The sequence below is a fragment of the Caretta caretta genome, chromosome 3, assembly GCF_965140235.1.
Source record: "Caretta caretta isolate rCarCar2 chromosome 3, rCarCar1.hap1, whole genome shotgun sequence".
Taxonomy (NCBI): domain Eukaryota; kingdom Metazoa; phylum Chordata; order Testudines; family Cheloniidae; genus Caretta; species Caretta caretta.
The window spans coordinates 97,892,966-98,181,323 of NC_134208.1; the positions used below are offsets into that span (position 1 = coordinate 97,892,966).

Sequence of the window (288,358 nt, forward strand, 5' to 3'; positions counted from 1 at the left end):
CAATCCTCTTCCTTGCTTTGTTCCTTCTCCCATTGTAGGAAACTTTCCCGCGCCATTCGGCAATCACTTGTGCAGGGACCAAAGCGGCACACAGGTGAGCAGCATAGGGACCAGGGCAGAAGCCACAAGCATGTAGCAGATATGCCCTTGCTTCCCTGTTTACGCTCAGAAGTGAGATATCTGCTACAATGATCCCCGCCTGAGGAAGAGTGTGGGAGAATTTTAGAATATTTTCCCCAGTTGGCTGCAACGCAACCCTTGTGAGTGCTTTTTTCCCCATGTGAAGTGCCCTGCCAACACTCACCATGCTTTGGGTGTTCGCCGAGATGTGTGCTTGCCAAGGGTCAGTGAGAAAGTGATTGTTAAGTTACCAGAGGTGTATTTTATTGAAATGTTTCAGTGCTGTTCGTGAATTTAACAACCATGCTTCTGTGCCTTGTTCCTTGTGCTTCGGCAGATGTGGCCTTCAGGAACACCCCCGCACACACCAGCCGAGCGTCTCCGCCAGATAAGAAAGCGCCCAAGATGGAGCAAAGAACACATGTTCCGGGAGGTACTGCACTCCTCCAATGCAGAGAAAAGGGAACACAAGGAGTGGAGGGAAGCCGAAAGACAGGACAGAAAAGAAAATCAGGAGTTTGTTAAAGACGCTACTGAGCGGATGATTAAAGTAACGGAGGAGCAAACACAGCTGCTGAAGTCCTTAATAACGCAGCAGACGGAGCAGATCCGTGCCTGCCCTCCCCTGCAGCACAGTCAGAACGCTTTTCCGTGCCCCCCCAAACTCCACCTGTCCTTTCCGCTTTCTGGGACTTCTCGGTTTCCCCTTCACTCCACCCCCTCAGACAACTTTCATCATGATAGCTGGACCTACACACCGCTCTGAAAGCCTGCCCTTCCCTGGTACCTCCTTTGCCACAAAGCGTCTTTTTGTGTGTGGGTGTGGGTGTGGTGTCTTGTGCAATAAAAGCAAAGTTTTTGAACAGTCGCTCATCTTTATTTGTTTCCTACAAATTGAGACAGCAGGCACCACCAATACATACACAGGCCGTTTAGTCATTTGCTTACTGGAATATAAGGCCCCAAATTTCACCATTGCTTTCTCAGAAAAGTACATGTAAAGTAACACTGCAGCACCAGTCACAGAGATATACATTACTGGTCCTCATTTTCAAAGTGTTGCCTCAAAGCTTCCCTGACTTGAATTGCCCCCCTCTGAGCCCCTCTGATAGCCCTGGTATCTGGCTGCTCAAAATCAGTGGCCAAGTGGTCTGCCTCAACACTCCACCCCTGAGCAAACCTTTCACCCTTAGCTTCACAAAGATTACGCAACGTACAACACGCAGCTATGACCATGGGAATATTATCCTTATTAAGGTCTAACCTGCCATAAAGGCATTGCCAGCACGGCTTTAATTTGCCAGATGAACATTCCACTGCCATCCGGCACCTATTCTGCCTGTTGTTGAACTGCTCCTTACTGCTGTCCAGGCTTCCCATCAGGGCTGCCCTGAGGCGTACATAGAATACGTAGCTGCGTAGGGCATCATGAAATTTGGGGCAAATTTCATGGTGCCCTAGGCAGCTACATGCTGCCTACGCGGCAGCACCAGCTCCAGTGGCCAGCCCTATCCCCCAGCCAACCACCGGGGCAGGGCTGTCCCTAGTGGGGTGTGGGGCCCAGGACAACTCCCTCTGCCCCACCTCTTAGTGTTCCCTCCTGCTCCAGCCCTCGGCCCGCCCCCATTCTACCTCTTCCCACAGCGATGGACGCAGCCCGGAGAATTAGCAGGGGGCCTGCGCCGGCAGCAGGGGTCAGGCCCGACCCCACACTCACCCGCAGCAGTGGGAAACGAAGCAATCCGGCCCCAGCCTGCTACACTTGACCAGCTCCCAGTCACGTCATTCCGCTTCCCGCTGCAGGTGAGTGCTGAGGGTGGTCCTTCCCCCTCCCCGAAATGACATGGCTGGTGTCGGGGCGGGGGAAGTGGCGCGGGCTGGGGGGCTCCTTTCTCCAACCCCCCCTACTCAAGCAACATGCCAGTCCCAAGCCCCCCACTAATCCCCTGGGCCCCACGTGGGGGCCCCCAAAGCAGCCCCCCACAGCTCCTGCCTCTGTAGCCCCTTAGCAAGTGGCCCAGACCTTCTGCAGCGGGAGGTAGGGGGATGTGGAAAGCAGGTGTTCGGGCTGAGTAGGGCACCATAATTGGTTGGGACAGCCCTGTTTCCCATGCAAGGTTTCATGAACCATGGCTGTAAGGGGTACACCGAGTCTCCCAGGATCACTATGGGGATTTCAACATCCCCCACTGTAATCTTCTGGTCTGGTCTGCTTACAGCTTTCTACACAGGCCGGTGTTCCTGAAGGTGCATGCGTCATGCACTTTCCCAGTCCACCCCATGTTGATGTCAGTGAAATGCCCACGGTGATCCACAAGCACCCCTTCCTATTGATGTACTCCATCGCAAGGTGGTTTGGTGCCAAAATTGGAACATGTGTGCCATCTATTGCCCCTCCACAATTAGGGAAACCCATTTTTGCAAAGCCGTCCACTATTTCATGCACATTTCCCAGAGCCAAGGTCCTTCATAGCAGGATGCGATTAATTGCCCTGGACACTTGCATTAACGTAGCCCCAACGGTTGACTTCCCAACTCCAAACTGATTTGTGACCAAACGGTAGCAGTCTGGAGTCGCCAGCTTCCACATAATGATCGCCAAGCTCTTCTCCACTGATAGGGGAGCTCCCATTCTAGTGTCCTCATGCCACAGTGCTGGGGTGAGCTCTGCGCACAGGCTTTCTGCATCCAAAAGTTCTGTAGCCACTGTTTGTCATCCCAGACCTGCATGATGATACAATCCCACCATTCAGTGCTTGTTTCCAGAGCCCATAAGTGATGGTCCACCGTCTGCAGCTGTTCCATGAATGCCAGAAGCAATCTAAAGTTGCTTCTATCCATAGTACACAGCATGTCATGTGACTGGGAGTCTTCTTCAGTTAGGAACTTGTGATTAACTGCACTGCCATCCGCAATGTCTTCATGGCAGTTATCAGAGCATAGGAGAGCAGTGTAGGATCCATCCCTTCACACAGAGATGGCGGGGTGAACAACAAAAAAGGGCCATTGAAAAATGCCATGAAAGAAAGTCAGACGCCCATGGAATGCTGGGACAGAAAACAATGCATCATGGGACATTGAGCCATGTCCCAAGATGCACCGCAATCTGCTCTGCCTTCCCACAATACCTAGCAGCAGAAGGTGTCCAGCTGGATTGTGGGATAGGTACCCACAGTGCATTGCCCACACTGTCGATGATAGTGCCCCAAATGTGGATGCGTTCTGCGGCCAGAGGGAGTGAGTGTGAACATGCAATACCGATTTTTATTATAGCGTTTCTTGCATGTCAACATAACTTTTGTCAACAAAACTCTGTAATGTAGACAAGGCCTAAGTAGAGATAATGTTTGCGTGGGGTTCTGTGAGAAGTAATTAGTTAATGTTTGTAAAAGTTGTTCAAAGATGAAACTTGCTAAGTGTTATGACCTGAGTTCTCAGAGAGTAGTTACATTTAGGGGAGCAGCCAACCATCTAAATAAAATAAAGTGCCTTGTCACAGTGTTCTAAAGATGCCGTTTCTTGGCTGTAGAAGAGGGCACATGCAGTCCATAATTTACACATAATAACACGCACAGACTTCAAAGCACTAGTTGTTCTTGGACTTTCAAAAACCTAATTTATCATTTTTAATAAAAAAAGTCTTTAAAAAAACACTTGCTGATCACATTTGCTGTTGGATTTAGGGAAATGCTTCATATTAGCCCAAACCTGCTCTCCACCACTCTCAATGCTGATTATTTTGCAAGACACACATATGGTCTTTCCAGCAGTCATAAGGCCTGTCTTGTTCCTCAGTGAAACTCAGTATCGTGACTAGAAGGAGTTAAGAAGCCAAGTTCACTCAAGACTGTGACTAGTCTTCTAAATCTCTAGGTATAAGAGGTGGGGGGACAAGAGCTGATCCTCTCCCATTCCCACCACCCTTATCCAAAGGCTAGACCAAATCTGATTACAATGGCCAGCATAAATAGACTCTGTTTCCAGAATCACATTAGGATTAATTTCTCCAAAAGTGCAAACAGTTTGGTGACCTTCTTACCCAATATACACCACTAGTAATAAAAATGTCCAGCCCATAATCACTGGGATATAAATGTCTCATTTAATTATTTTAATAGCTTTTATATTCCTTATACTTTAGTGCAGCATTTCTCAAACTGGGGTCCGACTTCAGGGGGTCTATGGGCCCCACTGATCAACTCCTCAGCCTCCCTCCCTCAACTTCTCCCCCTCCCTCCCAGCGCCTCCTGCATGCTGGGGAACAGCTGTTCAGCAGCGTGCAGGAAGCGCTGAGAGGGAGGGGCAGGAGCGGGGATGGGGCGCACTTAGGGGAGGGGGCGGAAAAAGGAGGGGAAGAGGAGGGGCGGGTGTGGGAAGAGGTGGGGCGGGGCCTCGGGGGAAGGGGTGGAGTGTGGGTGGGGTTTGGGGCTGAGCATGGGAATTGGGGGTCTGTGAAATTTGTTAAAATCAAAATGGGGGTCCTCGGGTTGCTAAAGTTTGAGAACCACTGCTTTAGTGCATCTACTTTAGATTCACTAGTCTCTTCTCAATGGCACTTGTATAATAGTCTTAATAAGATAATTTTTGAGGATTTGGGTTTTTTATATAACATTTCATACTCATCGTATTTTGCTTTACAAAAGAAATAGGTAGATGCTAGTGCAGTGATTGTGGTGCAAACATGAGGCCTGATCACGTCCCTGAAATCCACGCAAGGAGTGCTTCCTCCCCGTAGAGATATCTGTCACATACATAGAACGAGGGCTCACACACTTATGTGGCCTCCCCCTCGCCCACCTTAGGCCCCACAGAGTGTGTTGTACAGGTCTGAGAAGCCGTGCATCTAGCAATGGGGCAGGCTGAAAATGAGGCTGTGAGGGACATTCATTATTCCGCTGCTGCTCTGAAGAGATCAGAGAAAAAAATGTAACACGGACTAGGGCTGTATTATTGTTCTCTGGCTCTCCCTCTGTGGCGAAGATCCTTCCTGGGAGGAATCCACAGGTATCCACCAGCTGCAGAAGCCCTGTGCTTGGAGCTCTGTTAGAACCATGGAGATCAGGGAATCTATGGCATTTTTGTGGGTTGATCATATCACCTGTTCCACAGGGTGGCAAGCCTTATTCCCTCAATGACTGGGGAGAAATCTCCATAAGGGGAACCTATGAGCATTACCTGCCTTTAGTTCCCTCCTAATGAGCTTTTCTGCTGGATGAGAAATTGGGCCCATAGTTATTGTTAGAGATGGTTATTTCCTACTGTTGTTGAAGTGCAAAGAGATCTTTAACTTCCACCTGCACAGCTACTAAATAGAAGTAGAAAAGATTCTAGTCTAGCGCCAGATGGTGTGGGTGTGCAAAGTGGGGAGAGCACAAGGAGCTATGGCTCTGCCCTCTCTGAGACACATTCCCTCCTAAAGCTCCATCTAAGATGGTGCAGCTCTTTACCAACTCCAGCATGGGCAAGGGTCTTAAAAACACCATCAGGTGATCAATGTCTCATCCAGAAGCAGGAACATCTAATGGTGCCGAACCACTCTAGTATGATCGGCATTAGTTACCACGCCATGTTCTAATACAGGACTTGAATCCATAGCTTCTGGTCAAGAGGCAAGTGTGTTTACTGACATGATAATAAAAGGAGGACTTGTGGCACCTTAGAGACTAACCAATTTATTTGAGCATGAGCTTTCGTGAGCTACAGCTCACTTCATCCAAACCTGACATGATAATGTTGCCGGTTTCTATCCAATGGTAAATTAGTATTAAAATGATTTGGCATGTAATAGCTCGAGTAAATCTTAACATGGCCCTACATGGTTAAGTGATGCCAGAGATTAATTTAGGCTTTGTCTCCACTTCCACTTTTGTAAGTAAAACTTTTTGTCGGTCGGGGTGTGAACCCTCCCTCCCCGACCAACATAAATTTCACTGACAAAAGTGCTCATGTGGACATCGCTATGTCTGCAAGAGAGGCTCTCCTGCTAACGTAGCTAGCGCCGCTCATTGGAGTTGATTTCATTATTCCAGCAGAAGAGCTCTCTCCTGCGGGCAAAGAGCAGCTATACAGGAGACTTTACAGTGGCACAGCTGTAGTGGTACAATCTGTAGTGTAAGAAATAGCCTCAGTGTCATCAGGGGACAATATACTGACTGTTTTACCTCAGGATTAGATGTACATAAATCAGGGGGAAATATTGTTTTTACTTTTATTATTTTTAGGCTCTGTAAAACTTAATCAAAGTCTCCTCAAAAGCACCTGAAAAGTCTAGCTCAATGCTTCTCAGATACTAGAGGCATACAAAGCACTCACGGAAATGATCTGACTCAGAAACAAGCTCTTTCTCTCTCAGTTTAGTTTATAAAACTTTAACTTTACTTTCGTTTCTTTTTTAGTTGCCAGGGTTCTGTTTAGTTAAAAGCTAAAACTGATGCTTGCTGGTTTCAAAGAATATCACGTTAAATAATGCTTTCTAAGTGCCATTAGCACATATCTGATCTGAAAATGTACATATATATACAAACAAAAGCTCTATATTAATAGGCATGCCTAAAATAGATAAACAGGAAGCAACTAGAATGTTTCCAAAGAAGAAACAATGGTTGAAATGTATTAAAGATAAATAAGCTTTCTTAGATTTGACTCCCTCTAGAGTATTTTTAAGGAAAAGACTTGATAACAGAGATTTCTTTTCTATTACAGGTTTCAGAGTAGCAGCCGTGTTAGTCTGTATTCGCAAAAAGAAAAGGAGTACTTGTGGCACCTTAGAGACTAGCCAATTTATTTGAGCATGAGCTTTCGTGAGCTACAGCTCATTTCATCGGATGAATGCATCTGATGAAGTGAGCTGTAGCTCACGAAAGCTCATGCTCAAATAAATTGGTTAGTCTCTAAGGTGCCACAAGTCCTCCTTTTCTTTTTTCTATTACAGAAACCCTAGCACATTAGTCCACAAAAATGCAGTTCTCTCTAAATGCAATCTTTTTATGACGAATAGATTCTCTTACACAGAATGTTCCTCTCAGCGCCATTCAAATTCAGCCTCCTCAGAGCAAAAAACAACACTGGAGAAAAAAATGAAAAATGAAAAAATGTTCATTTTGAATAAAAATGTGGAACAGCAGGAATGGTATATGTACCCATATTTACCAGCCAGGTAGGCCTAAGCTTGCTTGTCTTAATCATGTATCTGGTCCTACTGAAGTCAATGGGCTGCATCCATGAGAAAGGGGAGTAGCATTTGGCTGATAATGACTACATTAGAATATAAAGGACCTATTCTTATCATTCCTTTATGTGCAAAACCCTTACTGACTTAAATGAGAGTGCCTTGTAGAATTGGCTCCTAAGTGGTTTCCATTCATGGTGCCTGACTTGTCAATTGTCAGGCAATGGTGCCCAACTTGTTAAACCACCAAAAAGGCCACTAGCTCTTCATTTAAATACTAACAGGTTCCAGGTAGCCTCTCACATTTCAACGACCATATCATCTAAACATATTCAGGACATCTTTACATGACACAGTGATAAAAATGCCCATCAGCCAGTGGCATGTTGTCTTTTTAATGCTCCTACTGTTGGTACCACGGATGGAGCTGCCATGGATCTGAGCAATGGTAGCACATGTATCAGAAAAAGGCTAGTGTAGAAAAAGCCATTGATGCTGGGAAGTGGTGTTTAGCAAGTTGAGTTTTCTGTAGAATTCCTCTTTTTGTTTTTCTGGGTAGCAAAAAAAGACTAGGGTAAACAAGGTGTAGGGTCTTTCAAGGCAGATTATATCTTAATTTATAATGTAAAAACAAGCAGAATACCACGCCACACTCTTGTCAAACTTCATACAGAAGCTAAAGAGGGAACAGTCTATTCACACCCCTACCCCTTTGCAGGTCACTTTGAAATGCAGTTGGGAAGGTCCCCAGAGAAAAAAATGCAAACATGCTATAGCTGTCTGGGTGCTGAAATAAGAAATAGGATTTGAATGATGGAACATAACCACAATTGGTGCATGAGTCACTGATTACTTCCCATCATAGGGTGGATCCTCAGCTACTACTTCCTTGAGATTGGTTAATACCCAGTCTTTGAGCACTAAGGCTCCTTTTAAGGAAACACTGCATTTTCTAGACTGCCAGACAAATGATTACTTACAGGGATGTGTAGATAGATTAATTCCTGCTGCAACTGCATTGACTTCACTGTAGTCACTCCAGGAGTAAATTTGGACCATTATGCCTCAGTAGCCAAAATGTCGACATGACATATTGCATACCCCCCTACATTACAAAAAAATTCCTTAACCAAGTATTTAAGTGCTCCTTTGTTCCCTTTTCATGTTATAGTTTCTTATGAAATATTTCAGTGGGTGATTTTGGAGGGTTTGCCGTGTTTCATGAAATCTATGCATGAATGTTTTGTTGAAAAGAAGGTAAGCTCTATGAGAGAAGCCCTTTATAAACTGTAATTAATTTCATATAATACTTGAAATAAACTGATTTTGTTAAAAAAAAACACATCTTGGTGTATGCTGACACAGAACTGTTATGCTTGTTAAAATGAAAACCAATTCAATAGAAATATAAACCAAGCATGTAAACCTAATCAATAAATAAAAAAATAAATAATTGCTTACTTGTTTCATAATAGCATTAAAATACTATTATCTGATGAGCAATCAAGTGCCTCTCAGATGTGCCTTAAGTGTTTAATTCATCTAGCCCAGTGGTTCTCAAACTTTTTTTTTCAGCGGATCACTTAACTATCTTTCCAAATGTTTGTACCATTAGCTAACTATTGTAAAGCGTTTTGGATAAAAGCACTATATAAAAAAAATTAATAATAAACTGTTTTTGTTCTACAAATAAAAGCACACAACTCACATTTTAATATCAGTAGTCTTACCTTTCTAATGCAATGGATGTGCCCTCTCTCCCCTGCCACCAAACTGGGGCTGGGAAGGAGCAGGGTCTCTCCCCCGCCACAGCAGCAGTCTCCCCCCCAGCAGCCTCAGCCCTGGTGCTAGGGAAAGTCTCCTCTTTCTCTGGCCACCGCAGCCCTGCACATCCCAAAATCCCTCCACCCCCTCTTCTCACTCCACTGCCTGCTCCCACCTACTCTCTATTCCCCCCAAGGCCACCTCACCTCACCTTCTCCAGGGTCCAGGCACTTAATTAGTGGAGCCATGCCTGTGCAGCTCCACTAATTAAGTGGGTGGCCCTTCATTCTTGTGTGCAGCTGCTGAGGTGCTCACCTTAGAGAGAACTATCCGTGGACCACCTGAATGGAGCTCGCGGACCACTTGTGGTCCACGGACCACAGTTTGAGAACCTCTGAGCTAGCCTATCTCTACCTAATGGGTAGCAGCCCTTCAGATTGATCACTGTTATTTAATTTAAATAAATAAAATTGAAACCTGTTATTTAATTATTAACCTGACTGACTAGCATCCCACAGTACCACTGCAGAAATGCATGCAGATGATAATAGTGTGTGAGATTATTTATTCTTTTAAGCATGAATAAAACAAATGTTTCACATTTTAACAGCTCTGACGTCAGTTGGAGATTTAGAGCAGATTATATCTTTTGCAGGTTTATTGAGAAAACACAACCCTTATTTCCCACAAATTGCAAAATGTGACAACTAATCTGAATGCTATTGCAGTGGATGGGTCCCTGTGATGTCTGCTAATGGACCCTTCCTATCCCACAGACTGGAGTTACTTGCCTTTTTGTTTATTTAAATGACACTGTTGTTTGAAAGGATGGGGGCTTCTTATCCTCTTGAGTCATGCATTCTTTGTCTGCGATCCTCTGTTTAGGCACTTTTAGCACCTCATTAATTACTAACTACAACAAAGTCATGCTGTTTTGCAACTCTAGTGCCCTTGTTAAGAAATCACAGTCCTGTGTTAAAATGTGAAAGGAGACTGTTAACGGCCATATACCCTGTGTGACTCCATATTCCAAAGTGGACCTCTAAGTTCCTGTGAAAGTGCATACATCTACACTATATAGTAATTTAGTATATTTTACTTGGGTTAAATAGCTTGCCAAGAGCATGAGGAGAAAGCAAGATTTAATATCTTGATTCCAGACATTATGAATAATGTTGTATCATAAGGACACAATTTCTCAATGACTATCCTGCAGTTCCATTATAAAACACACTCTAGTTGCCTTGTCATGAATCTGTGACCATTGAAACCCTCCCATTGAGTTAATTATTTACAGATTAAATAGCTGGAGACTTAATTTCAGTTTTAAAAGGCAGTTTGGGGGAATATTATGACCTAAGAAACTGAGAGGCCGTTCACCTCTATGTCTTAGTAGTAGTACTATTTTGTATCTATGTTGTTTTGCTCCATGAGTATGTTAGGTTGGTGGTAACTAAACGTTGTAACTGTCTGATGTCTGTGTTGTGGCATTTGTGAAATTAGTTTACTGATGTCAATCCAGCCCCAGTCAGTAGGTATCCAACTCACAAAATGCTTCATCACCATTGGCAGGCTGAGAGGAAAGGCCAAGGACTGAATGAATGTGGAATATGAGACTAACCGATTTATTTGAGCATAAGCTTTCGTGAGTTACAGCTCACTTCCACTTTCATGCATCCGATGAAGTCAGCTGTAGCTCACGAAAGCTCATGCTCAGGTAAATTGGTTCGTCTCTAAGGTGCCACAAGTACTCCTTTTCTTTTTGCGAATACAGACTAACACGGCTGTTACTCTGAAACCTGTGGAATATGAGTAACTCCTCTCCACCTTAGAGGTGTTCCCTCCAAGTCATAAATAAAAGCATAGGTGGGAGTAGTGTCATAAAACTTCAATAGGACATGCTTAGCTCTCGTCTACACTTAAAATTTAGATCAACCTAGCTATGTCCCTGAGGGATGTGAAAAATATACACTTCTGAGCACTGTTGTTAAGCCAACCTAGCCTGTGTTGTAGATGCGGCCAAGCCAATGGAAGAATTCTTCTATTAACCTAAAAAGAAAAGGAGTACTTGTGGCACCTTAGAGACTAACCAATTTATTTGAGCATGAGCTTTCGTGAGAAGTGAGAAGTGAGAAGTGTTTTCTTTTTGCGAATACAGACTAACACGGCTGTTCCTCTGAAACCTGTCTATTAACCTAGCTACTGCTGCTTGGGGAAGTGGATTAACTACATCAATGGAAAAACCCCTTGTGTTGATGTAAGAGGCATCTACACCACAGCGGCATAGTAGCTACAGCACAGCAGCTGTGCCACTGTAGCACCCATAGTGTACACATGCAGGGAAATTTATAACGTGTTTAAGGCCCTGATTCAGGAAAGCATCCTGCTCCACGACAGCACAAAGCACATACTTAAATCCCATTGACCTCAATGTGCTTAAGTGCTATCCAGGATAAGGATGGACTTAAGCAAGGGGTGCTTTCTTCAATAAAACCTAAGGACTTTGCTGGATCAGGACTAAACATCAGACCTACTCTTCAGATCTGTTATTCCAGAATCTTTCAGGAACTTCAATTTACACCGTTAAAATAAAGAAAAGGGCCAGTTTAGTAAAATAAGTGTTAATTGATTATCAAAGGTATTCACTGAGGTATGCCATATCCATTGCATAATTACTAATGACTCAAAGGATAGTGATCCATGGCTTGATGTCTAGTTGGCATCTGGTATCAAGCGGAATGCCCCAGAGGTCGGTCCTGGGGCCGGTTTTGTTCAACATCTTTATTAATGATCTGGATGATGGGATGAATTGCACCCTCAGCAAGTTTGCAGATGACACTAAGGTGGGGGGAGAGGTAGATATCCTGGAGGCTGGGATAGGGTCCAGAGTGACCTAGACAAGTTGGAGGATTGGTCCAAAACAAGTCTGATGAGGTTCTACCAGGACAAGTGCAGAGTCCTACACTGAGGAAGGAAGAATGCCATGCACCGCTACCGGCTGGGGACCGACTGGCTAAGCAGCAGTTCTGCAGAAAAGGACGTGGGGATTACAGTGGATGAGAAGCTGGATATGAGTCAGCACTTGCCCTTGTTGCCAAGGAGGCCAACGGCATATTGGGCTGTATTAGTAGGAGCACTGCCAGCAGATCAAGGGAAGTGATTATTCTCCTCTATTCGGCACTGGTGAGGCCACACCTGGAGTCTTGTGTCCAGTTTTGGGCCCTCCCAATACAGAAGAGATGTGGACAAATTGGAGAGAGTCCAGCAGAGGGCAACAAAAATGATCAGGGGGCTGCGGCACATGACTTATGAGGAGAGGCTGAGGGAACTGGGGTTATTTAGTCTGCAGAAGAGATGCATGAGGGGCGATTTGATAGCAGCCTTCAACTACCTGAAGGGGGTTTCCAAAGAGGATGGAGCTAGGCTGTTCTCAGTGGTGGCAGATGACAGAACAAGAAGCAATGGTCTCAAGTTGCAGTGGGGGAGGTCTAGGTTGGATATTTGGAAACACTATTTCACTAGGAGGGTGGTGAAGCACTGGAATGGGTTACCTAGGGGGGTGGTGGAATCTCCATCTTTAGAGGTTTTTAAGACCCAGCTTGACAAAGCCCTGGCTGGGATGATTTAGTTGGTGTTGGTCCTTCTTTGAGCAGGGGGTTGGACTAGATGACCTCCTGAGGTCCCTTCCAACCCTAATATTCTATGATTCAATGACTTACCTAAATTTAACAAAGCATCACCCCTCATGTCATTTTAATAGTCGTCTTCATTTAGCAATCAACACTATTTTACAAAATCCTAATTAAGGGCCAGATTGTGGCAGAGACCTTCCAGTGTCCCTTTAAGTAGGGACCAGCCAGTGTGTCTACGGAAAGGAGCCACTCTTACATTCTGCTGTTTGCAGTAGGTGAAAAGGATAGAAAAGAATGGGGTGATGTTAGGATTATGGCATCAACACCCATGCATCAGCGAGCACAGCTTGCCAAGCAGGGGGTGGGAATGTGTGCTACACTTGTTTAAAGAGTGGTGGTGTTGCTTTTGCAGTATGTGCTTACAAGAAGCCCAGCAGGAATTCTGGCTGACTCAGCCAGAATTCTTGCTGAGGGCTCCCACTGCAGCACAGCTGCGCTAGCATGGGACATTGCTGAAAAGCCACAGTCTTGCCCTCTGTGTGCAGTTGAGTGAATTTAGGGACACTTAATTCCAAGTGTGACCCATACAGTTAGATGAGCCAAAAAACAGAGATGCCAACTTTCTGCGAAATGCTAAAGCATTTTGTCTATGGGCACTCAAATACTATGAGTGCTATAGAAAAGCAAATAAATAAGCAAACAGAGTCAGAGCCTGTGGTCCCCATGAAAACCTTTGCTCTATGTTACCCATATCCTGCAGTCTTACTCCTTCAAAACTCCCACTGTCTTGGGGGCTTTCCAATATGGGAAAGTTATACCGGTATATACCAAGGTGTGAATTTAATGCAGCCAAAGTATACTGGTGTGTCTCCCTGCATGGTCCCACTATTCTGGTATAAGAAAGCCTTTTTTTTTGGTCTAGCTTATATAGCTTTGCAAGGGATTTAAGAAAAGCCGCACCCTCACAAAAAAACTGACTCTTGTTCTGGAATAAGTGTCCATGTAGGGAATTATAGGTGTATCATTACATCAGTTTATTTATTATTTATTATTTATGTTACTGTAGCAACTGGGGGCCCCAGTCATGGACCAGGACCCCATTGTGCTAGGCGCTGTACAAACACAGAACAAAAAAAAAAGTCCCTGCCCGAAAAGAGTTTGAATCTAAGCATAAGACAAGACAGATGAGATACAGACAGATGGGGGAATACAAGGAAACAATGATTTAGCAATGGTTTAATCAGGATGATTATACAGATATAACTAGTAAAACTTTTCCATGCAGACAAGCCCTCAGTTTTATTTAGGTATTGATTATGAGGGCTCACCTGCTTGAACTTTCTTAACTAGGCTGCTTACTAAGCATTCCTACTACAGAATCTGCCCACATTTCCCCACAAATACTCTTTTATTCTTACATACCACAAAACAGAAAGTCAGCTCATTTCCAATAGCATCTAGACGGCCTGACCCCAAACCCACTGAAACTGATGGAAAGACTTGCACTAACTTTAATGGGCTTGGGTTTGGGCCCAAAGTGAGGGACACTGATCTAATTTGCTAATTTAGGACCCAGGGCTCCATATTTTACACAGGCAAAACTGCCTTTGGCTTCAATGGGCTTTTATTACAGTGACAGAATTGCAGACATTAGAGATGGGAAAAACCAATTAGGTCATCTAGTCTGTCTCCTGCCAATGTAGGATTGTTCCCTATTGTACATTTTTACTAATACCCTGTCATTACATCTGTTAAAATGTCTAAAGTATAAGTTGCTTCTCAAAGACTGCAGGACTGGAGTTTTAGGAACCAGTTTGTTTTAAAAAAGAAGTGCAGCAAACAAACCATCGTAGCCCAAACTTACTGCAAGTAAATCATTTCTCATCACTCATTTCTTCCAGTTTATTTAAACTATGAGATCATAATGCACTATTTGTGATATTAACAGCTATTGAGAATTCTTTCAATGTTACAGAAGATTAAATTCCTAAATTGAACATGACTCAGGAACAAATGGGTTATTTTAGGAAGCACACACACAAAATCCTAGTTATTCCCTTTTGTGTGCTTCCCAGGAGCATGTTCTGGCTGCTCTGTGTCTGTCTTGTTTAGCTTGTAAAAACTCTGGGACAAGGACTGTTGTTAGTCTGGGTCTTGTGTCACCAAGCATATTGTCAGTGCTTAATAAATAGTCATAGTAGATGTGCTGTATTGTGACTGGGAACTTACACAAGGTTGAGCATTAGTCACTAAAGTAAATGGGGTACTTCTGGGAGTAAGTTCCCACCAATGTGAGTGTGGGTTGCACAGTCTTAGCACAGTGAGCACACCTGAAAAAGAAAATTATAGTTCATACAGTAGGTTTTATTCCCCTTGAGACTAAGCATCAAAATAACCCTAACTCCTTCATTTCTTGTGCTCTCTTCTTCTAAAAGAAAAGGCAAGTTGATGATCCTTTTGTTCACTTTTAGGCAAACTGTCTATTTCCCAGTGTGGTGAGGAATGACAGAGGGTCCGAACTGAGCAACCCTTGTTCAAGTGGGTAGTTTTTGACCAAAATATTTTTAAAACGCAAAATATCAACTAGTAATGGATTTTAAAAAGAATATCATGATTTTAAATTCTTATTTGGGATGTAATCTGAAATTCTTGATACTGGTTCCTTTTTATTCCAAGATAATTTGAAAATCTAAGCATGGCAATATTGCATAAAATGGAGCAGTTAACTGTTTTTAAGTCTAAAATTTATATTTGTTTTATATCAATAGAAAATTCTTAAATAAATGTACAGTAATATTTCCAATTGGGAAACCAGGATGATATTCCTCTTTTGATTACAAGATTTATTTTCATTAAAAAAAACCTGCAATGCACAACTGATGTTGGAATCCACTGCTGCTGGTTTTAATGATAGACCAATAACACAGCAAGCTTAGAAATCTTTCACTTTCCTGAAGCAATAGGGGGCCCAAGTCATTTTTTTCTTTAATAAAGTAAAATGTACACATACACCCCTCCTCCCCAGGAACTGTGTCCGTTGGTTTCAATTGCAAAGAAATATTACATCCAACTCTCTTTGCTGTGTATTCTTCTGGCTCTTCATTTCACAGGGCCCTGGCAATAGCAAACTTCACCAGCTCTGACTCCTGTAGGCACCCTGTGTGGCTGTATAGCACAGTGCACCCGGGCCGTGCATGTTGGATTTGTGTTATAACGGATGTCAGCGTGAACTTTGCCATTGATAGCTCATCATGATGAGGGACATTAAGGTAAAATCTCATGCCAGACTTTCCCTCTGGCACAAACTTCTTCCATACGCGACAGCCTGACACGAGCAATATGAATCTTCACATTTTAGCACATAACTGCAGCGACTGGTAAAAATAGCCTGTCAGAGGAGCTGGTTGGGAGCGGTAACCTGGCTCTACACACTGCCCACTAGTTCAGCTTCCCTGTCTCGTGGACTCTGGGCGGTCTTTGCAAATCCCAAGTTCTTGTCAAGTTAAGTCCAGCCTTTCTCGCTGGTCTGTGACTCTGAGCCTCTCTTTCCAGGGCAAATCGTCAAATCTTGCTCCCTGCGGCTCTTATTTTACCTCTGATCGCTCGTTCTCCCCCAAAGTAACCACTGAACCTCCCTCTCTTTGGCCCTACGACTGCACATGGGGATATGGTGCCTTGCTCTGTGTGTCTTTGCACCGACAGAGTGCGGCCTGCTGGGTACGATTCTGGGATGCTTGGGCGTGACACGTACAGTATCTGTGAAGTAAAGGGGGAGGGTAAATATTATGTGTAATGCTTCTTCCATCGTATAATGGGGCAGATGAGGAGGGAACCGGCTTGAGGCAGACGAGCTCTGGTGAAAGAAGTTGCTCTGATTGTCAGAGGAGAGCGGGAACATACTCCCTGTTTATTTAATGTTTTCCTTATGTTTCCTCGAGGATGGTTTATTTTTTGACATGCTTTCTCTGCCCAGTGGCACTAACGCTTCTGGAGCTGAGCTGTTCCTCTTGCTGCAGGTTGGCTCGGACGCATATCCCCCCAGTTCTTCCCAGGCGTGTTCACCTATAACCCACTCCTCTGGCTCGTCCTAACATTTACACGCACACGAAAGCTTGTATCACAAACAAACCAACCACAACCTAACAAAAAGCGAAGGCCCCTTTCTTCATGTGAGCGTATGTATGTATCCCTGAGGCTGTCCACTGAATTGCTTTTTTATTTTATTTTATGTCTCCCTGGCAATCTCATCCTATCCGGCTCAAGTATCCTGGATGAGAAAGACTTTCCCTGGAGTCCTTTTCAAAGGGAGCCTCCCACAGACCTTGAAATCCCCCACATTTTATGGTACAGCTATTTAACAACTCTGTGAGTGGGGCAAAGGCAGACGGAGAAAAACAGTTAAAAATGGGACTTTTATGAAGATCCCTGATTTAATCAAGTTGTTGCAAGTTGTTGCTCTCCTTTTCAGAGACCTACAAATAGATAATATGCAAAGCGAGCAAGGGAGCTGTAGGTTGCAGCCTTTCCCACAGCCCAAATCTCACAGCAAAAAAAAAAAAAAAATTCTCTGCAGTAGAAAGTAGATATTATTCTGCTAAATAATAAAAGGGGGGGGGTTAAAAAGATATGTATCATCTTGATTATGTTTGGATTTTTAGCCATCTAGTAAAGGTCCCAACACATCTGACTGAAAGGCAAACGGGATACAAACATGCATGTTTAGTGGGAAGTAGTAATATGTATGCAAGAAATAAACAGAGTAGCATGTTCTCCAATTGAAAACGCTTGCACCAGACCATACAAATTCCATGTGGTCTGTTTCCCCCCAAGCTAGCAGTCATTCCCAGCGCGTTCCCACTGGGGTTCAGGCGTTGAGTGCCATGTTATACCAATCAGCTAAATGGGCACATGGGGTTTTTAACTTTGAAGGTTTGTGGAAAGGGACGCCTCTGCGTCTCCTAATGATGATTGTTTATTGGACTAAACCTCGACATCAATAATAAGAAAGGCTTTTAAAGGGGAGAGAGCTCAAAAACCTGTTCCTCCAAAAAACAAAACAACAACAAAACCAAACCCCAAACAGTTACCTTTCCTAATCCTAAAAGACCTCTGTTTTTGAGGCGGAGAAAACTGTGTGAATCAAGTCCCTTCTTTAAAGGGCCCTGGGGGGGGGGGGGGGGGGGAGTCTAATCCAATGTAAACTCAGCCGGATGGGAAGAGGCAGAAAATAACACTTAAATCCTGAAGGACATTTCTCTGCTACTGAAATCCTGCCAATGGGGTGCTCTGCTTTGTCACTATGCCAGTATCCTCCTGGAACTGACAAAGCAAGACGCTCAGTACTTCCAGGGAGAGAAAAGCGGCATCTCTAGTGCCCCCTTCCCCCGCCCCAATTGTCTTCGTTTTGGGGCATCTTCTGAGGCAGGCTGTGGTGCGGGCTGGTCGCTCTGGGGAAGGAGGCAAGACACAATGGCATTTCCAACGAGAGGGTGCTGGGCGCACACACACACCCGCGCGCATCTCTCCCTCCCTCTCTAATCTCAGGCAGAGCAGCCAGGCGGCGATTGGAGGCTCCGCTCTAGGACTGCCCCACGGCCTATTGGAGTCCGCTTTGCACACTCCATGTGGGCTTGAAAAATCCCACCGCGGAAGGGGGGGCGAGAGAGGGAGGCAGAGAGATTGCAGTCAGCCAGCCCACCAGTGCTGCCAGGAAGGAGGCTGCAAGCAGGGCGAGTTCCCCTCACGGTGCAGCAGAGGGAGGAATTGCTGAGGCGAGCTGCAGCTGCTGCCTTTTGAACCCAGAGCCGCTGAAACGACCCAGGTTGTCTAGATCCTTCAACCCCACTGTGCTCTGGGCAGTCCCGGAGCGCTCCTCATCCTCGCATCCCATCCTGCTGCTGCTTCAATTCTCTGTTGCGCTCGCCCTCGCCTTCCCCTGGAAGATGCTTCTGGTGCAGACTCCTCTGTGAGAGCCATAGGGGAATCCTTGACTCCATCCTGCGAGCTGCGTGGCTTATTCACTCCCGCTCCCCGACAGTTGTGGGGTGCTGTGGGTCAGTTCTGCACAGAACCCCCGCAGCCTGTGCTCTCCCCGGGAGAACTTCAGCAGACTCAACCAGCACCTCCTGCATGAGGCGTGGGGGGTTCAGTGGCACCCAGGAGAAACGGGGGGTCCCCACCCCACCTGCCCATGGAGGCTGTAGCCGAGGTACTGAATGTGAGCTAAGCAATCCCTCGCTGTAGCAGAGTTTGAGTCCCCCCTCCCCTTATCCCACTTCAACGCCGCACCCCCTAGAACCCTGCAACATGCTGCCTGCCTTTGCAACAGCATGGACCCTCGCCGCTGCTTCAGGGCTCCTTCTCCTCTGTGACATCCCTCTGAAATTTGCAGAAGACAATTGTTCGGACAATTTGAAAGTGCAATAGAGGAGGAAGGACCTGGATCTCAGTGGGAGACATCAGTGCAGGTATCTCTACTGCGGTGTTATTCCCCACCCCCCAAAAAAGAAGAGAAGGCGAACTATCCCGGGGTTACTATGCAATTGCGACTGATTTCTTGGTTTTTTATCATTTTGAACTTTATGGAATACATTGGAACCCAGCACGCCTCCAGGGTACGGCGACAGGGAAGAAGTAAGTGCGCAGAGATTTATACCTGCTAACTTCTAGTCCCTTCCTCGGCTCTTCACCTGTTCCGTAGCCTCCTGTCTCCCCAGATCCTGCTGCCCTGGCAAAAGATATAGCCAGGAGTAGGAATTAAACTAACCCTCAGGTATTTCAACACTCAGATTTACTGAGACTGTAGTCTTTTCCTGTAGTTCATAATCATCATTATTATTAATTACTATTAATTATTATTATTATTATTATTATTCATTCAGGCTGGTCTGGGAGGCGATGTAACGCTTTGGACTGTATTCTTTCTAAAGGGGAAAAAATCCCCGTGTATCCCCCCCTTATTACAGGTGGATCAGATTAGCTCAGAATTAAATTGCAGATAACTTTCTGAAGCGATCGCATTACCCCACCCTCTGTCATCATTCAGGGATGAGGAAAAGGATATTTTTCTTTCCCGATATGGACTAACCATGTTGCTTTCTCAGGCATCTTTAACATCAACGGTGAGTCACTGGTGCTGGGCTGCTGAGATGCAGTTTGCTCACCGGCGACTTTGATCGCATTACTTGTCCTTAGTCATCAAGATTTTTCACCTGAGTTCTTGCGAGTCCTGCAGAGAAAGACCCTAGGGTTTTTTGCACCACGATTTTTTCCTAGAATACTGAGGAGACCCCCTGGTTCTAGAGTTAAGCTCGCTATTGTGAAAACCTCATGGAATGAAGAAAGTTAATTTGTGCCTTCTTATCCCAACCCATAACAAATCAAACAGGAGCCACATGGTCTTGGGGTGGGGTGGGGTGGGGGAGATCTACAGGGAAAATCATGGAAGAAACGCAGCTGAAGAGCGTAGGTGCGTACTCCGCTGAGAGAGGATGGGTTTGCAATGCTGGGCTCAAGCACAGACGGATTTTGGGCGCCGCATTGTTGTCCCGTCCAGGTTAAACTGTTGTCTTCATTTGGTTTGGCCAGTAAGGAGCCTTCGGGGTCAGAATCCAGACTCAAGGCAGAAAAAAACAACCAACCAAAAAACCCCTGAGAACACAGCTTGCAAAGAGGGCCCTGCCCAAATCTTGGGCAGTGGTGGGAAGGAAGCCCTTAGTTTTATAGTTTTCTGGGATAGTCTTCTCCGCCAGACTTCTCCCAGTCTACTCCGTAGGGGCGTTAGGATCTGATCCAGAATCCATGGGAGCCTTTCCATTGACTTCTGTGGGGTTTGGATCAAGTGTCGGATTCCCCTCCGAATAAACTCCAGTGAGATGGAGAAGAGGGTGTGACTGACAAGTCTGGAAAAGTCTGGATGCTCGCGGTGGAGTAAGCCCCATTCTTCTCGCTCATTTCTGCCCAGGCCCCCTGATCTAGAGCGAACCCGGCTTCCTTTGGCACTTTCTAGCCACGCTGCTTGAAAGGGGCTGTTTATTTCTGTCTCTCCCGACAGCTCCTGATATGAGGGGGAAGTGTCCGAACACAACGGCCGCCTGTATTTCATCAACCAGTACACGGGGTTATTTCCTAGCTTTTGCTCCGCTTTCCCCTCTCCACCTGGGCAGAACTGTTCCTTGAAAGCTTCCATTGTATCACTGGCCTCTTGAATGCAAGCTTTGATTCACCTAAAGTGCCCTTGAAAACGTAGCTCTAGAGTGACAGCCCCGGGGGCTGAAGTCTGCCCAGTCCCCGAGTCCGCTCAGGCAGGGAGCAGGGCGGGCAAAGTAAAACACATCGGGGCGCCCGATTTATTACCCTTGGCGAGGGAACGGCTCGTGTTCTGATAACTCCCCAGCCACTCCCGGAGCTCCCAGCGGGCACGGTCCCAAAAGGAGAGGCTGCCCTCCACAAATCAACCCCTTCAAGCCCGAAGCAGCCTCCCTCTTCCCCGCCAGGCAAGAAGGTGGAAGGAGCGATCAGTTAGGCTGGGGGGGGGGGGGGGAGAACACCCAGCTCAAACTACCCCGACGGGCTCAAACCCTGGGATCTCACCCTGGCAAACTCCCACTGAAATAAGGAGTAACTCGGGGAAGCCCTCAGGGTTTGGCCTATCATAAGCACCTAACACGCTTGGTCCTTAGCACTGTCTCCTAGGCTCCGTGCATTTGAGCCTCCTGTGGGCCACCCGCTCTGTGCCAGCAGCTGTCAAGTGGGTGGGAGGCTGTGTGCAGGGGGAGCCTCCCTGCGGCTCAGACTGTCTCTGAGTCTTTAAACTCTCCCGGGGGGCGGCCTGGCCTGGCGGGGGTGGGGGTCTACTGATGAGCACCGGGGGCCACAGTCTGTTCTCTTTGCACGCACTCGCTTTATGATGAGTGGGGGTGCTTAGGGGGCGGTCCCACAGAACTGAGGATCCAGGCTCATCGTTTCTGTCTCCTTTGGGGAGGAGGGGGAAGAAGGTTGAAGGTGGGGGCAGTAGCCACCGGGCCAGTCCCGAGTGTCTTTGCCTTTCTCCCTCTCTCTGCACCTTGCCTGCGTTTTCAGGCGCTTGTGCTGAGCTCCAATGCCGGGGGAGGTGCGACCCCTTGTGTCCTCTGCAGAGACAGACCCTCTGCAGGTGCAGATTTGAGCCCGGGAGCACGGGGCGTGGGGCCAGATCTCGGCTATCGCCCCGCAGGCTGCTGGCTCAAGAGCTACCGAACAGGGAGGCGGTAGTGTCCACAGAGCGGCCCCAGTCTGATTAGCTCAAGGGCCCGGTCCTGCTCCCATGAAGTGTTGCTACTGATTGCAATGGGGGCAGGATGGGTCCCGAAGCGCTTGTATCTGGAAAGAATAAAGGAGAGTAAAGCGATCAGGTGACGCAGAACAGCTGTTTACACCACATGGTGGAGATTCATTTCTTATCCTTTGGACAAACTAATCAGGGAAAGCAAATTAGGCAAGGGATTTACATCAAAGGTGGCCGAGCTCATTGGGTCTTTGTGTTTCAGAAAGGGCCCGATATTCACCAAGAGCCAGAGCCATAATTTTCAAATTCGAGCGCCTAAAATAGGCTACTAAATCTCTGTTTAGGCACCTAAATAGGAGTGGGCTTCTTTATAAAGCACCTGTAGCTCCAGTGGGATTTGTGGGAGCTGAACACTGCTGAAAATCAGGCCATTTTTATTAGGCGTTTATGATAGATTTAGCTGCCTAACTAGGTAGCCAGGTTTGAAAATGCTGGTTCAGATGTTTAACTGACTGTACAACATAAATGATTTTTTTTTAAAGAATGGATTAATTTTTGTAATTTTTCATAGGTCTAAATGCCATAGTTAAACTAGAGACATGCTAGAGAGGTCTTTAACATAGCATAATAAGATCAACTTAGTGGAAGCTGAAGCTAGAAAAATTCATACCAGAAAAAAGGCATACATTTTTGATAGTGAAGGTAATTACCCATTGAAAGAGCTTACCTAAGGGATTGTCATTCCCTTGAAGTCTCTAAATCAAGATTGGGCATCTCTCTGAAAAATCTGGTTTAGTTCCACTACCAGGTATTGGGTATAAGGGAGGAGCTACTGGGTGAATGTATACTGTGTGTATTATGCAGGAGGTCAGACAGGATGATCACAATAGTCACTAGCCTTAAGACCTATGGTTTGACACTAGTGAATCTTTGAACTTGAAAATGATTAAGTGTGGATAAGGAAAACAACTGAAAAACCAATCTGTTTAGTCCACATAAAGATTTGCTCTTGACTTGTCATCTGCTTTACACTTCAGGGAAGCCTGATCTTTAAACCTGTTATTAAGAAAGCACTTTCAAAATTCAGTTTATTTATTTATTTTTAACAAAGGACAGAATACTTACAAACTAGCAATCAATCAATCAATCAATCAGTATGTCTGTATTTTCTCCTTTTATTAAATATCCAAACCACTTTATTAATTACATTTTTGATTTGCCCTTTTTAAAAAACAGATGATTCAAAATACATTGGGCCAGCTCCTCGGCTGGTATAAATTGGTAGAGCGCCATTGGTGACAACTGAGCTATGCTGCTTTATAAACAGCAAGAAGATCTGGCCCTGAAACTCTAACTTATTTTATGTAGTAATACAACGTTCTGTAAAGTGATTTTACCAACACAAAAGCTTGATCCTGCATTCCTTGCACAAGTAAAACTCCCACTGAAGTTAATGGACATTGAGAGTGTTCAGTCTATTTCATGATCAAGTTAAATGCCCTGTCCTGGAGACAAAACTCCCAATGGAGTTAACAACGGAGTGTGGACAAGGGTCCGGATCCTAATTCAGACATAAGTGACACAATGGGATAACAGTTCAAACACAAAGACACAGTTAGCAAAGGGATCAGTTGTTTTTTTTCTGATAAGAACACTAACGGTTAACAAATTAAGTTGTTTATTCAGGCTCTGCATGAGAGATTAACTTGATCAGAGCGTAGACTGACGTAGATAATAAAGTAATATTATAAACATGGCAGTAGATACAGAATTGCACAAAAAGGAATAGGATTAGGCAAAGTGAGTTATAAATTCAATGATTGTTCCACAGACCCTACATATGGGACCAGGGATATTTGTTCTGTGTATAAGAGGCAGCTAATGATATTGTTGTGATGCACAACTGACGTGCAGGTGTGGATTAGTGGGACATCCCTCCTGCTTCCTTTGTTTCTTCCCTGGTGTGATTGCATGTTCACAACAGCTAGTGATCATGTACAATTGTAGATCTCCCTTCAGCGGACCAGAGTAACCATTGTTAATTGAGGCCTGTCAGGGTTCCCTCCCCACTCTGAACTCTGGGGTACAGATGTGGGGACCCACATGAAAGACACCCTAAGCTTATTTCTACTAGTTTAGGTTAAAACTTCCCCAAGGCACAGATCCCTTCTTGTCCCTGGACAGTATTCACTGCCACCACCAAGTGAGTTAGACAAAGATTCAAGGAAAAGAACCACTTGGAGTTCCTGTTCCTCAAAATATTCCCCCCAAGCCTCTTCACTCCCTTTCCTGGGGAGGCTTGAGAATAATATCCTCACCAATTGGTACAGGTGAGCACAGACCAAATCCCTGGGTTTTTAGGACACTAAAACCAATCAGATTCTTAAAAAAAACCCAGTACTTTATTATAAAGAAAAAAAAGTAAAAGAATCACCTCTGTAAAATCAGGATGGAAGGTAATTTTACAGGGTAATCAGATTCAAAACACAGAGGATTCCCCTCTAGGCAAAACTTTAAAGTTACAGAAAACAGGGATAAACCTCCCGTTAAGCATAGGGAAAATTCACAAGCTAAAACAAAAGATAATCTAACACATTTCCTTGCTATTACTCACTATGCCTGTAAATTTAGATGTATCATTCAGTAGGAGATGGATTACTTGCTTGGTCTCTCTCTTTGTCTCCCGAGAGAACACACATAGAGCGCAAAAACAAAGCCCTCCCCCCCGGCCCCCGATTTGAAAGTATTTTCTTTCCCCATTGGTCCTTCTGGTCAGGTGCCAACTAGGTTAATTGAACTGATTAACCCCTTACAGGTAAGGGGATTCTGTACCTCTGGCCAAGAGGGATTTTATATTACTGCATACATAAAGGTTGTTGCCCTTCCTTTTATATTTATGACAAGGCCTCAGTCCTGCAAACACTTATGCAAATACTTAACTTTAAGTACATGAGTAGCCCCACTGAAATTAATGGTGAAAAGCACATGCAGTAAGGGCTGGCAGGAGCAGAGTGTGGTTGCATTTCTACACCAATAACAAAATGGTGACACATAAAGGAATTGCTGTTTAGAACACTCCAGCATTTTGTTGTGTAGCTGCATTTTTAACTCCCTCGCTGGAGGACACCATTCATGTGGAAGTAAAATGTACATTTTTTATGTTTTTGACAAGAAAAGACACAGCTTCTACAAAGCACGGTGTAATTTTTTTTAAATGTGCAATTACACATTGGAAGATTAATTTATTTGACTAGATATTTCCACCCACCAAATACTGAAATACATATTTTTTTTTAAAAAAAAGCCAGAACGTATTGAAGTTGATATGGAAATTTGACATGGCCTTCACAGCTGTAATATACCACAAATTCACTATGCCATAGGTGCTGTCATCCTAGATGCTTTATGCTTATTAAAGAAAGAAAATAAAGATTGTTACACCAACATTTCTAAACAGCCATCTGACGAGCAAACAGCCATCAGGCAAGCTGAATCTGTCCTTGGGAGGATTAAATGATCCATTGTGTATTTTCTTTCAAAGTATACTTTGTGTGCTCGCCCGATGATGTTTTCTCTCTGAGGATTGTACCGTTGTATTAGCAGAGTAAATGATTTGCTGATGACAAGTCTATCTTTTTTTTTCTGGTGAAAGTATATTCCACATTTTGGGGGGTCAGATCCTATTCCTCTTGAGGCAGACAACAAAATTCCCATTGTGTTCATTAGAAGCAAAAGCCAACCCTCTGTGAAAGACCCATAGCAATGTTTCATCATACTCTCATGAATCACTGCCATCTTCAGCAACAGCAGCATTTAAAACAATAGAATATATTGCTGAAGTCAATAGAAGTATTTCTCCTCCGACATTCTAAGCATGATTTCTTTGGCTTGGTTAATTTCCTGTTTTATATATATATTATACACATATAAATACGTTTTTAATATAGTTACACATCATGAAATTATATGCATTATAATACTGCTGCTTTTTAAATCCCCAAATCTATCCCGAGAATAGAGGATCAGTATGAAGCAGTCATAGTGTCAACATAATTGTGTGTAGTTTGAAATTTAAGCTACTGAGGCAATCACTCGCTATAGTTAAAATTACAATTGAACTGAAAAAATATTTGTATACTTACAAGTTCTTGATGCCCCGAAACAAGATTGTGTAACAAGATTTTTAAAAAGCCTCCATCTTTCATCTGAAATGTATTAAATATTCTTTTTACAATGGTTTTAGAGTTTAAACCTGTTTCCATTGAAAGCAATGGAAAAACCTGAATTGACTTCAGTGGAGCAGGACTGAGACCTTAGTCTTCAGGACCTCAAGAAAGGATTTTGGATTTAGGAGAAATCCTGTATTTGAGTACTTGCAGAGTTTCCCAACCCCTGTGTGGGAGTTACCCATGTAGGAGGACACAGGGCTCTGTCCTTTTTGTATCTAGGCTTGTAGTACATCTGGTAATCTGAACTTTCTCACATATATAAAAAGGAATAACGATTTTACCACTTTAGCCCATTGTACCAACTCGTCCACTGAAATTTCCACTGATGCCAATTGATTTAGCTCAGTGATGAATGTGTCCCTTTAAGAATTGATATTAGTGTGACAAATCCTGAAGTCCTCAGTCAGTTTTTACTGACTGACTTCTTACTCTGGCAAAATTCTCACGGAAGGCAATGGAAGTTTTGCCTAATGAAATGAAAGTAAGGACTTCAAGATCTGGCTTATTCATTATCCATTGCTTAGCCTGTTTGGATCCTTTTCTTTGTGAATAATACAAGCACTCGTCTCATTTCACCATAACTATCACCCAACTATTCACTGAGATTATTGGGGTGTCCAAATTTTAGTTTTTATCATGTAAGGACCAAAGGCCACTGGGAAATCTCATCTGCTAATATCCAGGGATCTCATAAGAACTTTTTCCCCTCCCCAATATTTTAAGTAAATTGCCTTATCTTGGCCTTGAAATAAATTATAAAATGCAATAGTCTGGTTAAAGATATCAAATAGCTGATAAAAGAAAAATTTCTCTCATTTGTAATTTTGGAATCAGAGTGAGACAGCATCATTTTGCCATCTTTGTACCCAAATTATTCATAACAAAATGCTCTTATCAGATAACAGAAGGCAGCTGAAACCATACACAGTTGTATTAAAGTCTGTCTGCTTGCTGTTACCACAAGGAATGCCTCAGAAAAAATTATTCTGAAGAAATTCCACCATGCAAAAACAGTCCAGTTTTCCAAGAAATGCTAAAGTAATGCTTTGTAGATAATTTAAAAAGTTGGACTTTTGGCAATGGGAAAACTTTTCATACTGGGCATTGGAAATAATTAATTATTAGATACTTTTTGTCAAAGTAGAACATTCCAACAGGATTTATTTAAGATTGCCTTAACAACAACATTTTTGTAGCCAATAGTAATCAGAGTCAGACATAGTGCTGTTGTTAAAAAATAATAATAATAATAATAAAGAGAGAGAGAGAGACAGAGAGACAGAGAGAGAGAGAAACTTAATTGTATCGTATGACAAACTGGTTAATATATATATATTTTATCTGGTGCATTTCATTACTCTTTTTTGTGATTAAAAATAACACACATCGAACTAAGGAGCATCATCATTTAAGCCCCTCCAGTCATGCAGAACAATATCACTACTAAGGAGACTGAGACTGCAGCACCAATGAAGTTAATCAGAATTTTCCTATTGACTTTGGTTGACTGAACCCATCCTGGTCTCCATAGAAGCATTGTTACTTGGTATGTTACAGACTCACTGAACAAAATAATGGTTGGTGACAACAGAAAAAAAATATATTTACATTTAGAAAATTAAAATAAAACCCTGAAAGATATGTCTAAACTAAATAGTGTTAACATATAGCTATAAACTTCACCCTCCTCCCACTCAGCCTCACCCTATTGTTTGTCCCCGTCACCCATTGTCATGATTTATATTTAGACTTGAAAGATCTCTTAGACAGGGGCCCTGACTCTTGACATATTCTATGCATGCACAGAAGATTCTTGGGCACTGTAAAATAAAATAGCTTATAGGTTTGGTCTAGAATAGTGATGGGTGAATCCCTTTGGTCTACCAGTTGGGCTGGAAATCTCATGAATACAGACATATGTGGTTTCCATGGCTTCCCAGCATATGCCAGGTTAGAAACACCTAGAGAATAGACCTCTCTAGGGAGTGGGCACTAGTGAGTAAAGAAAGCTGTAGTAATCTTCCACTGAGGCAGCTGCTGAGGACAGGAAAAAGCTGGATGAGGATGTGACAAACACAAGGTAGGAACTTTGGGAATAGCACAAATCCTTTGTCAAGACATAAGATATGTCTACACTGCAATTAAAAACCTGCAGCTGGCCCATGCCAGCTGACTCTAGCTCGCGTGGCTCAGGCTAAGGGGCTGTTTAATTCTGGTGTAGTTATTTGGGCTTGTGCTGGAGTCTGGCCTCTGGGATCCTGCGAAGTAGGAGTATTGCAGTACACTGCAATTAAATAGCCCTTTAGTTAGCAGACACAGGCCAGCCACAGTTGCAGTGCAGACATACCCTAAAACTCTTTCTTTCATTTGCCCCTCTGTCACTCACACAAGGCCCTGCAAGCTTCATTATCATAATTCATGAGTGGTGCAGCTCTCCTGGTGGTAGCAATGATGAAGCTGCAATATAGGTAGGACTGAAACATTTTTACGACAGTGTAATCTCAGACAACCCTGCAAGATCAGGCCCTGTTTTAAGTGTATAGCTGTAACTGGATGAAAATGCAAACCAGAGATGTAGGAGTAACCAGCTGGTATAGCAATACCTGTAGTATGCCCCTTGACGCTCACATAAAATATCAACACAAAACAAAGCTGGTAAAACATGACACATTAATATGTCTATAAAGTTTACGTGTGTTATTGGCACACCCAGTAATCCCAACCAGATTGATGATAGTTTACTCTAATAACAACATTTTTGATTCATACCAGTTCAAACAGAGGGAGGAAAATCAGCCAGTGTCTGCACAGTGTGCCTCCCACACACACTTGACTGCATTATTGCATTGCTTGTTCACTGAGGTTACAAAGATCAGTACTGGCAAGTTGTTCCTAAACTTTTTCTAGGCTATTGAAGAAAGGAGGTTTACTTATTTTTTTTTTCATATTACATTGCTGAATAGGATATTATTCTACATCCTCAATATAGAACTAAAGGAGGCCACAGGATATTTATTTAACATGAGAGTTGGAGGGAAATATTTGTATATGCATTTGCTAAACAGCAGCATTACTAGATCGGCGTGACTATTGCAATAAATATTAATATTAGAGTAGCATCGAGAGGCCACAACTGAGACCATCCCTCTTTGTGCTAAATGCAGTACACCCACATAACAAGAGACAGTCCCCACCCTAAAGAACTTAAAATCTAAATAAACAAGACTGACAAAGGACGGGAAGGGAAACAAAGACTGTTTCTGCAAACATTTGTTTGCAATTTGAAATGAATTGGCTTTGTCTTTAGTCGTGCCGGCTTTGTGTTCATGCTCCATGAATGCTCTCGCAAGCTAGCTTCGCTAGTGTTAATACCTGTGAAAAGTGAATTTTAAGCTCAGCTGCTCCAATATAGTCAGAAGTGAATATAGAATTCTATGTTGTAAAATTTGTAGTTCATGCTGTGTTACGGCCAAGTGTGTGTGAGACCTGAGGCCCTGGTTAGATATGTTACTTAAGTCATCCATCGAGGGAACTAAAACAATACCACATGGTGTAAGTAATTAACCAATATGATGCTGTTTTTAAATATTCGCAGCAAACCATTCATGAAGGATTTGCTGGCCACAAATGATTTGCTAAAGAAAGTGACAAACAATTTTGACTAAAGAATAAATATAAGCAAATTGCTAACTATTCCTCAACTGTTCATGAACAGAAAATGTCACAGGATAAATTGTCCACTCTGAATCATTCACCCAACTGTAATCATACATTCAACGCACTATGTAATGCTGCTCTCTCTGTAGGAATCACATGCTTCTTTCAATTACACTATTGACTTAGGGAAAAGACTAAGGGTCCAACACTGCTAAGTGACCTCATTTCCCAGTGAAATTAATGGGATTTGAGAGTATTTGACCCCTTCATTTCAGTTTATCATAGAGAAGTGTCCCTTTAAATTTTTTTTTCTTAAGTATTGAATATCTCAGAACAACATACATTGTCCCATAACAGAATGGATGAGCTGGGATCTCAGCCAATAGTGCAACAGAGACCCAAATTATATTTGAGTATATCACAGCTGTGTGATCTCTTCAAGGGCCAGATTGTGGTAGGAAGGGTAGAAAGGGTAGGAAGGAGGTCTCAAGGATTCTCCCTTCCTGTATCTCCTCCCTAGGCAAGGATTGGTCACACAGATGACCACAAAAGTATCTAGAGTTCAAGGCCTGCACAAGTGGGTACAGTGTGGCAGGGAAAAGATAGTCCTGTTCCCATTTGTGTCAGCAGTGTTGGCCAGCCACAGAGAGAGCTGTATACCATACTCTGTCAAGATGTGGTGCAGAGACCACACATCTCTTCCTGAAGCACAGTTCTTACTCTGGCTCCCACTGGAGCAGGGCCACTCACTCCAGCCTCAAAATAAGCCACAACAGAGCCCAAATTAAGTAGATTAATCCGAGATTTTGAGGGCACATTGTCTGGAGCCCTGCCTCATTCAGCATGCACTGGCTTTCACTGTTGAAAACGTTGAGCCCATCATAAGATGTTTGCCACAGTGCTGATGATGTAGTCAGATTGACAGGGAGTAAGGTAACATTACCTGCCTTTAGATGGTCTAAGGAGTGGGGAAATGTGGTTATCAGTGATGCTAAGGAGGTAGAAGCTGCATTTCCCCCAATGATACCCATGCAGCATGTTCACTGACGTTAATAGTAATTATGGTGTATTCCTGAGGGAGAATAGGACTCTTAAAATGCGTATTCCAACATTCTAATTGCAAATCAGAAAAAGAACCCCATTTTTCACTAAATAATCTTCATGAACATAGCAAGACCATTCTGGACATGTGCCTGATTAAAATGTGGTCTTTCATTAGAGTTCACTGTTGACCATTGACTGTCATAGAGACTGGATCAGGGTGAATTACTTCACAAAGCCGAAGAGCCTGATGCTGCTCTCAGATACACTTGAGTCCAGAAGCAAGTAGCTCCATTGAAATCCATGGAGCTATACCAGTAAAAAAACCTGCGTGAGATCAGTGTCCCGCCCTAGTGTTCAGACCTTACCAGTGACATGCACCCTCATAAATTAAAAAGCATGATCATTGCTGGGGGATTTTTGTTCACACTCAGTGGCGGGAAGAGCAGCAATGTATGCAGTCTGTATTTCCTTTGAGAAGGGTGCTAGTAAAGGGAGGGAGAGTATCCACCCACAACAGTCATTTGTAAATAAGACTTCTGCAAATTGTCATTAAATAAGGTGGGAGCAACACTTGTGTTCCTTTCCTCCTGCTATAATTTCTCACCTTGCCCACACAGCACAGTGTTGATGACTACAGCAGACTCTCTGATGTCTCACATTTTCTCACTTTGCCACCTTCCCAGTCCTAATTAGCATCCAGCCTTTCCCCTGCCCCCAGTAATTTACATGTGTTGAATTTGGTGATTGTTTCAGAGAGTGCTGATGTTCCCAGAGCAAGAAAAATCTTTTGACCTCCTGTCCTGGGATCTCCCAGCAGCCAAGTGTGTGAGGTTGCCCACGTGCATGTTTGAGGGATGAGGCTGACTAAAGGACAAGGTACATGTACCAAACAGGAGAAGTGGGGAGGGAGGGAGGAAGAGAGGATGGGAGCAGCAATCACACTGATACTTAGGCTAAATAATAATATGCCCAGCTTGAGAGTTTCTATTTCTTTAAACATTTTAAATTATTTTAAAAATTCCCTATCAAACCACCATGCTTTCTTAAATACCCAGTACCGCCCTCCTCCCAGAACAGGTGATCCTGAGTTCACTGATGATTCTTTTCTGTTAACTAATATCCATGAGTGTCCTTCCCTCTGAGGTACTGCCCCATCATGGACCGCCATTTCACTGAGCCCAGCAGGGACCACTGAGCCAGAGACCACTGTCTCTGTTGCTCTCCAGGAGCAGGATAGAAAGTCCGTTGGTTAATTATGGAGCACATGCACTGTAACTCAGAGCTGTGAAAACTGTCTCGAGGCGTGCCCACTCCATAACCACTCCAAATTCCCGCACCGTCCCCAGCCAGTACCACAGAACACCTCAGTGCCCAGACTGCTGACTTCAGTGTAGCTAGCCATCTTTTTTCCACACTTTGTGCACATCTCTACTCTCTGTCATAACTGCAACTGAATAGCGTCCGTTAAAGGAACAAGCCACCTCCCTTTCTTGGCCTGCTATGGAGCATTAAAATATAACATGTTCCGTGCATGTGAATTTACTGGAGAAACGTGTTAGTTTGAAGCCACTGAAATGAAATTCGTCTCGTTCTCAGCAGGAAGTAAGTACTGTATTCACTATATCCTGTCAGTGTTTCTCCACTTTCTTCTAGGTAGCCTGTACTGATGAGGGGGTAGTTGAGACTCCAACCCATTCAGTCCTTGGCCTCTTGCTGAGGCAGCCAGAAGGGTTGCCAGTTCTCAGAGCAGTTTTTATAGGGTGGACACATCTAAACAAATATCAGATGACAGAACTCTGAAGTCAAAACCAACCAGGGCTGGATTTCAACTGGCGATTTATTGGTAAAAGTCATCAGCTCCTATTACCTATTCACTGAGCCATCTGGTCCTTTGGCTTCAAACAATTATAGGGACTATTTTTGTTCCTATTGGCATTTTGTTGCTGGCTACAGTGGGAGCTGGGGAAGGCCTTCAGCTTTCCAACTTTCTGTCCATGTGCATCCAGGTTTCCATGAGTGTCTGTGGTTCTCCTTTTAAAGTAAGCTAGACATTAACAAATTGTCTTTGGATATAAAAAACTGTAATTCTGATTCTTCTCTCACTTACACCAGTCTTTATGGCTTCAGTGGAGTTACTCCTGATTTACACTGGCCAGAGTGAGAGCAGAACCCGCTCCAATATTCCTTATGCCTGGGTCATTGCTGCAGAACCCTGAGAGCATTCATGCCATCCCAGCATACATACAGATATAATAGAGTTGTCTGGATGCTTTTAAGTTATTCACCATTGAAACAGACTTCAAAGTTTCAAATTCTAAAATTGAAATAATAAAGAAGAAGAAGAAGAAGAAGAAGAAGAAGAAGAAGAAGAAGAAGAAGAAGAAGGGAGCCAGCTGCCAGGTGAACCACCGTTTTCACCAGTTCATGGGAATCTCCTATACATATTTTACTACCTTTAGTGCACTTTCTTTGCTTCCCCATGATATAAATGAATAGCCTGCAAGCACAGTAAAGTTAATATAGAAGAATAAATCTCAACTGTCGAATGTCAGGTCAGAAATATAAACCCTATGGTCAGAAATATAAACCCTATCTAATATGCCAGGTCAGAAAGGAAGAATACTTTCAGCTGAAACTAGCAAATACTTTCCAGCACAGAGCACTCACTTTTTTTCCCTCTAAAAAATGTGCTGCTACTAATAAGACGAGTTCAACAGTCTCCTTTTAGAACCTCCGAAAGGAAAATAAACATGCAGAACAGAGTTAATTTATAAAATGCTCCAACGTTTATCTTGGCAGCACCGTTTCAGGCAGTGAGATTTCTCTCTCTCACACATGCACACGCATGCATACACCCCCCACACCCCCTCGTTGGCACGCACGTCTTATAACAAGGGCAAATCCTACAAATAATAGATATGAGAGCAGGGCTCTCCTCTGCTTTGAGTTAACAGGACAAATCCCCAGATCCTTATTCAAGCAAAATTCCCAGTTTGAAATTAATGAAAATTTTACCCAAGCAAGGCCCTGACCCTGCAAACGCTTTTGCAAGGGACTGATCCAAAATCCACTGACGTCTTTGTTTTGACTTTAGTGGGCTTAGTGTGTATCTTTACCCATGTGAGTAGTCCCAAGCACTCTCTGAGACTGTTCCGGGGAATAAAGTGAATCATGTGCATAACTGTATGCAGGATCGAGGCCTAAGACCCAAGGGCCCAATCCTGCAAAGTAGCAAGCACCTCGGGAGAGTTCAGTGAAGTCAATGGTAAATTCAGGGAACTCAGCACCTTGCAGGCCTGGGCCCTAAGTAAACATCCACACTTGTTTGGCGTTCTCCCATCTCTTGCAGCAGCTGCCTTCCTTACATACAGTTTATTTACTTCAAGGTCTGCAAAACAAACAATCACTTCCCTTAAGATTAGCAGTGAGAGCGAAGTTTTTACAAGGGTAAAATACAAAAGTGGTTCTCAACCACTGTACGTGAATGACTCTTATTCTAGAAGTACCTTTTTGTTATGCAATCCCACCGTGTTACAGAAGGCAGACCCTGAAATATTAAGATCAACATAAGAGTGTAGCAACAAAGCCGTATTTTTTCCCTTCCTTTTTTTTTCCCCTCTGGGAAAATGCCAGTGATTTCCAGCACTCATTCTGACAACTGTTCTGCTGTAAATATTTAGAAAAATCCTTTCCATTAGAGATTAAACAAAGTGTAAGTAACTGTTCCTAAGTGATAGCTCTTATTAATGTTTGTAGCCGTAGGCACTGTACAAACTTATATGTGATGTACCTCAACACTCCACATAGAAAAAGACAAGATAGAAGGCAGGAGCCAGAATGAAGTGTAATTTGAGCTTCACTGTGTTATCATTATAAATAATCAGTGCAGAGACAGCATTCTGTAATGTGTGTACACAATGTTTGGAGATCTTCCTAGATAGTAACTGGCAGATCATGCTAAGGAAGTACACCAACCAGTACATTTTAAAATGATATATATCAAGCTGAAAATATATTCTTGTACAAAGGTCTCACAGTCCCGGGTTGGATTTTTTCTTTATATGGTCAGCATCTGTGAAAAATAAAGGGCAAAAAAAGTCTTTGCATGAACAAAAATACCATATCTTAATGTCACACATTAAAACATAAAATAATTACTCTGTCAGCAAGGTCTGTGCCTTAGGATCACTAATCTGGTGGAACTCACTACTTGTATCATATTCCATGCTTTCCTGTTTGAACAGTGTTTGAAGTGTTTACGGTGTGCTCTGATATTATAGGTGGTGAAGTGGTTAATGGCATAAGTGGCCTCAGGACGCAAGTGAGGCTCTGTAGTGGTAACATTTACAGAGTCTTCACCACACTGGAGCCAATTTGGAGGTGAGAGGAGAGACTGATTTGTGAGTGATGTGGCATTTGTGAAGATCCATAGGCTCATTACACCGGGGGAATTTAGTAGCTGAAAATATACCCAGGACTCTGTGAAGAGGATGAACATCATGCATATTATATTTCTATATCATTGCAGAATTTGGTTTTCTCAAATAGTAAAGGTTTTGATCCTGATTCTGTGGTCTTTACTCAGTTTCTTACCTCAGCTTGAAATCAATGAGAGTTTGCCTGAGTAAAGACTAAGTAAAACACTGAATAAAGAAGGACGGTAGGATTGGGCCCCAGGTTTACAGTATTGTACTCCTCACTCGGTGGTTTTAGTTTTCATTGGGAACCTCCCCTTTCTCAATTCCTTGCACTGTGTGACACTATAATTCACTATTGGGTGATAATTTTCTTGGTAGTGCTCCATTCAGAGGAGATGTGTATAGTAAAGCTTGCAGAAGGTGGCAGTGTCTCACGTTTCCAAGGTTGGAAGACCTGTAGCTGACCTAGGCTATCTGCCTTTCAAGGTCAGGTACTCAGAAATCATCTATGCAAGTTATTTCTAGTGCTCCTATCATCATAGTATGTAGGTGTCAAGAGGCAGGCTGCTCTCTCTTTTCATGGGACTCCTCCCTCTCTTAAGGAAATGTTCTGAACCATCCTCAGCAGGTCAAAACTTAAAGGTGGGCTTTCAAAAGAAGTCCCTTGCCCTCCTCTCTGACAGAAGAAGGTTGTCAGGAGGGTATCACGTGGTGGGGGTTAAGAGGAATACAACGGTTACTTCAGTTTTGTCTATGCTGGGCTCTGAGTAAATGGGGCTAATGGGGCAAAACCCCCCGCCAGTGAAGGACCTGCAGCAAGTTGCTTAAGCATGTGCTTGACTTTAAGCATGTGAGTAATCTCTTTGACTTCATTGGAACCGTTTACATGTTTAAAGTTAGGCATGTGCTGTAAGTATTTTGCTGAATCAGGGCTGATGTCACAACTATGTAGTGTGGCTGAGGTATTGCAGGGTGCAATACCACCTGCTGACACTGAGGAAATGCCTGGTGGGATTGGAGCTACCTCTGGTGGGCCTTCTGGTTCCCAGACTTTAGGTGGCAGAGGGAAGAGGTCTAGAGTGGCAAGGGTTTCTGTAGGGCTAGCTCCACATAGGGAGAGCAGAGGGTTGTCTGAGATGTTTCCTGCTGCCCCTGCTCCTGTATTATCATACCCAGCAACAAGTAAGGGAAATTTCTGAGCCTGGTGGGGGTGTTGGAATGAGGGGAAGAGTTTTGAGGGGAAGGGTTTTGAGCTTGGAGATAGGTTTTCTAAGCCAGGTGGCCTGTATGTGGGTGGGTGGTGTATTTGGGGTCTGTGATTATCAGGCAGTAAGGGTACGGAGCCCAGGGAGTGGTTCTGAGTGTGAAGAAGTTACATTGGAAGAGGATGGGTTCTCAATCTGGGGAATAGATACATTGGCGGGGATTGGGTTGAAAAGTGCAAAGGGGAATTGGGGTCACATATAGCTAGTCATAAAATGTCAACATTAAAAATGTTGGTGCAATTTTTAACCAAAATTTTGAATGGCTGTCAATGGAAATAGTTTCCTGTCTGAACTAGTGATCCGATGGAAATAAGGTGTATGTTTTTAACAGTAAGAGTAATTATCCGTTGGAAAAACTTATGAGGGGTCATGGTGGATTCTCCCTCAGTGACTATTTTAAAATCAAGATTGGATGTTTTTCTAAAAGATCTGCTCTAGGAATTATCTGGGGACGTTCTATGGTCTGTGTTTTCTAGGAGGTCAGATTGCATGACCAGAATGGTCCCTTCTGGTCTTGGAATCTATCAAACTAAGGTGATCTTTCAGCAGCAAGTTAGGCAAAGACTACATCATTCTGGAGAGATGTATTTTTTTAATACATTATTTTTTGTAGCATAGTCAAATTAATGTATTATTTAAGGTTGAATTTGGTAATACAAACATCCTTAGTGTTACTGGTAGTTTTATAATTTATAATAATAACTTATAATAATAATTGGTACATACATAGAATTTCATCTTTTCAAAATATCCTATCCAAATATCAATTAATTATTTCTCTAATTACCCTCATGGCAGATTGGTAAGAAGATATTATTGCCGTTTGACAGATGGGGAAACTGAGGCAGGGAGGTTAACGTCTAAGACCAACGTTTACAAATGAGAGTGGCCTCATTTTCAGAGATGCTGAGTACTTACAACCCTTGCTGAAGTCAAGAAGAGCTGCAGTGCTCAGCGCCTCTGAGAATCAATGGCTTATTGATGTGACTAAGGGCATTTTACAGCGCTGCACCTTTCTCGCTCAGGGGTGTGAAAAAACACCCCCCTGAGCACTGCAAGTTTCAGCGCTGTAAAGTGCCAGTGTAGACGGTGCACCGGCACTCATGCTGCGGCAGGGCTTTAACGTTACCGGTGAAGACGTGCCCTTAGGAACAAATTCACTACTGCTGTAATTTGGTGCAACTCCATTGACTTCAATGGAATTGTTCCAGTTTACACTATTGACTAATTTGGCCCTAAATATGGATCTAGGGGCCTAAAGTTGAAAGTATGGGCCTAAGCAACTTGCTTAAGGTCCCAAAGTAAGGAAGAGGCAGAGAGCAGTTTTGAATTCTAGAGCACCTAATTCCTGGATGCTTGCCACTCAAGTCTGGCCCATCTGCCCCTCTGTAAATGGAAACAGAGGGACAGATGAGCCACACTTGAGTGGCACTGCACCCACAATTGATTTGGGGGCCCTCTCAAATGAGGGGGCCTGGGGCAAACTGCCTCTCCCTCCTACCCCCCGGGCAGCCCTCAATGCGAGAAATGTTCTGCTGCAACAGAGACGGGGGGGTTGGGAGTCAAAGCAGGATAGTCCCATGAAATACGGGACTGTTGGGAGGTCTGCACTCATTCCTTTAGATCTTAAACCTTCTAATCATGAGGACCACACCTTAGCAGAGATCATCTAGTGGACCAGTACCCCTCCCAGTCATGATTCTGCAGTGAAAACTAAAGGGATTTTTTTCAGTGATTTTCTCTACCTCTGCCTTTTATCTTGTGCAAAGTGGGTGTAAAACACTCCCAGTTCAGAATGGTAGCCTTTTGCACAGGTGTCAATGACTACACAAGGTATAGGGTAGCAAAGAATCCAGACTTGCATTTCCATTACACTAGCAATCGCCTGAAAGAGATGCAAAAACTCTATGGAAAGAAAGTCCAGAAAATTGAAGTTAGATCTACTGAAGGGATATGCTGATTTCTTGTTTGGACAAGTCAGCTCTGCATCAAACTCACTAAACCTTTTCCTTATGCAGACACTACTTAAAAGAAAAAGATTTCTAGTGCCAAGGTGAAAAGGAACAACAGACATGTGAAGAAGAGATATATGTGAAAGATGGATGCTATGGCTTTTAGGCTCTTAACTTGAAAAAGTTGTTCCTTCTGCCTTTTGAAAGGACAGGAGGACTTTCACTGTTTCCATTCCACCTATACAAAGCAGCTTTACATTCCCTTAAATAAGGTACTCATTAATTGATGCAGCAAACTTACATGGTGTGAAAAAGGAGCAAACTGCATAGCAGATGTGTGATACTGAACAACTGTATGGACAGATGGTCTGTATCTGGAAAAAATATGTAGTTTTCATTTTTCTTTTGTTGTGCCAATAATTTCATGCAACAGGAAGGAAAGTCTGTTGAATTGCTTCAGAGCAGTTGGTTAGACCAACAAGAGAAAAATTATGTGAAATCAAAAGGGTGGTTTCTAACCTGATTTTTGAGACCCCCCCACCCTTGTTCTACACAAATGTATTTGCTTTTATCCAAAATTATTTCTTTCTCTTTTCTGTTGGTCCTCAGAGTCAGACTGATGAGCATCATAAAGCTCACTGTTAGCGACGAGACCATAATACTGCTGATGCTCTCCCATGAAAAGTGCTAATGCCATCCATTGACTCATCAGTGTATAGTAGCTCCAGCCAAATGAATTATGTTGGGGAACAACATCTGACTATGTCTAAAGGGACCGTAAGGATTATGTTTCTGAAAACAGAAATAACACCATTGCTTTCAATGTCTCTAAATTATTCTGCATAGTGTCAAAGAGCTCATAGTTGTTCTATATATTGCATAGATTTTAAGGCCCTAAGAGATCACTGTGATCATCTAGTCTGAACTCCTGCATAACACAGGCCATAGGACCTCACCCAACGATTCTTGCATCTAGCTCAATAATTTATGGTTGAACTAGAGCATACTTTTAGAAAGACATCCAGTCTTGAGTTAGAGACTCCAAGTGGTTGAGAAGTTACTACTTCCCTTGGCAATCTGTTTCAATGATTAATAACCTTCACTATTCAAAATTTATATCTTATATACATTTTGAACTTTGCTGACTTCAACTTCTGAACATTAGATTTTGTTATGTGTGTTTTTGCTCGATTGAATGGCCTTCTAATAAGCTATGTTTTCTCCTTGAGTAGGTACTTATAGACCTTGAGATTTACACGGCCTACAGTATAATAGGTTCAATGGCAAAGGAAAGGATGTGTGCAAGGGTTCATTTCATACTGGAATTGATTTTGGAGAAAACACAGAATATTAACCTGGGTCCACATTTTAATGTGCTCCACTTTTTTGATACACATGGGGTATGAAGATCCTAATCTCACGCTAGCTTTACGCAGGCGTAACTCCATTGACTTTAATGGAGTTGTTTCTGATATGGTATAACTTAGAAAAGAATCAGGCCTATGTTGTTTACATGTAGAAGAAACAAATTCCCACATTTTCAAAGTATCGTGAGGGCTATCAGCCAAACAGTTACATCTGATATAAATGGAATGTGCATGGCTAAGACTTGCTCCCTGCTTTGGCATCGTAGAAAAAAGCAGCCTATTCTAACTTTCCAGCACACTTCTACCATCCTAATGGCTATGCCACCTGCTGCTAGGTTCTCACACGTTAAGCAGGACCATACTGTGTCGGTACTCAGATGGAAGATCTTCAGTGAATGCCAATGTGCTGAAAACAGTGATGTTGGTGATTCAATAGGTGGCATTTACCCTTCTGAGATCGGTCTTTAATTAGAAACACTGCTGTAACAGGTTTCAGAGTAGCAGCCGTGTTAGTCTGTATTTGCAAAAAGAAAAGGAGGACTTGTGGCACCTTAGAGACTAACAAATTTATTGAAATTTGTTAGTCTCTAGGGTGCCACAAGTACTGCTGTAACAGTTCACTGTCGACATTCACTAAAGCAATGAGAGGGGTTCTCCCATAGCTATAGTTAATCCCCTTCCTGAGAGGCGGTAGCTACGTCAATGGAAGAATTCTGCTATCAGCTTAGCTGCATCTACACAGGAGAGTTGGTCGACCTGACTACGGCACTCAGGGCACGAAATTTTTCACAGCCCCCCCACTCCAAGCAAAGTAAGTGGGTCAACTTCACTTTTTAGTGTACACCTGGCCTTAGTACTGATGTAATGTCTCTGTATGGGGCATTGTCCTGCTGGAGGTCTGTCTTTCAGCTGAGCTGTAAAGCAGTGATCAAAGCCTGATCACTTGTGGATGTTAACAATCCCATTGGCTTTTTAAATAAGAGTAGGAGTTTTGGCCATAGTGGTCTGTGCAAAGTTCAATTCAATCTGGTTGCACTAGTTCTCCCTAAAATTCCACCTGCAGTTTCAGCTGCATTCAGAGTTTACTTCCTTTCACAACCTAGTATACTGTTAAAGAGCTCATGCATTCACCCAAGAAGTAAGAAATACTTCACCTACCTCTTGGGTGAATGCAATAGGTCTTTAACAGTACACAAACTTGGGAGAGGAAGCACTTTACAATGATTAATTATGCATCCCAATTCTAAACTTAATTGGTAATTGTAAAGTGCTTTGAAAACCTCAGTTAAAAGGTCCTAGAGATTTGCACATTTTATCTGGATTATTAATTATTATTATTAGTATTATTGGATTATATTGTACTGTATGTTTTTAAGCAGACTTCAGGTCACAATATGGATTTTGATTATTATACTCTTTTTCGTCAACTGAGAATGAAAAATATCTTCACATATGTTTTCCTGATTATTCAGCCTCAAATCTGTTTGACTTTCATTTAATCTGTGTTGTTAATTTTCTGCCACCTTGTTGTTAGCATGGGGAAAAAGCAAGATGATTGCCTCTGAAAATATTAATAAACAGTAAAATACCAGTTGTATGGTAGAAGAGATGGTTCAAGGATGGTTCTAGGTCACCAGTTTGATTCTAGCTAAAATTGTGAGTAATCCAATTCTTTACCCCTCTGAAGGTTGTTCAGTAACTCTTTAGTGAAATTAATTAGTTGTTTCAAGTAGGAAAAAAATTTGGTGGTGTTTTTCTGATATAAATAATCATCTGTTCAGCAAAGAGGCCTAGGCATCAGTATTGCCAAACCGAAGCATTTCAAAAATTAAGAGTCAAGCCCTGCCCCTCTGCAACCATTAAAACTAGAATCCTATTTTTATAAAAAAAGAAAGCAAGCTGAGATTCTCACATGGGAATCACATGGGTGGCTCTTACCACTGCTGGATTTCAGCTTTTGTCCTGGACAGGGGGTAGGGCCTCAGGGGGAAGAAGAGGAGCAGGGACAGGGCCATGGAGGGGGCAGAGCTCCTGCATGTGTCCCTTTTAGCATTTTGAAAAGATGGTCATTCTGCACAAAGCCCTTTTAAAAATACATTGTAATTGGTCTTTGAACTAGTTAAAGGGCTTGGAGATTGTTTTTACATTTATATGCAGGCAAATTCAATGTAAGGATTTTGTTTGTTTGTTTGTCTTACAGTTTAAGAAAATGTGTTGGTTTTAAGGACGGGGCCCTTATTCAGGAAAGCACTTAGGCATGTGATTAATTTTGAGCAAATATTTAAGTCTCATGGAAGTCAAGGGACTAGAACACATGCATGAAGTTAACCATATACTGAAGTACTTTTCTGTAAATAGGGATGTATTTAAGCATGTATGAATTGGGGTCAGGGTGACTCCTGTAAATATAAAAGGGATAGCAGACATAAGGAAGTTTTTAATGTTTAACCCAGTAACTACAGCATAAATTAATACTGGGCTGGCTAATGTTGATACTCAACATAGGGAATGAGAGGGGCCTTTTGATTATAAATTCCTCCTCTATCCCTGAAATTTCGGACCCCTTTTGTTATTTTTCTTTTTCCCTGCTGCTCTTGGCTCACCAACCACAGTTCTAGTTTGCTGGGGACAATTCCCAAAGAGTACATTCCTTGTTGGAGTAATTTATCCATCCTTTTTGCTTAATTTACAGGAAATGCAGCACCCCTTGCAGAGGGCAGAACAGATTCCTTTGTCTTTATGACTTATGTCAGTCATAAAAGCCTGTTTTCCAGTAGTCTAATCCAGTGGTTCTTAGTCTTTCCAGACTCAGGAGCCTGAAGCCTGAGTCACATCACCTGGGACTGAAGCACGTAACTTAGCTTTGTGGGGTCCCCTGTGGCATAGGGTCCCAGGCAGTTGCCCTGCTTACCACCCCCTCACGCTGGCCCCACATTTGCAACCCCCCGAAATCCATCCCGTGACCCCCTCTGGGGGTCGGAACCCCCACGTTCAGAAATACTGATCTAGAGGAGTTGACGTACCCCCTGGAAGACCTCTGCATACCCCCAGGGTACACGCATCCCTGGTTGAGAATCACTATTCTAAACTTTCCACTCATAAGCAGAATTTAGAAATTAATAAGAGCTAAATTTTCAATTGGCCTCAACCCGGTCTTCAGTTCTGTGCATAAAAATTTTGTATGCACAACTGCTGTATACATGTCTGCATGTTCCTGCAGGGGAGATGGGTGCATAAAGTACCCAATTTACATGTGAAAATCTTTGTATCAGTGAGACTGATCACATGAAACAAGTTGCATGTGAAAAATAGTGTCTGCCAAATTAGAGGCCACTTTTTGAAAATGTGGGTAAAAATTTTCAAATGAGACAGCCTAAAATGAAGCACTCAAAACCATATTGAACCTGTTATTAGTGTATTACGCATCACAACATTCGTATCAGACCAGTGTTATTCTTATTTTGAAGATGAAAAAACTGAAGAACTGAGAAGATAAGGCCAAAATTTTCAAACTTGGGTGCCTAACGTAAGGCACCTAATCTCATAATTAGACTCCTTAAATGGCCTGAATTTCAGAGATCCTGAGCAACTGCAACTCCCACAGGATTCAGCCCTTACTTGTTTAAGAGTTTAAATAAGGGATTAGTTGCCTAATTTTAGGCACCTAAGTTTGAAAATTTTGACACTAATTCCTTCCCTGCCAAGTGCAAGAATCTTCCTTACAGTGAATGCTTTATCCATTGGAGTTTGGTTATAAAACACATATGGAACGCTCATCTGCCCGGGAGGGCAAGACGCATGAGCCCATCAGACACTTTCACCAAGGCTGCTCCAGGAGCAACCAAAAGGGAATGCCCACATCGCCGGGCACAATTCAACTTCCCCTCTGTTTCTTTCCTCTTTCTTGTTCTTGGAGCTGACTGTGTCATCTAAACACAGCTTGGCTGTGGCAGCCCAGTGTTAAGAGTGGAGATGTTGCGGTCATTTGAAATACAAACTCTGGCTCATGGCAGCCCAATGCACTGCCGCAAGCCACTGGCCACCAGTCAAGCTGCCAAACATTCATAGTGTTGGACACTTTAAAAATAGCTGCTGTGATTTAATGTTTTTCAAATAATATCTGGGGGTGGTCAGTTTTCACAAAAGCCCTATTTGTTAAATTACATTATATTGAACATGATTCTAATACTCTGTGTGGCCTACTTCTATCATTCATTCTGCATTCTCTGAAATTAATTATTTTGCAGCACGACAAATGTGCCAATTTTTCTCATACCATTGCTATTAGAAAAAATGCTCCTCCACAGCATCCTGTTAGGATACTTTAGAAGTGCCAAGAATATTTTGGAAGTTGGCTGAGTATTCTATCAACTGAAAAAAATTGTTATCTCATGCTATGAAATATCTAATGGACCATTCCATCTGACGCATTTTGGGCAGGGAGAGACGTTTCTGAAATGTGCACTTCCCTAAATGAGCATTGTTAGACTATAACTCTTGGTTCTTAGTGACACTGGTGTAATTCTGGATACATTATTTGACAAATATTGTTATTGTTGGTCAAATAATGTATTAAATTAATAGTTTTTAGCCAGTTGGCTGAATTTGGCAAGAAAATTATTTGTCACATATTATTTGGTGTATAACAGCAATATTAATTAAATAGCGTATCTGACAAACAAAATCCAGCCACCTCTAGGAAACCGTGAGCCTAATGCATAGAACAATTATCATGGTAGTTAAGTGTTTGTGGTCTGATGAACTTAAACTGATTCTTAAAGACACAATAGCTTTTTTTCCTATTTTTCCTCCTCATGGTGTTACTATAAAGCAAAGTTAGGGTTATTTGTGTGCCTTAACTGTGCATTTCTTACCTTAAAATATTTTGATGTCTTCAAGTGTAATCTTAACTCTGAATTTCCTGGGTTTGTAATGCTTGGTTGTGGTATGATTACAATATCCTTGTAATTTTTTTTAAACCTCTGAGTTACCAATAAATACTCACAATCTTAACTCCATTTTAATTATTTTTTTCTTTGACTTTCCTTGTTTTTTAAAAAGAATCGCTGAAAATGTCATACATGAACTCTAAACGAGGAACCCAAGGAGAATTCTAGCTTGTGATACTTCTAATGATTTGAAGATATGTATTATCAATTTAAATCATGTAAAAATTTTTAATTAAAGCTGATCAGAGAAATTTTGATGGAACCATATTTCATCAGAATATACGTTGGAATTGGGTCAATTTTTCCAGAATTTCATTTTGGAAGAAAAACCGAAAGAAAAAATTCTGACAATGTCAAAATGAAATGTTTTGATTTTTTATTTTGAAAAGACTTTTTGTTTCATTTTTCTTTTGCATCATATATTATTACACAATTTTTCAAAAAGGTAGATAATCAAAACCAGAATATTTCAATCGACCTGAAACAAACTTTTTTTTAAAAAAAGTCCCTCATAGAGAATTTGGAAAAAGTGAGCTGTAGCTCACGAAAGCTTATGCTCAAATAAATTGGTTAGTCTCTAAGGTGCCACAAGTCCTCCTTTTCTTTTTGGAAAGTTTTGGTTTGTTATAATTCAGAATGAAGCCAGATTTCAAAATCTCGAAATCCTTTGTGAACTGAAATGTTCATCCTCTGCACAGCTCTACTTTTCCCTCTTAAGGGCAGCCTTACCAATATACCAGAGTAGTGCAAAGCCTTGGAAGCACACTAACCAATTAAATTGTATGTGCAGTTGCTTCATATTGCCAGAGTTGCACTGGAGAATCTGGTCCTTATTTTGTAGCTGCTGTTGGTTCAGAGAGCTGTGCTGAAAGGGGGTGAGAGGAGCGCCGTCCGAGTGTGTGCGTTAAGATTCTTCCCAGCACTCATCCTTCAGTTCCCCTGGCAGTGGTACCACTGAGGCATCAAAAGTCAAGGAGTCTTTCAAGTACCAATGCCCAAGCTGGCATGCTGCCACAAAACCTTTGAAGAATAGGGACAGTTGGGCTCAGTAGTCTACTAATGAGAACTTTTGATACTTGTGCCCAGTCCCCCTCATATCACGGACTCACTCCAACCAACCAGAATTGTTGCATGCAAATTAGTTTCAAAGGAAGAGTGGTGGTTTAATTAGCAACCTCTGGTGTTATAATGGCCCCACTTAAAAGTTGTCTGAGCTGTTTACTTGACTCTGTTGTCTCAATAATCAGAATAATTAGATACAATAGTCATTACTCATTTAGTTTAATTGCAACTTAATTTCTTCAAATATTGCATGTGAATAATATTTCAATTAATGTTAACTACATGGAAAAATTGATGTCATCATCATTCTGTCATTAAGATCATTCAGGACAAAGAAAAGGACACAGCTGCTGAATTTCTTAAGAGCCCATTTTAATTCATTTTCATTAATAAACAAAATAAACAGAATTGCTTATAAATTCTCAGAGCGATGATTCTGGGCTCAAAGAGTAAATGCTGTAAGTCTGGGGAGGACATGACATGCTGTATTTTTCATAAAAAACAAAGAATTTGAATCTTTGCTTTCAGTGCAAAACGGAACTCAGCTTTAACTATAGAATTGCAACTAGCGCCCCCTGAATTTAGCTCTGTTGAAAATAAATGTATTCCAAGTAGTGTGTTTTAGCGTGATTGTAAACCATCTGGCATGGTTTTGTGCAGTGATAGATGTGTTACAATCATTTTAGGGGAAATAAATGGTACTTCACATACTAAATTTCTCTCATGTAGAGAGGTATATGTGTGAGTGGGAGAGAGAGAGGGAAGGGCACGTACCTCAAAGGCAAGAGATAGTGCATAAAGAGTGATGGAACTAGTCCCAAAGTGAATGCCAAACATATTTGCTTCACGAAAAGATCAAGACATTTGGAAAAACAGAACTGAGTACATTTAAGATGAGTAAAAAAATTATTAAAATCATATTCATCATATAACTAAAACTTAGCAAAATTGATTAGCTAATGGAGTTGGTATTCAAAGTCAAACAATTATATTGGAAACTACTGGCTACTTTAAAATGGCTGATTTAAAAAAAGGGGTGAAATTCTGGCCCCATTGAAGTCAATGGGAGTCTTGCAGTCAGCTGCCATGAGCATTGGGTCAAGCTCATAATGAACAACAATCAAGCGCAAGACCAGAAGGTAGGTACATTACATAGAGCTTCAGTGGGCTGTGTGTGTGTGGTTTTAAAAATAACTAATCCCACACTGCTGGATGGGGGACAAACGCTGTGATTGGCTTCATGGTAAAATGTATGTTGAGGAGTGATCTGAATGAGGAAAGGGTGGGTTCCTGCCAGAACAGGAAGCAAGAAAATTTTGCTTATACAGTACTGTAAGGGGCAACATAGAAGTCCCAGAGAAGAGAATATGAGATTCATAGATTCTAAGGCCAGAAGGGAACCATGGCGATAATCTAGTCTGACCTCCTGTATAATACTGGCCATAGGATTCCCCTAAATTAATTCCTGTCTGAACTAGAGAATATTTCTTTTGGAAGAACATCCAGTCTTTGATACAAAGAGAGTAAGTATTTCAGACGAGGAGGCAGAGCAAATGACAGAGTATGAAGAGATGAAATCAGAGTTGTATGCTGGAATAGATTTGCTCAGACCCTTGAAGTTGAGGGCCTGGAGCTTAATCTAAATGTGGAATGTGAGGAGCCAATATGAGATACTGGTAGAGATGTGATCATGTAAAAAGTGAAGCAGCCATTAAACTGCTTATGTTCAACAATACAGTAGAACCCCTCTTTTACGAATTGGGGATTGAAGTGTTCATATTATCATAAAGTTTATAAAATTGAACATCTCCAATTTACAGTTGATAAAGTGCATGAACTGCAATTTGGTGCGGCGCTGCTTTCTTGTCTTACAAACTACTGCACAGCAATGTGAAGTGCAATGAAAACATTAGACTGTGAAGGGATTTCAACTTGTTCTTCATCAGCATCACTTTTGTTATGTGATTTTTTCCCCCAGCCCCCAAACACTTGATTTTTATAACTGGTTGTTTGTAAGATTGGTGTTTGTAAAATCAAGGTTGTACTGTAGTTGAAATGAGGAATCTTGGTCACTAGAACTTATTCACTGGAAGATGGAATGTTGACTCAACATTTAGAATGTTCCCCCTGTGCTTCAGAAAAGTTTGATGAGATGTTAATTGCCCCTAAAACAGAAAGTAACTCAGTTTAACCGTACATCTAACAATACACTATCCCTTAGAATTACACAGTCATCACTGCATAGAACAGGAGTGGCCAAACTGTGGCTCGTGAGCTACATGCGGCTCTTTTATTGTTACCTCCATGCCCCCACCCTTTCTTCATTTACCAAAATGTGGGGGAGGCGGAGGGAGGTTGAGACCACTGCTTTAGAATCATAGAATATTAGGGCTGGAAGAGACCTCAGGAGGTCATCTAGTCCAATCCCCTGCTCAAAGAAGGACCAACACCAACTAAATCATCCCAGCCAGGGTTTTGTCAAGCCAGGCCTTAAAAACCTCTAAGGATGGAGGTTCCACCACCTCCATAAGTAACCTATTCCAGTGCTGTACCACCCTCCTAGTGAAATAGTGTTTCCAAATAACCAACCTAGACCTCCCCCATTGCAACTTGAGACCACTGCTTCTTGTTCTGTCATCTGCCACCACTGAGAACAGCCTAGCTCCATCCACTTTGGAATTCCCCTTCAGGTAGTTGAAGGCTGCTATCAAATCCCCCCTCACGCATCTCTTCTGCAGACTAAATAACCCCAGTTCCCTCAGCCTCTCCTCATAAGTCATGTGCCCCTGCTCCCTGATCATTTTTGTTGCCCTCTGCTGGACTCCCTCCAATTTGTCCACATCACTTCTGTAGTGGGGGGGCCCAAAACTGGACACAAGACTCCAGGTGTGGCCTTACCAGTGCCGAATAGAGGAGAATAATCACTTCCCTTGATCTGCTGGCAATGCTCCTACTAATAAAGCCCAATATGCCATTGGCCTTCTTGGCAACAAGGGCACAGTGCTGACTCATATCCAGCTTCTCGTCCACTGTAATCCCCACGTCCTTTTCTGAAGAATAACCCTTGCAGCAGGGTGGTGGGGTAGGGGTTTCTGCCAGTGGGAATGGGGGGCTTGGGGCTTCAGCCCTGTGGGGAGGGGGGACTCAGGGCTTGTGGCTTCAGGAGGAGCATGGCTGAAGCTCCATGGGCCATCAGGCGCCTCCTGCAGGGCTGACACCCCCAGTCCCGGCAGATGTGCTCCAGCTCTTGAACTTCTGACGATTGTCATATGTGGCTCGGAGAGCTAGTAAATTTGGCCACGCCTCACCCATGGCATAGAAGTTCAAAGGTTGACGTATTCATGGGATAGATTCTGATTTACTATATACTGTGGTAAATCCAGGATAACCCTATTGAAGAAACAATAGATTTATTTTGATTTACATTGGTGAGAGTGAGATATGAATTTAACCCATAACCATAATCTTCTTCTTCAAAGATGAGAGTGCCACTAACTGAGCCATACTCCTGATAGTTATTATACAATATATTATACAATTATATAATGTATGGAAAATATACAGATGTTTTTACCTATATCCTGTAAGGATGTTACTCCTGTAAGGATATTATTGCGCAAGAAAACACTATTCCATTCACTTTAAATATTTGATCCAGGTTACCGATCAGAATTTACGCACAGGATTGGGAAGAGGTGATTGATAGAAAACATATCTGTTGAGTAAAGCCAAAACAGTGGGCTGGCTGACTACATGACTCTTTAATTTTTTTAAGATTGCAAACGAGGCAGTAGAAAATCATAATTTTTATATGGGGCTATGGGTTCTTGCTGTTTATATCCTTCTCACTATTCCCCAGCATGTCAAGTAAAAGCTGTTATTTCCTGCTGTTCTTTCTGTGGTTTGTGAAACAAACGGAGAGAGAAAAGCTCTGGTCTCAAAAGACCATGTGGGAAACTTTCAAATGCTACTACAGTTGTGTAATGTTGACAGGCTGAGCCGAGTGATCCTTGTACAGCTTGCAAGTAAATGAGCATCTCTGCAATACTCAACAATAAAAGTCTCTAGTGGGGTAAAGTCACAGCCAAGGAAACAGAGCTCTGGGGCCAGGCTCTGCTTTCATTTCTACCTGTGCAACCCCACTGACTTAAAGGTACTTTCCCAGAATTGCAGTCTTTAATACCAGGCATAATGTTAGTGGCACATAGAGAATCCAAAAGTGTATTTATGATTCAGAGGTTCTAAGGCCAGAAGGAACTATTGTGATCAGCTCCTGTATAACACAGGCCATAGGATTTCCCTGTATGAATTCCTGTTTGAAATAGCACATATCTTTTAGAAAAACATTCAGTCTCGAGTATATATACAGTATGTTTAGGCATAGTTGAGGTAAATAAACCTTCTCTTTTGTCCGGGAGAGAAGGAGGGTTGATGGGGGACACATCTCCAAATGGCATTCTGTGGTCCATTTTGAGTTTTATATAGAATCATAGAATCATAGAATATCAGGGTTGGAAGGGACCTCAGGAGCTCATCTAGTCCAACCCCCTGCTCAAAGCAGGACCAATCCCCAATTAAATCATCCAAGCCAGGGCTTTGTCAAGCCTGACCTTAAAAACTTCTAAGGAAGGAGATTCTACCACCTCCCTAGATAATGCATTCCAGTGTTTCACCACCCTCCTAGTGAAAAAGTTTTTCCTAATATCCAACCTAAACCTCCCCCACTGCAACTTGAGACCATTACTCCTTGTCCTGTCCTCTTCTACCACTGAGAATAGTCTAGAACCATCCTCTCTGGAACCACCTCTCAGGTAGTTGAAAGCAGCTATCAAATCCCCCCTCATTCTTCTCTTCTCCAGACTAAACAATCCCAGTTCCCTCAGCCTCTCTTCACAAGTCTTGTGTTCCAGACCCCTAATCATTTTTGTTGCCCTTCGCTGGACTCTTTCCAATTTATCCACATCCTTCTTGTAGTGTGGGGCCCAAAACTGGACACAGTACTCCAGATGAGGCCTCACCAATGTCGAATAGAGGGGAACGATCACGTCCCTCGATCTGCTCGCTATGCCCCTACTTATACATCCCAAAATGCCATTGGCCTTCTTGGCAACAAGGGCACACTGCTGACTCATATCCAGCTTCTCGTCCACTGTCACCCCTAGGTCCTTTTCCGCAGAACTGCTGCCTAGCCATTCGGTCCCTAGTCTGTAGCTGTGCATTGGGTTCTTCCGTCCTAAGTGCAGGACCCTGCACTTATCCTTATTGAACCTCATCAGATTTCTTTTGGCCCAATCCTCCAATTTGTCTAGATCCCTCTGTATCCTATCCCTGCCCTCCAGCGTATCTACCACTCCTCCCAGTTTAGTATCATCCGCAAATTTGTTGAGAGTGCAATCCACACCATCCTCCAGATCATTTATGAAGATATTGAACAAAACCGGCCCCAGGACCGACCCCTGGGGCACTCCACTTGACACCGGCTGCCAACTAGACATGGAGCCATTGATCACTACCCGTTGAGCCCGACAATCTAGCCAACTTTCTACCCACCTTATAGTGCATTCATCCAGCCCATACTTCTGTAACTTGCTGACAAGAATACTGTGGGAGACCGTGTCAAAAGCTTTGCTAAAGTCAAGAAACAATACATCCACTGCTTTCCCTTCATCCACAGAACCAGTAATCTCATCATAGAAGGCGATTAGATTAGTCAGGCATGACCTTCCCTTGGTGAATCCATGCTGACTGTTCCTGATCACTTTCCTCTCATGTAAGTGCTTCAGGATTGATTCTTTGAGGACCTGCTCCATGATTTTTCCGGGGACTGAGGTGAGGCTGACTGGCCTGTAGTTCCCAGGATCCTCCTTCTTCCCTTTTTTAAAGATTGGCACTACATTAGCCTTTTTCCAGTCATTTGGGACTTCCCCCGTTCGCCACGAGTTTTCAAAGATAACGGCCAATGGCTCTGCAATCACAGCCGCCAATTCCTTTAGCACTCTCAGATGCAACTCGTCCGGCCCCATGGACTTGTGCACGTCCAGCTTTTCTAAGTAGTTCCTAACCACCTCTTTCTCCACAGAGGGCTGGCCATCTACTCCCCATGTTGTGATGCCCAGTGCAGCAGTCTGGGAGCTGTCCTTGTTAGTGAAGACAGAGGCAAAAAAAGCATTGAGTACATTAGCTTTTTCCACATCCTCTGTCACTAGGTTGCCTCCCTCATTCAGTAAGGGGCCCACACTTTCCTTGGCTTTCTTCTTGTTGTCAACATACCTGAAGAAACCCTTCTTATTACTCTTGACATCTCTTGCTAGCTGCAGCTCCAGGTGCGATTTGGCCCTCCTGATTTCATTCCTACATGCCCAAGCAATATTTTTATACTCTTCCCTGGTCATATGTCCAACCTTCCACTTCTTGTAAGCTTCTTTTTTACGTTTAAGATCCGCTAGGATTTCACCGTTAAGCCAAGCTGGTCGCCTGCCATATTTACTATTCTTTCGACTCATCGGGATGGTTTGTCCCTGTAAACTCAACAGGGATTCCTTGAAATACAGCCAGCTCTCCTGGACTCCTTTCCCCTTCATGTTAGTCCCCCAGGGAATCCTACCCATCCGTTTCCTGAGGGAGTCGAAGTCTGCTTTCCTGAAGTCTAGGGTCCATATCCTGCTGCTTACCTTTCTTCCCTGTGCAGGATCCTGAACTCAACCAACTCATGGTCACTGCCTCCCAGATTCCCGTCCACTTTTGCTTGCCCCACTAATTCTTCCCTGTTTGTGAACAGCAGGTCAAGAAAAGCTCCCCCCCACCCCCCCAGTTGGCTCGTCTAGCACTTGCATCAGGAAATTGTCCCCTACGCTTTCCAAAAACTTCCTGGATTGTCTATGCACTGCTGTATTGCTCTCCCAGCAGATATCAGGAAAATTAAAGTCACCCATGAGAACCAGGGCGTGCGACCTAGTAGCTTCTGTGAGTTGCCGGAAGAAAGCCTCATCCACCTCATCCCTCTGGTCCAGTGGTCTATAGCAGACTCCCACCACTACATCACTCTTGTTGCTCACACTTCTAAACTTAATCCAGAGACACTCAGGTTTTTCTGCAGTTTCGTACCGGAGCTCTGAGCAGTCATACTGCTCCCTTACATACAGTGCTACTCCCCCACCTTTTCTGCCCTGCCTGTCCTTCCTGAATAGTTTATGACCATCCATGACAGTACTCCAATCATGTGAGTTATCCCACCAAGTCTCTCTTATTCCAATCACGTCATAATTCCTTGACATCACCAGGACCTCCAGTTCTCCCTGCTTGTTTCCAAGGCTTTGTGCATTCGTATATAAGCACTTGAGATATGTGCACCTTTGAACTGTGCAAGGGTGTGTAGCAGAGTGGCCACCCGCTCCTGCCTTGAAGGGCTTAAAACAGCCCAGGAGAGGGCTGTGGCTGGAAGCAAGCAGTTCCCAGGCTGATTGGAGGAAGCAGGCTCAGCTGTGGCCACAACCCAGGACTCAGCTGGCCCTTAGAAGAGGGCAGTGGGGCAGGAACAGACAGTCTCCTCTAGCTGTGGAGGGAGATGGGCCTGGCTGCTGGGGAGCTTGAGAAGGTACCTGGAGTTGAGCAGGGCTGGGGGAAGGCCAGAGGAGCTGGGGAGCTCTGGCCTGGAAACCCCCAAGGCTGCAGGCCTAGTGTAAGCAGGGAACTTTCCTGGCTTCTGCACTACCCCGGTGAAGTGGGCTAGCGAAAGGATTTGAATCCTTGCTCCCACTTCCTTTACCCAGTGGCCTCCCTGCCCTTGAGGACTCCCCTTCCACTCTCCTGTCTGGCAGAGTCCTTGTAACCCCAACAAGGCTGGGCCCAGGATTCCTGGGGGGCTCGACCCCCAACCCTGCTGTGGTCAGCAAGGACAGGGGCTAGGATGTCCCCACTCTGGGGTACTCTCTCTGCACTGGGCACTTCTCTGACCATTACATACAAGTTAAAGCAAATACAAGTTATTTAATCAACAATTAATTTTAAAAAGAATAAGGAAAAATGGGAAAGGTTAAAGGAAACACATCAACCCACTCTGTGGCAGGGAACATCACAAACAGTGTCTCTGGAATGTCCGGGCAGTTCACAGTCTGTTCCCTGTACGTCCCAGGCCTTCTTCTCAGGCCCTGGCGGTGCTGCAGGGATGCTGTGGGTTGGACACTTGCTCTGGTGGTGGCCACACGCTCTCAGGCTCTAAGTGGTAGGACCCTTCTTCCCAGTGTCGCCCCCGCCCTGTCGGGGTTACGATCCAAGCCTGGCCTGCAGAGCCTCTTGGCTGAGGCGTCTCCCTGTGCTGGGCCTGGTGTCCAGCGTCTCCCTCCCTCCCCAGCTGCTCGCCGCACCCAGCTCCGGACTGCTCCAGCCCCAGCTGCACCTCTCTTGTCTCTGCACGGCTGCTGCTGCTCTGCCTCCAGCTGCCTGGGCTGCTTCTTTGGCCCCTCTGCCTCTGGTTGCTACAGCTCTGCTCCCAGGACAGGTCTGCTCTGCAGGCTGCTTCTGTGACTCTCCTCCCAGCACTGACCTGCTTCCTGGGCTGCTTTTCTGGCCCCTCTGGCTCTGGTTGCTGCAGCTCTGCTCCCAGGGCAAGTCTGCTCTCTCTGGGCTGTGCCTCTGGCTTTGGGGCTGCAGCTCTGCTCCCAGGACAGGGTGTGCTCTCTCTGGGCTGCTTTTCTGGTCCCTCTGGATCTGGCCCAGCTCTGCTCCCCAGCTTAGCTTGGGCCCCTGCTTTCTCCTTAGCTCGGCCCCACTCTGTCTGACCCAGGCAAATCCAGCTCACACAGAGGACGGGACCTCCCTGGCCTCCTGACTCCCTGATTAGCCTGCCCGCCCTGTCATTCCGGCTGACCTGGAGTATTGGCCTCTCCCCATTGTTTCTGGGGACTATCAGTCTCAGGGTCCTGGTTTCCCATAGACCCTTCCCCTTTCAGTACTGGGAGCTAGCCAACCAAAACACCCCCACTGAATGTTAGTAAGGGGGCAACAGTCCCCTTACATAAGGCCAAAAAGGGATCTTCATCTTGCAGGATTAGGCCATTAAAGGGACACCCTCAGAATACGAAGACAGTCATTTTGGTGCCTATTAAGACTTACATTTTTCCCTGGTCTGATGAAGGGCTCTGTGTAAGCTTGGAAGCTTGTCTCTCACCAACAAATTTGGTCCAATAAAAGATATTATCTTATCCACCATGTTTCTCTAGTATCCTAGGACCAAGATAGCTACAAATACATTGCATAAATTTTTCCCTTCCTCTTTTTTACCTTGCTTAGCATGAACACTTTCCCTACTAGTAGCTGAGAGATATGAACTGACTGGATTTTGGCTGGTGGTGACATTGGTCATGTAATTGCTGGGTCTTCCTTATTATAATAGCTTATAAATTCCACACTGCCTTTTATATTATAGTCCATCTTGTTTAGAAATAAGGGGAGGTAATAGACCAGCTGCAGTCTGTTACGCTCAGGAAAGATTTATGGGCCCTCTTCTCTTGAGGGATGGGGTCAGATAGGGATTTGGAAACAAATACAGCTACCTATGACAGTGAGATCTGTGGGTGATTTGAAGGACTCTTCTAATATTACTGCTTTATGTAGGGAAGATGGTTTTTGACCTGGGTTGTCAGAACAATCTTTTACTTAATCTAGTAATGTAGCTTTACTTTGTCGATCTACTTCAGCCCCTGCACTGCCTGAATTTCCCATATCCCTGAATTTTGATGGAGATATGCAGTGTGTATGGGAAAACAACAACTTCAACACCTTTCATTCCATCTCCATGCAAAGAATTTTTCAGTTTATTTACAAAACTCCCTGGAATGAGAGCCGTTTGTGGTTCCTGTGGCTGATTCGAGGATTATTTCTCCTGTGCTGAAGATGCTAGTCAATAGAATTAAACTCTCTTCACCCCCCTGTTGAGGTTTTACAGTCTGTTGATCCTGTTTCTAACCAAATTGAGGGGGAATGTTTCTGGCAGCCAGCATATCTAATGATCAGGCTCATTGTGCCAGATGCATTTAATAATGCTGAGGCATTCCCCAGTGAATTCTTGGCCATGTGTGATGAAGGCCTGCTTGTTGGTTGATACCGCTATAAAATGGTCATGGATACTTTTCGAGGCTGTGGTGCAATCCCAGACTGACGTTTCTGTTGCTCTTTGGACCAGCTGACACTTGATGTGCAAAAGCAGTTCGTTTCTTTGCCTTCAGATGCAGAGTGCCTCTTGGGAGGAAATGCTCTGTCAAGCCAGACAGGTATCTGAGGAGATTTCCCCCCATCCTTTTGGGATCTCTTTGTGAAACTATTTTAGTAGTCTTGAGACTGTACACCCTATGCTTTGCACCATGGAAGGCAGCAATGGTCTGAAGTAAGACTAAAGTCAAGCAAGTCCTTTGACTCTGAGGAACAGACCCCTCCTATCCCATCCTCTTTAGGAGGAAATCTTCAATTGCCTGTGGATTGTGGAGAGGAAGGAGAGAGTTTATCTTGAACAAGGGGATCTCCAGACAGAACTATTTTATTTTTGTGACTACATCTCCTTTCCAAGTAAGAGTTACTAGGGTTTCAACAGATGTGGTCAAGTTTGAGGTTTGGTTTATATGGAGCTCATTAGCTTCTCTAGAGAAGAGCTACATGGAGGATTCCATCTTACAGAATCCTCTAGCTTTATGACTTGATGCGGGATCTGGTCCATTATGGATTACTTGTGACTGATAAAATTTAACATTTGCCTCACATGAGAGATTATTGGTCCAGGAAGCCATGAGTAACCATGTCTCCTTAGTGGGGATTGGGACTCACTTCTACAGCATGTCCATTTTAGGAGCTGGTCTCTACATTTACATCTTGGAGTTGAAGATGATAGGCTCAGTAAACGGAAGGGCAGAGAGACTAACTGATTTGTCCCAGGCTACATTCCAAATCAACTCAGAGAACAGGAAAAGAATACAGAAATTCTAACTTCTGGCCTTTTCTTCCAATCACTAGGCCATACTCCCACCCAAATTCTATCTATCTAATCAGGGGGTGGGGGTGGAGGTTGCTAGATTCCATATATCTGTAAAATCAAATGGCAAATCAAATTATGGGCAAGATGTAAAAAATTATTTGCAAATGTTATCTGTCTAGTTTAAAAATCTTTTTTGTTTTTCAAGTTTTAGTTGCTGCACATTGACATCTCCACTTATCATTTAAAATTAGGATTAAATTTCTTGTCCTTAACTCTCTATTATTTCAACTCACTGTTTCCAGAGTACAGCTTTGGAAAATACTATGAAAAAGGGAAATCCTAGTGATTTTATTTGCTAATGATACTCAGAATTATCATCTAAACAAACATCTTGCACATCTTAAAAAAGCCCTCAAAGGCAAAAGGGCTCTAAACTAAGAAGAGAAGCTGAATAGTTCACAAGCAGTTAAAAAACAGAGGGTCAGATCTGCCTCAGTACACAAGTGGGTGGGCTTGAGGCAGAATTTGAATCTCTGCCTCTTCACCTACTGTGGATATTTCATCCCATGTTCCTTCCTTGAGGGTGCAGGATTTTAGTAAATGGTCAAACTAACCTATGTTCAGACTGAAGGGGAGATGAGAGCATGCTCCTGCCTCTAGTGGATGCATTTCTCTCTGCCCTGCATTACTTTTATTCTGGCTCATAAAGATAACTCTGAGGAGTATGGGTTTTCTTTCTCCCCCCACCCCCCTTTTCTGTTTTGCCTTTGGAATGAATTAGATTGCACCAGATGCCATGTGGTTTCACAAAAGAACATTTCTTGGACTGGTCTACAAGGCTAAAACCCAAATCTCTTAGCTCTGCAGCTAGTCCCTAACCAACTAGGCCACAGCACCTCTCAGCCAAGACATTGGACCTCTCTGTGCCTTAGTCATCATAGCTGAACATTGTGGCTTCTAACAATGCTTTGCACTCACCTAGCACTTTTTCACCTGTAGATCTCAAAGCACTTTCCAAGGCGGGTATGCATTATTTGCTCATTTTTACAGCTGACTTAACTACAGATAGAGATTTAAAACAATGTTTGTGTCAACGGCATTGTGATCAGGTTGTCCCACATTAGGATTCTGTTTCCCAGCTTTCCTGTGGCAAGTCACTCTGCTGTGCTGCAGTTACCCTGTCTGGACAAGAGGAGCAAAGCTACCAGTCCCCAAGAGGAGTAAAGCTACCACTAAGAGTGATGGTGTGAGGTCTCCCTAAGCATTCAACTGCGGCTTTACCACAGAGGCAGAGTAAGAGGCAGCGCTTAGTTTCACAGTCCCAGGAGCAGACCAGGAACTAGACTGTGACTAAGGGGTCTAGTCCCTAGTTATCCTGTTGCTCCAGGGGAAAAGTAATCTGCCAGTTTTATACCTAGTGTTGATTATTTCCCCGCTCCCATGCCAGCTCAGCTATATTGGTCAGTGCTTTGGAGGAAAAGGGGTGTATCAGAGCCTAAGCTCTGCCAACTTCCTGTCTACTCACTCGCCACCCCAGTGTGCTGGAGGGGACATACCAGTCCAGCAGGGGCTGCACTCTCCTTCGCACATAGACCACTGACCAGGGTAGCACACGCAGGGAGTAAGGGAGAGGAGACCAAGGCATGTCTACATTGCCCGCTGGATCGACGGGCAGTGATCGATCCAGCGGGGGTCAATTTATCACGTCTAGTCTAGACGCAATAAATCGACCGCTGAGTGCTCTCCCGTCAACACTGGTACTCCACTAGGGCGAGAGGCGCAGGCGGAGTCGACGGGAGAGCGTCAGCATCAACTTACCGTAGTGAAGACACTGGGGTAAGTAGATCTAAGTACGTCAACTTCAGCTACGTTATTCACATAGCTGAAGCTGAGTAACTTAGATCGATACCCCCTCTTCCTCCCCTCCCCTAGTGTAGACCAGGCCCAAGTTTTACCACATTCTGGAGTATCCTTTTAGTTTTTTTTTTTTTTAACTTTTTATTAAGGCAAAGTTACAATAAAATGTTAACATCCAACATAACTTGTTACTCATTTAGGATCAGTTAATATTCAAAGAACCCAGATAAAGATTCTGGCTTGTGGGCTGGGGAGCCCTCCTCCTCTGAGTACGCTAAACAGGGTGACCAAATTTCTAAATACCAAGCCTCTTTTTGGCACTTCTTTTGTGTACATACTTGGCGTGAAAGCTTTTCCATCACAAGGACAGTCCATATTTTACCCTACCACAGCTCCACAGGAAGAGGAGTCACATTTTTCCAATAACGTGCATTGCAAAGTCTAGTTCCTAACAATAACAAATAAAGAAATTTGTCATTCTGTTTAAAAGGTAAATCTTTTACGGGAGCATTAAGTCAGCCGATCAGGGGATCTCATTTTTTTTCATAAGATGAGGCTTTAATAATTTTGTCCCAAAACTGTCTAAGTCCTGGACACAATCACCACATGTGCAAGTATGTTCCCTTTTCCACACAACCCTTCCAACAGAGCACCTCCCTAGTAGCAAAAATATGACAGGTCTTAACTGGAGTCAGATGTCATCTCTACAGTAATTTATACAAATTTTCTATATGAGCAACACAAATAGAATATGTATATCTCCTTTCCATTATAGACACCCACTCATGCAGATCAATTTCTTTGTTTAAATCCCTCTCCCAGCTTCTCTTGTGTGTTCTTATCAACATCTTTTCCAATCAAAATTGTATATATTGAGAAATTAAACAGTTTGTTCCTGGGTCAACTCCTTATATAAGGTTAAAGGTCTAGATCAGTGGTTCCCAAACTTGGTTCATGGCTTGTTCAGGGTAAGCCCTTGGCAGGCTGTAAGACACTTTTGTTTACCTGAGCGTCTGCAGGAATGGCCACTCACAGCTCCTACTGGCCGCGGTTTGTCGTTCCCGGCCAACGCGAGCTGTGGGAAGTGGCAGCCAGTACATCCCTACAGCACGCACCGCTTCCCACAGCTCCGGGAATGGCAAACCGCAGTCACTGAGAGCTGCAGGAGGCCATGCCTGTGGACAGTCAATGGAAACAAATTGTCTCACGGCCCGCCAGTGGATTACCCTGATGGGCCACGTGCTGAATGTTGTCGACCCTTGTTTTAAACTGTTGAAGGATGCACAGTGCCGTGTCCCCCCACCCCCCCACACTGTTACCCTGTATCACACTGAGAAATATTTCGCTGACATCTCTAATACTGAAAAGGTATGTTACAATACCTTCCTATTATCTACTTTAAAAACAACTGGTGCATGTAAGTACAGCAAGAACCAACTATTTTTAAGCAGAGTAAACCAGTGTATGTCTCTATAGTAAGAGGCAATACAGTTTTTTTCTCTCTGAAGAAATAGAAGGATACAATTGAAAGTGGAGTATAACTCCTACCTCTGTTCCATGCTGGGATGGGGGTAGTCTAAATGTCACAGTTAAGTCCGAACATCAGGTTGTAATTGCTAGAGATTAAACATGCCAGAGTGAACATTCCAGGGAAAAAATGAAAGTGAGCAGGATGGTTCTTCGTATCTTCTTATCAAGGCAATTTTGCATCAGATCTAAAACCGCCACATTCCCACACAGCAGAATTCTATTCAAAAAGATTCTTAAACAATAAAGGAAATTACAGACTAGGGTAGGGTATTTTTTATCATCTAACTATGAAATAAAAAGCACAGGTAAATTAATGCACAATCTATTTATTTTTGCTCTGTTGTCCTACATACAAGGCCTACACAAGCACTGTCAGTAAAGCCATTGCTACTGAGAGAAAATCCTGATTATTCCCCAAGGTGCTACTGTACCACAATCAATTTCAGATGTAATTTACTGTTAGTTATTCTTGCAAGGTAGGAACATATCATCTGAGCTTCCCATTTTAATGTGTATGAAGGCAACTAAGAATATAATTGAAACAAAACGTCAGGTTGTAAGAGACGGAAGCAAAAATGAACCAGCCCTTGAAGGCTTTCACATAAGATTTTAACACAGCACTCAGAGTACAGAGGCATCATCATGCCACTGGCTTGTCTAATCTCTTTTCTCCTTTTTAAAATAACTTGTCTTTTCAGTGCATCCCAATGTGAGCCAGGGTTGTCAAGGAGGGTGTGCCACATGTTCCGACTACAATGGATGCTTGTCATGCAAACCCAGACTCTTTTTTGTTCTGGAGAGGATTGGCATGAAACAGATCGGAGTATGTCTTTCTTCATGTCCAAGTGGATACTTTGGAACGCGGTATCCAGAAATAAATAAGTGTACAAGTAAGTGCTGGGGAAAGCAACACTGTACCTGTATATTTTCTATTTCTGATAGGAGACTAACCCTCATATTGTGTATCCCTATGAATCAAGGAAGTTAAATATTAGATTCTTTGGTTTGTTCTTTTTATTTTGGTACAATTAATATTCACCTGAGTGGAAGTTTAGACTGAAATTCACATTACCTGGGCAAAGCTTAAGTAAAAAATTTGTGTATGGATGACCTATCCAGGCACTGGGGATGGACTCCTCTCCTGCATCCTCATTCAGAGGATACCCGTATAGTCCACCAGTGCCACAGCTATAGCTCAATGGCTGTAGCAGCAGACATGGGCCACCGCAACTGCACTGCGTGGAACCTGTGACCACGAGGTCCAAGCTGTTTATAAACTCATTGGCAATGTTCTTTTCAGTCCCCCAGCCTGCCCGCTGTTCCCCAGTGAGATAGAGATGGATACTGAGGAATACTGCTCCACAGTGAGGCTTCCAGAGCTCCTTTGTATGACCTCTCTGTAACTATACACCATGCACAGCATAACCACGATGCTGTGTTTGCGATTTGAGCGTGTTACTATGTTCTGGTCAACTGCCCATCTGTGGGGAGATGCTGAACTGTCATTTACTTTCAGTGGGGTTAGATGCCTAACTTACATCTCTTCCTTCCTCCTACCCATCAATACTTTTTGAATTTTGACATTTTGAAATTTGAAACAAAAACCCGGAGAACCCTTTTTTGACCAACTAAACGACTACATGCCACAAGGGGCCACAACAGTGGTTCCCTTAATCCACCCGGCAATATTGTTAATCTGTCCAACTATACTCTTAGCCCAGCAGAAGAATCTGTCCTATCTTGGGGCCTCTCCTTCTGCCCCTCTACCCCCACGAACATGATACAGTTCTGTGGTGACCTAGAATCCTATTTTCGACATCTCCGACTCAAGGAATATTTCCAACACACCTCTGAACAACATACTAACCCACAGAGAGCTTCCTACCAAGTCTACAAAAAGAAGGATTCTGGGTGGACTCCTCCTGAAGGTCGAAACAACAGACTGGACTTCTACATAGAGTGCTTCCGCCGACGTGCATGAGCTGAAATTGTGGAAAAGCAGCATCACTTGCCCCATAACCTCAGCTGTGCAGAACACAATGCCATCCACAGACTCAGAAACAACTCTGACATCATAATCAAAAAGGCTGACAAAGGAGGAGCTGTCGTCATCATGAATAAGTCGGAATATGAAGAAGAGGCTGCTCGGCAGCTCTCCAACACCACTTTCTACAAGCCATTACCCTCTGATCCCACTGAGGGTTACCAAAAGAAACTACAGCATTTGCTCAAAAAACTCCCTGAAAAAGCACAAGAACAAATCCACACAGACACACCCCTGGAACCCCGACCGGGGTATTCTATCTGCTACCCAAGATCCATAAACCTGGAAATCCTGGACGCCCCATCATACCAGGCATTGGCACCCTGACAGCAGGATTGTCTGGCTATGTAGACTCCCTCCTCAGGCCCTACGCTACCAGCACTCCTAGCTATCTTCGAGACACCACTGACTTCTTGAGGAAACTACAATCCATCGGTGATCTTCCTGAAAACACCATCCTAGCCACTATGGAGGGAGAAGCCCTCTACACCAACATTCCACACAAAGATGGACTACAAGCCGTCAGGAACAGTATCCCCGATAATGTCACGGCAAACCTGGTGGCTGAACTTTGTGACTTTGTCCTCACCCATAACATCTGGGGACAACGTATACCTTCAAATCAGCGGCACTGCTATGGGTACCCGCATGGCCCCACAGTATGCCAACATTTTTATGGCTGACTTAGAACAACGCTTCCTCAGCTCTTGTCCCCTAATGCCCCTACTCTACTTGCGCTACACTGATGACATCTTCATCATCTGGAACCATGGAAAAGAAGCCCTTGAGGAATTCCACCATGATTTCAGAATTTCCATCTTACCATCAACCTCAGCCTGGACCAGTCCACACAAGAGCTCCACTTCCTGGACACCATCGCTTATTAGCACCGTAGTCACATAAACACCACCCTATACCAGAAACCTACTGACCACTATGCCTACCTACATGCCTCCAGCTTTCATCCAGACCACACCACACGATCCATTGTCTACAGCCAAGCTCTACGATACAACCACATCTGCTCCAACCCCTCAGACAGAGACAAAACCTACAAGATCTCTATCAAGCATTCTTACAACTACAGTACCCACCTGCTGAAGTGAAGAACCAGATTGACAGAGCCAGAAGAGTACCCAGAAGTTACCTACTACAGGACAGGCCCAACAAAGAAAATAACAGAATGCCACTAGCCATCACCTTCAGCCCCCAACTAAAACCTCTCCAATGCATCATCAAGGATCTACAACCTTTCCTGAAGGACGACCCATCACTCTCACAGATCTTGGGAGACAGGCCAGTTCTTGCTTACAGACAGCCCCCCAACCTGAAGCAAATACTCACCAGCAGAACCACTAACCCAGGAACCTATCCTTGCAACAAAGCCCGTTGCCAACTGTGTCCACATATCTATTCAGGGGACACCATCATAGGGCCTAATCACATCAGCCACACTATCAGAGGCTCGTTCACCTGCACATCTACCAATGTGATATATGCCATCATGTGCCAGCAATGCCCCTCTGCCATGTACATTCTGCCATGGGCAGTCTCTACGTAAAAGAATAAATGGACACAAATCAGATGTCAAGAATTATAACATTCAAAAACCAGTCAAAGAACACTTCAATCTCTCTGGTCACTCGATTACAGACCTAAAAGTGGAAATTCTTCAACAAAAAAACTTCAAAAACAGACTCCAAGGAGAGACTGCCGAATTGGAATTAATTTGCAAACTGGATACAATTAACTTAGGCTTGAATAGAGACTGGGAGTGGATGGGTCATTACACAAAGTAAAACTATTTTCCCATATTTATTCTCCCCCTTGCTGTTCCTCAGATGTTCTTGTCAACTGCTGGAAATGGCCCACCTTGATTATCACTACAAAAGGTTTCCCCCCACCCCCCGCTCTCCTGCTGGTAATAGCTCACCTTAAGCGATCACTCTCTTGTTACAGTGTGTATGGTAACACCCATTTTTTCATGTTTTCTGTGTATATAAATCTCCCCACTGTATTTTCCACTGAATGCATCTGATGAAGTGAGCTGTAGCTCACGAAAGCTTATGCTCAAATACATTTGTTAGTCTCTAAGGTGCCACAAGTCCTCCTTTTCTTTATTTACTAGCCACCTAGGTGACTAAATAAAACAACAGGAATTATAGCTAAGTAATTCTCCTTACTTCTTGATGAATGGATGCTGGAGCATAATCCTATATTCATATAACCTCCGAGCCACTAAATAACTTCAAATGACTGTGCACTTTTCTCTAACAATATCTCTAGAGTAAATAGAACAGGAGTACTTGTGGCACCTCAGAGACTAACAAATTTATTAGAGCATAAGCTTTCGTGGGCTACAGCTCACTTCATCGGATGCATAGAATGGAACATATAGATAGATACATACATCCAGGACACACCACATGATCCGTTGTCTACAGCCATGCTCTAAGATGCAACCGCATTTGCTCCAATCCCTCAGACAGAGATGAACACCTACAAGATCTCTATCAAACATTCTTAAAACTACAATACCCAGCTGCTGAAGTTAAAAAGCAGATTGGCAGAGCCAGAAGAGTACCCAGAAGTCACCTACTACAGGACAGGCCCAACAAAGAAAATAACAGAACGCACTTGCTATTACCTTCAGCCCCCAACTAAAACCTCTCCAGCGCATCATCAAAGATTTACAACCTATCCTGAAAAATGATCTCTCACTCTCACAGATCTTGGGAGACAGACCAGTCCTTGCTTACAGATAGCCCCCCAACCTGAAGCAAATACTCACCAGCAACCACACACCAAAAACACTAACCCAGGAACCTATCCTTGCAACAAAGCCCGATGCCAACCCTGACCACATATCTATTCAAGTGACACCATCATAGGACCTAATCACATTAGCCACACCATCAGGGGCTCAGTCACCTGCACATCTACCAATGGGATATATGCCATCATGTGCCAGCAATGCCCCTCTGCCATGTACATTGGCCAAACCGGACAGTCTCTACGCAAAAGAATAAATGGACACAAATCTGACATCAGGAATCATAACATTCAAAATCCAGTAGGAGAACACTTCAACCTCTCTGGCCACTCAGTAAAAGATTTAAGGGTGGCAATTTTGCAACAGAAAAGCTTCAAAAACAGACTCCAATGAGAAACTGCATATTAATTCAAGCTCAGCAAACAAGATACGATTAACTTGGGTTTGAATAAAGACTGGGAGTGGCTGGGTCATTACACATATTGAATCTATTTCCCTATGTTAAGTATCCTCACACCTTCTTGTCAACTGTCTAAATGGGTCATCTTGATTATCACTACAAAAGGGTTTGTCTTTTTTTCTCCTGCTGATAATAGCTCATCTTAATTAGCTTCTTACAGTTTGTATGGCAACTTCCACCTTCTCTCTCTCTCTCTCTTTCTGTGTGTGGGTAATATATATACAAAATCTTCTTACTATATGTTCCATTCTATGCATCCGATGAAGTGAGCTGTATCCCACGAAAGCTTATGCTCTATTAAATTTGTTAGTCTCTAAGGTGCCACAAGTACTCCTGTTCTTTTTGCAGATACAGACTAACATGGCTGCTACTCTAGAGTAAATGTAACCATGTCCTTTGTATATCACTTGCACAATAGTGTGTGTGTGTGTATACATACATATACAAGTTTTACCATATTGTTAAAAATCCATGTCTGGTAGCTAGCTTCTATCCTGTATGAATGATATATAAACATAGTAATTATGGAAAATGCTGTGGGACTGCAACAAAAAGTAATGGAGCAGAAATCAATCAATATGAAAAGATGAAGAATTCTGAAATATGTTTTTAACTCTTCCTGAATGAATGGAGATATACTTGATGGACCTGATTCTCTACTGCCTTGCATTTTAGCTAGTCGTTTACCCCTGTGCGATGGAAGTGCAATGTGGATGTCATGTTACAGTTCTGATCTGATGGCATTGTGCACCAAGTTTGCACAGTTCTCAATGACTACCCAAAGTGCAACACAGTTTTGAATGCAGCATTGTTGGCCGATTCTCATTCTCATTTCCCACAGTGTAATGGGGACTTCACATGGATATGAATAAAATGTATTCTCACTGGAAGGCCCTTGTACATTGCCAGAGTGGCATAAAGCGTAAACCTAAACTACAGCATACGTGCAAATCAGGGACTTTGTGTCTAACTGGGGTGAGTGAAAGTGACACAGGTTATAACTCTTCCTGTTTTGTATTACAGAATGTAAAGCTGACTGTGATACCTGCTTCACCAAAAATTTCTGCACAAAGTGTAAAAGTGGGTTTTACTTACACAACGGAAAGTGCCTTGAAAACTGCCCTGAGGGGCTGGAACCCAACAATCACACGATGGAGTGCACCAGTATTGGTAAGTAGAGTCTCTAGCCTAAGGCCCAACCCTGCAACCCCTGCAAGTGTGGAACTCCTATTGACCAGACAAGGAGTCCGCACAAGGGGAGGACTTGCAGGAATAGGTTCAGAGTTAGGAACAGGAAACCCAACACTGCATCTGAATTATTTTTAAGAAAGGTTCAGTCACAAGAAGAGTTCTCCAGTGCCATGTCTTCAAGATGTTTCCTGAATCTGCCCCTGGCCCCTTCAGAACAATCCATTGCCCTCTGATGAGCAACTTCCACTTATTAGGGGGTCTCTTGTGCCAGTTAAGCATAGGCCAATGTTTGGGACGATATGGAACGCCTTAGGAATTCTACCTCAGGGATTCCTCCCTAAACTCTCCAGCACGCAGGTGAATATCGGTTGTACTATACCCCTTCAGGAAATGCAGCATGCTTCGTCTTGCACACCGGACCAGCTTCACTAACTGGCACTTGGGGGTGGAGGGCAGGTGTCTTGCAGTATTGCCAACCTCATATGTTAAAAAATCACGTCAGCCCCCTTTCACACACACACACCCCGATCATGAGATTTTTATACAGATATTGGGGGTATTTTTATTTGTCTTCTGGTTTCTGAGGCTTTAAGGTGCCTTCAGGTCACATTTTTAAAGCTTTTGTCCAAAGCCATGAGGAGTAGAAACTCACTTAAAAACTAATGGAAGCTGAGATTCTGATGTAATCATGTGACTCCAGGAGGTGGGGCTTTAATTAAAACTTCAAATATTGTTGCAAATCAAGATAAAATCATGGGAATAGGCAACACTGATCCTGTCACTCGGAAAGCGCACAGAGGGGAACAGTCCTTATGCTTCTTGTACTGCCTCATGTTGTGCAGCCACAGAGCACTGTGCTACCGCCTGGCACTGGTGGAAGTCTGCTCACCCCCATGAATGTGGATGTCAATCTCATGGAACCAGTGGAAGTTGTGTGCATATTTGGAGAGGGAAGCAAAGCTTGAGCAGGTTTGAAAGGAAGAAAAACAATGTACAATAGTTTTGCAGCTCTCTTCCCAAATATATATTTACCTCAGGTGGGGGTGATGGTTTTGATAGTGGGATTTCCAAGCAAGGACTTTCATCCCATCCAAGAAACCTGAAGAATCATTTCCGCTTCTTTAGTGTGTGTTTCAAGCTGCCTAGGACCTAGCTGCTTTAACAATGAGTCAATCTTTACTAGGAAAAGTCATTAAAAGCTGCAGAGAAAAAACAGACCTTTGCTGTGCATGTGAAGACCTATTATATTAACAGGAGAGCCTCACATGTAATATGAAACGCAAAATGAGCCACATAACAATTAAGTGGAGATTGCTTGAGATCAGCTGTCTTCCAGGGTTTGTAAAATTTGGAAATAAATTGCAGAGATGGAAAAAATCTATTAGGCCGTTAAATCCATCCTCCTCCTATTGTTGCAGGGTGTATTCCTCTAGATAGAGGATGTCTATAGTATTAAATGTATACTACACTTAATCTGCAGAAGAAAAATTAGGAGATGGGCTGAACTAGGACAATTATTCAAAAGCACACTCCTAAACATTGAGAATTATCTACATAAGCATTACCAAAGCGCACAAAATGTGCTAGGTGATGTACAAGTCTAGGAAGGCACACTCTTTGCTAAAGAATAAGGGAGCTGGATCCAAATCTCCCTGGTTTGGGCTTTGCAGAAGCAAAACCCTACCAAAAAGTTCTCCAAACCCAACATCTCTCCCAGTTTTGCCCATCTTTACCTGGTGTGTGTTACAAATAGCATCCCTTTCATGGCTCTTAACAAAGTTGTTCAATACCAAGACAGTGAACAGCATGGGCCTGTTTCTCCTCTTACCCGGGTGTGAATCAAGTTTGATTCCACTGAAGTCTGTGGAATTATGCTTCTGTAAAAAGAAGTGTGTGATCAGAATCAGGCCCAATGTCTCATTTTTGCCAAAACCAATTTTTTAAAAAATTTTTTGGGGGGGGGCTATAATTCTGGAATGTAACTGGCAAAAGCAATGCAGCTAGTGTGAAATAATTGTACTTGTACATAATTGATTAGCATTATTTTACAGTTGAGTACATCCTGGACAGGCCACATTCTCCTCTTAGTTATACCTCTGTAGCTCCAGAGTAACTCCATTTAGGTAAACAGAATTACTCCCAATTTGGACAGGTGAAATTGAGAGCACTATTTGGCCCATTTCTGATCTGAGACTGGCCTTAGAAAGAAGATTTATTTACTCAAGGCCAGCCTGCTTTTCAGTTTAAAGATGAATTCATTTTTCTTACATTTTGGTTGGTGCATAATAAAACGAATATCTTGTATGCATTGTGTGCTCCTAAAGCTTCCAGTCCGGCTCAGCATGTCGTATGTTTGTTACAGTGCATTGTGAAGCTAGTGAGTGGAGTCCATGGAGCTCTTGCACAAAGAAAGGAAAAACATGTGGCTTCAAGAGAGGAAATGAAACAAGAGTCAGAGAAATTGTACAGCATCCTTCAGCACAGGGCAATCCATGCCCAGCTACAAGTGAAAACAGAAAATGTATTGTACAAAGAAAGAGATGTCAGAAGGAAGGAAAAGGTACCATGTTATCATCATCATATGAGATTGACATTGGGTTTGTTTAATAATTCACCTCTGAACTCCTGGGCCTGCATTTCTTAAGCCACCAAAACGCCCACTGGCATTAGTGTGTGTTTGGCCTGAGTGAGCAGATGTGGAATCGTGTCCTTGCACAGAGTAAAAACTGCACCGACCCCTTACAAAATCTGCCTGATCAAACTCTAGAAGTATCTCCTCTCAGTGGGTTCTGCAGGCCTAACAGCCATTGGCGTTTAGTGCAAGACCTGGCTGTGTAGTTAGAGGAAACCATACAGCTAAATAAGCTGAGGCCAAAAATGTTAGCCCCATACTCTAAGCTGGGAATTTGGTGGGGAAGTGCACTGCACCAACCCATATACCTGGCACAGCATTCTTCCCACAGCTACTCTGGCTGTCACACGGGAGGGGATGGAACCCACCGGCTCCTCCCTCCCAGTTCCTGCTTCTTCCTGCCCACTCCTCAACCACATGCGAAGAAAGGGTCACAGCCCCACAGAGGCTGTTCCCCCTTCTGCCCTGTTACTCATGGTATGGGTAGAGCCCTGGGAGTAAGAAAGGGCCTTACACCCCTCACTCTCTGCCTGGACACACAAGATGGGCCATGCTTTGGGTCCAAATTAGTATTTAACTAGCAGATGAAAGCCTGTGCTGTCCTGCAGGTATAATTTGTAGTCACGTGTGTAAAAAAAAGCCCCAAATGGCTGTAAAATGAAAAATTGGCCATAACAGACTGCAAAGCCCATGGAAGATTGAACCTGGCGATCTTCTGAACAAGAAGAGCCCTCACCAGGCTTGTAGCTGTTTCCATCGCTTCACACTAACTCAACAGACATAAGCTTCAGAGTGATATTTGGGGTGATTGTGTGCGCTGGTTATGTGATTGATTTGTGTCTGGGGAGCCAGTGTGTGTGCGTGTGCGTGTGTGTGTGTGTGCGTGCACGCGTGCTGGGAGATTTGCAGTGAGTTGCGCAGGTGCCGGTTGGTCACATGGGTACTCCACCAACTGGGCAGTTTCCCGCTTATAACCAATGAACTTGTTGCATGCAAATTAGCTGTAGAGTAAGGGTAGTGATTGGCTGAATTACCTCTGCTATCACAACGCTCTAGGACTCGTGGTATGACATACACATGCTTACTGTAGCTGTACACCTCACGGGTGTAATTCGTAAAATCAAAATGGCTGAGAGCTTTAAAACTGGATGGTAACAGACTCTGAAATCCAGTGACGAATCAACCTGGTGATATTCTGAACAAAGAGCTCTCAGCCATTCTTTCAGCTGCTTTCATCACTTCACATTAACTCTGCAGACATTCTAGGCTTCAGAGATTCCCAGAATCCTGTGTAGGTTATCAGTTACCAATGGTTTGCTGCAAGTTACGCATAGAAATGGACAAACTTTTTGCTACTATTAATATTCTTAGGGCTGGATTGTTTCATAAGACCACAGGCAACAATAAAGGATGGGGTGTTCCTGTCCCACACAGCAGCATCACAGAGAAGGAATGATGACTCAGGGAGCTACAATTCCCTTCCTGCATCCTCCTTGCTGTGGGAGGTAGTGATCAGGGCTGGCCTATGGGAGCAGCAAATTGTACTTTCCTCCACCCCGTACTAGCTTAGCTTTGCTGGGCAGCGTACTGAAGGTGGTGGAGCCAAGGCTCCATCCATTCCCCATCCACACCCTACCCATCTTCTCTGGCGATAGCGAACGGAAAGAGCAGAGCAGCCATTTATTCCTATATACGAGCAATTCGCAAACAGGTCCACGCGGGCACTCCAGGGGATCCACGAGTCAACTGCATGCCACAGAACAGCTGTGGAGTGGGGGCGGGTCCTGGGGCTGAGCGCCTCTTGGAGCTAGCATCTGCACTGCTGCGAGAGGAGCAGGATCGGCCCGCCCGAAACAGCAGGGCTGCATGCAGAATTCACACTGTGTTTTCGGACGTGCTGGCCGGCTCCTCCCGGGCTTTCCTCTGTTTCACAGCTCCAGGCGGTCCACGAGTCATGGCCGGGGCTGCCGGCCCTGCTGATCAACTCCACACTCAGCCCCAGGACCTGCCCCCACATCACAGCTGTTCCGCAGTGTGAAGTTGATTAGTGGGGCCAGTGGCCCCGGCCATGACTCTTGGACTGCCTGGAACCGTGAAAATCAGCAGCAGAGGAAAGCACAGGAGAAGCCAGAGGAAAGCAGCCCCTGCCAACCGGCAGGCGCATCTGAAAGCCCGGTGTGAATTCTACATGCAGCCCCGCTGGCTCGGGTGGGATGATCCTGCTTCTCTTGCAACAGTGCAGACGCTAACTCCAAGAGAGGTGCTCAGCCCTTGGACCCGCCCCCACTCCACAGCTGTTCTGCAGCATGCAGTTGACTTGGATTCAGAGACAAATAGGTTCTTACTTCCTCTGAATGCTGCTACGCAGTTGCACAGCTCGAGAGACAATCTAGCCAACCCTCAGTAACTAAGGGTCAGTAACCGTTTTTTGATTTTGGGGGTTTTAATTTGCGAGGAGGGGCAGGGATATTGTTTTGTTTTTTGCTGCCAAAACCTGAGCAAACAACACAGGACTGAACATTAATGCTGGGATTGTAAATAACATTTTTCTTGGGTGATGATGATGATGATGTTGTGCATGCATATGGTATTTTGGCAGCATCTTCATATTGGTCAAGACATTTCACTTTGAAAAATGTCTGCTGTTCATGTGTAGTTAGTACTTTAAACGAAACTCCTCACGTATTTTACTGTCAATTCTTACTTTGTGCTTTATGGGACTTGTGCCAAACCATATTTGCAAAATATTGTATGCCACAAAAAGTCCTTTAAGGTAATAAATCTATTTTTGCAAAGTGCATAAGGTTGTTTCTTTTGAGCAAGTAATGGACCTGTTTTACACCCAGTATGGTATAATATACACCCAGTATAGTATGCCCTGTTTTATGATCAACCCCTTTGAAACCAGTGTGTGGTGGGATGAAGTATAAATTACAACAACATCTTTCCCAGTGGGATTTGTGTGTGTGTGTATGTCTGAAGGCAAAATGGAGCCCTTTGCTCTTTTGAAAGTTTTTAAATCCACAGCTACAGCATACCCCTGTAACAGTAGCCATGATTCTCTGTCCTCTCCACTTTCATACACCTCCATAAAGGAGATGGATTTTTTAAAAAGAAAATCTTTAATAAAACCACGGAAATTCACAGAAAAAGCCAACTAGGTTAAAATAACATTAAGGACGGGATTATGGTGACACAAGCCAGGAAACTGAGACTTAAGGCTAAAAGTCTATACTTACTTTTCTACTGGAAAAAGGGAAATGAAGCTTTTCACCTTAATCTCCAGGCCACGTCTGCCTCCTTACTCTGACCTCCCCCTCTTCCACAAAAAGAAAGTTTTGTTCCTTCTTGAGTGACACCTCAAATATACGAGAGCTCCACAGGCTAAATTCATTCAGCAAGCTACACAGTAGGAAGCAGGGGGAAAGAAAGTTCTAGAAAAGCAAAGGGAAAAAAAACAAAACTGGGTTCACTCTTAAGAAAAAAATGAAAACCACACTTAAGTAACACAGAAAGCTATTTTGCAACGCATATGTTGTTACATCTATTATGTTAAAGGCCACTGACAGATCTAGTAGTATCAGCACTGAAGTTAGTCATTCCTCCATGGTCATAAGCAGATCATTAGCTAGTTCAGCAAGTGCTGTTTCCATGCTGAATCTAAGTCTGTATCCTGACTGTTAGGGATTTAGAGCATTGGCAAAGGACAAGTGATGATGAGTTTGTTTGCCACAATTGTCTCTGTGACTTGGCTCAGGAAGGTGAGATTAGAGACAGGGTGTTAGTCAGCTAAATTGCTGGTATCTTTCATAGGCATTTGCCTTTGGTGAGTGGGCAGATTCAGATAAAGTGCATGGAAAGATTCTTTTCTTTCATTTGGCTATTGTGTTCTTTGGTCTGTCAAGATGGGTTGTAATTCTGCTTCTGTTTTCTTCTCATTGAAGTAGAATGAGAGGTCTTCATTGGAGAAGGTGCTAGGTTCTGAGGCGGGATGTAAGCAAACTGGGATAATTAGGTGAATCAAACTGTAAATAGTTATCCCAGTCTCGATTTATCAGGCTACCGCTGCCCACATTAGCCAAGATGGACCACTGGTCTCATCCAACATAGCAATTTCTATGGTCTCATGTCCCAGGTAGGACACTCTAACACTTCCATCCTCACTCAAAACTTCTGAGGGTTTGTTTTGGTATTTTTTTACCCATTCCAAGCTATGATGCCCAAATTCATCCAGTCTGCAATATACTTGATCCTTTGCCCAGCAACTGATCCTGCTTCCCAACTGATCCCTTTCCTTTCTCTCCCTCATCTGTGTTTTCTGTCTTATAATCCATTCTCCAAGACATAAGCACCCTCCAGTTTAATGAGATGCTTCTTTTCCCTGCCAATGTTGAGATCCATCTTTGATTTTGACTTTTCAATGAAAATCCCACTGCATGAGAGTCAACTGATGCACTAGTTTGCTGTGATCACTGCCATGAGACAGATGATGATACCAAGTACTGCTGAGATTTCCAGAGGTGCAAAATGCATTATGGGACACAATGGAAAAAGCACCATGGGTAGAATTGAGCAAATACTGCATATTATCCAGAAAGATTTCCTTACATTTTTTTCATAAATGAACTTTTGGCCACACTCGTGACCTTTTTTGTGGTTCTGCAAAGGTACATGAGATTGGCTTTTACTGGCAGGAAACCAAACGTCAAAGTTGCATGCACAAATATTTGTGGAAAATGAATTTTAAGTTTTTATTCATGAGTTTTTCTGCCAGAACTGCTCATCCAAATGTGGAAAAACTATACCATGTGACTTATCTGACCAGTCACAACTAAACAATACACTTGGCCTCACTACTATTGAATGCTATTAAAGAACATTTCATCATCAATCTGCCAAGATTAAAATATTAAAAGTCTCAAAAAATTATGAATCAAGAATATATCATGGGAAACAGTGTTTATTATCCAAAAAAATATGCAGGCTAAATGTATCATATACAGGTATTTGTTGTGGAACATTAATTAATGTATTAATTATTATTATTTATTTGTATTACTGTAGTGGCTAGGAGCCCCAGTCATGGACCAGGAACCCATTGTGCTCGCTTCTGTAAAAACACAGGAGGAAAAAAAGGACAGTCCTTGCTCCAACATGCTTACAATTAAGTATAAACTAAATAGATAACAGCAGATGGGATCAATTATTTTTAACTGGAGTTTAGTGATCGTCAACTCAGGGCAGCCTGGAAGCATGGTACGACTGTGCTGAGAATTGCTTTTGAACAGGCAGAAGAGAGAGCGCTCCCTGGAAGCAGGTTAGCCCAGGGGGTTTGATAGTACTTTGCTAAGGAAAACCAACTGGGTGCTTTGTGATTCTTCAATGCACCCTAGAAGTGGGGAGGAAGCAATCTCTTTGGGCAGGGAGTGATCTCTAAGTGAAGAATGCAAGAGACAAAGGAATAAGGGGGGAAAGAGAAGGATTTGGACAGGAGCAATTTTAATGAAGAAGGGATTATATTGAAATAAGTTGATGGAGCTAGATAGATGAAAAATGTTCCTATTCTCCATTTCATATATCTGAAGCTAAAGGTTCAAGTTGGGTTTGAATAGCCAGGAAGGCCAAGATTCAGGACAGTTCTGTTGTTTCATTAAACTAGTTCATTCATCCCTAATTAGTGTGTGTGTGTGTGTGTGTCCAACATATTTCCAGACCGGATCTGATAAATATGCAGTTGGCTCTGATAGATATAGTTGGAGTCCTATCAGGCTTTCATTAGATTTCCAAACACACTACTCAGCTAAAATTCCCAAAGCCATTCATCAAGGTTAGAGTAGCTGTTACTTTAGCTGAAGACAATGTAACATAATACCAACAGGCTTAAAATATTAAGTGATAAATTCCCCTTCCTTACACTCACTCACACGCCACAGAGTCACACACATCAGTGGAACACAAAGGGCTGCTAAGTAAAGTAAGCTGCTCATTTAGTATTTCTCTCGAAGAAAAAGTTGTGTAGCTGATCTCTGATCACTTTCTTTTGTTTATAAGCCTGGCTTTCATTAGCATTCAATTAAACTGTTCCAAACAGAACTGACAGAAAAATCACATGAAGTTTGTAACAAAAGATAAACAAAACAGGAAATAAAAAATAATTATATTGTGTATTGAAAATATAGCTCTCTTGGAGTTAATAGCAAATTCTCTGACATCATTGGGGCCAGGAATTCACTCTTATTGTTTAGTAACCAAAGGGAGCACTGTTGAGGGGCTTGATGCAAAATCCATTGAGGTCAACAGGAGTCCCCCACAGTCATTTGATCCCATCAGTGTCAGTTTGCACGTACAAATGCAATGTTGGGCCTGCATAATGATTGAGTATGCATTGTGAGGGCCTCACTTGTGGAACAGGATGTTGAAATTTTGGACCTTAATGTCAACAGAATATCCCAGATAGCACTGATTGCACATAATCTTCTTTCTTATTAATGCAAAATAAAGAAACATGCAAATCTGTTTTAAGGGGAGGTTTGCTGTTTGAGAAGTTAAATCTATAAAATGGGTATATTGGAATTTCTGCCTGGGTGTTTCTGTAGGGTTAGCAAGAGCACCTGGCTAGTAATGAACCCTACTGCTAGTATCTAGGCCAGTGTTGCCTAAAGTGTGAGGCTGGCCTCCCTGGCAATACTGTAGCCTCTTTCAGGAGAGGCACAGGCAGCCCAATGAAAATTGACAGGAGAGGGAATGAAATAGTAGATTATGTTCTCCTTAAGTCTTGACAAAACAGTATTATCATAGAATATCAGGGTTGGAAGGGACCTCAGGAGATCATCTAGTCCAACCCCCTGCTCAAAGCAGGACCAATCCCCAACTAAATCATCCCAGCCAGGGCTTTGTCAAGCCTGACCTTAAAAACTTCTAAGGAAGGAGATTCCACCACCTCCCTAGGTAACACATTCCAGTGTTTCACCACCCGCCTAATAAAAAAGTTTTTCCTAATATCCAACCTAAACCTCCCCCACTACAACTTGAGCCCATTACTCCTTCTTCTGTCATCTGCTACCACTGAGAACAGTCTAGTTCCATCCTCTTTGGAACTCCCTTTCAGGTAGTTGAAAGCAACTATCAAATCCCCCCTCATTCTTCTCTTCCGCAGACTAAACAATCCCAGTTCCCTCAGCCTCTCCTCATAAGTCATGTGCTCCAGCCCCCTAATCATTTTTGTTGCCCTCTGCTGGACGTTTTCCAATTTTTCCACATCCTTCTTGTAGTGTGGAGCCCAAAACTGGACACAGTACTCCAGATGAGGCCTCACCAATGTCGAATAGAGGGGAACGATCATGTCCCTCGATCTGCTGGCAATGCCCTACTTATACATCCCAAAATGCCATTGGCCTTCTTGGCAACAACGGCACATTGTTGACTCATATCCAGCTTCTCATCCACTGTAACCCCAGGTCCTTTTCCGCAGAACTGCTGCCTAGGCATTCGGTCCCTAGTCTGTAGCGGTGCATGGGATTCTTCTTTCCTAAGTGCAGGACTTGGCACTTGTCCTTGTTGAACCTCATCAGATTTCTTTTGGCCCAATCCTCTAATTTGTCTAGGGCCCTCTGTATCCTATCCCGACCCTCCAGCGTATCTACTTCTCCTCCCAGTTTAGTGTCATCTGCAAACTAGCTGAGGGTGCAATCCACACCATCCTCCAGATCATTTATGAAGATATTGAACAAAACCGGCTCGAGGACCAACCCTTAGGGCACTCCACTTGATACCGGCTGCCAACTAGACATGGAGCCATTGATCACTACCTGTTGAGCCCAACAATCTAGCGAACTTTCTATCCACCTTATAGTCCATTCATCCAGCCCATCCTTCTTTAACTTGCTGGCAAGAATACTGTGGGAGACCGTGTCAAAAGCTTTGCTAAAGTCTAGGAACAACATGTCCACCGCTTTTCCCTCATCCACAGAGCCAGTTATCTCGTCATAGAAGGCAATTAGATTAGTCAGGCATGACTATTATGTATTAGGGCTATTGTATTTGTTATTGTAATGGACATCCTGCAGTGGAGGAACACCTGCTTAGTCCAAAGTGGAAGCAACCCATGAGTAGGGTTCCGTGTCTGTCACAGAGGTTGTGGAAGTCTCACAGATTCCATGATTTTCTGTGACCTCTGTGACTTCTGCAGGGGCCAGTATGGCTGACTCCAGGACCTCCCAAGCATCTGGCTTTAGGGCCAGCTGCTCAGGTGGCCCCTGGAACAGCCACACTAGCAACTGCTCTGGCGGCCCTGGCAGTGGTTCCCGGGCAGCCGGTTGGAGCAGCCATGGTCCGCGGCCCCCAGTTGCTGGTGCTGTTGGCCCCAGGCACCCCCCCCCAGCAGCAGCCCCCTATGTCCCTCCAGCGACCCCGCTCCCCCATGATTTAATCACAGGCATTTTTAGTATAAGTCATGGAAGCTCATGGGCCATGAATTTTTGTTTGTTGCCCATGACTTTTACAAAAAATAGCCCTGACTAAAACGTAGCCATACCCATGAGGAATGGGAAAGTAAATAGGTTGGCTATCCCTGTCTATTCCACACATTAAAAATGAAAGGCTTGATCCAAAGTCTATTAAAGTCAATGGGAGGCTATTCATTGGTGTCAGTGGATTCTGGGTGAGGCCCATAATTCTCAAATGTACTATGTTTTAATAACTGCTCCTAATCTAAAAAAAGAACAGTCCAGGAACTCTGGCCATTTTTGGTACTGACTGCTCTGCAAGGTTACTTTTTTACTTACAAAGTTTTACCCAGAGGTACATGGGAAGGTATGATAGTCCAATCCCAGATAATGTTAAACCCTTCCACTGTCCCCCAGACATATATAGGCTAGTGACATTTAAAACAAGGACCCAAATGCTCAAAGCTGAGACATCACAGTAATACATTTCTCTAATGCAACAGTAAAGGAGTGCATTCTGTGTGAAAGAAACCAGTATGGCTATGGTTAATGACCTTGCTGCATGATTAGTCACCAGGCTTCTGAAGCTTCAAAATTAACATGAAGCTAATTACTGCATCCTTGTGTTTACATTGTGTATATGCCACTGGGTCATAGCTTTGGCCTCTTGTGTGTCCAAGCTACTATAATTGAGGAATCTGTCTTGTGAAGAGTTTGATTGTTTATTTTCTGTTTGTTTCTGCCAAGAGAGCCCTTTGTTTCCTTTCCTAGCTGGGGTTTTGACTCTTTAACTTTAACACATTTCTATCCTTCATTAGTAGCATTGCTGAGACTAAGGGTCCAGTTCTGTGTCCCTTTTACAGCTGTTCAGGGATTGCAAAACCAGTTTAAATGGCCTCCTGCGGTTTCCTCAAGCAGAGAGCTAGTGTAGACTGCATTAGGTCATCCCCACTCACAGCCCCAGGCACATACAAAGTTAGGCAGGGAAGGATTGGCCTGAGTACTGTGTGTTTTGGCTATTCAAGACTGCAGAGCAGCCTACAGATGGCTGAGTGAAGCTGGTGTAAGTTAGAGCAGTGGCTGGCGCTTACAACCGGAGCTGCACTGGCCCCTGGACCAGCCCAGAATCTCAGAGGGGCAAAGTTAGCACAAAACCACCTGTGACCCGCCAAACCTGAAAGGTGTAGTATGGAACCTGACCCTTAAAGCCAGGGGTTGAATGCTGAAAAGGAGTTAGGCGCCTAAATCCTAATTTAGGGGTTTAAGTCCCTGTTTTGGTTCCAGTTAGATGCACAAAACTCTTGCCTAACCCTGGTAGGTGCCCAAACGGTCTAAATTTTCAGGGTAAAGGTTCCCTCCATGCCTAAATTTCTGCCTCTGGGTGTGCACACTGCTGCTTCACTCTAAGGGTGTCTGCACTGCAATAAAACACCCATGGCTGGCCCAAGACCTTCCCCATTCATGAGGTCCCAGAGCTTGGGCTTCAGCCAAAATCTGAAGGTGACCACCTTTTCAAAAGGCAAAAGCAGGACACATGCAGGAGCCCCACCCTTGCCCCTCCTCTTTTCCTGAGGCCCCACCCCCTGCTCCATCTCTTCCCCCTGAGGACCCATCCTCTAGCCAGGCCAGAAGCCAGAACTGGGCTGTGGTAAGAGCTGACCAGGGAGCCTGGGCTGCTGTGGGAAGCCCCGGAACCTTCACCTGCCCTGGATGGGGGCCAGGGTGCTCAAGAGCAGCCCCTGACCCATGTCCCCGCCCCTTGTGGTGCGCCACCCAGGGCAGGTGGAGTGTCCAGGGCTCCCCACAGTGGTCGAGGCTCCCTGGGAGCTCTTACTACTGCCTGGCTGCAGCTTGTGACCTGGCCACAGGGGGAAGAGGAAGAGCAGGGTGTGGGGCCTCGGGGGAGAAGGAGGAGCAGGGGCTGGGGACTTGGAGGAAGACCAAGGGCAGGGACTGGGCCTCAGGGAAAGAGAAGGGTCAGGGCCATATGGCAAAGGGGGGGCTAAGGCCCACCTCAACCAGCCCCTTCCACCGGGAAGAGGCTGGCACCACCCTTGAGTGTGCAGACAGGTGCAGCGTGGTGCCGCAGGGAATCAGGGACAAATGCTGTCCCGGACTCATTCAGCCTAGACCAGGACTTGAACTCTGCATTTCGGGACTGTCCCACTCATTTTGGGATCGGGGGGGGTCACCCTAGCCTGAACGTCTATATGCAATTTTATAGCCCTGCAGCCTGGTCCCCGCAAGCCAAAATCAGCTGACATGGGCCATCTAGGGTCTTTTATTGCAGTGTAGACATACCCAAAGCATCTGGACACCTATGTCCCACCTAAGGCCCAGAGCAATTCAGGAAGACGGGCACTCGGACATTTAAGACACATACATGGCCCAACCCAGCAGCTGTCTATAGGATCAGGTTCCATTCAGAACTCAGCTGGAGGAAGAGGAGCAACAGCATGCCTTATAAATTTTAGCTCACTGGTTACAGGAGTTGCCTGGGAAGTAGGAAATCCAGGTTCAATTCCTCCGCTTAGGCAGAGAGGGAGAAAGGATTTGAACCCAGGTCTCCCGTCACTGACCTATGGGATTTTCTGATGTGGGGCTGCTTCAGTCTGTCCTGTTGAAGCTGTTCCACTATGGCTTAAATACCTAAATAATCATTGGGACAGAGAAAGAGAGCAAGAAAAAGAGAGAATGACTTGGTAGCCTGGTGGAAAGGGCCCCACCAAGGAGTTGGAGACCCTGGGTCCAGGCCCTCTGCTCTAATTGTTGTTTTGTTTTATTATTTAGCCACAGTAGAATAGCTTTAGCAAGAGAGATTAAGGAAGCCCTGTAGCAGAATATCCCATAGCTCAGTACTTAGGATTTGAACAGGAGTCTCTTACCTTGCAGGTGCATGCTCTTTCTCCCCCTCTGTCTGAGTGGTAACTGAGCCTGGGTGCCCAACATCCTATGCAACTGCTCTAAAAGTTATAAGGTGCCTACCACCATGAACCTGTGAATTGCTATGCAGAGATAGGCTGCAGCCTGAGGTTAGTTGTCCATCTCCAAGAGAGGGGAGGGTCTTAGCATACAGCCCGCTTGTTGGTATCTCCCATTGGCTAGCTTAGGCAGTTTCTTGCCTAACATGCTGGTGTCTGAGAATCACAGTCTAAGGCTCCTATCTCCCCACATACATTGTATATGGGTCCTAGGTGCCAAACTCAAGCTTTATGGATTGCAGTGCCTTTTCCTCATTCAGCCCCAGGTTTTTAAAGGAATGTAGGCACCCAAAGATGCAGATAGATGCGTAGTAGGATTTTCAGAATTGGAACTAGGTGCTATCTGCATCTTTATGTGCCTAAAAATCTGACCCTAAGAGCCCAATAAAGAGTAAAACTATTTCTCATAACAACTAGACCTTTATGCTATCTCTTCGTTTCTTATGTGAGAATTAATTCCGTATTATGCCTAATAACTCCAAGAGGAAAGGGGAGACAGGCCAGGGTTGGGCAATTATGTTACACTCAAAGGCCCACACTATCAAAGACCCTTTGCACGTGCAGCTGAGCTATTCTGTATGCACAAGATAACATGTGCTATGCACCTAGGCAAGCTGAAAATGTCTGTGGCCAAAGGGTGACTGTACAACACTAGGATTTTCAAAAGGGCCTCAGACTATCAGACTGCTTGGCTGGCTGCTGCCTCTGTGCCTCTTGGAGACACTCACATCTTCCTCTTCCAACTCCTCTCCTTTGCCTTCTTCCTTTCTTCCTTGTTCTGGCAGGACAGAGAGCAGTTGCCGGGGTCACTCGGCTGCCCTTAGCTCTTCTGGAACATGCTCTAAATTGTGCTGGACTCACTGCAAGTAAACAACCTTGATATTTGGTTAACGAGGACATAAACCATTTTTAAACTTAAAAACATGAAGTGTGTGGTCGGCTGCTCCTGTGAAGGGAACACAGAGAAAGCTGTTAGTGTTTGCATGTTGAAATGCTGACTGAGCTCTAGCCACCCTCCCCACATCGCTAAGTCAAATAAATGAACTAATTAAACTGTTTTTCTTACCATTAATGAACCTTTATTGTGCCCCCTTATGTTCCCGGAGGACTTTATCCTAGATGCCTCATATCTGCAAGAGAAAACAGAAGGTGAAAAATACAATAACCTGCTGTATCACAAGCCCCTAACCCTCTGCCTTCACCTTGTCTGCCAGCCCATAATCATCAGCACTTCTGAACTCCTCCTCCCTGCCACAAAAATAGAAAGGGGCAACTTGCCAATTTACTCGCTCTCCACTCTCTAGCAGAGTGCTGCAGACCGGTCAATCTTACCTGGGTAGTACTGCCATATAGTGGTGATGAAGGGGACTGGAACTGGCTAAGCTGGCAGGAAGGGTTAACTAGCACAAACCTGGGCCCTTCCCCATTTTGATTTTTGGTTCTTGGAAAGAAGCATGAGAGAGAGAAAAGAAAGTCACTAGTACATCTAACAAATGGGGTCAAAGAATGCAAAACATTTGGAAAATGTTGGCCACAGAGTAAAAGAGGCAGTGGATGTTTTCAAGTTTAATGGTGACGCATACAACACTGTTTAATCAGAGTTAAATCCTGGTCCATGGAATACTTCCATGTATAGCAATGCTGTTATGGCAGTGTAAATCATGGAAAGCTATAGTACTCACTCACTGTTGTATAATTTGCCATATTTGTGATCGGCCTGATCCAAAGCTCACAAAAGTCAGTGGGATTTGGATGAGGCTCTACGGGGTTATTTTCAAAATTCCTTTATTATAAAATGAAAACAAAGAAAGACTTTCCAGCTGCTGTTCCTACTCATCCTGCTGAATCATTGTCTATTCATTCCCACCCAGGCAGTTCCTCCTACTCAGCTCTCTGCATCTCTGGTCTTGTATCTTCTCAATGAACCACCCCAGCTCCATCACCAGAACTTCCACCTGCTTTGCACAGGCCAGCACCCCGCCCCTGGCTTCCAAGAACCTTCCCCACAGATTTTAAAAAGAAAATACCTTCAGCTATAGTTTTTTATTACAAAGCTCTAAGAGGAGCTTTAGAATGCTCCCCATTAGGTGTCAACATCAAAAAATATTACTATAGATTCATAGGTCTTATGGCCAGAAGGAAACATTATGGTTGTTTAGTCTGTCTTGCTTCATAACATAGGCTATCAATGTCATGCAGTGATTCCTGAAGCTTGCCAAACAACTTGTGGCTGAGTCTGAGCATACCTTTTAGAAAGACATCCAGTCTTGATTTAAAGATTCCAAACAATGAAGAATCCACTACATACCTTGGTATTTAACCTACTGAAAGTCACAGCTGAGTAGCAGTTTAAATTTGGCTTGTGTGTGTGTGTGTGTGTGTGTGTGTGAGAGAGAGAGAGAGAGAGAGAGAGAGAGAGAGAGAGAGAGAGAAGTTTAGCACAGCTCATCGGACAATCAGGAATTTTGTATTAAACCCTTAGAATTTAATAGAGAATGAAAAACCTTTCTACAGTTTTGTTAAGCCAACCTATGGAATTATATACAACAGTAGGGGCATACTAGATGCTATAGATTGATTATAATATATGTCAATATCAGTATAGATAAATATATATGTGTTTATACATACACACATTCCTAGGAAATACTATAAGTAATTATAATAATTTCTACAGTGCCCTATTACATTTCCATAGAACTCCATTGTTTTCATCCCTATTAAATGTTATAGGACTTCTCCGGAAGGGCATGCTTGAGCCACAAATACTAAATGTAGAGCCTGATCCTCTGCCCATTTGGGCCAGACCACCCTGAATCAGGGACATATAATCAGCTCCCTGTATCCCACCCCCTCATTTCACTTTGTCCATGTAAATGGAGAAGCAAGTTACCATGTCTGGCTCAGTTTTCTATAGCTCTTCGGAAGCCTAGGATCGCTATGGTAGGATGCACGCAGGACTTTGCTGTGTGCCAGTATTTCACAAAGAGTTTCAACGAGGTTGGTGAGATAAATTGGTGTAGCTCCATTGGCAGTTTACAGCAGTTGAGGATCTGGTCCACTGTGTTTGCATATTGATATATGTTACGGCCATGGAGAATGTAATTCCTTTTTGAATTAGTTGCAACAAATAATGTTTATTTCTCAGTTTTGTTTTGTTTTTTTTAGTTCGTTAACATAACTTTTTGCACTAGCGGGAACTTAGGAAAAAACAACCCTAAGAACTAATTATTGATTAAAAATTCAGTGACTGCAGAAATCATGATTCATAACATATTCCAAAAAATCAGTGTTAATAATCATACCATTAGTTCCTTGCAATAGAGAATGACAGCAAAATCATGAGCCAGTTGTCTACAAGTGAAGCATACAGTACATGATTTTAATTCCCCCTCTCTGTGGATTTTAATTATTAACTATAGAAGGTTTTTTGGCCCACTGTTTTTTGGGTAAAGAGTGAAATCAGCCATGAGTGAGATTTCAGCCGATATTTATGGCAAACAGTAGCCCCAATAGGAAGATTTACAGCTACATTCAGGTCTCTACTTTGTTCTTAAGCTTGTATTTACTTTTACCCATTTGCTTTCTGAAATTCTCAAACCCCCCCCCCCCCCCATTTGTCATCTAAAGAACTCTGTTTAAAAGGAAAAGAGGCTTCAGACATGAAACACAGCTACATTCCTGAAACATGAGCTACACAACCTTTAATTCATGCAACCTTTCATTTACAGTTATGTTCAAGGGATGGCACAGTGTCATTATGGACAATGCCTCTCCTTGTTATTAGCCTACATAAAGGTCTAAAATGTTTAAACATTTGAAGGAATACCCTCCCAGGCTTCATTTTCTTTCCCTTTCCCTTCCCCCATTTCCCATCACCCTTTCGGGTTGCTCTTGTTCTAAGTGCATAATCTAAATGCTGTGCACTGCAAACTGCACTTATTGTTGGCTTCAAGCTTAGAAGGATCCTTCTGAACACTTTTTATACAAACTCTAATGAGGTCAGATTTGGAAAAATCTCAGCTGCTGGACTTGGATCCCATGCGCTAGTGACCATTTATAATTAATATTAATGAATGGCAGATGTTTATTGCTTAAGTAGAAATGTGGATTGCTAAACCAGAAGGATTTAGTTTAAACCCAAAGGAACTGACTTTATTTCTTCAACAGTTTGGTGGGTGCATGGGTGCATGGGGAATATGCCAGTGCTGGTGATCCAGCCACTGCTACCATCAACTGTGAGCAAGCAATGACCCTCAGGAAAAGAGCACCATGAGCTCCCTACTCCACTTAATAATGATATTTGTCTTCTTGTGGGGCCTGATACAACATTATCATAGAATCATAGAATCATAGAATATCAGGGTTGGAAGGGACCCCAGAAGGTCATCTAGTCCAACCCCCTGCTCAAAGCAGGACCAATTCCCATTAATTGAAATCAGTCAGAGTCTTTTCATTGACTTCAATGGGCTTTGAATCACACCCTGTCATCTGTAGATCTCAAAGCACTTTACAAAGGTAGGGAAGTATCATTGTCTCTGTGTTAGAGATAGGGAACAAAGGCAGGATAGGGAACAAAGGTGGCATGGATACTGTGTTTTAACATGGTTCACACATGGCCAAGGCCATACTCCCTAATGCAATATATATTTTTGTTACTTTCTAATGGTCTTAAACCAAACTAAAACCATCAAACATAAGACTTAGCAAAACCTGAAATTGGCTCAGATGGTAGACCCCAACCCTGCAAGGTGCACCGTGTCAATGGAGTCTCCCTATGCCTATATGGCTTTCCATTGACTTAAATGGGCCTTCATATGAGTACAGGGGCCCACCTGCATGAATCACTTTGCAGGATTAGGGCTCCAGGGTGGCTAAATTTTCTCCCTGAAAATTACTCTCATCCCATTAGGTTCAACTGAACCCTTTATCCTTTCAGGATAGATACCACTGAGTATCTGTCAGTTTACTGGGGGGGGGGAGGGAGGGAGGGGGTTGTCTTTAGAAAGACACCTAGGAAATGAAAGTCCTAGGTAAAATTTCAAAAGTGCACAAAGAAAAGGAGTACTAGTGGCACCTTAGAGACTAACCAAGTGTCTTAGGAGCCCAAGTCCCATTTTCCAAAGTTAGCTAGGTACTTCAGGCCAGATTTTTGAAGGTATTTAGGTGCCTAACTCCCCTTGATTGTGGCTTCCAACTGACTTAGGAGCTTTTGAAAATGTTACCCTCTGTCTGCTCTGCCTGTACATTAAAGACTTCCATAGCACTTGCTGAAGAGTATGGAATTCTTGGCCAAAATGTCCCATTCCTCTCACTATCATGAAGTGTGCTGAGCATTAGATGGTTGGCGTATTCCTGCTCCAGGGTATCTGCATATCGGAAGGGCTGTATGCAGACAGCCTGCAAAACACTTTGGGGTGAAATACCTGTGGAAAATATTATCATTCATTATTATTAGCCACTGGTGACTAAAAGAGTTAGACTGGTGAATAAGGGAATAATGTAGGCACAGTGCCTTCCCCTAGGAAAAGCAGCTGTGTGACAGGGCATTATTCGTGGCACTCTGGTCACTAAGGTTGCTGCAGCACTGGGAAGAGTGAAGGCTTAATTGAAGCCAATCAATCAGTTTCTGTTGGGGGATTACTGACACTTGAGTGCAGCACATTGGGTAGCGGACAGAGGCATCCTGCGAGATGCAGGGGCTCATCTGGGAGCATTAACCCTCTCAGCTGAGAGAAGGACACTTGAGGGATGACCTGAGCGAAGGCAGGGGATCTATGCACAATGGACAATATGTTGCGCTGGTTAGTGGAACAACAAAAAGAGATGCAGAAAACCTAGCAGGTAGAGAGGCAAAGCACTTCTGGGTTGACAGGCAGAGCAGCAGCAAACATTACAGGAGTTCACCAAGCAATAGGCCCAGGTATAGCAACAGCTCGGGGACTGGAAATCAAATGGTAGACCTAGGACTATGTAAAATGGCCCAGAGGATGACCCTGATGCCTTTTTACTAACTTTTGAGTTGGTGGATATTACCACCAGATGGGACAAAGGTGCATGGGAACTTCGGCTAGTCCCTTATCTGGCCAGCGAGGCTCAGGGGTCCTATGTGGCCTTGAGTGAGCACCATGCCAAAGATTATGATAAATTGAAGGCTGCTATTTTACATAGGGTGGGCCTGTCACCAGAGAAATACCACCAAAACTTCAGAGTGGCAAGAAGGAACTGCAGGACACATCCCTGGGTCTTTGCACAGAAATCGTCAGACTGGGACACTCTGTGGTTACAGCCAGATAGCCAGGACACTGAAGCCCTAATGGACTCTGGAGTTTACAGAGAGCCTCCCTGAGACTACATGGCTCTGGGTCTGGAGACATCTGTCAGAACCATTAGAGGCAGCAATAAAATTAACGGAGGAATATGTGGAGGCAGATTTTCCATAGAAAGAGCTCCGTACCTCTACGCTCAAGGACAGGGTGGAAATAAGGTTGAAGAACCTCATGCAATGAAGCCTGGGAAGGGGATTCATAGGATGAACAAGGGCATAGGCACCGACTTCCCCTCTTTTCCGTGGGTGCTTGACCTCCTCTTCTGCCCCTGCTCCCCCCCACTCCACCCCTTCCATGAGGCCCCGCCTCTGGCCCACCTCTTCCCACCCCTTCCCCGCCCCCATTCCAACCCCTTCCCCAAAGTCTCTGCCCCAGCCCTGCCTCTTCCCCTAGCGCACCATGTTCCCGGTCCTCCCCCCTGTCCTGGAGCATGCAAACAGCTGTTTGGCGGCAGCAGTCAGGAAATGTTGGGAGGTAGGCTCAGGAGCGGGGACACAGCGCGCTCTGGGGGAAAAAGGGGAAAGGCGGGAATGGGAGCTTGGCTGCCAGTTGGTGCAGAACACCCACTAATTTTTCCCTGTGGGTGCTCCACCCCCAGAGCACCCGTGGAGTCGACATCTATGAACAAGGGTACCGCAATTGCCCATGCAGTAGCTTACTACCAGTGTGGGGACAAAGGGCACATAAAAAGATACTGCCCTGCATGGACTGAGGGTTTGCAGAGTTCTGTGGGTGGACAGGTATAAAAGAGGGGACCTGGGATTAGGACAATTCCTGTCAAAAGTCAGCTGAAGAACAGCAAGGGACATTGTGGATTCAGTGGAACTGTGTTCCCTTGTATGGAGCCTCCTGGTTAAGCTTCAGCGGCGACAGGAGGGAGCAATGATAATGATTTATTGTATACAGGGGAAAAAGGCATTTATGCCCCCTGGCTGTCATCCTCTTTGAAGTAGGAGGAACATTTAAATAGCAGAGTGTAGGCATAGTAAAGTTGCTGCCTTCCTCAGTAATTCTAGGAACTGACTGGACCCCCATTCCCCTTATGGGAAAAGGAGAGCTGATGGGGGAAGGACCCCAACCAATGGGTCTACATAAAAAACTCATGAGTGTAGACCCTCCAGGTAGTCCTCCAGGTCCAGCGTGTGATAACCTAAATATATGGTAACAAGCTCAGAAAGATGCGACACATTGGAGGACTTGTGGGGAGGAGAAAAATGCAAGAAGAAGGTGGTGAGGCAGGGAATGCTAGATCAGGAACACCTAGAGGCAAAGGGAGGCAGCAGCTTGGTCAACTCCCAGGAAGAACAAGCCTTGGACAAGGCATAGGATCAAAAACAAGTCAGAATGGGAGAGGGGTCCTGACAAAGAAGCCTTGGTGAGTGAACCTGCCCCAACAGTCCTGAACCAGGGGCAAGATAAGTCAGGGAAAGAGAGGAATCCCTAAACAGTGGCTCTAGAGGGACAATTCACAAGGGTAGAGATAAGCCAGAGGAAAGACCTGTGGAATATGATTGGTGTGATGACCAGTGGGCCGAGATGGAGATGTGGAGAAACCTCCACCTTCTAGGTGTACCTTTTTTGGGTGGAATCCGGGAGTCCCTCACCAATGGTCCATGGAATGCCAGCCCCAAAAGGCACAAGAACCTCCAGTAGAATCCCAACTCTGTAACGAGGGCAGGGTACTGACAGCAAAGAAGACCTCTTTCAGAGGCAAGAAAAAACCACAGGTGCAATAAGGGGAGGAGGAGGTGTGCGACAGGGCACTATTAGTAGCACTCTGAGTTCCTGAGCAGTAGCTGAGATTCCTGTAGCATTGGGAAGAATGCAGGCTTTATTGATGCCAATTAATCAATTGCTGTTGGGGATTACTGACCCTGGGGTGATGATTGCTGAGCTATTGGGGCAATTAGCTCAGTACTGGGAGGATATAAGTGGGAGGAACAGGAAGGAGGGGAGAAGCTCAGAGGGTGAGCTTGGGCTGAGGAGTGAAGGCTGTGGGGACACCTCCTTTTGCTGTAAGCTTTGTAAGGAAAGACTAAATGCACAAGTGGCGAATGGCTAACAACAGGGTGTGTATTTGTGACTTTGAGGCCACACGAACTGATCAGGCAGTGCAGTACACTGCATAGCAACAAAGATACCAGGTAACAGGCTAATACACTCAGATGTGGGGGAATTGTCAGTGGTTTCTCTTTTTTACTAGGCCTAAGGCCCATTTAATAGTGGGATGGGAAACAAAGTCTATAGATTACATATATATTATATTGATTACTTAAGAATCCCCAGGGTTGACAGGTTCTTGTCCAAAGATCAGGCCCACTATTATTCAAATTATTATATAGTTGGGAACCCCGATGTGCACAGTAGCAACACTCACACTACAGGAACTCTTCTATATTTACAAATAGTTTATTAATACATTTAGCACAGTCACAAATACCTCAACTCAGTTAGGTAGATAGAGATACTACGGAATGTACGTCTGCACATCCATATACCTACACCATTCCTTGCAGAACAACTTGATACGCTAGCCATCATCTTCCTCATCACCATCACCTTCCCCCTCATCACCAGTGGCCATCATTCTGGCACCTCCCAAGGACTACATCTCCTTCTCCTACTTCCCCTAGGCTGGAATGCAGCTTTTATATGTGATGCATTGACATCACTATGTTGAATGCATATTCAGTAGGGGTATTTTTCCTTTTCCCTATTTGTATATCTTCACCTTATTAATGTTGCAGTGTCCTTCTCCTATAGGTTAGTATATCAATGATTTCAACTTATTATCATATATGTCAATTCGTTGCCATGCCCTCTTGTGGTTAGATATCTGCAGATGTAGCTGTTTTGTACGTCAATTTATTGTTATGACATTTTTATGGCTGGACTCTTGGACACTCTTGTGGTTGGTTGTTCTTGTGATCAGAAATTCCCCTTAAACGCTCTGTTTTTAGCTTCCCAGTGCTTGGGGTTTCCCATTGGGCCATTTATCTGTTCAAAGTTCATAGGCCTCTACCTTACGCTAACTTGCTGAAACTAATGTCTTACAGGATACAGGCCTGTAGGTTCCTTGCATTACCGCTGAATATAATGTAAAACAGTGAATATAATAAAGCCAAGATAGCCCTATGGGCTACACATAGCAGTTTCAAACCTGGATTGAAAATGCTTTTGTTTATAGATGGACAGTGAGCAAACTTTGCTTAAAATTGAGTTAGCTTGGCTTGGTTTTAAACTGGTTCAGGTAACAGTTTTTGGACTGGTGTACATGGGTTGCAAGAAGAATTCAACTCCTGTATTCAGCAGTACTAAAACATGGGTGACCCAATGAAATTAATAGGTAGCAGGCTTAATACAATAAAAGGGAACGCATACAACGCACAACTAATTTGTGGAACTGATTGCCTTGGGATGTTGTGGTGACCAAAAATATTACTGGGTTCAAAAAAGGACTGGATAAGTTCATGGAGGATAGATCCATCTTGGCTAATAGTCAGGGATGCAATCTCGTGCTCAGGGCAACCCTATACCTCTGACTACCAGAAGTCAGAAGTGGAAGATGGGTGGATCACTCCAACTACCCTGTTCTGTACACTCTCCCTGAAGCTCCGGTATAAGCCATTTAATGGGCAAGCTGTACCAGGGTCTGATCCAGTATGGCCATTCTTATGTTGCTGTGAACATTCTCCCATTTCTTACCCTGTATACTCCTTTGTTGTGCTTCTAAGGATAAGGACATAAAATAATAACAATACTTCATTTGTATTGCACTAATACCCTGAAGCCTCACTCAGAATCACGGTGCCCTACTACTAGGTAGTGGACAAACCCGTGGGCCTGACCTATACTAGACTTTGGAGGGAATCTCCTACCTTTGCACTACCATCCACACCATTCTACCATCCACTGGTGGCAGTGCTGGTGATGATAGGCCACCAGACGTGTTTCAGCTCAGCCTGCTCAGAACGGGTCTAAGGGACATGGTGTTAAATATCCAGTACAATATTAAATAAACTGGACTGGATTTTTATGTTATTATTTGGATTAATGAAAGTATTCATTCTTTACATTCCACTATGGTCTGTTCATAAAAGCTTGCTGTTAATTTCAGTGTACAAATGCTATTATTACAAACAGCTTTAGACCCACTGCTTGGAATAAACTTGAAAAATCCTGGATAAACCCTACATTTAGGAAATTCACTTAGTATCTTTGGTTCATTTTAGGTTGCAGACTTCCATCCGAGTGCAAAAAATCCAGATCCAAAGTTTCATGAATAATATCTGTCAGGATAGCATGGCATACTGTTCCATTAGAAGGGGGTGGGTAAAATGACTCTAACACTTAGGCTTGTAAATCTTTTAGGTGTTTTTGAAAATTTTACCCCATAAGTCTATGAAGAATTTTGACCGTAGAATTTCTACTAATGTTGAATGCAGGAAGTAACATTTGGGAGAAGAAAAGAGGAGTAAATGTAAAAGAGGATAGTATGAAAGGAGAGATAGTAGCAGAAAGGGGAAGTAGAGTAGAATGCGGCAAGAAGACGAGGGCAGAGCTAAAAAGGAGAGGAAGAGAAAAGAGAAAACTAGCGATCTAGAGACTTCAGAAAAGAAAGACAAAAGCTACTTATTACATAAGAAATATCACCTTTTTGAGGGCATAGACAAAAACCCCTGGCTTCAGAAAAGTCAATCCAGGTTTCAGGGAAGGCAGAAAATCTGCCCAAAGACAAGAAAAAAAATATGGTGTATGACCCTTACTGTTAAAATGTTAGTCTCTCTATTTTATAGAGCTGGTTAGAAATTTCCCCAGGGTGCAGTTTTCTACTGGAAAATGCCAATTAATCAAAATCAAAACATTCCACAGGAATGTGTTGATTTTGATTAAATTCCAGCAGAATCCAGGCAAATTTCTAAACCTTCTTGCCAGGTAAGTTTCCATCAGAAGCCTACCTGGTTTCCTGCCAGCTCCCCTGGTTTCTCGGCAGCCGGCCTGGTGAGCGGACGGGGAGCCAAGAGTCTGGGAACCCCAGCCACAGCTCCTCATCAGCTAGGACTCCCAAAGTCCCAGCCTGCCAGGTGGACTGTCAAGGATCCAGCAATTCCAGGCTCCTGGCTGCTCAGCAGTCTGGGAGCTCTGGCTCCCAGGTTCCCTGTGCTGCTCGGCTCACTGCTTGGTGGGTTGCTGGGGCTCCAGACAGCTTAGAGAGCCTCATAAATATTTTGGAAAATGTAGAAATGCTGCTTTGACTTTTTAAATGAAATCTCAGAATTCCTGTTCCAGGGGAAATTTCAACTTTCATTCCATTTTGGAATGCTTTTGTTTTATTTCAGAATCTCCCTCAGAACAGAAATGCCTGTTTCCAGCCAAGTCTAATATTTTACTCATTTTGGTGGAGAAGGGAGAGAGAGAAACTGTCCCACTTCAACCCATTTCTGAAAAGAGCCACCGGGAAAATTCCTCATGTGTTTACACCAGTGACTTCATTGGGTTTGCACAAGTGTAACAGAGGGCAGCATTTGGCTCCTTGTGGGTTTAAATAGTCTACTATTTAACAAAAGCCAGGTGAGTCTTGAACTGATATTTTAATGAAGGTGTCCATCAGAGGACGGTTTTCCCAGAATCTATTAGGCATTGAAGACTGGGTGACTAGTGATAAATCAGTCAGATTGTATTGGTATACTGGAAGTCAGCCAGCCACCTATCAGCATGTGCTACATTTGATGCGAGAGAGGAAACAAATTAGCTTAGAAGACCAAACGACTGACCCACAATGAGACAGCCAAAGACTTATCCTGATCAATCTGCTCTGTGGCACTCTAACGTGAGCAAGAGAGGTTCCCCTTTGGATAAGGAAAATGGCACAAAGGGCTTGCGAACACTTGAAACGCTGCTGTGGCAGAAGTTGTGCCGTTGTAGCACTTCAGTGTAGACACTACCTCTGCGGACATGAGGCGTTCTCCCATCAGTGTAGGTAATCCACCTCCCCAGGAGGCGGTACCTAGTTGACAGAAGAATTCTTCTGTTGACCTAGTGCTGTCTATACCAGGGTTAGGTCGGCTTACCTATATTGCTTGGGGTGTGGATTTTTCACACTCCAAGCAATGTAGTGATGCTGAGGCTATTTCCCAGTGTAGATGAGCCCAAAATCTCCAAGTGTCATAAAGCCAGTGTAGCCAGCTCCACACTATGCATTCCCAGTCCCCTTGGTGTAGGGGACATGTTGGGAACAGAAAGAGGGGTGGCTGGAGTGTTTTTCATTCTGGAGTGTCCTTCCGCCCCCCCCTTTGTAGCAGCCTCAAAGGGCCATTACAAACAGGTACAATGTAGAACAGACTTTAAGTTGCTCTGAGTTTGCACTAGGAGCAGAAAGTTGGTGGAAAGCCACCTCCCCCCCCCCCCGGCCTTTGCACCAACTCTGGCACACCTGAGGATCTGAGATACAAATTCTATCAAAGTTTAACCATCGCAAGCATATATACCATCAGTCCTAAATTAAGCCCCCACTCATGCAACAGGATCTGATGACTTTTCTGGGACTGGAACAAGCTTAAGGGTCTGCATTAGCGATCTGCCTTCAAGATCAGGTCCTCCACCAACTAACGGTACTTGACACATACCCATGCCAGGCCCATAGTCAATTAGGGAAATAGCATACAGTTGATGCTACAGCACTCCATGTTTACAGATTCATTGGAAATTTTTGGCTGTATGGGTATTCCAAGAATTTACACACTGGTTTATTGCAATTATTTTAAGTCAAAAGTTTTTTTTAAAGAGCTGCCACTGTTCATCCCTCACTTAATTATTTGATTACAAATTTGATAAATCTAAATGAACAAAAGTTTCTTTGGTTGTTTCTCCTTTTTAGTATTGTACTAGAAAGAGTTCAAATATCTGCCGAGGCAGTAGCATCTGTCTCTTATCATGTATAACTTTTCCTGATTATTTCTAGAAAGGCAGACTAAACATGCAGTTCTGACATAATGCAGCATCACATTTTCATTTCTGGTTTGCTCAAATGCCTGCACCCGCTGAACTAAGTCTCTGGAAAGGGCAATATCCATGACCTCAAGCAAGGCTAATGGGAGGCTTGGATTATTCTTGCCTGAAACAATAGAATAAGCTATTACAGATTCCTGCTAATACTTTGAAACCACAGTAGGGTGTGGGCTTTTGTGCCAATAACACATATCTCCATTTTTTAAAAAAAAGTCGTGTTTTCATATAATTCCATTAGGCTTAAAAACAGCTATGCAGTGGATCCACCCTAAATGAATTTATGTCTAATTTATGCCACCTTTTATGTAAATATAAAATTGCTATTGTCGTCATACCATTAAGTCATGAGCCAGAAAAGGGGGGCTAACACATTCACTTGTCTCAGCATACACATGCAAAATAATATAGGCCCCCGAATGCTCTAGTGTGCAGATCAACATATGGCAATAAAATGTAGCTAGAGGAAAACACAAATAGACATAGAAATCTGCCACCACTAATTGAGTACTTGACAAGAAGGTACTATTTATTATTTTTAAAATTCTGACAGTGTGTGTGTGCGACTTCACAAGACGGAAATATCCAGACAGTCTACTCCAAAGAGCGTATGATTTTAGGATTAGATTGTGACTTTGCAGTGAGCCCTGTCCATAAAGAGGGTGTATAGCTACGCCAGCCCACAAGCAGCACAGGGAAGGAATTATGCCTGAGAAAAACACAATTGCCTCCCTGCATCCCGGTCACTCGAGCACTATAGTAACTTGCTGCTTGCTTATGGCCACAGCAAATTGACACCCCATGCAATGGCTCAGCTAAGCCAAGGTTCCCCCCCACTCTCCTCCCCTTCCTACCCACCTGCTTGGGGTAGTGAGTAGTTGGTGTGCAGTGTCTGATGATTCCTGCCTGCTCAGTCCCAATGTCCTTATTCCCTCCAACATTCCTGCATGGCCATGAAGTCGAAGGGATGATTTAGCCCAAAAGCTTGAGAAGAAGACAAGGGGCAAAATATTCAAAGGCACCTAAGTGACTTAGGAGCCTAAGTCCCACTTTCACAATTGCTTAAGTAACTTAGGAGCCTAAGTCTCATTGAAAATCAGCGTGACTTAGGCTCCTAAGTCAATTAGGCACTTTAAAATTTTTGCCCAAGAGCCACTTCAGCAATAAGTGCGGCTTTAAGAGCGATTTAAATAAGTGTGAGAAACACACAACCATTTACTATGAACCATTTACTATGTGGGTAATTCGTAAACTGTGACATTCATGTGTTCTCTGCCCATCAACATTTCTAGTGGTTAGGTTGACCCTGTCACACCTTTGGTAATGTCACACTATAGGGACATAATATTGATAGGTTTGAATTGCTTGAAACATGCTGGGGGTAGGGTGGCCAGATGTCCCAATATTATAGGGACTGTCTCGATATTAGGGGCTTTGTTTTATATACGCAACTATGCCCTCCCCCCCCTGAAAAAAAGTATCCCAATTTTTCATACTGGCTATCTGGTCACCCTAGCTGGGGGCAAGCAGGCAAACACAACTAATTGTGTTGTTAGGCATTGCTATGACAAAGACCTGTTTTATTAGTCTGAGGCCTAGTGTGATATGCTCACGCTAAGGATTTATTTTAAGTGAACCAAGCAAGGCCCAAGGGCTTATCCCTAGTATATGAAGTGTGCCTTCTCATTCTGTGTAACAAGCAAGTGATTGCACAGGTACATCTCAAGCTTGCAAAAGGTTATCTTGAAATAGGGGGTCAGTTGGGGGCAGGAGCTTTTGCAATATTGTAACTAGGCAGTTAGACCTTGTTGTCATACAGGATGTATTAAGAAGGTGATGGATGCAAACGCTTAGATTAGTGATTGGAAGCATGATTATGGATATCTGGAATGTCACTTATGGATAATGGGCAGGTACAAACCTGACAAAAATGGTCACGGAACATGGGCTCATATGGTTATGTATCTGAATAATTACATAAAGGAGGGGGTATAAAACATCCGATTTAGTTCCCTAAATTTGGGGTACCATGGGCTCCTGAAATGATGTCAACTGATTCATTGCCTTCAGAGGTGCTCCACTGACTGTTGTTTCTATCTTTGCTTTCTCATTAATCTTGTATGAGTATATTATGCTAACTATCTCAAGAGCAATTGCTTTGTTTATTACTTTTTTTGTTGGATTATATTAATAAGTAGACTTATTTGGTTTTTATGTAAAGGCCTTATTGAGAGCATACAGCTCTGTCACAAATCACATCAATCCAACAATGAACAAGAAACTTCTGTGTAGGCAATCTGGGAAGAACCTGCAATAATCAATAGTTATGAATGTGGTGAATTAACAGTCCCATTATTTGACAAGGAATAACCTATAACTTGGAATAAAATGATCACTGAAGAGAAAGTTGAGCTGTTTAAATTTTGAAGGCGCTGAATAAATGAGTCATTTGTTAATGGTTTGTGAATGAAAGGATTATCTCTTTTGGATTGCATAGGATCATTGGGACAGGAGTCCTTAATATTGTTTTTTTGGCAGACATTTGTGAATTTCAATGGGCATATAATTTATAGTTTCACTGTTACAGAAAATGGGTCATGCTTCTTGGAAATGAGAAGGGACCTAGGAATTTACATAATATTGCATTAATGGACTGTAGGTGACTGGAAACTGACCCAGGAACAAGCAATAGTTGGCAGCAAAGATTTCTGAGAGGTTGGCTCTTCCAGTCTCAACTTTCTCCCCTGGGAATTCCTGATTGAATTCACAGCACACATTCTTTCGCCTATCCTTATGATGTCTTCCCATGATTAATTTTTTAACTCCTTCTATGAAGGTAAAAGGATTCTACATAAGTTAAGACAGAGTTACAAGTTTAACAACTCTGCTCATGGACAAGCATAAAAGAATGGTTTGTGCTATCGGATGATTAATTGGCAAATGTTACACAAAATTAAATCCTGCACTCATACTATCCGGTAACTTTGGAGATATCAAGCAACAGCACCTTGAAATAGTTCTACTCTGATCCAACCAATTACCTAGATATGTGTGTAACTTTACGCCCACGAGCAGTCCCACTGAAGTAAATGAGGTTATTTATTCGCTTGCTTAGTTACCCATGTGCTTCAGTTATCTATTGAACAGTGCTTTGCTGTATTTTGCATGAATTCCCCCTCTGTGACATAGAATACCCCTTGAGGAGGTCTTCAGGGGCAGCCACAGTCAAGGAGCTCCTAGCAGCAGTTCTTGCAGGAACTCTACAGACCAAGTCCTACAGGGAGCTGGGGAGGAGGAGATGGGGCAGCAGTGCAGAAGTAATGTCTGTGCTCAGATGTCCTTACCTGTGATGAATCCCCCGCAGGTTTAAACAGGTTGCAGGGAATCTGCAGGCTTAGAGGATAGTATCCAAGCCTCTTCATTGAGAGAGAGAACTTTATCACTAACATAGAAGAATTCCATGAAAACTCAGTTGAAATTCATAGGTCCAGGTCCTCCAGCTGGGGGTGAAGCCCCTGGAGTTTCAATACCCTTACAGAGGAATAACCCTGATAGTGGACACCTAGATCTGTGACGCAGCCACCACAGCAAGGCAGTTCAAAGGATGAAATTCTATCCCTAATGCTTCCTGTTGTGTTTAGGTATTTCAGCCCATACTTTAGGAAGACATAAACAGGCAAGTGCTCTGAGTCGCCTGTCGTAATTACAGGTGAGTACAACAGGACAGGAATAGAAGATAGTCAAGTTTCCATCTTTGGAACCTGAATTGCTTAGTTTGCTTGTGTCAGGCTTGATGTTTTTGGTGTGGGGCATTTTGTTAAATGGTATTTAAAATACCAGTCCCACTCACTTCCCCCTCAGGAAATGAAAATATTTACCACCTGAAAGCACAACAGTGGATGGAATAATGTAAACGCTTCTCTGGAACAATCTATTATGGGCTACATATTTAAAGATGTTTTCAGATGTGGATTATATAAATATATGTTTAGGGATTTCTTAAAACATGGATCACAAATTAGATTTACAAAAACACAGTGCCTTCAAACAGTAAGATCTGTTGTGTAAGCAGATACATAGTGTACGCTCAATTTCACCATCAGAATTCAAACTGAAGTACTTCTCAAATTGGTAGCTTATTTGTAGACTGACTTACTTCACTATACAAAGTCATTTATTAGTAGTAATAATAGTCTACATGGGGAAATGGATCAGAGCAGCTATTCTGGAATAAACTATTCTGGACTAAAACTCCTTTTTTTCCAGAATAGCTACTCTGCAGAACTTTTGTAGATGTTGATGAACTGGCATTTTCAGATGGAAAAATGTTGTTTTTAGAAAATTTTCAACCAGCTCTAATTACAATGATTTATTCTCCTTGTTTTCATCACATGGATTTATTAACCAATAAGACATACCAAGCTATGTTGTGTTCAGGCCAACTTGCTTCAGCAGAATGCTGTAACTAGCTGGGAAGTGGTGATATCAGTATGTCCCAGCACAATACACCACAGCTCAGATCCTCTTACTGGAGTTATAAAACTGTCCCAATATACATACAGTACTAAATAGAAAAGGAAATAGAATAGTGAATATAATGCTGGGGAAGGGTTCTGGATTGGAAGCATTTGAAACTAAAGTCCTCAATTTAATCCAAGAGCAGGTATAGTTTAGGCAAAGAAGCTTCCTCTATACTACCATGCCTACTTGTTTCAACCCTGGCCTGGAGGGACCCCCCTCTAGGAGGAACAGGGTTATTCTCCTTTTTACAATGTAAATTCCTCTTTTTACAACATAAAAACTCTTCCTTTGAGCAGCCAAAAGAATGACCGAGGAAAGCTCAAAAGTGCCCCCCAGTGGAATTTTACTTGTAGTTCACCAAAGAAAATGTAATACAACTACTTGATTAATTAAAGCAGTTCTCTGTGGAACAGCAAATTATTATTCTCACACACACACACACACACACACACACACACATACATTTGAGCCCTAGCAGTTTAGGGTGGATGCTCCTTTTATTTCACTCTATCTTCCTTCCACAATTTGTATATAAATGCAAACATGTATATGTAATTTTGAAAGAACTGAGAAAACTTTTTCAAAGGGAGAGTTTCTATTTAAGTTACGCATGCAAAATGAGCTAATAGACAGATACAGGCATGCCATTCATCAGGAAATTTCAGCTTACCGGAGCCATCAATCTGTCAGATGTTACACCATCTCCTTGCAAAAACCAGTGTAACTTCTTAAAGAGATAATATTATTTAGTATACGTATACTACTACTTATCCCTGGATCTTAAGTGCTTTACAAAGGTGGTAAGCATTATTATCCCCATCTTAGAAAAAGGAAAAGAAAGGCACAAAAAGGTTAAATGACTCATCTAGAGCCCCACAGTAAGTTTAGGTGAGAGCCAGGAAAAGAACTAAATTCTACTGATTACTAGTGTAATGTCCTATCCTGTAGGCCACTCTTTCTTAATGCATCATGGGAGTTTCTGTACAATGAAATAATCTGCATACCAGAAATTGAACATTTTCTTATGGGTTTTATTATTCACTTTAATTTACATCATTATTCAACATTAACTTTTCTTTTTTCCTTGCCTTTTGTTTTTCTTTAGATGCAAATAGGTGCCATATTTAGAGCAATAATACTGAAAGCTGTGCATGCCATCTATAAAGACCGTATATTTCATATAGCACCTTTCATTTCATAGAATCCCTTACGCACTTTGCAGCTATACACAGAAAGCTTTAATGCAATGCCACCACTTCTGGGCTGGAGAACAGTGCATAGTACACTACATAATATCTGGGGAGGAATTTTTTTTCCTCTGGCATAAAAGTCTTGTTTTCACCAAAAGTGTCACAGGATGTTCAGACAGAACAGAGAAGCTATTGTTCTTGTTCCTTGTCAGTGTGAGAATGCAGCAAAAGGCATCAACTTGTATTTTACTAAATAAGTCTCCAAATATCAATCCCAGCTGCTGCCCATGTGACTAAGTGGGGGGGTGGTTGGGTAGGGGGGGAGGGAAAGGTTTAGGGAACTGAAGAGAAGGGCAACAAGCAGCAAGAGGCATTCACAGTAGAATTCAACTCAAACTCCTCCCAGTTCCTAGTGGAAAACTAAGGGAGGAGTAACTTTCCCCTTCTCCCCCTAACCTTCAATTGCCACAAGAATCTATAGCCCAGAGAGAAACAAAGTAACACCATTATATACATGTTTATAAAAAGAGTAGTTAAAGGAACTAATGAACCAGCACTGCATGATGAAAGATTAGTGCCTGCTTTACAAAAATGCAAAGATTACTCTTTTTGGTTGAATTGTTTTTCCAGAGCAGCAGAATGCAACATTCTAGAGCAGAGGCTCCTTCGCAAAAGGTGGCAATATGTGGCCATTGGTGGTAGGCTGTGTTAAAAGCTTTACGTGCAGAACTATGCAGAGGAAGCCATTTGCAATGCAAAACAAGTTTTAAGGGTCCTAGTCCAGAAATCTCTTGCTGTGCGGAGGATGGAAATTCCATTTCGTGAAGGATTTCCAAATTTGCCTCTGTTCTGAATCGGAGTGAAACCTGAAAACTTCAAAATCGCCACCAATGAAAATTCCCCCCCAAAAAATTGGTTTCGGTTGATTTCAGTGTTTTTTGTTTTGACAAAATCATTTTGTTTTGATTTTGACTTTTGATTTTGTATTTTAAAATATATAATATAATGCAAAATAAACAAAAACATTCAAAAGAAAGTCATTTTAAAGCAAAAATCAAAACAGTTTATTCCAAATATGCCAAAAGAGACTGCTTTGATATTGGTGGAACTTTTTTTTTTCAAATTTTCTTCTGAAATGACATTCCAATGAAATTGACTCCATTTCACAAAGTGTTATGATTTTGATGGAACTGTGAATTCTGATGTATTATGTTTCCATTGAAATTTCTCTGCCCAGGAATGATGGTTTAGTCCCTAAAGGACTGCTCTAGCCAGCTTAATTTAGATCAACTCTTATATTATGCTGGGAATCGCTGCAGCTCCTAGTCAGGCCAATGACTGGGGAGCAGGAAGTTATCTTAGATCCACCTTCTCCCTCACCTTGGGTCCTACACCAAGTGCAGGTAGGCTGGGCCCAGCAATGTGCTAAGGGGCAATAGTGCAGTTTGTTCTCAGTCACTGCCAACACTGGCTTTGGTGTAACTCATCACGGTGGGACTGTAGCTTTTAAGCGATTCCCCTCTCCGGAGGGGTGAGTGGAGTGGCTGAGCTGCAGAAGGACTCTCCAGGTGCAGCTGACTGGCTCCGCCTGATTTTTGTCATAGTGCTCCTGCAGAGTCCATGCTGACGCAGCAGCTCCACCACCCTTCCAGTAGACTCCCCTCCACCTCCAGCCAGCTTTAGGTGCTGTCTCCATTAGAAACGCTACAGCTGCTGTAGTAAATCCATCTTCTTGAGAGGAGATAGCTAGGTCAAGGGAAGAATTCTTCCTTTAACGTAGCACTGTCTACACTAGGGCTTAGAGCAGTTTAACTACAGCTCCCAGGCATGTGATCTTTTTTAACACTCCTGAGCAACACAGCTGGGTCAAGCTAATGTTCTAGTGTAGACCAGCCCATAGGGTAGCTAGTCAAGAACTCTCCACTGCGACTATGCCCAGCCCTTCCGCAGCAGCACAAGAGGGAAGACACTCCATGTGCCCCTTACTCCTCTTGTGCATCCTACAGGGCCAGCCACACCCCTTCCCCCCTCGATTTTTGTTTAATTCAGTGTTCTGCAAGACCAATATGTTGCACAGTAAATTCATGCTGTTACTTTAGAGCACTTCTCAGACCAAATCCTCATTCTTGGGTAACAGGAATATTACTGAGTTTCAAGTTCTTTCCAAAAATATCTCTGCCTGTCTTAAGTAATAATTACATCAGTTTGCTTTTTTAAAAAAAAAAAAAAAGTCCCAGGGCTAGATCAGTGAGTTGCCATGAGCAGCTAAAAAAATTCCAAATCAATCAGTGACCGAAGACGAGGGGAGGGAGTGCCTTTCCAATGTATCCAAAGCATTGCAGTTAGGAGATCACAATATTGGACCATCACCCTTGGACCATTGTACAATATTGGACCATCACCAAGTGAACAATGTCAAATATTGAACATCTGGTTGATTTCCATTAAAATAATATTTCATTTGGGGTCAATAGTTTTCACAGAGGTTTGGAACTGAATTCAAAATGGTCACTGATATATAGATATATAATGTTAGAACTGGGCTTGATGCATGTTCACCTCCAAAAAGGAACTCAACATGGAAATGGTACATAACCCAACACTTTCAGACTTCTCTCTTTGAGAACTGGGCGCACATTCCACAAGTAGTCATTTCATTTCTGCTGCCCTTCACACTGTGTGCTGATCTGCCATTCAGGGAACACCTGATGCTAACAGGGTTGTCTATTTATTTTGTCTAGCAATCTATAATCATTGGAATAATTCTGGATTAAAAGCAAAGCAATATTTCAAGTTTCTGAAGTAACAGAAGAGAGACTCAGTTATTCATCTATATTTAACTTAGGAAGTGTAAATACCCTAACTTTCGTCTGAATTTATTATCAGCTAGAACTGGTCACAAATGGACTGGTTGGGAAACAAGCCAGGAAACTATGCATAAGGCTGTGTGACTTTCCGCGACCTCCATGACTTCTGTAGCAGCCCCGCAGCCAGCTGCACCAGCCGCTACTTGGGTGGCCCCAGGCAGCTGTCCCTGGGGACTGCCCGAGCAGTGGCCAGTGTGGCCCACCTCAGCAGTGGCTGGTGGGTGCTGGCCCCAGGCCTCCCCATAGCAGTGACACCCCAGAGGGCTTCTAGAGCAGCACCCCACTGGGAGCCACCCGAGCAGTGGTGTCCCAGGGCCACCCAGATAAGATTTAGTCATTGTATTTATAGGAAAGGTCATGGACAGGTCACAGGCCATGATTTTTTGTTTTAAACCTGTGACCTCTCCATGACTTTTACTAAAAATACCCCTGACTAAAAGTCTATGCATGAAGCATGGGCTACAACATACCCCCACCCCTTCATTCTCTAGCCTTACTCCTTGCCTCTCTCCCCAATCTCCAAGAAACCCTTCATGCTGTTGTGTCTCCTCCTCCCTTAGTCTGACACCCCAGCCTTGTTCTCTCATCTTTCCTTAGACTGAAACTATTCCCTTCCTCCATCCTGAACTGGCTTTCAATCCCCCACAAGTTACCAGAGACTCTCACCATTATTTTCATGTCTGGGCTGGACTTGGTTTCCTATATTGGTCACCCTCTCCATTGCAGACAACACAGAGATCTATTACCTAGGAACCAGGTTTGGTTGACTCTGTTTCCAGATACATATGTCAGGAAACCCAGGGTATTTCTGATGATATACAATTATGAGACCTGGACTAAAGTATTTTTTTGCTGTAATAAGCAGTGATTGTTGTTTTCAGCATACAATATTTGCCATGGTGCCATAAAACAGTTAACTAGGTGTTTCTCAATATTGCACAAACAGTGAAATTATCCCTTGCGTAGGGAGCTAGCACAAGGCCCATATGCTACTTACACCTCAGTTAAAATACTGTTTTGAAGCATACCTGGGATTCTTCTGCATATGGGTAAATTTCACTAATAGGGTTCAGTATATGGACTAATTCTCACATACAAAAAAACCCACTCAGCTTTAAGTTTGTTTGTAAAGCCGAGTGTAACTGTCAGTATTTCATATGTGGAGCAGTTTCTAACGTAAACCTAAGAAATAGAAGAATAAATGCATTGCATGTATAATCCACAGAAATAGCAATCTTTAAATATTCTTTAAGTGAACAGAAACTTTACTCAAGAGAGCCTTGATGGTAGCAAAAGCCTCAGAATTCTACCCTCAGAGATATTTAAGAAAATAAAGTAAAGTGATTGAATTCATCAGGTTTGTATCAATGGGTAAAAGGTTCAGCACTTAAGACGTTAATATTTTCTCTTATTATGGTCACATACCAGTGCTGGAGTCAATATTATTCAAGGGAGTTCTCCCTGCAGAGAAGGAAATCCTCTGCAGGAGAGGGAGAATTTTAAGACTGTGGATCCCAGATATTCTCCTGTGCTGAGCAGAGTTCTGGGACAGAGATGGGGAGTAAGCAGGGAGCCAGTTACACCTCCATGATTTACTAGCCACATTTGCTCAGATTCCTGGCTCAGGTATAAGTTATAGCATCCTAGGGAATGCTTTATCTTGCGTCAGCTGGAGCATACACCAAATGAGAATTGAGAGAGTGCAGGTCACTCTGCCATGCTCACAATGACCTCTGTTGGTGGAGCAGTTGGCATAGAAACCAACTATGCCGGCTTTGTACCAGCTAAGAACTTCCCCCACACAAGAAGAATTTTCAACTGTCTGGTTATGGCCAGACTCCAGCCACTTTGCTCAACTCAGGGGGTAGAGAAACTCGCCCTAGGTCAGGACTTTACCTGATGACCTATGATTGCTCTCCAGACAACTGGGTTAATGTTTGGTTTTAACCCTCAGCATCATGAGCTTGTAATCAAAGGGCAATTTTTCAGGCTGTTGGCAAACAGACAAGATTCAAAGACTGGGACGGTCTGAGTATTGCTTATAATGTGCCATGTATTTTTATTTCAGGGAAAAAAAATAGAGATGAGAAAGGGAAAAGGCCAAACAAAGAAGAAAGTAGGGAGACAAGGCAGGAAAACAAAGGCCGAGAATCCCGAAGACAAAACCGAGAACAGCGGGAAAACAAAAACAAAATGCAGCCGAAGAAAAGAAAAGCCCAGGATAAACAACAGAACCCAGTACCCATCAGCACTGTACACTAATGGCCTTACCTGATTGTTTTAGATTTATAATGCTGCTATCTCAACCAGATCCCCATGACAGATGCTCAAGCCATTCAAACCACAAATGGACAATGCTATCAGTTATTGTTAAACCTTAAACAACATTCCAAATAGTTCCTATATTCTCCAGGCAATCATTGTTTATTAAAAAGACTGATATGAGCCAAGAATTAAAAAAAAAAAAAAAATCTAAAAAAGGGATACTTTAAAACTGTTACATTATATGCTGCCATGCATCTGCAAAAGGCAATTAAGAAATTTTGTATATACTTATTAATAGGGTATAAAATATAGCAATATAATGAATGACATCTGGATGAAAACCTGCTTCCTCTGTAAAATATTTTTCAAGGTATTGTTTAAGCAAAGTATGAGACAAGAGAGATGTCTAAATCAAAGACAAAGTATCCCGTTGTATATTGTACATAAATATTCAGAGAGGGGCAGGAGGGAAACCATTTTTCAAGAGCCAGTAGGAATCTAAGGTTTTGCACCCTGTGGTGGATCTGAACTGAATTACCCTGGGGTTCCCCGGTACTTGTTCCAGACTCGTGAGAAATACCAGGGGGAATACCCGCAGGGTGTTGAAAGTTAAAGAAGGAAAAGAAGTGGAAGCAACTGCAGCTTCAGAGACTGAAGTTCCTAAAGGAGAAGTGGTGGCGCTTTGCTCGTATAGCACTCTTGGCTATGGGACAACACAATGTTTTCTGGTCTAAACAGTGGTACAGTGCATAATGCTGTTCTATGCTTTTTATAACTATGTGTAACTTAAATCTACATTTCAAATCTTCCAGTGACTGACAAATTGTATTTGTAGGAGACAATGCTGAGTTAATAAAGAACAGAAAATAGACCACGGAAATATGTGTCTTTCACAGTCGTGGGGGTTTTCTTCTTCTTTTTTACTGGAAGAATCTACTACTTTATAATCAGCTTTATGAACGTCATGGAGAGAAAAGGATACTACATCTTTAACAATGTATATCTAGTGAAAGAGAAGCCACTACAATAAATATATTTGTGGATTGAGTGGATAAAGTTTGGTCCATTTTTGTTTGCTTGAAAATCATGCTACAGATGCCCCACTTATTCCCTCTGGCACAGCCAAAGTGAAATTCACCACTTGTCAGAAGGCCAGAAAAGGCCCATGCACCACTTGTGTCCTGCTTACACCCTAGTTTGAAGGCTACAGTGATGCTTAAGTGGTGGGTAGGCTTTGTGCTGGCTCTCTGCTCATGGATGGATTTTATCTTTATAGAATAACATAAAGATGGAAAATACCTAATAGGACATGAGTGAAATCCTTACCCCATCAAAGTCAATGACAGAACTCTCCTTGATTTCAGTGGAACCAAATTTTGCCCTGAGAGTCCAACCCAAAAGCACATTGAAGTTAATAGAAAGATTTCAGTGGCATTTGGATAAGGACCTTGGTAATGCAGGATGATTTCCTACATTTTGCTTACCCTTTGGGGCAGAGACCACCCTTTTAATTCATGAAGAGTCCCTACCCCAAAGGGGCTGTGATTCCTGACTGGGGCCTGTAGGTGCTAATGCAATGCATATATTTAATAATAATATTCTCCCGTGCTTTGTCCAGTTCTTCAAATGTCCAAGCTGCTAGCACTTCCGCCATTAATTTGGGAGATTATTACACAGATTATAGAGTTCTTTGTTAGGAAATGTTCTCTGATATTCAGCCTGAGTAAGGCACAACGCCTCAAGAGATCCCACTGGAGCAGTGACCTCCCTAAACCCCTACCTTGAGCAGTGGCTAACGAGGCACAAGTTAACCTATTGGGTATTGTTGCCTATTGGGTATCAGATGTCCAGCCCCTACTTACCTTACTCTTCACTTACATTCCAAGGGCTATCTTGGTACTACTGCTGTCTCAGTGTCTCCCTCTCATCAAATATCTATTTCATATTATTCCCCAAGTATGCTAGCTTCCATTTTTCAGATCCAGCCCAATCCTGTCATTTCTGTTAGACATTTCTAACCACTGGGGGTGCCAAATTCTGCCCATTCCTCCATAGCCAGTGCAGAATGGGAGTCAGGATTTGAAAAGCACATGTGGGATGTATGTGTCTCTGCCAGCCATTCTCTCCTAGAAAGGGAAGCACACAAAACACAGAGGCGAGCTCTGGGGCTTGGGAGGGAGGATTCCTTCCCCCACCACTCACTGTGGAGCTCCCCAGATAACAGCCTGACTAGTTAGGCAGCATAATTGTTCTGACATTTGACCATAGGGCCCTCTGTATTATTCTCGGTCTCCATTGGTATTTGGCTCGCTTCCTACTATAACGGTGACTGGAATAAACATGTGGTTTAGCCTTTCTTCCAAAATACTAATGACAATGTTAACTAAGGCTGAGCCACTTATCATTCGTTGTGACTCCATACCTAGCACCTCCCCCTGTCTTGACACATCCCCTTTACAGTATGTTTCATTCACAGCCCTTCAGATAATTTTCACCCAAGCTAATATTCTACTTTGTGGGGTTTTATACCATGCTCATCACCATTGTATCTGAACTCCTTCCGGGAGTGCATTAAACGTCATGAACAACATCTATCATGTGTGGTTTGTTCTCATTCTCTCTCTCACAAATTTTACAGTTGCTGTGTCTAATGCTTTGCTAAACATTTGCTGTGTCTAATGCATTTGATAGACATGTTACATTTGCTGCTTAGATGGAAAGAGACATTCCTCCTATTAGAATTTCCTCCTATTAGAAATTCTACTCAACAGAAGAATCAATGTTTTGTTTTGTTTAAAGAGGGAAATTACCAAGTAAGCCATGTTCTCTGGAGACTTATGTGCTGACAATTAAGCAATTAAGAAAAGAACGCCATTTTAAAAGAAAGAGTTAAAAAAAGTCAGGTGGGCCCCATAAGCCAAGACCATAGTTTAGGGGTCAGCAACCTTCAGCATGCAGCCCATCAGAGTAATCCGCTGGCGGGTCACGAGACATTTTGTTTACATTGACATCCGCAGGCATGGCTCCCCGCAGCTCCCAGTGGCCGTGGTTTGCCATTCCTGGCCAATGGGAGTTGCGGGAAGCGTCGGCCAGCAAGTTCCTACGGCCCGCACCACTTCCCTCAGCTCCCATTGGCCAGGAACGGCGAACCACAGCCACTGAGAGCTGTTGGGGGCCATGCCTGTGGATGGTCAACGTAAACAAAATGTCTCGCGGCCTGCCAGCAGATTACCCTGATGGGCGGCATGCCAAAGGTTGCTGACCCCTGCCATAGTTCATTGTTAAGGGGTCACCTTAAATTAAGATATTGAATACTATGTGGCTTTAAAAAATGCTAGAGATTTTATTCAGTGAAGAAACACTTGTTCAAGGGATGAGAGAGTATTCTTTGCAATTTTCTTATGTGTGCTAAGGAACCCTAGGAGTAGAAAATGTGGGTGTACTATGAACTTAGCACTGAACTTCAGTTACTTCAGTAGGAGGTTATAGTTATATAGTTATAGTGTCTTCATTGTATCCAAGATGTGATTAAAGATGTATCAGATATTTTTCAATATAGAAAGCTCTGTTTTCTGATTACAAGCATAGAACAAGTCATTGGTGCGGAATTATGGGAATCATGCTTTCAGGCCTATACAACCTACTTAGTGTGCCTGGTTACCAATTTTTACTGAAATGTTACTTAATAAAAATAACTTGATTAGCACCATGCAATGTACCTATAATTTAATACACAGAGTTGGAGTCATAATCGCTCAGCTAACTCATACCAATCGTGGGGTGTTCAATTACTGCCACATTTTGAAATACAGCTGAGAGTAACATGGAATTTCAATATTCATTTGGAAAAGTACACATTCTCTGCATGTTAAATGGCAACAGACAGTGCAAAGTATTCAGATAAAGAGGTCTTTGAGAGAGCATTGCACTTTTCAAAAAAAAAAAAAAACAACAACACAAAAAACCCCACAGTCAAATGCTTCTCTCTTTATATAGCTTTTCATTTTTTTTAACATGCCATTTTTTGGCATTGGCTTCTCAGAAGCCTTGTAGTAAAAATTCCTTTACTTACCAGTTTTTGCTTAAGAAATAATTATATAATTTACAATTTCACCTGAGGGCTGAACACAACATGCGCTCCCCTCTGTGGTTAGCCTGATTTGCTGTTGGGCATGGAAAGAGGTCAAGGATATGACCTCACTTCCTCCACACCCACTTTGCAATGGCTAGTGTTGGTAGCATGCACAGTCTTTATGTTCTGGTGAGCACAAAAACTGTGATAGGTATTGGGACCTCGACAGGGGATAAGAAGGCTCACCATGAACACCTGAAATTCAGCTTCTCACAAACCTGACAGCACCTGTGAGAGTGAGATAGCAACACTGTGGTGTGGTGGATTCACAATCTTTAAATGAAGAGTGGATGTTGTTCTAAAAGATAGGCTCAACCAGGAATTATGGGCTTGATGCAGAAGCCACTTGGTGGAAATATATGGCCTCAGTTAGGCAGATAATAGGATTAGATGATCATAACGATCTCCTCTTGTCTTCAAATCTATTCATCAATCATTTCATCCGCCTCTTGTGTCTGTGTAATAATGCAAAACAGCACTAGTTTAGGTCAGGAAGTGAAGAAGAAAATAATAAGCAATTTAAATGTTATGAAAAATCTAGGCAGGCAAAATTAATCTTTGGCATCCAACTTAGAATTTGCCATTGGCATCACATTTTGCTCCCCTTCTCAGTGTTGCTAGCTCTCTCAATTTTATCATGAGTCTCACAATATTTGATGCTTTTCTTAAATCCCAAGCTCCCAGATTCATGCGTTTATATGAGAATCTCAGATTCAATATTTTAAAAGGGTTTTAGTCATAGTCATCGAAAGTTGATTCAGGTAAACCCTGAAGTCTCAAAATTCATGCTGCAAATAAAAAACTCTACAGTTTTTTTAACTGCATAATTTTTAAGCTAATATTTTGATTCTGGGAGGCCCTGGCTCATGATTTTTGAATGCTTGGGGCTGCCAAAATTGTCTCCTTGTATAAAAAATCCCATGGGATTTGAAATGGCAACTTGTAGTCAGGGCTTCGGTTTTATTTCTCATCTGAAAGACATCACCAGTAGTAGAGTACTTCCTGTTGCTTTGCTGGGGTTCATTACTGACTCTGCGGAAAGCTAGCCATTGGATCAACAACGCTGTTTTCTGCTTCACCTATGTTCCTCTTGGTGGTTATTCACCAAAGGATTGATCCATGACAACACCGTTTAGTTTGGGGGATATGATGTGCACCACAGCACTATGTCAAACCATCTAAAAACATATCTGTGTGCTGAAGTATATTCAATCAGACACAGCATCAATGGTTATCAGGTAACAGCTTCTACTGAGCCAGCAGAGGGAGCACAAAACACGCTTAAGCAGTTTTCCCAAAAGTTAGTTCATTTTATTTGCGTATTTCTCAATGATGGAATGAGAGATTTTAAACAGCAGAGATATTGAGAAGCCTAAGTATTTTCCATTTTGGGAAGGCAGGTCAAATTTTGAGCCTAAATCTGTTGACAATGCCCCTTTAAACAATAATAATTGAAAAATTAAGAAAACAATTGGATTTTTTTTCACAAGATCAGTCAAAACTTTGGTTTCAAAGCTGTATTGTTTTCAAAACACTAGCTTAATTTGATCAGGGTACAGTGTGCTACCATGCTTTCATGAGTCACTCAGGGATGAGGGAACTGATAGATTTATACCTTTGAGCAATAGCTGACCTGCCATAGCATGGTTTCACCTTGGCAAGCTAAAATATCCAAACGCCTCTATAAGCACTAAGTCCCAGATGATACACCCTCTGCTAAAGCATGGGCCTCTTGAAATATGACCTTAGAATATGAATTATAGAAGAGATCATACCATACCCTAGTCATTTAATACATGTCTGGTTGGAAAGCATACTTTAGTGCAGTATTAAATAGAGTTGGTCAGGAATTTTCCAGTGAAGTCATTTTTTCTGTCCCAAAAATGCTAATTTGTTGCAACCGAAACTATTCACAGGAAAGGGTCAGTTTCAGTGACAATCCTGATTTAAAAAAAAAATCAATATGTCCCATTTTGACAGTTTCTAAATGAAAAGTGTCATTTTTCATTTGAAGCTACTTGTATTTCAAAATTTTAGTTAATTTATACTAAAAAGGGTAATTTTTAAAAAAAAGGCTGAAATTTAAATTAAATGTTTTGAAACGATCAAAATGAAATGTTTCAATTGACTGATCTGAATGGTTTTCCAGATTATTGGTTTGTGAAAAGTTTTTGACTTTTTTGTTCTGATTCAGGAAAGGAATTTTTTTTGAAACATCAAAACATTCTCACATGATGGGAAACCCATTTCCCATCTAATATTTAAAGGAGAACTTCACTGTTAGAGGGTTCTCATTCAGTTGAGATGTTAAACCAAGTGCCCCATATGTCTTATCAAGTGGTTACCCCAGTGGAAGTTAAAGATCCCATGGGTGTTTTGAAAAAAGATGATAGGTAAAATTTTCAAAGACCGCCTACTTAATTTTGGAGCCCAAATCCCATTTTCAGAAGTGACATAAGCACTTAGGAGCCAAAGTCTCACGGAAAGTCAATGGAAGTTAAATCTCTAAGGCCATGTCTACACTACGAAAGTACTCTGATTTTACAGAAGTCGATTTTGGGGAACAGATTGTATAAAGATGAGTGCATGTGTCCACACTAAGCACATTAATTCGGCGGTGTGCATCCACAGTACCGTGGCAAGCGTCGACATTCCGAGCAGTGCACTGTGGGTAGCTATCCCACAGTTCCTGCAGTCCCCGCTGCCCATTGGAATTCTGGGCTAAGCTCCCAATGCATGATGGGGCCAAAAATTTGTCACAGGTGGTCATGGGTAAATGTCGTTAGTCAACCCTCCCTCCTTCCGTGAAAGCAACAGCAGAAAATCATTTTGCGCCCTTTTCCCTGGATTGCCCGAGCAGACACCATAGCACAGCAAGCATGGCTCCCGTTCAGCTCACCACAGCAGTTATGACCTTTGTACACACCTCGCGCATTATCATGCAGTTTATGCAGAACCAGCACCTGAAAAACCAGGCGACGAGGCGATGGCAGCGCAGTGATGAGGACATGAACACACTTTTCTCTAAAACCGTGTTCACCTGCAATTTGGAGATTATGGTGTTACTGGGACAGGCTCATGCCGTGGATCGCCAATTCTGGGCCTGGGAAACAAGCACAGAGTGGTGGGACCACGTAGCGTTGCAGGTTTGGGATGATTCCCAGTGGCTGCGAAACTTTTGCATGCATAAGGCCACTTTCCTGGAACTCTGTGAGTTGCTTTCCCCCACCCTGAAGCACAAAAATACCAAGATGAGAGCAGCCCTCACAGTTCACAAGTGAGTGGCAATAGCCCTGTGGAAGCTTGCAACGCCAGACAGTTACTGGTCAGTTGGTAATCAATTTGGAGTGGACAAATCTACTGTGGGGGTTGCTGTGATGCAAGTAGCCAACGCAATCATTGAGCTGCTGCTATCAAAAGTAGTGACCCTGGGAAATGTGCAGGTCATAGTGGATGGCTTTGCTGCAATGGGATTCCCTAACTGTGGTGGGGCTATAGACCGAACGCATATCCTTATCTTGGGACCGGACCACCAGTGCAGCCAGTACATAAACTGCAGTGCTGCAAGCACTGGTGGATCACAAGGGACGTTTCATCAACACCAACATGGGATGGCCGGGAAAGGTTCATGATGCTCATGTCTTCAGGAACTCTGGTCTGTTTAAACGTCTTCAGGAAGGGATTTACTTCCCAGACCATAAAATAACTGTTGGGGATGTTGAAATGCCTATAGTTATCCTTGGGGACCCAGCCTACCCCTTAATGCCCTGGCTCATGAAGCCGTATACAGGCACCCTGGACAGCAGTAAGGAGCTTTTCAACTATAGGCTGAGCAAGGGCAGAATGGTAGTACAGTGTGCATTTGGATATTTAAAGGGTCGCTGGTGCAGTTTACTGACTTGCTCAGACCTCAGCAAAACCAATATTCCCATTGTTATTGCTGCTTGCCATTTGCTCCACAATCTGAGAGTAAAGGGGAGACGTTTATGGAAGGATGGGAGGTTGAGGCAAATCACCTGGCCGCTGAATACGTGCAGCCAGACACCAGGGCAGTTAGAAGAGCACAGCAGGAAGCGGTGCACATCAGAGAAAACCAGTTTGAAAACCAGTTTCATGACTGGCCAGGGTACTTCTCTTCATTTCTCCTTGATGAAAACCCACCCCCTTGGTTGCCTCTAAATTCCCTGTAAGCCACCCACCCTCCCCCCTTTGATCACAGATTGCTTGCAAAGGAAATAAAGTCACTATCATTTAAAAAACATGTATTCTTTATTAATTGATTATAAAAATAGGGAAATAACTCACAAGGTAGCCTGGATGGGGTGTGGGAGGAGGGTAGGAGGGAAGGAAAAGGCCGCTTCAAAACTTGTGGAATGCCAGCCTTCGGTTGCTTGGGCTGTCCCCTGGGGTGGAGTGGTTGGGTGCCCAGAGGCCCCCCACCCACGTTCTTGGGCATCTGGGTGAGGAGACCATGGAACTTGGGGAGGAGGGAGGGCAGTTAAACGGGGGCTGCAGTGGCAGTCTGTGATCCTGCTGCTGTTCATGAACCTCCACCAGACGCCAGAGCATGTCCGTTTGATCCCACAGTAGCCCCAGCGTTGCATCATGCCTCCTCTGATCTTCTTGCCGCCACCTCTCCTCACGTTCATCGTCCACTTTCCTGTACTCTGCTATTGTGTCCCTCCACACGTTCTGCTGAGCTCTGTCAGTGCTGGATGACTGCATGAGCTCAGAGAACATTTCATTGCGCGTGCGTTTTTTTCACCGCCTTATTTGAGATAGCCTTTGGGACCGAGGAGGGAGGCTTGAAACATTTGCAGCTGCTGGAGGAAAAAAAGGGAGTGAAGTATTTAAAAAGATACATTTTACAGAACAATGGCTATACTCTTTCACGGTGAATAACACTATTCACATTACATAGCACATGTGATTTTGATACAAGGTCGCATTTTGCATCTTATTTTGAGTGCCTGTGGCTTTGGTGTTACAGATCACACACACAGTGCTGGGCTACCGAATTTGGCTTGCAGGCAGCCATGGTAATCCATAGTCTTTCGGCTTCTGCAACCTTCATAAGAGCAGCGCCCTCCTCTCCCATACGAAGCAAAGCACTTTGAGTTGGCCATTTCGTGCTGCAGTTTTTCCTGTTAATGTGAAGCAGCAGAAACCAAACTAACTCCCCCACCCCCATCCAATTCTCTGGGATGATCGCTTTACCTCTCACCCCACTGCGTGGCTGGTATCAGGGAAGATCCCTGCTAGCCAAACGCGAACAGCTCAGCGCCAATGGCCCGACCCCGCCTCCTGCGGGGAGGATTTCTTTTCAGCCACAGGCAAACAACCCAGTAGGAACGGCCACCTCTGCATATCCCCTTAATTTAAATTAAATTCCCCTATTTCAACCAGGTTACCATGAACAATATCACTCTCCTGAGGATAACACAGAGAGATAAAGAACGGATGTTGCTTGAATGCCAGCGAACACCAGTACCATACGCTGCCAGGCTTTGTCATGCAATGATACCAGATTACTTGCTACTAGCATGGTGTGGTAAAGTGTCCTATCTTGGAGGACGGAATAAGGCTGCTCTCCCCAGAAACCTTCTGCAGAGGCTTTTAGAGTACCTCCAGGAGAGCTTCATGGAGATGTCCCTGGAGGATTTCTGCTCCATCCCCAGACACGTTAACAGACTTTTCCAGTAGCTGCACTGGCCACGAATGCATCCCAAGTCCTCAGGGCTACTTAATCATTAAAAAACACTTGCTTTTATAACATGTATTATATTTAAAAAGGTACACTCACCAGAGGTCCTTTCTCCGGCTTCGTTGTGTTGGGAGGGTATTTCAGTCAGGGAGATAAAAAGATCCTGGCTGTTGGGGAGAACGGTGTGCAGTGTGCTCTCCTCAAGCTCATCCTCCTCATCATCATCTTCCCCTTCCGCAAAATCCTCAGGCATGGCAGAGAGTACCCCATCATCGGAGTCCACGGACAGGGGTGGGGTAGTGGTGGCCCCCCCTAGAATTGCATGCAGCTCAGTGTCAAAGCAGCATGTCTGGGGCTCTGTCGCAGAGCATCTTTTGATTCTTTGGTTTTCTGGTACGCTTGTCTGAGCTCCTTAAGTTTCACGCAGCACTGTGTTGCATCCCTGCTGCAGCCTCTGTCCCTCATGGCCTCGGAGATTTTTTGAAATGTTTTGGCATTTTATCTTTTGGAATGTAGTTCTGATAGCACGGATTCCTCTCCCCATACAGCGATCAGATCCAGTACCTCCCGTTCAGTCCATGCTGGAGCTCTTTTGCGATTCTGGGACTGCATGGGCACCTGTGCTGATGAGCTCACCTAGCCAAACAGGAAATGAGATTCAAAAGTTCCCGGGGTTTTTCCTGTAAACCTGGCCAGTGCATCCGAGTTCAGAGTGCTGTCCAGAGCGGTCACAATGGTGCACTGTGGGATAGCTCCTAGAGGCCAATACCTTTGAATTGCGTCCACACAAACCCTAATTCAAAACAGCGATATTGATTTCAGCACTAATCCCCTTGTTGGGAAGTAGTACAGAAATTGGTTTTAAGAGCCCTTTACGTAAAAAAAATGGCTTCGTTGTGTGGACGGGTGCATGGTTAATTCAATTTAATGCTGCTAAATCTGACATAAACTCGTAGTGTAGACCAGGCCTAAGTGTCTAAGTCACTTCTGAAAATGAGACTGAGGCCCCCAAGTCACTTTGACACAGTTAAAAATTTTACCCTAGAACAACATAGTAGTACTTTAGTAGTCAACATTTCGGCCCATTGATTAAACAGAATCTAATGTCTAAGGCTGAATGTGTTTTAACTGTGGTTGTACATACAATGCCTAACCATGTCTGTCTACACAGCCACTGCACTACCAGTAATAAGGGGAGATGATAGAATACAGTGAAGAACTGTCAGTAGCCCTAGATGCGTCCTGCAAGGAATGGGGTGAATTACCACTATTCTGGTCTCCATACTCCTCAGTTGGAAAGGAGGGATGAATAAGTTCAGTAACCCTGGCTGTGGTACGTGGTGCAGTGGCATAGAATGATGCCCAGGGGAGAGATGCAGCCAGTAAAAGGGCAGCTTGAGCTGGGAAGGGAGGCATAGAATCTGCCCGAAGGGGGCAGTTGGAGAAAGCTGTGAGAGAAGAAGGAGGGAAGGAGAAGAGGCTGGATGTTGAGCTAATGGATGAACCAAAGCTGGGGTAAGAGGTGAGGGATTAAAATAAAAGAAGAACAAGAGAATGAAAGTAGGGGACTGGGAAGTGAGGAGGAAGAAAGAAGGAAAATAAGAAAGGTTTCAGGTCAGAAGCAGAAAAAAAACAGGCCTGGTTATGTGAGCAGGCACTATTAGAGAAGAGAAGTAGTAATGAGAAATAAAATGTACAGATGTGCCGGAGAGAGAGTATCAAGGGGAAAAAATAAAAGGAAATATAATCAGTGAGAAAGGCAATTGATCAAAAAGCTGTGTTAGATGAAAACAGGTCCTGAAAACAGTAACAAGATACCCGCCCACAAAGGACCTAAAGTACATGGACCGAGAGAATGACTGTTTGAACATCTATTGAAGGAATACAATTCAAAAGTATCTAATAGACAAGTGAGGGCCCACTAGGTGAAGAAACCCCACTTGGGGATAAACTCGATGCAAAGACGTACAGCCACAGGAACATGGAAGCTAAGGAGCACCTCAAGCCAAAGACAAGCAAAGAACAGGACACCAAGAATGGAGCAGGACTTACAGCCAAGGAAAGGAAATGTTGATTCTTCTCTGAAGTGACACAATATATTGACACCGCCTTATTTGAGATAGCCTTTGGGACCGAGGAGGGAGGCTTGAAACATTTGCAGCTGCTGGAGGAAAAAAAGGGAGTGAAGTATTTAAAAAGATACATTTTACAGAACAATGGCTATACTCTTTCACGGTGAATAACACTATTCACATTACATAGCACATGTGATTTTGATACAAGGTCGCATTTTGCATCTTATTTTGAGTGCCTGCAGCATTTGGTATTAACTGCACAGAGTGAGGAAGGAGCAGCGTGTACAAGTTTGTAAAGGTTAATGTATTGGTAACCTACAGTTTATTATTATAAGTAATAAGCACTTGGTAAAGTATTATAATATTTATGCACCTGGTCCCATTGAGGTTTTTCCTTATAAAGTTTAAAAAATTTAAAATGATTCCTTTTGTCTTGGTTTGCCTCTACCTCTCCTCATAGCCGGGTCAGTGCATAAGGACCTGATCAGGAGGAATGGAGGATCAGGAAGAAGTACATGCCACAGGTGGGATAGAAAATTTGGTGTGAGCAACACAGATGAGACAATTTTTTTGATGTGGAATTTTATTAATATTTAACATGGCTCATGGTATTTTTTTTCTGAAATTTTCTATTACAAAAAGAAAATCCTAATCATCATGCTTGACTCTAACCCCCAACACCCTGCTATGATTTTGGCCTTAGGGTTAAATCCAGGGCTGGTATCTGAGCAAGTAATTATAAATTATGGTTGTTATAAATTTTTTTCCTGACACAATGTAGTTGTATATTACAAAACTAGTGGGCTTTTATTGGTTGGTTGGTTTTGGCTTTTTCTTTAGTGGTCAGACGTGTTAGTTTGTGACACTGAATTTCTCAGATACATATATTTCTCTCAGATTTTTTTTCCCTGGGGTCATCTATTGAAGCAGTTCAAAAGATGCTAAAGTCTCATCACAGGATTTCCACCTAGCTCCTGAAAAATTTGTGGAACCCAAGTCATCCTAAAAATGTCTTATTTTCCAATTTCATGACAGAATCATGTCATATAGAAAATGAAGGCTATAAACTTTTGATATTTGTAAGGATTGGATTAATCAAATTTTGATCCATTTTTGGCAGGGTAGATAACTCTGTCAAGGGATGTCCAGTCACATACAGTCAGCAGGGAGCTTACACCCCAATTGCTACAGTCTCTCTGATGGCTAACCCACAAAACAGGAGAGCGGGGCCTAGCAGTCAGAATCCTTTGGGCTACCCTTGCTCCCAGAGCAGTGTGACCTAGTAGTCAGGGTAGATTGGGCTGCCACTCAGGATCTCAGGCCCTCAAGCAGAGTAGAGCAATAAATCAACAGTCTGTGGTGCTCCAGCCTTCAAACAGGGCAAAGAAGCAGCAAACAATCTGGGTTGCTCAGGCCCGCAGATAGGGCGGAGCAGCAAACTCACAGTCTCAGTAGTCTAGCGTTCTGACTTGGGTGAATGGTAAAAAACCGCAAGCCTCTAGGCCTAAGGTAGGGAGAAGCTGCCATGCTGGTGTGGAGCTGGCAGCAGGAGAAGGGGGACCCAGGCCCACCCACTCCACCAGGTCCTAGCCCAGGGCCTTAACAGTGGCAGGGGGGTCCCACCACTGGGTCAGCAGGGATCCCACTGAAACGTGCTGATGAGTCTCCTGGTCCTACAATCGGACTAGTATCTATTTCCCCTTCCCCTGGGCTACTTCCTACCCAGTCTCCCAGTACAGCAGTCCATGGGGTCTCTCGGGTCATCTGGTGACGAAGTCCACTGTGGCTTAGTCCCTTCCCAGGTCTCTGACGGCCAGTGTCCATATGGGGTTCAGCGTGACTGGCCTCTGAACTGGGGCTCCTGCAGCTCTGTGGAGGGAGCTCACAATACACATCCACCCTCCTCAGCAGTCCGGCCCAACTGAGCTGGGCTGCTTCCCTTTATACTTGTCTCCAGGCTGAGCATGCCCAGCAAGGATGGATGGGCATGGCTTCCTCCACCTGTAATGCACCGTTAATCCCTGTGGGGGCCAGTTCGGGGTAGATACACCCCATCACATCATGTGACAATACAAATAATATACAAAAACCTTATATAATATGTCAAACATATCAAATTGGAGATGGATATTTAATTATCAAAAAAGCGAAAATTACTGAATATGCATACACACAACTATGATCAGCAATACACAACTATATTCGCAGGTCAAATCTTGAGCTTCTTACCAGGCAGACTCCTAATGGAATTAATGCCTTAGTGAGGACTGAGGAAAAACTCAAGGTAGATCACTACCGCCATGGGGAAAAAATGCAGCTGATGCGGAGGAGGAAGAAGACTCCATGAAATTCCTCTCATGAGTTCTCATCAAACTATTCCATTATGGGGTGGGGGTTCCCTGCCCATTCAATGGTATGGGCAGGCCCCAGAATCTGAAATCCCTTAAGATCACTGTGGATATGGGTGGATCTGACACAGATCAGGGCCATCCTTATGTAGGCCTAGTATTCCTTCACTTTCTCCCACTACCCTATCAGTACAGCTCCAGTGGAAAAGTATTGACAGGCTTTCCTACTTTCCACTATCTCAGGAATCCCCCTTAAAGGGGAATGGGATTCCTAGCATGGAGGGATTCTGTGGAAATGGTAATACAACCTACCGCTTATTACTTGAATTTAGCAGTATTGTTGACTTTTTCTGTTAGGGAGGTGACTTTTAATACTTGTGAAAGTGAGAAACTAGTATCACTAGTGAAAGCTTTATGCAAGTTTCCCCATACAGTTCAATCCCAGCCTGAAGTACTTCTGTCCTGAGCCTTATGAAAGGCCCAAATCTTCCAGGTGATCACTTCCTGCCAAGTGCTGACTATTCTCAAATCTCACTGCAATCAACAAGAAAAGAACTCAGCTCCTCCTAAGACGAAACCCTGAAGCACAGAATGCCAATAATAGCAAATTCATGTGTGGGTAAAGGTCCAGTCAACAATCACATTTTCTCTCTAGTGTAAGCCAATTTTTGTAGGTGTAATGGGTTGTACCAGACCTTTGTGACCTCCTATTGGATGCCCTGCTGCACCCTGCCTCAGGAAACAGTTGTCTGTGAAGAAAATGGAAACCATTTTGGAAACCTGCGAGATCTGGTCTTTTAGCAGCCAGAAGGGCTGCAGACCAGCAATAGTGAATAAAGGCCCAGTATGCTGAAGTGGAAGCAGCTGCCTGGTTGCAGCAAGTCAGTTCCTAACTGGAGCCACAGGCATGAGGCGGGGCCAAGCATATTATTGACCCCAATCAGTGGCAGGGACTAAGAAAGAACCCTGCTCATTCAGTCCTAGAGAGAGAAGTTAATCCAGAAAGGATAAGAAACTATTTTTTTATAATTGGCCCTGAAGGGCAAGAACCTGTTTCTATTTTTTTAGTTTGTTTTCCCCCGGAAGAGGTTTGGACTGTATGACCCGGCTGGAGGGCCAAGTTGCAGAAGGCCAGATGACAGCCCTCAGGGACTGCTGCTAACTGAAGAGAATGGCAGCACCATGAGTCAAGGGTCAGGGGTGCTCAAGAGGTGAGTACAACCCACCACAACAGGCTAGCACACAAAATTCCTGTTGTGCTTCATTGACTTCCTGTACGCTCAATGAGAAAAGGAGTACTTGTGGCACCTTAGAGACTAACCAATTTATTTGAGCATGAGCTTTCGTGAGCTACAGCTCACTTCATCAGATGTTTACCGTGGAAACTGCAGCAGACTTTATATACACACAGAGAATATGAAACAATACCTCCTCCCACCCCACTGTCCTGCTGGTAATAGCTTATCTAAAGTGATCAACAGGTGGGCCATTTCCAGCACAAATCCAGGTATTCTCACCCTCCACCCCCCACACAAATTCACTCTCCTGCTGGTGCTAGCCCATCCAAAGTACGCTCAATAATATCATTGGCAACTTGGCCCATCTTTTCTCAACAGGTACAGAGAAAAGGAAAGGAAAAAAATTTTCACTAGGAGGGTGGTGAAGCACTGGAATGGGTTACCTAGGGAGGTGGTGGAATCTCCATCCTTCGAGGTTTTTAAGGCCCGGCTTGACAAAGCCCTGGCTGGGATGATTTAGTTGGGGTTGGTCCTGCTTTGAGCAGGGGGTTGGACTAGATGACCTCCTGAGGTCCCTTCCAACCCTGATATTCTATGATTCTATGATTGAACCTGAAGGGACAAAATAAAAGGCAAAGAGCAAATGGAAGTGAAAACAGACATGCCCCCTAATAGTCAATGAAATAGAGCTCAGCCCACCCCAAAAGCATTTTTTTCTCTCCTCAAGGCACAATCTATCTGCAAGATGGCTAATATATCTTGAAAACATTAAGCATCTTGTTCTGTCATTACATAAATAAGGGCCAGACCCTGCTCCTACTGAAGATGCAATGGCTCAGATTTTCAGCTGTGGCCAAGGAGTGCTCAGTGCAACTCCGGAGAAGAGTGCACAGTTGGCTTTAAACCATTTTTATGAGCCCCCAAAACCTGGGACCACTGTGCACTGGGCTGAAGGCTGATTTAAAATACCCTAATTGCCAATAGCACCAGCAAGACAACTGAGGACCACTGTGATTGAGAGGAGTACCAAGTATGTTCCCTTTCCCCCAGCCATTCCTCTTACATGGGAAGAGGGTGATGCAAGAACTATTACAAAGGCTTCATATCACTCGCTACACTGGGTGATATTCCCCTGGCCAGTGGAGCTGTGCAAAGCAACCTTAACACAGGGGAAAGTGTGGACTATTGATTTAGTAGGTACGGGATTGGGCCCTGAGGTACAGCGCTAAATCATGGCAGTAGAAGGACTGACACTTTGTTTTGTGAACCCATAATAATGTTTTAATTAGATTTTTAATTTTGTAAATACAGATGATTGTTCTCCAGTGCATAGGCCAGACAGATAATAATTTCTTTGTTGCAAGTCTGCCAGGACACAATGCTTTTTGTTTTATAATAGCGACTAGAATAATTTATTTGCACACAGGGAGGTAGTTTCACTGGCTAGCCTTTAGCCCTTACACTTTCTATTGTTTGGAAATAGCATCATATAGATATTGCAGTAAGCCTGCTATTACTGGATAAATCAGTTTAATCAGGCGTGAACATGGCTCATGCATAGCTACAATTACCTATTAAGTTATGGGCACCGGCAGTTCACAATACTGCCCTTTCTTTGTGTTTTGAGAAACTGAATTCCTTAATTTAAATATATTCAGCCATCAACAAGACTTCCATTGTTAGAGAATATTATGGTAATTATTCTATTACTGTGTTATTCCACCTTACTGCACTAAGAGGGACAGTGGCAAGATGGGCATTTTAGTGTCCCTTGTGTATATTGGAGAATCTATTAATTCCCCTCATCTCCAAGGAATTTTCATGTGTAGTTCTCATTAACTCTAGTGGACATCTCAGACGTGTAAATGCACAGGACCTGATCCTCCACTAGGTACAAACTTCATAAGCTGCACCAAATGGTCTTAGCAGCCCTGTACAGTGCATAGCAGTAACAGACCCTATTATCAGTAGCATCTCTGTTGCTTACAAATACTGTGAAAGAGTATTGCCCCTTCTCACCGTTTACCCCCAACAGTTTTCTGATGTGTAAGCATCATTCCCACTAGGAAATTACATTAAAATATTATCAGATCACTTCCGTCCTACTCCACTGGCTCCATATTTATTTCAGGGTCCCATTCGATATTGCTTTCTTGTTTTTCAGACTGGTCATGATTTCACCCCAGTTTAGCTCAATGACCCTCTTTCTCTCTGCTGCTCCTGCTGCCAGGACTGGCCTTAATCAAAAGAAAGACCATTCAGGACTTCAGGCTCCCACAGTAGACTCAGTAACTCTTCATCCAATCTCTTCCCTCCAACAGCAGGACTGAAGTGGGTAGCCATATGCCTTTGGGAAGCCAGGATGAGCTATTCATCTGATTTAACCCCCTTTTGTCAAGTATGAGTGGAAGATTATTTTAGCTCACTGAGCTCTCTCCTCCCCCTCTATGCAGCACACATGTACATGGATGCCAACAAGGTTGTGGAATTACAGAGAGGTAGCATCTGTTAAGAATGATTCAAATGATTTGTTTCGAGGCCACAAAGTGACAATTAAAAGGTCTGACAGATGCCATGCAGGAAGAAGAAGGAATGTTCATTCCTCCCCTGCAACTAGACCTGTAACAATCTGAAACTCTGCCTCCACTCAGTGAAAACAACTTTCAACTCTATTAATATTGTACACTTCTATAGCATCTCCCACACAAAGGGTTTTACACACACTAATGTATTAGCAAAAAGAAAAGGAGTACTTGTGGCACCTTAGAGACTAACCAATTTATTTGAGCATGAGCTTTCGTGAGCTACAGCTCACTTCATCAGCTGTAGCTCACGAAAGCTCATGCTCAAATAAATTGGTTAGTCTCTAAGGTGCCACAAGTACTCCTTTTCTTTTTGCGAATACAGACTAACACGGCTGCTACTCTGAAAACTAATGTATTAGTCCCCACAATATCCTGGTGAAGTAGGTAGGTATTCCCATTTATTCGATGAGGCAACTGGCACAAAGAGGACAGAAGACTTGTTCAAGTTCACAGCTAGGAACAGAACCCAGATTTCATGATGCCTAATCTTGTGCCGTACTCACAAAACCATCCTTCCTCACCGAGTCACTCTAAGTAGGATAATGGAAGCTTTGCCCAGTTCTTATGTGTAACCTGGTTAATGAGGATTCTTGACAAAATTTGGCAGTTGTTTGCCGGTTTAGTCAAGTATGTCTGGTAAAGAAATTTGCCTGCTGAATCTACTGTCACCTCCATTTCTTCCTTTTGGTGATGCTGACTTGTGCACAATGCATTACGGAGGACAGCAGCTAACATAAAGCCCTCAGCAGCTCCATGCTGGGAAGCAGGGCTCTGGCATACAGGCAGCTGTCTTGAGGCTCTCAGACCGCTTGCTGCTCATTTACTGAGGAGTAGATTCATCTTCAGGAGCTGACTATGGAACACTGAGGATGAGTACATGTGTCCTCAGTATGCTGAGAATGAAACAATCATAAAATGAATGTGCTTTAAAAATAAAGCCTATTATTTAAATATTAGACTTTAACGGTCTGCTGTAAACATTGATTTAGTTTTCCAATAAACTCCAGCGTCGTGGCCACTTGATCCTATTAGACGGTGCTCAGGTTTCATTTATCCATTCTGGATAGTGCAATCAATGGAAGCCCTTTAACCAGGTTTATAAATTGTCATGTCATTTTTTACTGCTTGGCACCAGTTCAGTTCTTCAATTAGAACTTTAATGTCAATACCTTGTCTTGGCTGATCTAGCTGTAGAAATACGCTTTTCCGGCATGTTATCCCAAAGCCTGCACAAGTTTTCTTATACTGCCATATTTAACAGTTATTCTTCTTTCCTGTATATTCTAATATGAAAATATTATGGCCTAAGTCCATGCGTTCTGCAATTCTGCTCTAGAATGCAAGCTTTAATTAAAAAAACCCACAAGAAATCGTGTAAACCACTTCAGTGGTGTCTGGCTAAGTCTGTGGACACTCTGAAACAGTAGCTGTAAGAAGTGGCAGTCCCTCCTGTTCATATCAATGTAGCATTAACCCTGAAGCTTAATGATGACAGCTTAGATGTCAAAATTACTACTTATTTCACTGCTGAACCTTTCAGTAGAAATATCCAGCTGATGTGCTTCCCACACAATCCCAAACTGCTTCCCACATCTTCCCAACACCCCAGCCGGCCCTAACCCAGCTGGCAAAACTTCCACCTTCTCACTTCATAATTTCTGCAGTTCAGTCAGGAGCTTTCAGCACAAAATTCTTCACCATCCTGAAAACTGAAGATATAGTGGTGATGTAAAATAAACTGAATTCGCTATCAAATTAAATAACACAAAGAATTACTGCATTGATAGTATTAGTATTTTCACACTTAATTGAATAGAAACCTCCATTTTTTAATTTGCTTGGAACTGCTGTAGAATTTCTGTTTGGTTGGCCTGGAGGCCTAGATCCTTAAAGGCATTTAGGTGTCTATCTCCTATTTAAATCCTAACTCCTTTTGAGGCTCTGAGCCTACATGCCATAGAAACTTTGCCACAGAATGTAGGTCAAATCAGCCACGGAGTATGCAGGTCCTCAATAACTATGTATCTTATCCCCACCTAGGATGGCTAAATTCTATACAAAAACGGATGATTTCCACACCATGAAAGCATCGGCAAAGCCTTAAGCCCATTTCTCACTACAGCTCCGTGTTAACAGAACCATCTTTCTTATAAAATCTAACACTTAATCCTCAAAATCTTTAGTTCTGCAAGCTTTGTAGTGTGAATCTGAAATGATAAATTAATTCAGTCACATATATCAGGATCCCCTTTCCTATTCTTACTGCTCACTCTCCAAGACCATTCACACCCATTCAATTCTCCTTCACCATCCACTATTGTGGACTTTAATCTCATCTTGGATAAAGCCATAGGGAAATATTCAATTAAGGAGGGATATGATTGATAAATTCATGACTGGTATGGAGAAAGCAAATAAGGAAGTGTTATTTACTCCTTCTTATAACACAAGAACTAGGTGTCACTAAATTAAATGAATAGGCAGCAGGTTTAAGACAAACAAAAGGAAGTATTTCTTCACACAGCACGCAGTCAACCTGTGGAACTCTTTGCCAGAGGATGCTGTGAAGGCCAAGACTATAACAGGGTTCAAAAAAGAACTAGATAAATTCATGGAGGATAGGTCATCCATCAATGGCTTATTAGCCAGGAGGGGCAGCGATGGTGTCCCTAGCTTCTGTTTGCCAGAAGCTGGGAATGGACGACAGGGCATGGATCACTTGATAGTTATCTGTTCTGTTCATTCCCTCTGGGGCACCTGGCATTGGCAACTGTCGGAGGACAGGATACTGGGCAAGATGGACCTTTGATCTGACCCAGTATGGCTGTTCTTGTGTTTTTATGTTAAATCCTGGTGTAGCCCAGTGTAATTGCATTGAATTTAATGGAGCTACAGCTACTTACATTCACACTGAATCTAGTCCATATTCATTAGGACTCCCCATGTAATAAGATACTGCTCAACATGAGTGATGGTGACAGAACTGAGCTTGAACATAAACAGATAACAAAAACTGAGTCCTAGTCTATATCTGTGAATTTAGAGCGAGGATGATTTTGGCCCAATCAGCTTCCTGTTCACAAGCTCTGTAATTTACAGACTTCACACTATTCATTGCTAGTACAGGTGGATGCAGCTCTGTTAAATTCAGTGAAAATACAATGTGGTATGCCGACAGTGAATGCATCCCTATGGCTTTATCCAAGACATGGTTATGGTCAACTATTTTGAACATTGACATAAAATTGAATAGACATACGGAGTGAGATCTTCAAATCCCATTTCACAATGGAAACTGCATCCAAATCTATTAATTGAATTTAAAAAGTAAAAATCCCACCACAATTGTCCTGAAAAGAAAAGAAAAGAAATAGAAGGAATTGTGAGAAATGAGAATGAATTAATTGAAACCAAGAAGACTACTCATGGAGTAATGTACTCCTCAGCATGAGTAAGGGTACCAGAATAAGGCCTGAAGTATTGTATTATTCATGCAGAATGAGGCCCCTAATCTATTGCTAATACTCTCCCACCAGTGCACTAGCTAGGCACCATCAACAGGCAAGAAATGAAAAACACATTACTTAATTTCTTTTTTTTATTCGTGTTCATATTCCATTTAATCTGAAATCTTTTCTATTAAAATTCATGTGAGTATTCAACAAAATTGTAAAATATGTATTGTGTTTAAATTAGCCCTTTTAAAAAAATATACAGAGTGCCAAATCACGAGTCTTACCATATTATTAAAAGGGATTTAAAAAACAAAGATTCTTCAAGTTACCTAATCCACAAAACAAGCACTTTAGCCGAGTTCACTCTTACTTTAATTCCATAAGGACCAATAATGATTAAATGATGCACAGACTCAGGCTGAGGATCAGGTGCAATGATTCCCCAGAGTAACAACCCACAAACTGGGCAAATCAATTTCAGTTTTAGCTTCAATCAATCAGTTTTAGAAAAAAAAGTTAAGTCACGTACATATAGATTTATATGCAAATCGTAGATAACAAATGATAAGCAACTGTGTCTGAGGAATAAATATATACCTTATAGGGGCCGCTGGTGACATTATAAACCTCAAAAGAATTGGGATGTCACATAATAATGTTACTTTGCACTTTTCATCTTCAGAGTACTTTAACTAATTAATCATCACAAGGCTACTGTGAAATAGTAAGTATTATTATCTCTCTTGTAGATGGGGAAGTTGAGGCAGCCAGATTAATTAGTGACTTGGCAAAGTCAAGGTCAGAGCAGAGCTTAGAACTCAAGAGTTCCTGGCCCTGAAACCCATCTCTCTCTAGAATCACAAGGTATCTTTTGACCTTTTGTGTGCCGTTCTTCAGCCTAATTCCTTTCCCTGACACTCCTATTTCTTTTACTTGAGTGCTTATTTACATTCTTTCCTGTTTCTTCAATGCACCCACTCAGAAATTTAAAAAACAACATTTTTAAACTGGAAAAATAAATTCCTGAAGCTCCCAAACAACTACAGACCTCCAGAGTAATTCACCAGGAGAGGGCTCAGATTTCCCTTGGCCTCTCATTGCAAAACCTTTGCTGAAAATCACCCAGACTCCTGATTACCAGTTCACTTTTGCCCATTGAGAAGTGGTATGTATTCTACCATGTCTCTAGTAATTCCAACTAGAGTACGTGTGTGTGCCAACATGGGAGCTGGTTTTCAAAGAAATGGAACAATGTATGGTGGGTCTGAGAAGGCTGGATGAAGCTCTACAACAAAAAATGTCTGCCTCCAAAATGCCAATGCCAACAAATGTGGCTTTTGTGTCATGGTGAGCTAGTTAATCAGAAGTTTGGACTATAATTTACATAAAGGGTCCTCACAAGGTGAAGAATGACCTCAACTCCCTTTGACTTCAGTAGGCAATGACTGAGGGTGCTTAGAACTTTTCAAGAGGTACTCGCCTCATGTCAGAATTGGGCCCAAAGAGGGCAACCTTTATAGAAATTAAAATGGATGCTGAACTGTAGGCCAGGCCAGGTGCTAAAATACTGCCCTAATTGATTCTAAATGCAGCAGAGAACCTGCCTCTTAATGGCTAATAGTCCATTGCTTGGAGAATTGCTTTACCCCACCAGCATTGCTCTTTGTCAGGCTTCACTCATCCTTTCCTTCCCCAAGCTGATGCAAATGTAGCCTAGACTTATCTTGTTAACTAGGCACATGCAAGAGGGAAATCAGTGGGAGAGTTATTTGGTGCTGCAGCTGCCAAGAAAGGGAACGGTATATAAAAAGAAGAGTTCTCTATTAAGCAGGTGTATTCCATAAAGGATACAATGGTGCAACATATGATGTCACAGGTTCAAGCTCTCCTCCACACACAACCTGATCCATGTCCAGTTCTCCCAAACATGCTCACTAATGCAATTTAATGTCTCCCATGCACCCTCACTCTTATGCATCCAGTTCTCCACATCTACTCACTGATGTGCATACATACATGATGATATATATTCCTTTCTCCCCATATATGCATGCTACTGCTTAAAGTATCTGTTCTTGTCTACATTGACGTACACACCCTTCATTTCTCTCACAGGTATTGAGACACAGTGGTGATGGGCACAATGCAAAAAGACATTAGCTAGATGGAAGCTTATTCATTCTCCCTCACATGTATTTTTTGATGCCTATCCCTCCATAGATTTGCTCCTTCGCAGATTCACTGATGCATGCCCAGTTCTCCCACACACTTGCTTACACATATCCAGTTCTTCTATGTACACACTTGCTTATCCTTATCCATGACTTCTCCATAGACTCACTGCTGAATATCCAGTTCTCATAGCGTTGCTGAGGCATACCCAGTTTTCTACAGTCATATACATATACATTGTACATATACATTGCTGCTAGTTTTAAAATAGTGAGTCTACAAACTAGACGTGAAAACCAATGCATGACCAGCTCCCAGCAGAGCACAGGTATCCAACCTGTGCAGAGGGAGCCCCTTGTGGGTCTCAGTTGTGGGGCAACTGTGTTAAGAAGAAAATGTTTATTTGATTATTAATTCAAACTGCGCTCCTTGAGCTATGCCCTGTGGTTTTTACACTGAAGTGTTTGAACAAGTGCCAAGTTTTCTATTTGTTTGTTTGTTTTTACTCACTGCTGTAAGTCCTTGGAAATATGAAACTGAATTTTCTTTTCTTTATTGCTTTCATCAACGTCCATTGTGTGTACTCACTGGTATGATGCAGGGTTACTCGGAGAGGCTAGTGATAGCAATGAATAATTTGTTTTGGGGGAAAAAACCATGTAAGGTGTACATGAGGGCCTGATCGTTCCCCTGACACGCAAAAAGAGGACCCTCCAAGTGGGATCTCTCTATCCACATGGGAAAAAGGAACTGGATCAGACACCTCATGGCACTGTCCTTTCTTTCCTCACGGTGGGAAAGGACAGCTCTCTCCAGCCTACTGGAACTATCCAGAATGGACTGGAATTGATGTACTAAGAAACATATTCATTTCCTTTCAGCAACCATGCAGGGAATCTGCAGAACAGTTAATATGGCCAGAGGCTGTGTTACTCTTTCCATGGAGCTGCTCCTTTGCTAGAGGCACCTCTGTCAGAGGGTTTCTGGGACAGTAGCTTAGTGAAGATTCCCTAGCTGTACAGCTGCAATAGAACCAGTGGGAATGCAGCTCTCACCAAGATTCATCCAGATCTCTATGGATCCATGAATTCTGGACCCCTCGCGTGTTCCCATTCTGGGGGAGGAAGCAGGAAATCTCATCCCTGCCCCCCATTGAACAATCTAGGGGAAAACTGCACAAGAGGAATCTCACTGAATTTTCCTGGCCCTTTCCTATGAGGTTTTGTTTTTCCCATGAGAGGGAGTGATAAGGTCCAGAAACTTTGGTAGGTATAATTTGGGCTTACCAAACTTTACGAGATATATATATTTGAATGTTTGCTCTGTCATCCACTAAAACTTAGTTTATTTCCTTCACTCAGCTTTCGTTCTGTATTTTCTGTATGACCTAATTAGTATTTCCTATCCTTACCTTGGTGTCTGATTCTGCTCTCTTTGAAACCAATGGGAGTTTTGACTTTGGCTTCATGGGAACTGGACAGATTGAGCCTTTGGGCCACAATCCTGCGACTCTGAAGCATGTGCTTCACTTTATGCAAGCGAGCTGTCCCATTGGCACCAATGGAACTATTCACCTGTGTAAAGTTAACCATGATCTTAAGTACTTGCGGGATCAGGGCCATGGTATGTAACTATAATCATTAACTTTCAAATTTTAAAAAAAGTGTATAGTTACTTTGCAAGTTGTGCTGCACATCACAATATCAGCCGATGAATGCTATTTCCCCTCACTGAATTTGTTAATTAAAGAGTAAGATATAACATACGGCGCAGCACTGCTGATTAATGCATGCCTCGGGTGCATAGCAAAATCCTATAATCTCAGAGGCAGTGCCACCGTGAAGTTCATTATTCTGCACTATAGAGGAGTACCATCTGGAGTGACTCATTATGATTAGAAAATGGACATCAAAGCAGATAATGGCATATATTTTTAATTTTCAAAATTGTTCTTCTGTTAAGTATCTTGTACAATATAGTCCTTAAGGAATGCATTCATAAAAATTACAATTATAATATTTTAAATTGGGTTATGGAAGATTCTTTCAGGTTTTGTGAGGCCAACCCTGTCTTCCCTCCATACCCTGTGGGGAAAACACCAGAGAAGAAGTTAAAATGTATTTTTTTCCTCACTGACTTAAATTATTTTGCCTCACTGGTTTATGTATTTTATGATACACATGAGATTAAAATCTACTACTGCATGGCAGTGCTAATTATTGCATAGTTGTTAAATGCACTAAACCAATGGTCTGATGCAGCATTCCATGCACTCTGCAAAGTCTTCTGAACATAAAAACATCTGACCAATGGTCCATCTAGCCCAGTATCCTGTCTTCTGACAGTGGCCAATGCCAGGTGCTTCAGAGGGAATGAACAGAACAGGCAATCATAGAGTGATGCATCCCCTGTTGTCTACTCCCAGCTTCTGGCAACCAGGGGCTTGGGACTCCCAGAGCATGGTTGCATCCTTTATAATCTTGGCTAATAGCCATTGATGAATCTAGCCTTCATGAACTCATCTAATTCTTTTTTGAACCCTGTTATTGTTTTGGCCTTCACAACATCCCCTGGCAATGAGTTCCACAGGTTGACTGTGCATTGTGTGAAGTATTTCCTTTTGTTTGTTTTAAATCTGCTGCCTATTAATTTCCTTGGGTGACCCCTGGTTCTTGTGTTATGTGCGGGGGTAAATAACGCTTCCTTATTCACTTTCTCCACACCAGTCATGATTTTATAGACCTCTATCATATCCCTCCTTAGTCGTCTCTTTTCCAAGCTGGAAAAGTCCCAGTCTTTTTAATCTCTTCTGATATGGAAGCTGTTCCACATCACTAATAATTTTTGTTGCCCTTTTCTGTACATTTTCCAATTCTAATGTATATTTTTTTGAGATGGGGTGACCACATCTACACACAGTATTCAAGGTGTGGGCATACAATGGATGTATGTAGTGGTATTATGATATTTCCTGTCATATTATCTATCCCTTTTCTAATGGTTCCTAACATTTTGTTAGCTTTTTAGACTGTCGCTGCACATTGAGTAGATGGTTTCAGCTGTCATGGATGTACCAGTGGGGAATTTGAGTGCACAAAGAACGAGGGACTAGACTCCAAGCTGGAGCATTTTTCTCTGGCCCAGCTCTCTTCTAAAACCCATGTGTTTGTTCCTCTTTCAAGGGACTCTGTCAGGTTACAAGCTATATATATTTTTAAGAAACAAATTTCCTCCACGTGTTACTAATTTTAAAACTGAAAGAATTTAAATAAAAACTCTGACATGTATTTATTTATTTTGCTCTTCACTGGGCTGTTCAATGGTTAAATCCCAAGGAGGGAGTACAGGCCTCTTACTCCCACGCAGGGGAGTGCCAATGTAGAGGTGATACAAAGTAGCTCTTCAGCCACTGTACAGTCTAGACCCAGGGAACCCAGCTCCCTGACCCCTGCAGCAGACTTCCGTGGGTCAGGCCCCTCTGTCTCAGGGACCACCTTTGAGTTGCAATAATCTGCGCAGAGCAAGAAGTGAAGGAGACACAGAAAGGTCTAGGGACTGAAGGAATTTACTCTGAACCTCCCTCAAACTGATGCTTGTGGACGGAGGGGAGGATTGATTTTCAATTTATCTTTTCCTTGCCATATGAGGACACTCTAATACAGTGTGTGTCCAAGTGTGCTCTCAATTACATGAGTATTAAAGGTCTGATTCTATTTTCAGAATCCAGTGTAAATGTGAAGAAACTCCAGAGAAGTAAATAGAGCCCCAGTTTTACAAAACCAATGCAAGAGTAGACTTGATTCCCATATGTCTAATGAGGGAAATAATCTAGTGGTTGAGGCAAGAAACAGTGAGTTAGGAGACATGGGATTTATTCCTCACTCTGCCAGTGACCATGTGACATTAAGCAAATCACTCAATCTCTCTGTTCCTTAGTCCCCCCTTTCCTGTAAAATGGGGGTGCTGCCTTTGTAAGGGGTGTTGAGATCATCGGAAGAAAGGCACTATTTTAGTGCGAAGTATTATTATTTTATGACAAGAGATATTGGGCTAAATCCAGTGGTGTAAATAAACTGCACAGCATGTAACATCAGGAGTGGATGTGCAAAAGTTGCTTATAGCTCATTGTTACAATTGCCCGATTCTGGTGCAGTTCTTCATGAGTCTGATCTGCCTACACAGAGTTAAAGGAGGTTGAAGGCAGAGGGCTGCTCTAACTTACCCAAATACAACAGCCAGAGGGGCCAAAAATGCAGCCTCGGATGATGTGCAAATAGAGGCATCCCAGCAATGTCTCCTGTCCTCTGTCCTCGCCTTATTTTTCCCTATTGTGTTTGCAGGGGATTGGGCCAGAGTGGCCTATTAGTCTCTACAGTGGCATTATACCACTGGAGCACCACCCTTGTGCTGAAGGCATCATCCCTACGACTGTACACACACATAACCAAAAGATAGTCTTTGTCTCAATGAGTTTAGAATCTACGTACAAGACAAGAGACAAATGGATACAGCAAACAGATGGGGGAACACAAGGTAACAGTGAGCTAATTATGATTGGTATACTAAACAGCACTCACAAGGTACAGAGTATGGACTTGCATCTTCAATCCTTATTCATCTGAGTGGTCCTAGTGAAGCCAATGGAGCTGCTCACCTGAGTAAAGGCTGTAGGAATGAATAATCTGTGAGAACATGTGAACCATCCACAGATGTTTTAATCTTTAATTAAAACCTTTAAACTGAAACAACCTCATTATCATGGCTACATGCAGCACTATCATTAAAAAAAAGAGCCGTTTGAATGTTCAGCAAATGGAGCAGTGTGAAAATGTCCATAAATGCTTTATAAAATAACAACAAAACCATTTGACTCGTAAAACAAGAAGTTCAGAGGCTTCTCAGCTGGTTTGTTCTTTACCAAAGCACTTCTATGTCGGAAGGTTTTAATTTCACTTGTGTGGTGTTAACAAGAGCTCAGGAGAACAAGATTTTCTGGCACTCCCGGGTAGCCTTTTAAGAATTACTGTTTTTTAGAAACAAGATTGTTTTCCTTTTTTCTCAGTTGCTAGTCTGGTCTTAATTTCAGGATGGAAACACAGATTTTTTTTTAAAGCTTATTCGGTTCATTTCTTCTTTCTTTTTGTATGTTCCTCTCACTCTTTCTGCTTTTCATCTTCTCATTTTCCTTCCTAAAGTCATTGCATGGAGCTGCTACTGCAGTGATAGTGCAATAGCAGTGCTCAGAAATAACGTATCCTGGTAGTGTAAATACAAACAATGTGCATGGAAAGTAATATGGCTTTCACCCAGAACTGGTTAGAACACTAGGGCTATATTTCCACTACTGTCTCATTAAGATCCAGAACTCTGTGGAAAGGTCACCAGCACACAGCTCTGGTGAGTGTGGTCTGATAGAAACCGTTTGAGCTCCTTGCAAACACCTCAGCAGTTAACTGTGTAGCTGGATTCTTACAGAAGTTTCAGTACCTTGTTCCAGTCTTAAATGGTCTGGAAGACTAAAATGCTGATCTGTATTTTCCTGGAAAATGCTAAAATGATGACGTAGATACGCCCTGTGAGTTCTAGGAGCAAAACCTGGCTCCACAGAAGTTAAATGGGAGTTTTGCCATTAACTACAGAGGGGCTAGGGTGTCAACCTGAGGGTATGTCTACACTACGAAATTAGGTCAATTTTATAGAAGTTGATTTTTAGAAATCGATTTTAAACAGTTGATTGTGTGTGTCCCCACTAAGTGCATTAAGTTGGCGGAGTACATCCTCACTACCGTGGCTAGTATCGACTCAAGGAGCGGTGCACTGTGGGAAGCTATCCCACAGTTCCTGCAATCTCCGCTGCCCATTGGGTTAAGCTCCCAATGCCTGATGGGGCAAAAACATTGTCGCGGGTGGTTTTGGGTACGTCATCAGTCTCCACTCCCTCCGTGAAAGCAACTGCAGACAATCATTTCGCACCTTTTTTCCTGGGTTACCTCTGCAGACGCCATAGCACGGCAAGCATGGAGCCTGCTCAGCTCACCGCTGCTGTTGTGAGCATTGTAAACACCTCACACATTATACTGCAGTATGTGCAGAACCTGGCTAAGAGACGGCAGCACGAGGACAATTGTGATGAGGACATGGACACACACATTCCTGAAAGCATGGGCTGTGGCAATTGGGACATCATGGCAGAAGTGGGGCTGGTTGATACAGTGGAACACCAATTCTGGGCCCAGCAAACAAGCACAGACTGCTGGGATCGCATAGTCTTGCAAGTATGGGATGATTCCCAGTGGCTGCGAAACTTTCACATGCATAAGGCCACTTTCCTGGAACTCTGTGAGTTGTTTTCCCCCTGCCCTGAAGCGCAGGAATACCAGGATGAGAGCTGCCCTGACAGTTGAGAAGTGAGTGGCGATAGCCCTGTGGAAGCTTGCAATGCCTGACTGCTACCGGTCAGTTGGGATCAATTTGGAGTGGGCAAATATACTGTGGGGACTGATGTGATGCAAGTAGCCAATGCAATCACTGACGTTCTGCTATCAAGGGTAGTGACTCTGGGAAATGGGCAGGTCATAGTGGATGGCTTTGCTGCAGTGGATTTCCCTAACAGTGGTGGGATGATAAACGCAACATATATCCCTATCTTGGCACCGGACCACCTTGCCAACCAGTACATAAACCACAAGGGGTACTTTTCAATGGTGCTGCAAGCACTGTGGATCACAAGGGACGTTTCACCGACATCAATGTGGGATGGCCGGGAAAGGTGCATGATGCTCGCATCTTTATGAACTCTAGGCTGTTTGAGCAGCTGCAAGAAGGGACTTACTTACCAGACCAGAAAATTATTGTTGGGGATGTTGAAATGCCAATAATTATCCTTGGAGACCCAGCCTTCCCCTTGCTCCCATGGCTCATGAAGCCATACACAGGCAGCCTAGACAGCAGTAAGGAGCAGTTCAACTATAGGCTGAGCAAGTGCAGAATGGTGGTAGAATGTGCCTTTGCACATTTAAAAGCTTGCTGGCGCTGTTTGCTGACTAGGTTAGACCTCAGCGCAACCAATATTCCCACTGTTATTACTGCTTGCAGTGTGCTCCATAAGATCTGTGAGAGTAAGCGGGAGACATTTATGGTGGGGTGGGAGGTTGAGGCAAATCGCCCGGCTGCCAATTTTGAACAGCCAGACACCAAGGTGATTAGAAGAGCAAAGGTAGGTGCGCTGCGCATCAGAGAGGCTTTGAAAACCAGTTTCATGACTGGCAGGGCTATGGTTTGACAGATGTGTGTGTTTCTCCTTGATGCAAACCCGCCCCCTTTGTTGATTTTAATTCCCTGTAAGCCAACCACCCTCCCCCCTTTGATCACAACTGGCAAAGGAAATAAAGTCACTATGGTTTTGAAACTATGCGTTCTTTCTTTATTAATTAAAAAAAAAAGGGAGATAACTGATAAGGTAGCCCAGGTCGGGGAGGAGGGAAGGACAAGGGCACATTTCTTATTGTAGCCACATTACAAATCAAAACTGTTTGAATGCCAGCCTTCTGTTGCTTGGGCCATCCTCTGGAGTAGAGTGGCTGGGTGCCCGGAACCTCCCCCCCGCGTGTTCTTGGGCGTCTGGGAGAGGAGGGCAAGTGGTTGTACAGTGGATGCAGTGGCGGTCTGTGCTCTTGTTGGCTTTCCTGCAGCTCCACCAGACGCCTGAGCATGTCCGTTTGATTCCCCCATTAACCTCAGCATTGCATCCTGCCTCTTCTCATCGCACTCACTTAATGCTTTCCTGGACTCTGGCACTGAATGCTTCCATGCATTCAACTGTGCCCTATCAGTGCAAGAGGACTGCATGAGCTCGGAAAACATGTCATTGCGAGTGCATTTTTTTCGCCTTCTAATCTGTGATAACCTCAGAGACGGAGATGATAGGGGGAGCATAGAAACATTTGCACCTGCAGGGGGATAAAAAGGGAGAGTAAAATTTAAGATGATACATTTCTGAGAACAAAAGAGAGACTCTTTCATAGTGAATCAAGCAATTCACAGCAGACAGCACATGTGCTTTAGGTACAAGGTCGCATTTTGCCTTTTATATTGAGCGCCTGCCGGTATGGTGACACATCACACACAGCTGGGCAACAGAATTCAGTTTCCAGGCAGCCATGGTAAACCAAAGGGTACGTGGGTTTGGCTTCTAACGCCTTCATAACATGTGGGGATGTTTTCAAACTGTAGCATCCTCCTTTCCCATAGCAAGCAATGCTGGTTAGGTTGCCATTTAAAAAGAGGGGCTGCGGTTTTTGGGTGGATATGCAGCACACCTCTCCCTACACCTCTCCGTGTGGCTATTTGGGATGATCCCTTCACTGCTCCCCGTGCCACATGGCTATGGGATGATCCCTTTTAGCCAAGCGCAAATAGCCCAGTATGAACGGGGTCCTTTTACTGTTCCCTTACAAAAATTCCCCTATTTCAACCAGGTGACCATGAATGATATCACTCTCCTGAGGCTAACACAGAAAGATAAAGACCGAATGTTGCTTGAATGCGACCAAAACCCAGGAACATTTGCTGCCATGCTTTGTACTGCAATGATTCCAGACTACTTGCTACTGGCTTGGCGTGGTAAAGTGTCCTACCGTGGAGGATGAAATAAGGTAGCCCTCCCCAGAACCCTTCTGCAAAGGCTTTCAGAGTACCTCCACGAGAGCTCCATGGAGATGTTCCTGGAGGACTCCCGCTCCATCCCCAGACACATTAACAGACTTTTCCAGTAGCTGTACTTGCCGCGAATGCATCCCAAGTCTTCAGGGAAAAATCAAACATTAAACACAATTGCTTTTAAACCCTGTACTGTAGTTACAAATGTGCACTCACCAGAGGTGCCTTCTCCGCCTTCAGGGTCTGGGATCCTGCCTTGGGAGGGTGTTGGCTCCAGGGTGATGAAAAGGTCCTGGCTGCCGGGGAGAACGGATTCACCGCTTGCCTGCTGCGCATTCTCCTCCTCCTCCTCTTCCTCATACACAAAATCCTCCTCCATGTTGCGTGAGACTCCCCCTTTTCAGGTGTCCATGGACAGTGGTGGAATAGTGGTAGGGTTCCCCCCCCCCCCGAGAATGCCATGCAGCTGATCATAGAAGCGGCATGTATGGGGCTCTGACCCAGAGCAACCGTTTGCCTCCTTTGTCTTTTGGTAGGCTTGCCTGAACTTCTTGACTTTCACGCGGCACTGCTGTGTGCCCCTGTTGTAGCCTCTGTCCATCATGCCCTGTGCGATTTTGGCATATATATTTCTTCTTTTTGATCGGAGTGCTGCCTGCAGAGATTCTTCTCCCCATACAGCAGTCAGATCCAGTGTCTCCCGTTCGCTCCATGCTGGAGCTTGTTTGCGATTCTGGGGGGACTGCATGGTCACCTGTGCTGCTGAGCTCGCTACGCTGACCAAACAGGAAATTAAATTCAGAAGTTCCTGGGGCTTTTGCTGTGTACCTGATGTACCTAGTGCATCAGAGTTGAAAGTGCTGTCCAGAGAGATCACATTGGAGCACTCTGGGATAGCTCCCGGAGGCCAATAACGTTGATTTGCATCCGCACTACCCCAAATTCAACCCAGCAAGGTCGATTTTAGCGCTACTCTCCTCACCGGGGAGGAGTACAGAAATTGATCTTAAGAGCCTTTTAGGTCGACGGAACGAGGTTGCTTACGTAGCCGCATTAATTATAAAATCGACCTAACGCGACTAAATTCGACCTAACCCTGTAGCGTAGACCAGGGCTGAGTCACTTCTAGTGGTAATTGTCAGGAACAATTTTGGATGGATTTCCTTTGCAGTTAAACACAAGTTAGGTGTGTCTGATCCAGGGCAATAAAGACAGATGCTGTAGCATTGCCTAAATTCTAACTAGAGCTTCCTTGACAGCTCAGGTTCCTTACAGTGAGCTCATATACCATCTAGTGATCCAGCAAGGAACTGCAACTTGTAATGTTTGTGACACATGAAAATAAGAACAAACTAATTTTGATAATTTAGTGCCAATTCTTACTAAACTAAAGTGTAACCTCTGTTTTAATTTTAATATTGGATGTGTCCTCTGTCTGGGGACTAAAGAGTCACCAACTCTTATGATTTTATCATGAGCCTTGTGATATTTGGTGATTGTTTTCAGAGTCCCAGCTCCTGGAAACATGTGATTGAATTACAATCTCAGCTATTATTCAAATAAAAAAGTAAGTTAAATCACATTATCCTTCTCAATAAAAGTTGGCATCTCATTAGTGCTTGATCCAGGTCTTTTCCACTGCTGAGGGTTACAAGTGGTTTATGGTCTGTTATCAGTGTAAATGAATCCAATCCACACAGATATTTGTAAAAGTTCTCACAAGGGAAAGGGATGTGGTAAGTGATAAGCAACACAGGTTCATCAAACAAATATGTCAGATATACAATAAAAATATAGCTTTGGGGCTAGCAAAAAACAACCAAGGATTCCCCCCCGATGCAGGGGAAACCTTGAGTGGTGCGTAGCCAGCTATACATCTCTTGCTCCCCCTCATTTCCATGTAGGGAGCATGTTGAAGGTGGCGAGGTATGGCCAAGAAGGAGTGGTGCAGAGTGCACAGTACTCACCCAATCTTGGGCAGGCACAGCATCTGGCTGCAGCCAGCGTAATTTAGAATAGCCCTTAAAGCAGCCACTTTGACACCCTAGGGGCCACTTTGACACCTAGCTGACCCAGAAACAGGGGAATGGGAAGGTGGCTTTAAGCTATTGCTACCCCTCATCCCACTCCTCAACTGTACCAAGTGTAAACTCAGTGCAGCTGAGGTCTTGCGCCCTGCTGAATAAAATGTTATTGTGTTATCAACAAAGCTTTTGATATAGTATCACATAAAGTTTAAGGAGCTGAAAAAAATGCTCTATGAATAGAAATACCATAATATGGGTTACTAGTTTGCCAACAGATAACTAGCAGCCAGTGATTATTGACAGGGTAGCATTACAAAAATTGGAGGAAGAAATGGTGTCCTTCAAAGATCAACCTGGTGGACTTTTACTTTTCAATGTACTATACTCATTAATAGTCTGGTGGTAAACTTCAGACTGATAAATTCCTGATTGATTGATTTAAATTTGAGGAAGATACTATGCTAGGAAGACTAGTAAAGATCTGAGAGAATAGATCAGAATTGCAAAACAAGCTGAGAGAGACAGATATAAATGGAGGTGATTTCATATGCAGTAGATAGATGTAAACTAATACACTAGGAAAAAAATATAATCCAAATAGATATACAATGGGAGACTTCTATTCAGAAGTAGGAATGCAGAAAAAGACATGGAAGATATAATGAACTATGAACACAATATAAGATTATTGGCAAAGGCAGATGCTATTTTAGGATGTATAATCTCTGGTTTTGGTCCTGCAATGAGCATCATGTGGGCACAGAGCACACTGAAGGATTGGGTCTAAATGAAACAATGCTGTTTTACACATCCTCAGCCAGTTTCCAGCTGAGAAGGGACACATGGATTTTAATGCAATGTTGCAGGTAAAAGCACAGGTAAAAGCTTTTTGACTTACATTTAACTGTTTTTACATTTTTGTTCACATCTACAATGTGTAAATGGACCGCTTTTTGATCAAATAAGGTGTTCAGCTTCAATATGAGCTACAATTTATAAAATAAATGAAAACTTAACAGTTAGGTTGTTGGTATACAGAGACCCCTGCCTTTCATGGTGACAAATACTGTCTCATTGTCTCAAGCATAAGTAAAAATATTCTCCCTGGGGGCTGAGTAAAACCATCAGGCCCTGCTTTCCAGAGGATTGCTGTCTTTACTGCAGCACAGTGCAGAGGGCAGGCTCAGGGGAGGGGACAGCTGGGGAATGAGACTGCCCCACACTCACCTGCAGAGGCAGCTTCTGTTCTCTGGGAATGGGCCTGGCTCCCCATTCTGGCCTATTGGCTCTCACCACTTGCATATTTGCTGTAGTGGGCTCCTTTGAATCGGGGGCGGGGGCTGGACGTGTCAGAGCTGAATCCCCAGGCCAGCACTTCGATTGCAGAAGGTGGGGGCCCGCAAGGATTTTAAAAATTAATACTTGCCACACCAGGCTTGTATTAACTCCCAAGGTTACAGCTTTTCTCTGACCTCGGGTTGGTAAACGTTGCCACCACTCAAATGCAAAACCCCCCTTGGACTCAGGAAGGTGCACTTGGGAATTCCTCCCTGTGGGGTACCCTCAAGCCCTTTCACCCCCCACTCCGGGGAAGCGCTGAGAAAGAAAACAAAGAAAATTAGCTGTTGCCACCAGCTAGTTAAATAATATATGCACAAACCTCTTAGGGCACCAAAAATCCAATCCTGTTCTTAAAAAAGGTAAACTTAATTAAAAACACAAAGGAAGAAAATACATCTGGAGCTTAGGCTTTTGCTAGATTTTAAAAGAGCAATTCCAAAAATTAAGTACCAAGAATAGCTTTCTTGGAGTCCAGCAAACAACAGAACCTGGGGGTTAGCACAGAGGAGATCTACAAGCCTGATCATGTCTATTTAAACATTCCCTGTCCCAATGATTCCTTTTAGGTATGGAAGATAAATGTTCATACATGGTTCAAACCTTACACAGCATTCCTGCTCATTGCATTGCTGCTCCATGTCTCCTTCTCTGAAGAACAACAGACAAAGGGAAAGTTTCTTTCCCAATTTTAAAAAGTTCTAGCCTTTCCATTGGCTCTTTTGGTCAGGTGCCTACTTCCTTTTTTTTTCGTGGGGGACTTTTTAACCCTTTACAGGTAAAGCAAGCAGAGAACAGCTACCAAGAGGGATTTTACAGCTAATTGGCTGGCTGGGTGTCCATAAAAGGGAAGTAAAAGCCTTCGTATCACCCCAAGAAGACAAGGAAGAGGAGGGGAGAGAAAAGGGAAAAAGTCACCAGCCCCACAGTAGGAGCTGGGGGCATTTGGGCTGATCTGTAGGGCAGATGGACTTGGGTGTTGAGAACAGGAGAGGGACCTTGGGGGGACCAAGCAGTGGTGGAGCACTGCAGCGGGCAGGGGTGAAGAGGGAGATGGTGTGGGAATTGGGGGAATAGGGAAAGTTTTAAGAGGTGGGTTACTGGGGGATTGGGCTTGAAGGGATGGTGAGCAGTGGCAGGGGAGGATTAGGGGTTGGGGAGGTGGGCTTTGGGGAGTGGAGGGAGGGTTTTATCAGGGTGTTCAACTTCACCCGGGGGAGAGTTTATTTCGGGAGATGGGGGTTAGAGTGGCAGGAAGGTGGGGCCTGTGGCAGGAGGAGGTTTTGTGCACTTTGGTTCATTTGGGGAGTTGGGGTGTGTTTATTTGGGGACAGAGTAGCAGGGGGTTGGATAGGTTTAAGCGGTGGTTGGGGAGCTGGGGGCATTAGTTGGGAGTTGGGTGGAGGTGTGGGGATAGGTTATTTGGGGGGGTCTATGGCATGGGGGGGGTTGGAGTAGGGGCTGTGGAGGGGCTAGGAACGCAGGGAGCTTGCGGCAGTGCCAGTGGCCACAGGTGGTTGTATATGGCTCCCTCCTTCCCAGCCCATTCCCCGTCTCCTCCCTCTGTCTTGGTTGCTCTCCTCCCTCCCTTGCTGGCTCCAGCTACGGCTGCAGGCACTGGGGAGGGATGGACTTGCTATTGCTGTACCAGGGATGGAGTTCACTTGCTGGGCGCTGGCCACACTCGGCATGGACTCTGTCTGCAGCACCATGCTGAGGCCTTGTGGTTTAGCCTCATCACTGGGTTCCAGGGACTCTCTCTGCTCATCGTGCTGCTGGACAGCCAAGCAACTCAGCACCGAGCTGGCCCCAGCATTGCCAGAGATGGGTCTTTGCCTGTGGAGCTGGGCTTTGCATGCAGGCAGCGGGATGGTTCAGGCTTGAGAGGGTTGAACCCCATCTAGCCCTAGCAACCCACTGCCTAGCCTCATTGTCCTCCCCCATAAATCTATCTGTTGCCTCATCTTAGATTGTAAGGTGTTTGGAGAAGGGACCATCTGCTGTACAGACCTAGCACTATGGGTTCCTGGTCTAGATCCAAGGTGCTGCTGCACTGGAGATAATACTAATAAATAGTGCTCCAACAGGTGAAAAAAAAAAAAGGCATGACCACAACATATGAACCAACCATAAGTGACAAAACACAAAAAAGAATAGCCTCAAGAGTGTATGAAACTGCTTTTTGTGGTGTTGTATAAGACCTATTTTACATCTTATACAAAATAAACAAAATTTGCTATTAGGAAAGTTTGTTGATACACTGGAACAAATCACCTTTCCATTCTCTTTTTCCTATCTAACTATATATAGGCCTCATAAGGGTTTCTTCAGGTATGTTAGCAAAAGAAGAAAGTCAAGGAAAGTGTGGGCCCCTTACTGAATGAGGGAGGCAACCTAGTGATAGAGGATTGGAAAAAGCTATTGTACTCAATGCTTTTTTTGCCTCTGTCTTCACGAACAAGGTCAGCTCCCAGACTACTGCACTGGTCAGCACAGCATGGGGAGGAGGTGACCAGCCCTCTGTGGAGAAAGAAGTGGTTCGGGACTATTTAGAAAAGCTGGACGAGCACAAGTCCATGGGGCCGGATGCGCTGCATCCGAGAGTGCTAAAGGAGTTGGCAGATGTGATTGCAGAGCCATTGGCCATTATCTTTGAAAACTCATGGCGACTGGGGGAAGTCCCAGACGACTGGAAAAAGACTAATGTAGTGCCCATCTTTAAAAAAGGGAAGAAGGAGGATCCTGGGAACTACAGGCCAGTCAGCCTCACCTCAGTCCCTGGAAAAATCACGGAGCAGGTCCTCAAGGAATCAATTCTGAAGCACTTAGAGGAGAGGAAAGTGATCAGGAACAGTCAGCATGGATTCACCAAGGCCAAGTCATGCCTGACTAAACTAATTGTCTTCTATGACGAGATAACTGGCTCTGTGGATGAGAGGAGCACAGTGGATGTGTTGTTCCTTGACTTTAGCAAAGCTTTTGACACTGTCTCCCACAGTATTCCTGCCAGCAAGTTAAAGAAGGATGGGCTGGATGAATGGACTATAAGGTGGATAGAAAATTGGCAAGATTGTTGGGCTCAACGGGTAGTGATCAATGGCTCCATGTCTAGTTGGCAGCCGGTATCAAGTGGAGTGCCCCAAGGGATGGTCCTTGGGCCGGTTTTGTTCAATATTTTCATAAATGATCTGGAGGATGGTGTGGATTGCACCCTCAGCAAGTTTGCAGATGACACAAAACTGGGAGGAGAGGTAGATACGCTGGAGGGTAGGGATAGGATACAGAGGGCCCTAGACAAATTAGAGGATTGGGCCAAAAGAAATCTAATGAGTTTCAACAAGGACAAGTGCAGAGTCCTGCACTTAGGACGGAAGAATCCCATGCACCGCTACAGACTAGGGACTGAATGGCTCGGCAGCAGTTCTGCAGAAAAGGACCTGGGGTTACAGTGGACGAGAAGCTGGATATGAGTCAACAGTGTGCCCTTGTTGCCAAGACGGCCAATGGCATTTTGGGATGTATATGTAGGGGCATTGCCAGCAGATCGAGGGACGTGATCGTTCCCCTCTATTCGACATTGGTGAGGCCTCATCTGGAGTACTGTGTCTAATTTTGGGCCCCACACTACAAGAAGGATGTGGAAAAATTGGAAAGAGTCCAACGGAGGGCAACAAAAATGATTAGGGGACTGGAACACGTGACTTATGAGGAGAGGCTGAGGGAACTGGGATTGTTTAGTCTGCAGAAGAGAAGAATGAGGGGGGATTTGATAGCTGCTTTCAACTACCTGAATGGGGGTTCCAAAGAGGATGGATGTAGACTGTTCTCAGTGGTAGCTGATGACAAAACAAGGAGTAATGGTCTCAAGTTGCAGTGGGGGAGGTTTAGGTTGGATATTAGGAAAAACTTCTTCACTAGGAGGGTGGTGAAACACTGGAATGCATTACCTAGGGAGGTGGTGGAATCTCCTTCCTTAGAAGTTTTTAAGGTCAGGCTTGACAAAGCCCTGGCTGGGATGATTTAGTTGGGGATTGGTCCTGCTTTGAGCAGGGGGTTGGACTAGATGACCTCCTGAGGTCCCTTCCAACCCTGATATTCTATGATTCTCATCCCTTTAGTCTATTTCCAGGCCAATGGTCCAGCGTAGTATTTTAGGTATCTAGTTTTGGTATAGTCTGGATATAGCATATAACCACAGGGATGTTTGTTTTGTAGTGGGGGTTGAGGTATATTTTGCATCTCACAGTGAGTCTTAAGGGTAGATCTATAGTGGGCATCGATTGTCATAGCTCCATTGAAGTAAATGGAACTATGATAATTTACACCACCTGAGGATCTTTCCCTTAATTTTCAATTTCAAATTTTCAGGTTTTTTTCCTATGAAGCTGTATGCATTCACAGTAATTTTGCTTTGATTAATTAGGTCCCTTAAGGGTCCAAACCTGCTATCCTTTTTTAGGTCAAAGTCCCATCAAGATCAATGGGAATTTGGCCTCATTACCAACTACAGTATCAGGTTCTGGTTGAGCAAAGGATTAAGTCTGTTGTTGCTGAACAAGCCCATTACCAGTAAAAGTATTTATTTGTTTAATTTCCAACTATTATTTGGCTCAGACTGACAGGAAGCACTTTATATAGCAATACAGGCTGCCACATTAACATCTCCTTGGATAGAATTATGTCAAATTTTGTTGAATAGTGCTAACGATATGTACGACTTTCTCAAATCTTACAAGAGTTTGGTGATTTAAAAAAATCTTTGAATTTTTGTTTCAAACTCTTTAATATCCTTCAGTTATCTTTTTTGATGAAAGAGACGATATTGATTTTCTCCCAGTGCCCCCATTTTCTGGTGTAAACTGGGTGTTATCTTCATTACAGTGTTGCCCAAAAGATTTGTGGTCTATCAAGCTCCGACTGCAGATTCTGAAGTGTAATCCAAATATTCTTAGTTACATTACTTAAGCTTTTAGTTTTGCCAAGATTTCTTAAGTGAAGGGCAAATGATTCATGACCTACTGCAGACTATATGCTGTGTGAAGTTACACTTCCTTTCACTGGTTCAACTTTTACCAGCCTTTTGTTGCAGAGAGGATGTTTGTACAATAGACTTCTCGGTCCTATTTGACAACAGGAACTAAACACAGCATCCTACATTTTTATTGTCTCATTGGTGTTAACAGGATCAACTGAATTTTACACCCATTTAAAGAAAGCGTGGCTGACCTTTGCATTAATTTCTCCACACTCACTAAATGGCTGTCACCCTCCACTCCAAAGATGGTAGTGCTTCAATGGTACTGTATGCATAGAGTTTGTAAGGTGGGGACATTTGGGTTGAAAGGTTCCATGTCTACACTGGAAAAACTAATCCCCAAATTCTCATTGCTTCTAACTTTTGGTTCAGGTGATGTGGTGTTAAAGCTGGTCTACACAGTCTACAAAAGGGCATCGGTGGCTGGAAGTTTTTGGCCACAAATTTAGTTAAATCTGTTGAAAAAATAGACTGGTAAAAAAAAAAGAGGTTCAAGATGCTGGAGTCTTGCATACATTGGCTCCCACCATATTCACTAGTTCAGCTAAGCTAGAGTCAGACCTGATGGGAATTATTTTGATAAATTTCTCCAGTGCAGGCAAGGCTTTAGAGCCACAAACAGAAGTGGGCTAAAAATTCAAAGTGTGGATCTGAACCTCTCCCAAGCAGAGAGTTGTTCAGATGTGGGGACAAATCATACTAAAGACTAAGTATGGTGGCTGAGAAGTTCAGATTCAGAACAGAATTTCTCAAAATTTTAGTTGTTTGGATCCCTGGTCTGGTCTGGAATCACAATTTCAGCATAAAAAAAATCAGTTGCTACCTAGGAAATCTCCCATGGGAGCTGGGGCTGCCTTATACATGCCAAAGCTGCTGAGAATTTCAAAAAGTCAATGGGAACAGAACTTATTCCCTTCTGCTGCAAAAATGGTACTTAAGCTAAAGGCAAGTTCCATTTGTAGTCATCACTGCAGGGCAGTATGGTATTACTCATGGTAGGGTGCTCCTGAGCCCATCCTGCAGAGACAAGTAGAACAAACACACACACGTGCTTGCCAGTTCGGTAGGGTTATGATTTGTACAACCTCAGAAATCATGTGCTCCACTAATCCTGACTGTGGTTTAAAAATAATGAGATTTTTTAAAAAAAAAATAATACAAATGGGTACTTTTTATTTGGTTGTGGGGCCATTATAGTGCTCCCAGGTTGTGTTTTGAAGCTCTTCTCTGCAACCTTAATGGCTAGAAATTTATCTCTTTTTAATAAAAACTGAGGTTATCACATAATCTCTTCAGTCCAGGAGCTGCAGCTTTATGAAAGCCATCAAATACTGTGAAACTCAGAATAAAATTGAGTACTAGGATGCACATCGGGACTCAGCCCATGTAATTTATAGCGCTGCTGATTTTCATTATGCAGCATAATTGTTAATGATTATAATATAACATATAATAAATTGGTTAGTCTCTAAGGTGCCACTAGTACTCCTTTTCTTTTTGCGAATACAGACTAACACGGCTGTTCCTCTGAAAAACAACATTTATACTGTGGCGGCACCTACAGCATTAACAAATTCTGGTGTGTATAAAGAGGAGAGGAGCGAGTAGGCGAGGTGATTTTACCCCTGTACCTAGCACTAGGGAGGCCGACACTGGAACGCAGTGTACAATTCTGGTGCCCACGCTTTTAAAAGGATGCTGAAAAACTGGAGAGGTGCAGAGAAGAGGCACCAAAACGAGTCAAGGGCTGGAGAAAATGCCTTACAGCGAGAGACCTAAAGGGCTTAGCCGATCCAAAAGACCACAGCGAACAAGGAGAAAATACCGGGTCCACAGGGCCTCGCTAATCCAGCGGCAGGAAGCGTGACAAGAACCAGGGGCGGGCCGGGAGCTCAAGCCGGACACGTGCAACATTGGGTACAAAATACCACTGAAGGCGAGTCCCCATTGAAGCGAACTACGAGCGCCTCCACCTCTTGCTGTCTGCAGACCCAGGCTGGCTGCCCAGCTGGAAGACTGGCTTTGGCCAGACCCGGGCGCTGGGGCTCCCGGCAGGGCTGGCGGGTCACAGCCTGCGCCGCGCAAGAGGTCAGACTCCCGGAGCTGAAGGGCAGCGCGGGCGCGCTAGGGCGGCTGGGCGAGGTGCTGTGGGGTCGCCGCAGGCCGCGCGGGGGAGCCGGGTCCGGGCTGCGGGGCACCAGGTCAGGCACGGGCCGCGCGCGCCACCCGCCAGGGCCGAAGCAGGAAGAGGGAGCGCGCGGCGGACACGCGCAGCAGTAGGAAGGAAGCTGTGAGTATTGTGGGCGGGCGGGGGGGGGTCTCCCCAGAAAAACACCGCGGGGGGAGGGGCTACTTGGCCGCGCGCCAATCAGGGTCTGGTTTGTCGACACCCCCTCTCAGGCTTCCACCCTGGGAGAGTGTCCCTCAGCGCTCCCTCTTCCCCTTCGCCACGGCGCGTTCCCCCTCCCCTCTGCGCGCTGACGTTGTCGCGTCTCGCTCTCTCGGCGGCTGGAAGCGTCGGGGGCAGCTGACGGCGGCTCGGGCGGCTGTTTGCTCGCTCAGCGGTGAAGGGACGGAGCAGCGCGAGCCGGGCCCGCGGGTGAGTCCGTGCCGCCGCCGCGTTCTAGATCCCGCCGCTCGGGAGCCGGGGACCTGCGCGCGCCCGCGGGGGGAGGGGCGTGGGGTTCCGCTCACCACCCCCACCCCGCGGGCTCCTCACAGCGGCTCCCGCCGGGGCCTCCCCGCCCCGGGGGCTGGAGCGGAGGCCGGGGCCGCCGTGCGCGGCCCTGGACAAAGCGCCACAGAGCCCCCGGGGCGGGGTGGGTGGTCGCTGCCTATGGAGAAGCAGGAGCGCGCCCGCCCCTCAGTCGCGGCAGGTCCCGGCGCGGGGCCCCCTCCGCTTTGCCGAGGAGGAGCGGGGCGGGCAGAGCCCCTGGCAACCACCCACCCGGGGGAATCGGGCTGCGTTGTTTGGCAACTGCGTAACCCCTCGGTCACGTGACGCCGGTGTCCCAGCGCGCCCCCCCCCCCCCCGCCGGGACTGTGCTAATTTATCCCCCTCACCCCCTTCCGAGCTCAGCCCACGGCCCGGACCAGCCGGGGGTGCGGGTGGGGGGGCAGCGGATCGGGGAAACTTCACCCCGCTCAACATTTTATTTAAAAAACAAACAAACAAACCTTACACCACCAAACTCGCAGTAGATTTATAATTCATCCACTCGCTGTGAAAACCCTCTGGGGAAGGGACCTGTGTCTCCTCCTGACAGGTGGGAAGCCCAGGGTGGGGTGTGATGTAACTAGGCTTAGAAGAATTTTTTTTTTTTTTAATGATTTGCAGGAATAATACCCAGGTCTATTTTTCTGCATTTTTTAAAATTAATTTAAATTTTCATGGTTGTGGGAAATTATAGGTGCTCAGACAGGTTCAGACAATTGTTTGATGACAGTAGACATTGAAATTCAAGAAGTTAAATTTTTATAACTCTGAAAACACAAATTGTCAACATCCTGTCACGTCAGAACATAAAACCTAAATGTCCTCAAATCAAGCTCTAATAAGTTCTCCAGCAGCATTTTTCTTATTTTGTCTCTGTAAATTTCAGTTGTGGTTGATGGAAATATTTTTATGGGTTTATGTGTATGGTGAAAATGATGTTGACCATTATTTACTGATAAAAATCTATTACTTCAAAGCTTAGATATAAGTAATATCCAGGCATTTGAGAAATAGCTGCTCATCTGACGAAAGCTTATGCTCAAATAAATTGGTTTCAGAGTAACAGCCGTGTTAGCCTGGATTTGTGCAGGAAATAGCCCGACTTGATTATGTAAAGAGTTGTCACTTTGGATGGGCTAGCACCAGCAGGAGAGTGAATTTGTGTGGGGGGGTGGAGGGTGAGAAAACCTGGATTTGTGCTGGAAATGGCCCACCTGATGATCACTTTAGATAAGCTATTACCAGCAGGACAGTGGGGTGGGAGGAGGTATTGTTTCATATTCTCTGTGTATATATAAAGTCTGCTGCAGTTTCCACGGTATGCATCTGATGAAGTGAGCTGTAGCTCACGAAAGCTCATGCTCAAATAAATTGGTTAGTCTCTAAGGTGCCACAAGTACTCCTTTTCTTTTTGCGAATACAGACTAACACGGCTGCTACTCTGAAATCTGTCAGCCAAATCTTGCATTCGTATTTCTTTTGATGACTTCACACAGGATTGTTTTGCTTTGTTTTAGGTATTTGTAGTGTTTTCCACAGTTTCTTCTGTGGTTGGGTATTTTGAACAGTTAGTGGAGGCAGAATTGACTTGCAAATATTAAAGGTTTCAGAGTAACAGCCATGTTAGTCTGTATTCGCAAAAAGAAAAGGAGTACTTGTGGCACCTTAGAGACTAACCAGTTTATTTGAGCATGAGCTTTCGTGAGCTACAGCTCATGCTCAAATAAACTGGTTAGTCTCTAAGGTGCCACAAGTACTCCTTTTCTTTTTGCAAATATTAAAATATATTTAAGTTTCAAAACTTTAGACCAGAGGTCCCCAAACTGTGGGGCATGCCCCCATATGGAGGCACAGAGGAATGTTCCGGGGGGCATGGGCACGGCTGCTCCTCAAAGCAAAGGAACTGCATAAGTGTGCAGTATTAATTTTTAATATCTTTTTTAAATAATGCTGTGCAGTATTTTGTATATCCTCTTTTCAAAATGTCATCTCTGCAGCTTGTAACTTTCATTATTGTAATAAAAAATTGAGCCAGGAAATGATATCAAAATGATGAAGGTACTTTAGGAGGTCTAAAAAGGAGGCACCCAAAAACTTTTAGTGAAAATGCTTTTTTTGGTAACTAACAGTTTGAGCCCTGGGATTTCCTTGCATCATTTTTAGCATGTTTAAATGGAAGATGAAAATAGATCTGTGGCCCAGTTTTTGGTACAATGAACAGATGACACAGCTTCTCTACTGAAACTAATAGACTATTAGGAATATCTGGTAAATATAATTTCTATCTAAGAGCAACAGATAGTAACCTATATTGACATGATCTAAAAAATTGAAAGTGTTCCAGTTTACAATAAAAAGGATAAAATGTTTACTCTTTGACTGAATCTCATGGTAATCTTCCTATTTTGCAGACTGTAAATGTTGTAGTTTTAGTTGTTTGTCTGCTAAAACAAATTTCAGAATATTTAGTAATCGTTAGGAGGAATAAGGTACAGAATATATTTTTGTGTTTCTCATATTTGATATCTTAAAAGAAATATTGCAGTCAAATACAAATTTGAAAACAAAAGCACAGAGGCAGCAATCAAGTGTTGACAGTTAGTTTAAAACTGGTCTTTGGAACTGCTCTTTAAAATGGATTATCAGAATGAAGCTTTTGTCAGATAGTATTGAATTAACAGTAAAATCTGAATCTTGATTTGGTCAAAATGAGAGTAAATCTGACTTTTATTTACTGATAAATTTGCAGCAATTTACTCTACAATCCATTGGACAGAACTAAATTGCTAACAATTACAGTAGTCTTTATAAGAAATTAAAAATAATACTTTGACTCTATTGATATGGTGCAGAATCTGTGCTAAAAGAAGGAAGGAAATTGTGCCCTCTTTTTACTAATGTGTAAATCAATTGATGAAATATGGTTTAACTTGCATCTTCAAAGTATGTAGCATCAATTTAGCTGTAATTGAACTGTCAGTTACCAAGATGGAACTGCAGAATTTTCAAAGCGTACAGGAACAATTGACTTCTAGAATTGGTGGTAGAAAGCCAACTTAACAGAATCATACTCTTTCTCTGCTGTGCATCTTAGTCAAAGTTATAAAGGTGCTGCTGTATCCAGCACCTGTCTCTACACAGCAGTGTTAATTTGGGGCCCAAACCTGCTTCCACAGACATCAGTGGCAAAATTCCTGTTGCAGTTAATGGATATTACATTGTTTGGTTATGACTGGTGAATCAAAGTTTAGATACTTTAGAAGTAAGTCATAGTAGGACTATTAAATTTGGCAGTTTATCCTTTATTAGAAATAATCTTCAACTATGTTAAGGGCTGTTCTAAAAAGGATTGTGATCAATTGTTCTTCATGTCCACTGAAGGTAGGACAAGAAGTAATGGGCTTAATCTGCAACAAGGCAAAATTAGATTAGATATTAGGAAAAACTTTCTACCTATAAGGGCAGTTAAGATCTGGAATAGGATTCCAAGGGAGGTTGTGGAATCCTCATTATTGGAGGTTTTCACAAACAGATTAGACAGATGCCTGTCAGGGTGGTCCAGGTTTACTTTGGTCCTGCCTGAGTACAGGGGCTAGACTTGATGACTTCTTGAGGACCCTTCCAGCTCTATGTTCCTGTGATTCTATGAAATTGAAACTTCTGTAACATATCTTTCCTAACATGGAAGGCATAAAAGGACTCTATCAACTTGAAATCTAATCACATCACTATATATATTTTTTAAATCTTTCCCGCTGCTTTGCGAAAGAGTTTACGGAAACATGGGAAAGTGACTGGTTATATGGGGGAGACAGTGCGCTGTCAAATGCAAAGAAGACAAACTAATTTCAGTTATAGTAATATCGTGTTAATTGTAACAATGGCAGGTAACAAACTTTCGGACGAAAGTATAATTTTCATTTTTTAAGTTGAAGTATCTTAAAAAAAAATCTGCAATTTTTATAACTCCTTCATGAGTATTAAGCAGAGGCACTAGTCAGACAGAGCTTTGTTTGACTTCTTTTGAGTCAGGGAGCCTAATGAAAAATTCTAAAATTGGATTTTGGTAGAGCCAGCTGTATTTACAGAAGAAAAGTTTTTATATATCTTAAATTACATTTATTGACAAGTTACTGAATGAGAATTTCACATCTTTTTAAGCATATAGGGTAAATCTTAATTTAATGAATTAATGCCTTAATTGCATTCATTATTTCAGAGCACTCTGTGCAGTGGTACAGTACTTGCAGGGTTGGCAGTACTGTTTAATACAAGGCTTTAAAAATCCACTAGCCTTTGGCAAGCAGGAAGCTTTCCTGCTATCTGCTTTTGCAGAATCTAAGCTTCTATCTGGAAATAAGTTTTTAGGCCTTGTGACTGTGAAGATCACCTTCCAAATACGAACAAAGTAGAAACTGAAAGAGCTCTGTCTTCCTAAATCTGCAGATTTTTAGTTCCTCTATTGCTGTTCAGCTCTCCAAAGCAGCATCCAAGCAAAAACTGACCAGAACCTTCGCAGTCTTCCCTGCTGTTATGAGAAAAGGAGTACTTGTGGCACCTTAGAGACTAACAAATTTATTTGAGCATAAGCTTTCGTGAGCTACAGCTTACTTCATCGGATGCATTCAGTGGAAAATATAGTGGGAAGATGTGTATATACACACACACTGTAAGGAGAGCGATCAGGTAAGGTGAGCTATTACCAGCAGGAGAGCGGGGGGTGGGGGGAACCTTTTGTAGTTATAATCAAGGTGGGCCATTTCCAGCAGTTGAAAAGCATGTCTGAGGAACAGTTCCAGGGGGGAATAAACATGGGGAAATAGTTTTACTTTGTGTAATGACCCATCCACTCCCAGTTTTTATTCAAGCCTTTGTTAATTGCCACTTTTAGGTCCGTAATCGAGTAACCAACGAGATTGAAGTGTTCTCCGACTGGTTTTTGAATGTTATAATTCTTGACATCTGATTTGTGTCCATTTATTCTTTTACATAGAGACTGTCCAGTTTGGCCAATGTACATGGCAGAGGGGCATTGCTGGCACATGATGGCATATATCACATTGGTAGATGTGCAGGTGAACGAGCCTCTGATAGCGTGGCTGATGTGATTAGGCCCTATGATGGTGTCCCCTGAGTAGATATGTGGACACAGTTGGCAACGGGCTTTGTTGCAAGGATAGGTTCCTGGGTTAGTGGTTCTGTTGTGTGGCTGCTGGTGAGTATTTGCTTCAGGTTGGGGGGTTGTCTGTAAGCAAGGACTGGCCTGTCTCCCAAGATCTGTGAGAGTGATGGGTCATCCTTCAGGATAGGTTGTAGATCCCTGATGATGCGTTGGAGAGGTTTTAGTTGGGGGCTGAAGGTGATGGCTAGTGGCATTCTGTTATTTTCTTTGTTGGGCCTGTCCTGTAGTAGGTAACTTCTGGGTACTCTTCTGGCTCTGTCAATCTGGTTCTTCACTTCAGTAGGTGGGTACAGTAGTTGTAAGAATGCTTGATAGAGATCTTGTAGGTTTTGTCTCTGTCTGAGGGGTTGGAGCAGATGTGGTTGTATCGTAGTGCTTGGCTGTAGACAGTGGATCGTGTGGTGTGGTGTGGATGAAAGCTGGAGGCATGTAGGTAGGCATAGCAGTCAGTAGGTTTCTGGTATAGGGTGGTATTTATGTGACTACGGTGCTAATAAGCGATGGTGTCCAGGAAGTGGAGCTCTTGTGTGGACTGGTCCAGGCTGAGGTTGATGGTAAGATGGAAATTGCTGAAATCATGGTGGAATTCCTCAAGGGCTTCTTTTCCATGGTTCCAGATGATGAAGATGTCATCAATGTAGCGCAAGTAGAGTAGGGGCATTAGGGGACGAGAGCTGAGGAAGCGTTGTTCTAAGTCAGCCATAAAAATGTTGGCATACTGTGGGGCCATGCGGGTACCCATAGCAGTGCCGCTGATTTGAAGGTATACGTTGTTCCCAAATGTGAAATAGTTATGGGTGAGGACAAAGTCACAAAGTTCAGCCACCAAGTTTGCCGTGACATTATCGGGGATACTGTTCCTGATGGCTTGTAGTCCATCTTTGTGTGGAATGTTGGTGTAGAGGGCTTCTCCCTCCATAGTGGCTAGGATGGTGTTTTCAGGAAGATCACCGATGGATTGTAGTTTCCTCAGGAAGTCAGTGGTGTCTCGAAGATAGCTAGGAGTGCTGGTAGCATAGGGCCTGAGGAGGGAGTCTACATAGCCAGACAATCCTGCTGTCAGGGTGCCAATGCCTGGTATGATGGGGCGTCCAGGATTTCCAGGTTTATGGATCTTGGGTAGCAGATAGAATACCTCTGGTCGGGTTTCCAGGGGTGTGTCTGTGCGGATTCGTTCTTGTGCTTTTTCAGGGAGTTTCTTGAGCAAATGCTGTAGTTTCTTTTGGTAACCCTCAGTGGGATCAGAGGGTAATGGCTTGTAGAATATGGTGTTGGAGAACACTTCAGTCTCATTGGTTACTCGATTACAGACCTAAAAGTGGCAATTCTTCAACAAAAAAACTTCAAAAACAGACTCCAACGAGAGACTGCTGAATTGGAATTAATTTGCAAACTGGATACAATTAACTGTAGGCTTGAATAAAGACTGGGAGTGGATGGGTCATTACACAAAGTAAAACTATTTCCCCATGTTTACTCCCCCCCCCCCCCCCGCACTGTTCCTCAGACATGCTTGTCAACTGCTAGAAATGGCCCACTAGAAATGGCTCACCTTGATTATCACTACAAAAGGTTCCCACTCCTCCTCCCCCCCGCTCTCCTGCAGGTAATAGCTTACCTTACCTGATCGTTCTCGTTACAGTGTGTATGGTAATACCCATTGTGTCATGTTCTCTGTGTATATAAATCTCCCCACTGTATTTTCCACTGAATGCATCCGATGAGGTGAGCTGTAGCTCACAAAAGCTTATGCTCAAATAAATTTGTTCATCTCTAAGGTGGCACAAGTACTCCTTTTCTTTTTGCGATTAGGGACTAACACAGCTGCTACTCCTACTGCTGTTATAGAGTACTTTGTGGGTAGCAGTTAAACTGACAAGAATAATCAATTTCCTTCTGTTTCAAATTGGGAAAAGCTCTAGGCAGTAGAGGAGGGTGCCAAAATCAGATGCAGGAGGATGATGGTTTTGTTGGGATAACCCCACCATCACTCTTGCAACAACCAGAGGGGCTTTGAAGGATGCAGGTGACACCTGCTAGCCAGACACTTCAAAAGATGGAACCCCTGAGTAGATTCCATGGACATCAGCTTGGTAGGAATCCCAGCACCTTTCACTTTCACAGCAGCTGGTGTGGGATGTGGCTCTCTCCTGGATGTTGCTCCTGGCCATTAGAGCTGCTCTTCTGGTTTAATAATTCGGCTGTTAGCTGTTGAATAAATGTTTCAGCCCCTGTGTGTGAGATGATAGGTGAATGAAATGAGGTTTTGTGTGTGTAATGGGAGAGCTGGGGGTGGTACAGTTGGGGAAGAGAACATTAGGTGCATAGAGTGAGCTATTACATGAAAACATACTGAAATTCGTAGCGGGGCAGTTTGGGGAAGGGTGCATGTTTCAGCACAGGAATCTTTCATCTTGGCTAGGTAAAGTTTTCAAGTCCTGCTTAATGTAGAAATAACAATTTAATGAAATGTAGAGGTTACCTGAAGTTGGTTTCTGAACTAATTCACTTTAAAGGTACATAGTAGTTAAAAAGCTGCTTTACCGAAACTTATGCTCAAATAAATTGGTTAGTCTCTAAGGTGCCACAAGTACTCCTTTTCTTTTTACCTTAACATTATAGTTATATCCCTGACTGGATATTTAGGTGTAATTACCCTCCCATATAGTAGCACCTTGCTTGCTTTTTAAAAGGACTCATTCAGAATTGAAAGACCTGACTTATTTTCCTTCTCCCCACTCCACAGTTAACTAATTTGGGTTATGATGTGTATTACCTCTGACTGTGGATTCGGAAAAGGGTTAGACAAAAAGTTTCTTTAAATGAGATGCAGCAGCAGTAATTCAATGCCAGCTTCTGAAAGGTGATAGATCAAACACCACACCCAGGGTATTGAGCTTTGTTACAACTGCTTCTTTGGTCATACTAAACCCAATATCTTGTGTGGTGGACTGCTTAAGGAGGAGCTGGAGTTTTAACACTGCTGCAGCTCTTCTTTTTGGAAGCTAATGGGTGGTGGAGGAGGGGGATGACAAGAAAGACACTGAAAACAACCTTTGTCTTTAAAAGAGTGTAAGGACAAATGTCAAGGCCTGTTGATCTTGGCAGTATTCCTTAGGAATAATTTCTAAAATGTCCTATACTCAGCTGTAGCCAGAGAATAACTTTAGTATGGCGATTTATTACTCAAACATGTTAACTAGAAAGTCATCTAACATTTACAGTCTGCTGTTATCAATGATGTATGGTCTACAGATATGCTAAGTATTCAGCTCTCTGAGACCTATCACTTTTTAACTTTACTCTGTTGCATACATATGAGTCTGATCTGTGCACTAAAATTTCACTGAAATAGCTCTTTTCTTGAGTGAATGGAAACATTGCATATGACACTTCCTCACGTTTGCTTTAAAATGAATCTCAAATGTAACACATGATGCAGCAGTTGAAAGGTGTAGCGCAAATTGGTTAAATAAATGTGATTTAATAGTGCTTTAAAAGCTGCAGCAGAGGAGGAATTTATAACTCATAGGTGTAGGTTTAGTCAGGGGTATTTTTAGTAAAAGTCATGGAGAGCTCACAGGCATTAAACAAAAATTCACAGCCCGTGACCTGTCCATAACTTATACTAAAAATACCTGTGATTAAATCTTGGCGGAGGGGAACACCCATGGCTGGCTTCGGACTGCTTACCAGAGCTGCGGACTGCCAACCAGGGACCACTACCCAGGACCGCAGATGCTCCAGCTGGCCGCCATGGGACCACTACTGGGGTCGCTGGAGCAGCAGCTGGTGTGGCTGTCCTGGAGGCCACCTGAGCAGCTGGCCCCAGAGGTCAACCACACTGGCCCTCACAGAGGTCGCAGAAAGTCACAGAATCTGTAACTTCAGTAAGCTCCGTGACAGACACAGACTACTCATAGGACTAGTAATGCTTTACAGAACTAGTAAGGGTTACCAACCATTTCCATATTTCATCTCCCTTCTTTATAGTAGAACCTTGCTTGATCCCAGTTAGGGTCTGGGGACAGTGTGATCTTGACACCTTGGTATCATTTTGTGACCTCATGGGGGCTGCGAATCCCTGCTTTAGAGCTATTTGCCTATAGCTTACTGCTTCAGTTCCAGCTTCTGTCATTAGTAAGACAGTTATTACCATCTGATGGCTATTTGGCTTGTGTGATGTGAATTAGTCTCAGTCTAGTTTCTGCTGAACAAATCACACACCGCAAAGTGTATCATGACTGGCGTTAACTGGTACTCTTGGCACTTTGAAAGAGGCATTTGACCAAATAGTTATGGAAACTGAACTACCTTCTCATCCTCTCTCATAAAACGCACACATGCAATTTATTATGAATGAATCCCAAAACGTTTTATGAATGTTAAAGCCCCTCTGTCTTCCCAGACTCCCTGAATTTAAGAAGGGACTTGTGATTGAGCATACAACTTCCTAGAATTACACAACGTATCAAAAGGCTTGGGAAGTAGAGAGAGAAGTGTTGGGTATGAACATAGTTGATCTTGTTTCTCCACTGCTTGTCAGTACACTAGTAAGCAACAGTCTTAAGAATGACTGTTCACCTGCAGATACCTAGTTCTTATATACCAATGTAATTGCCTTTATAAATACCTTAGAAAGAGAGGTAGGTTTGTTGAATTTTGATATCACAACAGTAGATGACAAAATGCAGGCAGAAATTGGGGATTTTAAAACAAGAAGACCACCTGTTTGAAAACTCTATTTCTAGATGTTGAAAATATCCTGCATAAAATGGTAAGAGGGTGGTGTTCTTCTGTTTGCTATAATGAGAACATAACACTGTATTTTGTTTGATATTAGACTGCTAAATGAAAGGGAACTCTGTTCAGTGTTGCTCTAATAATGTTGTTTTCTTTTCCTCAACTTGCAGAGAAGTTGAAACGCTAGTAGTGTTCCCTTGTGCAGCACAAAAGAATGAGCCAACAGTGGGAAAGAGTACACTATATCCTGATTGGATACATTTGAAGAGGACAGTTTTAATCTTGTGGCATGCTTCAGCAGGAACCATACTAAAAAAGAAGTAAGCTCAACATCATTGTTTTATTATGTTAATTGAATTGCATTTATCAATTATTTAAAGAGATACTGAGTTGAGGTTTAAAATCTGGCCTTTACTATTTTAAAAAAAAAATCCACTGGGACAAATTCAGTTTCTCTCTTTGAAGGAACCCACAATGCCTTATGGCTTTTTATCTAGATCTCCTGCATCACCTGTTCCAAATTTTGAGTGCCAAATGAGGACACTTCCAGACATACAATTTCACACATTCTTAGGATGTATGTATGATTTAATGATGATACATTCCTATAAAAATAGGGGATAACAGGGACAGATGTCTGGCAGAAGTGTGGGTTGCGTCCACCTTAAGTGGTTTTTTGCATTTCAACATGCATTGTTTAACTGTGTGGTTCAAATGCCCAGTGTTCTTTGAGCATTCTTTTCACACCTGAATTGCTGGCTAAATGTTTCAGATAGTTCATTTCCAACACGGCTTTTAAAAATAAAGCTATGTATATTTTAGGCTGCTTTCTGCAACAATAGTAAGAAACATAATTCCTCCTGTTTATCAGCCATTTAAAAAAGTGAAAGTAGAGCTTAAGCAATTCAGGATAAAGGCAGTCCTACAGATTGACCCCAAAGAGCTGTTGATCAAAATTCAAAATAAAAAAAAATCACCATTGCAGAACAAACATGGGAAATTTCATCCCAGAGTAAGCTATTCTTTACTTATATGAGCACCTGAAAATAAACTTGGAATGAAAGTGCTTCTGAACCATAACTTGACCATTGCTACTGTGGTCTCTAAATATTTTTTCCTCCTTTTGAAGTGCAATGTACTAATTTTAAAAACAAATGTGTTTTGTTTGTCCTACTGGATCTGATTAATCAAGTAAACCCGTAGACTATGATTATTAAAGAAAAAACATTAATGATCTTCTAAAAAGTACATGTTTAGATGGTGGTGGTTTTATTGAATTTAAATGTTTTGGGGCCTAATTGCCCTCTCGTTTGTGCATATGCAACTCCAGTTGACCTAAGCTGTTATAGGATGTACACAACTGAGAAACTGATTAGGCCTCTGGAGAAATGGATTAAACCTTCAGCCTTGTTAATTTAAAAAAACAGTTTTTCATCACTCTAAGTTATGGAATAACAGTGCTTATATGAATTTTGAGATCAGATCGTCATGCCCTATCTACCTGAAATCATTCCTCCTCCAAATAATTGTCTTCCTCTCTTAGCTCAAGCCAAGTGAATAAGCAAAAAGTCTTGGATAAGCCAGTTCCACACTCGGAAGTCAAAATGCAGAATTTGATAAGTTTGGCGGTCTCTTCTAGAGACTATGCATATCTGTGTAAACTAGGAATGCCTCTGTTTCTCTCCTGAGAGCCAGCATTCCAAGACTGAAGGCAAATCTAGCTTCCCCCCACTCCACCCCACATGCTTTCATGTGGCAAAGTGGAAGTAACGTAGATTTACTGTTAGTTATAAATTTAATTCATTTGAACCATTGATCAGAGTTTCTAAGTGCTAATGCTCTTTGCATTGCTATTACTAAATAGTGGGAACTTTGAATCTCCTGTCATTAGAGGTCACCAGTAAGTGAAATTTGTGGCACCCAGAATTTGTGATTTGCCAATACCAGCTGCATTTGTGCTTAGTGTTTGGATGTCTCACCTTTCTCTGAGGTGTTAATCAGGTGTGACATGAAACTTGTATAGAAAATTATTTGTACACAAAGTGTGTTTAACCACCTCCACTCCTCTAAAGAGATGACAATTTTAAAAAGAGCATTCAGAAGGGAGTCTCTTGTAAAACTAGTAGGGAAATAAGAATCTTTACCTAACTCTCTGGATAGTAATGCACCATTATGGAAGCTGCTGTTCCTGCTCTCCTCTTCAACGGTTGGCATATGGTAATCAGTACAAAGGTTTTTCTTTCAATTATTTCCCTGGGATATACTACCTCCATTACATCCTGTGGGTATTCTGAGAAATCAGTAGCTTGTGTCCCTCTATAATAAACTCTCAAGCACAAACACTAACTTAAATCTAAACAAATTCTATTCCAAAACATAACTTCAAAAGTCTGAGAAAGCTACAAAGCAAGTCAATTGGACGAAAATCTGAAACACAACTGGTACAGTATCTTCTCAGATCCTTCTAGGGTGAATCACTCAATTTGGCATATATTACTGTGCAGAAAGACAATTGCCAGATGTAATTCTATTTCTGCATTCTGGCATGTTAATTCAGACACTATTACAAAGATTCCATTAATCTTTCCTCTTCGTTATTGATCTTGTCTAAGGGAGGGGGAAATTCTCAGATAAGAAACTGAAATATAGGTGGGCACAGTTATCCATATGATCTGCTAAGTGCTCAAGCTGTAGCACTTTTAGCAAACATAAATTGATGATCAGGAAGTGGTTTGAATAGATTGGTGTCTGTCATTCAGAAGAAAATTAAGACAATAGCACCCAACTATGTTACCTAGCAGATAGGGAGGGAGTGCACTAAAATAAAAGGCCTGAGATGCTGCTACATTCCTAATCCTTTTTAAATCCCTGTCTATATCTATGGGTTCTGCAGGGGTTGCATCATCCTCTGGGGAAGAAAAGAGTTTCTTTGGCTCCTGAAGGAGCCGAGTCCCAGGTAGTTTGATAAATTTCCTCAAGATAAACAATCTTGCTGTATTAGGAGGAAGATTATGTAGAATTAGGATTCTCCCAAAGAGAGCACTTGGGATTCCACAACAGAATGAACAGGAAAGATCCATTTCTTAGTGTTCTCACCAAATATTATTATATTGCTTCAGGTATCTCTTTTGGAGTCCTGGGAGCTATATGAAGGACCCTATCTAAATCTAGAAGGAGAGGTTTGATCTTCAGATTTGTATTGTCATATAGCCTGCTTTGCGTCCTTAGAGTTCCCCTTTTCCTTTGAATTCTGTAGGGGATAAATAATGCCTAACAGCCTAGGCAAAACAGTTCTTTCCCCTTCTAACCTCACACAGCTTTCAAACTGGGTTCCCCCCATGAAAATTCCTTAATATTAACTTTCTGAAATTTTCACATCGTTGGGGTGTTTGGTTCTGAAAAAGATATATTGCTCCAAGAGAGAGAAGGTCTGGTAGGCAGCAGGCTGTATATGGTAAAGAGGACTAGTATCAACTCTGAGGCAGCTAATACCTTGTTTGGATGAGGGAAGATATTTTAAAGGACAGTTTTACTTTGAGAACACCTACCAAAGATGGTAGGCTGGAGAGGCAAAGGAGAAACTGACAGATACCATTCCAGCTGCTTCTTGCCTGAGGTACCGCCCTCCCTTCCCAAGTGGGTATCTGTTGCCAAGCCTAAATCTAGAGTTAATATGGTTGCCAACACACGTGCCACTGCTAGTTACAGCCATGTCTGGTAGGAGTTACGATGCAGGTTCTCTCTGAGCACTCTACAACACTGGCTCTCAACCAGAGGTACGCATACCCATGGGGGCATGCCAGGGGTGGACAAACTTTTTGGCCCGAGGGCTACATTGGGGTTGCAAAACTGTATGGAGGGCCAGGTAGGGAAGGCTGTGCCTCCCCAAACAGCCTGGCCTCCGCCCCCTCTCAGCCCCCCTCAGTACCCCTGACCTATCCAACCTTCCCTGCTCCTTGTCCCCTAACTGTCCCCCCCCCCCCCCCCCCCCGGACCTCACCTCCTATCTAACCCTCCCCCCCGCGCCCTGTCCCCTGACTGCCCCCTCCTGGGATGCCCTGCCCCTAACTGCCCACTGGGACCCCACCCCCATCCTACCCCCCCATCCCCTGACTGCGCCCCTTCCCCCCCACCGTCCTCCAGAACCTCCACCCCATCCAACCGCTCCCTGTCCCCTGACTGCCTCCCGGGACCCCCCGCTCCTTATCCAACCCCCCGACCCCCTTACCATGCCGATCAGAGCAGCATCTCTGGCAGCTGCGCCACCCAGCCAGAGCTAGTCATGCTGTCGCTCTGCCTGGCAGGAGCGCGCAGCCCCGCCGCCCAGAATGCTGCCTGCTGCAGGGGAGGGGAACAGCAGGGGAGGGGCCTTCCCGGCCGAGAGCTCAAGGGCCGGGCAGGATGGTTCCGCGGGCCGTAGTTTGCCCGCCTCTAGCAGAGGTCTTCTAGAGGGTACATCAACTCATCTAGATATTTGCCTAGTTTTACACTAGGCAACATAAAAAGCACTAGCAAAGTCAGTACTACGTAAAATTTCATATAGACAATGACTTGTTTATACTGCTCTATATACTATATGTTGAAATTTAAGTACAATATTTATATTCCAATTGATTTATTTTATAATTGTGTGATAAAAATGAGAAAGTGAGCAATTTTTCAGTAATGGTGTGCTCTGACACGTTTGTATTTTTATGTCTTTTGTAAGCAAATAGTTTTTAAGTGCGGTGTAATTTGGGATTATGCAAGACAAATTAAACTCCTGAAAGGGGTACAGAAGTCTGAAAAGCTTGAACGCCACTGCTCTACAACACTCACCATTCATCACAAAGTTACTTCTTTTGCCTGGGTGCCTAGCTGACTCTTGAAGGCTATTAGATGAGTGGAAGGAAGGAAAGTCCCTCATGAGAGCATCCCATAGAGTGTGGTGAGGGGTGGGAGAAAGCTGCTGAATAGGCATTTCCATCTTCTAGACTCCTGAGCTGATGCTCAATAGCCTTATTAAGAGAAGCCCTATATGTTTGCTTCATGTAGGTGCCTACAGGCATAGCACTTCTTGAGGATTTTCTGTCACGAAAGCAAGATTTACAGTCTCACAGCTGCTGTTCATTTCTTGAGGAGGCATACAAACAGCTGACTGACTGGATGCACTTAAGCAGCTATTGCACCAGAGTATGCATGAAAGAAAATTCCTTATTGATTAGCTAACACCCTGCCTGGGAGCGCAGAAGGAACTGCATACCAATTAGTCTGAATTGGCATACTAAAACTGAAATAGACAACAAGGTTGGGATGCTGAACTTGGTATTTGGAAGCCATTGTTTTTGTTAATGTCACTGAAGTACGGAACAGAATGCCGTAATCTTTCCTAAAGGTATGCACCTATACAACTTAAATATTTTAAAGTGCTCAGTTTGTTTCATATCTGATTGTCCAAAAGTTTAACTTCATGGAAAGCTTTCATTTATTCTGTGATTGGTATGGTCTTAGGTGAGTTAAGGTACTGATTTGGCTTAATACTTATAACCTGACTTAAATCTATTTCTGATTCCTTGTAGGATGGCTGGCTGTGGTGAAATTGATCACTCGATCAACATGCTTCCCACTAATAGGAAGACAAATGAGTCCTGTTCCAATGCAACACCTTCCCTGACAGTCCCTGAATGTGCTATCTGTCTGCAAACGTGTGTCCACCCAGTGAGTCTGCCTTGTAAACATGTTTTCTGCTATCTGTGTGTGAAGGGAGCTTCCTGGCTTGGAAAACGATGTGCACTGTGTCGGCAGGAGATTCCTGAGGACTTTCTTGACAAGCCAACCTTACTATCACCAGAGGAACTCAAAGTGGCGAGCAGGGGCAATGGGGAATATGCTTGGTACTATGAAGGTAGAAATGGTTGGTGGCAATATGATGAACGTACCAGTAGGGAGCTGGAAGATGCCTTTTCCAAAGGTAAAAAGAGTACTGAAATGTTAATTGCTGGGTTTTTGTATGTAGCAGATCTCGAAAACATGGTTCAGTATAGGAGAAATGAGCATGGACGTCGCAGGAAAATAAAACGGGACATAATAGATATACCAAAGAAGGGAGTGGCCGGGCTTAGGTTGGACTGTGATTCTAACACTGTCAATCTAGGAAGAGAGAGCTCTGCTGATGGTGCAGACAATACATCGGTTCTGGGGGCTGCTGCTGCGCAGCCTCTAGCATCCGTTTCTGCTAGACCCCTAACTTCACTAGATGGTCAGCTGACGAGTCCTGCAACGCCATCACCTGATGCAAGCACTTCTTTAGAGAACTCTTTTGCCCACTTACAAATAAACGGAGACAGCATGGCTGAAAGAAGTCATAGGGGAGAGGGAGAGGAAGACCAGGAGTCATCGTCTTCTGGTAGGGTGCCAGCCCCTGATACCTCCGTTGAGGAAACCGAATCGGATGATAGCAGCGATAGTGAGGATGTGTATGCTCAACTTCAGCAACACACGTCCCCTGCCCAGCAAAGACACTTGAATGCGAATGCAAACCAATCAGTAATAGAGAGACCAGTGGCAGGGGGTGGGATAGTAAGCACCAGTGTAAGATCTAGAAGACCTGATGGACAGTGCACGGTAACTGAAGTTTAAATTTAGAGCCATGTGTTTTAAAAACTCAGTCCAGTATCTGTAAATTTTCTGTCCATGCTGGCATTGCACTCAAACCTAGCAGTGTATTTGAAGTGGGATGGGGGGAAGGGGAGAAACAGATTTGGCCTGTTAACTTAAAAGTCTCAACATGTCTCAGCTGGAAGACTCTTTAAATGTAAGAAACTGGGGTGACTTGTTAATGGTTTGAAAGCTACTTAGCAATACCCAGTTTTCTTGAAAATGTCTTCTGTGTTTATTTTGTAGCATTTTACCCCATGGAGATACTCAGTCCCTTTTTGGCCAATGTATATCCACTGTACAATTCAGATTGTCTTCATTATCTGACTGTTGCATTAAGTGTCTTACTACTTTCTGCATGGATTGATATATGAAAAGAACACTAAAGCAATGTGGGAACAGACGAGATGTTGGGTATGAGCAGGATGCTTAATTTAATGTGAGAAAATATATGTGAGTTTGGAGTTAAGATGTGTTTTATTAGACAAAGCAATCGTTTTATCTTCATGCAGTGGAAATGTAAAAATGCTATTAACTTTTGTTGAAAATTCTTATCTGTACACACTTCATGGCGTTTTCATTGGCTTTGCTGTCTAGTCCTTGTAGTTTGTTTTTGAGGTCTTTGTTGATCTGTCTTGTTTTTGTTACAAAATTTATAATTTAATAAAAACTACACTTTAACAATCCGTGGTGTCTTTGCACTTTGACTGAATTGTACCAAGGGGCACTTAGACAAAGGTATCATGAAGCAGGCATGCTATGCTGCCAAAAAGGGAGGCTTGGGTTGGCTTTGAGGGATCTTGAAATTCTCGCTTCCCAGACCAGGTTATCATATCGTGTGCTCACTGGTATGAGCACATCCTTCTGGCTGACTGAATGTTAACTGTGGTGTCAGAAGCCATGTGTTCTGATTTCAAGTCTGCTCAGTTCATTTTGCTGTTGTGGTGGGGAAATAAAGTATTGCAGGTGAAAACTGCAGGTGATCTATACCTGTTACATCCAGTAGCGGAGTAAGTATGTTTATCTGTCAAACTGGACAGTCTCTACGTAAAAGAATAAATGGACACAAATCAGATATCAAGAATTATAACATTCATAAACCAGTCGGAGAACACTTCAATCTCTCTGGTCACGCGATTAAAGACATGAAAGTTGCAATATTACAACAAAAAAACTTCAAATCCAGACTCCAGCGAGAAACAGTTGAATTGGAATTCATTTGCAAATTGGATACAATTAACTTAGGCTTGAATAGAGACTGGGAGTGGCTAAGTTATTATGCAAGGTAACCTATTTCCCCTTGTTTTTTCCTACACCCCCCCTCCCCCCCGACGTTCTTGTTTAAACCCTGGATTTGTGCTGGAAATGGCCCACCTTGATTATCATACACATTGTAAGGAGAGTGATCACTTTAGATAAGCTATTACCAGCAGGAGAGTGGGGTTGGGGGAGGTATTTTTTCATGCTTTGTGTGTATAAAAAGATCTTCTACACTTTCCACAGTATGCATCCGATGAAGTGAGCTGTAGCTCACGAAAGCTTATGCTCAAATAAATTGGTTAGTCTCTAAGGTGCCACAAGTACTCCTTTTCTTTTTATGTTTATCTGGGTGTATTTCATCTTAGACAAGCAGCTAGTTTAAATGTTTGGCTCTGGTTATGGGAAAGTTAAGGTATGCAAATATTATGGAATACATTTCCACTTGTTTATATACCATTAGAAATCTAATTTCATGCTCTCAAAGGGTGGGACATGCTTCTCCTGACGTTGTCGTAGGTCTGGTCTACACTACAGAGTTAGGTCGACGCAAGGCAGCTGACATCAACCTAACTATGGATGTATTTACACTTAAATTTCGCTTCTGCTGACATAACTGCCCCTTACGTCAACTTAATAACTCCTCCTCCACAAGCAGGTTAGAGTCAAGGTCAATGTAGTTGTGTTGACACAGTGTCAGTGTAGAAACTGTGTTGCTTATGTTGACTGTTACTGCCTTTCAGGAGCTGTCCCGCAGTGCCCCACACTGATAGTACAATCCATACAAGCACTCCTAGGGAGGACATGCACCGCTGACACAAGGAGCAAAGTGTAGACACACACATGCGATGTACTGTAACTTCTCTGGCAGCTTTACACCAGTATAAGTTAGGTTGACATAATTTTGTAGTGTAGACATGGCCTTAGTGGGAGATGTGGCTCTACTGCTGGCCTCAGTGTCAAAAGACAGGATAAGCCTTTTCCCCCCATGGCTTCAGAAAAGCTTACAATAATTTGAGCTGACTTGAGGTCATAAATACTGCATTTGCTTTTAATTTTCCAAATTCATTAAGAAACCACTTCAGTTAATTCGGTCCAGATTTTGGTCAGAGGGAAAGGATGTGGCCATATTTGCAATAAAAATGTACAGACTAAGACATTACAAGAAAGCATCTATTCACATGTGTCAGCTTCTTAATGTAAGTCATTGGAAAACAAACCGCACACTTCACATACAGTTATGATAGAAATGATACCCGAATTGTACAGAAATTGGATACAATACTTAAATCCTCAGCTGAAAGGTGCTGTTTTTTTTCTCTAGGACTTCAGTTCTTTGAATGTAATGAGGTCCATTCTGATTTAGAATTGTTCTGTAAGATTGAAGCCCACATACTCAAATCCTCCTGTTTTTCTGTAAGCCATAATTGAAGGGCACACTTGTGAGGAAAAGAGCTCCAAAGACCATGCAGGTCTCTGTTGCATTGTCTGGCTTCTGTTTAGGAAACAGGGAGAACATGAAACAAAAGAGAATTTGACCTCCCATAGAAACTAATTTGCCTTCCATTTTTCTCCATACCAAAAATTGATGGATATGATTAAAATTACTATCTGAGCACACCAGTGAGTTGTTTCCAGAGACTGACAGAAGAGGAAGGAATTGCAAAAGGACACCTTTTGGCAGAGTGGACTGGGGAAGATGTGTATTTCCCCGCCCCCTAATTTGGGCCCCACAAAACAAGGTTCCTTGATTCTATTCTTTTAAGGGATATAGACTCCAAAGTTTCATCAGAGGAGACAGTAGGGAGGTTTCATTTTTTCGCTGGCTTATCAACTGATCCATTTTCAATTAAGGTTGATGAGGAGGGTGCTCTGTGACTCTTGGGCCAACTTCCAATCCCTTGTCAAATCATGCCTCCAGGCAGAGTCCCTCTGGATAGTGTCCATTGACTCCTTAGATACCTTTGAGGAGCGATAGGCACTATCCAGAATGTTCTCTGCTCAGTGTCCCCTTCTGGATCCCTGATTTTTAACTGGTGACTCCTGTTTTCTGTTTACTTACTTGTCCCAAGAACTCATTTGTGATCTGGGCTCAGTGGGTCCTCCCCTGCAGTTGAGGGGGTGGATTTCCCGGCTACCACAACAAGTACACCTTTTGGGAAGGCTATTTTTCTGCCAATTTTTGCTAAGCTGCAGCCACAATGCATCACTCTTTTCTCTAGCTGAGTGAATTAAGAGATTTTCACCTTGTAAGAAAAGATTGGAAAGATGCACATATGGCAATTTAGAGAAAAAGGGACTACAACTTATGTATGACATTGCTACCCTTAAATTTTATGTGGCAAAGTAAATCAGAAGGGAAGCTTGGGCTATGGGAAAGACTTGTGATACCTAAGATGATGGCTGTTACAATTCAGGACACCTGCACCTGTATTTCCTCTCAGTGGTCCCTTGAGGGCACGCACTCTAGGTTCCGGGCTCCCATCACCTCTCTTGGGCAGAGACCTGTGTTTCTCTCCCTTCTGACCAGGAATTGTCCAGGCTGCATAGTTCTTAGCCTATATTGTGATATTCCCAGCAAGCCACACAGCCTAATGAGACCACCAGCTGCACTTTGCTTTCTCGCCAGAGGCTATGAACAGCATACTGACCCACAGTTGTAAGTTATCACATAGCTCTTTATAAGAAAGCACATTTATTCTTAAGGTGAAAGCATTCTAGAAACATTAAAAAACCATAAAAGAACCCACATGCATGCTAAAAAGCTTACCAGAGGCCACCCCAACTTCACTCTCGGACTCTGATATGCATCAGTCCTTCAAAACCCACAATCGTGTTTCCAGTGTGGTTACAAATTCATAACAATCTCAGGTTCAGAACCACCTGACGGCAGTAATCACTTTTGCAAGCCTACCCAGTGAAGCATCAAGCACTTAATTGCCCGTTTCTGCTGGCTGGTTATATACATCCCAATGGAAGAGGGGGAGGAATACCAAAATCTAGATTGACAAAGGGCCTTAGGTGTTTCAATGTCTGATTGCTAGGTCACCAGTGCATCCTCGGGGATCCAGGCTCCTCCTACTGTGCATGGGGAGAGTTAGGTGTCCAAGGAAGGGCTCCTCAGAAGCCGAGTGGGGCACTTCCTAAGCGAGTCAGGTATGAAATACAGAGCAAAGAGCTCTTAGGGCCAAGAATCTCAAAGGTATTTAAGCACCGGACTGACAGGCCAGAGATAGGACCCTTCAGCTGCCTGGGATTCTCAGCAAGAACCTGCTCCTAGAGTTAGGCACTTAAGCCAGGTCAGCGACTTAGGTAGCCCGTGCCTTTTCTTAGGAAAAGCAAAAGAGAGCCCTCCTACACCCTATTAATAGGTTACTACACACCTGGCAGGGGAACAACCTGGCTTCAAATCACTGCTCTATCTGGAGGGGAACACAAGTCTCCCAAATCCCTGCAGCGTGCCTTCACCACCAAGCTATTGGCTAGGTTAGAGTTGGGCTTTCTCAAGCTTATCTGTTAGTGCTAGTCCATTGTTTATAAATAACTATTAATTGGCGCAAGGATGTGCACCTGAGTACCCTAACCAGTAGGCTAGAGAGGCTCTCTCTGGCTTTAGTGCAACAATTTCAACAGGAAAGCATGAAAGGGACCCATCCCCACCCCGTGATTAGGGCATTCACTGCTGAGAGGGGAGACCTGTGTTCAAGTCACTGTTTCAAAACAGGGGAGAACTCAAACCTGGGTCTCTAACCAGTGGGTAGTGTGGGACACAGCCACCGACCCCAGGGCACCCTTTGTGTGAGGTCCCATAGGTGCGCTGTGAGACCTCGTTCAGGGACAGGCAGGGAAAGCCCTAGCCTGAGAAACTTGCTAGGAATCGGAGTAGCTGGTTAGGAGTGGGGCAGCAACAGCCCTTGGGTGGCTTTGTGCCTGTGTACTGGCAGAAAGGTAGGCCCCTGTTGGGTTAGACAGCAGCTGAACAGCGGCTTTGAAAATGTCAGTGGCACCTAAATGTTGGGCCTTAGGCATCTAAGTAGCTTTGTGAATCAACTCAAAGTGAATTTTACAGTCTGCCATAAGTACAAGGAACATGAAGGTGCCTATTGGCGCTTTTCATATAGCAAAGCAATACAGCTTCCCATGAGTAAGGCCCAGAGACACAACGCGACTTAGGTTTGACACTCAGCATTGCAATGCCTGACATTTAGGCACTTAGCAAAAAAAAAATCACTGGACTCCACAAAGCCTTAGTAGGTGCCCAGGCTTCTGAGACAATGAATGGGGAGAGATATGTGATCCACAAAAATCACTTTCCTACCTAAACTAGCCAAGAACTGATAATGATACCAGAGGTATTTCCTAAGCACCACTCCCATCTGGATGATAGAGAGAAGGGATTTGAAAAGGCATCTCCCACCTCCCAGAAGAGCGTGCTAACCCAGTGAGCTATGGGATAGTCTGATCGGGGTGAGCCTCTCTTGATATGTCCTCTTGACAATGTTCTACTTTGGATAAATGATTTGTCATTGGAGCAGGGGCCTGGACCCTCAGTCTTCCATTTCCCTAACCACAAGGTTATAGAGGCATTCTCACTCTTCTCTGGCCTCTCTCTCAATGACCCTTTTATTTATCCTAAGTGTATCAGCTTCAACAGTAGACCTTGCGGCAGCACACCGCCCTCCCCCCATCAGACTGTCCCATAGCCCCCTGGTTATGGCAATCCCATGAAATGTAAGATTTGAACAGGGTGTGATACTTTCTCAGGGTGCATAGGACTGTTTCATCTTGTTACCCCCTGCTGCAACAGGGAGTCTGCTGTAGCTAGATGAAAGCTCCCTGACACTAACAGACATTCAGCCACTCAGACACTCTCTTCTGAGTATATGCCAGTCCTAAAATTGCCTAGCAGGTTAACACTAGGTGATCCCTGTCCTTGAGCTCCACTGAAGCCTACCCCACTCCTGCAACATCCAGCTTTTAAGCACCGGGCAGTTACCATGTTTGCTGTACCTAAGGGAACAGTATACACATAGCTAGCTAGGGTTGCCAACCCTCCCAGATTGGCCAGGAGTTTCCCTGAATTGATCTTGATCTCCTGGAGGCTACTGAAGCCAATCCGAGAGATTTTAGACCACTAAAAGTCCAGTGGCGCAGCAGAGCTAAGGCAGGCTCCCTACCTGCCCTAACTCTGCGCAGCTCCCAGAAGCGGCCAGCATGTCCGGCAGTGGCTTCTAGGCACAGGGGCATCCAGGGAGTCTTGGTGCACTGCCCCCACCCCAAGCGCCGACTCCGCAGCTCCCATTGGCTGGGATCTGCGGCCAATGGAAGCTGCGGGGGTGGTGCTTGCAGTCAGGGACAGTGCGTGGAGCCACCTGGACACCCTTGAGCTTAGGAGCCAGACCTGCTGGCTGCTTCCTGGGAGCCACCCAAGGTAAGCACCATGGGCCTGGCCAGAGCCCGCACCTCTCACCCCCTCCTGCACACACCCCAACACCCTGCCCCCCCTCCCACACTCCAAACCCCCATCCCAACACTGAGTCCCCCAGCAACCAAACTCCCTCCCAGAGCCTGCACCCTCTCCTGCTCCCCAACCTCCTGCCCCAGCACTGAGCCCCCCTGCACCCAAACTCCCTCCCAGAGCCCACATCCCAACCCCCTGCTCCAGCCTGGAGCCCCCTCCCACACTCTGAACCTCTCGACCCCACCTCCGAGTTCAGAGCCTGCACCTCAACCCGCTGCCGCAGCCCGGTGAAAGTGAATGAGGGTGGGCGAAAGCGAGCAATGGAGGAAGGGGGGATGGAGTGAGTGGGGGAGGGGCCTCATAAAATATCAGGGTTGGAAGGGACCTCAGGAGGTCATCTAGTCCAACCCCCTGCTCAAAGCAGGACCTAATGCCCAGCTAAATCATCCCAGCCAGGGCTTTGTCAAGCCTGACCTTAAAAACCTCTAAGGAAGGAGATTCCACCACCTCCCTAGGTAACCCATACCAGTGCTTCACCACCCTCCTAGTGAAAAAGTTTTTCCTAATATCCAACCTAAACCTCCCCCACTGCAACTTGAGACCATTACTCCTCGTTCTGTCATCTGCTAAAACTGAGAACAGTCTAGATCCATCCTCTTTGGAACCCCCTTTCAGGTTAAAAGCTGAAAGCAGCTGTCAAATCCCTCCTCATTCTTCTCTTTCACAGACTAAATAATCCCAGTTCCCTCAGCCTCTCCTCATAAATCATGTGCTCCAGCCCCCTAATAATTTTTGTTGCCCTCTGTTGGACTCTTTCCAATTTTTCCACATCCTTCTTGTAGTGTGGGGCCCAAAACCCGACACAGTATTCCAGATGAGGCCTCAGCAATGCAGAGGGGAATGATCACACCCCTCAATCTGCTGGCAATGCTCCTACTTATACAGCCCAAAATGCCGTTAGCCTTCTTGACCACAAGGGCACACTGATGACTCACATCCAGCTTCTCGTCCACCATAACCCTTAGGTCCTTTTCTGCAGAACTGCTGCCGAGCCATTTGGTCCCTAGTCTGTAGCGGTGCATGGGATTCTTCCGTCCTAAGTGCAGGACTCTGCACTTGTCCTTGTTGAACCTCATCAGATTTATTTTGGCCCATTCCTCTAATTTGTTTAGGTCCCTCCGTATCCTATCTGTACCCTCCAGCATATCTACCACTCCTCCCAGTTTAGTGTCATCTGCAAACTTGCTGAGGGTGCAATCTACACCACCCTCCAGATCATTAATGAAGGGGCGGGGCCTCAGGACAGGGGGTGGGGCAAGGGTGTTTGGGTTTATGTGTATAACCCACAAACAGGTCCTCTATAACACACAACACTCAGCTATATTTATAGTGACAACAATCATAAGTTTACGATTGAAGACTAAGATCTAAGCAATAGTGTGCAAGGACAGTAGGAGGGGACAGAAATGATTACATATAAAACAAAATGTGTAACACACTTCTTCACGTATAAACTTAATTTTAACATGCAAAAATGCTTGTCTCAAGCAGTTTCTCACCGTGTCGCTAAACCAATGTGGCTAGAACCCAACTTTCATTAATGCAAAAAAACACTGTCCTTTTTGCTTCCTCAGCAAAGGATAACATGCTGTTCTTTTTGCCTTCTAGTTATATCCCCAAAGTCACCTAAAGTTATCTTTGAAAACTCGTGGCGAACCGGGGAAGTCCCGGATGACTGGAAAAAGGCTAATGTAGTGCCAATCTTTAAAAAAGGGAAGAAGGAGGATCCTGGGAACTACAGGCCAGTCAGCCTCACTTCAGTCCCTGGAAAAATCATGGAGCAGGTCCTCAAAGAATCAATCCTGAAGCACTTGCATGAGAGGAAAGTGATCAGGAACAGCCAGCATGGATTCACCAAGGGAAGGTCATGCCTGACTAATCTAATCGCCTTCTATGATGAGATTACTGGTTCTGTGGATGAAGGGAAAGCAGTGGATGTATTGTTTCTTGACTTTAGCAAAGCTTTTGACACGGTCTCCCACAGTATTCTTGTCAGCAAGTTAAGGAAGTATGGGCTGGATGAATGCACTACAAGGTGGGTAGAAAGCTGGCTAGATTGTCGGGCTCAACGGGTAGTTATCAATGGCTCCATGTCTAGTTGGCAGCCGGTATCAAGTGGAGTGCCCCAAGGGTCGGTCCTGGGGCCGGTTTTGTTCAATATCTTCATAAATGATCTGGAGGATGGTGTGGATTGCACTCTCAGCAAATTTGCGGATGATACTAAACTGGGAGGAGTGGTAGATACGCTGGAGGGGAGGGATAGGATACAGAAGGACCTAGACAAATTGGAGGATTGGGCCAAAAGAAATCTGATGAGGTTCAATAAGGATAAGTACAGGGTCCTGCACTTAAGACGGAAGAACCCAATGCACAGCTACAGACTAGGGACCGAATGGCTAGGCAGCAGTTCTGCGGAAAAGGACCTAGGGGTGACAGTGGACGAGAAGCTGGATATGAGTCAGCAGTGTGCCCTTGTTGCCAAGAAGGCCAATGGCATTTTGGGATGTATAAGTAGGGGCATAGCGAGCAGATCGAGGGACGTGATCGTTCCCCTCTATTCGACATTAGTGAGGCCTCATCTGGAGTACTGTGTCCAGTTTTGGGCCCCACACTTCAAGAAGGATGTGGATAAATTGGAGAGAGTCCAGCGAAGGGCAACAAAAATGATTAGGGGTCTGGAACACATGAGTTATGAGGAGAGGCTGAGGGAGCTGGGATTGTTTAGCCTGCAGAAGAGAAGAATGAGGGGGGATTTGATAGCTGCTTTCAACTACCTGAAAGGGGGTTCCAAAGAGGATGGCTCTAGACTGTTCTCAATGGTATCAGATGACAGAACGAGGAGTAATGGTCTCAAGCTGCAGTGGGGGAGGTTTCGATTGGATATTAGGAAAAACTTTTTCACTAAGAGGGTGGTGAAACACTGGAATGCGTTACCTAGGGAGGTGGTAGAATCTCCTTCCTTAGAGGTTTTTAAGGTCAGGCTTGACAAAGCTCTGGCTGGGATGATTTAACTGGGAATTGGTCCTGCTTCGAGCAGGGGGTTGGACTAGATGACCTTCTGGGGTCCCTTCCAACCCTTATATTCTATGATTCTATGATTCTAAAGACAGGACAAACCCCTGTGGTTTAGTCTCTGGTGTATTCCCATTCCCGTTTACTTTGTATGCAGATTTGGCTTCCAGTGTGTGGGCGTACAATGCTTATAGCCAACAGACAGGTGAATCAATGTCCTTCGTCTGACCCAAATCTTGTCTGTCTGCTCTACCCTGAACACAGATTTCAGTATAAATACACAATTATTTAAATATCATCCATACTTACATCTAGCATCGATTAGGAAGATGAGTATGATATAAGCTTTTATTAGATACCTTACATGATATTCTTTAGGGATAAATACTATGAAAGCAGTATGTTAGGTGTAATGAGTTTGGCAGGCAAGATAAGGGTTGCTGTTACAGAACAGTGAATATTTCACTAGTTGGCATTGAGGGGGTTCTTAGGGTCACACAGAGGTCTCCCTTCTTCATGTCAGATGGCAGGGGTAGTGAATGTGGAGCTCTCACAACCTGGGCTCTAACCACTGAGTTAAAAATTATAAGGTATTGTGCCTGATCAAGTAGGCAGCTTCTGCACACTCATGCTGGATTGAGCCCTGCAGTTGCCCTTAACTGTGACATTCTTTATCCCTGACAATTTTTAAATCAAGACTGGATGTTTTTCTAAAAGATCTGCTCTAAGAATGATTTGGGGACCTTCCATATATCCACAGTGCCACAGCTAAGTACAAGGTGAAAGATTGTTTAGCATAAGGAATTAACATGTTGTAAGAGATAACTCAAGGTGAACTGGGCAAACATCTCTGCAGTCATAGGCCAAAGGAGAGTTAGTGGGTTATAGATTGTGGTAATGAGCCATAAATCCAGTGTCTTCACTGAGTCCATGATTTTTAGTGTCTAACAAAGTTATGAATTTAAGTTCCTGGGATCATCTTTCAAAGGTGTTGTGCAGGTTTCCTTTGCAGGCGAGGACTGAGAGGCCAGCTGTGGAGTGATCGTTCTGTGATAAGTTTTCACCCATGGGTGATATGGTGGTTTTGTCTGTTGTCATTTTACTGTGTGAGTTCATTCGAGAGCTTAGTGATTGTCTAATTTCACCCACATAGTTATTGAGGCATTCAGTGCAGTGGGTGTCGTGCACCACATGTTGTGATAAGCATATCTAGGATATATGGATCTGGTTGGGAGGTATTGATTGCCATAGCAGTGGCGATATGTCTACAGATTTTGCATCAGTTGTTATGGCAGGGTCTGGTGCCACTTTGAGTTGGTGTGTCCTGGTCTCTGGGGAGTTTGCTGTAGCTGATGAGCTTGATGAGGTGGGGGAGTTGTTTGAAGGCCAGAAGAAAGAGTTTGGGAAAGATTTCTTTCAGGATGTGGTCCGCATTGAGTTTGGGTTGTAGTTCTTTAATAATATGCCCTGCAGGTTCCAGCGTGGGGTGGCAGGTGACAATTTGGGGTCTGTGGTCGGAAGTTTCCTTCCCCTCATATTGAAGCAGATTCTTTTACGATATTTGGGTTGCTCATTCCATGATAAGATCTACTTCTCTGGTGATGTGTCCTTGTTCAGCGAAGGTGGTTTTTAAGTATGTGTATCCTGGACTTTCTCCTTGGAGCATATTCTGTAGTACCTGAGTATCTGGCTGTAGACCACAGATTTCTTGGTTTGTTTGGGGTGGTTACAGGCTCTGTGGTGATCTCTGGGTTTCTTGTATATAGTTTTCTGCAGGGATCTATTGTTGCTAATAAAATATGGGATCCTGGGATTCCATGTTTGTTTTTCAATCGCATCTGTATCTTATTTGCATCACTTCCACATGAACTGTAACTGGTGGCCCTGCAACAACCTGAAAGTCAACAAGTCTGAAAGTCAAAATAATTCTTTTTTTTTTTGGTAAACCTAAATCAAAGAATGCCTGTCTGAAGGTCTAGGCAGTTTCACATTTATTTACTAATGCAAACCGCACATCAAAAATAAATCTAGTTGTCAGTCCTCACAGTAACAAGAATGAATTAACCATCCAACTATAAACAGAAAAGATTGAAAATACCCCAACCATCTGACATCCCATTGTTTCAAAAGCTTTAGTAGGGGGCAGGAAGAGATGTGATTTTCCAGCACGCTCTGCAGGTCAACACATTCATGCTATTTTCTATACCAATACACAGTGAATTACCCAACAGCCCCTCATGGATAATGCCATGCCAACAGTCACATCACACTTAAAATGAAGTGGGGCTTCAGCATCTGTGCTGATCCCTCTCCTCACCTTTTCACTTCTGGCTAGTTTAGGTGGCTCCCTGCTCAGCTTACTGGCTTCTGTGAATTCCTTTCTTAGACTGCTAACTCCCCCAGTACAATGCATGAGGAGCCTGGGCTCCTAACTTGGGGCTGGGAGCTCCACTGGGCAGCAGGCCACCGAAAGTTAGGCACTGCAATACTCAGCACGGCAGTGCCTAAATTCCTCTGAGGGTATAGCTCATTGGGTCTTCAGGTCTTCCATCCTCACCATTACGCAAAAGCACCAATTTGGAGTAACCCAGTCTTGCAAACTGGGAAAAAGATATAATGTGGAAGAACTGTCTGAACAAGGGCATCATTTCCCACTTTGTCAAGGATGAGGGCTTTGCCTCTCTTCTAACACTAAAGCAAAGCTATAACCTGACACCCTCAGCAGAGTGGCAGTATTTACAACAAAAACACTTGCTAACTACAGATTGGTCCAGATGCCCTAGGACTGTCAGAAGAATTGGGAATCCTGGAAATGTTTCATAAACTCCCCAGGCCCATGTCCACTATGTCTACTTTACTAATTAAGCGGAACTCGACTGGTTTGGGGTTATTTGTGAAAGAGTGAGAAAGGGGCTATCACAGGCCTTAAAATGATCCTAGTGGCAAGGCATATTACAGAATGTTAACAATGTTTCTGTGGAACTCAGGTTACATCTGATACAGCAAAAGATTCTATTCAACATATACTGGATGCCACAAAAGTTGTGCAAGATGCGGGCCTTGTCCTCTGATGTTGTTAGTGCTGTAAATAAGGAGAAAGGAACCTTGGTGCACATGCTATGGGACTGTCCAATAATCAGGGAAAAGAGGTGGACACAAGAGTGACAACAGTGCTTGGCTTCAGCAACCAAACCTCAGCTGAAAGTTATATCCTAGGTTATGAACCTGCTATGCTGGGTTGAACTCCACCACAAACACTTTGGTTCTTGAGGACCGCAATGATTACGAAGCAGATGGTTTTATAAATATGGAGTAGGCTTATACCCAGATTAGAGCAGTGGTATTTTGACCTGACTAAGTAGTGAAAGAAAGACTATAGGTGTATAAGAATAAGAAAGCTTATAGATGTAGAGAGCAATTATGTGAATTTGAAATTTGTCCCCCATTTCTAGATACATTTGGATAAAGAATACTGAGATAGCTCAAATAATATCAGACTTCCTTTCCACCTGACATCTCCACTGTTCCCCTCCCATTTCCCACCTCCCCATTCCTCCCTATTTATGTACATCTTTTATTATTATTATTATAACCTCCACCATAACATCTTACATCTGTGTAACATTGTCTAATTTTGTATTGCAGTTTTGACAAGTTGTGAAGTTGTGTAACTGCATAATTCTATTGGCAATCCCGTGAAATGTGCAGTATTGGGTGATATAAATAAACTGTAAGTCATTTACTATTCTGTATTTTTTATTATTTGTTTCTTTATGAAAATTAATGAAAAATTAATCACAAAAAAGTTATGTACAGGGGCAAGTTAACAAACAATTCCCAAAAGCAAATGCTAGAATTCCAAAGAAAGGCAACAGAAAGCAAAAATTGCTATCTTATTTGAAGTTATTTGTGCTAGTGGAGTCCTTCACCTCTAAAAACCATCACTACAATTAGCGTCCTGGTTTGCGTTCTCAGCAGAGAGGCCAAGAATTGATTGAAGACGGAAAACAAACTACCCTGTCACCTTAGTGGTTGTCCCACCAAAACTGATTTGAGGCACATTGGCAGCAAGTTCTGGGGAAGTGTACTTTCCTGCCTGGGATGCACTTGTTCAGTTGATGACTAGGCTTTATTTCTAGTACAGTCAACCCAGCACCTTCACAAACGAATAATTCAAAATGCAGCAAGAATATAGACTTCAACTTCATTCTGAGAGGGTAACAGTTCAATTTCCAGCACAGAATTTACCTTTAATTTCACTAATCTCCATTCTACCTGTGATTGGAACAGCAAAGGATCCACTGGGGATTTCTCTCTGTGGTAGCACACCAAATATGGTTCCATGATATGCAAGCTAGGAATGTGAGTGCAAGTTTAAATGAACAAATTCTTAAATGGTTCAAATAAACACCTGCTTTAGTGGAGGCTTTGTTTGCAAAAGATCAAAAACATTTTCCTTATGCATTGACAGTTAATCATTTGTGTTTTGTGCTTTGAGCCAAGGCCTGCAAATTGGCAGGTCCACCCCAAACGGTTCCAAAAATGTCCTTCTCCGCCCGCAAGGCAGCTTCTAGTTGTAGCTCTCTTCCTGCTGTGACCACCTTTTTCACAGCCTGAATCACTTCGGCCGGAGCCTTTGTATATTGATTTAGCCATGCTTGGGCTTCTTCTAAAGATCTGGTTTCATCTGAAGAAGGCAAAGTTTCCTCAGCCAGCCCGAGATGCACTGCTCTCTCAGGATCCACTTTGAGAGCGCCACTTAGCAGCTTCAGGGCAGCGCCACCGCCAACGATTTGTACTAGCCTGGCCGCTCCACCCCAGCCTGGTACTAAACCCATTTGCTTGTGGACAAATCTAATCTCGCTTCCTGGAGTCATTAACCTATCAGTGAAAAAAAAATATTCAGTGTTAACCTCTACACGTGATTTATATGACCCATATTAGAGTTGAGCAATGTTTACTATTTTTTATCCCAAAAGTAAAGTGCAACTGGATAGCGTGCTTATCACATATATTGTCCAGCCGCTTAAGCATCTTGTACCTGGAATCTCCTAATGCCAGACAGGAACCTATCTAAGCACCATGGGCTTGAGCTCCCACTGACTTCAGCTCGAGTTGTGAGGGCTCAGTAGGGCCGTCCTTAGACATACGTGGCTGCGTAGGGCACCCGAAAATTTGGGGTGCACCTGGATCTTAGTGTCCACCCTCCTGCCTCTTCTATCCCTGTTCTGACCCTTCCTGCAGGCTCCCACCACAGCTGGCTGCTGCAGCCTGGTAAGTCTTCCTCTGGAGGGGATCTAGTAACTTAAAAGTAAAAATGATTACTTTATGAAGGCTTAAGAGTACATTTAAAATATAAAAATCAACTTAGAAATACTGATTAAGAAAATGTAAAACAAAGAAGAGCTGCATGATGTATTTTATAATATGTAATTGCTGACTTGCCCTTACTACAAAGTTTTTGCAAATAAATCTCTGACAAACTTCAGGATATATCAAAAAACCTGTGACTGACATTTTTTATTCCCAAATTTAGTGCTTTTAATTAGATACTTTCTGCATGTCCAGTCTTCACCATCTGGCATGCAGTAGAAAACATGCTCCATTTTCTTTACAAAGAAATTGCAGAAAAGCGTTTTTTTCAAATGTCATTTGCTTCATTTGGGTTCAGGGATTTGGCTGGAAGGGGAATGATCCGGGAGGGGCAGGGAAGAGAGGAGGGAGACAGTGGGGAGAGGGCAGGGCCAGAGTATGGGTGGGGCCACAGGCAGAAGAGGTGGGTTGGGGAGCTAGCCTCCCCAAGCGGCAGCTTCACCCACCGCCCATGAGAGCAGGTAAGAGTGGGTCAGTTCCCACACACCCAGCACGCACTGAAATCTCCTTAGGCAGGGGCCGTATTCACAGATCCAAATGCGCTGGCACAGTGCATTCTGTGTGAGGGAGAGGGTATGTGGGGAACTGTGACTCTCCGCCGCCATGAAACGGGCCAGATGGCTTGGTATCCTTTGCTGCCTCGTCCCTTCCCCTCCCCCTGGCTGTGAGCCCGGGCTGCCGTCAGTCATAGGGGCACCATTTTAATAATACTGCGTAGGGCCCCATAAATCCTAAGGATGGAACTGGCGCTCAGCACCTCTGAAAGTTGGAAATCAGACCCTAGATCCTTCGGCTGCTATCACACAGCCCTGGTAAAACTCCCTTTGCTGGATACTCGCTAGACTATTGTGTTCCGGTCCCCACCATACTCGGCCCGTGTGCCCTTATGCGTCCCATGATCTGACTAGGCTGCACGACTGTCTCTTTTCTTGGCCTCTATGGCACACTTCCTAGTTATAGGCTCACCGTTACCCTTTCATAGAAATGGGACCACATGGCCCAATTACCCAAGGCCAGTGCTGATTCCCCAGACTCCCCAGTAGCTTGAGTTCGCCCTTTCCCAGAGCTCCAACCTCATGGGCACTCTGGGTTTATAGGTCACCTCTTCAGGGACACATGATAGCATTCTTCAGACTTAGTTGAGGATCCTCGAAGGAGCAGCATCCCCACTCCTGTTCAAAGCTTCTCCTCTCTTCCCCTGCTCTGCAACCTGTTCCCTTCCTCCTCCGCTGGCCCCAGAGATAAAAAGACCGCATGCTGCTCTCTTCCTCTGTCCTGCCCAAGTGTCTGTGAGCCCCTCTGAGAATCTCAGGGCAGGTCTATACTACAAATTTACATCAGCACAGATGCACTCGTACAGCTGTGCCGCGTCTGATGAAGCCACTCTAAACAGATGGGAGACAGCTCTCCCACAGAGGCACCGACTTTCTAATGTGCCAGGGGGTGCTCCCCTGGCTCCGCCCCAGGCTCTGCCTCAGTTCTGTGGCTTTTAAGAACCAGGGTTAACACCTGAATTCTTTGTTCTCTCATTTGGGGATTTCCCCCTTTCCAAATTTCAGCTTTGTGTAGAAACCTGGTTGGTCTAGTTTCCCTATGCTTCAGTCATCCCATTGTCCCAAGGTGCTTTCACTTGAATTGGAGCCATTGTTCCTGGTCTGGGAGATACCTGAGACAACCCTGACAGCAGGTCATAACCACAAAGGTTAATCCAATTTGGAAGTGGATTAAGCTAAAGCAAAAAGTTGCTTAATGATGAGGAATAAATGTGGCTACATGGAAAGCTCGTGTGGAATAGCTATTTCACTACAATTCCCTGTGAGGTTATGCCCTTATTGGAGTCAACATATCTTCCTTGCTGCAGGGGCACATGTCACACGTACAGGAGGGAAGAGGGCTGGAGTTGAAAACTTTCATACAAAGTCAGCCCTTTCCTCTACAGCGATGGCATTCCTCTTGCTGCTCTGAGCATTGGCCAATTGGGTTGGGATTATTCAAGAGCTGTGTGAGGTGTTTCTTTTGCCACAGGCTGAGTATTTTTTCTGGAGTATTCCCAGCCCCTGCCCATCCAAAATGGGAGTAGTCCAGCTAAGGACTAAATCTGACTCCCCTGCGTCACAGCAAGATACTCTGAGGGCTGGTAATGCTTCCCTTGTCATATAGCTGGCCCAGGGAATGCTATACTCAGATTACTGGGGCCGTTTACTTACAAAAATAATTTAAAAACCCTCTGTGGTTACATTACCTAGAATGTTTTATATGAGATTTTACCTCAGGACAAGAAATTTATAATGCAGTGATTTTTGGAGTCTTTGATCAATTTTGACGTAGCGGTGTGCAGCGGGAAGCATGTCATACAGTAGAAATATGAAGTACTACACTAAAATAATTCATCTAGTCAGCAAAGCATTTGATCAGCAGCTTGCAACCTTCACTTTGATTTTAATGACAGAGGTCGAGATGCTGTTAGAATTCAATCCTCCAGGGTAAGAGTCTCCTCTAAAAAGCAAATTGGGACTAATTATCCTTTTACACCTGCATGTTGTTGTATTCCTTCAGTCTCTGTCTGCCCTACCTACACTTTCAATTCATTATCCTGGTATTCTGTAAAGAGATTATCTAATCATCCACAGATTTTTCTGAAATTTGACCATATAACCCTACACTCAATCTATCAAAATTGACCCTTCTTCTCACAACAGATAACCGCATGAGATTCATCCTAAAGAAAGTGAGTCACAATTTCACCTGCTTTTCAGTTTTAACTGAATAATTAGTTAGGTTTCTAAAGGGATACAAAAACCTTGATTAAACATTCAAATTATACATTATACATTCAAATCAATCAACAGCTTCCAGTTATTAACATTTAGCAGGTTTTCAAACTATAGCAATACTATGGATGTCTGACAGACATGACTTCCCTGCTCTTTCCCACAAATGCTCAACTATATGAGTAAACCCCCTCCCTTTTCTGGAGAGCCCTTTGTGTTTTTGCTCTGTGCAGAGAAGAAATAAGAAAATTATGCATTGCAACTACTGCTGCTTCACCATTGGGGACGACAGGAAGCAAAGCAGGTCCATTTTACTTGTAACACCAAGTGAGAATTCTACTGTGAAAATATTGTAATGTTGATATACAAAAGGTTTCTCCTACAGAGTTTTGCTGATTATCTAAGGGGAAGGCTGGTATTATTAAACAAACAAAGCAAAACCAGTTTTGCTCTTCTTGAAAATCTTCTGGTCACAAATATTCATTTGGCTGAAAATGATAATGGTAACCACTCAAAATCAAACTATGCCAAAAGTTTAATTTACAGAGATATATATTTTTAAACGCTTTCAGCAAACCTCCCCCTCACGGAGGGATATTTTTAGCTGCAAGTTCTGCAAGCAGTTCTACAATCCCAAATTCTGGGTCAATGAACAGAAGGTTCTGCAAAGTCAGGTTCTCTCCTGCTTGCAATACACAACTCACAAAGGTGAGCAGCTGAAATCTAGAGTCTTGAAAGAAAGGGACAGGTCTCAGCTACTATTTTAATAAACCAACAGGACAGTGCAGTCCTCATAAATTCTTTCAGTGATTAAAATAATAGCCTCATTAGCAAGAGTTAAATAAGTTAAAATGATATCCAAGAACCCCCCTCCCCCCCAAAAAAAAGAAAAAAAGAAAAAAAAGAAAAAGAAAAAAGTTCTACCTGACAGTCCCTAGTACAGAATGTTTTGGGCACTTCTTCTAAACATCTGGGTCAAAGTAATAGGCTTACTGCCAATACGAGAAATCACATTCATGTTACACTTTAAGTTAAGTGTTCTTACAACTCCTTTCCCATGACCCTACAATGTTTCCAGTTGTTGAATTAATCCATAATATATTTTCTTTAAAGTCCCAAACAACATTTCAAGTTTAAAGTTTAACTTGAAATAATTTATATGAAATAAGCAATGGACTTGTTTCTCTCCCCGATCCCCCAGTAGGATCCTAATATGGAATGTGCAGATTAATAAGAATCAGGGACAAAATTTCCAGTGGCTCTTATTTAATGCCAAACTTAACAAAAGATGCCCAGTTTTCAGAGGTGAGCAAACAGAGTCCAAGTCCATGATGAGGCAGCTACAGACAAGATCATAGCTTAACAATAAGGATTATTTAGAAGATGATTCTCATAGAAGTTGATTGTATTTGGGGTGATGTGGTCACATTTCTTTGAACACATGAGAAGGCAGTCAGCTGCATTCAGCACCTTCTGATGTCTGGAGAATTGGGGTTTGTGGGACAATAGAGAAGGGAGTTGCAGTAGCTGAAGTAGGAAGAGCTGAAGGCCTGGATGGAGGATTTCAGCAAAAGTGGAACTGAGGCAATGGTGTACACAACCAATATGGCAACTGCACTCATAGGCAGATTTTCAGACAAAGAAGATTAGAGGAGGAGTCGGAGTTATGAATTCGTAGTCATTACAGCTGATTCATGCTGCCAAGTAGATCTCATTAGCTCCAACCTTGACTCTCTTTCTGAGGGAAAAGGAACTAGTACTAAGGTAAAGCCCTCGGAACAACCAAGCTTGGAAAGAAAATTTAGAATGAAGTTTATGTTTTGCTGTTATTTAAATCTTGATTAAAACCAAACTCTGAGAACTGAATATATTGGAATTCTAGACAATGTATGTATAAATTGTTCCAAGCAAAATGGGCATTTAACCTGTTTACAACAAAATTAAATGAATACTGGTAATTCATGGGGAAAAAAATCCCATCCTTAACACTGCTGTGATTATTTAAGCAGCAGTCAAATGTACCAGACCAAGGAAAATAACAGCATTTTGAGGGAAATGCTTCCTGGAACTCCGAAGAATCTGAAACTTCTAAAGCTATAAACTGGCTCTTTGAAAATTTGTCAGAAAATTGTACTAAGAAACCTCCCAGGGTTTTTAACAAATGTGCTGTGATGCATGGATGTTCAGTGAAATTTTAAAATTATGCACTGACTTTTTAGAAATATGTACATGGTTAAAATAAATCAGCTGACCTTTGGAATATTAAACAAACAGCTAAAGTTACCAGAACCCATGCCTAGATTTAACCAACATTCCTTTTCCTGAAAACGTCCACTTTCGTGACTTTTTGGATATTTTTGGCCCCCAACCCTCCCCCAGGAAACGTACTGCATCTGGTTAAAAGTACTTTGTCAGATTGGACTTCCAAAGAAGAGCTCATGAATATGCGAATGCCCTTTGTTAAATTCATGTCATGTTCTGCCTTCTGAAAAGAGCTACTATTTCAAATAAAAAGCATCTTGTTTACCTAAACACTGATTCTGATAGAAATACAAGCTGAAATCCTTACACAAAGCAAAAAGTTTTCAAAGAAGCTAATTCTGTGTGTTCTAACATTATGAAACCTACTCTTGGAAAAGCTTGCTTCAGAATACTAATGTCTTTATAGCTTTCTTGGGAGCAAAGAATTATGTTTTATGATTCACATTTTATACCATAAACAATAATACATTAAGCTACATATTTCACAAGAAATACAGAAATAAAAAACACCATATACATGGAACTTGGCTGATTTAACATTGTTAATAAGATATTAGCATTATATGTTTCCTGCTATGGGACAGATTCTACCACTATCTCTCTCACAGAAGAGAAGGATCACTCAGCAAGTAAGTCCCTCTTTAAATCAATGGTAACATTTATGAGGCAAGGTACTGCTCACCCAAAGTAATGATACGACAACTGGGTTCCTTGTAATTTTAATTGTGCAATATGAATGTTACATTTAACAATTGTTTTAATTGTTTAATTTCCTTTATTTCTTTTATAAAATGAATAGAATTGAGTGGTGCTTAGTAATGTTTGCATTTAAATGATCCCAATTAGATTTTTACACCAAATTCAGGTCAATGTTATGAGGACGGGCAATTTCCCTCCTTTACTGTTGCTGTCATCTGGCTGAAGACAGTTTCTCTGAGGCTGGATTAACAGGGCACTGGCACATCTATCCACATTGTGACTGCATGATCTTTGGGGGTGTGTGTGTTAGGGAAGGAGATAAGACAGAGGGCAAAATTTTCAAAAATGCCTAAGCCCTAGTCTACACTGGAGGTGGAGGGGTCAACCTAAGATACGCAACTTCAGCTATGCAAATAGCGTAGCTGAAGTCGGCGTAGCTTAGGTTGACTTACCTGGCCATGAGGACGGCGGCGAGTCGACCGCTGCCGCTCCCCCGTCGACTCCGCTTCCGCCTCTCGCGAGCTGGAGTTCAGGAGTCGACGGGGAGCACATTCCGGAATCAATTTATCGCGTCTAGTTGAGACGCGATAAATCGATCCCCGATAGATCGACCACTACCCGCCGATCCAGCGGGTAGTGAAGACCTGCCCTAAGTGACATAGGAACCCATTTTCAAAAGTGATTTAGGGCTAGATTTCCAAAGGTGTCTGGGATAGGTGCCTAAGGATGCAGATAGGTGGCAACTGGGATTTCCAAAAGTTCTTCAGCAGGTTAGACTCCTAACTCCCATTGAAGTCAATGAAAGACAGGCACTATGGTGCTTACAAATTGCTACTCGCTGTTGCTGCCTAAGGCAGCAGTTATGTTCCTTGAGACTACTAATTTGTGCAAATCATCATGTCTTTACTATTAGTTGTCCCTCACCTACCTCCATTTTGTCTGTTTATTCATCTGATGCATCGTGTCAATCACAGATCGTTAGCTTTCAAGGGCCCCAATCCTGTAAAGATTTATGTTGTGCTTTACTTTATGAATAGGGCTTAAAAGAAGCATGTGCTTAAGTCTCTGCAGTCCTGGGGCAGGGAATTGTCTTCATTTTGCATATTTTTTGTAAAATGCATTGATCGGGGCTTTTAGGTGATTCGACAATAGATAATCATTCATGTTTTTCAATGAGTGCTACAATCTCATGTAAAATTGCAAATGCACAGTGACTCAGGCAGGGTTTGGGAACAGCAACTTCCAGACCTGCCAAGTTGGCTGGGAAAAATGTGCAATAATGTCACAAAAAGTCAAGCTTCATTAGACTAAACTAAAAATCTTTGATGCCCAATGAGCACATGCATGCGCACACACACACATACACATATATATTTGAGGTAATTCAGTTTAAAACAGTAGTGAGGGGACACTAGAATTTTGTTTCTTATTACAGAGATAAAAGTATTTATTTTCCTCAGTTTCCATCACATAAAAAAGATGAAGGGATTTTGTTCAAACTTCAGAAACCAACTTCAAGCCTGGTCTACAAACTATTTTTATTTGAATTAACTATGTTGGTTAGGGGTATGATTTTTTTTTTTTTAATTGAAACAGTTTTACCTGTACCAGCCCTAGTGTGGACATTGTTATACCACCATAATGGTGCCTTATACTGGCATAGCTTCTTCCTCTTCTCTGCTGGAATAGGATATAGCAGTGTAAGCACCTTTATAATGCTATAACTGCATCCACACTTGGGGGTTGTCCCACATTAACTATACGGGTATACTTAAAGTGGTACAACTTGTGTGTGTACACAAGGCCGCTGGATAGATAACATACAGAGAAAAATTTAGTTGAGTAGTGAATATTTCAGTAACTTTGAAAATGGAAACAGTTTTGCAACTTCCAATTTTAGCTTGTACAATTGCCAAGATCTATAACTTAAAAAAAAAAAAAAAAAGAAGGAACAGATAGTTTACTTGAGAAAACGAATAAACCTCTTTGTTTTCAATGTCCTTAACCTCCTCTTTGACCCAGGTTTTGCCACGGACTTCAGTGAATCCATTATTTCACCCCCAATATCACAGAATCATGGAAACATAGAAAAATACGGCTGGAAGGGACCTGAGAAGTCATCTGCAGTAGATTCTGTTTCTCTCTCTAACCCCCTATCCCAATCAAGATCTTGCCTTTGTTATTCATTAAAATCCCACCTAGTGCTTCTGCATAGCTGTTATTTAGTTGTACTGGATTGGGGTGTTGGAAAGTGATGGAAGATGGATCCACAGCTACAGCTATTAGGAAAATTATGGCAGAATATGAAAGGAATTCCAGCTGCCCACTTCCTACAAACTACTTGACAGTGATTATAATTGTACAGTGTATCAAAACTGCATTGCTGCAGTAAGACTAGAGAATATTAAATTGTTTTTTAGAAAGCCAAAAGATGCATTCTGTACTACCAGATGGGACTTACTTATATTACATATTGTTCAGAGTGTCAAATTAAGGTTAAGGATATTTAAAGCAGGTACATTTATAGATCCATTGATATAAGGAAAAAACTTATCTTAGGTCCTCTTAATTGTATGCTCCTGTCAATGCTTTATATGTCAAATATTTAGAACTGGGGTCTCATTTTTCTAAGAGCTCTATAGATACTTATAAAGACATGGTTTAGTCTAGTTTCAAGTGGCTTAAGTGAAATGGCTTCCACCTTTTCCTCTGGGAGGCTATTCTAAATTCTCATAGAACTGATTGCCAGGAGGTACTTTCTGATATCCAGCATATATTTTCCTTTGCTCATTTTTATACCATTACCTTTGCTTATAAGTGCCTCTCTGGACTGTCCTAAGCCCCTCCATTTAGGCATTTATGTTTTTCCTCCTTTAGATGCACATGGATAATTCCCACTGATTTCAGAGGGAGCCACCTGTGTTATCCCTTTGCTTCTTGTGCCAGCAAACTGTTTTCACATCCCTGTTAAACATCATTTAACTTAATGACAAATATACAGTTATTTTAGTCTCTTGGTCCCTACTCTGCCTTCAGCCTCTTAATAATTAAAGCCCTGCTCCTTCAGACCGCTTCATGCTGACAAACCCCTGCGCAGCTTGCAGGACTGGAGCCTCGTTTGCTATCCCCTGAATTCCAACTATTGGCATCTTTCCAATATTGATGCACCAAAAACTGTACGCAGTTCCCCAGTACTACAGTCCAGGAAACAAGTGCTTAAAAAACGACCCTCGATGTAACCTTTCATAGAACATTAAAAAGAAATGGGGACTTAGCAAATTTTTTTTACTTATGGCAACGGATTCCTCAGCTTGGGTACATTTTAAGGGTACAAAAATTCAGCTGCTAGGTAGGGACGTAAGGTGATATGCAATGTATCATACTTACATATCAGAGAGGGGAAGTTTGAACTAACCCTTCTGTAATGTAGAGAATTAATAGTTAAAGTCACTGCAGAGGCGTATCTGAGGGTATTCACTGAGTAACAGACATAAACCAGAGCCCAGAGTGCAGATGAGAGAGGTCACGTGGCAGAAGAAGCACTAAAGGCTGAGCTCTTTTTACCCTAAAATGAAGACCTGTTTAGTTTAATTTATTTGTGTTGTAGTCTGAATAACACTGAGGTAGCATCCTGTTCACAGATATCTGATCCCATCAAGGAATGAAGAGGTGCTCCCTTGTTTGCCCAGCGTGGGGTGCTTGGCTTGGCTTCACTGGTGGTTATGTTCTTTCCCCCCCCATCAGGAGCTGCAGTCTGGAACTACTAGGTAAAGCATCTCTCCTGTTTCTAATGTCAGGAAACCCAAACCTCTCTTCCACACATGGTATAGTTACACAGCAAGTGCGCAAAATTACAAATGTCCTGGGGTTCACGGATATGAGTCCTGGTGCATTCTAGGAATCCATATGCAGATGTCATGGATTTATTAATTCCTCAGATTTCTACAATAACTGGTGGTTTTAGCGTATTAGTAGAAAGCCATTTCCCTACAGGTTGTAAGTCAGTGATCAGCAGTGGAATAGAATACCTTAAACATGACATGTCCCACAGAGACAACCATTCAGTCATTGTCACCTGTCTGGAGTCTATTCAACAAGATTTTAATCCTACCTGAAATCACATGCTGTGGTAAATTCTGCTCCACCTCCCAGAGCTTTTCCTTGAACTACTGCAACACTAATCAGAGGCAGCCTACACAAGAGAGAAAGACAGAGAGGATTTTTGTACCCAGAGTGTATATTTTTAATACCAATGTACAAATAATGAATGGACTCAAGCATTAAATTTCTGCAGTAAATGCTCAGTAAACAGAAGTCATATCATTCAAATGCCTTCGATCTCTTAATCTGTGCATGTAAACAGAACAAAACTGATCCCTGCAATATTTATACCATTCTGGAACACCAAGAGAACAAAGCATCTAACGGAATAACTGATTTTTTAGACAAAAGAAATGCAGTAGATCTAATCTACCTGGATTTCAGTAAGGCATTTGACACAGTGCCACATGGGAAATTATTAGTGTATTATTGGAGATGATGATGATTAATATGAGAACTGAAAGGTGGATAAGGAACTGGTTAAAGGGGAGACTACAACGGGTCATACTGAAAGGTGAACTGTCAAGCTGGAGGGAGTTTACTAGTGGAGTTCCTCCAGGATTGGTCTTGGGACCAATCTTATTTAACATTTTCACTCACCACCTTGGTGCAAAAAGTAGGAGTGTGCTGATAAAATCTACGGATGACACAACGTTGGGAGGTATTGCCAATAGTGAGGAGGACTGGAATATCATACAAGAAGAACTGGATGACCTTGTAAACTGGAGTAATAGAAATGGGATGATATTTAATATTTTATGCATTTAGGAACTAACAACAAGAATTTTTACTATAACCTGGGATGTATCAGTTGGAAGTGATAGAGGAGGAAAAAGACCTGCATGTATTGGTCGATCACAGGATGACTATGAGCTTGCAATGCAATGTGGACATGAAAAAGGATAAAGCAATCCTAGGATGCATCAGGTGAGGTATTTCCAGTAGAGACAGGAAAGTGTTAGTAGCATTATACAAGGCACTGGTAATACCTCAGCTGGAATACAGTGTGCAATTCTGGTCTCCTGTGTTTAAGAAAGTTGAATTCAAACTGGAACATCTGCAGAGAAAGGCTACAAGGGTGATCAGAAGAATGAAAAACCTATCTTACAAGAGGAGACTCAAGGAGCTTGGCTTGTTTACCATACCCAAAAGAAGGCTTAGGGAAGATATGATTGAACTCTATAAATACATCAGAGGGATAAATACCAGGGAGGGAGAGAAGTTATTTAAATTAAGCGCCAGTGTTGACACAAGAACATATGGATATAAATTGGCCATCAACAAGTTTAGGCTTGAAATTAGATGAAGATTTCTAACCATCAGAGGGGTGAAGTTCTGGAACAGCCTTCCAAGGGAAGCAGTGCGGACAAAAAACTCAACTTGTTTTACAACTGAGCTTGGTAAGTTTATGGAGGGGATGGTATGATGAGATTTGCCTTCAGTGGCACAGGGCCTTCTACAACTGCTAGTAGCAAATATCCCCAGTGGCTGGTGATAGGACACTAGATAGGGAGGGCTCTGAGTTACTACAGAGAATACTTTCCCAGGTGTCTGGTTGGTGTGTCTTGCTGACATGCTCAGGGTCCAACTGATAGTCATATTTGGGGTTGGGAAGGAATTTTCCCTCAGGTCAGATTGGCAGAGATCTTGGGGGGATTTTGCCTTCCTCTGCAGCCTGGGGCATGGGTCATTTGCTGGCTTAAACTAAATACTCTGGAATCTGAAGTCTTTAAATCATGATTTGAGGACTTCAGTAACTCAGCCATAGGTTGTGGGTCTATTACAGGAGTGGGTGGGTGAGGTTCTGTGGCTTACAATGTGCAGGAGGTCAAACTAGATGTTCATGATGGTCCCTTCTGGCTTTAAAGTCTATGAGTGTCACCTTCATTAGTGAAACAATCCACTGTGCTACTGTGAAACGTATCTGCTAATGAATGATACAAAATATTGTTAATTATTTATCTAGCCACGTAAGTGCGTATAGTGCCCTAGAGACAAATAAAAGACCTTCCAGTACCCCAATGCGCGTAAGTGGGGACCTAACATGCTCACAGATAGTTACAAGCATTGGAAGTGGTGGTAAGAGAAACAGAGGACGTGGGTTACAACAGAAAGGTCATTTTGGTTTAGTTGGAAAATAACACGCGCCTCTGTCAAGGCTGATGCCTCACTCTGGCACTTCGAGTGCAGAAGGTGGGGGCCCGCAAGGACTCTAAAAATTAATACTGGCCACTCCAGGCTTGTATTAAACTTCCAAGGTTACAGCTTTTCTTTGACCTTGAATTGGTAAATGCTGCCACGACCCAAGTGCAAAACCCCTTTGAGAACCTAGGAAGGCACACTTGGGAATTCCTTCCTGTGGGGTACCCTCAAGCCCTTTCCTGCCCCCCCTCCAGGGAAAAGCTGAGAAGAAAAACAAAGGAAATCAGCTGTTGCCACCAGCTAATAAAACAACATGTGCACAAACCTCTTAGGACACAAAAATCCAATTCTGTTCTTAAAAAAGGTAAACTTTATTAATAAAAAAAGAAGAAAATACATCTCGGACTTAGGCTTTTGCTAGATTAAAAAAAAAAACTAGAATAATTAAGCATCAAGAATATCTCTCTTGAGGTCCAGCTTAAAGGCTACAAGCAAAACAAAAACACTTGGGGTTAGCACAGAGGAATCCACAAGCCATAAAGAAATAAAAGGGATAAACTTAATCGTGTCTTCCTAGACATTTCCTGATCTACTTACATATCTGGGGTTTCAGATGAGTAGTTTCTAGGTATGATACTAATAATTTTTCATACCTGGCCCAAGCTTTTCACAGCATAACTGCTCCCTGTCTGCCTCTCCCCAAGAACAACGACAGACAGACAAAAGGGGAGTCTTGTTTCAATTTTAAAAAGTTCTAGCCTTCCCACTGGCTCTTTTGGCCAGGTGCCCACTCGCTTCCTTTTATTTATGCATAGCAGTGAGACTTTTTAACCCTTTACAGGTAGAGCACTTAGAGAATAGCTACTAAGAGGGATTTTATAGCTACTAGCTGGCTGGGTGTTCATAAAAGGGAACTACCCCTCCCCCCCTTTCATTTATCACAACATCTTGAGGATTTTGGTTGAGAATGCTTTACATGAAGGCTGGGATGACTTTTTTAAAATACTGAATTTGATCCACTTCCCTTTTCCACCAGAAGAAGCCTGGTCTATGGGGCCTCTGTGGCAAAAAGTCTGCCATTAAGAAATGGTGGTGGGGTCAGCAACAGTAGATTACTGGATGACTTCAGATCAGAGTATAGAAAGTGGGCAGGGCTGGATGAGGTGGAGTGTAGCTAGGAACCTAAAGAATGCTGTGATTCAGAATGGTTTCTAGGCAGCCTCTGCCTGCAAGTCTCCTATAGAGTCTCATTTATAAATGAAACTGCCCTTCACTGGCAGAACTCCTGAAGGGAAGAAGCAGTTTGTAGCCTTTGTGACTGCTGTATCTGCCTGTACCCGCTGGGGGGAGTCTCGTCCCACTGTTACTTCAAGGTCAGTAATACTTTCATTAATCACACTAACCAACTTGAGGTCTACCAGGAAATTGAAGCAATTGGTCAATGCCAGTTTACATTTCTACACAGTAGGTTGTCTCTAATTGCCAGACTAAACGTAATTCAGTGAGTTAATGGACAGTTTATTGTGAGGTTAAACAAGAAACCTGGATGCAAAAATAAACTTCAGAATTCTCCATCATGGGTAGACAGGGAATAAAACCACAGGAGCAGGAACAATTTTCAGCCCCCAACTGTGCCTAAGAAACATCCCTTAGAGAAGCATTAATGCCTGTATGTCTCATATTCACAGAGACGAGGCACCAGGAGCTTATTGGAGAAGAAGGATGGTCTTGTAGTTAATGCACTCAGATGGAAATCAGAAAATATGGGGTCAATTCCTAGGTCTACCACAAACTTCCTGTGAGATTTTAGGTAAATCACTTAATCTCTCTGTGCTTCAGTTAAATAATATCTTTATGCCACCATTTGTCTGTCCTGTCTATTCTGATGGTATTAGAATATGCAACATGCATAGAATCATAGAATATCAGGGTTGGAAGGGACCTCAGGAGGTCATCTAGTCCAACCCCCTGCTCAAAGCAGGGCCGATCCCCAATTAAATCATCCCAGCCAGGGCTTTGTCAAGCCTGACCTTAAAAACGTCTAAGGAAGGAGATTCCACCACCTCCCTAGGTAACGCATTCCAGTGTTTCACCACCCTCCTAGTGAAAAAGTTTTTCCTTATGGAGTCCCAGTTCTGCCTGAGACCTCTAAGCAGTGCTGTGATACAAATAACAGGTCTACGATCTCCTGGGGAAGGTTAGTGAAAGATGGGGAGCATGGCCGTTAACCCATCTCAATGTTCTCTCATATATCGTCTGGAAATATAGAACCCTTTTATCTTCCAAGTGCCCCCAACAGACATCTTGAAAAATGTGAATGACAACTAAAGGACAGAAACAATCCACAGCACAGACTCATTAGAAATACTATTTCTTGATTTCTAAAGGTATGCTACAAACAAAAGAGAACAAAAACCAAGTATGAAAAACTATCAGTGGTAAAAGTGAACTACTATACCCCTCATCTGCACGTGTTCCTTCCATAAAGTGGCTGACCTAAAAAAATAAAATAATGCACCTGTATAGGCTGTGTAAGTTTTGCCTTCCCACTTTTGAAAGCTCACCAGCCTCCAGTGAGTTAACTATAGAAAATGTGAAGACCCAGATTTTCAAAGTGACTTCAGCCTGCTCTCCGAATATAGGTCTGCAATTTTATCTGTGCAAATTTTTGCAAAACCTAAAACTCAGAGTTGTACGTGCAAATCAGATGTAGAGACACACATGTCACTACCCAATTTGTACACACAAATATGAGATTTTGGGCTCCAAAAGCTTGCACTATTATAAACTGTATATGTAAATTTAGAGACCACTTCTGAAAATGTAGCCAGAAATTCATTGCAGTCCTTGCATGATTTCTTCATGGAGAAGAAGAAAGAGAAAATATTACCTCTTGAGTCTGGTTAAGGTGCTTTGCATAAACATGCACATGTTCATTCCATCCTATAAAGAATTAAAAAAAAAAAAAAAAAAGATTAAAACCACCCTAAGATACAGTAAAGGTATAGAAAATTCTTTTGCTCTCTTAAGGCCCTGATTCTGATCTCAAACTTGTTTATTCTTGTGTAACTCCACTGATATCAATGGAGTTGCTATTGATTTATATTGATGTGAGATTAAAATTAAGACCAGTGTTGAGAAGAGACTGCCAAAGTTAGTAGACTCAAAATATTTATCACAGTTGTAACAAAATATTTGTTAGTAGTTAGCTGACAAAATATTTGTCAAAGATAGTAGACTCAAAATATTTAGAGCTAGTCAAACAATGCCAAATTATCCTTCACAGGACATTTTTGATTTTATTTATTTTATGAAAAAAACAAAACAAACCCCAAGAAATTTTCAATTTTCAATTCAATGTTGAGTGTAAATTTTCAGTTCTCAGTATAAATTTTTGCTTTTCAAAAAACCAGAAAATTTAGAACAAGATGAAAATTTTCCATTGAAAATTTTATTTTTGTCAAAAAATGTTTCAATTAAAAAATTCTGACAACATCTACTAGTCTCCCCTTTTATTTCAGCTTGCAAAGTCTATTCACTGAATTGCACATATGTATTTCTAGAACAAATGTTTCAATTCTGCTTAAGAGAGAGTGAGCATGCTAGTTATTCCTGTAGCTGTGTGGATGAGACAGAACAAATCTGTGGATAAGGAAAACAGATTTTTGCTTCAGTCTTCCAAGTAAAACAAATTTTAATGTGATGAATAAACAACTCCATTTCACTTACATATGTATTTTTTGCAGACTAAGTTTTAGTGCTAGTTAAAGGTGCTGTGTTGACTGAAGTTTTCTACTCAGAGCAAGTATAGCACATGCAGGTCAAGCTTATTTCATACTGCCCTGCCAACATGTCTTAAGTAGTTACTAGAATGACCACCTGCTAGGTGCGAGAACATTTCAGCTACTCTGCCATTTATTTCTGGGCTTCTGAGAGCACAACATGACACCACTGCTCTGTATGAACTGCACGTGAATTAAACAACTGGCAGTTTAATATATGAGAGCAGATCTTTAGCTAGTGTAAACTGTGATGGCTCCATTTAAGTCCATTTATGTGGCTCTGTCCCATAACAACTCAAAGGTTGCTTGGAAATGGCATTTCACAGTACATATGACTGTATTTTAAAATATCAGATTTTTATCCATTATTACAGGTCTGATCTCACACCTATTGAAGTCAATAGCAGCTCTCCCATTCCCATCTGGTGCAGGAGTAAGCCCTTATTTGATCATGTCTAGTATTATTGTGCAAGAAGAAAAAATTCAATATGATTGCAGATATTGATGTTACGACAATGTTCAGGCTCAGACCAGAGTGCTGCATTTTATATGCTATAATCAACAGGATGCAGCCAAACAAATTGTCCCTGACGAATTTGTTTATACTTTATCACACCACAGTGGAGTCCTTGCATTCAAACTGGCACTTTTGTACACTTTTAATTTCATGCTGAAAGTCAAAACGGAAACTAAAGATTAATCGGGTAGAACATTTTGATAAGCATGTCTGTGATTCAGTAGACAAAAACAAATCTCTTCCTACTAGAGCTTTTCAGAATAACTATCAGGCGGTAGAAAGATTTGTCTATTTCACATGGAAAGACTATGAGAAGAACTCTCAGAAACCTTAACTCAGCTCTGACCAATTATATTTACAGACTTTTCTGATAAGACAGAAAGAAAAGAAGAAGTAGGTTACCAGACACAGAACTTGATCAGAGTAAGAAACATGTTCTTTGGAGACTACTGGAACAATCACACTTTTAGCTAAAAGAAAGGGAGTACTTGTGGCACCTTAGAGACTAACCAATTTATTTGAGCATAAGCTTTTGTGAGCTACAGCTCACTACTATCCTCAGAGAAAGAAGAAAACGAATCAAAGTGCACATAGTAAATAAAAATATAGGAATGAACTATCTGTTGGTACAAAGACAAGTAAGTTTGTTGGGGGAAGGAAAACCCCATTCACAGAGAAAATAGAATATGAAACCATATTGATGGTCTTAGAACATCACTACTCCTGTAAGAGTCAAATAGCCTAGGTTACGCTCTCAGCTAAAGCAAGCTCCCCACAGACCACTGGTAGTCTACAAATCGCAGCTCAGGAATCACTGCCTTACAGCTTCTAGAGAGGGATCAAGAAGAGGTGCAAGTTTCCTCTATTCCTCTCACCTGTCCCCTCTAGACCAGTGGTTCCCAAACTTGTTCCACTGCTTGTGCGGAGAAAGCCCCTGGAGGGCCACGCCAGTTTGTTTATCTGCCATGTCCGCAGGTTCGGCTGATTTTGGCTCCAAGTGGCCGCAATTCGCTGCTCCAGGCCAATGGGAGCTGCTGGAAGCGGTGGCCAGTACATCCCTCGGCCTGCGCCACTTCCAGCAGCTCCCATTGGCCTGGAGCAGCGAACTGCGGCCACTGGGAGGCGCAATCGGCCAAACCTGCAGACGCGGCAGGTAAACAAACCGGCCCGGCCTGCCAGGGGCTTTCCCTGCACAAGCAGCGGAACAAGTTTGGGAACCACTGTACTACAGCTTCCCCTCTGTTTCAGTTAGCTGTATCTCTGTGGTTTTCTGCAGAGTAAGGGTATTGCTGTTCTTAAGCTAGGGTCTGCTCCTGCAGGCAAAGTCACAGAAAAACAAGGTTTTTTTAAACGTGCCATTCCTGCTCATTTGTTTTCTGTAATTTGGTCAACAAGCCAATGACACCCATGCAGAAAGCACTTTGTCCCAGGAAAGAACAGGGGCTGCCTCCTAGCCAGCGTTACCTTTGTGCTATCATTTTTTATTTTCAGATTAGAAGAGATTAAATAGGCAGGGAGGAGGAGCCACTAGAGGGCATGAAAATCCCTCAATTTTCTGGGCCATCTTTCTGCCTCTCTGTACCACAGGAAAAATGCAAGATTTGTGCTGGATCTACAAAAATCACAGAAAACAAATCAGAAAATTACTCAAATAAAAAATTGTTTTTCAATAATTGCATTAAAAAAAAAAGAAATGCCATGGAGAAAAGCCACCATGCAAAAATGCAATGAAAAAAGTACTGGACCAGACACAAAAGCTATTCCCCCACCTTCACCATGCGGATGATCAAAAACCTAATGTTCCACCCTTCATTAATGAGTAGAGTTCTGCAAGATTGGATTAAAAGCAAATGTTATTCCTCATGCTATACAGCTTTAGTGTTTTCAGAGATATTCAATCCCAGTGGATGGATGTTTCAGGGATCGGCAATTTTAAACAATCTCTCACATCTGAAAAATTGGTTTGAATACAGCCACGGTCATTAAGCCAAAAGTGTATTTGAAGTGTTCTCAGGCCAGTTCTTGTGGCTTTTGTGGTTTTATTTTAGTTCTTGTATGTGATTTGGCTTCTTGGAGAGAAAGTACTTTCTTTGAACAAGATCGTATCAATACCTATCCATTCCATTCCTCTCAGTAAGTCTACTGAGGACCATTTTACATCAGCCTTCCCTCCTGTTGCAGTGGATCCAGTTTGTATAAACAGAATGCTGAATGTCAAAGAAACTTTATATGGAAATAGACACTTCGAGAATTATTAAATATGGAATGAAAGAGAAAGCTTAATCTGCAAACTACAAGAACAAGTTGGCACACATTTGGTTTGCAAAGACCTTTCAGCTACTTTTTACTTATTATAACAACCCTCGTGTGACATAAATGGAGATTTCTATGTATAATCGCAGTACGAGCACTGTGGAACGTCCTTGCTTGAAAAAAAGAGTTCCTCAGAACATCAAAGATTGCATCTTCTACCAAAAATAAAATGTATATTAATCACTTGGCCACTAATGTGCTGATACTACCGCTGATCACGCTAATATTTTATCATTGTTTCTTTGCTTACCCACTTGTCTGTATCCATCTGTTGTGTCATCATATACTTAAATTATAAGCTCTTTGTGCCAGGGACCATTTTGTTGTTCTGTGTTTGTACCGTGCCTAGAACAATGAGGTGCTCTTCTATGAAAGAGGCTCCCACGTGCTATGGTAACACAAAGAAAATAATAGTAATACATAATAATATAATAATAAACTTGCCTCTGAGCTGGACATTGCTCTGACAGCATTCAAATCAGATCCTGAGCAAAAGGTATTTTCTGCACCATGGATGATAAGACCTTTCCCATCCTTCCAATTTTCGAGTTCAGTTACCCTCTCCTGGAGTTCTAGCATCATAGTGCCTGTCATTAGGGGAGAAAAGCACAACTGTGTCAATAGGGACACAATCAGAGTGTAATCTTACTGTACTGCTTGATATTTCAATTGTGCACCACCAAGAATACCTTATACCAACAGAGAATTAGTAAATGATTGCTGGAAACATTTAAAGTAAAACAACACCTTGAGATATTGGGTCAACGTCTGGCATAGAACGTCAGAGACCTTAAGCACATGCTTAACTTTGAGTGGTGACTTGTAAGGCACTTCTATGAGATTAATATTAAGCATATGTTATAAATGACATCAAAGTACGACTCACTTCCCTAGAGAAGTAATGATATGCATAGCATTTTTGGTGGACAATTCAGTTTCTGACGTCCTGAGGAATTTTTAGTGAAGAAAGGATATTCCACAATGCTCATGCTGCATTTATAGAAAGAATAACTTGACTTCAGTGGAACTACTCATGCTTAAAGTTAAGCTTTTAAGTGCTTTCCTGGACCAGAACCATAGTCAACAGATGAAAGAAGAAACACACAGTCAAAGTCAAGGAGATCATCAGGAAGGAAGCTAGTGATGGTGAACATGGACCCTCTCCTCCTCCCTAAAGAAATTAAAATGGGGGTACAAAAAGATCAGCACATATACACAACAAATATGTGTTAACTGGTAAATGAACATCCAGAGGCCAGGTTATAAGCAGAATTCATTGTTAATAACTCAAGTCTTGCCTTGGTGAACAGTTAGTGTGCAGTAAGTTGAGGTGTAAATCTACAGAGCACTAGCGTGTTGCACACTAACTGTGCATCTGGTCCCTGCTACTGTGCACTAAAGTCACCTGGTGAACACTGGCTTACTCCTGTTTTGCAGCAGAGTAGATCAATGTGCTAACTTTAAAAAAAAAATTCAAATATGATACCATTTTTGGAGTCTAGACAGTTAAAAACTATCTCACTACCCTTACAGCTTGGCTCCTTTCCCTTTCAAATTTGGTCAAATTAGAATTCAACAAGATGTCTGGGCTGCTGAAATTGGTTTCATTAGGCTTAAGCTGATATTATGAACATTTGTTTCCAAAGACCATTTCAAACAGGAGGCTATCAGAATCTAAGTAGAAAAAAAAATAGCAAGACTATATCCATATTGCCCATCAGCTATTTGCCAACATATTCTTGCTCAGCTTTCTGTTCCATGAGTTGTTCAAGCACAGAATAAACATTGTTCCTAAGAGACAAAACTTGCTGTATAAAGTAAATGTTTGGCAAACAGTTTTTATGCTACAGTTTGTTAGTGATATTTTTAAGCTTTCTAACAAAAGTATGCATTTTATATATATTACACACACACGTATGACTATTTAGAGAAGCCAGGTATCCAAGGATAGGCTCTTTCTGACAAGACCTTTCTGGGGCAAGGACTATAATTTACTATGTTTGTAGGCTGCTTAGCACAATGAGCACTGGTTTCTTGACGACTCTGCACTACCATAATATAAATAATTACAGACACACAAAAAAGGAATGAAATTTGGAAAAAATATGTGAGCATGTAATCAAAGACTGTATCATAATCCATACACAGAAGGGGGCCAAATTAAGGTTGCACAGACAAGCATAATTCTGGCATTTCCTAACTTTTCAGTGCTTGATTTCGCAACCTTAACAACATAGATGTGTACGTGTAATTTCCTAGGGTTTTAAAAAGCAAACTGAAAAAAAAAAAAACCCAGAAATTGTATCATGCTGGCATCATATTACCATTGATGTCAGTTATCAGTGGGGTTGGAACCTTTAGATCCATGACAGAGCTTCTGCTCTGTCCTCTCTAAGCAGCTCCTGTTCCAGCCTTCTCTCTTCTCCATCTCGGACTCCTCACTCTGGTCCGATTCTCCTCACCTATGTAGGCCCATTTCCATTTGTCAGGCTTCTATTCCCAGTCCATTTGTCCAGCCATTCCCAATTCCCTCCACCATCCAGCCCGTCCCAGTCTCCCCCCAGCTCCTCAACTGATTTCAGTCTCCCCTCCCACATCTATCAGCTCCCAAACCCTATTTCCCTCCCTGGCTCCCAAATCCTAGTCTCCTAGCCCAGCCAGTCCAAGCCTCCCACAACACCAACTCCAAGTCCTAGTTTTCCACACCCTTTCTCACCCCCAGCATCCAGTTCCAGTTTCCCTCCACAGCTCCTGTTCTTTGTCCCCGATTCCAAATCATGCAGCTTCTTCCCCCAAGCTGCCAAGGCAGAGCAGGGTCTCACAGAGTACCTGAGAGAAAGGCTCCCTTGCCCTCAGTTCAGATGCCCAGACCTGGCATGGCCTGCTACCCAGAGCTGAAATTGCATGGAAACTTCTGTTCATCTCAAGGCTGAAGCATGCCAAGAGTAGACAGAATCCTTGGGGAATTTAGCTGCTAAAATCAAAGAAATCCCTACTGAGCATGTGCAAACTGGATTTTTTTTTTTTTTTAAGGCTTATAACTCAGCCATATTTGGGTGGATTTTAATGTGGACACCAAAAGGCATATCCTGACACAAAGGCCGTCCTCCTCTATATTTCAAGTCCCTATTCAAAAGCATGGGGGCACGAGAGCTTTTCAAATAAAAAGTAAAAAAATTTTAATGTGCACAAAACAACATTTTTCCCTAGCTTCATTCTCTGAAACGGATGAATTGTTTTGACTGAAATTTTCAAAAATAAAATAAATAACAACAATAATTCAGCCTGAGGCTGACAAGCAAAATTACAAGCAACCAAAAACAGTCTAATAATGTGGAGTGTTGGACCAACTTAGTAATAGTTAGAACAACCAACCAGTCCTGCCTATTGTAATACATTGTAGTGATCAGCAAATAGCTAGTGAATTAAAGAGCTGCAATAACATATTCCACTCAGCTGAAGGCGAAGGACTGAATTAACACAGAGAATGAATTAACTGTCATCTCATCTCCTAGAGGGTCTTCCTTGAGGTGAGGATTTGGAGGCACACTGGTGGGGAAGCTTTCTAGCTGTGCCTGTTTCATGGATGAATACAAATTTCCAAGGCTGTCAGTCTAGAACCTTTCATGCATATTAAATTGGCTAAAAATAAACATAATGTGCCTACATTGATATATTACATAAAAAAATTAAGAGAACCAAACGTTAGGAAATGCCAGATTTGCGGGTATCCATACAACCTTAATTCAGCCCCCTTGTACGTTCTGGATGTACTGAATGAGGCAGGGATCCTGTGAAAAACACAGCATATGATTATGTAATTAAAGTCTATACTGTGATGTATATGCATAAGGGGGCTGAACTGTAAGGCTTAGCAAGTCTCAAAGCTAGGGCAACAGAGCTGTCGGCAGCAAACACCTCCACACTGCCACCCAGCAGCAGCAGTCACTGCTCGCTGCACTATCCATGACTATCTACATACACAAACCACAGGAAGTCCTGCCTCAAGGGGTCCGACAGGCAGTAGCTTTATGTCTCCGGATTGACTCCCCGCCTTATATAAACCCAAATGGTGTTCCAGGAAGTGTCCAGGCAACAGGGCAGATCTTCTGTAGCTGCCATGACCTTAACATCTGCTTTCTGCTCTTAACTCCTGGTTTTGACCTTGGCTTAATTTGGACTTCACTTCTTGACCTAGACCCTGACACCTGACTTGGACTCTAACCTTTGATATCAACCTCGGCCTGGGACTTGACTTCTAACTCCTTCACCACTCTCAGGCTCGGGTTTGACACTGCTCTGACCATTAGCCCTGAATGCCTTTGTCAGGATCCTGACATGAATTAAGGTTGCACAGACAACCTTAAAACTGGCATTTCATAACTTTCTCCTAATTTTCTAGTTCTATCACCTACTCCTGCTACTAGGGATCCTTCAGCAGCTCCCAGGCATTCCCAGGATTATGGCTGTTGTTACTGCTTCTGCAGTGATGTGGGCTGCCTTTAGAACGTTCATGTGATCATTATTATTTTTTTGGCATATTTTCCCCGGGGAATGCAAATGAGAGACGAGATATGGTAAGTCTGTAAGAATTTATATTCTCATTTTAAAATGGGGAATTCAGACACAGAGGGTTAATGACGTGCCCATTGGACACACAGCAAGTCCATGACAGGGATTACAATAAAGTCCACAAGTCTTTAACCCAGTTCCCTGTATCATCCACTAGAGCAGCATCACTAGAATGTCCTGTTCTTAAATACGCTTAAATTGACACAGTAAATAGACATACAGCCCTGTTCATATGATGTCAGACATACTATGGGTATAATACCGTATATGTTGTAGGTACTGACTGATGTAGGCTGGAGATACTGAGAACCATAGGCTTTAGTCTGAAAACTCCCTTTATTAACTAATCTAAGAATAAAGAATATAATCTGCAATTAATTTGCCCAACTGGAAAGTTCCTCATGGGAGAATCCAGAATTCTACGATAAGAGTAGGGGCAGACAGACCATAAGGATATATGAAAACAACTCTTAGGATGTTTCTAACTGGGCTGAGAATGTTCATCCTTTAGTAAATAAGTTGGTATGTTACGTGTAAAACTGATGGAAGAAGAAAGGGTGGACAGGTTGGTATATGAGGTTGGAAAAGGCCAAACTATAAAGTGCTGGGTGATGGAGAGTAGAAAGCAAGTTGGAGAAACTACGTTCAAGTCCTCCTTGCACCTCAATTTCCCAATCTACAAAATGGGCATCATGATATCTGCCAACATTTGTCAAGTGTTTTGAGTTGAAAGACATAATTATTTTTATTTGCTTCTGTCAAGGTTCCTCCCCCACTCTGAACTCTAGGGTACAGATGTGGGGACCTGCATGAAAAACCTCCTAAGCTTATCTTTACCAGCTTAGGTCAAAACTTCCCCAAGGTACAAAATATTCCACCCTTTGTCCTTGGATTGGCCGCTACCACCACTAAACTAATACTGGTTACTGGGGAAGAGCTGTTTGGACACATCTTTCCCCCCAAAATACTTCCCAAAACCTTGCGCCCCACTTCCTGGACAAGGTTTGGTAAAAAGCCTCACCAATTTGCCTAGGTGACTACAGACCCAGACCCTTGGATCTTAAGAACAATGAACAATCCTCCCAACACTTGCACCCCCCCTTTCCTGGGAAATGTTGGATAAAAAGCCTCATCAATTTGCATAGGTGACCACAGACCGAAACCCTTGGATCTGAGAACAATGAAAAAGCATTCAGTTTTCTTACAAGAAGACTTTTAATAAAAATAGAAGTAAATAGAAATAAAGAAATCCCCCCTGTAAAATCAGGATGGTAGATACCTTACAGGGTAATTAGATTCAAAACATAGAGAACCCCTCTAGGCAAAACCTTAAGTTACAAAAAAGATACACAGACAGAAATAGTTATTCTATTCAGCACAGTTCTTTTCTCAGCAATTTAAAGAAATCATAATCTAACACGTACCTAGCTAGATTACTTACTAAAAGTTCTAAGACTCCAATCCTGGTCTATCCCCGCAAAGACAGAATATAGACAGACACACAGACCCTTTGTTTCTCTCCCTCCTCCCAGCTTTTGAAAGTATCTTGTCTCCTCATTGGTCATTTTGGTCAGGTGCCAGCGAGGTTACCTTTAGCTTCTTAACCCTTTACAGGTGAGAGGAGCTTTCCCCTGGCCAGGAGGGATTTCAAAGGGGTTTACCCTTCCCTTTATATTTATGACAGCTTCTAGAACAGCTGGGATGGATGGAAGGAACAAAATATAAAGAGAAAGAGCAGGAAGGAAGGATTGAGCTGACTGAAATAAGGGCAAGCATGTTCTGACAGATGGCTTTGTCCAGTGTCTAAAGTTTCTTGTGTTTTTATGTTTATTACGGAGTTATCATGCAGAACAGTAATCAGTTAATGCATCTCTTATCAAAAGACATGACCTCTTATTTCTAACTGTGACATAGTTATGGGCATAATTTTTCAGAGTCATATAGTTAAAGACCCAAAGGGACCACTAGACCATTTAGTTTGACCTCCTGTATATCACAAGCTACCAAGTCCCCCCAGCACCTGCATACTAAATCCAACAACAGAAACGAGATCAAAGTAAAGGAGACAAGCAAAACTCCAGGGTAACTGTAAACAAAAACAAAAAAAAATCCTCATACATTGTCAGTACCTGTGAATGCATTCATTTGCTTTGGGTTGTTCAAGGTCAGGACTCTAATGCCATGGTCTTCCTTAGAAAGGTTGATGGATCCACCACCAAACTGCTGAAGTTTTTTCTTTATCGCTTCTTCCTCAAAGCCATGGACACCATTATAAAGTGACACACCTCTTTGCAGGAACAGTCTACTCTTTGTGGTTTGGAGTAAACTTTTCCAAAGAGAGACTGCCATTTCTGGAAGGAAACACACAGCAGAAAATGATCACACCTCAGCTATTTTCTCCCTTTCAGATCCAATCCAGTTCTTCAATAGAGAAATGGGATCTTGTAAGATTAACCTTTCAAGTGAAACAGTCACAGAAAAGCCACAGACCTGAAGCTGGATACTTAGGAGATTTGCAAAAGCACTCAGGTTTCATCTAATTCAGCTCCCACTAACTCTATGGGTTTTACCACAGATTTCAATGGGAGAGAAGTTAGGCCTTCGCTGAGCATGTTTGGAAATTCCACCCTTAAAGTAATTTAAGAACCCTTAGATGAGACTGGAATGACCTGCTCAATAAACATAGTTAATTATTGAGGTTTTCTAGCTGTTTATTCTACACCAGTCTGAGGAAAAGGACTTCTCTTTCAGAACAACTAATAACCATATATACGTAATTATAGTGGCCGATATAATTATAGTGGCATACAAAAGCATCAGTATTGTTATGGATATATCAGGTCTTTCTATGATGAACCCTTCGTTTTACAGGTTTCCTATTGGTTGCAAGAGTCTTCTCCAGTTAATCTTGGTATACAGATTTTAGAGTGGTAGCCATGTTAGCCTGTATCAGCAAAAAGAACGAGGAGTACTTGTGGCACCTTAGAGACTAACAAATTTATTTGAGCATAAGCTTCCGTGGGCTAAAGCCCACTTCATCAGATGCATGCAGTGAAAAATACAGTAGGAAGATAGATAGATATATATACACACACACACACACAGAACATGAAAAAATGAGGGGTGCCATACCAACTCTAACGAGACTAATCGATTAATGTGGGCTATTATCAGCAGGAGGAAAAAAAAACTTTTGTAGTGATAATCAGGATGGCCCATTTCAAACAGTTGACAAGAAGCTGTGAGTAACAGTAGAGGGGAAATTAGCATGGGGAAATAGTTTTTAGTTTGTTTCAGAGTAGCAGCTGTGTTAGTCTGTATCTGCAAAAAGAAAAGGAGTACTTGTGGCACCTTAGAGACTAACCAATTTATTTGAGCATAAGCTTTCGTGAGCTACAGCTCACTTCATCGGACGCATGATGAAGTGAGCTGTAGCTCATGAAAGCTTATGCTCAAATAAATTCGTTAGTCTCTAAGGTGCCATAAAGACTCCTTTTCTTTTTAGTTTGTGTAACGACTCATCCATCGTTTGTGTAAACGACTCATCTTTATTCAAGCCTAATTTAATGGTGGCCAGTTTTCAAATTAATTCCAGTTCTGCAGTTTTTCATTGGAGTCTGTTTTTGAAGTTTTTTTGTTGAAGGATTGCGACTTTTAGGTCTGTAACTGAGTGTCCAAGGAGGTTGAAGTGTTCTCCGACTGGTTTTTGAATGTTATAATTCTTGACATCTGATTTGTGTCCATTTATTCTTTTGTGTAGAGACTGTCCAGTTTGGCCAATGTACATGGCAGAGGGGCATTGCTGTCACATGATGGCATATATCACATTGGTAAATGTGCAGGTGAACAAGCCTCTGATAGTGTGGCTTTTGTGATTATGATGGTGTCCCTTGAATAGACATGTGAACAGAGTTGGCAATGGGCTTTGTTGCAAGGATAGGTTCCTGGGTCAGTGTTTTTGTTGTGTGGTTGCTGGTGAGTATTTGCTTCAGTTTGGGGGGCTGTCTATAAGCGAGGACTGGCTTCCTATCGTATTTTCCACTGCATGCATTTGATGAAGAGGGCTTTGGCCCACGAAAGATTATGCTCAAATAAATGTGTGAGTCTCTAAGGTGCCACAAGTATTCCTCGTTCTTTTGGTACATAGAGTGTCTCTTCCTGGGAGCTATACTTTGTTGTGTTCGTGTATGTGAAAAACAACCAGATAGTTACAACTGTAACTTTACAGCAACCCTGTATTTTTACTGACCAAGATCTAAATCTAAAAATTACAGAAAGTTCCTCCCCATGGAAAGAAGTTTCTAACAGGGCGTAATTGTCCACAAATGATTTCACAAGGACCTGGGGGGAAAGATCTGTGTTAGCTGGAGGCAGCTAACCTGAGGAAAAAGTCTGTTGGATGCTGTCGTATGAGGTCAAGAAAACTGTTCCCAGGAGATCTATGGAAAGGGTTTGAGTATGATTATTGCTTTATAACTTCCTAGCTCAGTCCTGCCTTTGCCCAAGAAAAATCTGGAGTGTCCCGTTGCCACACAGAAGACATAACACATGTTTATACCATTTTCCTGCAAGTGCTTTTAAAACCACAGATGCCTGTTAGACAAGAACCAGTATAAAGGGAACAAGGAGAGGACCATAAGAGACTAAGGCTATGGCTACACTAGAGAGCTTACAGCAGCATAGGTGCACCAGTGCAGCTGCGCTGCTGTAATCTCTCGCGTAGCTGCTTTAATGTGACGGGAGAGAGCTCTCCTCTTGACTTAATTAATCCAACCGCAACAGCAGTAGCTATGTGGGCGGGAGAAGCTCCCACCGAGATAACGCTGTCCACATCGGCACTTAGGTTGATGTAACTTATGTCGCTCAGAGGGGTGGCTTCTTCACAGCCCTGAGCGACATAAGTGCTAGTGTAGACATAGCCTAAGAAAGACCATTGAGAGACGTGCTGCAATGTTTCTGTTCTCAGAATAGGACAAAAAGCCAAAGGAACTTTTTGTCAATCCTAAGGGTTCTTTCTGGGAAAGCAGCTCTGATCTGAACCCGAACCAAAGTTTATTCATAATAAAGAGAATTTTTGATAGCTGGCTTTTAAGTCGTGTATAGAGTGAATGGACATGTGTTTGTTAAAAATACAGCAAATTAATAATTATATATGCACATACTTTTCAGAACCTAAATAAAAAGAGTGAAGGGTGAACAATGCTGCTACTGACATGTTTGTCTTTCATAGCTTCACAGCTTCCAATGTCAGAAGTGACCATTGAGATCTCAACCAGTGGCTCTCAACCTTTTTGGGCTCATCTGTAAATGTTTATGACCTGTTGTGACCCAGTAAACAGTCTGCGGGAGGAGGCCCTGGGGCAGTTTCAGTCAGGTCCTGCATCTGGGGGGCGGGGTCCTGCCCAGCACTCACCCCACAGTGGTGGTTCCTACAGCACCTGTGCTGTGCGTATGGCTGGGCTTGGCTCTCCATTCAAGGCATTGCAACCTCCAGGGTTGCAGCGCCACTCAGGTTTGGCCCCACTCTCCCTCACGGGACTAAATTTGTGAGAGTGGAATTGTGACCTGGCTAATGGGGTTGCACTGCCCCTCACTCAAATTTGGCACATCCGGACTCCCGTCATCATGATGGCTGGGCCAGGCCTGAGTAGCAGTGGGACCACAGAGATTGCAGTGCCTGGAGTAGGGAGGCGAGCCCAGCCCGCCCTGTAGGACAGGAGCCACGAGAGCTGCTATGCAGTGCTGTAACTAGGCATTTTAGTGCCCACGGCGAGCAAGCATATTTGTGCCCCCTACTAGCACCCTGCAAGGGACTATTCTTTTAATCCTGCTCCATCCCCACAGTACTCACTCCCACCTGCACCCTCGTTGTTTGTTGAATTTTTATCTCGCTCCCGCTATTATGACAGTGGGATAAAAATTCAACAAACAATGCAGGAGCGGGTGGGCATTGCATGGGTGGGGCAGGAGTGGGATTAAAACATTAGTCCACCTGCGCCACAAACAACATGAACGCCCCAGCCAGCAGCCACCTCGCTCCGGCCACCCAGCTGTGAAGGCAACACTACCACTGCCAGCAGTAGCGCAGAAGTACGGGTGGCAATATCATACCCGCTGCAGGGCTCTACCCCCATTGCATTTTTTTTTGGCATTCCCTCTCACTCCCTCAGCTTTGCGCCCTGGGTGGCTGCCCCACTTGCCCTACCCTGCTGTCATGCGACCGTTTGAAACATTTTGGCGGCCCAATTTTGGGTCCCGACACGTGGGTTGAGAAACCCTGATCTAGTCTAACCTCCTGTATAACACGGGTCATAGAACGTCCCCAAAATCATTCCTAGAGCAGATCTTTTAGAAAAACATCCCATCTTGATTTAAAAATTGCCATTGATGGAGAATCCATCACCACCGTTGGTAAATTGTTCCAATGATTAATTGGAATCACCATTATAAATTTACACTTTGTTTCCTGTCTGAATTTGTGTAGCTTCAACTTCCAGCCACTGGATTGTGTTATACCTTTCTCTGCTAGAGTGAAGAGTTCATTATTATATATTTGTTCCCCATGTAGATAGACTGTAATCAAGTCACCCCTTAACGGTCTCTTTTTTAAGCTAGATTGATCTTCTTAAGTTTATCAATATAAGGCATTTTTAAAAATCCTTTAATCATTCTTGTGCCTCTTCCCTGAACCCTCTCCAGTAGATCAACATCCTTTTTGAATTGGGAACACCAGAACTGAACACTGTATTTCAGCAGATGTCATACCAATGCCAAATGCATAGGCAAAATAACCTCTCTACCCCTACTCGAGAATATCCTGTTTCCTGCATCCCAGGATCGCATTAGCTCTTTTAGCAACAAGGTCACATTGGGATCTTCTGTTCAGCTGATTATCCATCATGACCCCCAAATTTTTTCCAGAGTCACTGCTTCCCAGGACAGAGCCCCCAATCCTGTAAATATGGCCTGCATTCTTTGTTCCTAGATATGTACATCTACACATAGCTGTTTTAAAATGCATATTGTTTGCCTGTGACCAGTTTACTAAGAAATCCAGATTGCCCTGTATCAGTGACCTATCCACTTCATCATTTACCACTCCCCCAATTTGTGTGTCATCTGCAATCTATATCAATGAAGATTTTACATTTTACAGCCAGCAATGTCACCCTTTACTGAGTGGCCAACACCAGTTCACCTGTGAGCTCTCGGTCCATTTCTGACTTTTCATGGTATATTGAAAATAGCTTTGTTGTAAGACTTCTGAGGCCATAAACCTTGTGTTTGCTTCTTCTACCCTAAATAAATAAAAAAAGGTTTGTGTGTGTGTGTACGCATGTGCATGCACACGTATATATATTCTACAATGACACACACACAGCAGCAGGGAAAGGGTTCATTTTACAGGGATAGCTATGGAAAACTTCTCCTAAAATACCTCCAGAGACAGAATTACTTGCTAAGTATAAGGTGTTATCTTCATCCATGACAGACTATTTCCATCTTACATTAGAATATAACAGAGAGAGACTGTTTAAAAAAAAAAAAAAGCTACCAAGTTGGTGATGAGTTAATTTGTACTTCTTGTTCTGAGATCAATCTTTTATACTGTTCATAACTCCAACTCTATTTAAATCACACATCTCCTTCTGCCCATGACATTTCAATAATCACATTTTAGAATTGGTTCAATTGTTTTTGTGCTCCAAGTATAGACTTAACAAATTTCCAAAGCTGTTTTTTTTTTTAATTAAGTTGCTTTTCTGTCTGCTCTTTTTGATAGATCTTCTGATTTCTGTTTGCACAGCACCTAGCATAACAGGCCTTTCAGGACTACCATAAGACAAAGAAGAAGAAGAATACATAACACAAACGTACGTAACAAAGTGGACTAATTCACTAGTTTTTCATTATGGCAACCTGAGTTCACAGATGAAAATAGGTTGATGATCTCAACCTTCTGACCCTTCTATAGTCTATACTGGACATGCTACCACATAATAAAAGCTACTGCACAGCTGCTAGTCTCTGCTCAAGAGACAACAGACTAGAGAAGCAGGGATGATCCAGGTGTGTTAGCAGAGCTGCACGGGATAGCTTGCACTGTGCTTTCCTTTACTATGCTTGACTTAATGCAGTGCCATTAGTCCCCCACTTTCACAGACTCAAAATTTCCACAGTCACCACAAAAAACAATACACTACATTTAACTGTCAGTGCAGCCAGTGACTGCCTCCAAAGCATAAACTAATAAAAAGAGAGGTTTGGGGTTTTTGTGTAACTCACTGCCAAATTATACCTGTATGATCACGTTTGATATTTTAAATTTTGTCTGTTAAAAAAAAATAAGTTAAGAGCAAAATAGACTCAAGCTATGGAAATTTTATTCCAAAAAAAATCTGACAATTTAAATTGTGTGTGGCAGTATGCATTAACAGGCTTTTTTTTTACTATTATTGCTATGGCAAAAAAGAGTATCAGCAAGTGAAAGATTAGAAAACAAATTGGACATCATTGCCTGCTGATCATTAGTAATGATCAATGACTCATACAAGACAAGGTATTATCATGGAATTATTTTTCACCATCCTCCATGATACTGGTCACTGTACAACATTTTCTAATTCAATGAAAAAAGAGATTTTTTAACAACTTAGTCTGAGAAAGATAACCACCTAGGACAACAGGACTTGAAAGACCACTTAGGACAAGCATGGAATTTAAGCATTTAGCTCTTTCATACCAAAGGAATTTTTGTTGATCTCTAACAAACAAAAAGCAAAATTTCAGTCAGTGTGGAGCACTTGCAGGCCAGGGAATGGCTGGAATTGATTTTTGCAGGTTGTTTATGGTAAGAGTACAACAGGCTGGAGTAAATATAACAAATGCTGTTTGGATTCTTTAATTATAAATATTCTCTGTTAAACCAATCAAGTAAAGTTGGTAAATTCTTGGATTATAATAGGACTATACAGAACCAACTGGCCAAGAAGATAGAATGGCCCAATAGGACTTGAGAGACCCAGGTTCATGCGTAAAATGGGGACAACTACGTTAAAGATTGTGAGGTGCTCAGAATGGTGGGGGTCATATAAGTATGTGAGATAGACTATACTTCCACTAACAAAGTCCTAGTAAAACAGGGTATGCTACACTCCACTATTATCTGTACCATAATCAGTTTATAAAATAACTTTTTCAATGACAAACTTTCCTGTAGAAGTCACAGGTGGTCAACATGGGAGTAATTAGCGTTGTGGCCTGTTCGAATTTTTGGCATGTTTTTAAACTTGCCAGAGCTCTGGCATATTGCAAGTCATCACTAATATATATCTACACCAATGGCTGGTGATAGTTATCAATAAGGCTAAGATTTTGACATGGTTATTTTTAGTAAAAGTCACAGACAGGTCACAGGCAATAAACAAAAATTCACGGAAGCCGTGACCTGTCTGTGACTTTTGCTGCTGCGGCTCCATGGTTTTCCCCACCACCGTGGCGGCTGGCAGCTGTGGGGTTCCCCCTCCATCCTGCGGCCGGGAGCTGCAGGGTGACCATATGTCCCAAAGAGAAAATGGGACACCCCAGCCGCTCACTAGAGGTGTTCACCTCTCCCCACGCGAGGCTGTCACCCATCACTGGAAACCTGAGGAGGGCCCCCTCAGGAGTCTGTCACCTGTCGCTGGAACCTTGCAGGGGACCCCGTCACTGCTGTCGCTTGAGGGCCCCACTGGCTGTCAGCTCCAGAGTCCTGCAGCCCCTGGGGCTGAAGCAGAGAATGTCATGGAGGTCTCTGGAAGTCACGGATTTAGGGTTTTGTTTGCCTTTGGACTTTCAAATCATGGATTCATCTGAACGCATATCCAGTGTTGATACTTAAGTTCAATGCCAGAGGAGTGCTATGCACTGTTAGAGGTGCCAGCACACAGAGGAGCTGTTGTATCTTTTCTGAATGTCTCTGGTAACTGTCCAGGTGAAAGTTAAAGATATGACAGCTATTTTCAAAAAAGATAAAGAGAAAACTCCAGAATTGTGTCCAACATTCCTTCTCTAAACCAGGCAATTCCATGCTCCAAGACCAGGTGGGAGGCTGTGAGCTATGATTCATAACTGCCATATTTGTCCTGGGCATGCAATCCCATTCTATTAACCCAATTTCCTTCTCCCATCTGCAACAGCCTAGCACACTGTACTATTTGGGAACTGTTAGGAATAGTACTAGATGCTGCCAAAAGGGTGATGGGCCTGCCAGTGACCACAGGTCCAGCTTCCCTCCTGTTGCATATGGAGAGGGGAGAAAAATCTCCAATGGCTCCTCCTGGGCATATCCTCATCTCAACTCTCCTTTCCTGGTATGTGGGGAAGGGAGCAAATAATTCAAAGGCTTTCTGAAAGTCCAAGTAGACAGTAGCTACTGGATCACCTTTGTCCACGTTTGTTGACCCCCTAATAGATTGTTGAGGCATGATTTCCCTTTACAAAAGCTGTATTGACTCTTCCCCAACAAATTGTGTTCATCCATGTGTCAGATAATTCTGTTTGTCACTATAGTTTCAACCAATTTGTCTAGTACAGAAGTTAGGCTTATCAGCCTGTAATTGCCAGAATTGCTTTTGAAGCCTTTTCAAAAAAATGGTGTCACATTAGCTATCTTCCAGTCATCTTGTACAGAAGCAGATTTAAATTATATGTTACACACCACAGTTAGTAGCTCTGTAACTACCTCCGATTTCCTTCAGAACTCTTTGGTGAATGCCATCTGGTCCTGGTGACTTCTTACTGTTAACTTTATCAATTCATTCCAAAACCACCTCTACTGACATGTGACTCTGGGACAGTTCCTCAGATTTGTCACCTAAAAAGAATGGCTCAGGTGTGGTAATCTCCCTCACATCCTCTGCAGTGAAAACTCATGCAAATAATTAATTTAGCTTCTCCACAATGGCCTTATCTTCCTTGATTGCTCCTTTAGCATCTTGATTGTCCAAGGGCCCCACTGACTGTTTGGCAGGCTGCCTGCTTCTGAAGTACTCACAAAAGTTTTTGTTGTTAGTTTTTGAGTCTTTGGCTAGTTGCTCTTCAAATTCTTTTCTGGCCTGCCTAATTAACTACTTTAACTGACCCTTCCCACATGCCTCTGAAATACTATGACATCTAGCCTAAGGTTGGTAAATAAAAGAGAGCTATGGATAGGAAGTATGTAAGGACATTCTTATACATATATAAATCTGTAAAATGATTTTAAAATACTTATTTCACAGGTATGTTGTGAGGCTTAAATCATCAACAGATATAAGGATCTTGCATGAAACGTCCTATAGAAGCACATATTATTAATTCATCCCTTTTATAGATAAATAAGATGAAGCACAGCGAATTTAAGTAACCTGCCAATGAGTCATAGGGAGTGATGAAAATAGAACTAGAGTCCTGGTTCCCAGTTCCCTGCTCTAACCACTAGAAAACATTGCTTTCTTAGCTTCTAGACAAGTAAACTTGTTGGAGGAGGAGGATGAACTAATATAAGTAGCTTCCCAATGAACCACTGATCAACTAAAATAAAGGAATGAGAAAATTTTAAACTAACATTACAATACTAATTTAAAACTATACCTACCACAGTTTTTTGCCTTTTGCTGTGCTTAGTATTTATTCCACATCCCTGTTTTCATCTAATTTTTTTTCCTGCAGACATTATTTTTGAACAGCTCAATATTTTGGATGGAAACCCAAGTGTTTTCTAATGTATTTGTTCTCCATTTGTTTTTGTCTTTTTTACATTCCTAGCATTCAAGCTTAGACCAGTACTGCCTTTCTGCTGTGAGCCAATTGTCTTCTGTGATTATTTTAATATATTTTTAAGCTCATTTCCATTTTCTTCATGCAATCATCCTGAAAGCATCTATTTCACTTGCTATAGTGTGTTGGGAACCACATTCTTATTCTAACTCTTCCAGACCATGGTTGCAAATGTGTATGAATATAAAGGAAAGTTTATTACCAGAAATGTCGGGCGGGGGGGGAGGGGCAGGGGAAAAGCTACATTTCCTCTCCCTGTATCTATTTTTATGTGACTGATTACTGCTGTGTTGGATGGCAATCTCTGGATTTAAGAATGGATGTTCCTCTCTCATAAGATAGCAGCTCTCATGAAAGCGCTAAGCAGGATGAATGGTCTCTCCCAGGTGGCTTCTATGAGCTGATGCCAAAGCAGCTTTGGTGCCATAATAGGGTAGTACACACACTTGAATTAAACCCTTAGATTTAAGGTAACAAACAGTAAATGTTTTTATTAGCCCAGACTTTTCACTGGTACACTGACAAGATCAGTCAACAAAGAAATCACAGCAGGTAAGCACGCAACCGCAACTGCTGTGGAGATTGTGGCCCTCAGGAATACTAAATAGCCGAGACACCGCCCCCTTCCCTAAAGACACAGTTGAGCTCAGGCATGGCATTCTTTCTAATTGCCAATCCCTTTATGAACACTAAGCTCTTGGCTTCAGTGGTGTCTTCTGGCACAGAGACATAGGCGAAGGTGTGGGGAAGTCTATCAGGTATGCTGCACAGTAGGCCACATGTACTCTTGCAGCGGGACTTAGCATCACAGAAATGTTGTACAGACTGCCCAGCTGCTGCCTGAGCATGGAGCCCTCTCTGTTCATAGGCAGCGCTCCAGTGACTGACGTTGTAGCAACAGCGGAGAGAGGCAATTTTCAAGTGCCACCCATTGTTGTCCCTGGCTATGCAGGAGACAATGGGCTCCTACAGCTTTCACTGCATGCACTACACTGTGGCAATAGAGGAGGTCTCTCCCTGCCCCATTGATCTATGTCAGAGGGGACGAAGGTGCTTCTGACAAGAGAGAATGACACAGCCCATCCCTGTCCTTCTGCAGACAGGGCCCCAGTAAGCTCATTAAGAGCAGGAATCTTTCTGGAAAGTTGGCTGTGGTTCCTTCTATAGTAAAGTCAACTGCGTATGCTGTGTTCTCATTCTGTACTACAGCAGGAGCCTTGTTGTGGGGACACAGTGTGGTCTAGTGCAGTGGTTCTCAAACTGTGGGACGGGATCTCCAGCTTAGACTTGCTGAGGCCTGGAGGTGAAGCTGAAGCCTGAGCCCCACGGCCCGAGGCCAAAGCCTGAAGGCTTCAGCGCTAGGCGGTTGGGTTCGGGTTACAGGCCCCCTGCCTGGGGCTGAAACCCCCTCTCCTCAACCTCCCACCCAACGCGGCAGGGCTTGGGCAGGCTCAGACTTCAGTGCCCCCTCCTGGGGTCATGTAGTAAGTTTTGTAGTCAGAAAGGGGTCACAGTGCAATGAAGATTGAGAACCACTGGTCTAGTGGATAGGGCACGGAATGGACTGAGACTTGGGTTCCATTCTCAATTCTGCAATGGCCTGCTGGGTGAACCACAGGCAAGTGTCACTTCACCTCAGTTTTCCCATCTGTGAAAGGGGGATAATGACATGGGCCTCCCTTGCCAAGTGTGTTGAGATCAACTGATTAAAAGTACTGTATAAGAGCTAGGTATTATTAGTCATCCATTTTCTAATGTTTTTGCCTAAGGAGGTAGTAATAAGGATGTATTTGCATTATTTAGTGAAGAGTCCTGTGAAAAAAATGATAAGGTCAGCAAATAGTGATTTTTTTAAAGATTACGTAGCACTCAATGTCGGATGGGTGCTTTTCAGACATCTATATATAAATAAATGATAGATGAGCTCCTTCCAACTATAGCTATACTAGAAATTGCAACTCCTCACCTTCTACAAATCCTAGATTATTAAAAGTACAGGGCTAGATTCATTGAAATAATAGAGTTACATCAAAGATGTATTTGTCCCACAAAGTTTTAGTAACTTTAGAGTCAGCAGGCCAAGTTTTCAAAAGTGTTCCTCTCAAATTTCACCCAGAATGCTTTGCACACACAAATATATCTTATCTATGGAGATGGTTGTAATCCCCAGTCTTCAGGGAGAGAGAGACAGACAACCCAAGCCTGGTTTAATGTTCCTGAGCTTGTATAGTATGATTTGTAAATATTATGGGCCAGACGTAGCCTCTAAAATTGAACCTGCAATTTTCTCCACCCAAGGTATTTGGGTTTTGGGTTTTTTGGTTTTTTGTTGGGGGCGGGGGGGAGAATCTGAGAATTTAATTCCCCAACTCTGCAAGTAAATTGGTTCTGAGGGAGGAATAAATGCAACATTCTTATCATACCGTAGGGCTCAAAATGTAACTGTAAAAGGGGAATCATCATTGAGCGAGTTTATTTCCCGTGAGTAGCTCTACGCTATTTAACATTTTTATCAAAGACCTGGAAGAAAACATAAAATTATCCCTGATATAATTTACAGATGACACAAAAATTGGAGGCGGGATAAATAATGAAAAGGACAGGTCACTGATTCAGAGCTACCTGGATCATTTGGTAAACTGGGCACAAGCAAACAATGTGAGTTTTAATATGGGTAAATGTAAATCTATACATCTAGGAACAAAGCAGGCTGTCCTTACATGATGGGGGGACTCTATGCTGGGAAGCAATAAGTCGGAAAAAGATTTGGGGATTGTGGTGGATAATCATGAGCTCCCGGTGTGACGCTGTGGCCAAAAGAGCTAATGCAATCCTGGGTACATAAACACGAAATCTTGGGTAGTAGTAAAGAAGTTATTTTACCTTTGTATTTGGCATTGGTGCAATCTCTGCTGGAATACTGTGTCTGGCTTTGGTGCCCACAATTCAAGAAGGATGTTGATAAATTGGAGAGTTCAGAGAAGAGCCATGAGATTGATGAAAAGATTAGAAAACCTGCCTTATAGCGATGGACTTCAGGCTCAATCTATTTAGCTTAACAAAGAGAAGGTTAAGGGATGACTTAATTACAGTTTATAAGAATCTACATGGGAAACAAATATTTAATAGGGGGCTCTTCAATCTAGCAGAGAAAGGTGTAACACAATCAAATGGCTGGAAGTTGAAACTATTTAAATTCAGATTGGAAATAAGCTGTAAATTTTCTCTACATATTTTCTATATAAAACTGGACCCAGTGCTCCAGCTGAGGCCTAAACAGCGCCAAGTAGAGCAGTACTATCACCTCCCCGCGACTTGCATGCTATGCCTCTGTTAATGCAACCCAAAATTGCATTTGCTTTTTTTCCCCCACAGCTTTGCATTGTTGACTCATGTTGAGGCTGTGATCCACCATAACTCCCAGATCCTTCTCAGCCGTATTGCTGCCAAGCCAGTTATCCCCCATTCTGTATTTGTGCATTTGCTTTTTCTTCTTCGTCCTATTACATTTTGTAATCTCTAGCCCAGTTCTCCAATTTATCAAGATCCCTTTGAATTTTAGTGCTATCCGCCAAAGTGTTTGCAACCCCCTCCCCCTGCTTTATATCACCTGCAAATTTGATCAGTATGCTCTCCATTCCTACAACCAGGTCATTAATAAAGATGTTAAACAAGACCAGACCCAGAACAGATCCCTGCGGAACACCACTTGAGACCTCCCGCCAATCTGATATCATTCCATTAACAGTTACTCTTTGTTTGCAGTTTTTTAATCAATTATGTATCCACTTAGTGGTAGTTCTACCAACTGCATTTCTCCAGCTTACTTATGAGAATGAAGAGTTTGAAGAAAATCAGGCAAAACATTCTCAAGAAAGCAGGACTCCCCAAAAATCTTTTCCAAAAGTTAGAAAAGTTTCCTAATGGTCCTCACTTCCCATTCTCTCTTCTGAAACAGTTAGATCTTAGAAATACCAAGATCCAAGATTTTCAGAAGTGACTTGTGATTTTAGATGCCCCAATTTTTGGTTGCCCAAGTATGAGATACATTAAAGGGGCATGATTCTCAGAAGTTGGGTATTGACTACTTTCTGAAAATCAGATTTCTTTGAGATGTCTCAAAGACAGATACCCAAATATCAAGTCACTCAAAATCACTAATCACTTTTAATATTTTTAGTAAAAAAATTTTTGTTTTGTTTCTATTTGTTATGCTGAGGTAGCTTAATCAAGGAGGAGTATCTTCAATAGCAGAAGAGGGAAGGGACAATAGTTATTGGGACCTGATCCAAATCCCATTGACTTCAATAGGAGCTGGATCAGTCCCCTACTTACTAAAGAGATGGAACAACTTAAGATACTAGCATGAGCCCATGCAGGGATTATACTATTCAGATGGACTGTTAAGATGGGTCAGATTTACCATCACATTGCACCTTAGGTTGTCTGCACCCATAGTCAACAAACCTTCAGTACAACATACCTCCATTTTAGTCCATGACTCTTCACTGATAATTGACAAACTTATTCTATGAGCATCACGTTAATAGTGCCAAGATGTCCAGACCAATAAATATATCTTTTAGAAACCAAAAATCAATATCAAATGTCAAAGATGTAACTCAATAATGTAAGGAAATTCCTAGACAAAAGGCTTCATCACTGATGGAGCTAAAGATATAAATATTAATTTTAAAATCTCAAGAGAACATTGTTGTTTTGCCAAATCCACAAATGTTAGCCTGGTATTTCAAAATTCAGAGTAAAATATAACAGTAGAAGCTATGGAAATACAGAGTGCAAGAGAATCATTTGTTCATTATGATTACTTCTTAAGGACCAACAAGATGCTATACAAAGTGAACTATAAAGAAAGACCCTGCTTTTAGCAGATAAGGCTGATCTTGCAAACTGGATCCCTCATGGATGCAGGAGTACATCTGCATCGAACAGCATGTAGGATCACGGCCTAAAGAAAACAGTTAAAACAAGGCATATTGACACACCGAGAGAGAGAGAAAAGCTTTCTTGCTGACTGTTTAAAATAGATACAATATTATCAAAAGCTCAAAATCCAAAATATTTCACCATCCCAGCACACAGTATTAGCTGATCTTGGGGAAAAAACTGATGGGTTGCTTTCACAATGTTCAGAACCACATCAGTGACTCTGAAAATTAAGAAGTGAGCTTATGTCTTGTTGATGGACTGCTTGGGCACTACTTTATATTTAAAGGACTTAGTCAACATGATTTTTTAATTGACTAATTTTTTAAAAGATTCAGTCTTCTGATAGATCATCCTTTAATTTTAAGAAAAAAAAGAGATAGAGCATTCGTTTTAATCTTTAGGCATGTTTACAGGAGTCTTTGAGGTGGGCTCAAAAGTAACACCAAATTCAGTCACGTGTATCCCACCTTCCCTTTCTATCTTAGATACTTATACCACCAAGTTACCTGAGTGCCTCACAATTTATCTTCACAAGGGATTTATCTTTCCTTGTGAGGAAAGGAAGTACAACTATCCCTATTTTACAGATGGGCAAGTCACATAGTCTCTCTGTGCTGCAGTTCTCAAGGTCACACCGGAAGTTTGTGGCACATCAGAGAACTGAATCCAGGTCTCCCAAGTACTAGGCTAGTGTCCTAATCACTGGACCATCCTTCCTTTCCAAATGTCTATCTGTTCACACACCTGTCTACTGCCTCTTCAATTTCTATTTTGCTACCCTCCTGCAGAGTATTCACTTGACCCCTTTTGTCAGGCAGTGCATGACAGTGATGCAACTGATCATCTGCAAAAATGACACTGCCAAAATGCACAAAGTACACAAATTTAAAAACCAGAGAAAAATAAGTATTTTCTCCAAGCTCTGTTCTACTAATCCCAGAGGTTACTGTAACAGTAGGTTCAGCTTTTCAGATAGAAGTGTAATTTTCCAGACAACAGCGTCCCTTTAATCCAAAATGCACCTGCCTATTTAAGACACACCAAACTGTTCCTGCCTTTGTTAACACAACACACATTTCTGAAAAAAGTGACAGGTTTTACAACTCTTCACCGAACGTTACTGGATTCCAGATAATAATTCAGGACAATTCCCCCAAAGTGTACTGTACATAGTATTAAATGTAAAAGCGTTATTTGCAGTGTTGTTCCCAGAATATTAGAGAGACAAGGTGGGTGAGGTCATATCTTTCATTGGAGCAACTTCCGTTGATGAAAAAGACAAGCTTTTGAGCTACACAGACCTCTTCTTCAAGTGTTGTTATGACACTTAGTATAGACATGTAGCTGCCATATCTAGAACTACAAGCCTCTAACAAACATTTAATAGCTCACATGCCAGACACACAGTGAGGTGAGATTACATTTAGGTATCCTAGATACACTTGTGGCACCTTAGAGACTAACCAATTTATTTGACAGGTTTCAGAGTAGCAGCCGTGTTAGTCTGTATTCGCAAAAAGAAAAGGAGTACTTGTGGCACCTTAGAGACTAAGACAAATAAATTGGTTAGTCCCTAAGGTGCCACAAGTACTCCTTTTCAATTTATTTGAGCATAAGCTTTCGTGAGCTACAGCTCACTTCATTGGATGCATGCTGTGGAAAACACAGAAGATGTTTGTTTTTATACACACAAATCATGAAAAAATGGGTGTTTATCACTACAAAAGGTTCTCTCTCCCCCCACCCCACTCTCCACACTATGCATCCGATGAAGTGAGCTGTAGCTCACGAAAGCTTATGCTCAAATAAATTGGTTAGTCTCTGAGGTGCCACAAGTCCTCCTTTTCTTTTTACAAGTGTATCTAGTTTCAGAGTAACAGCCGTGTTAGTCTGTATTCGCAAAAAGAAAAGGAGTACTTGTGGCACCTTAGAGACTAACCAATTTATTTGAGCATGAGCTTTCGTGAGCTACAGCTCACTTCATCGGATGCATACCGTGGAAACTGCAGAAGACATTATATACACACAGAGACCATGAAACAATACCTCCTCCCACCCCACTGTCCTGCTGGTAATAGCTTATCTAAAGTGATCATCAAGTTGGGCAATTTCCAGCACAAATCCAGGTTTTCTCACCCTCCACCCCCCCACACACAAACTCACTCTCCTGCTAGTAATAGCCCATCCAAAGTGACCACTCTCTTCACAATGTGTATGATAATCAAGGTGGGCCATTTCCTGCACAAATCCAGGTTCTCTCACCCCCTCACCGCACTCCAAAAACCACACACACAAACTCACTCTCCTGCTGGTAATAGCTTATCCAAAGTGACCACTCTCCCTACAATGTGCATGATAATCAAGGTGGGCCATTTCCAGCACAAATCCAGGCTCTCTCACCCCCTCCCCCCCGGAAACACACACACACACACACAAACTCACTCTCCTGCTGGCAATAGCTCATCCAAACTGACCACTCTCCAAGTTTAAATCCAAGTTTAACCAGAACGTCGGGGGGAGGGGGGGAGGAAAAAACAAGGGGAAATAGGCTACCTTGCATAATGACTTAGCCACTCCCAGTCTCTATTTAAGCCTAAATTAATAGTATCCAATTGCAAATGAATTCCAATTCAGCAGTTTCTCGCTGGAGTCTGGATTTGAAGTTTTTTTGTTGTAAGATAGCGACCTTCATGTCTGTGATTGCGTGACCAGAGAGATTGAAGTGTTCTCCGATTGGTTTATGAATGTTATAATTCTTGACATCTGATTTGTGTCCATTTATTCTTTTACGTAGAGACTGTCCAGTTTGACCAATGTAAATGGCAGAGGGGCATTGCTGGCACATGACGGCATATATCACATTGGTGGATGTGCAGGTGAACGAGCCTCTGATAGTGTGGCTGATGTTATTAAGCCCTTTGATGGTGTCCCCTGAATAGATATGTGGGCACAGTTGGCAACGGGCTTTGTTGCAAGGATAGGTTCCTGGGTTAGTGGTTCTGTTGTGTGGTATGTGGTTGTTGGTGAGTATTTGCTTCAGGTTGCGGGGCTGTCTGTAGGCAAGGACTGGCCTGTCTCCCAAGATTTGTGAGAGTGTTGGGTCATCCTTCAGGATAGGTTGTATATCCTTAATAATGCGTTGGAGGGGTTTTAGTTGGGGGCTGAAGGTGACGGCTAGTGGCGTTCTGTTATTTTCTTTGTTAGGCCTGTCCTGTAGTAGGTGACTTCTGGGAACTCTTCTGGCTCTGTCAATCTGTTTCTTCACTTCCGCAGGTGGGTATTGTAGTTGTAAGAAAGCTTGACAGAGATCTTGTAGGTGTTTGTCTCTGTCTGAGGGGTTGGAGCAAATGCGGTTGTATCGCAGAGCTTGGCTGTAGACGATGGATCGTGTGGTGTGGTCAGGGTGAAAGCTGGAGGCATGTAGGTAGGAATAGCGGTCAGTAGGTTTCCGGTATAGGGCGGTGTTTATGTGACCATTGTTTATTAGCACTGTAGTGTCCAGGAAGTGGATCTCTTGTGTGGACTGGACCAGGCTGAGGTTGATGGTGGGATGGAAATTGTTGAAATCATGATGGAATTCCTCAAGGGCTTCTTTTCCATGGGTCCAGATGATGAAGATGTCATCAGTATAGCGAAAGTAGTGTAGGGGCTTTAGGGGACGAGAGCCTAGGAAGCGTTGTTCTAAGTCAGCCATAAAAATGTTGGCATACTGTGGGGCCATGTGGCATAGCAGTGCCGCTGATCTGAAGGTATACATTGTCCCCACATGTAAAATAGTTAAGGGTAAGGACAAAGTCAAAGATACACTAGATACACTTGTATTATACCCAGTTCATGTACCCCAGAGCTCCTCACCTTCTAAGTGGATTTGAAACGTCTACAGCCTGCAAACACCTTAAAATCATTATCAAACCCTCCTTCTTCAAAAGATCTCTGTTTTGCAATTTAATGTGTATGTGAAGTAGCAATTCAGCAGGTGTTACAGGTATTATATTGTGGCAAGACCTCCTAACAGGGTGTTAATAATCAGCAAAGCTTAGCATTAAAAAGGAACAGTGTCTGAACACTATTAAGTAACATGCAGACAGAAAACAAGCAGCCTCATGAGGCTACAGACAGCTTCATACCAGAGAATCTCCTGGGGCAGGGAGAGCCAAGGAAAGGTCACCAGCATTTCAAAACTCACAGCATTTGACCCACTCCAACAACTAAGATTAAAACCCCATCCTAACGCTAGGAAGATTTAAGATTGTCAAGGTGACTCTGACTGTGCCTTTGCATATATTTCTAGTGTTTGATTAGCAGTTTAACCTTAGCTTTGCATTTATTCAGGTAATATTCACTTTCTGTGAAAATTAGAGCTGCTCTTAAGGATTTTTCTCTCTTAAGTAACAAAGATATTTACTACCCTAGCTTCATTTTAACTGTCAGTTTGTAAAGATGCCAGAAGAGAAACAGAGAGATCTGTGGCAAGTCTTAGAATAATCACAGATTTATTTGAACCAAAATAATGGTTTGCTTTTAAATGGTGCCTGAAAGTGCCTAATTTTCTGTGAATATTGCACATTGCCATGTCACTATCAAATCACATGTCAGATTTCTATAAACTTTTACAACAGTCTTCCAAACAGCTTGTCAAAATAAACATTCAAAAAAACACCACCAAACCAACCAACCAACCAACCCACGCTCACATTTTGTATCATCGTTTAGAGTTGCCTTTTTAATTATCAAAGGCAGGAAAAACAAACTGAAGCACTTTCGAAAACTCCACGGGGAAATATATATAAATATAGCCAAGGAGGGGAAAGAGAAAGCAAACTGACCAGCATTATCTGGTTGGGAGTTAAATATCAATTTGGGGGGACAGTATGATAATATGGGGGAGGGGGGGGTGGGGAGGAGGAGATGAGAACCAAACAAGTACTAACGTTACCTTGGCGCAAGGGGGAGCGAGACAGAGAGGAGACCCCGAATCCCAGGGGTTCACACTGGGGGAGGAGAAGAGACGCCAACCTGGAGGGGGTTAATATCAGGGATAGGGTGGGACAGATGAGAACCTACACTCCCAGGGTTAATTAATGATCCTGGGGCAGAGGAGAGAGATTGCAAGATCCAGGGGGTTAATTTGGGGGAAGCACGGAGAGGAGCCACCCCGGAGGAGAGGGCAAGCTGAGATTCCCCACTCCGGGGTTAACAGGGAGTTCATTAGCCCCCGCCCAGCGAGTCACTGACCTGCTCCGGCTTCAGGACAAGAAGCACCGCACAGGGTGCTGCGGGGAAAGAGGCCCGCCCAGGAAACTAGCACTGTGTGTAAAAGGGCCCAGGCAAGGCAGGAGAGAGGAGCTGGGACTCTGCGGATGTTGTGTGCGGCACCGTGACTAGGGCTGGGGCTCAGGGGAAGGCAAGCAGGCAGGCAGGGCCGCAGAGGCGGGAGGCTGTGACCCACTCGTGATCTAGAGTGGAGAGGTGTTAAAATGCTGCCACCCAACTACAGGCAGCCTTGGGCTGATCACCTTGTCTCTGCTTGAGTGTCCCTCTCCTCCTCCTCCTTGCATGCTGCTAAACCATCCCTGCCAGAGAGAGTTTATCTCTGGGGCTCATCACACTACTTCTGGAGAGCAATAATTTTGCCTTTGGGATAGACCAGACATATTTTCAAAGCCCTGATTGCTTAGTGAGAATATGCCTGGGGACACCCACTCCCCATCAGTGATGTCACCCTCGCTGTGTGGGGGTACTCTCAATATGCTTGCAGTATTTTGTCAGGACCAAAGGTAAGTTTGTCAAAGTATGAAAATTTATGGCAAAATACGGCTTAGTAGAAATGACTCCCTCCTTAGTTTTGGTTATTCATTCATTCTGTTATTTAGTCCTTCAAATATATAACACTAGCTGTAAGTAGTTTTGCTTAAATACATTTGCACATGTTTGTTGTGCACATATGTGACAGGGATATCAGTTTTCTTTGTGTTACCATCTTTCCCCCCTCCCCACCAGGATTTTGCTATATGTATTCACATCCCTGCTTGGGATTGAGGTTTGGGGGGCACTGAGGGGCATTTTGCTACATTTTTTACAGGGTCTTGCTAGGGAAAAGGAAATTTTTCTGTGTCTGATTTAATTGGACACTTACAGTCTCACACATCATTTTATTTTTAAATCTCCTTGCTCAATTATCTCTCACAGTGTGAGACTGTACCCTGAGGAGTCATAGCAACTAACATGATGCTAAATGTAATTTGTCACTCGGTATAAAGAGGAACTCCTGTGCTCACCATTATATCAAATGGTTGTGGTTCAAGGTGGGAATACATTGGGGGGATGATGTTAAACCAATGTTAAACATGACAGTCCTTGTTTACACAGAGACCATGTCTGCATAAGGAGGTTACATTGGATAGCTCTAAAGTGCAATTTAACTTTATAGAGCTGAATAATACCTAGCTCTTGGATAGCACTTTTCCTCAGTAGATCTCAAAGTGCTTTACAAAAGAGATCACTATAATTAACCCCATTTTACAGATAGAGAACATGAGGTAGACGGGAGAAGTGATTTACCCAAGGCCATCTAAGGGTATGTCGACACAGAAATTAAATACCTGTGGCAGCTGACTCGAACTTGCGAGGCTGGAGGGCCCTAGAGCCCGGGCTTCAGTAAAAGCCCAAATGTCTGTACCACAATTAAACAGCCGGAGCCAGCTGACATGGACCAGTCGCGAGTGTTTAATTCCTGCGTAGACCCACTCTAACAGGCCAGTGACAGACCAAGGATAGAACCCTTGCAGAACTCTATCCACTAGGCTATGCTGCTATTATACCAGTTTAAAATACTGTACTTTCCTTGTTAATCATCGCATCCACACAGCTCTGCTTTTTAAAATTAACCACTCAGCATCCTGGACAGATATCCCCTGGTGCAATTGTAACCCACTTGTGAATGTGTGCTACAGGTCCTCCTCTGTGCCAATCTGCAGAGAATGTGCATTGTTATAGAGATTTGACTCTTTAGTTCAAGCTTTAGCAGTTTATGCATTTATCTCTCAAGGTCACTGGTTGAATTTACGGTGTCACTTCGCTCTATGCTCTGTGATTTTTCATGCAGTGGATTTTCAGAATGCCTACTGGGAATTACAGGAATTCTGCAACTAGGGAACAGACTAACAAACTCCCTCGATTCCTCTCCTGGCAGCTATTAATTTTGCCATTACCATTTTCAAACTGCTGTCAGCATTGGATCCTCCATGCTGCCTGAGCGCTCTGATCATGACAGTCATTAATACAAACAGGATGATGCACACACATTTCCAGTCAGACTGATGGATGGATGCAGCTTAGTGGTTTCATAGGGCTGTTGATGCTATGGGTGTGGCTAACAGAGGAGGAGGAGGAGGAAATTGTGCAGTCAGTTCTGCAGGGTATTTATCTGGAACATCTTTACTTAGCAGAGCACGGCTTCTGGGTTCAATCAACTAGAAGTGACTGGTGTGACAGTGTAGTGATTCAAAACTGTACTGACTAGCAGTCGTATCAGCACTTCAGGATGACAAAGGACACTTTCCTGGAAACCTGCACAGAGCTCTCCCTGGAGCTTCAGCACCAGAACACCAACATGAGAGCTCCTTTCAGCATGGAGCAGCATGTTGCCATCCCCAGGCGGAAGTTACCAGTCAGTAGCTAACCAATTTGGTGGTAGAAGATGAACTGTCGGGGCTGTCGTCATGGAGGATTGTAATGCTATGAGGAGAGTGCCATCGTGTCAAAAAGTGCAGTAATGCACAGGAGGTTACCAATGACTTGCCAAGGATGCGATTCCCAAACTGCATAGCGACTAATGACAGAGGATGCATGCCTATTTTCTGCCCCCCACACCAGGCCAAAGACTTTATCAACAGGAAGATGCATTTCCCATTAGTGTCGCAAGGTTGATCACTGTGGATGATTAATCTTGATGAATGTACAGTGGTCTGGAAAGGTCCATAATGTCACGTAGGGTTGCCAGGTGTCTGGTTTTCGACCAAAATGCACGCTCAAAAGGGACCCTGGCGGATCCGGTCAGCACCACTGACTGGGCTGTTAAAAGTCTGATCGGCGGTGCAGCAGGACCAGGTAGACTCCCTTCCTGCAGTGGCTTTGCACGGCTCCCGGAAGCAACAGCATGTCCCCCCTCCAGCTCCTATGTGTAGGGGCAGCCAGGGGGCTCTGCACGCTGTCCCCACTGCAAGAGCCGGCTCTGCAGCTCCCATTGGCTGGGAACCACAGCCAATGGGAGTTACGGGGGCAGCACCTGAGGATGGGGCAACACGCAGAGCTGCCTGGCCAAGCCTCCATGTAGGAACCGGAGAGGAGACATGCCGCTGCTTCTGGGAGCTGCTTGAGATAACTGCCACCTGCAGCCTGAACCCCTGACTCCCTCCCGCGTCTCAACCCCCTGCCCCAACCCTGATCCCCCCTCCAGCCTTCCGAAGCCCTCAGTCCCAGCCCAGAGCACCCTCCTGCACCCCAAACCCCTCATCCCCAGCCCCACCCCAGAGTCTGCACCCCCAGCCAGAGCCCTCACATCCCCCCTCACCCCTGCCCCAGCCCAGAGCCCCCTCCTGTGCTCCGAACCCCTCAGCCCTAGCTTGGAGCCCTCTCCTGTACCCCAAATCCCTCATCCCTGGCTCCACTCCCTAGCCTGCACCCCCAGCCAGAGCCCTCACCACCACCCCCACCCCAGCCTGGTGAAAATGAGCAACTGAGTGAGGGTTGGGAGAGCGAGCAACAGAGGGAAGGGGGATGGAGTTAGTGGGGGTGGGGCCTCAGAGGAGGGGCAGGGCAAGGGTGTTCGGTTTTGTGTGAGTAGAAAGTTGGCAATCCTAATGTGAGGATATTTAGAAATTCACACCTGTTTGCTTGATGAGCAAGGGAGTGTGTGCTCCCCAGACTTCTATGGCTGTTAATGGAGTTATGATTCCTCTTGTTAGTCTGGGAGACCCCGCTTACTTTCTGTTTCCCTGATTTATGAAGCCTTTCACTGGCTGCTTGTACAAGAGAAAGGAGCAGTTACCTTTTTCCTGAGTTGTTGCAGAATGTTAGGGGAATCTTTTGGCAGACCTAAGGGAAGCTGGTGGCAGAGACCATGGAGAATGGATGGGAGCAGATGGTGGAGTAGAGAGACTTCTTGAACATTATGGACACCCAGAGATGGTGCCTCTGGAAAATGTCTCAAGTAGTCAAAGAAACAGGATCAGGGATGTATTGTGCTGGAACCAGGGGGGTAGTTATGGAAATGAATGTACTGTAATCAAGGAAATGTGTTGGTTTGATTTTTATGGGGAATTGCGGGGGGAGAGGGAGGGAGAAAGGAATTTGTTGTCATTTATGGTATTTCAGGGTATGAATACACTGCAGTTAGACACTCACAACTGGCCTGTGCCAGCTGACTTGGGCTCACGGGGCTTGGGCTAAGGGACTGTTTAATTGCAGTGTAGGCTTCCAGGCTTGGGTTGGAGTACCCTGCAAATACTGGGGTCTAGTACCCTGCAAGGTGGGAGGGTCCCAGAGCTCAGACTGCAGCCCACTGCAATTGCGTCTACACTGCAATGAAACAGCCGCACATCCAGACTTGAGTCAACTGGCATGATCTGGCCACAGGTTTTTATTTGCAGTGTAGACATACCCTGGATGACATATTTCAATAGAGTTGTACCAGAATGAATGTACTGAGTTAACAAAAAACATAGGTAACGCATTTTTTCTTGGATAAAAACAAAAGTAATTTAAATAAGAATGTGGAGCACACATAAGACCAATGGAACTCCGGCATACCCATCTTAAGGAGTGCTCACAAACTCCTGCAGGTGATACAGTTGAAAGGGTTCTCCTTCATCTCCTGGAGGGCTGATTGTTGTGGGAAGGGCTTGTAATTAGAGTCACTGAAACGGTAGTCGGTGTGGTGTTTTCTCTACAATTTGCAGGACATCAGAATATCAGGAGGCGTGCCCTTTGTAACACAACGTGCTCTATCACAGCTGTTTGCTTCTGAGTTGTCTGCATTGTGTTCCTTTCCAGAGCCAGGCACTCCATTTCAGTCTTTTGAGACTGCTCCAGGAAACCATCCCTCCACACGTCTGCCTTAATGGCTGTCTTTTGGGATGAGTTCACTAGCTCCTGGAACATATCCTCTCTTGCCTTTTTATTGTTTAATCGGAGAGCTTTCAGCCTCTTCTTTGCTCAGGGGGTAAGGCGTTACAATTGCTAAGAGAAATCAAAAAAAGCACAAATACTTATTGTCCCAAAACCAGTCTCCGTGCCAAGAATATGTTTCTTTTCCCACAGTTTTGGAGTACCATTCCCATCTTCTCTTCCCACTCTGGGACTCCTGTTGCAATGGTAAGATGTTTTCCAAAATAGTTCCCCTTTGCATAGGGTCTCTGCAGCAAAGGATGGGTGTTTGGGTAGCTATGCTGGTTTCAGATGGATGAGGGCTGAGAGTGGGTGGACATTTGGGTGGCTGTCTTGGTTTTAGGTGGGTGGGGGGCAGCTGTCTGCAGGGTAGTAATTGCATGTGGCTCCCTGCAATCTGCCTTTTCATTGGATGGTGTTACCCAAAGGCAAGTCCTCTGGAGCAGAGGGGTCTTGTTTAAAAAGGCAATGGGCAAGCCAGCAAGATATGCAGTGCTGCTGGGTGGTGCAGGAGTGAAAGGGTGGTGCAGGAGTGAAAGGGAATCACTAGCTATATGGGCAGTCCCAAGACAGTCTCTTTATCTTCCAGTGCATGTGCCAAAAAGACACCACTATCTTTGCTTTAAATTCCCTTTTATGCTGTAAATCAATATAAAGTTCACTGGAAAATTAATACAATTCTGCAGTAACTGCTCTAAACCCAAATAGCTTAAGATCTCTATGCATCTTGAAATGTCTCTGTAGCCTCATTTGGGCCATTTGCCTAATGAAATTTCAACTGTACTAAAAGCTGAGTGCCTTAATGAAACCATTAGACAAGGTAACTTTTCTATTACCTCTTGCGTTTTCTCTTTCTGTATCTGCTGCTACGCATTTGCCGAGCAGCACATTTGACTTTTTAATCCCCATGGTGCTGACATCTGGAGTGAGGTGGGGGAAGGCCATGGAAGAGGAAGAGGAGGGGGAGAGAGTGAGCAGGCAGCAGTTTGGGCTGGGGAAGAATGGAGGTGGCAAGTGTACCCAGTGACTGTATATGACATTCCAGGGTGCAATCCAGACCAATGAGGGACTCTGTCACGATCTGCCCTGCAACCTGAGGTGCCTCGCAATTCTCTGCTGCCATGGCCTCCAATGTGGGCCCTTCACAAACAACCAAATGGCATGCCTGTCGCACTAAGACTGTCTGTATAGCCACAGCCCTGGTCCAGCACTTCTGATGCCAGCAACCCGTTAGCAAACACTCCAGTCACTCTCTGGCTTCCAGTAGCCTTGGTTACCACATGCAGGGTGACCACAACACACTCACAGTCCCAAAGTTTTCTCTCCCCCCACTCCCCAATACATATGTTCTGCACTGTCCAGCACTCTCCTAGGTCTGTTGGCCCTCTAAGGGGATTAAGATACAACAGTTTGCCACCACAGATGGAGTGACCCACAAAGTCCAACACCAGATTGATTAAAGAATAAAACATTTATTTAACTATAAAGGGATGGGTTTTAAGTGAGTGCAAGTATAAGGCATTAAAGTCATAAATAGTTACAGGAAAAATAAAGATAAAACGCTTTCTAAACTTAACCAGTTAGACTTGGTTCAAGGTGAAGTCTCTTGCCACATGTTCAAGTAACATTGCTGACAAAACTCTCAGGCCAGGATGTGCTCCCAAGGTCCAATAGCTGCATCTTTTGGCCACTTACGTGAAAAAGAGATATGGATAGAGAACTTGGGGTGTTTTTGCCCATCATTTTTATGGTCTGGCCCGCCTTTAAAATGCATTTTCCTGAGAGTGACCCCTAGATAAAGTTCTTTCCAGCTGAGAGCAAAGAAACAGGGAATCTGGTGGAGGAAATTCCATGCTGTTTCTTTTCACCTTTGCATGCAGAAATGCCGACCTCCCTTGTCGCTTGCCTTACCGCCTGTCCAGGCCAAAGAATGTCCACTTGATAGGTGACGTCATCAAAGTTGATAGCTCATCCGATGAAGTGAGCTGTAGCTCACGAAAGCTTATGCTCAAATAAATTTGTTAGTCTCTAAGGTGCCACAAGTACTCCTTTTCTTTTTGCAGATATAGACTAACACGGCTGCTACTCTGAAACCTAACACAATGTAGTTTCCCAGTATAAATAAGCCTTCTGCCTTGTTAATGCTACCTCCCTCTCCCCTATCTTCTCACTGACTTGTGCACATCTGATTTGACATAATGCTTTCTTAAATAACTTTTGGGGTGAAATCCTGTCTGCTTTGAAGTTAATAGCAAATCTAATTGATCTAATTGTTTAATTGTTCTGTTTCTCAGTTCATGTTTGCTGGGGAGAGACTAAAAGTATTTTTTCAGTAAAAATACTTCTAAACCCCCCTACGTTTTCAAAGTGCAATACAGAAGTATACACATGTACAAGACAAACAGATGGCAAGAACATCAACAAGAGAAATTGATATTGCTCAGGCTATGTAATCCCAATAATGGTATCTGCATACAGATACCCACAGGCATTATAAAATCAGCCTAGAATAAAACATTTCAGCAAGAGCAGACATTTATCAGATCCCAGATTGATAAGAATTTAGATTGGACATACTTTTTGCAGCTCTAGCAATCTGGGTTACTAAATATAGCCACATTTCACTACAAAGTCAATTAATTAAAGGGGTTAATCTCTCTTTCATTCTACAACAATAGTGCAACTAGTTCAGAATATGATGCTTAGTTCAGCCTAGAGAACACAGCCCAGAAGTGGAACAACTGTTCATTAGTCACTACAATATTGTTCCATTGGGATGTTAGGGTTTCATTCTCATTCTGATGTTTATACCCATGTTGCTCCATTCACTTCAATTCACATGATTTACACATAGTGTGAAGAGACAATCTAGTTGTTTTGTATTCAGATATGTGTGTGTTGGAGATGAAAATACATATACTTAGTTCTTACATAGTACTTTACATTTTCAAAGTGTTGAGCAAACATGAACTAATTCTCCCAACGGCCCTTTATATCCGTGCTAGTACACACTACCAGTAGTTCCCTGCCGTTCTCCTTATAATTTTAATGTGTTTGTTGTAGTGGAGGGATTGCATCTACTTTATCTTTACATTCTTTAACACTGTTTTTCAGTCGAGGTGTCAAATACAAATGTTTCCTGACATTGGTCTTGTTGATTAAATATGATGATTTAAAACAAATATGTAGGAGATATTTTGGCCTTGTGTATTACCTAAATGTTGATTTTAGGTATATAAAGTTTGAATGGATGTTGCAGAGAAGAGACGCAAAATAGCCAAATCATAAGGGACTTCAGTGAAAATGTGCATTTTGAATTCATTTTGGGTAGAATTTTTTCTCATCTGAATAGATACCCCCAAATCTTTTGTATTGTTAAAAAAAGCACTGGTTAGGTTTGGTGAGAACACTATCGAATTCCCTTAGGAAATTTTAAAGAGAACACTACTATAGAATCATGGAATCAATAGCCTAGTCTCAAGTTGTAATAGCCTCCACAACCAAAGGGTTAATTCCTATTAATTCTGGTAGTAGAAAGGGAAAAACTGCAGTGATGGGCCTATGACCCCTTCTTTGTTTTAAGGGAGTGTTTCCCCTTCTATTCTGAGGGTATTTCCCCCCGTTAATAGATACTTGGCTATAGCATTTAGTTTTACATCTCTTTATGTAAAACAGTGAACCTAATTTAGAAATCTCCTGAGTGGGATGTGACTTTCTGTAGGTCCTGCTAAGAGAAACAAATCCCTCCTTGGGAAAGGGAATAAATAAATAGGACAGGATCTATGGCAAAGTGACAGCTACGCCTTAAACTGCAAATCTCATGGTTTTCTAGGTAGCATATTGCCACCTAGCAGCAGTTAGGGTAAGTAGCACAAACCTGACCATTGCTTCATAAACAATACTCTGTGGTAGTCTGGTAGGTCCTGGTATTGTTTTGTCACATACAGAACTATGTGGCAGATAATGGACTTAGGAATAGAGGAACATGGATAGAGATTAATGGCACTCCTGTTTTTGGAATTTAAGATATTGATGTACTTCAGGTTTAGAGTCTCTTGAACAGGTTTTGAATCTATTTTCTGTACATTGCATTATGACAAGAGAAAGACTCAAACAATAAAATCATCAGATAGGTTAGTAAAGGATGTGGGTCTGATCCAGCAAACCTTAGTGTGTGTAGCTCTTCACTCATGCAAGTAGTCCCATTAATTTCAATACTCCCATCTTCTCCTTTTCAAACTGCAAAACCAATATAATTATGGGAGTGAGGTCATCATCTCAATTAACTGAATTCCAACTGCAGGGCCAAATTCACCATCACTTACACCTGAGCATCGCCATTATTACTACTGATGGCATACCAGCCAGAAAGAACAAAGCTCGACTTTCAGATCCCAGGTGAAGTTTGCAAGGCTGCCAGTTAGAAACATTATTGAAATACAAAACACATGGAACTTTGTAATGCTATTCTTTGTAGTCACTTTTCAGAATAGAACACTATTATACGTAGCAAGACAGTGGTAGATTCGGGTTTAGCTTCATAGATTCCAAGGCCAGAAGGGACCATTTAGTCTGTGATCATTTAGTCTGACTTATACTAAGTCTAGTATAACACAGGCCATGGAATTCCTCCAAATCATTCCTAGAGCAGATCTTTTAGACATCCAATCTTGATTTAAAAATTGTCAGTGATGGAGAATCCACCACAGTCCTTGGTAAATTGTTTCAATGGTTAATTACTCTCACTGTCAAAAATGGATGTCTTATTTCCAGTCTGAAATTGTCTAGATTCAACTTCCAGTCATTGGTTCATGTTTCACCTTTCTTTGCTTGATTGAAGAGCCCAATATTAAATATTTGTTCCTCATGTAGATACCGATAGACTAATCAGGCCTGTAACCTTCTCTTTATTAATCTAAATAGACTGAGTTCTTTGAGTTTATCACTATTTGCATGTTTTCTAACCCTTTAATCATTCTCGTGCCTCTTCTCTGAACCCTGTCCAATTTATCAACACCCTTCTTGAATTATAGGCACTGGTACTGGATACAGTATTCCAGCAGTGGCTGCACAAGTGCCAAATACAGAGGTAAAATAACCTCTCTACTCCTACTTGTGATTCCCGTTTATACATCTCAGGATCCCATTTGCCCTTTTGGCCACAGTGTCATATTGGGAGCTCATGTTCAGCTGATTATCCACCACAATTCTCAAATCTTTTTCAGAGTCACTGCTTCCCAGGATAGAGTCCCTCATGCTGTAAGTATGGCCTACATTCTTTGTTCCTAGATATACACATTTACATTTAGCCGTATTAAAATGCATATTGTTTGCTTGTGCCCAGTTTACCAAGCAATCCAGATTGCTCTCAGTGACCTGTCCTCCTTGTTATTTTCCACTCCCCCAATTTCTGTGTCATCTGCAAACTTTCAGTGATGATCTCATATTTTCCAACTCATAATGTTCAATAGTGGAGGACAAAGAACCAATCCCTGCAGGAGCCCACTGTAAATACACCCACTCGATGAGGATTCACCATTTAGAATGACATTTTAAGACATATTAGATCTCAAGAATTTCTGGGTTCCAGTCACATTACCATATTTGGTTCACTAGGGAAGTTACTGACTGTCATCAACTCTGTATGGAAATATATTGAGCACATTAAAATACATACAGACATACACACCAGGTTTGTGTCTCTTGCATCTCACTCCTCCTTCCTCACTTCTCCTTCTATGTTCTACAAAACTTTCAGAAAAAAAGTGCACCCCACCTTTTTCTTCAAGAGCATTAGAACCACACAGAAATAGGCCAAGTGATAATCATGCATCACTTTGCTCCATTGCATAAATGTCACTTTTTAATTAAAAGCATTCCCTGAAAATAGGCCATTAATTAGGGCAAGTACAGATTCTCTTTATGCATTCTGGCAAACCAGTAAATAAGATTATAACTGCAGACATTCCTGCATTAATAACAGGGTGTTGATTCATTTGCTATTTTTGATTTGTCTGGTTTTTTTCCCCAAATTGCACATAAAAAACACAACTGAAAAAAGCTAACACATTTTGTAACTCACCAAAGACATTGTTCTGTCATTTAATGGTAAAGGGTACTTAAAATAAATAAGTTACCATGTAAATATAAAAAACATAATTACAATAGAGAACGCTTTAATATCAGATCCAGATGTTTATAGAAATTATATAACCTTCGTAAAAATAAACAAACACGACATGTTACAAAATACAGCCCTGATCCAGCAAACACTTAATGAAGTGTGTAACTTTACTTACAAGTAGCTCCACTCAAGATAATAGGACTATTTTTGTGAGTAATATAGCCCATAGACTTAAGCGTTTGCAGTGTCAGGGACATAGAGTACAAAATGCTCTCCCTTTGAAATCTTCATGAGCCTCAATTAATTATTAAGGGATGCACATGCATTGACAGAAGATAAAGATGTTGCAGACTATGGTTATATAATGCTCCTACCACCTACCCATCCTCACTTGCTCTCTTTGATCCTGATTCAACAAAGCACTTAAGCACATAAATAGTCTCATTGATTCTGGTGGAATTTAAGCATATGCTTAAGTGCTTTTAGAATCAGGACCCTTCTTCCTGCTAAACTACCTTCCTTCATTCCTCATTCTATTCCTGGTAGTTTATTAAATATTTTTAAAGAGCAGTTATTACAGTTACCTGTATGTTAAGTTTTAGGTCCCAATCCTCAATGGGGTCCATCTGGGGTAGGTGGGGCTTTAGTGATCTGGATCTCTACAAAACACCACCAGTGCTATAGCATTACATGAGCAATATTAAAACACATGAACAAAAACAAAATGTATTTTACAATAAGAGCTCTTAGCATATGGATCTCATCTACTACGACTAATTCTGAGCGAACCCTTAAAAAGTTTTGTATCAGCTGTTGCAGAGAAGAACATCTCGGACATTCTCATGTCAACACCTTCAAAAGACGACCACGGGAGTTTAAATTCATAACTTTGTTAGACACAAAAAATCATGGGCTTAATAAAGACATTGGATTTATATTTTATTACAACAATCTGTAATCCTCTAGTCCTCATTTTTTGTGTGATGACTGCAGACGTGTGAATGGGCACTTCACCTTGAATGGTCTCTTATAATATGTTAAGTACTTATGCTAAACCAGTGGTTCTCAAACTTTTGTACTGGTGACCCCTTTCACATAGCAAGCCTCTGAGTGCCTCATAAATTAAAAGCACTTATTTATTTATTTTATTTTATTTTATTTATTTATTTTTTATTTTTTATTTATTTATATTTAACACTACTATAAATGCTGGAGGCAAAGCGGGGCTTGGGGTAGAGGCTGACAGCTTGCGACCCCCCATGTAATAACCTCACAACCCCCTGAGGGGTCCCGACCCCCAGTTTGAGAACCCCTGTGCTAAACAATCTGTTCCACCTTGTAGGTAGCTGTGACTCTCTGAGTGCCTTTCCCTGACCTGAAGAAGAGCTCTGTGTAGTTCAAAAAGCTTCTCTCGCTCACCAGGGGAAGTTGGTCCAATAAAAGGTATTACCTCACCCACCTTGTCACTCTAATATCTGGGGACCCATATGGCTACAACATGTCTAATGTAGGCGTTTTTAATAAATGATATGCTGTAACTTCTAGAAAGGTCACTAGATGGCAGATGACTGAATGAAATGAAAGTACTAGTTGCTTTGGGTGCAGCAGGAAAGTGTTTACATTAATACTAAGAACTGAGGCATTTTCATACAGCTTTATTGTGCTAGCCTACTCCCCTGCCGTGTTCAGAGATTCCAGGTGAAATGGTAAAAGAAAAATTCTGTGATACTGAGATGGTCACTGACAGTGACAAAACTGAAAAATCCCTTAACATATCCCCTTTTTTTTCTATTCTTTGTTGTTCTATGTTCCTTCCTTTTCTGCTCACTGTTATTTTGTTTCTATTATCTCCATAGTTCAAATTTTATAAAAAGGAAACAATCTCAACAGGCAGTTATGAACCAAGTAACAACGTTAGCTTCATCGCTCTTCTTTTTGGACCCAGCAATTGAACAAGGTGTTTTCGTGGTATACAGACATGCCAACTCTCATGAATTAATCACGAGAGATGCGATTTCTAAGATCAATGAAGCTTGACTCATGGTCGCACGACAGAACTCTCACATGTCAGAATTTTTTTTTTTCAGATGCACCTGACTCTGGGGCTGACAGCGGGAGCCACAGCTACCTGGGGCTGACCTTGGAGCCCCTCCTTGTGTGGTGGGCTGACAGTGGGAGCCCTGGTGCAATGAATAGACTCCCACTGTCAGCCAGTCCCAATTGGCTGGAATTCCCGCTGTCAGCCCCAGCTCTGGGGCAGCCGGAGCTCTTGCTGTCAGCCTGGGAAGTGGGAGAGAGGACCCCATTGCAGTCCCTCCAGGCCTGCAGAGGGTGAAGAACCCTCAGGAGCAGAGGTGAGGCTGGGAGGGCTGAACTATGGTCTGGGAGCTGCAGTGGGGGCTGACGTGAGTATGGTGGGAGCTGATGGGGTTTGGGGGGCTGTATTGATGGTGGGTTCTGAGCAGATGGGGTTAGTGCTGGGAGGGTGAAGTTAAGGCAGTGGGGGTTGATGGAATAGGGGGGCTGAACTGATGGGGTGGTGATGTTGGGGGCTGGGGGACTGAACTGATGGGAGGCTGAATTGAGGGGGGTTGGGTGGGGACAGAAATGATGGGGAGCCTGGGGACAGGATTCATAGCTGGGCAGGAGACGGGCAGATGTGGGGGTGAGAGCTCCTGCAGCAGGGGTCAAAATCACCTTACCTAGTACATGTGGGAGAGTGGGTAGGGGGAGTTCAGCAATCAAGAGACTGACCTAAAAAACACAATATCATCCTTTTAAAAAAATCTCATAATCTTTGATCTCCTGAAGTTGGCAATAAGGTATATATAATTTGATATACACGTAACTTCAATTTTTAAAAAGAAGCAGGCCTGGATCCTCACCTGGTGTAAATCGGCATTGCTCCATGGACTGGTGTAGCCCTCTCTTTGTGACCTCAATGGAGTGACATCAGTTTACACCAGCTGAGGATCTGGCTCCAAGCTTATCATGCAGTAGTTTTGATGTAGAAGCCCAGTGTTTGGAAATGTTGTAATATTAAAAGGAGCATGCTATTAATAGTAATAGGTTTAACTGTCCCTATGGTATAAAGCAGGGGTCTCAAACACGTGGCCCGCAGGCCGCATGTGGTCCGCGGAGCTATTTGCTGTGGCCTGCCAAGCTCCCTGGACCCCCCCGCAGTTATTTCCTGCAGCCGCCAAGCTCCCTTCCCCCGCCGCCCCCCAGTGCACCTCGTCCCCGCTTCTCTACCTATATCCAGGCGCTTCCCGCCACCAAACAGCTGTTTGGCGGTACTTAGCGGTTTCCAGGAGGGAGGGGGAAGGAGCGGGGAGCCACATGCTCAGGGGAGGAGGCGGAGAAGAGGCGGGGCAGGGGTGGGGATTTGGGGAAGGGGTTGGAAGGGGGCAGGGAAGGGGTGGGAAGAGGCGGGGCCTCATGGAAGGGGTGGAGTGGGGCGGCAGTGTCAGTGATGCGGCCCTCGGGCCAATGTATTAGTCTTCGTGAGGCCCTCGTAATTTGAGTTTGAGATCCCTAGTATAGAGTTAAAAAATGTTTTAAATACTGTTAAAGAATTGCTGACATTCCAGGAAATACATTCTAAAAGGTTTTATTTAGAGACAAATCAGTGTAGGCAGATTTTCTGTATTTTCCTACCCTGTTGTTGGTTTTACATGAGCAAACAAATTGTTTATTAATTATCCTGGTTATTCAGATTAAAACTCAATAACATTTACATTAAAATATTTTTGTTTAGAACTTAATCTGCTCCTGCAATTTGTTCCTCAAGTGAAATTATAATCCTATAGGTCTGTGACTTCCCAACTGGTTACTATGAGTATGGTGTCACAATTTTCGGTGTCTGTAGCTGTAGCTGTGAAATAAAACCAAGAGCAGAAGGTCTTTGTAGCTGGAACAAACCTGTTTTCCTGTAAGTGCCATTCATATATAAGTTGATTATACTTTTATTTCTTTTGCTGTCCTGTGTCTTATTGTTGTGTGAAGGATAACAAATGGATGACTGATCTACAAAAATCAAATGGAACTTTTGGAGGTAGATGTTCCAAGATGAAATAGTAGGTAAACAAGATAAGAAGTAGATCCTGTACCTGTGGGATTTTTCTGGGCATTCTGATTCTGTTTGATAACAACAGTCCAAGCATATTTAATCTAATTGTGGTATATGTAACTGGTTGGTCCTCCCTATCACTGCCACAAAATCACTGCTGTGTCAACTAAATAATACACACTGTGGGCCAAAGTCAGCCCTAGCATAAGCAGGTGCCACACAGAGGGTTGCTCTTACTTATGTCAAGGGTGATTTTGGCTCTACAATTGAATGGCCTTTTCCAGGACTTCATTGTGGACTCTATCTGAAAACACTACTAGCCTAGGGAGAGCAGCTGTCAGCACAGCAGACAGATATAGCATAAAAATATTTGTGCAGATTACCATGTTGCTGTAACACATCTAGCCATAAGTTCTCAAAACATACATAAACAAAATAAAATTTAACAGGGTCATTTAAGATATGCATCCGGACTCACTGCGCAACATCTCTCTGACTCTAAGGTAACACTTATTTCACGTTATCAAACTGAGAAAGCAATTTTCACAAGCTTCTTACAACTCTGCAGAGGTGAACAAATAATTCACACTGAATAATGCATCCAATTAATTTAACTTATTTTTGTATTCATGGAAAATCTGTGAGCAGATTGCAATTTCCATTAATTTATTCATCATTTTAGAGTACTTGATGGAAGGGGTTTGGGCAAAGTTTTCTCTACAAGTATTTCTTTTTTATCCAACTTGTGTTTGTTCATTGTGGTTGGTCAGATAAATTATAGTGTTGTTGCCGCTGCTTGATTGCATGAGCACACTAGGGATTCTGACATGAGTGCTTATGATTGCAAATTCAAAGTTTGCGGGGCAGATCCTTGTTTGGTGTAAATCCACATGAAGCCAGTGGGGCTATGCCAGTTTACACCAGCTGAGGATCTGGTCCTGAGCTTCTGAAAACGTTTACACCAATAAAAGTAGAATACACAAATGTTCACAGAGAATGAATAGAAGGGTTCTTCCCAAGGGGAGAGCACGGCTAAATCAAATTCATTTAAAATGTGTTTTATTTTCTCCTGTAATATGGCAATAATGCTACTGACCTCCTTTGTAAAGTGCTTTGAAGTATACTGAGGAAAAGTACCATATAAGAGCTAGGTATTGTTATAACTAAAATCAGAGTAGATATTCATGGAAATTGCATTGCTACAGCTCTGTTAGGCATGCCACGCTGTGCTGAACTCATTCTTTTCTTGTTCAAGCAGGAATAGATAGGTGGGAGCTTAATCAAATTTTCCATAAGAAAACTGCAAATTAAAACAAGCTTAAATGCATCTTAATCCAAACCATGTGCAGATACACAGCTTGGGTTACACTGATGGAAGCTAGGCTGTGGCCCCCTAGGGGTAGAAATCTGCCCAGAATCTGGAACACCAACAGCCTGAACATCCTGCTTGGCCAAGAACTTCAAAGGAGCCTACAAAGTGGCAGAGACTGAATGGGACACTTGGGAGGCAATATGAATCAGCCTATTTTACATCAGCATCCACTAGCAGGGCTCCTATCCATGAGCACGAGGTAGCTGCAAGACTGGAAGCCGGTGGACAGTTTCACCAGCCAGGGATTGGAAATAAAGCTCCAAGCCTCAGTACTTTTAAGGCCCTTTCCCCAGGGCTTGTTTAGTATCTACCAAACAACTACAAAAAACAAAACCAAATCAACTGAAAAACCACCAGGCAATGCTTCGCCACAGGCTTTCCTTGCCCCAACCACTCCTTAGCCTCTCTTTGAGCCAGCTTCCCCTTCCTTTTATACTCTGCCTCCAAGCAGCCCTGAGACCAGCTGGGGCCTGTTAACCCTTTATAGGCTGCAGTGCCTTTATCTTGTCACACTGGCCTTGAAGGGAGATTAGAATGGTGATTAATAACGTTCCCATTCACACTGAACTGTAATGTTTAATTGAGGCTTTATAGCGGACTAGGCGAGAAAAAGGTTTTGTAACCCTGGCTGGCACAACAGTTCAGAAATCAAGGGGTAGGCCCCCAGATCAGGAGATTAACTTAAAAATCGTATTCAGGCCTGTCTGCAAAGGCCTGTACTTTAAGAATTTAGGTGTATTCTTATCGCTTGGCTAGTTCTAGAGGTATAAAAGAAAGAAATCACTGTCTGCCGGTGTAAGGGCCTTCTCTTACTGTGACAGATTGAGGCCCTGTTCTTAGGCTAAGGCCTTTGGCTAAGCAGCAGAGGCAGCCATAAGCTAGGAAGCGAACAGTCACATCCTCACGTTCCAAACTAGTCACATTGAAATAAGGTGCTATTGGGCTGTTAGGCACTATCAGGACAGGATTGTATTCCTATCACCTCCAGAGAAAGGGAAGTGCCTAGAAAATGTAAAAGGAAACTTAGTTTGATAGGTTTCATAGCATCCTGTCTGGCAAGAACTCACTTATCAATAGCCGGGATGTGAAATCCTCGCTTCTGTGTTGTCTTGTCATTGTAGTTCCCACTTTGCTATTGTTTGTCTGTATAATCTCTGTCTGGTTCTGTGATTGTTCCTGTCTGCTGTATAATTAATTTTGCTGGGTGTAAACTAATTAAGGTGGTGGGATATAATTGGTTACATAATCATGTTACAATATGTTAGGATTGGTTAGTTAAATTTCAGGAAAATGATTGGTTAAGGTATAGCTAAGCAGAACTCAAGTTTTACTATATAATCTGTAGTCAATGAGGAAGTGACTGTGTGTGTGTGTGTGTGTGTGTGATGGGAACAGGGAATGGGGGTAAGAAAATTGGAATCATGTTTTGCTAAAGTGGGAGATGGGAACAGGGAATGGGGGTAAGAAAATTGGAATCAGGTTTTGCTAAAGGGGGAAATGGGAACAGGGAATGGGAGTAAGGAAGTTGGGATCATGTTTGGCTAAGGGTAGGAATGGGAACAGGGACACAGGTGTAAGGCTCTGTGGTGTCAGAGCTGGGAAGGAGGATACTAAGGAAGGAAACTGGAATCATGCTTGCTGGAAGTTCACCCCAATAAACATCGAATTGTTTGCACCTTTGGACTTCGGGTATTGTTGCTCTCTGTTCATGCGAGAAGGACCAGGGAAGTAAGTGGGTGAAGGAATAAGCCCCCTAACAAGACATAATAAATCTTGAGTGTTTGTTTTTTATTTCTCGTCTGGTTTTTGAGCCCATAGGTCATACTCAGGTCATTTTCAAGCCTTTCTCTGCAACCATGAGGGTTAGAAACTTATTTTTTAAAATGAAAGCTGAGATTTTCACATGACAACTAGATGGCAGAAGCCGGGGCTTTCAGGCAAAGCAAAAGTAAATATTAGGAGCCATGTGACAAATTTGCAAAAAGTGTCAACTCTGCATGGTAGTAAACCTGTAAGAAATACACTTATAAGTTCAAAAGAGGGTGCAAAAGGGAGGTTTCACTAAGCCTCGCTGAAGTAGAAGCTGGCGTTCCTGCTCACTTCTGCCTGGAACAACTATTATTACTATTTTTTACACTAGCTCCTCTATCAGACAGCTTATTCCATTGCTTATGGAGTTTACAGGTGTTCTCCATACAGGTATATGGCCAGCCAGGGTTACAAACAAAATCTTCTTCTTTCCTGGTCTGTTAAAGAAACATAGCAGTTTAAAAACAACAGCATTTTAAGAACTATTACTGAGAAAACATATTAAAGGGGGAAACCTAAACTAACACAAAGCCAATCTCTTTCACATATTAAGGGACAGTTTCTGCCCCATGAGTTCCCTGGTGTGGCAATGTGTTTTGGAGGGGCTCGTTCACATCCCCGGGCACTTTGGGATTCATTTCCACATCCAATCTTTGTGGCTTAGAGACATCTGTAGCTTACAGCTGTTTGTGTACGGGGGTAGCACCAAGACTTTTTGCTACAAAGCCATTTCTATACTGTACTGTGACTCGTACCATTTCTGGAATAAGCAGCTCCTTTTAGCATTGATCCACCACACAGAAGACCAGCATACAGTTGTTGTATAGCCGTTGCCTGTGAGCAGAATGTGCTGGCGGAGGAGTTTTATTGTTGTAACGTCAGGCATTTGTCCAAGATAGTCAGAACCGTCTCTCTGAATTCTGCCACACTTTAGCAGCTTTTATGGATCACATGAGATGCCTACACTTGAGCTCTCTTTTTGACCCTCTCAGCCACTCGATGGCTGCCTGGGAAGTACAGATGCACTGTTCGGGCTCCAACATGGAAGCAGTGAGTTTTTCATCCCTGAACAGTAATAACATTTATTTTTTTTTCCAAGGGGCTCTTTCTTTGTTCTTTCCATATATAGTAAAGCCAAGGAAGAATGGGAGCAAGAAACATTAATAATAATGGCAAGTTTATGTAGTGAAGGCAGAAGGTAAGTGTCAGAAGAGTAAAAAAAAAGAAGTAGAAGAAGGGAGGGAGGGGGAGGGGGAATTGGATTGCTGTGGTGTGCAGACAGCGCTTGTTTCAGCCTGGCAAAATGAGAGATTTCAATCCATTTTCCAGTTGTTTATGATAAATCATCAGTTTGGATCCATGGCAATAAAAGGAATCCTAAGGTTTGCAGCGGCTGAATCTGTGTGCCTAAGAAAACGTTTACAGCTTAATAATATCATCATCATCTATCAATGCCAATTTCGACATGGGGATGGCTATTTGAATTAGGTCAGAAATTAAGAAAATGGTTAAGTAAGAAAACCAAAATGAACCTACCTAGCATGTCACGTTTCTTCTCAAAATGGTGACCTGCCTAGAGGGCCCAGTAGGATGTGATCACTGATAAAAATATAACAGAAATATGGACCAGCTGCTCCTTTGTATGTTTCTTTCTGAGAGTGAGACATTTTGATAGTGGTGAGTCCCCTGTTCCATTTAGCCCAGCCCCAGGATAGAACTGAAAGTCAGACTTACACTGTTCAAGAATCATCTTAGATTTAGTTATAGATATACTTAAAAAGCAGCCACTTAGTTAATGTTACAGATTATGTCCTTTATGTGCCATCCTGCAGTGCTAAGGAAAATGAGTTGAGAAGGCTCAGTTTAGTGCCAGAGCCTCTCAGAGCATATAAACAAGATGATTCATTGCTAATGCACCAGGTAGTCTGGTCTTAGACACAGCCTAAATCTGATCTGGCATGGAGATTGCATTACCCCTCAGCTTCACAGAGAGACATCTCTACAGCGGTTGTTGACAGTGTGGGAAAGCTACCAGTGCAACTGCCCGCACTTTAGCTAGGCAAGAAACAGAGAGAACCTCAGATTCCAGTAGTGCCAGTAGTTGAACCATTGTGATAATAAATATTTGGTTACTTTTTTAAAAAATGGAGGAATGGCCTGGCGGCTCAATATTTCTTGCGGAACAATAATAATGATTAGTAAATAATAATAAATGTTAATGTATGGCACCTGAAAGTCTCTGATCAACGCCTTAACAAATCATAACGGAAACATAAATTACATATAGCAACAAGCCCAAACATATGTCCAAAGGGGAAATAAAGAAACCGGAAAACCAAGTATCCATACAACAATAAATGTACTAAGTAAAATATTACATTAGGCCATACCCTCAGATGGTGTATATTGATATAACTGAAGCCCATGGAGTTATGCTGATATACACCAGAATCTAGGCCAGCACACACAAAACAGACACACTGTAAGAGGGAAACAAGAAAGTCTTACATGGAAAGAAGCCACAGGTTTACTTCAGGCTATACACTTCAAGAGACACAGGCCCTTGATGGAAAAGGCTCTGCCCCCCATCCTCTTCTCTCCAGATTATACTGTGGGATTCCACTGAGTTCAGTTGTCAGGACAGTTAGGGTAACAGGAATTTCCTCAGAGAGACTAGTTCTATGCTACTTAAGGCTTAAATACTAGTTAAAAAGCCTTATTGAACACATATGCAGCCAGGTTGTGAAGCTTGGGCAGCGCTGACTCTTGTGGGTGAAATCCCTTGAAAAGTTGCACTGTTGCGGTCGGCACTAGTCACAATCTACAAGTGACTTGACTTGATTATGGGGTATCAGTATCTTCATGGGGAGAAAATATTGGGGAAATAAAAGGTTCTTCAGTCTACCAGAGAAAGTCAGAACAAGAACCTATGGCTGAAAGCTGAAGCCAGACAAAAATCAATTTAGAAATAAGGCATATATTTTTAACAGTGAGAGTGATTAACCATTGGAACAAACTCCCAAGGAAGTAGTGGATTCTCCATCTCTTGATGTCTTCAGGGCAAGGCTGGATACGTTTCTGGAAGATATGCTTTAGCCAAACACAAGTTATTGGGCTCAATACAGTGCTATCTAGATGAAATTCTGTGGTAATATGCAGGAGCTCAGACAAGATGATTTAATGGTCTCTTCTGGCCTTAAAATCTATAAATGTAAGAGTGCTTTCCGAGCGCAATCCCAAATAGAGCACATTACAGTAGTCCAGTCTAGAGGCCAAAAGGCACATATCACTGTAACAAATTCTGAGTCTAGGAGAAAAAGCAGGTACTTCTGAACATTTTGGTGCGTGTGTGTGTGCGTGCGTACGCACGTGTGAATAGAGTTACTTTTAATGAAACCTAAGTCAGTCAGCATTGTCCCAAGTTGGCCAGGGCAAATCCCATCAACAGATAAAGCAACCACCAAACAAGTGAGAATCTTCAGATATTTCTCCACAGTCAACAGTAGTACAGAATAGTATCTCTGACCCGTCCAATCTGAATTTTAGTTAGCTGTTCCTGATTCACTTCTGCATTCGTAGTCAGGCAGTTGGACAGCAAAGCATTATATCAGCATAATTGGATTGGGCTGGGTATAATCATCAGACTGGTGATAGCTCAGTCCATACTCAGAGTGATCTCAGATGCCATCCAACAGAAGATCCATTAAATGTCCTTTATTTCTGTTTTGGGAGAATGTTTCTTGTCTATTATTCCAACAGTGCCCAAAAAATTAGTTCGTGGCCAGTTATTTCCAGTATGCACTATGCTGGAAAGGGGATCAACACATTAAATAACCTGGGGGTACAAAGGTGCTATAGACTTACATAATATAACAACGGCTACTTTGAGTCTCCAGGTGAAGGGGAGTCATAGAGACAATTCAAAAAGTATCTGATAGTTTTAAGATGAGTTTGCTCTAAGATTAGCCTTTCCCCAGCACACTTCTTGTGCAGGTGTTTTGGAATACCTTGTGGGAGGGGAGATAAATAGGAAGCTAATATGTCTGTAAAGCTCACAATGCCAAACTATAATATGTACTAAGTGCTTATAACAGTGCTTTACTTTTCCAAAGTACTGTTCGTGGGAGGTAAATGAAAGATATTTGGACAGGAGGAGGAGTATAAATTCGAAGTTAACAACCACAATAGTATTTTCTTGATGCACCGTTACTTTGAACACATAGTTAACTCCGAGTTTGATTTGTCTTGCATTTGGTGTTGAGTAGGATGATATTATGTAGCAATACCTGTGACAGGGCTAAGCAACAAAGTTCAGGTCCAGATACAAACACTGCTAAAATTCAGGGGTGTTCAGAGGGTTGTGCACAGACCCATATCAAGAAATAGCTTCTGAATTGAAGCCCTGCTGTGCACATGATGGAACGTTTGTATTTTCCTTTCTGGTGTTCTGTAAAACCAATATGGAATCTATATTAACAACTGTTGTGGTACTCATGATGCCTGCAGTTACACAAAGCAGATTGTCTCTGTCCATCGTACTATTGTGTATTGTGGTCACTTTAGATAAGCTATTATCAGCAGGAGAGTGGGTTTGTGTGTGGGGGGGGGGGTGAGAAAACCTGGATTTGTGCTGGAAATGGCCCAACTTGATTGTCATACACATTGTAAGGAGAGTGATCACTTTACATAAGCTATTAGCAGCAGGAGAGTGGGGTGGGAGGAGGTATTGTTTCATGCTTTGTGTGTATATAAAAAGATCTTCTAAACTTTCCACAGTATGCATCTGATGAAGCGAACTGTAGCTCATGAAAGCTTATGCTCAAATAAATTGGTTAGTCTCTAAGGTGCCACAAGTACTCCTTTTCTTTTTGCAAATACAGACTAACACGGCTGTTACTCTGAAACCTGTAACAATAATCTTTTCCTTCTCAGCACTGGAAACCCCAAACGTCCATAGCTCATGACTGAGGCCTCAAAAATCATGAGATTGGCTTAAAAATAATAAATGCCAGGTTCTTTGTGTTTGCCTTCTGGTTCTTGAGCCTTTAGAGTTCATGTTTTCAAGCTTTTGTCTGCAACCCTAAGGGCTAGAAAATTATTTTAAAAAAATCTGAGCTTCTGACTTTAATCACATGAGTGCAGGAGCTGGGGTTTTATGGAAAACACCAAATATCACAAGCCAGGATAAAATTGCAACAGTTGGCAATGTGGCCTTCTTGGAAGACGAGAAAGGGAAAAAAGCTACAAATCAGCACAAGCCCATTAGATGCTGTTTAGATGTTTACGGTTAGAATGAGAACTGGAATTCAGGGAAACCATCACTCTTTATTGAAATAAAATAATGAACTTAACAGACACAGGTAAGGGACAGAAAGAAGGTGTACGGTTCTTTCCATGATTGGAATTATCAACCCCTTAATGTCTCAGAATTTGCTTAATAATTTACTTGTATAATATTTACTTTTTCTTGATTAACCTCCATGCCCAGAAGTTACACATACATGACATTTTGACACAATATGATACCCAGGTAACTTATAGGCAAAGCGCTATAAATGAATTCTGAAGAACTTGGCAATCAATTCAAGGAGGCCAAATCAAGCATTCTTTGAGCAACCAAATCTTGCAAAGAAGTCAATGGGAATTTTGGGTACATAAGGATTGGGCCCAAGATGGGCAATGTCCAGCATTCCAATGCTGATATATTCATGTTCGCAAACAGACTGAAGGCTTTTTACCTGCCAAGATCTGAGTTCAAGGTTCTGTTGATTATTTCACTCATAACCTAAAACTGTGTAAGAAGGTGGGATCACTGTAACTGCTTCAGATGCTATGTGCTATTATGGCTGGAGAAACACAGATCTCTGAATTCTGGTCTTTTGGCTGGAAAATGAATGAAAATCTTAATTTCAAACATTAAAAATCTATTTATTTGTAATTTTAGGCTGAGAATCATCCAAGATGTCTAATGCAGTGCCCCCCGCCCCTACCAGTAATTGAATCTATCCATGCTCTGCAGGGAGTTGAGGGCCGAGCGGCGTCCACAGCCAGGAGCCAAGCCGTGGTCAATACCCGGAGCTGGGAAAGGAGCTGCGGTCAGGGCCGGGAGCTGGGGGCCCAGAGCTGGGGGCACAGTGGGGCTGAGTGGTGCTGAATGTTCCTCTATGCCCCAGGGCATCCAAACCCAAGCCTCAAAGTCTACAGGTATATTCGGTTTTGGGACTTGATCCTTCAGCAATGCAAAGCAGCTGTAAACTAAGCCTAGGGTTTATAGCTGCTGTGTGTGTGTGGTGCAGTCCCAAGTGACTGCAAGCATACTGGTGAAACTGAACAAAGAATTAATCAAATATTCTAGGGGAATCTGAGGAAAGAGTGAAAAAGTCTCACTGTGGGAAAGGATCTGTGGGAGAGCTTCAGTGGCAGAGATTGCAGGGAGTTTGCTCAGCATAAAGTCAGCTGTTGCTATTATCACTGTACCTATATAAGGGAATATTCTATTCCCTCCCATACAGTCAATGTGAAAATCAAATGTGAAGCTGCTACCCTTCTCCCTTTGAAGGCCCAGAGTGAAAAACAAAGGTGCTGGTTTGGTGCTTGCATGGAGGCTCGGGGGCCAGCCTATGGAACAGACTGCAAAGAGCTGTTGAAGTCTTTTTCTTCTTATTAGGAGCAGACTTGATTCTGGGGCCTTATTCCTTAAAACAGGAGGAAATGAGGTGGGACGTACATGGCCTGGGGACCTGTTCCCTGCCATGCTAACAATATGGAGTAAAAGCTGCATAGTGGGCAGACACCAGCTCATCAGAGCATCACTCTGGCTACGTAAAGGTGTCACAAAGACATTAAAGAGAGGATGAGTGCTTTTCTTTTCAGTGCAAAGTGTTAAATAACTGGTATGTCTATTGTGTACCACCTCTGATGGCTATTATGCCACCATGACAGCTGCACGCTGATATGACAAGATCACCGAAGTGTCACTGAATACCACTCATGGGGCTTGGAGAAGTGCTGGGCGTGAAATAAGAACCAGAACTGCCAAACAGAACCGCTGCAACATGATACAAGAACATTCCCTCCCCGGTCCGGGAAGTCTGTTTCCATTTTGATCAGCGACCCAAAAAAGCTCAAACAAATATAGAAAGGGTATGATGTGAGACTCTGATATTAAACAGTGATGATAAATACAGAGAAATAAAATTGTGTGTGGTACCGATTTATTATGTCAGGCCACCACAGGGAAAAAAAGGTGGCAAGAAAAACCTTTTTCAGAATTGTGTTTGGGTAACCACATAAAATGAACTACACCAAATTGCAAACTGAAAGCACTTGCCGCGCCTCTGAAATCACAATCTCCCTAATCTTTCCAGGCTCTCTGTAATGACCCATGAATAACGCAGCCATTGTCACTACAGGTGCAAGTTAGAAGGATGAACAAACTCCCGCCAGGCATTCTATCTTCATTTCATTGACAGCATATCAAATGTCAGAGCCCCAACTGAGCCACACTGAAGCCACTTAAATGAATGACATGGGAACTGGGTATAACAGAATGTTAAAAAGAGTGCATCTACCCTAAGGGACAAATTGCAGCAGTTATTTGCTACGCTCACTGGGGGCTGAGTGGAACTAAATGGCCTCTGTGGGAGCACGAGGAGGCGAGGTGTCTCAGAAAACCAAAATGGTCTCTGGGAACCCTGTAACAGGTAAGGGGGAGACCCTGCTGCACCACCACTTTGGAGCCACAAGTCCTAGGGCTTGCTAGTACACATTGGGGTTTTGGCCATTGGCATAGCTACACCGTGGAGCTTCATTTTACAGGCTTCACCAGGGTGCCCCCCCCATTGTAGATGCTCTGCCGTTGGTGTAAAAAAATGATTTGCACCATTTTCAAACTCCAGTGTAGCTACGCTGATATAAACCCACCCTCAGGGTATACAAGCAGCCCACCTTGATAGCATGTCATTCCAGAAAGGAGGATTACACAAAAATGAGGAAGTTAGTTAAACAGAAATTAAAAGGTACAGAGTTAAAAGTGAAATCCCTGCAAGCTACACAGAAACTTTTTAAAGATACCATAAAAGAGGCTCAACTTAAATGTATACCCAAATTAAAAAACACAGTAAGAGAACCAAAAAAGTGCCACTGTGACTAAACAACAAAGTAAAAGAAGCTGTGAGTGGCAAAAAGGCATCCTTTAAAAAGTGGAAGTTAAATCCTAGTGAAGAAAATAGAAAGGCACATGAACTCTGGCAAATGAAGTGTAAAAACATAATTAGGAAGGCCAAAAAAATTTTTTTTTAAGAACAGCTAGCCAAAGACTCAAAAAGTAATAGCAATTTTTTTTTAAGTACATCAGAAGCAAGAAGCCTGCTAAACAACCAGTGGGGCCACTGGCTGATCGAGATGCTAAAGGAGCGTTCAAGGACGATAAGGCCATTGCGGAGAAACTAAATGAATTCTTTGCATCAGTCTTCATGGTTGAGGATGTGAGGGAGATTCCCAAACCTGAGCCGTTCTTTTTAGGTGACAAATCTGAGGAACTGTCCCAGATTGAGGTGTGTTTAGAGGAAATTTTGGAACAAATTAATAAACTAAACAGTAACGTCACCAGGACCAGATGGCATTCACCCAAGAGTTCTGAAGGAACTCAAATGTGAAATTGCAGAACTACTAATTGCGGTATGTAACCTATCATTTAAATCAGCTTCTGTACCAGCTGACTGGAGGATAGCTAATGTGACGCCACATTTTAAAAAAGGCTCCAGAGGTGATCCTGGCAATTACAGGCCGGTTAGCTTAACTTCAGTAAAGGGCAAACTGATTGAAATTATAGTAGAGAACAGAATTATCAGACACATGGACCAACATGATTTGTTGGAGAAAAGTCAACATGGTTTTTGTGAAGGGAAATTGTGCCTCACCAATCTACTAGAATTCTTTGAGGGGGTCAAACAAGCATGTGGAAAAGGGTGATCCAGTGGATGTAGTGTACTTGGATTTTCAGAAAGCCTTTGACAACATATTCATAAATGATCTGGAAAAAGGGGGAAACAGTGAGGTGGCAAAATTTGCAGATGATACAAAACTACACAAGACAGTTAAGTTCAAAGCAAATTATGAAGAGTAACAAAGGGATCTCATAAAACTGAGTGACTGGGCAACAAATTGGTAGATGAAATTCAATGTTGATAAATGCAAAGTAATGCACATTGGAAAACATAATCCCAACTATACATATAAAATGATGGGGTCTAAATTAGCTGTTACCACTCAAGAAAGAGCTTGAACTCATTGTGAATAGTTCTCTGAAAACATCCACTCAGTGTGCAGCAACAGTCAAAAAAGCGAACAGAATGTTGGGGATCATTAAGAAAGGGATAGATAATAAAACAGAAAATATCATATTGCCTCTATATAAATCAATGGTACGCCCACATCTTGAATACTTCATGTAGATGTGGTCGCCCCATCTCAAAAAAGGTATATTGGAACTGGAAAAGGTACAGAAAAGGACAACAAAAACTATTAGGGATATGGAACAGCTTCCATATGAGGAGAGATTAAAAAGACTGGGACTTTTCAGCTGGAAAAAGAGATGACTAAGGGGGGATATGATAGAGGTCTATAAAATCATAACAGGCGTGAAGAAAGTAAGTAAGGAAGTGTTATTTACTCCTCATAACACAAGAACTAGGGGTCATCAAATGAAATGAATAGGCAGCATTTTAAAACAAGCAAAAGGAAGTATTTCTGCACACAACGCACAGTCAACCTGTGGAACTCTTTGCCAGAGGATGTTGTGAAGGCCAAGACCATAACAGAGTTAAAAAAAATAACTAGATAAATTCATGAAGGATAGTTCCATCAATGGCTATTAGCCAAAATGGGCAGGGATGGTGATCCTAGCCTCTGTTTGCCAGAAGCTGGGAATGGGCGACAGGGGATGGATCACTTGATGATTACCTGTTATCTTCATTCCTTCTGGGGCATCTGGCATTGGCCACTGTTGGAAGACAGGATACTAGGCTAGATGGACCTTTGATCTGACCCAGTATGGCCGTTCCTATGTTCTCAACGTCCGTGTTCTGCCTCCAGGGCTACATGCATGCAGTTTATAGTAGCTGAAGATCATTACATCTGTATATGTAACAAGTCAATTTGTATGTTCAGGAATCTCAAAACATGGATGCTGCATGTATCATAATCATGATTTTGCTGGAGATGCCATGACAGAGGAGAAACAGATTACTTGCATTAGGGCATTCCTATACTACCATTTTGTTTGTTAAAATTCAGTCAGATCAAGATGCTATTGCTCAGTGTATTCCTTGACCAGAAATGGGATTGGGGAGGAAGGGAAAGACTGAGATAAGGGTTTGTTTGGATCAAAGGAAAAGTCATTCCGATTCTCACGTTTCACAGAGTTTTGTATCAAGATGAAGGAAATTGACAATTTTTGTGTGATTTGGTGCAAAACCATAAATCTACCTGAGTCCACTCGAAAAAGAGGCTCAGGCCTAGGTTTACTCTTTGAGAACTGATTTGAGTTTAGAGTTTGTGCCAATACATAGAACCACCTAGGTTTGTGCCACGTTTTTGTACAGCTCCAGTTTTGACAATTATTCCATTGATTTCGATGGCATATCAGTGTAAAGAGACAGAACAGGGGTGACATGGGGGTCTAATGACAAAATCTTAGTAAAGGTTTCCACAGTCTCCTAGGGACTGATTCTCATTTAAATTAATGTCCCTTTACACTTCTGTAGCAGTGTAAAGGGCCCTGGTTTAAATGAGCATTGGACTCACAAATTTCAAGATCACTAAAAAAAAATCAGTAACAGAGTTTGGTTATTAAAGAAAGCTTTTCTGAGTCCTAGCATAAAATTCAGCAGTAAAATATTAATGCTGTGATGATTTACTTTTTAAAAAAGTTCATCTACCAAATCCAAGACCACATAATAGTGTAGCTTGAATATCAACCATGCAATCCATCTACAAATGCTGTGTATGCTTTTGTTATTATGTTGTTCGTTTGATAAAAATATGTATTTGCATGAAACTGTAATTTGGGTGCTCTTGGATAGCTGAGCAGTTCAATTTACTCAAAGTAATGAAATGTTGTGAGCAAATTACTTTGAAATAACCCAATACATTCCCGAACTCCTGTGAGATGCTGATAGAATGGTTTGAGTGCACTGGCAGAAAAAATAAGCAGCACTGAATTTAAGATGCTAGGAAATGAATAGGCTATTGGAGCCTAAATGGGCAAGACAGTCTGAAGTGTTCCTCATCTCAATAAGTAACTAGAGTCGAGTTAATACTGCAAAAAATATCCATGAGTATTTCCTTGAATTAAAAAATGAATTAACTCCAACCATGCTTCTGCCACTTTAGGGTTCACTTTCCAAGAGCATTCAACTGATGGAGTTTTACTTGCAAGAATACTTATGAAAAGAGAATGTGAAGCTTTCGCCCTTTAGTGATCACTGGAAGTGATATATGGGATGGGAGTTGGCTTGGCACAACACTGGGACAAGGCTCCCAAAAGCCCCACCAGAATCATGAAACGGAGGCAATTAAACAAGCTGTACAAAGATCTGACCACTTTCCTCATGAAATTCAGGCAGAAATTCAGCAGTGTAGGCTATGGTTTCCCCTGTCTGAAAAAGAGGTGTAGCCTGTGGGCTGGATCCCCATGCCTGTCAGAGCAGCACTTTCTACTACCTTCCCCTCCCCATGATCCTGAGGGCTGTGGGAGGAGCTCCCGGCACTGGTCAGAGCAGCTTCAGGGCTGCTCTAACTTGTACTAAGAATCTTCAGTGAGCCACTCCACCAATCAGAACAGTTGAAGCACATTGTGCTCTGGTCCCACCATCTCCCATTCTTAACATACCTCCTCCTCTCACCCCATCCCATCACACCCTCAATGCCAGCCAAGGATTCTCCCACACTAGGAGGACCAAAGACAATAGCTAATTAAAGATGGAACAATTTACAGCTATCGCTGCACCAGGACCGGTCGCCTAGGGCGCCAAGTGGTTGGGGGCGGCCAAAAGCGCGCTCTGGGGAGGCGGTGGAGCAGAGATGAGCTGGGGCAAGGGGGCCAGGGCCGGTGCAAGGATGTTTCGCACCCTAGGCAAAACTTGCATCTTGCGCCCGCCCCCCCCCACCCTGTGGCAGCTCCCCACCCCCCCTTGCCCTTAGGTGCCCCCTGTGCGGCAGCTCCGTGCCCCCCCTCCCTTGGCCCGGGGAGCAGTGCTACAACTCCCCACCCCAGCTCACCTCTGCTCCGCCTCCTCCCCGAGCACACCGCCACTTCTCCCGCCTCCCAGGCTTGGGGCGCCAGTCCGCTGTTTGGCACGCAAGCCTCGGAGGGAGAGAAGCAGAGCGGGGCGGTGCTCAGGGGAGGAGGCGGAGCAGAGGTGAGCTGGGGCGGGGAGCGGTTAGCGGTTCTCCTGTGCGCCACCTTCTCCCCCCCCCCCCCCGTTACTTGCTGCAGGCGGCCCTCCCTGTGCCCCCCTGCCCCAGCTCACCTCCGCTCCACCGCCTCCCCAGAGCGCGCTTTTGGCCGCCCCCAACCACTTGGCGCCCTAGGCGACTGCCTAGTTTGTCTAGTGATTGCACCAGCCCTAAGGAGGGTGCAGGGAGGGCCGCCCACAGCAAGTAACGGGGGGGGCAGCACACAGGAGAACTGTTCCCCGCCCCAGCTCACCTCTGCTCCGCCTCCTCCCCTGAGCACCACCCCGCTCTGCTTCTCTCCCTCCGAGGCTTGCGTGCCAAACAGCTGATTGGCACCGCAAGCCTGGGAAGCGGGAGAAGTGGTGCCGTGCTCGGGGAGGAGGTGGAGCAGAGGTGAGCTGGGGTGGGGAGTTGCAGCACTGCTCCCCAGGCCAAGGGAGGGGGGGCACGGAGCTGCCGCACAGGGGGCGCCTAAGGGCGAGGGGGGGCGGGGAGCTGCCATGGGGCTGGGGCGGAGGCGGGCACAAGGTGGAAGTTTTGCCTAGGGCGCGAAACATCCTTGCACTGGCTCTGGGCTGCACCTTGGTTTTAAAGTTGATGCATGCCAGGGGCTACATTTTAGGACTTCACAAACATCTGACCCACAGACCACATTTCTCTGCCCTGTAGGTTGCAGTCATGGATTGCTGTATGGATATACCTGCTGAGGTATGTGTTAGTAAAACAAAAATGTCTCCATCTTACCACACAAAAGGGTGTATTTTTGAGACTAACTAAGTTTCCTTGCATCCAAGATTCCTAAAAGAGTTGGCTAAGGAGACCTTTGGCTTTCCAATGTTAATTTTTAATAAATCTTGAAATACTGAGGAAATTTGAGTAGACTGGAAGAGTGTTAATGTTGTGCCAATATTCAGAAAGGGCAAGAACCATGACCCGGGTAACTACAGGATGGTTAACTTGACATCAGTGTCAGGCAAAGTAGTGGACAAGCTGCTATACAATCAACTAATAAAGAATTAAAAGGGCAGGAATATCATTAATGCCAGAAAACATAGCTTTATGGAAAATAGGTCTTGTCAAATAGGTCTGGTTTAATTCTTTCATGATATTATAAATTTGGTTGATAAAGGTAACTGTGTAGTTATAATATACTTAGACTTTTATAAGGCATTTGATTTAGTACCACCTGACATTCTGATTAGAAAATTAACACTATAGAATGTAAATAAAGCATATGTTAAATGGATTAAGAATTAGCTGATTTACAGATCTCAAAAAGTTGTGGGTCAATGGAGAATAGTCACTGAATGGGGAGTGGAGCGGTTTCTAGTAGGATCCTGCAGGGATCAGTCTTAGGCCAAAAGCTATTCAACATTTTCTTCAATGATCTGGAAATAAATATTAAAATCACTACTGATAATACAAAGATTAGCAGAGTAGTAAATAATGATTGGGATCACTTGGTAAGCTGAGTTTAATACAGCCAAATACAAAGTTACACATGGAGGCCCAAGAAATGCAGGCCATGCCTACAGAATGAAAAGCAGTAACTCTGAAAAGGATTTAGAGATCATAGTGGACAAACAATTGAGCTCCCATCGCACAGTGCGATACTGCGGCAAAAAGACCTAATGGGATCCTTGGATATAAACATCAGAATAGTGAGTAGGAGTACAGAGGTGATTTTACCTATGTATATGACATTGGTGAGACCAATACTGCAATATTGCCTCCAGTTCTGGTGTGCACATTTTAAGAAGGATGTTGAAAAATTGGAGTGAGTGCAGAAAAGAGACAGAAGTGATGAAAGACTAGAGAAAATACTTTACAATGAGAGACATAAGGAGTTCAATCTTTTTCGCTCATTCAAAAAGATTAAGAGGTGACTTGATCATAGGGTGTATGTACCTTCATAAAGAGAAAATGCTGAATACTAAAGGGATCTTTAATCTAGCAGAGAGAGGCATAACAACCAGTGGTTAAAGCCCGACAAACACAAGTTAGAATTAAGGCACAATTTTTAACAGTGAGGGTGATTAATTATTGGAACAAACTATCAAGTGACTTTCTCTTGATATCTTCAGATCAAGACTCGATGCCACACTGGAAGATATGCTTTAGCCAAAATGCTACTTACTGGGCTCAATACTGAGGAAACTGGGTGAAATTTAAAGGCCTGTGTTTTGATTATCTAAAGGCCTCTTCTGGCCTTAAACTCTATGAATCTATTAAATAAGTCTCAGGACTGTTACCAATAGTATTAGCAATAGTTGCACAGGAATCAGGTCCTGGGACAAATATGCAATCAGAACAAATGCTTTTCTTTGGCCTGTTTCAGTGCATACAAAGTCATGTATGGACACATGTGGGGGGATATGTTCTGGGAACGAAATGAAAGTTGTGGCCATACTTGCATGTTCATAGAAACTGACTTGCTTGCCCTATGCTCAGCATGGGAAGGCTATGAAGACTCTCCTCACTTTCAGCCATCAGTCCTTAAATATGAGTTATGAAATGGCTTTCGGCCTTAGGACACAATTGGTGCTGGCTGACCGTCTTCCAGTTCCACAGCAAAAGGCTACACTCGACTCAGTAAAAACATCTGCTTCTAACATTATTATTCATATATACTGACATGACAAAGGGTATCCCAAGAAACCTATTATGTACTTTTTTGGAATTTAAATAAGTTTACCATTTAGATTGTCAGGAATCTGAAATGTGTGAGGGAGGCAAAGAATGGGGAAAGAGACAAGAGAGGAAGGGGAGGAAGAAAAAAAGACATAAATTAAAGATATGGTATTTTTTAAAGCAAGTGTTAGCTCCAAAATACACAAGGATTCTACTCAGGGGTCCTTGGGACATTGCATCATGGCTTGTTATATCACCATCACTCCCTGATGGATTTACAGCCTTATAAGGTATACCTAGAAGGAGAGAGTGCACCTTATGTGATGTATTTATATTTTTGTATGTCATAATATCACTAATACACCCTAGACAATTTGTTTCAGGGAACTATTGTACTCTGAGTGGTTATTGCTACTTGGCATTTATCTGTGTGCTGTATAATACCAAATCACAGAGTGCTATAATCACCCAGAAATGCACTTAACTGTCATGTCTGACTGGATAAGTCACCTGATTTTAAGTACAGATGTCATTTATTGTAGAGGGGTTACATCTGTAAACTTTGTGTCTTTGTCTTTGCTGAGCTTTCGGTAGAGGGAAGGCAGAGGCTGCAGAGTGATCTCATCCCTAAGTGAGATAAAAGCACACAGAGAATGGCCTGAACAAGACTTAAGTAAAAGTGCCAGAAAATCTCAGGTGTGACCACCATGTACCTGGCTAGCAGGTATTGTCAGATACTGATGTTGCCAGGTGACCAGCAGAAAACGGCCTTCATCGTACTGCTGGGAGTTGGGAATCCTGGGAGGGTGGTGCCCAGACTTACCCCCAACCATCAAATCCTCTCTTATGGGGGGGGGAGCGAATGGGGGAAAGCCTCTGCACTGCCCCACACACAGGTAAAGAGAAGGGGCCAGATCCCTTAGTTGGTGTAAGTCATCAACTTCAAGGGAGATGCACCAATTTATACCAGCTGAGACTCTGGGCAGAGATATGCTGTGATGGCTTTAGGGGTCTTTAGCTATTTGCTGAATGTTGTTTCGGTTTGGCAGAGCTAGAGATGAATGAATGAATGAATGAAGAAACCTTAAGGTGTAGTATCAGCATGCCATAGAAAGGTCCAGCATATTAGAGGAGAAAATTAGTGTGGAAAACAGAGGGGACATCTGGCTTATGGGGCAAGGGAGTAAAACATGGCATGAAGAGTGCTAAGGTGATTATGGAGCATGTGATTATTTTGTGGAATGCCCATTGTAATATAAATGTTACCAAGAAAACAACGATGTAGCCATTAAGAGGAGAAAGGAGCAGTTTCAGGTGTGAGGGAACACAGACACACAGTAAAACTCTCAGAGTGCCTCCAAGCTAGTCCCATATCCACTTCCCACAGGTGAGGTCTGTTTTTATACATTTGCCCAGCAGAGCACACAAACCTCTGTCCCGCTATCTGGAGGGCCTCATGACCCTGAGTGCCAGTCTCAGGGCAGACTGTCAAAAAAGCAGGGCAGAGACCCCAAACTGGGGATATGTTCTATAACTAGATTTCACCAACCCAGTAACAAGAGTTGTTGTATACGGTGAAGCACTGTAACAGTCTTACCATGGAGTCACAGACAGTCCTCTTGGGCATTCCAGACTATCTTGCCATCCAGGAAAGCTGGACTCGGTGATAGTTGGTTGCCACACACCAAGATTACAAAAGATTCAGGTTGCTTCCAGTCCCAAGGGACCAGTCACTTATCCTAGGTCAATTTGTACCTCAGATCTCACACCAAAGACAACACTTGTAGCCAATCCTATAGTAAACCAACTAAGGATATATTAACTAGGAAAAGGAATGGGTTATTTACAGGTTAAAGCAGGCAAACATGCATACACAAATGAGTTACATTCTGTGGTTCCAAAATGTCACAGAGTTGTAGCAATCTGGCAGCACTGAATATCTTTTAGGGCTAACCCAGTTAGACCCTAGGGATCTCTGCTTCTGTTTCCTTGCTCCAACCCTGAGAGAGTCCAAGCAACAAAGAGATGAAAATTTTTCATGTCAGCTATCTTTATTTCCTTCTTCCAGAATTCAAGCTGATGGGACAAGCCCTTTGCTAATTGCTCCTGCAAAGGCTACTTGCAAAAGGCTTTGTAATGTGACATTCCACAATGGCCCATTCTGTTTTGATAGTCCTTCCTGATGGGCAGGAGAAAATACCATTCATAAGGATTTAGCATTTAGCACTAGGCAAAGTTTTTTCTTGTTTGGTGAGTTACATATAGGGCCCTACCAAATTCATGGCCATGAAAAATGAATCACAGGCCATGAAATCTTACTTCTGCACTGCCTTCAGAGCTGGGTGGTGGGAGAGCAGCGGCAGTTGGCCAGGCACCCAGCTCTGAAGGCAGCACCCTGCCAGCAGCAGCGCAGAAGTAAGGGTGGCAATACCATCCCACGCCATCCTTATTTCGGCTCTGCTGCCTTCAGAGCTGGGCAGCCAGATAGTGGCAGCTGCTGACTGAGGGCCCAGCGCTGCAGGCAGCAGTGCAGACGGGTGGCAATCCCATACCATGCCAACCTTACATCTGCGCTGCTGCTGGCCGTAGCTCTGCTTTCCAGCTGCCCAGATTGGAAGGCAGCCACCACCAGCAGCAGCAGTGCAGTAATAGGGGTAGCAGTACCTTGCAACCCCCCCCCCCGCCCCCCCCTCCCCTCCCCACACAACTCCCCCCCGCCCCCCCCTCCCCCACACACACAACTCCTTTTTGGGTACGGACTCCTACAATTACAACACTGGAATTTTAGATTTAAATAGCTGAAATCATGAAATTTACAATTTTTAAAATCCTATGACCGTGAAATTGACCAAAATGGACCATGAATTTGGTAGAGCCCTATGTATATAGTTCAGAACAAACTTTTACAGTTATATAGCAAACACTTTCGTGTTATCTTATAGCATGAGATACAGATCTTATAAGTAGGATTAATACATGTAGCAATTAAAAATATTTCACAAAGTCTAAACATATTGTTATAATTCTAATACCCATCTTAACCATCCTAACACACAGGAGAGCTGGATTGGTTTCCAGGAATGAATTTGCCAGTGCTCGGCTTAGGTCTAAAGCCTTGGCAAGAGCTGGCACCCGGTCTGCCATGGTCACACCTCCCTCTTCAGGATAACTCTTTTTTTCAAGGTCATTTTCTTTAGACAAATTAAATGTCAGCTGCCACTGGTCTATATTAGAGAGACAAGGTGGGTGAAATAATATCTTTCAAGCTCCACAGAGAGGTCTTCTTCAGGTCTAGGAAAGATACCAGGAGTGTCACAGCTAAAAACAAGATCAAACAGATAGTTTAGCATGAACAGGGACCATTCAAGGCCAGTGGCCTGTTGTCATAGGACAAAAAGGGATCTTAGTGGGTTGCCCACTATCCAATCTGTTTCGGTCTAATCTATACTTGTTTGGCATTTTTCCCCCAGAATTTTTTCCATGCCCCAAACAAATATGTTTACAGTCTTCCTGTTAACTGCAGGAGTGAACCACAGTAATATTCCCAGAGGTGTAATGAAAAACAAGCTAACATGGAAACCTGATTTTATCAGCGTCCTGCCCCCCATCCCACACTTCCTTCCATCACCCTTTTAACCATATTCCCATTGCCTGTTCTTCCCAAGGTGTATTACTCCCAGCTCAAAAAAGTATGCAATGATAGTTCTGTTATAATTTTGCATGCCTAGCAAAGCAATATCGTATATACTGGCTGGGACGGCAAAGTTCGGGACAGATTTTGGTACTTAACCTGCAACAGAACTGTATTTGTGATGGGACGTGTTCTGTCCTGCTCAAGGAAGTTTGTCTTTCCTCCTACCTAATCCAGGAGGTGATAGAAGGAAATCCCCTGTTCTCTCTTATCAACAATGTGATACTAACAACATGTAACACAGCTAAAAATCTAACCAGGAATAATGAGATGAAATTAAGAAAAGAGAAATTCAGGCTGAAAGTTAAGAAAAACTTCCAGACAGTCAAATCTGTGATTCCATAGAACAATCTTCCAAGTAGAGCCCATCCTGGAATTCTGATCTAAAAATGTTTACTTTGGGGGGGTTGGGATCAGAAACACCAGATCCATCTTCCAGGTTTAACGACAACCAATTAAAAAACCTGGAAAAGGACATGTTTCACCTCCAGAATTCAGAAACAGAAAAAGACCACACTCACTCAGGCCCCTCTCTCACCATTGCTCTCATCTTCATTCACCATTTTTATCTTCTAAGACGGGGCACCCAGACCAACCTGGGAAAAGCTGGGCATGCAACTCTGATACCGCTTATCTCCAGAACTATCCAGCGGTCCCAGCTGCCTGCTGCTTTAAGAGGTTCTAGCCCAGGCCAGGACTGTCCAATCACATAGGGAGCTTCTGGGATCTAGTAGCTTACTTCACACACATACCTGTTTTCACCCTGCCCGCCTTCACACCCTCCCACAGGGCAGGAATCATTACAGTTGCTGCCTGTTGGAAATACAAGTTCCAGAAGCCCTTGTACAATTTCTAGGGAATACTTCATTTTCATTCTGTTGCCAAAATTCAAATCCACTCTGCTGTTGGGATTCAGATAAAAATTCCTGCCCTGAATCCTAGCTTTTGCCACATACGGATCCAAATCTGGATTCAGCTGGGTCAGTTCGTCTCAACTCGTAAAGGGCATGGTGGAAGTTCAGTGGCCTGAAATGTAAAACCGAAGCACCGGAGAGCTAGAATATACCTCATTGCCAGCAGGATGGAGTAAGTGACTTCACTGGTATTTTCACTCTCTAATATGCTAGAAGCATGCAAGGAAAATAACTGGTACAGCTATCTCATAATATTTTCGAGAAAACAAAACTGAACAAAGCTTTATAATCTCTACCGACAGTGGCTCCTTTTTTAATAGATATACATTTCTAAAGAAACAGTATCCTTTTCACTGCGTGGTGTTTGTCAGACAGAATATGCAGGAGTCTTTCCCCCCTCATCTCAAATGTCTAAGATTTTCTGAACTAAGAGGTACGATGAATAAGACTGGAAGGTTTCAGTGTTCCCCACACCAAGCTGCTACCTGGTCTATTTTTATTTTACTGATGTGTTCAGCTGTTCTTTTTGCACTTGGCCTGCTTTGTGCTCAGATCACAACTTCTCAGCTCTGCATACAAAAATCAAGGACAAAGATTCTATGACAGAAGGGCAATAAAATGAAAAATAGTTTCACATGCACTTCAAGCTCATGAGGGCACAGTCCTTTAAAAGAACACTGTCATGTACTTTTAGAAGGAAAATTGAAGGGTTTTTTTCTTTCTTTTTTTCTTTAGGTATCCTAATCCAAAGCCCATGGAAGTCAGTGACTGCCATAAGCTTTGGATGTGACCCTTTGGGCCCAAAACTTGAAGTCTATTCTATCAATTGTGGCCTTTTCTATGTTCTCTCCTCTCTCCTCATGCCCACAACTCTGACTCACCCTCCCCCCCACTCACCAGCCAGCAATTCATCTGCCCATCCCTGAGGGAAGTAGAGAGAAGAGATAATCACTCCCCAGGACAGTCCCAAGCTCCCATCCTCATATCCTAGCAGAGGTAGTATTCCTGTGGTTAAGAGACAGAACTAGGATTCAGGAGATCTGGATTGTATTCACCACTGCCAGAGGCTTTCTGTGGGACCTTGGATAAATCACATAGCCTCTCTGCACCCATTTCCCTATCTTTAATATGGGAATAATAATATTTAACCTTCCTCATGGGTTGTTATAAGTCTTAATTCATTAATATCTCTAAAGTGCTTTGAGATCCTTGGATGACAGCCACTGTGAAATTACACAGTATTATGTTTTCTCTTCTTCATCACCAATTTTAACTACTTCTCTCCCATTCTTTGGTTCATCTTCACTCCCCTTCCTCGTCCTATTTCCTGGCTGCTTCTCATCTTTCTTCCCCATCCCTCCTTAGTTCCTGATTACTTCCCACTCTTAATGTCTGTTCCACTTTCCCTCTGATCTCACACACACACACTTTCCCCCTGCTCAAATATTCTACTTCCAGCTGCTCCACTTCCCTAACCACCCCTCCCACCCCCATCCCCGCCACATGCTGCTCTATGTGAACTAGCAGAACAGAGTTTGGGGAAAAGCAAAGAAGACAGAAGTGAAATTAAAGAATTACGACAACTTAGAATGTATTTATTGCTCTTTCAGCTGCTGCACTCTGAGCTGTTATCCTGCAGCTTGCAGGGACAGATTGTAACCAAGAAAAAAAACAACATTAGTACATCACACACAAAAGTAATGCCCAATCCAGCCCCCTTGTTTGTGCATGAAAGTGTGTCTCCACACTCCAGAATTACCTTGATGGTACTTAAATTGTGCTAGTTAGCAGTCATTGCATACATATATAGTATTCACACTACATGTTCTGCCCCAGGTTCTGCTCCATTCAATTGTTTAAGCAGGAATGCCTTCTGGGCATGCATCCCAGAGTTCCTAGCACTGTTCCAAACTGGAGTATTGCAGATGATTTTTGCACATCCCTTGCATGCTCCCAGGGATTGCGGGAGGAGAGGTCAAATTCTTAACTCTCCCACAATCCCTCCTGCAAAGTCCCATAATTCGTCCAGCATCCAGAAACCTATTACTATTATTATTTCTCAGCACACCAATGTACCCAATGAAGTCAGCATAGCACTGGGGCTAATACTGGTTAATTAAATATTGCAGAACCAAGAAAGAGCGCTCACACACAATTACATTTTGTGGGTCCTGAAAAGCTGTTTGCCATTTAAAAATTTTTCTCAGAAATGATTTAAAGATGGGCTTTTAATCAGAAAAACAAAAACAAAACAAAAATTTAGAATGCAGAAAAAAAATCTTCACCAAGTTAATGATTTTCAGATTGTCAAATAAATCTAAAATCTGAACTATTAATCCATTTAGGCTGCATGCTCCTCTTTCCCATGGATGAACTATAGAATCCAAACATACTTTTGAAGTCTATAAGACCATATGTGTTACAATCAGCTTTGGTTGGGAATGATTTGGGTCACATTGTTCGCATCTGTTTCAGACATCCCAGCGTGTTGATGACAGTTAACATACTTATGCGCACAGTTCCATAATAATCCAAGAAAGGAAGCCAGTAATATCGAACTCCAAATATTTTTGCTACACTATCCCTTCTTATTTCTTTAACCTATGAAAGTTTGTTGTGATTCAATAAGAAAGCCAATACGAGCGTCAATTGCCTCATTAAAGAATTTCTGCTTCACTCCACCATTTTTGCCAGTTTTACTAGTGTGCTTGCAACTAGGGGAGTGAAGTTCGTCTTACCTCTCTAGCTTTATTTGTTCTCTTGCTCACATTGAACATTTAGCTAACATGATGATGAACAATTTGTTCTTGTCCAAACTTACCACTGCACCAAGTTTGGCCCCCATTCAGCTAAAAGACTGCTGGTCCATGATCCAACATGGTTCAATTTCACAGTGTCTCTGTGTTATCGGTGTAGTTTGCCTACTTCATGTGATTTCCCGTGCAAACTGGCTCAAGTATGCTATGGGCCAAATGCGCTCATGTCCTGTGCAAAAACAGGAGCAATAAAAACCTAGGGAGGAGGGAATGTGGCAATGGCAGACCCGAGCCCCAATCCAGCAAAGCACTTAAGCACATTGTGACTTATAGGTAGCCCCATTCTAGTGCAAGGCTGCAGAATGGCATAAGTGGGCATGAGAAGTATTGAAATAGGGCAAATTCCACAGCAGCCCAATACAAATAATCAATAAATACGTGACAACCAGACTAGCACAGATACCTCAGAGCAGGAAAATGCATGTCTTTGCAATACTGAGTGGGTTCAAATTCTGAACTCATCACCTAAGTAAAGGCCTATGGAAGGCCCATGTAATCTGAAAGTGGGTGTTGGTCAGGTGAGAGCTACTTTTGCCAGGTTGACTGATTTTTCAGTGCATCACATTATTGCCCTGATTTTCAGAAGTTCTGAAACCTCAGAAGTCCTACTGAGGTCAAGGGGCGTTGTTTATGCTCAGGACCTCTAGGAATCATTCCCTATGGCTTTCATTCTTTACTTGTGTGCACATGAGTGTGTACGCATCTACACGTGTGCATACGTGTGCATGCATCCACTGTCAGCATCAGGGCCTCTGCTAGGAGACAGCATCTGCATGTTCATGTATGGGCGTGTGAATAAGTGTGCATTTGTGTGTGAGCGCACATGACTGCGTGTGCACGTACTTCACTGTGAGGATCTGAGGATAGCAGACAGCATGAGTACAATAAGCTTTTTTTACAGTCAGTAGACAGTCAGGCGAGTTTTATTTTTAATGTAGTGCTGTAGCCCAGATGGTTTATTAATGTTGCTGACATCATTAAAGAAAGATCCAGAAGACCAGGATGAAATCTTGTGGTGGGTTAATTTTAAGGCCCAATAACCTTGTCAGTGTTATTAAGTGAACAAAGCTATTTCTGAGTCAGTAAACAGAGGTGATGCTGAGGAGCCAAACATACCCAGATGACATCATCAAAGGGTACAGTTCTTCCCTCCTCCCTCCCCTCTTTTTAACCTTGCTCCTTTGCTATTACCGTTCTTTTCCCATTCGTCCCTTTATCTCAGCTATAATTCACTTAGTACAGTTTATATGCTGGGAAGTGGCTTAACGTTACACCTTCAAGGAAGCGATTTTGTTTCTGGAAATTTTTTCAAGGCGCTCAGCACACTGACCACAGATTTCACATTGGGAGGTGCGAGGTGCGAAGACCATTTGAAAATCTGGCCCTTGAACGATAACTTTATTACTTGAGTTCTGACCTTTCTTTTAACAGAGCTTCCTACCAGCTGGAGCTTCCCCATGCTAGAGATGGAGGCAGGTTGGGTTTCTCAACAGCAGCAAAAGTGCCTCACCATCTCTTAAAGGGGTAGCTGCCGTTCCTACACTTCCATTCAGTGGGCGAAATTTTTCAACTGAAACTTTCTCAGTGAGTGGATACATTTTGCAAATTCAGGTTAAATTCACTGAATTGTTTCATTAAAAAAAACAAATTCTGAAAAATAAAATCGAAACATTTTGTTTTGACATTTTCAAAGTGAACCCTTTTTATTTTTCAATTCAAGCCAACTTTTTGTTTCAAAATGTCCTTCCTTTTTATTTAAAAAAAATGTAAATAAAGCTTGAAATCAAAAGCAAATATTTCATATTGGGTGTAACAAAATGTTTAGTTCAATCCAAAACTAATTTTTCTGACATTTCGGTTTACCAAAAAGGTTTTAAAAAATATTTCAGGTCAACCCAAAGTGACACACTCCCCCCTGCAGTTTTTTGGAACTAGTGATAGAAAAAAAACAAAAAAAAAAACAATCCGGGTATTCACATAGCCCTGAATTACACAAAACTTGATACTAGAACTTGTTGATAACTGCTGAAAAACAAAAAATTGGAACTCCTCCCTCCAAAAAATTTTGGCTAACCGTCATCCGATGAAGTGAGCTGTAGCTCATGAAAGCTTATGCTCAAATAAATTTGTTAGTCTCTAAGGTGCCACAAGTCCTTCTTTTCTTTTTGCAGATACAGGCTAACACAGCTGCTACTCTGAAACCCATCAAAAAGAGGTCAGCCCTACACCAAAAAAAGCTTTTGAAAAATTCTGTTTTTCAGGTTTTCAGTTTTCCATTTAAACTTTTTTTTCAAGGAAATCAGAGAATTTCTGTGAAAGTGTTCATTTAATCAAACACAGAAATAAAAGTTCTGAGAGAAAATTTTCAGCTAGCCAACTTGCTACATCTGTTACCAAATGTACACCCACTACAAGTACAACCACGAACACACATTCAAATAAGATTGAAAAGTGATTGCTAAATGCAGCATTTTACCATATAAAACTCTTTCTACAACGATATTTATCCCAGGTTCCTCATGCTAGCGTTATTCTAGCTGCACCGCTTTCCTTTTGGAAAGTGGATTCTAACTACTGCCTCTGTGAATGTTTTCATCATATATATTCTCTTGTACAGCGTATGTCATATATTTCAATACATATTGATTTATATATTTCTTCAAATAGGCAAATGAAGTTCAGAAGTGACATTAAAATATGAATCTCTATACAGTAGCTGCAACATAAAGTAAACAACACTCTAAATACTGAAGAGTAATTATCTATAAAATTTGCTAGTACTTATTAAAGCTATCATTTCAACACACTGAACATAAAGTAATTCCATAGCAGTATAACTCCATTCAGTGGAGAAGTGCCTTTGAGTAATTTGTGCCTAGTAGTATAAGTCAGCTGATGGTACCATCTGTTGACTTCATTCATTCCAGGCATCATAAACAGCCTGTGCTCAGAAGTCCTAAAGTATGATTGGTGGTGTTGGCAATATGCCTGTTTGTAGCCATTAGGAAAAACACAATACAATGATTATGAAAAATGGTTATGGATCAATTGTGCGGTACCATGACTGGGAGTTTTTTCTGCAAAGTAATCACTCAGATAAGCTTGTCATCTCATCTCTCTCTCTCTCTCTCTCACGCACACACACACACGGACACACACAGAGCTATTCTCTATTTCTTTGCAAGATTTTTCCAATAGAATTTCAGCTGAGTATTTCTGTAGATAGTGTCTGAAGAACTGAACCAATCCTCCATAGAAATTGCCACAAACATTTGTCTTTTATGTGATCTTTTTTCCCACACTCTATTCATAGGGTAAATTATGAATTAAACATTTGAAGATCACTCAGTGCTTTAAAGCATATTCAAGATTAAAACCAATGCTAAATTAGCATTTAGGGAACTTGTAAAACTCACAAAGCGGGACATTCAAAGCTGCCCCATGGTGATTAGTTTCTTTCAGGACTACTGATATACACAGGTTGTGTTCTCTGAGACTCTGGCAATATCTCAGCAGGGGACAGGGGAAATTGGGGGCCTTTAATTCTGATTTCCCTTACTTTTTTCAGACTTTTGAAATGGGAGAAGCCAAATAGGAACCTTACTCTTCTGGAAACTAGTTAATTTCCAGGTGGATGTCACTTGGGAACAAGCTAATTTATTCACAGATTGGAGATTGTCTGGCCTTGTGGAAGGGGTGAAATGGAAGGAGGACTTCTAGTGACTGTGATGCAAAGCAGGTGAAGACTTTAACGAAGACAAGACAAGAGTCATCTTGTTCCAGTTTTCCCCCTTCTCAGAACTCCCTCTTTCCCCAGCCTGTCCTCTCATGTTCACTTACAGTAGGCGGGTGGGTTGGAGTGGCAGGTTGGTCTGGGGCAGAGAAGTAAGTTTTGTTGGAAACATTCTAAATTTGACATTTCTCAGCCAGACCCACTGCCAACATGATCCTCCACTTCAGGTCCTCAGTGGAGCACATCGAGAATGGACATATGCCTCTTGACTCTTCTATGCATTCATTTAGAAAATGCCTAAACTTGTCTGGCTCCCTGACTTACAGTAATTTGTCTGCAAACTGAATCCTTTCCATGTCTTGTTTCACATATGCCTCAACTCTCTCCTACTCGCAGTCCCCCACCTGGCCTGTTGGATTGGTCAACTGCTATTTCTAATCCACTGTGCCTGCCCATTGCATTCATAACATAACCCTATACTTGCTCTTCTAGAGGGTGCCCTGAAAACAGTTATTTTTGATTCAAACTGACTCACAGGCCCAGCCTACAAAGTAAAAGTATTTGTAACTAAGTTTCTGACAAAACAAATTTGCTTCTCCACCCTGTAATACATTGCAATGTACATTTTAGATCACATTGCTTTGTTGGGTTTTAACTTTGATGTCACAGTGTAATAAGCCCATTTAGGTACTTAGTAGCTATCAGTGCATTGCATAGCATGGGCACTTGGAATGTCAGTGTGCAAAGATAGAAATCAGATACTCCAACTCAGGACTTGGTCCAAAATGACTTCAATAGCAGGCTTTGGATTAGGTCCTTGATGCACAGACCTGTACACTACATGAGGTAAAGAAAAATCTCAATTTGCTATTCACAGTATAAGGCCTATGACACAAATGAGCAGTTGTAACTCCACACAGTAGAGGCCAGTGGTACAAATACACACCATCTAGTTCATTACAGTAATAAATTCCTTTTCCTCCCCAGTGACAGTTAAAACGACAAATACTAGAATAATTTTTAAAATGCCTTTGACTACTGTATGAACATGTGATTATAATGATTGTATTTACAGAAGAATCTGTTGTTCTCCTTTCTTCCTATCTCCTGTGTCTCCCAGGAAATATGCCAATTTGCAGGCATTTTGCTCCATATTAGAGGAAACTTTCCTACACACAGGGCTCATCTGTCATAGAGCACCAGAGTGCTAGGAGTAGAAAATTAATAGCCTGAGAGCCATCTGTAAAAAAATGGGCAGGAATGAATATGTAACTGTTGGAAAGTTGCCTGTGTTCCCTTGATCTTTCCGGTTCATTCTTTATTCCATTTTCTTTAATCCTCCACTTTATCTTTAATTCTCCATTTTCTCTCCTTCCATTTCCCCTCTCCTGTTTTTCCCATTTTCTCTTCTCCCCCTTCCGTCTTTCTTCATCCTCTATGCTTCTCCTCCCATTACTCTATCTATAACCCTGTTTCTCTTCTGCCCATCCATTTCCATCTGATCCCCCCACCCCAATATCTTTAAGCCTATGATGCAATTTCCTCAATGAGTTTGTTTCCCCATTTTTTGCTGTCTGACCCCCATTCTCTCTTCCTTCCCAACCCATTTCCCTCCCTCTCTGTACCTATAATATCCTTCCCTTGAGTCCAATAATTTTCTCTCCCTATTTCCCCCCACCCCCTTTTCCTTCTTAGGTCAGACCTCCTTCCCATCCATTTCTCAAATCCTTTCCTCTTCTCTCCACTTCCATATGCCCCATTTTCTTTCTCTCCCTTCCCAACACCCCACCGCACTCTGCCATTACAACTCTCTCCCTTCCCCCCACTCAACCCCATTCTAACAACCCCCGTTCTTCCTTGTTTGTTCCTTTCCTCTGGCTGTTCCTTTCCCTGGTCACTTATCCAGCTCCCCTTCCCCTGTTATACCGGTCCAAATTCCTCTGTTTCCTTGAGTCAGTGGTATGACCAGGAATCTAACCCAGCAGTCATGATTTGCAGTCCCATCATGTTAACCACTAACTCTCACTCACGCAACACTTGTAATGATGTGGCACTGTGTTTGTGTAGAGGTCATTTGGCACTAATGTGATATAAGTAGAATTGCTATAGTATTGAAATCCTGAAGCTCTGGAGCAAAATGAAATTTTCTCATTTTTATATTTGTATTATTTCCACCTTCCTATTGCACTGTGCAGAAGCTTTCAGAGCCAACAGGCGCAAAGCAGAGCAAGCTGCAGTGTTGTTCTTGGAAGGCAGTTCATAATGAAAACAATACTGCTGGACTGGGGGAAGTCGCCTCTTCCAACACATACATCAGATCCAATATCAGATCTGGAAGAATGGCAAATGTTACACACCCACTGGAATCTTTTTTGAACTTCTTAGCTGTTAGCCCAACACTAGAGGGCAGAGCATTCCATTCAACCATTGATCCAGCCAGGCTTTTCTTTGGCAGCATTTTGAAACAGGCTGCTGAGAGGAATGTAGTGAGTATAATAATAGTACTTTGTATTTCTGTTGTGCCTTCTATCGGAGTAGCTCAAAGGGCTGTACAGACACTAATGAATTAATCCTCAGCACACTCCTGTGAGCTGGGTAGTGTCATCTTCTTTTCACATCAGGTAACATCTAATGCACAGAGTGGAGAATTGACCTTCCCGAAGTCACACATCAGCCTTACTTAAGTCTTTTCCACACAGGAGACAGTGCCCTGCAACTCAGAATGAGGCTTGGTGAGCAAAGAGGCAGGACACAGGGGAGTAGGGGGAGCTGCTCACAAAATGTATTTTCCACAACAGATTTTGGAGGTTTATTATGACAAAAAGCTGAAACCTGAAAACTTTTTGTATTAAGGTTTTCAGCTTTCAAAAACTGACTCTAAAAGCAAAAATCTATAAGCTGAATTGTTCTGAGAGGTCTGCCCTTAATAGTAAGCCTGTCTCCTTCCACTCCATGGGGGTGTGTGTGCGTGCACATGCAGACGTCAGATTTCACTCTCTGAAGACCTGCACCCTCCATATTCCAGAAGGATCAGAATGAATAGCTGCTTTACAGACAAGCAATAAACGATTTGTTGAAATTACTCATTAGGTGCCTAAATGCTAAGTGAGGGACCCTTTACAAATGCCTGAGGGACAGAAGCAGAGAGCCTCAGGCACTAGACAGAAAAATTAAAATAATGGAAAAGCAAACTAATCAAAAGCTTTCAAATATCAAGAGTTCTTTTTCTTATAAAGTATTATTAAAAGCTGTTGGCTCAGAGTCCATTTGAGTTTTGGGGAAAGATTTTGGTCAGTACCCCTCATTACCGGCAATTTAACATCAGCCAATCTGTTGCCTTCTTCCACTGGAATCCATTATGAATTCCTTGAAAGCAGCTTGTCCTTATGCACAGGACCACTAACAAAGTTAATTTGGTAATAAAGGGAAAGAGGAGCTGTGTGTTCAGTTAGGGAAAGTACAAATACAAATGAGATAAATGTTTCTAGCAGACAAAAAAAAGATAGTAACCCATAAACAAACAATAAAAAGAAACATTTAACACAAGAGAGAAAAAACAGTGAACAATTAGACAAACACGTACAACATAAGATAGAAGAGGGGAGCCAGAGATGGGCTATGTTTGGGGTGCCTAGCATCTGGCTATGGAGGTGAGCAGCCTTAAATAAGAAGCATGGAGAAGTCCAAAAGCTGATACAAGTACACAGGATTAAGGGCAACATCTGCTGTTGCAGACAGACATTTAGGCCCAGATCCTCAACAGGAGTTTTTGGAACAGTTAGGAGCCTAAATAATTGAGCCCTAGAGCCTTGAGCCATGCTTAGATCTGGGATTTATTCCACTGGTGCTGTCTCTAGATCCATTTGGGAATACAAATCCTAAAGTACTCATCAATATTTTGACATTTATTTTCAGAGGAATCAGGCTAATCCTTGGAAAATGTATTGGTAGGATGAAAGGTACTAGGGAGTTTTGGAGCCAAAGATAATCACAGATTAAAACCACTGGGAGAAACACTCCCCAGGAGTACCCATGGTTGTGAGGCCCTCACCACCACTTGCCCTTAGTAGGAGGAAGTCTTGTCGGTGCCTGTCGGGGGTCAGCTCCCTCAAATCACCTGTCACTGGCAAGACAAGCATTTCCCTCCAGGCCTCATCCTCTTTACACATTAGTGATAAACATACACCAAACTCCGTGTCCTCGAAGCATTCTCTGTAGTGTCCAGTCCCTTATCCGCTGAACACTTACAGAATCAGCAGACCTGCTGTTCCCAAAGGAACCCTACACACCAGCAGATTAGTCTTGTTTTTCACTGTAAATATAGCTAAGTTACAAAATAAAAAACCCAATAGATATTCAAGTGATAGTGAGTAAGAGCATTGGAAACCAATGGATACATATAAAATAAAAATCATAAACACTTTCTAGAGCAGTGGTAGGCAACCTGCGGCCCATCAGGGTAATCCGCTGGCAGGCCACCAGACAGTTTGTTTACATTTGCAAGGCTGCCGGCAGTTCCCCATGGCCGCGGTTTACCATTCCTGGCCAATGGTAGCTGCAGGAAGCTGTGCGGACCACAGGGACGTGCTGGCCGCCCCTTCCCACAGCTCCCATTGGCCGGGAACGGCGAACTGATGCCACTGGGAGATGCTGGCAGCCGTGAAAATGTAAACAAACTGTCTGGCAGCCTGCCAGCAGATTATCCTGATGGGCCGCAGGTTGCCCACCACTGTTATAAAGGCTAAACTTAACTAACAAGTTATCCTCCTGTCTAAAAGAAAAGGAGTACTTGTGGCACCTTAGAGACTAACCAATTTATTTGAGCACAAGCTTTCGTGAGCTACAGCTCACTTCATCGGATGCATACTGTGGAAAGTGTAGAAGATCTTTTTATACACACAAAGCATGAAAAAATACCTCCCCACACCCCACTGTCCTGCTGGTAATAGCTTATCTAAAGTGATCATTCTCCTTACAATGTGTATGATAATCAAGTTGGCCCATTTCCAGCACAAATCCAGGTTTTCTTACGCCCCCTCCCCTCCCCCACAAACCCACTCTCCTGCTGGTAATAGCTTATCTAAAGTGACCACTCTCCTTACAATGTGTATGATAATCAAGGTGGGCCATTTCCAGCACAAATCCAGGGTTTAACAAGAACGTCTCGGGGGAGGGGAGGTAGGAAAAAACGAGGGGAAATAGGTTACCTTGCATAATAACTTAGCCACTCCCAGTCTCTATTCAAGCCTAAGTTAATTGTATCCAATTTGCAAATGAATTCCAATTCAGCAGTCTGTCATTGGAGTCTGGATTTGAAGTTTTTTTGTTGTAATATCACAACTTTCATGTCTGTAATCGCGTGACCAGAGAGATTGAAGTGTTCTCTGACTGGTTTATGAATGTTATAATTCTTGACATCTGATTTGTGTCCATTTATTCTTTTACGTAGAGACTGTCCAGTTTGACCAATGTAAATGGCAGAGGGGCATTGCTGGCACATGATGGCATAGATCACATTGGTGGATGTGCAGGTGAACGAGCCTCTGATAATGTGGCTGATGTTATTAGGCTCTGTGATGGTGTCCCCTGAATAGATATGTGGGCACAGTTGGCAACGGGCTTTGTTGCAAGGATAGGTTCCAGGGTTAGTGGTTCTGTTGTGTGGTATGTGGTTGCTGGTGAGTATTTACTTCAGATTGCGGGGCTGTCTGTAGGCAAGGACTGGCCTGTCTCCCAAGATTTGTGAGAGTGTTGGGTCATCCTTCGGGATAGGTTGTAGATCCTTAATAATGCGTTGGAGGGGTTTTAGTTGGGGGCTGAAGGTGACGGCTAGTGGCGTTCTGTTATTTCCTTTGTTAGGCCTGTCCTGTAGTAGGTGACTTCTGGGAACTCTTCTGGGTCTATCAATCTGTTTCTTCACTTCCGCAGGTGGGTATTGTAGTTGTGAGAATGCTTGATAGAGATCTTGTAGGTGTTTATCTCTGTCTGAGGGGTTGGAGCAAATGCAGTTGTATTGCATAGCTTGGCTGTAGACAATGGATCGTGTAGTGTGGTCAGGGTGAAAGCTGGAGGCATGTAGGTAGGAATAGCGGTCAGTAGGTTTCCGGTATAGGGCGGTGTTTATGTGACCATTGTTTATTAGCACTGTAATGTCCAGGAAGTGGATCTCTTGTGTGGACTGGACCAGGCTGAGGATGATCGTGGGATGGAAACTGTTTAAATCATGGTGGAATTCCTCAAGGGCTTCTTTTCCATGGGTCCAGATGATGAAGATGTCATCAATGTAGTGCAAGTAGAGTAGGGGCGTTAGGGGATGAGAGCTGAGGAAGCGTTGTTCTAAGTCAGCCATAAAAATGTTGGCATACTGTGGGGCCATGTGGGTACCCATAGTAGTGCCACTGATTTGAAGGTATACATTGTCCCCAAATGTAAAATAGTTATGGGTAAGGACAAAGTCACAAAGTTCAGCCACCAGGTTAGCCGTGACATTATCGGGGATAGTGTTCTTGACGGCTTGTAGTCCATCTTTGTGTGGAATGTTGGTGTAGAGGGCTTCTACATCCATAGTGGCCAGGATGGTGTTTTCAGGAAGATCACCGATGGATTGTAGTTTCCTCAGGAAGTCAGTGGTAGCTGGGAGTGCTGGTAGCGCAGGGCCTGAGGAGGGAGTCTACATAGCCAGACAATCTGCTGTCAGGGTGCCAATGCCTGATATGATAGGGAGCCCAGGATTTCCAGGTTTATGGATCTTGGGTAGTAGATAGAATATCCCAGGTCGGGGTTCCAGGGGTGTGTCTGTGCGGATTTGATCTTGTGCTTTTTCAGGGAGTTTCTTGAGCAAATGCTGTAGTTTCTTTTGGTAACTCTCAGTGGGATCAGAGGGTAATGGCTTGTAGAAAGTGGTGTTGGAGAGCTGCCGAGCAGCCTCTTGTTCGTATTCCGACCTATTCATGATGACAACAGCACCTCTATTCGGGGGACACCATCACAGGGCCTAATAACATCAGCCACACTATCAGAGGCTCGTTCACCTGCACATCCACCAATGTGATCTATGCCATCATGTGCCAGCAATGCCCCTCTGCCATTTACATTGGTCAAACTGGACAGTCTCTACATAAAAGAATAAATGGACACAAATCAGATGTCAAGAATTATAACATTCATAAACCAGTCGGAGAACACTTCAATCTCTCTGGTCACGCGATTACAGACATGAAAGTTGTGATATTACAACAAAAAAACTTCAAATCCAGACTCCAGCGAGAGACTGCTGAATTGGAATTCATTTGCAAATTGGATACAATTAACTTAGGCTTGAATAGAGACTGGGAGTAGCTAAGTCATTATGCAAGGTAACCTATTTCCCCTTGTTTTTTCCTACCCCCCCCCCCAAACGTTCTTGTTAAACCCTGGATTTGTGCTGGAAATGGCCCACCTTGATTATCATACACATTGTAAGGAGAGTGGTCACTTTAGATAAGCTATTACCAGCAGGAGAGTGGGGTGTGGGGAGGTATTTTTTCATGCTTTGTGTGTATAAAAAGATCTTCTACACTTTCCACGGTATGCATCCGATGAAGTGAGCTGTAGCTCACGAAAGCTTGTGCTCAAATAAATTGGTTAGTCTCTAAGGTGCCACAAGTACTCCTTTTCTTTTTGCAAATACAGACTAACACGGCTGTTACTCTGAAACCTCCTGTCTAAAGAAGCTTGTGTCACCCAAAGTTCTCACCAGCATTTTCAACCAAGCCTGGAGGAGACCCCTCTTTCAAGAAGAAAACTTGCTGGCCATTTACTTCCTCGGTTGTCTTCTTCATCCCCTAAATATACCAGAACAAACCTTTCATATGCACCTCAAGATAGAGTCCTCCCCATTCCTCCCCTCCCCAACTCCTCCACTGTTTAATTCTTCCTCTTACCTAACTTTGAAAAGAGATTCACAATCCATCAGCATTTGTTTCAGACTGGTGACTAGAGGCCAATTGTAAGCCGTACAATACTTAATTTACATGTAAACAGCCCAATGAACATTTCTTGCTCATTTTTCACCTTTCCTGGTGACCAGTGCCTAGACACAGACCTTAAGAATGTGATTTTCAGTGTATATATTTAACTTCTTGCACAACATCCTTACGTGTGTTTTGAGTTGCTACTGCTGATCAGTGTGATACAGTTCACCAAAAGAGTGTCTTGTGAATACCAGACACAGGAGATCTTTGTGATCCCTGTACATCCTTTCTGTACCCCCTTGCCGGCTGGCATAAGATGTTTCTGGAACATAGGGTGTGCCAAACTCTTGCTGGCTCAAAAGAAATAGCATGAAGCCCAATTACATAGTAGAAGCAGCTTCAGACAATGGAAGTGCTCCCCTCCCCCGCCCCCAAGGCAATAGGCTACATGGCAGGTCAGCGCTAAACTGTGTGGACAGAGGGATTTCCTGATTGCAGGCGTAGGGGCTAGGATATCAAGAGCAGGCTGTGTGTGCTGGACGAGTTCTCAGTGTGGTCCTGAGAGGAAGTCGAGGGATAGGATTTGCTGGACACAGACCTCATTGGAGTGACAGACTTGGGAATTTCTGAGCAAGGAAACTGCCTGCTGTTTGTTTCTACCTAGGGAGGATGACCATATTTTCCCAAAGCGAAACTAGGACTCTGCATAGGGCTGGCCAAAGGTCCCCCGCTCCCCCCATGTGGGGCCAGCCCGAGGCCCCTTGTACCCATTGTGCACAGGGCTGGCCCAGCCCCTCTCCCAAGCCCTTCCTCCCGCATAGGGCTGGCGTTGCTGCTCTGCCCACCGCCCCCTTCATGTTCTTCTGTGCCCTCCTAGGGGTCACACCCCACTTTTTTGGCAAAACTGCATTTGTCCTGTTTGCTCTTGCCAACAGATCATCAGTTAGCAAGAGCAAATGGGACAAATGCGGAGAGTTTTGCCAAAAAAGTCGGGACGGCCAGGACAGGGCTTAAAAAAGGGACTGTCCTGGCCAAAATGGGATGGACGGTCACCCTATTTCTACCCTGTTCAGGGAACCAGGACTGTGTGTACATTTTTTATAAATAAAAGATTACATTAAAGATTATACCTGACCCATGTAGCTGATTTCTCATCCGAAGAGAAGCAGCCCAGCAAGACATTAAAGTTTGGCTAACTGCTCTGGCCAGGGAAGAGGGACCTTTTATTCAACACCACGGTCACCCCCCTGCACCTACAAATGAAGGTAAACAGCTCAATGTTATACTGACCAGAAGTGAAAAAATCTTAAGTATTCTACCTAAAATTCATTGAAAAATATCCCTAAGGTTTTAGTTAAGATGAGAAAGCTTAAAGTCTATTTTTAAACTGCTTTACTTAGACAACAATGTATAATTTAAGAAATGGAAGATTATATTGTAGCAGAGTGAAGCAGACCACAACTTGCTCCAGTGAATCATAGCTTTTGGGCTGACCCAGAAGTCTGGGATCCTAGATTATTAGGGGATCTATAAAAGGTACTTCCTGATTATTGCTTACTTCTCTAGTCTAGTCTGAAGTGAATATCTAAATAAACAGCCTTCTTCTCACCAACTGCCAACCTGGTAAAGCTACAACTGTCAGAAAGGGGCCAAATTCTTCTCTCAGTTAAACCAGCATGAATCCAGAGTAACCCATCTGAGGTTTATGGCGTTTAATCCAGATTTACAGTAGTGCTAATGAGACCAGCATCTTGCTCTGGGCATTTGGACATATGGATTTCCTTTCTTGAAGGCATAATGTAGCTTCATCTACATAGGAAAGAAACTACAAAGCAAATTAGCTCATACACATTATTTTTGTCCTAACTTGGCAATGCTTCCTCCTGTTGCTGCCACTATTGGTTTTTTTCTCTTTCACTGGTCCAGTATTGGAAGGCACCCTTAGCTCCTCATGGATATGTCTGGCAGCTGCAGGGATTCATATGCCAGCTGGAATGCACTTGATATCAGCGGCAGCATATGGAACTGTGTCTGTCCCTTTGGCTGCCTTCCTGGGTGATCTTTTCCTTTACTCAACTGCTGGATGCCGCTAGTGCTCGTGGCAGCTTGCTGGGGTGTCACGGAATTACTAGTAAAACTGAGACATTCTGTTCTCCTGTCTTGCTAACAAATACAGATTTCCTCCTCCCTCCCCCCCCACCATTTTTCCATGAGTTTGGGCCCAGAGAGGAGTTTGCTGGCTAGCAAGGACCCAGTCATGCTCCCACTAAATCCAATAGAAGTTTTGCCATTGACTCCAGTTGCTGCAGGCTCGGATCCAATGGAAGATTCCTGTTGCTGCTCAACACCAACCTGCCCTGTCCTTATTTGGGGCCTGTCAAGGTTCCTTCCCCACTTTGAACTCTAGGGTAAAGATGTGAGGACTTGCATGAAAGACCCCCTAAGCTTATTCTTACCAGCTTAGGTTAAAAACTTCCCCAAGGTACAAACTTTGCCTTGTCCTTGAACAGTATACTGCCACCACTAAGCGTTTCAAACAAAGAACAGGGAAAGAGACCACTTGGAGACGTCTTTCCCCAAAATATCCCCCCCAAGCCCTACACCCCCTTTCCTGGAGAAGGCTTGATAAGAATCCTCACCAATTTATACAGGTGAACACAGACCCAAACCCTTGGATCTTAAGAACAATGAAAAATCAATCAGGTTCTTAAAAGAAGAATTTTAATTAAAGAAAAGGTAAAAGAATCACCTCTGTAAAATCAGGATGGAAAATACTTTACAGGGTATTCAGATTCAAAACACAGAGGATCCCCCTCTGGGCAAAACCTTAAAGTTACAGAAAACAGGAATAAACCTCCCTCTTAACACAGGGAAAATTCACATAAAACAAAAGTTAAACTAATCTGCCTTGCCTGATTTACCTATACTGGTTGCAATATTGGAGACTTGGATTAGGATGGGTTGGAGAAGATGGATTTCTGCCTGGCCTCTCTCAGTCCCAAGAGATAACAACCACTTAAACAAAGAGCATAAACAAAAGCCCCACCCCCCCACCCCCAAGATCTGAAAGTATCTTGTCCCCTTATTGGTCCTTTGGTTCAGGTGCCAGCCAGGTTAGCTGAGCTTCTTAACCCTTTACAGGTAACGGGATGTTGCCTCTGGCCAGGAGGGATTTTATAGCACTGTATACAGAAGGGTGGTTACCCTTCCCTTTATATTTATGACAGGGCCAGATTGCCCTTGGCACCAGGAGTAATTGCAGTCCCTGTAGATTGGAGAGGACAGGAACTGCTCCCTTGATGTACCTCACGAGCACATGTTGCCTCAAATGAGGCAGGAAATAGGTGTGACCGTGTCTTCATCTCTCCTACATCAACCCACAGAGTGAGTTAAGTGAATTAGCCAGAGTAGAGTGCACCATCCTGAGGCACAATCCTTCCTTGGGTTCTTCCTGGAGCAGGGCAAGTCCATGCTTGCTCTCTACACAGGGGCAGTGCCTGTGCGCTAACCCTTGATAAGAAGCAAGGCATGTGTGATGTGGGAACGTGTACATTCGCTCTCCCCCCTCTCGCCCTGCCCCCAACATCCATAGAAAGCAATCCTGCTGTGTGTCCCCTTTCTCTCTGTGAATCAGGAATGACATCCATTCTCTTATCTGAAAATGTCTGGTTCCTTCACCCTGGAGCTATCTTAACCAGAAGCTCAAAACACAACACGATCATTAAAACATACAGCATAGACAGTGCACATCAGGGACTGGCCCTGCTCACAAATATGAGACAGGACACTGGGAAATAAGGAGTCTATCAGACAAAGCCATGCTGAGAAATGTGACTGACCACCTGTGGACATTGACACCAACAGTCCAATTCTCATTTAAACTCTGGCAGTATAAAAAGGCCTTGAAGTAGATGTATATTTATGTCAAATTTAAGGCCCTTTTACTGCCAGATGACTGTTCTAGTGTAAATGAGAACTAGGCCCAAAATGTCCAACTATATTTCATATAAATATAATGTACAACACCATGAATGGCCAAATGAAGGGCCTGATCCTGAAAACATTTACCACCAAGTGGCATGCTGCTTCCCACCCTGTCTAAACTCCCAGTACTACTCACAACAGAGAGCCCTGTGCTCCAACTGGGCTTTAATATAGTAGAAGGACGTAAAACCTGGAGCAAGTTTAATTTCTTTAGCATGTGACTTTACTTGTCGTTCAGTGTCGCTTATCCTCTGCTGTTGTCCACTAGTCATCTGATAAATTCAGATCCATCTGAAAAATAGATTGTGACTTTAAATCATCATCAGCATCATAAGTTGCCCCATTCTCTTACATAGCCCCTCTTATCAAATGTAGACACCTGTCAGGTGAGTCACAATTGCTTAATAGGGAACAGCTATGCTATAGGACAGAACGGTAAGAAAAAAGCTTTATCTAAGCTTAGGAACTGTGAAGGGTTTTCTTAACTGTATCCAGTAATGTATAACAATGTTTTAGCTGAGTGCTCTGCTGACATCTATTTGGCTCCAGTTCAGCTAAGCTCTTTAAACAGCTAGTCATGTGCGTAAGTGCTTTGCTGAACTGGGGCCTTAACCCTTTACTCTCCCAACATCACTAGAAAGGACTTTCTCTGCATTATACTCACTGTCTCTCTAGCCCTCCCTCTGGAACCCGTTAGAACTACTCTAAGCGTTCCCCAAAAGGGATTTGCTAGAGAGCATTACACATTGCTCTTTCCCCTTAGGTACCATGCACGCTGCCATGGCAGCATCCCTGGCTGATTCATGCACTTGGAGGCGTGAACCATCAGTCTCAGGAACTGAGCTTCACAATCCCTCCATGCTGGATCTAAATCACTGGCATAGCATTGCCACTGGACTACCATGCTGCCCCAGCTGAGGGTGCTTTAAAAATGGAACCCTTGACAGCACTTGAATTGAGGCATGGGGAAATTAGCTTAGAGGACATGAATTGGTCAATAGTCGGACTGCATTAGCCTAAAGGTACTTAGCTGTTATGCATTGTTACTATATACACAATAGTCAACCAATATTTATTTCCATATTTCCTAGTTAGAGTTAAATATGTAACAGATATGGGAAAGCACAAGTCTGTTGTTTCTGCTGCAATCATATTTCAGAAATATTTCCCTTGTGACTGCAGGTTCATCAAGTTGCTGTAGGGAAAACTGCTGAGCTTGGCAAAGAGTCATTTCTGCAAGGCGAAGAGATTCACTGAGGGCCATCTGCCCTAAAAATGTCTTTGTCAATATAAATTCATATACCATATGGTAAGAGCAAAAACCTCACAGAAAACCTAACCTCAGAACTTACCACAGCAAACCCTAACCTTATAACGTACCACAGCAAACCTTAGCACAGCAAACCACAATCACCCTGTAGGCTCAGTTAACATACCTGAAGGAATCTCTTTCCTAATGAGTGTTTTTACTCCCTGCCATTTAGAGGCCGGCATTAGTGTACTTACTGGAATGTGTTTCTAATGCTTTGTTCACGGTGGTGTAACTGGGCTGGAAAAGCTTTATAGACCGTCACATGATAGAGACCCTATAAATAGATATAAAAAGGATGCTTTCTAATGTAATGCATTCTTATCAGACTGTCTCTGATTACATTTATTATGTCAGACAGAGGAGTCTTTGTATTTCAGAACTGGTTCTATTCGTAGCAATGTTTCAGTTAGGGATCAAATTCATTTAATAATATTTCATACTAATGGCTACTGTTTTTAAAGGCCTGCCTTTGTGCACGGACGTGGCAGCAGAAACAGTGAATGGCACTATAAGTAGGTGCCTGTCTTCAAAGCTACTTGCGTAGTTTACAAGGTTTGCTGGCTTCCCTAGGAAATGTTTGAGGTCTTTGCACGAAGTGGGTGCACAACTACATGCATATACATTCCTCATTATTAATTTGTATGGTAGAGCCTAGAGACCCCTGCTAAAAGCAGCACCCGATTGTTTTAGGCAGTGTGTAAAGCCTCTGCCCTGAAGAGTTTATACTTGAAAAAGACAAGACAGACAAGAGGTGGGAGGGGAAACAGAAGCACACAGGTCAAGTAATTTGCCCAAAGTTGTACAGTCAAGTCAGTGGCAGAGCTGTGATGAGACCCCAGGTCTCTGGATTCCCAGTGCAGTGACCTAGTCACTAGATCAGTCTGGTGCAATTAATGCATCTATTTTTAAATATGCTCTTGTAGACTTGAGGAAATCTGCAGTACATGCTCAGTGTGCAGTTTTCAAATGCTCATCACTTTGCTATAGCAAAGCCGAACAAGGGCACTAGTCCTTATTGAGGTCCATGCCCACATTAAAGTTGTTTCAAACTGCAGCCAGTTTTGCTGCATTCCTCTTCAGAAATGCCTGTCGAGAATTATTTAACATTGGGAAACGTGTATTTTTTTGTTTTGCTCCCAAAACAGCTTAAAGGAGTTTGCTCAAACTTACAAAAAAAAAAAATTCACCTTCATGAAGAGATAGGTACAAGTTGGAAACATGAGTTGTCGTTCAGTGAGTATGAATGATTATTATGATTGTGTAATTTCTGTATATTTGCATAGCACCACTTATGTATGTGGTTCTTAAAGACCACATTGCTCTGGCAATCGCCTGTTGCGGGGTGGGGGAAGCAGTGAGTAAAGCTGGTTGGAAAATTTTAGTTGACTGTTTTCTGTCAACATTGAAATTAAATGTTTCAGTTGAGCCCAAATTAATTTTTTTAAAGAATTTAATTTAGTGCAAATTTTAAAAATGTTGCCTGTGACGTGAATTGGGACAACTCTTTTTTGAGATCTCAAAATTTATTTTGTGGGACAGAAAATCTGTTTTCTGATCAACTGTAATAAGGAGACAGGATGTACTGGATGTTACAGGAAAGCCTGGCCAGCTATAAGATGGTTGCTATGGTAACTAATGGTACATGAAAACAAAAGAAATAATGTGGCAAATCCCAAGACAGTTCTTGTGCCCTCATTTCTTTGTCTACTACAAGGTAAAGACAAAGAAAGGAAAAGAGAGAAAGAAGGTAGTGTCATGCTGTCTGATGTGACTCATGACAGAGAGTGCCAACTTCAGGGAAGAATATCAAAAAGGAGGACAGAAACCCCAGATGGAACACATGAGTTATGAGGAGAGGCTGAGGGAGCTGGGATTGTTTAGCCTGCAGAAGAGAAGAATGAGGGGGGATTTGATAGCTGCTTTCAACTACCTGAAAGGGGGTTCCAAAGAGGATGGCTCTAGACTGTTCTCAATGGTATCAGATGACAGAACGAGGAGTAATGGTCTCAAGCTGCAGTGGGGGAGGTTTAGATTGGATATTAGGAAAAACTTTTTCACTAAGAGGGTGGTGAAACACTGGAATGCGTTACCTAGGGAGGTGGTAGAATCTCCTTCCTTAGAGGTTTTTAAGGTCAGGCTTGACAAAGCCCTGGCTGGGATGATTTAACTGGGAATTGGTCCTGCTTCGAGCAGGGGGTTGGACTAGATGACCTTCTGGGGTCCCTTCCAACCCTGATATTCTATGATTCTATGATTCTATGATTGTATGTTCTATACTTAGGTTTCACCAACTAAGTAACAAGCGTGAACTCTTAAAGCCCTATAACAGTCTTACCATGGTGTCACAGATAGTCCTCTGGGGCATTCCAGTCTATCTTGCAAGCTGGACTATGATAGATGGTTACTTTACACCAAAGCCACAACAATATTCAGGTTACTCCCAGTCCCAAAGAGCCAGTCACTTACCCCAGGTCAGTTGTCTTTGTTTCGAGATCTGAGCACAACACCTGTAGCCAATCTACAATGGCCCATTTGAATTCCACAGTCCTTCCTGATGGACAGGAGATACCACCTCTTGGGGTAAACTAATATTTCTCACTTGGTAACGCTTCTCCCCTGAGTGCAGGGAATTTACAAACAGTTTTATAGTTACAGAGCAAACATGTAAACATTACCTTATTCCAGGGGATACTGATATTGTAAGTAGGATTAATACATGCAGTATCCTACAAGTGTTCCATAAACACTAAACACACTGTTATAACTCTAAAAATCTATTTTGAGAACATTAACACGCAGGTAAGCAAGACTGGTTTCCAGCTATACATTTGTAAATGTTCAGTGAGGCCCAGGGACCTTGGTATGAGCAGGCACCTGGGCTGCCTACATCACAGGTGGATTCTGGGCACAAGATGAGAGGTAGAATCAAGATGAAAGTACAAGAAAGAGGTCATTTGTCTCCTAGGCATTGTTAGCCTATGGATAAAAGTAGATCAAGTAAGGCAGTGAACTATAACCATCGTAAGACAGGGGATTGGCAGGTTAGTCCATGCCTGAGAATGCAGGATATGTGTGGGAGCTGTGGCTCTGTGTTCCATGTTAGCCTAGGGTGTGGCCAACACCCAGAGCCTGAATGCCACAGCTCAGATATATTTTTGGCTCCTCAATCAGACTTAGGTACTACTTCAGCCACACTGAGAAGCAGAAACTTTCACTTTTTGCTGCAGAGAACTCTTAGTAGTAGTTACATAGTTATGAAAGCTACATGTTGCATGTCGAACAATGGAGATTTTCACATTAAAAGTTAATTAACATGAGCTAATCTACATTTGTTCAGTGTATTAAGAGATCTAAAATGCCATATAAGTGCCAGGTACTATAAAGTATCAATGCCATTAAATGATGGCACATAATATGTTTGAGCCATAAACTTGGGTTGCACATGCAGGACCTGTGCCTGCATAGGTACTCTGGGGACAGAACATCCACGGCTATGGAAACCGTATCCCCAAGGTAAATATGTAAATCCAGGAGGATATGAGGTGATCACACCTGACACTCTCAATACACCTGCTGTTGTCAGTAGCTACCGGTGTGGTGCTCCACTCTTGTTCGATGATAACAGTCGGCTGCGTGCGTGTTCCATCTGTGTGCTGTCCCAGCTCTGCGCAGATAGCTAATATAGCAGACCCTGAGAGAACCCCCCAAAACCACAGACTCTAGTAAGGTACGAAGGAACCCAAGCCAGGTTTATTATCAAACGAAGCACAGTAATAGTTCCCTATAGACTTTACAGGGCATACTACGAATTTGTGCTCTCTGGCAATGGACACAGCTCAGTCAGTGGTGGGACACTCCACTGCCCCCTAGGCTGAACAAAGATGTGTGCTCCGGGACCTACTTTTATACTGTTGCAGGACAGATTACTCATCATAGTTCAAACGAATCTATCCATCATGTTGTCCTTTTGACCCTGTCTTTAAGATGCACCTGCCTGTTCTTTGTTATGTCTATGGAGTGTCTTGCCGCCGTCTTGGCACAAGTTCCTCTCATTAGCACTTGTGTGTGTGTGTGTGCACACGTGCCTCTAACAACCTTTTCTTGCCAACTTCTGTAAGTGGGACCTGCCTCTGGCTCACAGCCCAGCTTTGCATATCACTGCCTGGAAGTACTTTGGTTCAGGCTTTACTTTGGCTCAGACTTCAGGCCTCAGACTGGGCCTCTGATACAAGAATTTATGTTTCAGGGCTTCCTCTTACTACATCTGCTATTACTTAGTCATCCCAAAATGGGATATTGTTGATCTCTTGAATTTAAATCAAGTCTGAGCTAATTTGGAAGAAAGTTGATCTCACTTTGCATCAAAGTGTTTTACAATTATGAAAACAAAATATTAAGAGGAGCATGATACAAGATTCCTTTTGGTCTGATCATATGTTATGGCACTGGTAGAAGTGTTAGGTATACATATTGTAGTTTTATATTTTCAGATCTAAACTTCCACAGAGATAGCTTCCATCAAATTCTACCCAGAATGAAAACCTTCAGCATCAGAACAAGACCATCCCTCTCTCCCTCCATTTTATTGCTCTATATTGTTCATGTCTATAAGATCTGCTTCTGGGAAGTGCTGAATATGCTCAACTCCTATTAATTAACTGTGATATAGCAGAAAATACTTAACTGAACTGTATATACACACACGTATATACTGGGCTAGATTCTCAGATGCTGTAAATCAGCGTAGCATCATTGACTTATATCTGTCTTTCTGACAATCTGTCATATCAAATATGGGATGTGGCCCATGGGCTGTAGTTTGCCCACCTCTGTTCTAGAGAAACAAAATACAAAAGCTAAGTGTTCTATAATGAGACTTGTACAACAGAGAAACCATCCCTCAGTGCTGACTAGCTCTGCAAGACCTCTAGGGCTTGTTAACAAGGTCTCAGGTGCTGATCACATGATTAAGTAGTGTTGAAATGAGATGGACATCAACAAAATTATATTAGACTGCCTAACATCTTTTGTTCAACAGATCTATTAGTTCTGCTAATATATGCTTTTTGAGTCCTGTTGTAAATGCCTAATCTTCAAGAAAGCTATAGTTTAAATTCCAGGCCCCAAACAGCAAGGGTGGGGGTTGGATGGGTCAGGGTTTCTGAGGGGACAGTCAGGGGGTGGGGGCCAGGCTGTTTGGAGAGGCACAGCCTTCCCTACCCGGCCCTACATATAGTTTCGGAACCCCGATGTGGCCCTCACGCCA

General features: G+C 43.0%; 3 protein-coding genes and 3 long non-coding RNA genes across 10 annotated transcripts; 3 read left to right on the forward strand and 3 right to left on the reverse strand.

The window, feature by feature from the left end:
- The first annotated feature begins 18,250 nt into the window (after window positions 1-18,250).
- On the forward strand, window positions 18,251-105,991 carry RSPO3 (R-spondin 3). 3 transcript variants are annotated; one of them, XR_007355819.2, is made up of 6 exons: window positions 18,251-19,317; window positions 60,941-61,132; window positions 66,543-66,689; window positions 69,073-69,270; window positions 92,436-92,667; window positions 104,748-104,843. XR_007355819.2 is itself a non-coding variant. In XM_075126720.1 (5 exons), the coding sequence occupies exons 1-5, from the start codon at window positions 19,221-19,223 to the stop codon at window positions 92,606-92,608; spliced, it is 807 nt and encodes a 268-aa protein (XP_074982821.1). In that variant the 5' UTR covers window positions 18,251-19,220; the 3' UTR covers window positions 92,609-92,668. The 3 variants fall into 3 exon arrangements, 2 of the variants coding, with proteins under 2 accessions (XP_074982821.1, XP_048700567.1); XM_075126720.1 differs by lacking the exon at window positions 104,748-104,843 and having other exon boundaries at window positions 92,436-92,668; XM_048844610.2 differs by lacking the exon at window positions 92,436-92,667 and having other exon boundaries at window positions 18,322-19,317; window positions 104,748-105,991.
- A 7,335-nt stretch (window positions 105,992-113,326) lies between these two features.
- On the reverse strand, window positions 113,327-115,406 carry LOC142071420 (uncharacterized). Its single transcript, XR_012667453.1, has 2 exons — window positions 114,880-115,406; window positions 113,327-113,899 (listed from the first exon to the last, which is right to left on the reverse strand). It is a non-coding gene; the product is annotated as an uncharacterized LOC142071420 (long non-coding RNA).
- Window positions 115,407-130,720: 15,314 nt separating this feature from the next.
- Window positions 130,721-141,357, reverse strand: LOC125634194 (uncharacterized). The gene is made up of 3 exons (XR_007355817.2): window positions 141,269-141,357; window positions 133,231-133,318; window positions 130,721-130,737 (listed from the first exon to the last, which is right to left on the reverse strand). It is a non-coding gene; the product is annotated as an uncharacterized LOC125634194 (long non-coding RNA).
- Window positions 141,358-147,883: 6,526 nt separating this feature from the next.
- Window positions 147,884-165,674, forward strand: RNF146 (ring finger protein 146). 2 transcript variants are annotated; one of them, XM_048844607.2, is made up of 3 exons: window positions 147,884-148,001; window positions 158,523-158,672; window positions 163,911-165,674. In XM_048844607.2, exon 3 carries the CDS (start codon window positions 163,912-163,914, stop codon window positions 164,968-164,970), a length of 1,059 nt encoding a protein of 352 aa, XP_048700564.1. In that variant the 5' UTR covers window positions 147,884-148,001; window positions 158,523-158,672; window position 163,911; the 3' UTR covers window positions 164,971-165,674. The 2 variants fall into 2 exon arrangements, with proteins under 2 accessions (XP_048700564.1, XP_048700563.1); XM_048844606.2 differs by lacking the exon at window positions 147,884-148,001 and adding an exon at window positions 148,159-148,310.
- Window positions 165,675-178,516: 12,842 nt separating this feature from the next.
- On the reverse strand, window positions 178,517-225,365 carry ECHDC1 (ethylmalonyl-CoA decarboxylase 1). Of its 2 annotated transcripts, none has more exons than XM_048844608.2 (6): window positions 225,295-225,365; window positions 205,440-205,661; window positions 199,183-199,325; window positions 195,017-195,069; window positions 189,995-190,075; window positions 178,517-179,659 (listed from the first exon to the last, which is right to left on the reverse strand). In XM_048844608.2, the coding sequence occupies exons 2-6, from the start codon at window positions 205,657-205,659 to the stop codon at window positions 179,254-179,256; spliced, it is 903 nt and encodes a 300-aa protein (XP_048700565.1). In that variant the 5' UTR covers window positions 205,660-205,661; window positions 225,295-225,365; the 3' UTR covers window positions 178,517-179,253. The 2 variants fall into 2 exon arrangements, with proteins under 2 accessions (XP_048700565.1, XP_048700566.1); XM_048844609.2 differs by lacking the exon at window positions 225,295-225,365 and adding an exon at window positions 224,996-225,286.
- Window positions 225,366-225,456: 91 nt separating this feature from the next.
- On the forward strand, window positions 225,457-238,797 carry LOC125634195 (uncharacterized). Its single transcript, XR_007355818.2, has 5 exons — window positions 225,457-225,836; window positions 230,380-230,433; window positions 235,452-235,485; window positions 237,693-237,793; window positions 238,207-238,797. It is a non-coding gene; the product is annotated as an uncharacterized LOC125634195 (long non-coding RNA).
- Window positions 238,798-288,358: the final 49,561 nt, after the last annotated feature.

What these genes read in the sequence shown, in the direction of transcription:
- RNF146 (XM_048844607.2), top strand. Translation starts at nt 163,912, where the DNA reads ATGGCTGGCTGTGGTGAAATTGATCACTCGATCAACATGCTTCCCACT.
- ECHDC1 (XM_048844608.2), bottom strand. Translation starts at nt 205,659, where the DNA reads ATGGCAGTCTCTCTTTGGAAAAGTTTACTCCAAACCACAAAGAGTAGA. An exon ending in GCAAATGAATGCATTCACAG is followed by an intron (nt 199,326 to 205,439) that starts GTACTGACAATG and finishes CCCTAATGACAG; the next exon opens with GCACTATGATGCTAGAACTC. An exon ending in ACCTTAACCAGACTCAAGAG is followed by an intron (nt 190,076 to 195,016) that starts GTAATATTTTCT and finishes TCTCTTGTGTAG; the next exon opens with GCTGCCTCTGATTAGTGTTG.
- RSPO3 (XM_048844610.2), top strand. Translation starts at nt 19,221, where the DNA reads ATGCAATTGCGACTGATTTCTTGGTTTTTTATCATTTTGAACTTTATG. An exon ending in AGAAATAAATAAGTGTACAA is followed by an intron (nt 61,133 to 66,542) that starts GTAAGTGCTGGG and finishes TTTGTATTACAG; the next exon opens with AATGTAAAGCTGACTGTGAT. An exon ending in ATGTCAGAAGGAAGGAAAAG is followed by an intron (nt 69,271 to 104,747) that starts GTACCATGTTAT and finishes TTTTTATTTCAG; the next exon opens with GGAAAAAAAATAGAGATGAG.